Raw genomic sequence first — 288358 nt, 5'->3', positions numbered from 1 at the left:
GCACCCCATTGTATTCTAACCACGAGCAGACACCCTTTAATTTCTGCAATCGTGGATATTAGTTTGCCAATAAATTTCTGGGAGAAAACAATAGCTATCCCATTCCTCTTGGAGGCACCAGAGGACCAATACTGGTGGGACAACCAGCGTAAGTGCATGCATGAGGCATATACCTGCCAGATTGCTCCAAGAAAGACCGCACTGCAGTGCGTTTCACTGGGATATTTAATCCCTGGACATTAAAGCTAATTATATGAACTTCTTGAGTCATGGGGCAGGGGCAGGGAGTGTAGAGGGGTGCCCCTGGTTCCAGGACCATACAAGCATGCTGGGAAGCACTAGCAGTGGGAAGGCACTAAAACGCCACCGTGTTGGTGCATCAAATGCAATCGGTGGGGAAGAGTAAGCAGGAAAAATGCAGTCGCAAACACTAAATGGAACACGAAGTGACAATAGTTCATCATCTTGGAACAATAATTGTGGAGCGCCATCCAGTCGTGGGCAGTCCAGTTGGGAGGATAGCATCAACAAGGAGACACAGCACTTATAAGGGTAGGACATCAAGAAAGGCATCTTCGTGGTTGTCAGGCCTTTCCTCTCCCACCGCCTTGAAGTTTTCCTGCCTAGCAGCTCTAAGCAATCTCAGGTGGGCCCACCAATTGACATGTTTTCATCCAGATCTCTTCTGCTTCTTGCTATCAGGGGAGTTGACTTTGCCCGGTGTCGCAGAGGGCTCCACGAAACTGAGTATGGAACAGGCCTCCTTGAGGGATCTTATTTGGTGCAGTGTTTCATCAAGGCAAAAAGTGATCCTAAATGGAGAACCCATGAATAGGATATGCCTGCTTTGTGTAAGTGCTCGGTGATGGGGCAGAATTCTCTGTGTTTTTGTAGTGTGACCCTTGAGAGGTCTTGGTATAACACAGACAAGTGCCCCCTAAAATAGACCGGCTGCGAGCTCTGGCTTTACTTAGAATATCCTCTTTCATTTGAAAGTCATGGATGCACACCAGAATGTCTGCAGGAGAATTCCTCTCTGGTCTGGGATGCCCCACTCGGTGCACTCGAACCAGCAGTGGGGCAAGATGTGTCGTAAGTGCTGGAAAGACCTGCGACGCTGGGCCCATATTAAGTCCCAGGACATCATGGGTGTGTCCTCTGAACCTCATTCATAATGGCACTGTATGAGACCACTATACAGGAGGGTCCTGAAGACAGCCTGGTCGACCCTTCAGTGGTGTTTGTTGAGGAAGATGTGTATATTGTGACAAGGTGGCTGAAGTGCCACATGAGTGCAATCAATTGCCACTACCACACGTGGGTAGCTGGAAAAGTGGTAGATATCCCTAGCAACCCTTTGCTTTCCTGCAAGTGTATGTGGCATACGTATGTAGAGATTTACTTTCCTATTTATGCAGATCAGTACCTGACGCAAGCATTGGGACTGGCTTGGCTGAGAAGGGCCCGCAATGTCACTGGACACCCTCTGGAATGATCCAGTGCAAATAAATTGAGAGCTGCTAGGACTCTCAATAGGCTGGGAAGCCGTGGGAGTGGCATGTCTCAGAGTCAATTTCCTTCTCCTACTCACAGATCATCTCCAAGATTACATCAGGGGGAATCTGGAGCTAACATCTTGGCTGGACCTTACAAAAAGGTTGATCATTTGTCTGAAGATCCTCTCTGCTCTCTTTCTCTTCAAATCATTCTGGTGTATCAAAAGCAGCAAACCAACAAACACATTCAGTGACATGTTGTAAGGTTTAAACCATTTGGGTGTGGCAGCTCAGATTTTCTTTATGCAGCCAAGCTGTGATTGGCTTTTGGGATGACACTGTCAGAGTCCGTGTTCCAATTGCACGGGAGCAGAATGTTGCCAGTTCCCAACGCCCCTCCAAGGTGTTCCCGCAACGCGCGAGTTCAGAATTCGCACGATGCTTGAGAACCCCCAGGGGGGGAAAGGGGATGGGAAAGACTGCTCACACCGTCTACTTCTTGCTTCAGCGTCAGGCGTCTACTGTTGGCTTTTTCTTCTGACTATTGGTGTGATGCAAGAAACGTTTCTTTAATTACTATAAGTCTTGACACCTCCTGTAAACCCCAACACCCCCTCTGTAACTCTACCTACCCTGAAGTGGTGTGAACTTAGCTCCTCTTCTTATTGATAGGGCGAACCTTGACCTTGTTCTCTGTAACAATATAGATTTGATATTACTAAACATTTTAACCTAATGCCTCTAGTACCTTGTATACATATATCTACAGGGTCCTCACTATTCCTCACCTCCTCAGGTCAAGTTGTTTTTAATATGGCTGTTACTTCTTAGTATATATTAGGATCTTCTTTTAAAGTCTTCTCGTCCTGACTAAAAACTCTTCCTTAGTTTGTCGGGGAGAAAACTTCCTGCTTGTGTCTTTAACTTTTTATTGTCTTTTACCTAGAGATAGAGTTCGCTTCTAATATTTTATCTTACAACTGGCTTAATATTTGTATCTGGCTTTTTCTTCTGACTATACACATTTTATCACTCTTTTCATGCTACTGTACTGATACTTCCAAAATACGACTTGGTTGAGCCGTCTCTTATCGCTCTGGAATTTTTCCAGAAGAACTGTGCGCCGGCTTGACAAAACTCTCATCTAACGCAAGGCGCACCAACAACGGAACAGTCTTACTGTTGGCTTGAGTATTTTTCACTAGAAGCTGGAACGTCACTAGAAATGCGTAGGCCTTCTCTGCAACTGCGGACTTTGAATTCACTGAGGAAAATCTAGTGCGTGCTATCTTCCTCACGGTTCAGGTGAAGTGCGCATCAGAGCGCACTCGACACCTGAACGACAATGATTGCTCCGAAAGACTAGAACGCGCCACATAGTTTCCTACTGCGGTCAATTGAACCGCCATCTTGGAAACTACAAGTGGCTCTTTTCTTACTTCCTTGCCTTGACTTATGCTTTAGAGCTAGTATGCTCACGGTGAATCTTGTCTTGGGCGGGTTGTTGGTGATCCTGACAGGCACATTTTAGCTGGGTGGGGGTGGGTGGGGGTGGTAAACACTCACACAGGTATGTGTGCAATGTGTGGGGGAAACTTGGAAAGCTAAGGTTTGATCAGAGTTTTTGGCTGGTATATGATATTCACAGTTCAACTTTTTCTGGAAGACATTACATGATACATGACTAATTGTTAAATGTGCAACTGCAGAAGAAATGTTGCAACAAATATACTTGTGATGTTCTTGTTGCTACTTGAAGGGTCATATGAATAGGTTTATGGTTTTGTTTTCTACATAATATATCTACTCTGATGCAGAGGTGTGTGTTTGTGCCATCACATTTACCCCTCTAATACACTCCCTACACATACACGTATGTAACAGCCCAGTGCTTTAATATAGTTGTTTTGTATTTTAAGTGAGGGATTTTTACTATGTTGGTTGTACCAGTAGATATCATGATGTGTGGATCTATGCATAAGTGTTGCTGATTTGAGATGCACCTCGAGTGAAGAGGTTCCGCCTGAATGCTGAGGTTCTCCTTCAAGTGTGGAGATCCTGCACACAGGACGGTGATTCTACCTGATTGCAGAACCTTCGCAAGCATAAAATTTCTACTCGCAAGTCCCTTTGTGAATACCGAAAGTAGTAAAGTTAGACTTTTGGTCTAACTTTACCTTTGTGAATTGGGCCCTAGGTTTGCTCAACTCCATGACACATAAGCATCAGTAATAGTGAAAATAGATTTGCATTTGTTTGGCACCAGTACAACGATTCTATGAAAAAGACCACTGGTAAATATGATGACATATAACCAAAATGTTGCTGGTATAATGAGAGAATTTAATTTAGGCATCTGGAAGGTAAATCATATTGACAATAAAAATGACTCCAATATTACAAAGATTAGACACATGAAGACTTTAAATTGCTTGATCAATTCAGTTGAGATTTGCACTGACGAGTATCAGTTTTCAGCTCATGGTAGCTATGTTTGCTTTTTCAGTCCTCCCCTCAGGGGAGGAAGCTATTAATTTCATGCATCATGGTCAGCAACAACACACTTCAGTTCTAACTCACGAGACTAGTTGAAAAGATCTGCTGACCTCTTGGGAAATCAAGGAAATTTCTTCCAAAAACACGTGTGATCCAGGAAGCCAAGTAAGGAATTGATTCAAAATGAGGACAAATCAAGAATGTGATACCCGCTGGAGGTTGACAACAAATCCGACTTAAAAGCAAATGGTTTTAAAAAGGAAGGAAGAAGTGAGGTACAAGGTCCACACAGGAGCTAGTAAATGATATGGGGACAAGTTATAAAGAGAGCTTTAAGTTCAAGGTAAAAAGAGAGAGAGAAAAGAAACCCCCTAAGCTTTGGAAGGCTCCTGCATCGACTGGCAAATCTATAACTCTTGGGAGTAGAAATGTCTTAGAGCACGTTTGGCTAAACTTTGAATTCATGAATTCATATCTTCTAATATGTTTCCAAAATGTATATTCCTTGTAATTCCTTTAAAGTCTTTAAGCAAGCTAGCAAACTAGTTTTCCAAATTAAAACCACATTAAGATAAGCAAGCATTGGCAAACTAGACTTAAAAGTCCACGGGCATTAGGTGCCCTCCTCTCCTCAGTGCTGCTGCCTGAGAGAAATACCATAAATTATCTAGTTATCTATGACACTTTAATAGCATTGAAACAGCATGTGTGTGCCCTTGAACATTCAAGCTCAGGCAGCTGGATAGTAAACAAAATGTTCAGAGCTTCGTGCAGAGCAAGCAATTTCTTTTGTGGAAGCACACAACTTCTGTCCAATCAAAACATCTACTCCTGACACCCAACATGTGGGCAGAGCCAAAGCCTCTCTGTCTGGCTACAGCTGCACTGTCAAGCCAGCGGATAAAAACGGAGGCAAGGGGAAGGGACAGCATAATGTTCCCCTCTGAAAGAAACATTGCAGCCTGACTCTGCCAATGGCCTATGAATTCCTCTCTCCCCTATTTTCTGTTTATCCTTTGCTGTACTAGTCATCTGTTCTATCAGCACGGGCAGTGTGACAAATGTGGAAGAGGTATGGCGCAGCGGCCAGGGTGCGTAACTCCAGACCACGGGGTTCACGGTTCGATCGCTGGCGGCAGGTTAGCCCAGCACCATGTGACTCTGGGCAATAGCTCGCTTAATCTTCCCGAGGGCCCCCAGCGCTAGGACACCTCTCCAGAGGTAGCTGTGTGCGTTGCAAATGCTGGTATTTCATTTCATTTCATAGCCTCACATGACCGTAGGTATCAATAGTGCTGCTGGTGCAGTGTCACGAGGGTATAGGCGTGGAAAGGGCACTCAGAACTCAAATTATAGCTTATTCTTACTACCTAATCTGGAAATGGAGGTCCATTTTCCTTCCTTGCATGAGGGCCTATGGCCTCCTTTTTACGCCACTGAAGAATTACATCCTCATACATTGTCCAAAATGTGAGAAAACAAGGAACTGCTACTTTGAGGAGTGTGTTCACACGCTTCACACATTGGAGGAAGAAATCCCAGAGGAGAAAATCTAACAGTATCCCACTTGACCTGCAACGCCATCATTGGCACACACGCCTTCATGTAGAACGATTGTCACAGCAAAACCTATGAACACACAAGAGATTTGGCAACACTTGAAAATCCTTAAATTATGAAGGAAAAACATGTTGTAATGTATTTTATTATCAGTATGCGGACGGTACACTGACAATGAAGGAAGTAGGAGCGAAAAATAATTCTAAATCTGCTCATCCAGCCACAGGCAGCCAGTTCAGGAGGGTTTAAGGATGATATATAGACCGTCCTTCAGCTGTAGAAGAATTTGTAGAACAATATCTCCAAGGCAAACGACAGCTGGCTTTCTTATAAATCTTTTTCCATTGAATTTTGATTTTGACAACTGATGCCTTGTGAGTCATTGCACTGCCAAATTCCTCCCATGTGGATTATCACAAGGAGACACTTTGGGTCACGTAGAATTAACACTTTACAGCTTTGGCGACGTGTGTCTAATAACATGTTACAGCTTACAAATAATAAATGAACATTTAGCATTTCTAAAGTTTAAAACACACTCCATTTCTCGAGACCGGCAGCATTGTACGCAGGGCGTCATCTGGTATAATGCTCTTGTTCGCCTCGTGGGTAGCAGAGAGAGGAGGCTGTTTGATGAACAGCTTGCAGGCACAGAGCAACTGACAGGTTTTGTTTAAGGCTTCCAGTTTCAGTGACTGCATTTGCGGGCGAAGCACTGATGCCGCCGTCTCTGAAAGAATGTTGTTGATTTTAAGCATGCAAAGCGATGGAAGCATGCAATCACAAGCAGTTCAAACAATAACGTACATCTCATATCTTCGCAAGTTCTTTTTGCCTGTTTTACATTACTATTTAAAACACAATATTTTTATATTTGTATTCTATTTACATATATGCTTTTTAATTTTCCTGATATGTTACCATAGAGAGACTCTGCAGTACGGGGAGAAATAAAATAGTGCATTTAACTCAAAAATAAATATTCAAACTATAGTTATATTAAATATGAATGTAAATGTAATTAATGTTTCTAATTTAAGTGGAGAACAAAATAAAAAACGCTACAGCACTGTTAGATTTATTTTGCAATGAAACTTTACTTAAAGGAAATATATTAAATTAAATTGACATTGTTTTCTGAAGTTTAAACTAAAAAAATCACATCTAAATAAAATATATGTGCATTAATATTTATTAAAAGGTATACTCAGAATCAATTAAAATGTAATGTTGTATAATTTGTTCAATTCAAAATTATTTTTTAAACAAGTCAAGTCAAAGTATGCTTTATTCGAATTTCATTCATAAAAGCAAAAAAAACATATCACAGAAAAGAGAAGAAAAAATTCATACAACGTTTTAAAATGGAATTAAATTTTCAATCAATGATATCAGAATACAAGGCATACTTTTTTAGAATTTCTAACTTGATTGCCAGTTCTAATTTAAGACGAGCATACTATACTATTAAACAGTAAAAAGTGATAAAAAATTCAAAAATTGTCTTAGTTAAAAATAGTAATTTAAAAGAAAAACATACAGGTTAAAAGTGCAGACGAAGTAACATAACAGAGAATAGTCAAGTGACTAGCAGTCTCTGTCTAATCGACCACGCCCATCCAAGATACTTTGCGGTAGCTATTAAAATCCATGTCAAAGTGCTGGTGCATATAATACGCAGGGCGACAGTACTACTAGTAGTCCCCAAATTTTTGCACATTGGAGACAGCCAAGTACGTCTTGGGACCAGATAAACTTTACAAGAAAATAAAAAGTGACCAATTGTTTCTTTAGTGGTGCCACAAACAGGGCAGCTATCACAGGATCCACCTTCCCATTTAGCTGCCAGATATCTGAGGGGAAGTGCACCTGCTCTAAGCTGAAAAAGGAGCTTTCTATCGCCTGGTCTGGTTATAATGTCCCAATAAGGTTCTAAGCAGGGATACATCTTAGCCTCTAAGAATCCTCCAGCCATAGATCCAGCACTAGAGCTACTCCAATACCGGAAGGCTACCATCTCCCAGTAAGTTGCTTTCAGAGTACTTTTAGATGGAAAAATTGCTCTCACAGGATCTACCCAAAGCGAACACATACCAAGTTCAGTCAGAGTTGTCTTAAGTGATTTTAGCCACCCAATTTTATGGAATACATCTGTTCTAATAATGTCTAGAAACCCCTCTGCATAATGGGAGAGCACAGGTGTCGTCCATAGCCTACGCCAGTACAGAATCGGACGGAGCCTAACCAGATCCGAGACTGCTCTTCTACCCAGATCATATTTGAGGGGCAGCAAAGGGGAACTTTTAGGAACACCAGTTATTCCCCGGAGAAATTTATTCTCCGAGGTTTGAAGAGCAGCCACCTTCTCGAAGCCCCATAGCTCAGCCCCGTAAAGTGCAGAGCCTAGAGCCTTCGCTTCGTAAACCTGGAGAACAGGTTTTACCGGTTTGGTTAAAGATTTTCTATGCTCAGTGCAAATGGCACCAGACAATTGCCTATGTCTAAGTATAGCAATATCTATGTGGTGGCGCCATCTCTTCTCACTAGATATGTGTAGTCCTAGGTACGTAAAAGTATTCACTACCTCTAGCGGGCGGCCATTCATAATAATTTTGGATTTAAAACTACGATGAGGATTAAAAATCATAAGTTTTGTTTTGGCCGTGTTGACCTCTAAGCCATACTCCACGCAAAATTGATCAAAAATAGACAAGGCACGCTGCAGGCCACTTGGGGTCTTGGATAAAATAAGCGTGTCATCTGCAAACATTAAAATAGGGATTTTAGTCCCGGCTAAAGAGGGAGCATCCACTTTGGCAGAAAGCATACGGGCAACAACATCATTAATGTACAATGTAAAAAGGACAGGAGCCATTGAACATCCTTGTCGAACACCGCGTTTAACTGGAAAGTCCGTAGTCACCGAACCCAGTCCCCCCCACTGAATCTTGGCAAAGTTTGTTTCATGGAGCCTCATTATCAGTGATAGTAATTCTCCAGGTAAACCCTGATTCTTGAGAACCTGCCACAGCTTAGACCGAGGAACTAGGTCGAAGGCAGCCCGCAGATCGACAAAAGCCGCGTACAAGCTACCCTTCCCCAGCACTACAGTCCTCCATTGCAACAGGGTAAAACGAAAAACCTGGTTCACCGTGCTTGTGGACCGACGAAATCCTGCCTGGAAGGGTGACAGGGCATTGGACTCCTCGGCCCAATCCAAGAGACTATTGACAATCACACGCCCCACAACCTTTTGAATGGTGTCAATAAGACTTATTGGTCTGTAGTTGCCCGGCAGGGACCGGTCACCTTTCTTAAACACAGGTATTATTATTGCACCCAGCCAGGATGTCGGTACCGCTGCACCCAGCGCAATAGCGTTCATGAGAAGATGTATGTACTTACACCAACGCTCTTTATCATTAATGAATACATCAGCTGGGACACCGTCGAGACCTGGGGCACGTCCACCAGACACTGAGCTAAGGGCCATCATAATCTCATTAATACTAAAGAGATTATCTTTGAATTGATTTATACTTATATCTGACCCTATCACAGCATTATTTGACTCAGCATACTGGTTTTTAAAAAATTTTACCCATTCATCTTCCGGAACATTGTTATTTGGGGGCTCGGGTAAACCCGAACTTCCCCACTTGACAATGCTGCAGAATAACCGGGGATCCTTCCTGTCACTAGCTGCCTTAAGCTCAAACCAGTGATGCTCGTCCCAGGCTTTCTTTGCCTTTGATATGCTAGCTTTACAATCCTTTCTTGCAGATAGAATGGCAATAGACTGCCCCCCCTTAATGGCATTACCTAAAGCTAGTCGTGCGTCTCTACATTGGTCATTGTACGACTTTGCGGGCTTAAGGGCTCTAATTCCTTTGTTTTTCACAGGCTTGAGAAAGTGGTCTTTAATTGCACAGAAAAGGGTGTCGTGTATTCCAACTACTTTGTCCAACCCGGTGTTAGATGAGTTAATATGCTCTATGGCTAGAATTGCTTTATCAACTTCACCGCTGATATTAGCAATAGCCTGTTGGTTGGACACTATATTCTCCCACCTTAATCTGCGCATATCATTAGTGGGGACGATCAAAGGAGGGACAAGCTCAGTGGGGCCTATGGACCGGTTGGTGTGGGACCACCATTTGTGGTCTGCACACAGGGGGTTGTGGTCACTCTCAATCCTCCAAACAACCTCCATGTCGCAGATCAAGGGCCATAATTTGAGGCTGCATAAAATGTAGTCAATCCTGCTATTATACCGCCCGTTGTCAAATGTACTAGTCCCATTTTTGTCACTGCGAGTCCTCCCGTTTAGAGCTCTTAAGCCCTTTTCATAACAGAGGACATTCAAACCAATCACATCGTCGGTCCAACGCACAACCGGATTGAGCTCCAACTTAGGAACTCCCCATTGCCGGTCTTCTTCGTACCCGAAGAGATCATCTTCATTAACTAGGGGTTCGAATGTTCGATTGAAGTCACCCACAATAACGATGTTATTGTTTAAAGAGTGAGTATCAAGGAGACATCCCAAGGCCGCTAGAACCTCAGACCTCCCTCCCCTGTTACTCCTAACATAAACATTATAAATATCCAGCGTTCCCAATTTATCTAGGTTCATTCTAATTAGTTGGATATCTCTGTGGCTGGTGTCAATAACTTTGACCACTAGCTTTAAACTCTGGCGAACCCAAATAGTTAGTGCCCCCATAGGTCTCCCCTTTAGGCCTTTTAATGCAGGCACAAAGTAATTCAAATATCCCTGAGCAAAGGATGGTTCACATAACCAGGTCTCTTGAAATATACATAGGTCAAAGTTGTTGACAAAGCATAGCCAGTCCTCAGATACCAGTTTAGAGGACAACCCAGCAATGTTCCATGAAAGTAACTTCCCCGTGGAGACCTCAGTGCCAACCAGAGGGTTGGTAGATAACGGAGAGTCGGGGGAGGTAAAAGGATTAATACGAATGTCAACACTTGCTTCTGGTACTAGATTTCTTGGCTCATTGGGAGAGGGAGGTAAATCAGAAGGTGACTCTTGGGTGACTATTATTGGACCCCTGTAATGATTATGTCAGTCCACTTCTTCAAGATTTGCTAGAGCCTCATGACGGTTTTTAAGCGAAATGACAGGGTTAGGCTGATTACAAAATAGAACCCCTGGATTAACAGTGGAAACTATTTGAGGTCTTGGATAAAAATGAGTCAATTCCCAGGTGGATATGTAAGACCTCGTGTTGTTCGTATACCAATTAAGAATGTGGCTGACGGCTCTGGGGTCTCTGAAGTTAATTATTACAATGTCTCCATTTATATTCTTAGGTGTATTTCCCAACCAGGATAGGCGCCGTACATGTAAAATTTCCCCGTTTATATACGGAGGAAGAGGGCGATTCTGGCCAAGCCAGTGAATCACTTTATTTTTTAACTGCGAATGGCCTTCGATTACCCCCTCCTTTAATGTTGGGACTCCCGCGAGAACAACTACAAGTGGGACAGCTTCTGGTGGCAGTTCAACTGAAAAGGACCTACGTATCTTTGCAATAGGAGATGAGATGTTGCCTTTATTGTCCCGTATTGTACCTGATTGAGTTAAGTTGTTTTCTCTCAGAGAGTCTCTATCTTTGTTTAAAGTGGTAAGTTGCGTTGATTTGGGGGAAGTAGATCTTCCTATACTATTATTGTTTACGTTGTTATTACTTAAATGATTTTGAGGGATGGGCTTTAGTGATGATACAATGGGGGATGATACGACAGGTACTGTGACAGTAGGGGTCGCCATCATTGGCTTTGTATAATTCTTGATTAATTCCCTATTATTACCTATTAGCAGTTCTATTTTATCGAGTTTTTTATCTATTGATTTTAGTCTCTCAGCAATAGGTAGAATGAGAGATCTAAATAGCTGTTCAACATTGCCCATTATCTCCGTAATAGATGTATCCTTTGCAGAGCAAGAAGCGGAAATAACTGGAAGAGATGTATTATCAGTGTGAATTGCAGGACCCTTAACAGTTGGAACCAAATCAGAGTGGCGGCTTGGTTTTTTTTTACTCCTTAGCGGCTCAATATCTATCTTTCCCCTTTTTTCTAGGTAGTGAGCCTGAAAATTTAGATTGCCTAGATGGATTAACCTTTTGGGGTAGCAGCTTAGCAGCTTGTGGCGATAACGCAGTTAGGAGTACTGGCTCAGGGGTTGGATTAGTGGGTAGAAGTGGAGCAGTTAGGGACTGATCAATGTTTGACTCAGATAAAGAGATTAGGTTTCGTGATAGAGTTGGAGAATCAACATTACTGGAGATGGATAAATCTTCATTATGAGGGAGGTTGCTCCTGTCTGGGGTAGTGGCTAAATGTAATGAAGCCACAGAAAGTGGCGTGTTTTTAATAAGCTCAATAGAGCTACGACGCCTCGCCCTTAGTTCCGCAAGAGTGACATCCCGTTCTAATCCCGAGTTAACCCTAAATAGGTAACTATCTAGGGTCCCCTTATTAACGCCTCCAGCCATGTTAGTAATGATAATACAATAGCTCTCTATGAATGATGCATGCAGAAGGAGCTAAAGGTATAGAGCAAGAAAGTAAATACCAGCGCACAAGGTGGAATGTCCAGACAGGTTAACAAACAGATTAAAGGGGGTGAGTCCGGCCCGGTCTCCGGAGGGCTACAGAGGGCCCGCCCTTTGCCCGGGCTTAGCCCGGCGCGGACCCGCGCGCGGACCCGCGATGCGGTGACACAGTTTGAATTTAAAGGGCTCCAGGCGCGGGACTGCGGTGGGCGTGTTCCTGATCCGCTTCCTGTTCCACCGCTGAGGGTGCTGGGAAGCGTAGTCCCCCTCCACACAGCGGCCGCGTTTGAGTGGCGGCGGCGGGAGGGAGACAGGCAGCGTCCGCGGAACAACAGTCACGAAGAGATCCAGGTAAGATGTAACCTCCAGCAATGTGGTCAGACCTCGAAGACAATACTTTATAATTAAATAATAAATATGTACTATTTTGATATATTTTCTTTAAATTAATTTATATTTTTTATACTTTTAATTATTTTAACTAATTTAGTTTAATTTAACATTATTTTCTGTGCAATATTATTTTAAACACTTCCCTCCATTACATTCTATGGGAGTTTGTTGCAGTACCAGTACTTGACCATGTGTAGTGCTGGACTTAACTGCTGTTTTTATTAGTAACTTACACTCAGTTTTTATGAATTCCAAAAAGTGATAAACTTACTCAAAAGTTTACACTAACTCAAGAGTGTAAACTACCTTTGTGAATGAGGCCCACAGAGTACAATTGTTGCAAAACAAAGTCCTGTAACTAGGTTTGCAAGATTTATTTGTACAAATAATCTATCAAGTCACACTCATGAGCAAACACATACTTGTATAATAAAATAACATAATATAACATGTGTATTTGTAAAGCGGATGTATCACCGAAGGGTATCAAGGCCCTGAATAACAGATGCTTATTGTCACTCAACTCAAATGCACTCACTTTATTTTATTTATTTATGGGATTTATAGAGCACATGACTGCCCTAAGGCTTCCCAGCGCTAGACGGTCACCAGTAGCGGCTCCTGGAGGGAGTGCTGCGGGGTGGTGGAGGGGCAGGATGGGAAGTAGTAAACTCCGGCTCACGGCCGACCGGAGTAATGTAAATAAATAAATAAATAAAACGAATTTCATTGCATGCACTGAAACGCCAAATGGCGTAATAATAATTTATTTATTTATTTACATTAATCCGGTCGGCCGTGAGCAGGAGTTTACTACCCCCCACCCTGCCCCTCCCCCTCCCCGCAGCACTCCCTTCAGGTTTTATTTGCTCTGCGTAACTGTAATTCTTTATTCATCAACCTATATTCCAGTGGTAAAAAATTCAAAGTTTAGGAGCAAGGTGGGAGAAGGAGCTTCCTCCCCATCTCTCTCTCCTGATCTTTGTTGGTTTTAAAAGTTCCTCCTTGCTTGATCGCAGCTGCCTATTTAGGATGTAAGGGGATACTAGCTTCTTGATTTTTTGGGGACCTCTATCATGGCAAGCTCTGTGGGTGATGACCAGTATTTTGAATTTTATTCTGACCTCTACAGGGATATAAGTGCTTTTTCACTGACCCCCATGCTGGAACATTACACAGCAGCCTTGCAGCTGCATTCTGGACCACCTGCAGTCTGTGGGTTACAAATTTAGGTGCCCCCAGGAACAAAGAGTTTCCATAATCTAACCGCGAGGTGACTAAAGAATGGACCACTGTCTTCCTAAGCTGTGTAGGAATCCTGTCTAGAATTTTCCGAAGGCTTCTCAGTAGTCCAAAACAGGTCGCTGCAACTTTCTTATCCTGTGTCACCATGGAGAGATCCGTTTATAACCTGAAGCCTAGATTTTGTATTATTTCTGTGGGGATGGGTGGATTGCCTAGACAAGCCGGCCAACCTATTTATGACTTTTAATAGAATCTGCTGTTTTATATGAAAGTCAGAAAAGTTTGCCAAGATTGTTTGTAGATATTTTGACTGGGTGTTCCTGATATGTCTGGGGACATGATGTACTCTCATTATTGTGAGGTCTGCTGTAGAGTCAGATAAAATATACTTTCAAACCAGTTTCTCAATGAGTGGGACAACTGATTCCAACCATGTGAATGTTTGTCTGTCTCTTCTTGCTTATCCTTTAAGCCATTGATCTCCTTTTTGTACTTCCTCAAGTCGATCTCTGATAAACAAAAGTTTGTTTTTAAAGCCAGCCAGTTGATTTTTTAAATTTGCCCAAGTCTGTTCTTTCAAAGTCTTGAGTTCCCTGATGTCCTGTAAAATTATCTCCAGCAATTGAGTGGAAGACTGGGGAGCAGTAGAGGAGTCTTTAGTAGGCTCCGTTAAAACTGTGTGATTATGAGGTGAGGCTAAATCATTTTATTCTGAACAGGGCATTGAGCTGATTGGGCTAGTCAGAACAGTCTGGTCAAACTGATGTCTTCAGCAGATGTAATGGATTATCTACCATGGTGGAGCTTACAAGTGTGGCTGTAGTGCTTGCAGGAGGAGTCTAAGTGACACCAAGAAATTTGACTTTGTCTTTATCTTTATCTGTATTGATATCTTTGTTAATAAACATGCATCTGAGTGTTTAGTGAAGGGGTTATGCCTGGCCAAACATGCTTGTTTCTGGTCCAGGGAATGCCTGACTTGGCAGTTCGGGCAGGACTGTTCCTATGAGGAGCAGGGTCAATACTAATTTGCAAATGGCCAGGTCTAAACTGAGATGGTATGGTGAGCAAAAGAGCGATGGATTTAAACCATATTTCTTGACTGGAGGTGAATGTTTGATTTGTTCTGCATTCCGTCCATCATTTGTATGTCTTTTGCCTCTCGTCCTAAGTGTGCTGGGTATGGCCAGGCGTGGGTCCCGGGCTCTCTGTGCCACTGGATTTAAGCTAGCTTGGCTGATGAGGGGTGATGCTCCGAAACCATCCTAAGATGCTTGTTTCTGGTCCAGGGAGGGCTGGGATTGGCATTTCCAGCTGGACTGTTCCCAGGAGGAGCAGGGTATGACTGATTTGCATATGACGGGATCTAAACTGGGGTAGCATGGTGAGCAAAAGAACAATTGATTTAACCCAGATCTCTTGACTGGGGGTGAATGTTTGATTTGTTCTGCCTTCCATCCATCATTTGTGTGTCTTTGGCTTGCCTGACTTTCTTGTGGCTGCTTCTCACCATGAACTTGAAGCCCATTGCCTATCCCCTTTCTCTGTAAGGCCAGCTGAGGGATATAGCTCAGTGGGAGGGTATTTTACTACACCCATTCTTGAATGGATTCCTAATATTGCTTCCTTTGCTAGTAGGACATTTAGAGAAGTCTTTTCATATTGGCTCTGAGCTTAGCCATTTTACATTTTTCTGTTATCCCATGCTTTTATAGTGCTTGCATTATGTAAGATAACAATTTTCTGCAAATCTCCACAAATAATTGGACTCCATTTCCCAAACACAGAGTGAAGTAAGTACATACATTTACCTAATGAACTCTCTCACAATATTTCATTACTTTTAAAAGATTTGGCTCCAAGTGTTCCATCATATTTTAGTGTAGCACATCACATCTAAAGGCTCTCAAAAAGCCATTAAATATGTGATTCTGTTGAAAACCTTGTTTTATCTCCCCCAGGGGTTGTCAAAAGTTTTACCTTAGCCCAAAATGTCTCACAAATTCAGAAACATCACTTCCTCAAAGTCAGGTGAAGTCTCTTTACTTCAATTGACTTTGTCAAGGTGAAGTTTCCCATCCTCTGCTATTTCCCAGCTGGACGATGTCCCTCCCATTAAGTGCCGGACATTCTGCGATTGGAAAATGCAATGAAGGTATGGTGGGAGCCAGGAATGGAAAAGGATGGGTGATGAGTGTGAAGGATAATGGAGCTCTGGGGCTTTGCTGCAGGGGTAGAGAGGACCCTCAAACAAATGGACTTTGCAGGGTTGTGAGAGAGGGGATATGCCGGGGAAGGTCCTCAGATGGGGTAAGCTGACTATCAAGTGATCAAAACGTCAGAGAGAATGTTGTCTCACTGCTCAGAAGATCCATAGAAATGCCCCCCAAAAAAAGAAAACTACACAAACTCTGCTCATCTACAGCCCTGCTAAGATAAAGGTCTATGGGCCAGATGTATGACAATTCTGTTTTACAGGTCGCAAATTCAGATTTTTTTTCTGACTCGCAAAACGAAATGTACAAATGTGTCTTAGACACATTTAGGAATTCCCAATGGGTTTTCAAATGACCTGTCTCATCAATATTCATGAGGGAGGTCGCAATTTGCAAACCATTGAGAATGGGCTACACTCACATGGATGGTGGCCTTCTGGGGACAGCAGACTACCATGTTTGTGTTTACATTTTAAATACAGCAACGTTTTTTTAAGAAATGCAGCCCATTTTCCTTAAAGGAAAATGGGTTGCGCTTAAAGTAAAAAATGTAAAGCTTTCTTTTCATTTTTTAAGGGCAGGCAGTGGTCCTTGGGACCACTGACTGCTCTTATAAAATATTTTCGCTGCCAAACACACCTGGTGACCCCCTCCTGTTTGCAACTGGCTTGCCACCAAGTGTTCCTCCCTTCAAAACACCAACCATGTATTTCTCTAAGCAGAAACGCACTCCATTTTAATACACAATGACATGGTGCAAATCCTAGGAAAGTTATTTTTGGCTTTGGGAGCATGCACCAAACCTCTCCATGCCCAAAACAGCACTGGTCTTCATTTTCACTTGAGCATTAGGTCTGATGTGCAAAGATATTTTGCTCAAAATCACAGGATTTGCAACAACAAAATAAATTTCTACTATGTTCTTTCCGACTCACAAAAAAAGCTTTTGCTACACTGTCCAAATCACAAAGACGAGGGATAATCTAAATGCAGTGACAGAGGTCTGTTGTCCCCACCCTAATAAAGTGTGTTTATAAAAAAAGAGTTCTGTTGCCCTTTTCATGCCCCCTTCCCTGCTTTTGCAGTCAAACACAGGGTGTAGCAAACTGTGTTCTGCAATATTTATTAGGCAGGTCATCTTAGGACCCACTGCAAACATGCACATTGCAATGTAACCTATTAGTATATAGATGGCATTGAAAATCGCATTCCAGTGCACAAATCAGACGGTGTGCAAATTTCACATCCGTGGTTAGTGAATGGGAATAGTACATCAGTCCCAGAGCTGAAGCCAATGAGTCTTGTTGGTGTATTTGGAAGCACTATCGTGGGAACATGGACTCTTTGGCACAGTTAAGGGTGTTCCTAGTGTACCACGTCATCCAACATGGCCCCAGGTATGCTGTTTAGCATTCGAGGCATCTGTGGTGTTGGGCCTCAGGCCCTCATTACAGTAATGTCAGACACAGACACCAGGAAATAGATGTATGGTAGTAACTGGCCACGAGCATGTGCACACAAACTCTTTTATTGACGGGGCCACGTCACTCGTGACACCCGTGATGGATGGGTGTGGGGGTGCAGTGTGTCTAGCCCTCGAGGGGGTGGCTGGAATTACAGCTTCATGTGGATCACTAGAATGTGTCTCGCAGGACATTACAGCATCCTATTCAGCCTTGTTCAGGCAAAGACAATTCTGCTTCGCTAGAGTGACTGAAACAAAATATATTTCTAACTTCGTGAAAAATATGCTTTTGAAGCAACGTATCACCCAAATGAAGTTAGATTCTGTTACAAACATTTGACAAGCTTTTTCGTTCTCAGACAGCATCGGTAAAATGTGACCTCTAACCTTTCGGTACCGAACACAATGCCAATGGAGATGCCTCGCAGTTTCTCTGTCTTTACTGCGACAACGCTGCTCCAGTACTCTTGCCCCTCCTGGGTAGTCTTTTTTCAATGTAATACCTGTTTATGACTGGACACTGACCCCTTCACTCTTCTGTCAATGTGTCATTGCTGATTTTTAGACTTGAGCATGGCTCAGTTTCTGTTTGCTGGAAAGGATGCGAGGTCCTCTGACAGGAATGACAGTGAGTTTATCCACTAATTGAAAATCAAATTTGTGAAATTTGCTACTAATGAGTCTGACCCTGTAAGGTGACATTTAATATGCTACACCTTTAGCTTGTTTATTGAATGTATTTTGCCGCGGATGGTGCTTACTGTCCCTCAAAAATACCAATAATGAGGTGAAGTATTTTCTACTGTATTAGATGCCTTCTGTTGTAAGCTTTTGCAGGAAAAATAAATAACTCAAAGTTGAGTGAGAGTTTACCCCTCCAAACTATGCTCGTACTGAATTATACCTGCACATTTTCCATGGTTACTTTCGGGAGGTTTGACCTGCTGAAGTCTGTCCCGGGTAAACTGCGGAAGTGCGGTGTTTACAAAAATAACATAGAATCAGGATTTCCATGCCATCCGGTGTTTGCACAGCGGTTAGAATATTCACCAGCACTCACTATCACGGCCATATTTTCTTACAGTTTAAATCAGCAAGCAGGTTTGCAGTTCCTACCGCATTCATTGTAATCAAAGCTTCGTGTTTCCTTTGTTGCACTGGGCCATTCTCCCGGTTTTCTGTTATAATGTCAGGATAGGAATATTCATCGTTTTCATTTTGAATATTCTCTTTACTCTAGCACATTAAAAGGATTGATAATGTCCTTGTAAGGTTGAAACCTCGTGTATATACTTTCAGCAGTGACACATGTTCACAAGTAACCTTGGGGCCGATTCACAGAACTAACTTAAGACAACATCCTAAACTTACTACTTTTGGTATTCACAGAAGGCATTTAGTAGTAGTAAAGTTAGGATTTTGTCTTAAGTTTGACTTAAGGCAAACTTAAGACAGACTTAAGACTGACTTAAGACAAAATCCTAACGTAAGTCTGTCTTAAATCTGTCTTAAGTTTGTCTTAAGTTTGTCTAAAGTTTGTCTTAAGCCTGTCTGTCTTAAGTTTGTGTTAAGTCAAACTTAAGACAAATTCCTAACTTTACTACTACTAAACGCCTTCTGTGAATACCAAAAGTAGTAAGTTTAGGATTTTTTCTTAAGTTAGTTCTGTGAATCAGGCCCCTTGTATCTATTTGAAGAGAGAACGTTTTACCAAACAGCTTGGGGGTAAATACATGTATTAAGTTTTCCACTAGAGTGGATTCCTCCTCCATGGTTTAAGTTAGGCCCAGTAATCTTACATTGCTCTACCTTGACCTTGACCATTGACTAAACCAGCAGGTTTGACCTCATATGTCTTTATGTAAGTGTCCATCTGTCAGTACAGCCAAACTGAGTGCAGCACATAGCAGAGGGCTTCAAAACTACTGCACTATGCGCCATCTAGGAACCTGTGATGAAACACAGTAAACCAGATCAGGCAATGCATACTGAAGCACCTGCAGCACAGAAGAAGATCCCTGGGAGTTGTGGTGCTGTGCTCCAGAATTATGGAATCCCTTCAATCATTGTATCAGGGTGAAACAGAAAAACACACAGTTCAGGAAACATCTCAAGACTTACCTTTTCATACTTGTTATAGTAAAAACCCTCAGAGAAGGTGTTATGATCATCGAGTGTTGTCACCAACAACAACTTACTAGACTTTAAAGTCCCCTTTTCGGTGCTCTAGCACACAAACTGTAACAGTCCAATCCGTGTGACCATGGAGTGATTAAAAGGGGATGACCGGCGGTTTATAAAACCTTTAAATTAAAAATATTTAAACAGGGAGGGGAAGAAATTATTTGAGATTAGGTTCATGATAGGGGGTCTAAAAATGGGTTCTTATATGTGGAGTGGTTCACATAGATGGTTTATGATGTACTCTCAGAATATGGAGTCATGCTTTTTCTTGAAGAACGAATTGTACTGACAGGTAAAGCTCTTTGGTTCCCTACACCCCGTTTCAGTTCTCTGGTCTACCGATTCCGACAGCACCTCATGCCCACATTTAATCTTTGAGTTAATGGAATGCTGCCAACTATATTAATATGACTTCTGACCTACTCTCCGGAGGGGCACTTCAACATTCTCATTTTGCCTGGTATCTTCCAGAAGACAAGATACAAAACATATTAGTACACTAGTGAAGCTTCCCATTTTATTTATTTGGCAAAAGTTGAAATTTCTGGGAATTCTAATAAGCAGAAACTTGAATTAAATGATTGAAGGTAAGATACCTTTGCTACTGGACATGGCCTCCACTGATTTTGCATGATGATTGAAACTACAACTGTTCCTTTGGGGACCCGTGCAGATAACTAAGCTAGTGACAGCCCCTCTATTCAATTATGTATTTACGGTCCTCTGCTCTTATATGTCAACAAGGTCATCAAGGGCTACATTTGGGGAAATCATCACCCCATAATCCAAATAAGCACACTGTATATGGCGACAACACAAGGAGGCCTTAACTTTGGGCATCTAGACTGTACTTTTCCTCAAACCTGTAAATGCTAGGCTTGGTACCCATCAAAAGACACTTGGAATGTGATTTGTCTGGCCCTTCAATATAGTGGTGTAAGACCGTTAAGTGAACTGCTAAACCCAGCATTATAAGAAACTAACATTGTATGTGGCTCTACTCAAAAAATTCTTGGAATACACTAACAAGCTATATTGTGGGATAAACCAAGTCTTCTAATTAATGAACACATATTGCACTTGAGACTTGAGGTCAGGTAATGGAATTCTAAGGGTTGGCTTGATCAACCACTAACTGAGGTTTATTTCAAGCCCGTTGAGAAGTTGCAAGTTCTGTTCACATGTACCATATCAAAGATGAAGATACATACAACTGAAACATTGTCCTCAGTCCAGATTGCATAATTCACTTGCCACTTTGCAGTATCCGCCATCTATATATATTTTACGAGGAAGAGCAGCAACAAAGGGGTCATATTTGTACAAAATAACACATTGATTGATAAAATGCTCTCCACATTGATATCACAATTCATCAAGAACAAAATGCAGAATCACTATATGAAAAGATTATTCTTTTACATTTTTTAAAATGTTATTGCTTTTACAAAATAAACCCCCCCGCCAAGCAGGCATTTCCAGCAATATGCAACAATTCACATAGCAGCGATAAATACATTTGTTGTTCATGTATGACTCAAGTGAAAAACGAATTTTACACAATAACAAGACATAAAGTGACTCGTGTATCCATCAATAAATGCAAAATTTAAACCATAGAACCCCCTACCTTTATAAGGCCACAATGTGAATACATGCTAATCAACAATAAGTATAAGCTCTAATCCATAGGATCCAAAACTAGCTCCTGTGGGCAAATCATATTTCCAGTTGACTTTAAAAAATTCCATACTTTCAAGGGTGCCCATACATGTGCCCCTTTTTTGCGGACGTTTCTACCTTTCCATGCATAAACTGCTTTTTCCATATGATACATAGTTAAAAACGGTGCAAACCATTGATGAAATGAGGGGGGAGTAGGGTTGAGCTAGCCTCAGTACTGCCATTGCAACAAAAATGAAAGGTTGAGCTTTGATGGGCACCATTTCATTATGATCACCAAGAAGCACCGATTGAGCGGATCAGTCAATTTGCACACCCAATCTTTTATCCAAACGCCCAGGAATCTCATCTTTAAGATCCCCCAATACTGGAAATCCGACCAGCATATGCACCAAATCTACCCCATAGACATCTTGGACACTTAGGTGCCGATTAGGATCCTGTAAAAAAATTTCCCCGTACGACTCGTATCCGGTCTTTTTACCGTACGAATCATACAAGTGCCGTACAAACTGCCAAGTATGATTCGCATGGGAAAAAGTCCATACGAATCGCATTGGGAATAATTCCCCACTCGTCCTCGGGTCAGAAAATGTGTCCGACACGTCCCCGGACGATTTACCGTACAAATGTGAAAAGTGAAGTCCGACCGCGCAAGTACGATCCATCCCGTGCGTCCGATGTTACAACTGTATGGAAAAAACACCGTCCGCACCGAACTCCCATAGCAACCATGGAGACATGTGCCCGCATATGCACCGAACACCACCCCAGCCCCCGTATGTACGCGTCGAACCACCCCCCCAGCCCTCGTATGTATGCGCTGAACCCCCACCCGTGCATGTACACCCCCGTACGTACGGACCGTACACCCACCCGTGTATATACACCCGTGTACGTATGGCCCGTACCCCCACCCGTGTATGTATGGAGCGTACCCCCACCCCAACAGTGGATGTATGGACCGTACCTCCAGGCGCGTATGTATGGAAAGTACCCCCACCCCAACAGTGGATGTACGGACCGTACCCCCACCCGCATATGTATGGAGCGTACCCCCACCCCAACAGTGGATGTACGGACCGTACCCCCACCCGCGTATGTATGGAGTATACCCCCACCCCAACAGTGTATGTACGGACCGTACCCCCACCCGCGTATGTATGGAGCGTACCCACACCCCAACAGTGTATGTACGGACAGTACCCCCACCCGTGTATGTACACCAGTGTATGTATGAACCGTACCCCCACCCGCGTATGTATGGCGCGTACCCCCACCCCAACAGTGTATGTATGGACCATACCCCCACCCGTGTATGTACACCAGTGTATGTACGAACCGTACCCCCACCCACGTATGTATGGAGCGTACCCCCACCCCAACACTGTATGTACGGACCGTACCCCCACCCGCGTATGTATGGAGCGTACCCCCACCCCAACAATGTATGTACGAACTGTACCCCCACCCGCGTATGTATGGAGCGCACCCCCACCCCAACAGTGTATGTACGGACCGTACCCCCACCCGTGTATGTACGGAGCGAACACACACCCCACCAGTCTAAGTACGGAGCGCACCCCAGGCCCCAACACCAGCACCCTCACCCAACATCGCGCATGTACGAGTCGTACCAAGCCAGAGACAAGGACAGCACTGTACAACAAAATGGCCGATGTACGCACCGTACAGACGCTAAAAACACACGTACACAACTAGGACAAAGCAAAACAACACAAGAAGACTCCATTCGAATCGCACAAAGCCACAAAACATGTCCAACAAGCACAAATACAACCTATTCACTGACCTGCAACTGCCAAACTCCCAAACAGAGGCCAAAGCACAACCACTCCTTATAACACACCCACCCAAAGTTCAAACACAGCCACACCCACCAATGGACCAATAAAAAGGCCCAACACACACAAACCATGATCCTTTGCTACAGACCCACTGCTGCCAGACCACACAGAGAAACAACTGCACCATACTACAACCTCCACTACACCTTACACCTGCACACCTTCACACAACCACCTTCACAAACACCCCCTCATCACATTCACACACACACCTGCACACCCACACCCACACACCCACAACCATCCACACCCACACCCCCCACAACCATCCACACCCACACCCCTCACCATGCCCACTAACAAGAATCCAAAGTTCACTAGCCGAGAGTTGGAGGTCCTTGTCGACGAAATCATCAGAGTCGAGCCACCCCTCTTTGGAACATTGGTCAGACAGACCAGCATTTCCGAAAAATCAGCCATGTGGCAGACGATTGTCGATGTTGTGAATGTTGTTGGGTCCACCAGAAGGACCAGGCATGAATGCCAAGCCAGGTGGTACGATCTGCGGAGGACGGTCCGCCGCAAAATGACCGACGACCACAACCAGGCCAACACCACTGGAGGAGGGCCGCCCCGCAGACGCGTACAATACCATCCCTGGGAGGAGAAGGTGATGGCCACGCTGCCATTGGTGGGAGTGGAGGGAGTAGAAGGACTCCGAGAGCCTGGTGAGTACACAAACAACTCACCTCACATGGGGGGAACGTCATCCACAACCAAACTCACAATCATGCACGCAACCACCCCAAAGCTATCGCATGACTCAACCACACTCCATAAACACGCACATGCCACTAGCGCCACCATGCCCCATGCACCCAGCTAGACAATGCCAAGTCACAGGCCACAGAAAACACCAACACAAGACACGGTAACCCGGATAGCGGGAGTGTGGGCCTCAAAAATCACATAGTGCAACTCAGAAGCAGACAACAATGCCCTCAGCCCATATGGACTATTGATGAATACAGGCCCCAGCTAGGCCTGCAAAATACAAGGGTTCGCCCTCCAGTAACGAAAGCTAGAAGGAAGTTGGCACGGAAACTGCAAATACAAAGACAAAGTTTATTAACCCTTAAGGGTGGTCCTACAACCTACACAACACTCTTCAGTATTGTATAGAGTACCACAAAGAACTTGCGTACACGGTCCCCTTTTATACACAACAGAGGGGCTCATAAGTGGGTGGATACAACATAGAGCAAAATTCATTACCATTTATGGACATTTTCGATACAGGATCAATATATGGGCGGAGTTAACAATTTCCTGAGCCCGCGAAAACATGGTCAAACAAGGACTAACTGATAACAGATGTGGTCAAGTCTGGGCATGCGCCAGATGGACAAAGGAGCTATTTATAGACTGTTACTAGGCAGAATAAAAAGAGCAACTAGCGAAAAGGTAGGACTCTTCTCGTGCAACGCACGTGGAGACATGACAATACAAAATGGAGTCCGGACATTAGTCAACATAAGACAAGAAACACATTTTAACTGTAGAGAATTCATGTCTTCAGGGAATGCTTAATCATATCGCTGTTTTACTTTTCAACAGACGACCCTTTCAGCATTTACTGAAGACATTCGGCTTATTAGGATAATCATCATATATGTCAATTTTCATCATCTCTTTCACCTCCTTGTCTAAGTGTTTCTGATAGGTGACATTGGCAATAGCTTTCTTATCAGGAATACAAAATGACACACATAAAGAACAGAGTAAAGGACTACACTGAACACAGATGCAACAGGAAAACAGAACTGCTACAATAATACAGAGACCAGTTAAAACTTTCCATCCCCATGTAGTAATCAATGCCCAAAACCATCCAGAAAAGGTCCATGTGCCATTTTCTGTATGAATCTCAGCTGCGATTTTATGTAATTTATTAATAGCGTAATAGACTGATGGTGTGTGGTCAGGAATAAATACACAGCAGCTACTTCCGATAATCCTACATGCTCCACCTCTGTCTGCTAACATAACATCTAATACCATACGATTCTGTAACGCAACAATTCTAGTGATTTGTAATTCTTCCGTAAGATTCCCAAGAGCAGCAGCAGCTTGATTTGTTACAGCCTCTACAACTCTTGTTAATCGTCGAACCTTCCTACTATTTAGGGCAGCTCCAACAAAGAAAAACAATCCTAAGTTAAAATCAACATACTGCTGTAAGCTAGTGTCAGTTTGGTCAACATCATCAATAGATAGAGTACGTTTATACCTATTTACAGTTACATTGTTCAATAACTTCAAGTCTTTATGATAGGATGCAGGTGCTAAGAATACAGTGGGTAATAAGAACGCTACATAACATACTCCGGACCATCCGGCTGGTAAGCGATGATATCCCTTATTCCCACATTCGAAGTACGTATTATGGGAAGCTAAGAAAGTACTATTATTTAATCCATCTATATTCAAAACAATAATACAGTCACTAACACCAACAGGAATATGACCCACACTCTGAACACACAGGTCCGCTTGAGCTTGTGCCACTTGAATTATACATTTTTCATTTCCAGCAGTGTCTCTGGTGTTCGTGAAGATGTAGGGGATTGATTCATTATCTGGTCGATATTCTTCCCACTCCCATATTGTTCCATTCGCTTGTGGATAACCTTCTTTATCTTGATGACATTCCCTATTAAGTCTAAAAAGTAGTCGTCCCACTGTAGGTTTCCGTGTGGCAAAAAGCAAAGTGTACCATGCTCTACAAGAGCCATTATGAGAGAAAGGAAGAGGTATAAACGGCGTTCCTCCTTTCTTCTGATGAGCTGGCATCATACCACATATCCAACAGTTCGTAGCATTTGTAGCAACATGGGTATGATGCAACATCTGGATAAAAGTATTATTCAAATAAGGCTGACGATGCTTCAATTCTTGATACGGAAGGGTGTAAAAGTATTGCTCCTCAGGCACTGGAGTAGTCAAAACAAGCAACTCACGGGCAGGAGTCACATCCTCAACAAACCACGTGGTTATACCAACAATAGCTACAATAATAATAAAACTTGTCGCACAAAAAATCTTCTTCTTCTCCATTTTGTAGTAAAAGTCAATATCTTCCTGAAACTAAAAGGTTGTCAGAACTCTTCCCCTTAGGCAGCCGTTGATTTCTTCACCAGCGGGCCAAGACGGGTGTCACTACACTAATGCAGGGCTGATCCCCCCTTGCCTCATTGGCTCTCCGTTTCACTAACCTAAGGGCCGTTCTGACAACATGTCCTGACACCGAAAGGAATCCCTTCCTCGGTCTGAGATGATATCTTCTTCCTCCAGGAATCGCTTGGTCCGGAAAGAGCTCCTCAGTATCGTTCAGGTCCACAGCACGGCCTTTCTCTGCAGTCAGGATTTCTCGATGATCGGTCAATACAGCAGGCTCCACTAATCCAGACGGCACTTTACGACAGTGCAAGGAGTGGATCCAGTTCTTCCGATTGGAGACTCGCACAGCTGTCCTCGTTGCGAGCAAGACTTGCTCAGGACCAACCCATCTCGGCTCCAGACTGTTCGTCCTTTCAAACACCTTGATCATAACATGGTCTCCAGGCCGGAGGTTATGTCCTTCACCAGTGGACCGATCAGGGAGCGCTTCTCGAACCTGTTGATGAATAGAAACCAAATTACCCGTTAACTGTGCCAGATAATCATTCATCATTACACAAGGTACATCATGCACTGACTTCGGTTTCGGTGGACCCCAAATATTCATTGGGCGTCCGAACACGATCTCATATGGCGTGAGACCGGTCTGAGAATGCGGTATCGATCTAATTGACAACAATGCCAGCGGTAAAGCATCTGGCCAAGTCAAAGAAGTCGAAGCTTGGATCTTAGCGATCTTAAGCTTCAAAGTACCGTTATATTTCTCAACCAATCCCGCAGACTGAGGGTGAAACACTGCATGAAATTTCTGGGTAATTCCCAGTCCTTTCAGGACATACTTGATAACGTCTGCTATAAAATGAGGTCCGTTATCACTCCACAACAATCTACAAACACCATATTGAGGGAAGAACTCCTTCAATAACATCTTAGCTGTAGTCATTGCAGTATTGTCTTTCGTAGGGTATGCCTCAACCCATTTACTGAAGGCACAAACCACTACTAGAACATACTTCAGATTGTTACAGCGCTCAAGCTGGATGTAATCCATCTGTAAAACCTCAAAGGGTGCAGTAGGTGTTGCAAATCCTCCTGCTGGAGTTCGTGTACCCTTTCCTGGGTTATACTTCAGGCAAATCATGCAAGTCTGCACTACCCTCTTTGCCGTACTAGTGATCTCCGGATGCTCCCAAACTCGTGTGAGTAATTTTACAATTGCGGAAGCTCCGACATGCGCTAGTCCATGTGCCATCTGAACCATATGTTGTACGAAAGATGTGGGTAACTTCCATTTATCCATCTGCTTATTTCTCCAACACCCTTCATCATCTACTTCTCCATCATTGGACCATTGCTCCCGTTCTTTATCGGAAGCGGTCCTCTGTATCTCCAGCACTTCTCTCCTAGCATCGTGCCATCTTTCTGCCTGCGACTTCACAACATATATTGCAGTAGAGTCAGGCTGCATCGCAGTCTCTCGTACCACCCGGTCTGCCAAAGCATTGCCTTCTCCAATTTTATCAACCACCTTTTTATAGGCACTACATTTAACTATAGCAATCTTCTTTGGATATGTTAATGCAGTCAAAAGGTTGTGAGCTAACTCTCCATACATTATCTGTGCTCCATGTGACGTTGGAAACCCTCTCTCCTTCCAGAGTAGGCCAAAGTCGTGCGCTAAGGCATAGCGGCTATCTGTATAAACATTCACACACAATCCTGCACTGAGCTCACATGCTCGTGTTAATGCTATCAGTTCCGCTGCTTGAGCTGATTTCTGCGGTATGCGTGCTGTCTCCACTATTGTTTGTAATGTGGTAATTGCATACGCTGCTGAAGTCGTACCATCTGGTAGCTTCAGGCATGATCCGTCCACCCATAGTTCTCCATCTACATCTGTAAAGGGCGTATCCTGGAGATCAATACGACTCTTTGTCTGTTCCTCAGTCACAAGAATACAGTCATGTGCTTTTCGTGCTTCAGACTGAGTTTCCGGGAACGGCAACAATGTGGCTGGATTTAACGTTGCACACCTCTTTAACGTAATATGAGGAGCCAAAAGCGTCAATTCATATTCCGTTAAACGAGCACTAGTCAAATGCTGCGTCTTTGTCTGATTAAGCAGGGCATCAACAGCATGGGGAACTAATACCAACAACTTATGAGATAACACGATTTCCTCGCTTTGGCGTATTGACACAGCTGTCGCCGCAAACCGAGCGAAAACAACCAGGCAATGCTCAGGCAACAGGATCAAGTACGGCCGAAAAATATGCACAAGGGCGCTGCTTGTCGCCGTGCATCTGCACTAAGACTGATATTGCACATCCATCTTTCTCATGTACATACAATGTAAAAGGCTTCGTATAATCAGGGGTACCTAACACTGGTGCTGAGCAAAGGGCGTGTCGCAATTGCTGAAAGGCAATTTCGCAACTATTTGACCAGGGAAGAGGAATTGGGGTATCTTTTGTCAAAAGTGCTAACAATGGCTTAACTATGTGTGAAAACCCCAATATCCATTGCCTACAAAAAGAAGCAAGACCCAAAAATGCACGCACGTCCTTCTGTGTGGAAGGTACTGGCATGTTCAAAATTGCTTGAATACGATCTGGTGTGAGTGCACGCCCCTCCTTAGACAAAAGGTGACCCAAATAAGTCACCTTTGGTCTACAAAATTGCAATTTCTTCTTCGACACTTTGTGATTGTGAGATGCCAAAAAGGAAAGCAAGGATAACGTGCACTTCTCACACAGCTCAGGAGTGTCGGCCGCCAACAAGATGTCGTCGACATATTGTATAAGGGCTACACCATCAGGCAGAACAAAGGAATCCAATTGTCTTTTCAATGCTTGACTGTAAATACTAGGACTCTCTGTATAACCCTGAGGGACTCTACAAAATCTGTAGGACTGATTATTCAAAGTGAAGCCGAAAAGATACCGGCTATCAGGATGAATAGGAATCGAAAAGAAAGCATTTTTCAAATCGATAACCGAGAATGTGGTCGCCGTGGGCGGGACTAGAGTAAGCAACGTTGTGATATCAGAAACCACTGGATACTGAGGTATCACTATCTTATTCACCTCCCTCAAGTCAATAATAAAATGATAAACCCTAGTATCGGTATCTTTCTTCAAAATGGGTAAAATAGGACTGTTGCAGACATTATAGGGAACTTCCTCCACTACTCCCACCTTTATCAAATCCTGCACAATCTGTATGAGTGCCTCCTCCCCCTCCTGGGAAATACGATATTGAGGGAGGCGTGGTAACACAGTACCCTCCTGGACACTAATGTGAACAGGCGGAATCACCATCTGTCCCACAACAGTATCCGAAGTGGCCCACAAAGTACGAGGGAGAGAAGCTAATACAGTATCCTCTGCAACCACACACATCCGTTCTGTCATAGGGTGATTATCGTTCAAGATCACACGTACTCCAGTAGGGGAGCAGCGGATCGTAGCTCTGAAGTGCTTAAGCATATCAAGACCCATAATGTTGTCAGGCGTGTTCGGAGCAAGCAAAAACGGACAGGGTGCAGAAAGTTGGTCAACATGAAATGCAAGGGGCTGGGATAGAGGGCTTCGAGAGAGTGTACCATCAAACCCTACCGATGTAACCATTAAGCCAGATGGGGGAGCCCTCGGAACCAATTGTTTGGACAGCGCACTGCGAGTAGCTCCTGTATCAACTAGGAACCGATCAGTAGAACCCAGAACATTTGCTGTAACATAAGGACCCCTCTGATCAACTGGCACTTCAACTGATTCCAACCCCCACCCAACGCAATCCTATGCATGCTGCGAATCATGGTACCCAGGGCGGTCATTCCCAGACATCTGATACTGATTTTGCCGATCAAACACATTAGGTCTACCTCGTTGCTGCACAGTAGGCTCAAATCGGGCACGATCATTGGAATTCCCTCTGAAATTCGAAAAACCCCCTCTACCTCTCGGTGGTCCCTGACCACGTCCCTGACGAGGTGCATATAATACCGGACAATCCCTGGCCCAATGACCCAACTGTTTGCAATACGCACATTGATTTCTATTAACATCCGTCCGACCCGAAGGGGGACCATAAAATCCTCCTCTACCTCTCTCAACACCCCGACGAGGCGGACCATACACTTGTGCTAACATCACCCTGGTTTTCAAATCTTTCGATTTCTTCTCCTCATGCCCCTTCGCTTCTTGTTCCTGATGCTCATAATACTGAGCCATAGTCAGGAGGGATGCCGGAGACGAGGTGGACCAAGAACTTTCACTCGCTTTTAAACGAGCTGCTATTCCCGGTAATAAATTCGCCACATATTTATCAACAAAAAGATGTCGACCCGTATCATCCGTAAGTGACTGACCACTGAAATCATGAAATGTTTCCTCAAAACGCGTAAAGAAGTCTGAAACTGATTCATCAGCCTTCTGTTTACACGAGGCTAACATATTCCAGTCAATCTTTTTAGGGGGGATAATCGTTTTCAACTTAGTCAAAATAGCAGTAGGAAGATCTAAAATAAGCTGGGGCAGTTTTGCGCGGGCTTTCTCTCCCTATCCTCATCCTCAATCTCAGATCATTTGGCCTTAAAAACGGCTTGATCATCCACCTTCCACACAGATCGCCACATATCCAGTGGTAAAATAAGCCCAAAGAACAAATCTATATCTGCTAAAGTGATAGTACAAGAATTCAAGGCCCCCTCGACCTCTTCATAAAAGGCCGCTGGATTCTTGCGGGGGTCAGGCAATGCATTCTTCAATGCCATAACATCAGTCCTATGCCAGGGAGTATAAACCCAATTATACACGAAATATCCCCTAGCATCAGGGGAAGACATGTCTGAACTAGTCCCCGCTCCTTTAGGAGGAACATACAAAGGTGCCGCCTCTCGCATCGGTTTAGCATGCACTAGTTCACTCTTATCTGAATGGGAGGTAGACGACTGTTTCCCGCCGACATGTGGATTCGATTGCTCCTCCTCCCCTGTCTTTTGGCGCGCTCTCTCTTTAAGTTCAAACATCGTGTCCCGCAATGCAAACAGCCGTTGGACCGCATCAGGTACCTTAGAGGGAGAAAAAACACTGTTACGTAATGCTTTAGAATCTAATACTATATCATCAGGCTCAAAAACATCAGAATATTTCCGAAAGGCAGTAACCACTTCATCAGAAAAAGTTTCAACAAAATATAACTTTTCCCTATTCTGCCAACTGTCCAAAGATGCCAATAATTCAGTAAGAGATAGCTTGCCCTTAAGCGCACGAAGAGAAATTTTCCGAAGCTCACCCATACGATCAGTTGATAACATGGACCGCGTATCCACCTTATCCGAAACCGATCCAGAATCCTGGGGCCCCGGGGCAGACGCGCCAACATAAGGGGGCGGAGAGCGATCTAATAAATGAAAATCATCTTCAAGATTAGTAAGGACAGGATAAAGTGGCTGGCGGACAGCATATTGACCCGATACTTGCAACCTACGCTCTTTCTCTTGTCTCTCCGCCAGTTCTCTTTCCTCCCGACGCTTCGCTTCCTGCGCTCTCACATGATCATTTTTCCGTTGCTCTTTATCAAACAGCGCTTTCTCACGTTTCTCCCGCTCACGCACTTCCTTCACCCATAACCGTACACATTCAAACATGTCTTGCCGAGCACGCCGTTTACACATACACTGTTCCACATACTCAATCTTACGCATATCAAACGATCCATACAAAGGCCATCGTAACTCAGGATCCTTTTTGGTGTATTTCCTCCACACTGTGCTGTACATTATAGAGGAAAGACCATGCTTCACATACATATCCCTATTAGGAGTCCCCTCTGGGGGGGCTGGAGCAGATTCCTCAAGGTTTAACCGGTTTCCAAAGCAGCAGCACCACTTACGAAGTGCGCTAAAAGCAGGCATGCTCAAAAATAATGCAAAATATGCAGTATTATCAAAAATGGCACTTAAACGTTGCGCCGTTCAAATTTAAACAACTCCGGAGAAATATCTCCACATTACCTGCCTATATGTGTTGCAACGCATATATTCCACAGTAATCAATACACAATATGACCGGTCATCACAAATCAAACTCAAATAGCCAACCCAGGCTTCAAAACTTGGAGCAAGTACCGTACAACGGTTCTTACCAATCAAGAGTGTCCAGATTCCAACTGCCAAGTTCCAAAATTCGCCCAAACGGCTATCACACGGCAAACCAACAGAAGGGGTCTCAGTCGAGGACCGGCGCCACCCAGATGGTCAGCTCGGAAGGGAAGGAAGAAACCTTGGGATGCCAGGACTAAAAGACGCCGCTGGCAGTGATCACATCCCCGGCCAAATTCGTCACCTTCGTCACGACCAGTCCTTCGAGCATCCGAGTCGCCGATGAGCCCCACGTGACGGGCGCCAATTGATGAATACAGGCCCCAGTTAGGCCTGCAAAATACAAGGGTTCGCCCTCCTGTAACGAAAGCTAGAAGGAAGTTGGCACGGAAACTGCAAATACAAAGACAAAGTTTATTAACCCTTGAGGGTGGTCCTACAACCTACACAACACTTTTCAGTATTGTATAGAGAAGCACAAAGAACTTGCGTACACGGTCCCCTTTTATACACAACAGAGGGGCTCATAAGTGGGTGGATACAACATAGAGCAAAATTCATTACCATTTATGGACATTTTCGATACAGGATCAATATATGGGCGGAGTTAACAATTTCCTGAGCCCGCGAAAACATGGTCAAACAAGGACTAACTGATAACAGATGTGGCCAAGTCTGGGCATGCGCCAGACAGACAAAGGAGCTATTTATAGACTGTTACTAGGCAGAATAAAAAGAGCAACTAGCGAAAAGGTAGGACTCTTCTCGTGCAACGCACGTGGAGACATGACAATACAAAATGGAGTCCGGACATTAGTCAACAGAAGACAAGAAACACATTTTAACTGTAGAGAATTCATGTCTTCAGGGAATGCTTAATCATATCGCTGTTTTAATTTTCAACACTAGGTCACAGCCAGACAAACAGTGTGTCCCCACACAGGAAAGACTTGCCTGCAAATGGCGGACGCCTTGCATGAAGACATGGGGGTGAAGGCACTTTTTGCACATGACAGCAGCTAATGAACAGCCAACACTGTGAAAGAGTGGCAGCACACACCACCACAGCAGCAGCGCAGACACAGACACTACACCCAATAGGTGCCTAGAGATCATAAACAAACTCACATGAACAAGCCAAGGGCCATTCAAAGATCTGCAAACAGTGTGTGCCTAGGAAGCTGGGCTGAGGTGACAGAGGGTGACACACAGAGGGAGGCAGAGGGGGAGAGAGAGGGAGGGAGACACAGGGAGACGGACAGAGGGAGGAGGCTGACACAGGGAGGGAGGGAGAGGGGGACAGAGAGGGAGTGAGAAAGGGATACACAGGGAGACCAATTCAGCCTTGGGTGGTGTGGGAATGTCTGCTCATCAGCAGGTGGACTGCGTGCATGTAGACAAGGGTAGCCAGTGCCTGAATCCCCCTCTCTTCTCCATGGCAAAACACTGGGCCATGTGTCAACCTGTGCACGAGCACAACGCCAGCTACCTGCATTATATAAGTGTGTGGAAAAACTCCATTTGCCCACGTACAGTGCAACACGGAAGGCGCCAATGCATGGCTCGCCACACCTGCTCACTCCACTGCTGACTGCAGTCACAATTGACGCAGCAAGTAAGACTGTGTCACACATAGGTAAAGTCTCAAAAGCTGTGGCCAAGGGACATACCCATGCACAAGTGCACTGTGAGTGGAATGCAAGACATATCCAAATACCCAGAGGAAATGTGCCAACTTTGAAACGAATGAAACATGGATGTTGCATGGAACAAAAATAAGATTGTCTCTCTCACACACAGGTCAACGTCGTGGATCACCCCCCAACACTGGGGGGGAAGACTCACAGGACCTGGCTCTGCGGGATGACGATCCCACCGGCAGCGACGACTCTCACCACTCTGTGGACGACCCCGACCAACCTGGCCCCTCTGGTGTCCAACCACCTGCAGCACCTGCGTCAGGTACAACTGGGCCAACCACCACCCCCACTCCTGCCACATCCCAGGAGACACCCAGGATCCCTGCCCCACCACCACAACGCAGCCAGGCTGACCAGGAGGGACACGGTGTACTGGGCACCCAGGAGGAGGCAGGCGACAACACAAATGCCACCCCTCAGGGGTCCCGGAGACCCGATGTGCCCAGAAGGGCAGGCCAGGCGCAAGTGGGCAGGGGTGGTGGAAGTGGAGGATGGCGGAGGCGCGAGCCTGACCAGTTGGCTGCGGAACCGGTATATTTGTTCCATGAAACATCTATGTTTCATTCGTTTCAAAGTTGGCACATTTCCTCTGGGTATTTGGATATGTCTTGCATTCCACTCACAGTGCACTTGTGCATGGGTATGTCCCTTGTCCACAGCTTTTGAGACTTTACCTATGTGTGACACAGTCTTACTTGCTGCGTCAATTGTGACTGCAGTCAGCAGTGGAGTGAGCAGGTGTGGCGAGCCATGCATTGTCGCCTTCCGTGTTGCACTGTACGTGGGCACATGGAGTTGTTCCACACACTTATATAATGCAGGTAGCTGTCGTTTTGCTCGTGCACAGGTTGAGACATGGCCCAGTGTTTTGCCATGGGGAAGAGAGGGGGATTCAGGCACTGGCCACCCTTGTCTACATGCACGAAGTCCACCTACTGACGAGCAGACATTCCCACACCACCCAAGGCTGAATTGGTCTCCCTGTGTCTCCCTTTCTCACTCCCTCTCTGTCCCCCTCACCCTCCCTCCCTGTGTCAGCCTCCTCCCTCTGTCCGTCTCCCTGTGTCTCCCTCCCTCTCTCTCCCCCTCTCCCTCCCTCTGTGTGTCACCCTCTGTCACCTCAGCCCAGCTTCCTAGGCACACACTTTTTGCAGATCTTTGAATGGCCCTTGGCTTGTTCATGTGAGTTTGTTTCTGATCTCCAGGCACCCATTGGGTGTAGTGTCTGTGTCTGCGCTGCTGCTGTGGTGGTGTGTGCTGCCACTCTTTCACAGTGTTGGCTGTTCATTGGCTGCTGTCATGTGCAAAAAGGTGCCTTCAACCCCATGTCTTAATGCAAGGCGTCCACCATTTGCTGGCAAGTCTTTACTGTGTGGGGACACACTGTTTGTCTGGCTGTGACCTAGGCCATATGGGCAGAGGGCATTGTTGTCTGCTTCTGAGTTGCTCTATGTGATTTTTGAGGCCCACACTCCCGCCATCCGGGTTACCGTGTCTTGTGTTGGTGTTTTCTGTGGCCTGTGACTTGGGATTGTCCAGCTGGGTGCATGGGACATGGTGGCGCTAGTGGCATGTGCGTGTTTATGGAGTGTGGTTGAGTCATGCGATAGCTTGGGGTGGTTGCGTGCATGATTGTGAGTTTGGTTGTGGATGACGTTCCCCCCATGTGAGGTGAGTTGTTTGTGTACTCACCAGGCTCTCGGAGTCCTTCTACTCCGTCCACTGCCACCACCGGCAGTATGGCCATCACCTTCTCCTCCTAGGGATGGTATTGTACGCGTCTGTGGGGCGGCCCTCCTCCAGTGATGTTGGCCTGGTTGTGGTCGTCGGTCATTTTGCGGCGGACCCTCCTCCGCAGATCGTACCACCTGGCTTGGCATTCATGCCTGGTTCTTCTGGTGGACGCAACAGCATTCACAGCATCGACAATCGTTTGCCACATGGCTGTTTTTTTCGGAAATGCTGGTCTGTCTGACCAATGTTCCAAAGAGGTGTGGCTCGACTCTGAGGATTTCGTCGACAAGGACCTCCAACTCTTGGCTAGTGAACTTTGGATTCTTGTTAGTGGGCATGGTGAGGGGTGTGGGTGTGAATGGTTGTGGTGGGTGTGGATGGTTGTGGGTGTGTGGGTGTGTGGGTGTGGTTGTGCAGGTGTGTGTGTGAATGTGATGAGGGGGTGTTTGTGAAGGTGGTTGCGTGAAGGTGTGCAGGTGTAAGGTGTAGTGGAGGTTGTAGTATGGTGCAGTTGTTTCTCGGTGTGGTCTGGCAGCAGTGGGTCTGTTGCAAAGGATCATGGTTTGTGTGTGTTGGGCCTTTTTATTGGTCCATTGGTGGGTGTGGCTGGGTTTGAACTTTGGGTGGGGGTGTTATAAGGAGTGGTTGTGTTTTGGGCCTCTGTTTGGGAGTTTGGCAGTTGCAGGTCAGTGAATGTGTTGTATTTGTGCTTGTTGGACATGTTTTGTGGCTTTGTGCGATTCGAATGGAGTCTTCTTGTGTTGTTTTGCTTTGTCCTGGTTGTGTACGTGTGTTTTTAGCGTGTGTACGGTGTGTACATCGGCCATTTTGTTGTACAATGCTGTCCTTGTCTCTGGCTTGGTACGACTCGTACATGCGCGATGTTGGGTGAAGGTGCTGGTGTTGGGGCCTGGGGTGCGCTCCGTACTTAGATTGGTGGGGTGTGTGTTCGCTCCGTACATACACGGGTGGGGGTACGGTCCGTACATACACTGTTGGGGTGGGGGTGCGCTCCATACATACGCGGGTGGGGGTACAGTTCGTACATACATTGTTGGGGTGGGGGTACGCTCCATACATACGCGGGTGGGGTTACGGTCCGTACATACAGTGTTGGGGTGGGGGTACGCTCCATACATACGCGGGTGGGGGTACGGTTCGTACATACACTGGTGTACATACACGGGTGGGGGTACGGTCCGTACATACACTGTTGGGGTGGGGGTACGCTCCATACATACGCCAGTGGGGGTACGGTTCATACATACACTGGTGTACATACACGGGTGGGGGTACGGTCCGTACATACACTGTTGGGGTGGGGGTACGCTCTATACATACGCGGGTGGGGGTACGGTCCGTACATACACTGTTGGGGTGGGGGTATGCTCCATACATACGCGGGTGGGGGTACGGTCCGTACATCCACTGTTGGGGTGGGGGTACGCTCCATACATACGCGGGTGAGGGTACGGGCCGTACATACACGGTTGGGGTGGGGGTACGCTACATACATACGTGGGTGAGGGTACGAGCCGTACATACATGGTTGATATGGGGGTACGCTCCATACATACGCGTGTGAGGGTACGGGCCGTACATACACGTTTGGTGTGGGGGTACGCTCCATACATACGCGGGTGAGGGTACGGGCCGTACATACACGGTTGGGGTGGGGGTACGCTCCATACATACGCGGGTGGGGGTACGGGCCGTACGTACGGGGGTGTACATACACGGGTGGGGGTTCGACTCGTACGTACATGGGTGTTCATACACGGGCGGGGGTTCGACTCGTACGTACACAGGTGTTCATACACGGGTGGGGGTTCGACTCGTACGTACACGGGTGTACATACACGGGTGGGGGTTCGACTCGTACGTACACGGGTGTACATATACGGGTGGGGGTTCGACTCGTACATACACGGGTGTACATACACGGGTGGGGGTTCGACTCGTACGTACACGGGTGTACATACACGGGTGGGGGTTCGACTCGTACATACACGGGTGTACATACACGGGTGGGGGTTCAACTCGTACGTACACGGGTGTACATACACGGGTGGGGGTTCGACTCGTACATACACGGGTGTACATACACGGGTGGGGGTTCGACTCGTACGTACACGGGTGTACATACACGGGTGGGGGTTCGGCTCGTACATACGAGGGCAGGGGGGGTGGTTGGGCGCGTACATACGGGGGCTGGGGGGGTGGTTGGGCGCGTACATACGGGGGCTGGGGGGGTGTTGGGCGCGTATGCGGGCACATGTCTCCATGGTTGCTATAGGAGTTCGGTGCGGACGGTGTTGTTTTCATCCGGTTGTAACATCGGACGCACGGGATGGATCGTACTTCCGCGGTCGGACTTCACTTTTCACATTTGTACGGTAATTCGTCCGGGGACGTGTCGGGCACATTTTCCGACCTGAGGACGTGTGGGGAATTATTCCCAATGCGATTCGTATGGACTTTTTCCCATGCGAATCGTACTTGGCAGTTTGTACGGCACTTGTACGATTCGTACGGTAAAAAGACCGGATACGAGTCGTACGGGGAAATTTTTTCCAGGATCGTAATCGGCACCAAAATAGTTAATTATTTACTAATAATTAAATATTTTGAGATTAAAAGATATATTTAAACATAAAATAAATGACTGGTGAAATAATTAAACCTTTTAGAAATATAATCAATGTTCATTTAGATAAAATTACTAATAATGGACATTTATAACTTTTCAGTTTCTATATGTAAATAAAAGATTTGGAATTTTGATATGTTCGAATATTTGATAGTAAATTGCTATATTATAATGTAGTGGGAATAGATATATAACATATTTATTAATATTTTAATTAAAATTCATACCGACATATGTTTATTAAATATACAGAATATTATGTCATTTAAAAGTGAGTGGAGTGGGAATAGTAAATTATATTTATTTAGTATCCAGCACCTTCACAGATTTAATATTTATTGGAGTTGGAATAGTAAAGTATATTTATTTACTATCCAGCACCTTCCCTAAATTAATACTGACTGGAGTTGGAATAGTAAATTATATTTATTTACTATCCAGCACTTTCCCAGATTTAATATTTATTGGAGTTGGAATAGTAAATAACTTTTCTTTACTATCCAGCACCTTCCCTAAATTAATATTGACTGGAGTTGGAATAGTAAATTATATTTATTTACTATCCAGCACCTTCCCTGATTTAATCTTGATTGGAGTTGGAGTAGTAAATTATATTTATTTACTATCCAGCACTTTTTTTGATTTAATACTGAGTGGAGTTGGAATAGTCAATTATATTTATTTACTATCCAGCACCTTCCCAGATATAATATTTATTGGAGTTGGAATAGTAAATTATATTTATTTACTATCCAGCACCTTCCCTAAATTAATACTGACTGGAGTTGGAATAGTAAATTATATTTATTTACTATCCAGCACCTTCCCAGATTTAATATTTATTGGAGTTGGAATAGTAAATTATATTTATTTACTATCCAGCACCTTCCCTAAATTAATATTGACTGGAGTTGGAATAGTAAATTATATTAATTTACTATCCAGCACCTTCCCTGATTTAATCTTGATTGGAGTTGGAGTAGTAAATTATATCTATTTACTATCCAGCACCTTCCCTGATTTAATCTTCATTGGAGTTGGAGTAGTAAATTATATTTATTTACTATCCAGCACTTTCTTTGATTTAATACTGAGTGGAGTTGGAATAGTGAATTATATTTATTTACTATTCAGCACCTTCCCAGATTTAATATTTATTGGAGTTGGAATAGTAAATTATATTTATTTACTATCCAGCACCTTCCCTAAATTAATACTGACTGGAGTTGGAATAGTAAATTATATTTATTTACTATCCAGCACCTTCCCTGATCTAATTTTGATTGGAGTTGGAGTAGTAAATTATATTTATTTACTATCCAGCAATTTCTTTGATTTAATACTGAGTGGAGTTGGAATAGTCAATTATATTTATTTACTATCCAGCACCTTCCCAGATATAATATTTATTGGAGTTGGAATCCTAAATTATATTTATTTACTATCCAGCACCTTCCCTAAATTTATACTGACTGGAGTGGAATAGTAAATTATATTTATTTACTATCCAGCACCTTCCCTACATCAATACTGACTGGAGTTGGAATAGTAAATTATATTTATTTACTATCCAGCACCTTCCCTTATTTAATACTGACTGGAGTTGGAATAGTAAATTATATAGATTTACTATCCAGTACCTTCCATGATTTAATACTGACTGGAGTTGGAATAGTATTGATTAATACAATATAGCATTTTTGTATTGTAGTTTAGAAAATGATGATATTTTCATCTAACAGTTTAAATATATATTTAATTAATAGAGTATTAATATTATTAATATGTGTATTATTAATAGTATTAATAAATATATTGGTTATATTTTAATTATTGTTGTAAAAGGAATATTGCATTTTCATTTAATTGCACTTAACAAAACATAATATAACTTTAATTGTATATTTTTTATATATAGTAGATATGTTGAATTGATATTATTAATAGTTTTTTATTTAATAATATTAATATTTACATTATTAAAGTGTTTAGTATTTTGGTGTCAACTTATGTATTTTTTTTATATTTTGATATGTAGAGTAAATAATCCTATTGTTTTTTAATAATAAAAATTAATATATGTGTTCTATTATTTATTATTAATGTTGTACTAGTTTTACGAAATTTGGGGAAATTAATCATTTTTTTTTACATTTTAGAAAATATTTTGGTAAAAGTTTCGGTAAGTTTACTGTATGTTTTATTATATTTAAGTGTAACCTTTTTATTTATTTATTCTTTTTTGTTGAAGGGGACTATTTTGTAACCGCTTAGTGTCGTTTTGGGTTATTTCGCCGGGATGAGATCGCGGTTGGGAGCTGTGTCGCTTGGAGGCAGGTAAGAGTTATTTATTATTGTTTAAATTAGGTTTAAAGGTAATTTGGATGTAGTTTGTTGGTTTGTAGTGTATTTAGAGTTTGGTGGTTGTGTTTCTGGTGTAATTTAGGTGTGGGTTACGTTGTGGGAATTTTCGAGTAGGTTACGTGTTTTAGGACTCGTGTTTCTGTAGTAGTGTTTGTAGATAATTTTATGTGTATTGTTATTAAATGTTATTAAACGTTTTTAGAAGTTGTGTTTATGTATTTTTGTGTGGGTGGGTATGTTTCTTTTTGTTTTACAGGTTTCTCTTTGACGACGTCGCTTTTTGGAGAATGTTGCCGTTTTTTTTTTTAAGAGGTGTGTATTAGTTTAGTGAACTAATGTTTATTTAACACACTCTTAACTTTTTCGCGTTTTCATAGAGTGTTTTTTACTTTGGAAGCGTTTTCGGGTTTATGAAGGGTTTGCCAATTGGATTTATCGCCAAATGATGTTTTTTTGGATCAGTTGCTGTTTTTTTTTTGGAGAAGGTGTGTGTTCGTTTTGTAAGCTAATCTTTATTTAACACACTCTTTATTTTTGCCATTTTCTTAGAGCGTTTTTTACCTTTTATATTTTTTCGGGTTTATTATGCCATTTAAAGTTGGATTCATCCATTCGAGGAATTGTTTTTGGACATGTTTGCATTTTTTTGGGGGCTTATTTAATCTTGTTTGGGATACATTGACACCTGGATGGACTTTGACCTTCTCTTTCATTGGATTTGGTGCTACAACAACTGTAAGTAATTGTTTTAATGATATGTGGGAGGGAAATGTCATTTATTTCTGTTTTGCTATGTATTGTATTTTGTTAATTATTATTATTTTGTCAATATATTTTTAATATTTTATCAATTGTATATATTTGACAAATTAATAATGTTTCATGAAAGTATGGAAGTATTTTATTTATGCATATGTTGTGATTTATATGAGAATGTTTTCATTTATGTTTACATTTGAATTAAAGGATGCTTTTTGCAATTAGGGATAAGTATTCTAAGCCTCGAGTTGTAGGATAGAATGTAACTTGGCTTTGGAGAAGTTCATACATTTTATTTGTTTGCTTACTTACTTTAGGTTTAATTAGTGTAATGGATTGTTGTATCCTTAGTTCTTGGTAGCTTTGCTCCTTTTGAATACTTTGTAGTAGTTTTTGAAGTGTGGGTGTACCTCTCCCTGTTGTTGCCTGGAAGGCATTATGCCATCCTTCAACGGCGTTGTTAGTTTTGGCTTCTTTGTTTAGGGTGCTGAGGTACACGTTCCACCATGGTATGTGGAACTTTGGTAATCTTCTGTGGCCTGATCGGTGTAGTGTCCCTACCCATGTGTCCTCAAAGTAATCCAGTAGTGGACTTAACTTTTCTTCATTTCTTTTGTAGAATGGACTCTCTATTAGTAGGTTATAGTGTTCTGGTACGTCAGTGACAGGGACATAGGCTAGGGCTATTAGTGTTTTTATATTGTATGCTAAGGTGCTATCTGTGACGTATTCTGCACTCAGGTGCCGATTCCGATCCTGGAAAAACCGGGTACGAACCGTCGGTCGGAGCGTTTTCTCCGTCCGACTCGTACCCGGGAAAAAAACATTACAAACATGGAAGTACGATTCGCACGGAAACACCATTTCCGTACGAATCGTAAAAAACACCGACCAACGAAAATATACATACGAATGTGATCCGGGAATGCTCCGACGTGACGTCGGGACGCTTTCAGGCAGCGTTTCACGAACCAGGAAGGACGATTCGAACCGACAGCAGTCCGGACGGCAATATTTTTACGGCACCCAAAAAGTGCCGGAAAAGCGAAGTACGCCGCGAAACGACCAGAATAGGGGGCCCGGTACGTGCCGTACCCCCCCAGCCCCCGTGAGTACGCGCCGAACCCCCCGTGTATGTACACCCGTGTATGTACGAGTCGTACCCCCACCCGTGTATGTACACCCGTGTACGTACGAGTCGTACCCCCACCCGTGTATGTACACCCCCACCCGTGTATGTACACCCATGTACGTACGAGTCGTACCCCCACCCGTGTATGTACACCCGTGTATGTACGAGTCGTACCCCCACCCGTGTATGTACGGTGCGTACCCCCTGGGGGTACGCACCGTACATACACGGCTGGGGGTACGACTCGTACGTACACGGGTGTACATACACGGGTGGGGTGCGACTCGTACGTACACGGGTGTACATACATGGGTGGGGGTTCGGCACGTACATACAAGGGCTGGGGGGGTGGTTGGGCGCGTACATACGGGGGCTGGGGGGGGTGTTCGGCGCATATGCGGGCACATGTCTCCATGGTTGCTATGGGAGTTCGGTGCGGACGGTGTTTTTCCCATACGGTTGTAACATCGGACGCACGGGATGGATCGTATTTGCGCGGTCGGACTTCACTTTTCACATTTGTATGGTAAATCGTCCGGGGACGTGTGGGACACATTTTCCGACCCGAGGACGTGTGGGGAATTATTCCCAATGCGATTCGTATGGACTTTTTCCCATGCGAATCGTACTTGGCAGTTTGTACGGCACTTGTACGATTCGTACGGTAAAAAGACCGGATACGAGTCGTACGGGGAAATTTTTTTCCACGATCCGAATCGGTACCTATGTGTTGACTTTTGGAGAAATCTCCAGAGGCATTGATTAAAATAATAGTAGCATCCTTGTATAGATGTATGGGGGTATGTTTTTAAAATAGCATGAATCATGGCTATTTCAAAATCCATTATTATTTTATGTGGGAAGTAATTTGGAATTTCTGATTTTATTTTGTTGAGAATTTCTAGATAGGTACTTTGAGTTTTATTTGGGAGTAAGCAGTAGATGAAGGGAATGTTAGTGTTTTGGTACATAGCATCTACTGTGTACAGTTGATAAAATGGCTTAGGACATATTTTAAATGTGCCATCTATCATCCAGGTGTTGCATTGTTGGAGTTTAGTTAAGTTATTTGCAGTGGCAAACATTATAATACGTTTTTCACTGTTTTTATTGTCAAAGAAAATAAATGGCTCTTTATTATGGGTAATGCTTAGTTCTTGTGGGATGTTTACTTCTTGGAAAGTTTTAGGGATAGGTATGGGAGCTGTGGTTTTCTTTTTTTGTCTAATGATCATTTTTTTTAATGCATCAATGGATGGTAATTGACCAGATGCATGTTGGGGTATTTGCAGTAGCTGTTCTTTTAATATTTCACTAGTGGGTTTTTCTGTGCAAGTGCTTGCTTCTTTGATATTTTCTATTGCTCCTCTAATTTCTATTTCAGTAATATTTGGGGGGTGGTTGTGCTCATTGACAGATAATACAGTAGTTTCTTGAGTTGCGGCTCTTCCGTAGCATTTGTTAGCATAGTACTTGCTACATTTCCAGAAGACTTTTAAATCTTTCTGTCTTTCTTGCGTATAGACATAACCCATGTAACATAGGAGCATTTTTCCTTTTTGTGATTGGATGAATTCTGCGCCTTCAGTCATGGTGATGTCTTTATTTCTAAAGAAAAAGTCGATATAATTAGGTTAATATCATGTTATGAAATAATGTGTTAGAAAGATATATATTTGTTGATATATACTTAGAATTGTGATGTAGATGTGGAAAAGAATTTTCTTTTGGTGGTTGTTGGCTGTTAATTTTCATATAGAGTTGGTATATCTGTTGATAAATAAAATATAATGTTAATACATTTTCAATAATTTGTTGTAGGTGATAGGGGAATTGGGAAAGGGTGTGTTTTAATTAGTGATAATATCTATTTATTTTAAAGTCATTAATTGAAATACTTACTTTTTGATTAGCTTTATTTTTTCTGTTGTTGTAGATAATTTTGAAGATTGCTGGAAGTGTCTGTAGTGGTGATATAAATATATGAAAGCATTTAGTAGTTTATTTTAATTTCATAGTATTTCTTACGACTTGTTTCCATTATTAATGTTTTATAAAAAAATAATTAATACTTTTTGATTAGCTGTCTTTCTTTATTTGTAGAGGAATTTTCTTGTGTTTGGAAGTATCTGTAGTGGAGATATAAGTAAATGAAAGTGTATTTTAGTTACATATAAATTGTATTCATTTTTTACAAATAGTTAGTACAATTAACGTTTTACCAAACATTATTTACTTACTTGTTTCTGTTAGAGGTTTTGTTTCTTTAGTATATCTTGTTGTTAGGAACAAATCTGGTAGCGTTTTTCTTCCGTTTTCTTGTAGTTTTGAAGTGGAGAAGATTAAATAATTTTTTTTTATACTGTTGTATTCATTGGTTACTTCGTTTAATTGGTTGGTTTAGTTAGTCTTCGATTCTGATTTGTTGTTGTGTTCAGTTTGAATTTTTTTTTCTTGGTGTTTCCATATATGGAAGATGCTAATTAAGTAGTAGTCATGTATTTTAAGTATATATCATTGTTTGAATGTTTTTTATAAGTAATTTGATGTTTTATATGTTGGTGTTTGTTTAGTTTAGTATATCTATTTATAATTTTATAAGTGGTTTTAGTAAAAGGTATTTTATTTGGTGTTCATGTGTTTGTAAAATGGATTTATATTAATTAATTGTATTATGTATGTTTATGTTGGGAAAAAGTCAGTTTTATATGCATTTACATGTTGTAATGTGTTTTTTAATTAGTCGATATTATGGTAGGGTCGATATTGTAGGCTGTCTATATTTTGATTTTCGATATTATGGTGCTTTGTTAGTTAATTGTATGTATATAGATATTTGTATAATCGATTTTTTGTGTTTCGATAATGTTAGAAACGATATTTAGTTTAGTCGATATAATGGGTTCGATATTTTGGTGTATTATTAATTAAGTATTGGTGGTCGATATTGTGGTATACGATATTTTGTCGTCGATATTGTGTGTAGTCGATATTCTGTCTCTCGATATTAAGTCACTGATCCATCGTGGGAGTAGCCCCAAGATCCTTAACTTGCAGAAGGGTTGTCATTTGTTGTATGCTGAGGCCCAATAATATAATCTAAGGTTCGGAACAGACAAGCCTCCTTGTTCTCTTGGGAGGTTCATGAATTTTAACGCCCTTCTGGGTTTTGCGTATGCCCAGAGAATATGTGGTAATAACCCATCCAGCTCTTTAAACCCCTTATTCCCCGCATCCAGAGGAATGACTCGGAAGAAGTATAACATTTTGGATAGTATCATCATTTTGACTATATTACTCCTCTCTATTAATAGCCTTAGAATATTCCATTTCTCAAATCCATCTTAATTTTTAGATCAAGGAAGCCAGATTGATTTCCACGATCTTTCCAATATCTGCCTTGATGGTGATCACTAAATAAACCGCTGAATCAGCCACCCGTCTATCCACAAATGCAATTTACTTATTAATGACAACCTGTGTCTTATCTTGATTCAGCAAAGTACCCCAAAAAGCTCCCAAATCTGCCAGCCTCCCTTTCAATTTCTGTAAGAGCAATCCTAGGGTCAGGGGTAACGACGGCCAAATCATCGGCATACGCAAGATTGTTTTCCCCCACTCTTGAGAATATATTGGCAGACTTGCAGAGTTGTTCTCAATATAAAGAGCAAACAATAAAGGGGAGCATGGACATCCTTGTCTTGTGCCCCATTGTACAATCACTGGTTCTGAGTATCCCCACAATCAATGAGATCTTGGCCCGTGACTTATGATAGAGAGCTTTAACCGACTTCAAAAACCCTGAGCCAATCCCTCTACTTGCCATAACCTCCCAAAGATATGACCAGGAGACCCTATTGAATGCTTTTTTACACATCCAAAAATATTAATGCCATAGGGTCTCCTGCTGTTTCAGCCGCATCAAACAAAGCAATAACTTGGCGGATATTGTCAGTAGTCCACTTTTACGGAGTAAATCCATGCTGTACAGGGGAAACAAGCCGGCTAATTACAGCTGTTATTCGTAATGCTAAAATCTTTGAATATATCTTGGAATCTCTATCTATCAGTATAATCAGCAGATATGAGCATAGTTCTTATACTGGTTTATTTTTCTTCTGGAAGACGATTATATTAGTTATGCCCATGTCTTGGGAGAATCTGCCCTCTCTGGACTTGTTGGAATAAATCCCAAATAAACCCTTTAAGGGTGGCTCAAAATGTCTTGTAACATTCCCCCGGTATTAGATCCATCCCTGTAGCCTTCCCTGAGTTTAAGCTAGCAATTGCCAGTCCTATTGCTTCCTCTGAGATAGGCTGTTCTAGCAACTCCCTGTTGTCCTCATCTAAGACATCTCCAAGAGCTGAATCCAGAATCCCCTCCATATTGTTGCTTCTTTCTCCCACATCCTTGTTGGTAAAACTGCTGAAAGGCCACCCATATTTCATCAGAGTCCGACATTAAACCCAACTGAGGACCCCAAATTTCCTTAATCTTACCCTGGATGGTAGTTTGTCTTGTTCTACTTGCCAAAAACTGCCCTACACTTTCATTATATTCATAAAACTTTTCTCACCGGACAATATATTTATCCACTGCTTTTCTTGTAGAGATATCTGTAATTGCAGCTCGGGCGATCAACACTTTCATTTGACCATTCTCAATCCTGCTGAAACTGCATCGATCAAAAGGGCCTCTGCCTTTGGGAGCGTCTGATACAAATTAATGATTTGGAGTTTCTCTTTCCTTTGGTGCTCGACACTAAACCTCAAGGTCTCTCACAGCACACCAGCCTTAAAAGTATCCCAGATTACTCCGACTGAAGCGCTGCCAGAATTTTTGGCCATGAAGACTGGGATCCACTCCGACATATATTTTATATAACCTGTGTCCAGCAAATGACCAGCTACGACCCAAAGGAGAGGAAAGGGACATTTTAACCTCCAACACCAATGGGTTTTGATCTGACATAACCCTAGGATATTTAAAGATTTGTGAACTCTGCACCAACTCCTCTGAAATATAAAAATAGTCCAACCTTACAGGCACCCAGTGGGGAGCAGAAAAAAAGGTAAAACCAGGATCTGGTGATACCTTTTCCCCCATACATCCACTATTCCATGATTTAACCCCAGATTTTGCAAGGATCCATAAACCTTCGGCTTTCTACCTTGATAAAGTTTAGAGCCCTCTTTGAACCTGCCCTGGTTGTCCTACAGCACTCTGGAGCTAATTCTGCGGTCCCATCATCTCTCTCCTGGCTCCAGTCTTTTGTTTCCTCTCGGTCCATATCCACCACTTTCCTCCCCGTAGCACAGCGTGGGAGGGTCTGTGCAGCTATGCACCCCTGGACCACGTCAGCACGCTCTTTCTCCTTCTCCTCTCAGTGGCATCTTTCGCTTTGGATGATGGGCTGGCTTTGCCACTGCAACACTCGCCAATGCTGCCACCAGAGGAGCCTTTACCGTCTAGTCCACCGGACCAATCAGAAAGTAAAAGCGGCCAAATGCAGCCTCCCATATATCGCAACGCAGTGGGGTGATTTCTCCTTAATTCACCACCATTCCTTAATTATCCGACTGGAGCCTCAGAGAGTGGTTAGCGTAGCATCATAGGTAGACGTCATCTTGCTCCCATTAAAGGATTATTCAGATGAGAAAACTCATGACCAAAGCTTTCATGAGGCAAGCTTCTTAAGTCCAGATTCTTCAATTTATTACATAATTGGCACTTTGCACTCGTATCTACAAGCCAATTTGATTTCCACTTCCAAATGTTTTGTAGAGGCAGAAATCATAATTGTTAGAGTCGGCATCCATGGCGTGGTTTCTCCTGACTTTTTGCCTTCTGACCTCCTATTTTGCTTACTTCATTTTATCTGGCTTTAGGAATCTGGGCACTAAAGTGCATATGCTCTCTACTCTAAATATGGTAACATTGGCTCATCCACAATTGGCATATTTAATTTACGTGCAAGTCCCTACTAAAGTGCACTATATGTGCCCAGGGCCTGTAAATTAAATGCTGCAAGTGGACCTGCATTACTTATTGTGCCAACCACTCAGTAGCCCTTTAAACATAGCTCAGGCATACCGTTGCAGAGCCTCTGTGTGCAGTTTCGAAATGTCATTTCAACCTGGCAAGATAACGAACTTGCCAGGCCCAAACCTTCCCTTCAATACATATAAGTCACCCCTAAGATAGGCCCTATGTAGACCGGTGGGCAGGGTGCAGTGTATTTAAAATGGTATGACGTGCTTTTGATTTTTACATGTTCTGGTAGTGAAAACTGCTAAATTTGTTTTTTACTACTGCAAGGCCTATCTCTTCCCTAGGTTAACATGAGGATTGGCTTAACACATCCTTTAAGTGTAATTTTCCATTGGGACCACATAGAAAATTGGATGTTGGTATGTCTGGTCTCACAATTTGAAAACATATTTTTATTAAAGTTGTTTTTTAAATTGCAGGTCCGAAAATGCCACTTTTAGAAAGTTGCCATTTTCTTCTTTAACCATTCTGTGCCTCTGTCTGTCTATGAATACACATCTGGGTTAGCGTGACAGCTGGGCTTTGTGCATTCCCTCTATACAGTCATACAAAGGGAGCTAGGGGGAGCATTTGCATCCTGGTGGCCAAACACCAGTCTGATGGGCCTTCCTGAGGTAGATTGTGAGGTAGGAGCTGACATTTGAACATGAATAGGGCTGTGCCTTTCCTCACACAAAGAGCTGCATATTCCCCTGTAGGGTGTCTGGAGCCAGGGACCTTGTTCGGTTCAAAGGACTCTTTGATGTCTCCCCCACTTGAAAGGAACCTTTGGGTATAAGTACTGGACCCTTGACACCCCAAATTCAGTTCACTTTGGGATCCTTAAGAGACTCTGCAACTAAGAGGAGCTGTTCTGCCAGGAGGGACTGCCACTTTGCCAGTTGCTTTGCTGTGTTGGCCTGCTGCCTGCTGATTGCTGTGCTACCAGGAGGGGGTGCCATTTTCCAACATGCTCTGCTGTTTTGGCCTGCTGCCTGCTACCTCTGCAATGAGGATGAATCACAATTGCACTCTTCAGCCTCTGTCCAGCCTCTGTTAACCAAAAGCTCCAAGGGCTTGCTGGCTTACCCCCTGTTATTGAAGTCTCAGGGCAATCAAAGACTTTGCTGGTATCCACACACCAGATGCTTTACTTCCAGCCAGGCTGAGGTGACACATAACCTGAAAATAGACATACAAAATACTAAGTAAGAACCCACCTTGATCCCATACCACACTGTCCTGTGTTCCCAGTAATATTAAAGGGGGGACAGGTGGTTATAACTATCTTCAATTATAGCTTTCTCTAAAAAAGTTATCAATTTCCTCCCTCGAATACTGGGGAAAGAGAGCCTTATGTAGCAAACGTATGCATTATATCTGCCCCATACAGAGCGCACCGTGGACAGTGTGTGCCTTTCCCTTCCTCCCATTTAGTGATTCTATGTGGGGTGTAATATATAGACAAAAACATGTCTTATAAAACTGGAACTGAAGACTTGCGGACATTAACACAGCTTGTGCTAACCAGAAAACTTGATGAAAAACTACGTCCAAGATGCTCATTTCATTTTCCACTTTGCAGAGTATTTTATAAAATAATTATATATACTACCTATTCGTGGGGGTGTTGGATCAATCAGTTGCATTTTTTTAAAACCTGATGAGCCCACCCCCTTTCACTGTCGAAAATTCCTAATTTGAAGATACTTAAAAAATTCTTTATGGGTAAGATTGAAATCCAATCTCAGATGATCATAAGAGCTAAAACCAGCCAATACATTAAAAAAACAAATTTGTTAATTTTGGCATTAAACCACGTGATCATATATGCGTCTCCAAAACGTTCTGGTAGATTCTTATGGCTGAGAGGGAGTATAAAAATGTAATCTACCTATACCCAGCAATCTACGTGCTGATGTCCAAACTTTAAAGACAGCCTGATACTATAAAAGGGTCTTAAACTGACCCTTTTATAGTATCTGAAATCTAGCTGCCGCCATAGACAGCCGCAGGCATCAAAACTGGACAGCAAAGATTGCGTTTGGCTAACTGGCTGCATCCCTCACTGCTCCTCCCATGGCTCGGTACTTCAGAGCTCGATTAACCAGACTGAGCTGTGCGGCATGGTTTCGGCGGTCAGAGTACTCTGAGATACTCCATTATGTTACCTCTGCCGTTGCATTGCTGTATCGACTAACTGGTCGTGGCAGATTTTGGCCGCCACGGTGTTGGAGAGTCCGTGCCCCCAAAGTCATCACTGGCCAGAGGGCGAAGATCGTGAAGACGCGCTCTGCGGCTCGCTGGCCTCTGCCATTGCACTCAGCACTGTCGATGTCACTTGAACCATGGCTGGAAACTCTGCGGTGATACCTCTTGAGCCGACCAAAGAAAACAAACTGCGTGAGAGCCCAGTAGGAGCAAGCAGGAGATTGGGGGAAGAGAACATCCTTATCGATGACTTGCGGCACAGCGCAGATGGAAGGTGGATCTATGCAGCCTTCGATTGCAAGTTTGTTTGCGCCTTCTACTGTAATGAGCCCCCAAAGTGATACCCCGGAGGATGGGGTTGGCAGTGCAACGATTGCCTCTTTGAGTCACTAATGAAGAACCAGGGAATAATTTTTCAGTATCACCCAAAAGACACATTCTGAGCTCATTCCACCACCGGTACCGGTAGTCTCCCGGGGCAAAAGTCATTGAGCTCAGTGCAGGATAATCCTAAAGGTCCTACTGAACTGACATCTGGGGATCTTCCAACACAGGATTCCTTTCAGGATGCTGAGCAGGGCAAGGAAAAAGCAGATATTTGCACACGGAACTCAAACATTTCTGTCAGCTCCAGGCCTCTATCTATCGACAGGCAATGAAGAGGCTCACTTTCTTCTGATATGCCCTGGGAAACGTTTTATTCCTTAACCAATGAATCAGACTCCTCTAGCCAAGGCAATATTTCCCTAAGTGATAATGAACTATCAGACACAAATAGTACCATTTCACCAGAGGATCTGCTGTTGTCTCAATTAAAGAAATCTTTGTGAAGAAAGAATAGGGGAAATAAGAAGAGGAACAGCCAGCAACTGCAAAGGGACTATTCGGCCATTCAGCTTACCTATCCTGATGGAGATGACCACGATCACGACCCAAAGGATACTGATACTCTGAGTATTGGATCTAGTGTTGTACCCGGTGAGAATAGGGAACCCTCCCATTCCATCATTTTTTATCCATTAAACAAATGCAGAAGGAAATCCAAAATGAAAGTCGCCTGGTGAGGCTGGCCTATAAAAAGCGACAGTGGGGATTCAGAAACTGAATAAAATTTGTGTTGAGATCGCAGATTGATTTACAATGGTGGAAGGTCGGACGGAGAACCTTTAGACTGAGGTCAATTCTCTTAAATCCCAAAACACTTCTGAAGGGGCCCTTATATCTGATGTTATGTCAAAGCTGGAAGATCAAGAGAACTGGCAACGGAGGACAATCTACGTTTTCTTGGGATCTCAGAAGGAGTGGAGGGGGGCAACCCCAGAGTATTCATGGTAAATCTCTTACAAGGCGCATTTTCTGATCTGATCAAATGGGACTTGGACCTGGAAATTCAATGGGCATACGGGTCCCCCCTGATGTTGAAGAAACACCTAATGAATAAAACAGAAAGACCCAGTGCAATGCTGCTGTATTTTGGCAATTTTTTGCCGAGTTAATTTGTTTATGATCAAGCTCACCCAAATGCCAAGACATTGCATGAAGGAATATAATGTTTTGTTGAACCCGACGGCACGCATGCAACCGTTTAGTGAAGATGGTGCCTCTGGCAATTGTTTGCACCCTTCCAAAAAGTGGGTGCAAACGTCTATCTTTAAAATCCTGCCAGATTTAAAAATATTGTTAATGGGCAAACTCACAGCTTCACTTCAGAAATTCAAGCTCAAGAATATTTAAAGGAACTTAATCAGGGGAGAGGCAACTATAATTTACCGAAGTGAAGTATATAATTGTGACAGTTAGTGAGACATTTGTTGGTTGTAATCAGCTGTTATCTCGATTTTTTTGTTTTTTCTTTGGCATGGGTGGAGAGGGCGCTGGGGTAGTTGGTTAAATGTTCATCATTCAGGCTTTGCCTGATTGCTCAGTTGTTGGTGGGGTGGGGTGGGTCTGGGTCAGGGGGGGTGAGTTGGCCACACACAAGGTATGGTTCCTGATTGAGGGACCAAGCTTTTCTATATTATTGCTTTTCTTTTTTAATTGACAAGTTTAGCGACATGTCATAAAAAATAGGAATGTTATGGAGATGAAGGGTTTATGGTTTCTCTGATGACAGGAGCAGGCAAAAAGGCTAAAGTTTCCCAAGGGCTTCAATCATTAGATGCAGACATTATCTGTCTATGAGAAACCCACATAGAGGAGGCACAGAAGGGCTTGTTAAGGAGTCTCTAGATTACAGTAAAAACGGGGGAATAACTCAAGGGGCCTGTGCTCATGGGGTTGCAATTTTAGCCTGTTATAAAATGGTACAATTTAATCAAATTCAGGAAGACCCATTTGGACGATGGGTTATTGTGGGATGTAGGTCCTCTTGTTCTTCTTCTTTTACATTATGCTCAATTTACAGCAGTATACTCGATGGCCCAGAGGTACTGGATTGGTTATCCAATGCGTTAGTACATTGGTCTTTGCCAATCATATTGTGTGGGGACTTAAATATTAATTTACCATGTAACTGGATCATGACCAGAGATACACAGGGAGAAAGCCGAATGTATTCAGATCTTTAGAGAACAAATTCTGGACACATGACCGTAGGGATGTGTAAAACCTATGGAACATGGGTTTAATTTTTACTCTGCCCCACATCAGTGGTATGTAAGATTGGATTATTTTTTTGTATCTGCATCTCTAGTACAAGATAGCAAGATTGAACGCCATGCAAGATTTGTATCTGACCATAACCCACAAATTTTTTTAATGCAGGTTATGGGGCTGGCAAAAAAGGTTCCTCCCTGGAGTTTCAAGAGGTCCTTATTATATAACGATGAATATTGAGTACATATGACAAAGTGGTTCCTGAATTTTGTGGAAGAAACTTGGATAGTGCTTCATTAGGAGTTGTCTGGGATTGTCTGAAAGCATGCATATGGGGGAAACCATTCCATTCTCTCTGAAGAGGAGGAAATATGAGAAACGTATTTCAGCTGAACCTGGCTTGGGCTAAAGTAAATCTAGTCACAGCACTTCAACAGAAGAATGGGGTAGATGAGGCCCAAATGGAGGTTGTGTTGGCCAAGGTCGCAATTGGAGGAATTCTTGATAAAAAATCGGCAGACAAACTAACTGCCCACAGGAAAAAAAATAAATTATGAACGTAGTGAAAAGATAGGACATCACTTAGCATTGAGAAACAGACAGGAATTAACATGTAATGAAGTCTCTGCAATTATGGACCCAGTACACGGACTGGTATCTGATCCAATTAAGATTCGGGCTTCCTTCCAGAATTATTACAAAGTTTTATACACTTAGGGATAGGGACCTGAGAGGAAGTTCCACCAGACACAGGATTTAACCATAAATATTTAGACCTCACTTCGTTGAAACAACTGGCTAGGGAAGAGCAAGAGCAGCTCGCCGGCCACCTATCTTGGGATGAGATCCTTTTGGCTAGCTCCAGTTAACCCGATGGGAAAGCCGCCAGAACAGATTTAATACCCACAGAATTTTATAAAATCTTTGCAGATTAATTAAAGGACTTTATTACAGTTTTGTTTGAGCACATTGTCAAAGGGTCAGCGCAACTAAGGTCATGGGCCCTGGCCAAAATTATAATTTTTCCCAAGAAGAACAAACTCAGTCAGGAGTTTGGCTCCTATTGCCCGATTACGCTAATCAACGGGGATTAAAAATGTACTCAAAACTTTTAGCTACTCTTTTATCTCAAGGGATCCACAGGATAGTGTCTAAATGACAACACAGATATATTCTTGGCAGAGGTATGATAGATCATATTAGAAGGATCATTTCCTTGTTGGACGCCGGGCAGGTGTCAGGAGACCCATTATCTGTGAGTATGCTTCATGCTGAAAAAGCATACAATAGGGTCTCCTGGCACTTGCTCTGGGCTTCCATGCAAAGGAAGGGGATAGGGCCCTATTTTATTCGGGCAGTTAAAGCACTATGGGCCTTATGTAGGTGGGCTGGCATTTACCACTTCATAAATACCGAATCATACCGATTCGGTATTTATGAAGTGGTAAATGCTATGTAGGTAATTGGTCGGTAAATATTACCGATTCGGAATAATTTGGTAATTACCAAATCGGTATTTACCGATTCGGTAATGAGGCATACCTTCCCATTGATGGGAAGGTATGCCTCATTACCGAATCGGTAAATACCGATTCGGTAATGGGGGAGCACATGCAAGGGTGGCAGGGTGTCACATTGACACCCTGTTGCACCCCTGATTCGGCCATGTGTGCACATGTGGCACACATACATGCCCTGAGGGCATGTGTGTCTGCCACATTGCACACATCTACGGGCAAAATATTGCATTTACACACATATTCGTCATTTACCACCAACTATTAGTTGGTGGTAAGTAACGAATCCCCACACACACCACACAGTCCCCCTACATCTCATTTCTGTATTCGGAATTTACCGAATCGGTAAAATTACCGAATCGGTAATTTTACCGATTCGGTAAATTCCGAATACAGAAATTCTCCCCCTACATCTCAAAAGCCAAAATACCGGTCGGTAACGGTATAATTACCGAAAATCGGCCGTTACCGACCGGTATTTGGCTACCTACATGAGGCCCTATATGTTGAGCCAGCTGCGAGTATTTACATCAATGGGGAAATTACTGAGCAACTTAAGATCTTGAGGGCGACAAGGCAAGGCTGTCCATGCTCCCCTCTATTATTCGTGTTGTATTTTGACCCCTTTATAAAGAACTTGGAAAGGAATGCAAATATTCCCCGGGTTTTGTCACAAGGGGTATGATACCAGATTCTTAGCCTATGCCGATGACATCGCTCTGGTTATGCCTGATCCAGAACTATCTATTAAGGCAGTAGAAGAAGAGGCTCAGAACTTTGGGATTATTTCAGGGTATTCTTTAAATAAAGAAAACACTCAAATTGTTATTATTGAGCATATATCCCTGGCAGATGACAGAGTGGTCGAAAACGCAGTCTATCTAGGTGTCAACATAAAGGCTCATCTAGATGAGATCATTAATGAAAATGTATCCACTTTAGCAGAGAAAACTAAAAAATCACGAAGTGGATTGAACAATTCACATCTATCCCTGGTGGGTAGATGTAATGTAATCAAGAAGATTTTCTTTTCCTAACATTTTGTATTTAATGAGAGCTATCTCGCTCACTTTTTCCAATCAATGGTTGAAGAAATTCAATAATATCTATTCACAATTTCTATGGGCTTACAGGAGACAAAGGAGATCCATTACGTTTCTGTCACTCTCTAGAGACCGAATCTTAAACTATATTATCGGGCTTCCACCTTATTACATTGTGTGGTGCTCCTGCAGGAACGCCCCCAGTGATGATGTGTCGGATCCTCCCTCTCCTTTTGATCTATTGACTGGCTTCGGAGAGATTGATCCTTCTGACTGTGACAACTGCGCCACCTGCACTGAACACACGCTTAAAAGACACACTGGCAACTAGCAGGCCTTATACTTTATTGCCAGCCTGTTGAGCTTTGGTCAAAGTCACATCTTCCATTACCAATGCACCAATGGGTTTTGATCCAGGTAGACCTCTTTTGGGTCATCCAGATAGTCTTGGACCATCCTCTGACTGGTCATTGGTGCTGCCACTTGCTTGACCTCTGTTACCTTCAACTCTGCACTTGTCTTAAGCCCTGCCACTTAAAACTAAGCCATTGTAAAGGTTGGGTTGGATTCTTCTGTTCCTGGTGTGTGCTGATGTTGCTGCTTTTGATGATATGGTTGGCTGTGAGACAAAAGCACTAGCCTCTCTGGAGGTTGAAGGCTGCAGGCCAGAAGTTCTGTCAGGGCCTCTAACGTACCACTGTTCTGCAGGTCTCTCACTTGATCGACAATCCAAGTATTGTAAAGTGAAACATCCCCTTCTGGAAAAGGAATGAAGGTAGCACATATTTTTTGTACCGTGAATCAGGTATGATGGCACATAAATACTTTTTGGAGGGCACTATCTCTCTTCACAGTCTTGGGCAATAGCCAAGCAAAGGATTAAGCTCTAAACCAACTCATATTCTTCTTCATTCACGGCAAAACATTTGCACCGCCTTTTTCAACTGACCCAGCAGCAGATGCAACAACGGGAATGCTTGGCTCATTGTCCTATCTTCCTTGCTGACTTCCAATGTGAACACTTCAAAAGGAAGTATAATTTTTGGCATGCACTTGCCTAGCCCACATTTGTCCACCTCCATTATCATGCTTTTCCCAGTTGCATCCCCTCCTCTTAGAAGGACAATGTTGGTGAACTCTCTGTACTGATCAAACAGATGTTGCAGCATGTAGTATGTTGAGTTTCAACATGTTGGCACCTGCTGTAAGAGTGCTTCAACCAGTACTTTATTAACATGCTGAAGGATCATCAACTGCTTCTGGCCTTTAAAAGAATGACTGAAATGAGTGCAGATCCTCCGACTGGTGACCAGTATAATTGTTGACTTTGTCTTCTTTTTTTTAGAAAATCATCCACAATCAGGTTGATGCCATACGCCAAACACGAGACCCTGAAATATCCATCATCTGCCATGGCTTTGACTATAGTACTGCCATTTTCGATGGCAACAAATCCAATTCTGGGACATCTGGGTCGAAGCTATTCAAACACTTTGCTGGCAAAATCTTCCAAGACGTTTACAGCTGTTTGGAATTTCTCCATTGTGAACATCGCTACTGTTGCATACTGCTGAATGCCCTTAAAACATTCTTCAGTGCTAAAACCTGCATTTAGCTGTTGCCTAACCCAAACAAAAGAGTTTCAGTGTGCAGTAATACACATGTAATCAGTTGCTTGAAAACTGGTCTACATGTTGCCATCAGGTGTATATTCTGAACAGCACTCTGCTGCATAGCTTTGCCAACCAATTGCATCACATCCTGATGGAGCACTGGAACAGCCACCCTGGTAAAATAGATCCAGCTGGGAATCTTCCATTTTTGACTGATGGATGCTACAAATTCTAAAAATCCCACTCCTTGCACAAAAGAAAAAGGGAGATGGTCTGGTGCTCACATTTTAGCCAGTTTCCTCTTATACACACATGCTTGTGTTCACAGGGCCCCTCTGCCTAAACATGCCCATAAAAGCAGCTTTGATTTTTTTCTTTTGTGGTGCAACTGACACAGGCAACTTCTGGAGAGAACCAGGAGGTGGTAGATTTAAATATTAATGTACCAAGTAACTGGATCATGAGCCAGAGATACACAGGGAGAAAACCAAAAGTGTTCCAATTGTTAGAGAACTTATGCCGGACACATGGCATTAGGGATGCATGGTCGAGCTTAAAACCGACAGAACATGGGTTTACATTTGACTCTGCCCCACATCAATCGCATGCAAGGTTGGATTATTTTTTTGTATCTGCCTCTCCAGAAAATGCGTGTCTTGTAGGAATCACTTATTGCGGCAGTGTCTGCATTTGAGTCTTGTGCCATTTAGAGTTTGGCGATGCGGGTGATGCTGGCACACTATAGGGGATAGGGAAACTTTGTGAAATTCTGTCATCCTCTTCTTCCTCACGACCACCTTCTTCTTCTATCACTGTAAACTGAGCTTCTTCCCCTCTCTCATCACCACCACCAGCAGCTATCTTTTTAAGGTGCTCGTCTCACCAGATTGCTTGATGTTTTTTCAGATGGGACATTTGGCCCCCAGTATCATAATGCAAACCTAGCGTATCTCAAAGAACTCTTGCATGGTAAATGGAGCATATTGTAATGATATCCTCCTGCTTGCTAATCGTAAAGAAGTCCCAAACTGTTCAGGCTAACTTTTTAGTGTGCCACTGTCAATGAAGAACTGGAGACGAGTGGTTGAGTCACTTAACTCTCTGTAGTGCATACTTCTACTGTGGTAGTTTTGGATGCAGGTCTCATGAGGGTCTTACAAATATAGAACCGGTGGTAGTGGAACAACATACCTCTGAGGAGGTTGAATAAGAGGGGTCATCTGTTTGTTCCCTGAGCCACCCCCCATACTGACAATCACTGGCTCATTGTCATCACTGACACTTTCCATAATTCTAAGGCTTTCAGGAACCTTCCTTTTCTCTTGTCTCTCTGGCTGGTTTCAGACTCAGCCAGAGTCCAATCCTTGTCCAGATAGTCAGAAGGCACCCTTGGAGAATATGATGGAGTACCCTTTCTGTTTCTTGCTGGAGATTGTGAAGTCAATGAGTAAAAAGCAATATCTTGCTCAACCTCCCATTCTTCTCCTACTTCAGGAAGAACTGTTGCTGGCTGCGGCTCCTGTTGTCCACTTTCCTCTGATGATTGAGTATTTTGTGGCAGAGACAAATCCAGTTTAGACTTAGCGCTCGTCACCATGACTACAGTGACTGCACCGCTGAGAGACATGGGCTTGGGCTTGACCTTAGTCTGGGGTGGTGCTGTGGATGCTGAATTGATGCTCAGCCTTTTGCTGCCCACAGAAGGGTGCTACAGGAACCCCCGATTTCCTGAAAAAGGTGGAGGGCAGCACACCAGGAGTTGCAACCTAATCTTTCTTCTTCTCCTCACTGGCCACTTTCCTGACAGTAACATCCTTCTTTCGGGCCATCTTCAAGTTCTTTCTTAGCTCTGGCACTTGCCACTTCGCTGCACAAGAAGAGGAGGACTCAGGTAGTGTCTATTGTGTACCTAAAAACAAACAAGAAACAAATTCAATGAAATGTGAGACCTGCAGTTTGAATCTACAGACAATATAATTTAGTGAGGTCATTACAAATATTTAACAATAGTGTATACATTCCAAGCCATGCATAAACATAATATTTCATTAATATACATATTTAAAAGGTCACTTGAGTGCCTATAAGGCCTATGAAGCACCTGTGATAGGCAAGGAGTGCAGGGAAAAATTGAATAATACAAAATGTCCCCCGTCTAAATGACCACCAAGGACAAAGGCGTGTGCAACAAAGACGAACAACACATTCAGACCTAAAGCAAAAGCACACACACTCCACATTATGGCTGCCTGCCACATGGCCATCGAGGGTAAAGGCATGGACAACAAAGAACACATGCAGGCATGTATCAATAGCATACAACTACACAAAATGTCTGCCGGCCACATGGCCACCAAGGGCAAAAGCATGGACAACAAAGAACACCAACACATGCAGACTATGGAAAAAGCACTATTACTACTAAACAAAATAGCCGCCGGCCACATGGCCAGCAAGGGTGAAGGTATGGACAACAAAGAACACATGTAGGCCTATGGCAAAAGCTCACTGACTACACAAAATATCCACCAGCCACATGGCCACCAAGGACAAGGTCATGGTCAACAAAAAGCACAGGCAGATCTGTGGCAAAAGCACACTGACTGCATAAAATGTCTACTGGCCACATGGCCACCAAGGGCGAAGGCATGGACAACAAAGAAGAACAACACCTGCAGTTTTAATTCAAAAGCACACAGACTACTATACAAAATTGCTACTGGCCACATGGCCAGCAAGGGTGAAGGCATGGATAACATAGAACACATGTACGCCTATGGAAAAAGTACACTGACTACAAAATGGACACCAGAGGCATGAATAACACAAAATGGCCGCTGGCCACAAGTTCAGATCAACAAGCAGGAAGGCTTGGACAACACAAAACAAATTGAGGCCTATGGCAAAAGCACACTGCCTGCACAAAATGACCTCAATGCCACATGGCATGAGAACAAAGTAGGCCAAGAACACAGCCAAATGTTGGCCTAGGGCAGACACACACACACAAATGGCAACATGGCAAGCAAAGAAAGAAGGCATGGTAAACAAAGATAAAACACTACCAATAATTCAAAATTGCGAAAAACAAACACTAAGTCAACTTTAAAAATTCCCCAACGACAAACATGCCAAGGCATCAACAAATTACGCCATCAAAATACACTTTAATTTTCGTCACTGACAAGGTGCATGGTGAGCAGATCACCATTGGGAGTATTTATGCCCCTCCACCTCTGGGTGCTACTTTTATTGAAAACTTATTGGGGGTCTGGGGATCCCTTCTGACTGGCTTGACCCTGATGGGGGGTGATTGGAATGACACGATGGGGCCTTCTGATAGACGGCGCACCTTGGATACCCCTATGCCTCAGGGTCCGACCAAAGTCTATACCTTGGCGTCGACATTAGAATGGGCAGACATATGGCACAAATTCCACCCTACCGAACATGACTACACATATCTGTCTGCGGTCTATGGGTCACAGTCCCGACTTGATTACTTTTTTGTTCCTCGGGTATTTCTCCATAGCTTTTCCCAGGTGCAACACCGGCCACGCGGTCTGTCCGACCACTCCCCGGTCACGTTACGCTTTCACACGTGCTCACGCAGGCCTCCGTTCTGCTGGTGCATGTCCCCTTGGCACCTCCGTAGTCCAGCCTATCAGGACATGCTCAACGCAGCGATCACTACATATCTTGCTGACAATGGCCCATCCGCCCCCTCGAACACTACCCTCTGGGAGGCTCTCAAGCCGACCGTCAGGGGCTCCGACATTAGCTATCGCACGCAGGAGAAACGGAAGCGCTGTGAACAACTTGATACCCTAGAAGAGTGCCAGACGACCCTGTCTGCCCAACTCAGTGCCAATCCCTGCCCTGTCCTTTGCCGTAATTTGCTCCTAGTGCAAATAGAACTGCGTCAACACCTCCTGGGTGAAGCTAAGGAGATCTGGGAGACATCTCAACATTGGATATATCAGTGGGGGGACAAGTCAAGTAAAATGCTCCATAGACTGTGCCAAGCAGACGGCACCCCAGCCGTCACGCCTATGATCCTAGGCTCAGACGGGTCCCTGTACACATCGCCGGCAGAGGTAGCGGACGAATTTGTGAGACACTTCACATCTCTGTTTGCCCGCAAGGAGCAGATCTCTGCCGAACTTATAGCGGAGTTCCTCAGGGACATCCCACCTCGCCGGCTCCAATATTTAGTGCGGGAGAACCTGGAGGCATCAATTATATTGGAGGAGCTGTCTGGTACCCTCGGTGCGATCCAGCCGGGTCGCGCACCGGGTCCCAACTGGTTCCCCATGGAATTCCTTCGGTCCCACATGAACTTATTGGGGCCTCACTTGTTGGCGACTATTGCAGATGCAACCGATCGGGGAAGTCTGCCTGGGGACTGGCGACACGCGGAAATAGTGCTATTTCCTAAACCTGGCAGACCCCCAGAGGACCCGTCTTCCTACCGCCCCATCTCTCTTATTAATTTTGAACCCAAATTATTAGGGAAGGTCTTGGCCGACCGCCTTCGGGGGTGCGTCACCGATCTGATCCACCCCGACCAGTCTGGCTTTATGCTGCAGAGGGCTACGAGACACAACATTAGGCACGTTCACAATGCCATTACTGCGGCCCCTACCTTAGGCCGCCCTGCTGCCCTGTTATTGGCCGATATTGACAAGGCATTCGACTGCTTAAGCTGGGTCTATCTTTTTCAACTACTTGAAGCAGTCAACTTTGGGCCCCGTTTTCTGACCTCTATACACCTGTTGTATACGAATTTGACGGCGTCAGTTCATATTGCCGGACACCGCTCCAGCCATTTTCCGATACCGAGAGGTACCCGCCAGGGCTGCTCACTTTCTCCACTGTTGTTCGCCCTGGCAGTCGAGCCCCTAGCAGCCTGGGTAAGAAGCGACCCGGTTCTCAGGGGGTTCGATTGGTCCTTCTCGCGGTCAGATCGTATAGCGCTATATGCTGATGATGCCCTATTTTTTATGACTGACCCGTGGTACTCTGGACCCCGAATCCTGAAGATCCTTAGGGTGTTTGGGAGCACCACCGGTCTCCACACTAATCATTCTCTTCCCGGTATGTGGACATCGGGGCCTTGAATCGTTGGCTGCGCAGCTGTCCCGGGACACAGATGAGTTCAAATATCTGGGGATTTACATCTCCCCATTCCCCAAAATCTCTTGGGCACATAATATTTCCCCGTTAATGGTTAGCCACAAAAACGAGACAGCTTTATGGTCTGCTCTCCCGTTGTCCCTCTATGGGCGATTGGCCATTTTTAAGATGGTGTCCCTGCCTCGGATCTTATATCGCATAGGAAATTTCCCATACCCTATCCCTCGCGCCAGGTGAACATAATTCAGAATAACTTCCTATGTGGAGGTGGGGATGTTCGGGTGGCGCTCCGCACCTGTTCACAGTCATCGTATTGTGGACGGATCGCGGCAGCTGACATCTATTCCTATTATGTTGCATCTCACATCCTTGTAATCAATGAACTATGGTATAATTCTCCCACAGACCCGGCGTATGCTATTGAACATGCCTCTATGGAGCAGGTCCCCCTACTCCATCTATTATACAGTTATACGAGGCTAGATCATTTACCGCCGGCTGGCAGACAAGCCATACTGCTGTGGAGGGCTAAGACCAGGCAGATGGGATAGAAAGGGAGACTAACTCCACAAACCCCCCTGTGGCAGGGTACAAGCCTCAGGACTGCTACTGCACTGAGGCAATTTTGAGGATGGGACCTGGTGGGGATCTCGACCCTAGGAGATGTCATGAGGGGTGCCACACTAAAATCATTTCAACAATTACAAACTGATTTCAGCCTCCACAAGTCACAATTTTAGAAATATCTACAGCTCCGACATGCGCTCTCCCCTCAGATCCGCAATTTGGAAACCCTCCCTGAGTTTCAGCCCTTGGAGGGCCGTCTGTTAATGGGGGACCTCGGATTACATAAAATTAGGCACATTTATCAAACACTGACGACACCCACCCTCACTACTTTGGACAAGACCCGACTGGCTTGGCAGGCAGATATCCCTGAATTAACAGATGACGACTGGGCCGAAGCGATAGCCAGCCCTAGGGGCGCAGCTGTCTTCACACGCTACAGACTCATCCATTTCAAATATTTGCATCGAGTTTATTATACCAGGGTACGTCTGTGGTGGATGGGGGTAATTCAGTCCCCAGTATGCTTGCAGTGCGTCTGTGAGGAGGGGTCCTTTTTCCATACCGTGTGGACTTGCATTGCACTGCAGCCCTTTTGGAACAGGGTTCGATCATGTCTCAATGAGGTGTTGGTTTGGGTGCTTCCATTGGACCCACGACTGTTCCTATTACATTCCACAGACGACATTGGGGGGAATCGTTACAAACAACATCTACTGTTCCTTACTATTGCCAAAAGAGACATAGCACAGTGTTGGAAGGCATCCTCTCCTCCGACTATAGGCAAATGGAAGGCCGCACTAGAAAAGTGTATGGGAGCTGAGATCGCTGTCTTTGCAGCTCGGGCTGCCCCCGGAAACACAGTAAGATTTGGACACGATGGGCGACTTATCGGGGAATTGACTTGCCCCCTCTGCCTGAGGAAGACCCATAAAAGTTACCCTTTGCTCCCCGCCCTGCATTACCCCGAACTATGTTGTTTGATTGTATCACCGTCTTATTGGAATGAATATTGGGAATCTGTTGCATCATGTACTATATTTCGGGATCTGACCACTGTCTGCATATTGTTTATATTGCTTTTATTTTTGGTTTACCTGCATGTTTGGCAGGGGCTGTTTATTTTGGTGGAAATGGTTATTACTGCATATGCTGTTCAAATGATTATATATGCCACTGTGGGGCTTCCGCCCGATATATTACAAAAAAAAAATACACTTTAACACTTTGTAAAAAAAATTTCATGCAAAAAAACACATTTCGCATTTAATCCAAGGCCATCCATAAATCAATAGAGGTTTTACAAAAAACATATAGCAGAGAAACTGTTTTTTTACTATACCCAAAGCCTATCGTTGACTGGCCATGGCCCTTCAGCAGATTAGACCCTAAACAGTAAAATGACCAAAAAAGTACAAAATTCACAAACATTGCACAAAAAAATTGAGAAAAAGTACATCTAAACCAGCCCCCAGCCTAACCAAAAATGTGCAAACTTCACCCCTTGGAAAAGAGTGAATTCAAAATAGGCCCCTACTGCAACTCCAGGCCACCCACAATAAAATGTAAAAAATTAAGAAAAAAGAAAAAGGTGAAAAAAATGTGGATTGCCGTCCATCAGAAAAACAAGCATATCCCAATGTTCTTTAACATACTTTATTTTTTACAAAAACAACCTTAAATCAAAATTTATATATGCAGCAAGGATTGCAGACAAAGAGAGTGCTTCTTTCTACTCCAAATCCAATTGAAAAGTGACCAAGGGATGGACAAAGCACTGGGAGAAGCCTTCTGGACAGGAAGAGGAAGATACAGTTTCTGAAGTACTTCTTTCCTGTTGAAAAAAAAGTGAAATTAAAAAAGTGTGTTCGTGGTAAAAAAAGAACTATCTGAACCATCCGTTCGGGTAGAATACCAACTTAAAAACCTATTTTTGAGTTGATTTTGTTGTTTCTTAACTAACTCGGAGTAATGTGGAGTCACCAAATTTCTCCAATCCCACCAACAAAATCAAAAATTCCGCCTGGGCCTAGAAAGAGGGCGAGCTTGAAAATAAAATCAGGGGACATAATTTTACCCATTGACGTACATTGGAACAAGGGCATTTTCAGATGGCAGAGAGGTAAAATGAATCAATTTTTGGCTTAAAAAATCAAGTGTCTCTTGTCTGAATCTGGCCTGTTGGCATGTACGTGATAGCAGCATCACATTTTTGGGAGATGCCACTCTACTTTTGTAAGTATTATTTCATTTTAAAATGTGATTTTATGAATGAATCACTATTTACCTTCATACCTGGATAATATTTAAGTAGCCATATTGTTATTTGTGTGTAATTGTGAGTGTTATATGACTGAATTGTACTGCATCCTCAAGAAAATTGGAAGTTTTTGACTGATTGTCTCAGATGTGTCTTCTGATCGTGCTATGTATGCATGCTACTGTTAACGTTTAGGAAAAACATTACTTTCAAGTGTTCTTTACAACTGTTCTGCCAAATTTCAAATTCATAAATCTATATCTGCTACATTTACAGATGCAAAAACGCTTTTACAAGGGAGTAACCTGAAACTCAAAAAAAAAATCAAAATATATTCCCTGCTGTTTCACCTTCGCCAGAGCACTTTTGAAATCCCCTGTGTATTCTAAAACAGCCAGAAATTTACACCACACTAAGGCATAATTCTAAGTAAGAAAATGTCCTATGTTTTTGAAAATATGGCAGAAAGTTATGACTTTAGTAGTTTCGTAATGGCCACTAACTTGTGCCTCCCCTGAACCACACAAGATCGGATCCCTGACCCTAAACCTTTGATTTTAAAAAAGCTCTATACCTGCAACGTTTTCAATGCCATAGTATTCATCTGTAAAAAGAAACAAATGATGGACCGAATGCTTCAAAATGCAAACATTCACCCCAGTCACAAAGATCTTTGTTTAATCCATTGTTCTTTTGCTCACAAAGCCATCCCAGTTTGGACTCAGCCATATGCAAATCAGTTTTGACCCTGTGCCTCATGGAAACAGTCCAGCCCAAACTGACAAGCCAGGTCCTCCCTGGACTGGAAACAAGCATCCTGGGACCGATTTCGGGGCATCACCCCTCATTAGCCAGGCTAGCTTGAATCCAGTGGCGCAGTGAGCACGGGACGCATGTCTGAGCCTACCCATCCCACTTAGGGTGACAAATGCAAAATAAAACAAATGATGGATGGAATGCTGAACAATGCAAACATTCTCCCCCCCGTCACAAAGATCTGGGTTTAATCCATTGTTCTTTTGCTCACCACGCCTCCCCAGTTTGGACCCAGCCATATGCAAATTAGTCTTGACCCTGTGACTCATGGGAACAGTCCTGCCCGAACTGCCAAGCCAGGTCCTCACTGGACCGAAAACAAGCATGCTGGGACCGGTTTCGGGGCATCACCACTCGTCAAGACTGATTTGCATATGACTGGGTTCAAACTGGAATGGCATGGGGAGCAAAAAAGCTATGGATTTAGGCCCAGATCTCTGCACTGGGGGAATGTATGACATTGTTCTGCATTCTGTCCAACAATTTGCATTTGTCACCCCAAGAGGGACAGGTATGCTCAGGTGTGGGTCCCGTGCTCTCCATGCCACTGGATTCAAACTATCCTGGCTAATGAGGGGTGAAAACCCCGAAACCGGCCCTAGGATGATTGTTTCCAGTCAAGGGAGGACCTGGCCTGGTAGTTCGGGCTGGATTAATTCCATTGCGCGCAGGGTCAACTGATTTACATATGACTGGGTTCCAACTGGAATGGCATTGTTCTGCATTCTGTCCATCAATTGTTCTTTTTGCATTTGTCCCGTGCTCTCCATGCCATTGGAGTCAAGCTATCCTGGCTGATGAGGGGTGAAACCCCGATACCGGTCCTAAGACCCCAAGCGCAGCCAAGTGTGTGGACCAGCCATCATGCAAAAGCAAGCAACAGCTGCCGAGCAGGAAGGCCCAGCACCGGAGACCCAACAGGAGGCTGAACAGCCCTGTAAGTAGCCTTGTCACATGTATTTGTAACCAATTGCTTTGACTTGATAATTAGTCTTTAAGTATTAAGTTAAACTCTTAAAAACTAATTAATGATGGCTATTTCATTATTTTCCGTAAATGTCAGAAGTATCAGAGACAGGCGCAGATGTGCTAGTACTTGGAGTTTTCTTGCTAGCCAGGAGTGTAATGTGTAAATGATTCAGGAATGCTCTATCCCCTTCGCAACATCATACAAGCACCCAGAACAGCAGTGGACCCTAGGGTCTACCTTTTGGTCTGGGGTTAACAGCAGTAGGTCTGTAGGAGTGGCTACCTTAGTCAGAGGGAGGCTTTTCATGATGGACTCCGTCACTGAACTGGAGGGCGGCAGGGCTCTTCAACTCGATGGTTCATGGGCAGGAGAGCCAGTTAGACTTATCAATGTGTATGCCCCTTCTGACGGAAGCGAGCGACGGGAGCTGTTTCAGTGCCTCAAAGGCAGGATCCAGGATTTTTTCAAGAATGTGGGCAGGCAGGTTGCAAGGGGGAGAAATAGGGAGTTCAGTAGACTACAGCAAGAGCTGCAAGAACTGCACGACCTCCAACTCCAGGGATGGAACATCATGAGCCCTCTGGAGGATGTCAAGAAAGAGCTGAGCAAGCATTTTCATGACGAATCCAGGAGGATGATTTTCCATTCCAAGGTGGAAAACCTGGAGAAGGGGGAGAAATGCAACTCCTTCTTATTTAGGGAAATCCACTCTGCGCACACCCCTCTGGTTCAACTGCGTAATAAAGAGGGAACTATCTGTGACACCAGGGAGGACATTAGGATGGGTGTGACAGACTTCTATGAGGACCTCTACTCAGAGAAGAGGTCAGGGGGAGATGAAGCAGAAAAGTTCCTATCTGGTATCCCAAGAACTGTTTCCCCAACAGTGACAGAAGCCTTTAATGCACTCTCATTTTGGAGGAGCTGCACTTTGCAGTTAAATCCTTTAACTCAGGAAAGACACCTGGTAGTGACGGTCTCTCAGTCGAATTCTATGCCTCACTGTGGGATGTAGTGGGACCAGACCTCCTGCAGCTGTATGAGGAGATGGAGAGGGAGTGAATCATTCCCCACACTCTAAGGGAAGGAATAATTGTGCTCTAGTATAAACATAAGGAGGAGAGGTGTTACCTCAAGAACTGGTGCCCCATCTCTCTCCTGAATGTAGACTACAAGATCCTGGCTAAGACACTGGTAAATAGACTGAAGGGTGCCATGGGAGAGATAGTTCACACAGACCAAACCTGCAGGGTCCCGGGGCGCCGGGTCGCAGATAGCCTGGCACTGATCAGGGACATGATCCAGTACATCACGGACCTCAAGATTCGGGGTCTGCTCTGGTCTGTATAGATTAGGAGAAGGAACTCAACCGTGTCTCCCATGAGTTCATGGAGAGGGTACTGCATGGTTTTGGGCTGGGGGAGCGGTTCTGCAGTTACGTTAAAATAATGTATAAAGACATCTTCAGTTCAGTCATTATAAATGGTTGTGAAATATACCCCTTTCCTATCAGGTCTGGGGTAAGCCAAGACTGCCTGCTCTCTCCCCCTCTGTTTGTTTCAGTTATAGAGCTGCTGGCTGAGTACATCAGGAAGAACCCGAAAGTCAGAGGTGACGCGAAGAAAGAGGGAATGGCATGGGGAGCAAAAAAACGATGGATTTAGGTCCAGATCTCTGTACTTGGGGGAATGTATGACATTGTTCTGCATTCTGTCCATCAATTGTTCTTTTTGAATTTGTCACACCGAGTGGGATGGGTATGCCCAGATGTGGGTCCTGTGCTCTCCATGCCACTTGAGTCGAGCTATCCTGGCTGATAAGGCCTGAAAACCCGAAACCGGTGCCAGATCTCTGTACTGGGGGAATGTATGACATTGTTCTGCATTCTGTACATCAATTGTTATTTTTGCATAGCATTCATCTGTGACATAAATGTCCATAAATCCAGATACCCTGAATCAGGATGTGCCATTTGCACCTGCCAGTGGCACTTTTTGCATAACTAAGTACCTGCGCACAATTTAGTGCCTAGGGCCTTAAGTGATTTCCAGTTTCTGGTGGTACATTTCCCTTTTCCTGTTATCATAAACATGTACTTATATTAGATTTGAATAATTAGGATCATTGTTCTCGCATTCTACATTATTTATTACTCTTACTCGGATGGAGCAGTAAAGTCAGCAAGCATAGCAATAAGGAAACATCAATGATAACTATTCCAGTGATAACACCGCATGGTGTAATACAATGAACCACTTATTAATTAATCCATGCTTCAGTCTTCTCTATAATTATTACAATGCGCTCCACAGTTCTCTCTGGTGCTCCCAGTTTGATCTAAGCAAGCTGTGCCATTCTAATATGTCCTTCTATTGTGTTATTGATCAAAGCCTACTTTATAGTTAGTGGTGTGAAATTGCAGCTTATGGAAAATGCATAAGCTGTGAAATACACAGCAGCACTGATTTATTTTGAATAGTTGTTTTCCAGTTGTTAATTGATGTTCTCTTGTGTGTTGACGTTGCTGTTGTGTGTCTCCTCCCTTTTAAAATGTCATGGGTTTGTGGTCACCGATATGTGCCAATTACTATGACAAGTAAAAGACTGGCATTTGTGTTTCCTCAATTCCTTTTTCCATTTCATGCAGTTAGAGAACATTTTGCACAATTAAATTATCTTTTTAGACCTTCTTAATTTCAGAAAAAATTTTTTTGACTACTCTGGCGCAAAGCTCATCTCTTGGGGTGGAACACACAGCTAGCCCAATAAGATCAATTTTGGTAGTGTCCTGAACACAGCTGGGTTGCCTTTAATTTCCAGCCACTCTCCCCTCCCCCAGCGCTTAGCTTTGCACCTTTAAGAAACCAATTAGAATCTTGGAATTTCAATTATTGGCACATGTCTCTTAAGTAGAGCTGTTAGTTTAGTTAACAGACTCCAAGGTATCAAAATAGAAATTAATTTATTCAGAGGAGATCTTTGCCCATCTCTTGACCATTCAGGGGCATATTCATGAGCCCCTTGGACTGCCGGAGCGTCACTTTTTGCAACGCTCTAGGAGTGCAAACTACAAAATCATATCTATGAGGTCATACAAAGCCACTTTGCGTGGCATTGAATGGCTTCATAGGTATGGAGTAGGGCAAAGCAGCGCAAATCGCTGCGTTGCCATTCTCTATGCTAAGAAGGCTGTCCATGGGTGTTGTAGTGGGTTTTTCCATGCAAAACCCATGGATTTTGATGCTTCCCCAGATATGCAAAACTATGTAAAGCTGAGGATGCAACCAAAACCTTGGAGGAGAAATAACTTAATTTCTCCTCATTTTTTTCTCTTTCCTTTCTGCAGCTCACATAGAAAGAGGAAAAAGCATCCCAGGATCAAGCCGACAACATATGCACCCTTGAACCATGGTACAATGGTGGCGGCGTTGGTGCTAGGATGCTGAAACGGTGTCAATGCAGGGGGAAAGGACAGGATGCACCATATTGGATAAATACAGCGCATTCCTGCCCTTTCACTTTGGCGTAGGGCAGTGCAGCAGGGTACCTTAGAATTAACAAAAAAGACTATGTTTACTCTCACAAAAGACAGTCCTTCTATTATTTTAATCTGGAAATTATATTAATTTCTATAGAGAAAGGATGAACATATCTGGTGTGTCTGTCTAGCAACTTGAGTTCCAGTAAGGCTTGTCCCCACTGATACGATTCTTTGTCTTAGTATCATGTGAGGCAAGTTTTTATTGTTGCTCTCACTGCTGGTGCAATTTGATCACTATGCAAAAGTATGCATGTGCCATTACTATATATGAACTAGTTTTTAGTGTATCCAACGGAATTATATAGTCATTGAACACCACAGGGTTCTGTGTTGATAACTGAGGAACTTACTGGGTGACGGTTCTAGGGCTGAAAGAAACATCGTAAGTCCACCTGCTCGGTACATTCAGAAACAGATAATTCTCCAAAAGTCGCTTTTCAACCACATCCAAACTCAGTGAGCCTTTGCCACAGGATCATTTGCAGTTGATAGGTCTAATAATATAATAGTGATCAAAGCTCCTTATCCGAGATCCGTCATAATACATCAGTAAATGTTAAGAGTAATGAGTCTATCCCTTGAGTGTTCCAAAAGCCATCTCTGAATGGACTAGGAGTCTTGGGAGTCTCCAGGAAAGATTGTAGCTACCATAACTTGTGGACACTAGCCAATTTACTGCTTTGGACATGTGTGCTAATGACCGATATGTGGCAACCTCTTCAAGGTTTGGAATAGAGTTATTGAAAAAAGGGAGAAACTTTACCTTGCTTCAGGCTGGTGGAAACCTTGGCTGAGGTTGGGAGCAAAGTAACTTGTCTTAGATTTTATTCAACAATGGCCTAGGCAGAAATCTCTAAGTGTATCCATCCCACACTTTTTTTATTCAGATCCAAAGCATCTATTATCGAGAGAGACATGAACGCCCAAAAATGGATGAAAGGTTTTGAGTGATCTTTTGCGGACTGTGCCTCTTTGGAGTGCAATCAGCATCATCCACTGGGCGAGTGCTTTGCAGTGAATTGCTGATGCCAGCTATTTTGCATATAAATAATCAATCACTTTTTGCAAAGTTGTTTTGCAGAGGTAACCTGGTTCCGCCAGCCTGAGTGTTTGTCAGCTATTTCAGGCTCAAGAAAACTTCCTTAATATTGCTGGATGTGCTATTTATTATCACTGTGAAGGTTTTTTTTGGCAGTTACTATCAGATAGCGGATGCAGATGGATTTGAAATCTAATGTGGCCCAATGTGTGTTGACCCTCCCAACTTTCTTGCCCCGGTTCAAGTTGCAAATACCCGGATTGTTCAGTCTCAACTCTCTTTTTCCCCAGATATGGCTACTGTGAAATCCACTCATTTCCATAGATTTGTTTACTGTTAACTCTCCAACACTACAAGCTGCTGATACCGGAGGTAGTGATGTCTGGATTACATTGCTGTAGGATAGCATATTTAAGAATACCGAATACATCTATTCATTTCAACACAGAAGTGGCATTTGGAGGTTGGTGGATGTGGGGCATCTACCAAAAAACAACAAATGCCCTGTCCACCGACCTTACGGTCCCCCACCACATTTAAAGATATAAGAACCACAATGTTCCTGATAACCCCTGACCTGATGGCCCATCTGCCAATGGGCTTCAAGGTTGCAGTGATGGTTGCCAAGCTCTATTTAGAGAGTGACAATGGCCACTAATTTTCCTACCAAAACCCACCATGAGAAGCCTAGCAAAATCGGGCAGGGAAACCTCACAGTTGTTCCCACAGGCAGCGAGAAAACTCCCTCTGTCTCAAGGATATAGAGTTCTTCTTATCTGAGAATAAAATCCCTGGTGGGTGTTTCTCATTCATGATGGTGGAGGTCAGGGACTCTGCGTAACTGATGGGCCACTGAGTATGTGCCAATGTCTAAATGAAAACGCTAATGCTGTGCCGGAATTGGAAAGTGAATATTGAAAATACTCAAATAACTTCTTTTATTTCCACCAAACTGACACACCCTAAATTTCGAGGCTGTCAAAAAGCTTATTATTCATTTGGTGAGAGATAGCCCTTACCAACACAATAAAAACACCCTAGCAAGTCTCAGCACATGCTGTGGAGAAACTCTGATAAGCCTCTAAAAGCTATTGCACCAGTGGCAGGCAATTACCCAGGAAATGCCTGTTAAGTTCAAGCTGTATGAATACATTTACATTCAAGAAATCAACGCAATGAAATTCCCAAACTAATTGTGAAGAACAGAGAACTATTTATCAAGTAAAAAGATACAAATTAAAATTACATATGGAAGACCAGAAACATGATTATTTCAAGGTTTAAGCCAAAAACACCTAAAGAGGTAAAGCACAATTGAAAAACAACAGTTCATGATTGACAGGAGCAAAGGTGTGATTAAATGCTATCTGGGATGGAGTTGAGGTAGAATACACAAAGCAGGTCATCACAGTAAAAGTTTTTACCTTTCTAGTCTCTGAAATGGAATTCAAAATCCTCCAGCAGAGCAATGTTTAAGGCTGCGTCCCAAGAGTGTTCCTCAAAGTTGGATATGTCATCGTCAATCTCCCACTGAAAGTGTTGGTTTTGGCACTAAAATCTCTGATTGGACACAGCTGGATTTTACAACCACCAGGGTTGCTTCATCACTGGGATGGATTAAAGACCTCATCCCAATCCAAGGTTTTACCTTCAGACAAAGTAACATTTTTGTTTCCCAGAATCCTGCAGTGGATCAAGACTTGAAGCTGTGGCTGATAAGGGTTCTACAAATCGATTTTTTTCCCCATAAGGTCCTTCTGAGCCTGTTTTTCATACGCAAAAATCTTCAAGTAGGACAAACCTGTTTTTCTTGCCTGCCATGAGTGTGGCTCACCTGGGCATGCCTCAGTATCTTGTCCCAGTCCTCTACAGGTGAAAAAAGTACTAAGTCCCACATTTTTGCAACTACCGGCAGAGTTTCTTAGAGTCTTCCCTACTGGTCTCAGACCTTCAGAGCAGACACCTATACACTAAGACTGTTTCCAGCCAGGGCCCTTGCAGGGTGCAGTCGTCTGTAGCCAGCTGGCCTTTATTGGAGAAAGCAGTCCTGCTCCTTTTTGTTTTCCCGGAGTAGACAAACCCTTGGAGAGAAGTCCCAGTCCCTGGGTGCCAATATGAGTAAGGATTCCTTGTGTACTTAACTCCTCTTCTTTCAGGTTCAGCAGGAATCAGGAGGGTTTTTTTCTAGAAGGGTCTTATTCTTCATGTACACTCTACCCAGGTCCAGACATTTTTTGAGGAGGTGGTGGTGAGGTGCTAGTCCTATCCATAGCGCTATCTGCTGATTGCAGAATGTTCTATACCCAATCCTATGAACTTTCTTGCCCTATTCCCACCTCTTTTTTGGAGAACATCATCTTTGCTTTAAAGGCAATAATACACAGAAGCCCTAAAATCAGGGTGGATGGATCCTTCTTCCTTCTGGCAGTGCTCCAGAAAGGCCCTTAAGATCAACCCAATTTAGATAAGATATCATCCCCTCTATCATGATCAGAACTTGTCATTTCTCCTGCTGGAGCTTGAGCCAAAAGGTCAGGGAGGACTCTGGAAAAGAATGGGAGTAGATTCTGTGATATGGGGTCACCACCAAGTCAAGATGCCCTTTGCTCTGTCAGATCTCCTTTGTCCCTCCTAGATGTCAAATCTCAACTAAGTGGTCAGTTGTTAGCAACACCTCTGCCTTTATGTGCAGGCTACTGTACTCTGGCAGGTGACTCATCAGTTCCATTAAAAAATGCATACTGGCCTCTGGTGGCCTGATATGTAGCATAGCTGGCTTTAAGCCAGGTCTGGCTCATGCAGTTCAAAGTACCTTTTTATCGTTACTTTTCTACTAAAGGCACAATCTGGTTTCAACATTAAATCGGTATTATAAAACAAGAAGAAAATAACTTTGAATGTCTTGTCTAAGTGAAGATGTAAAATATATGTTTTATTCATATACAGGCCTGTTTTATGAAATTATTAGCTGAATATACACAGAGGCATATATGGCCTGCCAGGCACAATTTAGTGGAGCTTATTAATATATTAAAATAGATTTCACTTAGGCCTGGGAGAAATTGTAATTACACTGACGGAATCGTAGTGATTTCGGTGATTTTACATTACTCTTTTGACGTGAACTTACTGAAAATTATGTGATTATTCCGTTCATGTAATTATGAGTAATTTGGCACAACAATCCTGCAGTTGGAGCACTGGAACAAGAAACTTAGCCAGCATGAGTGGCTGCTAGATGCTGCTGCTGCTCTGTTGGAGTCCAGGAAAAGAAGGTAAAGCATTTTTAAAAGTCTTGCCTAACCATAGAGAAAAAGCTAATTTGCTACAGTGGCAGTGATTACAACTGACAGAATTTAAAAATTTAGAACAATCTTCCCAAAGATCTAAGACTCATCAACAACTTTACTAGTTGCAAGAGGAAATTAAAGCAATGCTTATGCTGCAAGAATAAGCAACACTCAGCTGTCACTTATAAGCCTGCTTTGTGAACCCCACTCTTTCTGTCTCCTGAAATGTAATTTGTGCTGTATAATGTACATACCTCATTATCTATCTCTTTCAACCTGAATATTGAACTTACTGTATCTTATTTTTCCTTTTAACGTTACGCTGCATTCCCCTTTGTCATTAAGGCATGCCTAGAATCTGGGGTCATTGCATTTGTTTGCACATTATAAGTGATAAACTAAACTATACACATGGAACTAACCTACCCATCCTCTTCTCACTGTGGATTTTACATTTTTAGCCCAGGCTGCCCAGGTTTACTGTACAGGAGATAAAAGATGATTTTTTAGTGATCATTTCATGAAAGGACAAGGAATTTCTGAAATACAAGAACCTCAGTGCTCGAACATAATCAGTATGGTCGAAGTCATGCATAGGATCATCTATTTTCCAAGTCATGCTATGCACTGTGAAAGTGTCAGGGGATGACTTTCGATGTTGTTTAATTTCCTGCGCTAACCAAAAGTTATAGCCACCTAGACCTCCAGACATTAGCTACATCTATAATTTGCTAATTCAATTTTTAATACAGTCTGGATCTCCTCCATAAATAGACCTTGGGAAAGTGCAAGCAAATGAAAATTCTTTTAACAATACATTTAGTCATCTAAAATGATGATTCATTGACCATCATATCATTCTTGAAAGGCCCAGGACATATATGTTATAATAAAATATTTCCCTGATAATAAGACCATCGTTATAAAAGAATGAGTTCAACATAATGTTTTATGGATTAATTTGTAAAGAGGATAGTATGGTACACATTTTAAAATCAAGAAGAATAATTGCATGTAATTATGACATTTTTCATCTCTATATTAAATAGGACATTGCATAATTGCACGTATCAGCTACAGTTATTTCTTCTCTTTTTTTTGCTAGACTGCTGGTTTTGATGAGAGTACTCAATACAGGGTAAAGCATTTTATTTTAGTAATTTCACTTTCCCTTCTAAAATCAAATGTCTATTTTTAGGTGTAGATTTCGACAGCACAAATAAAGAACCTCTCCTTGTCTTGATCTGGAAGTAGGTTTCATTCCAATTGGGTACAGAAGGAACTATCTGAGAGTTCACCTTTGATGAATCTCCCTGAAATATCAATATCAAAAGTCAGGCCTCAGCGTTAGCCTTTTGTCTGATAATCACATTCCCAAATAAGTGTCTAGTACTCTTTCCTCTCCAGCCTTTCTCCCTTCAGAAGATCTGATGTTTCATTAGCAGGAAAACTCTACACTGGCTCACACAGAAACAGCTGAGGAAACTACAGAACGTTCAAAACACCACAGCCAGACTGATCCTCAACATCCCCCACCAGAGCCACATCACAGAACACTTCTGAAAGCTCCACCGGCTCCCAGTCAACAAGTGAATCACCTTCAAGCTCCTCACACATGCCTACAAAGCTCTCCATGTCGTAGGACCAGCATACCTGAACCACCACCTCTCATTTCACGTAGCCGCCAGGCAACTTCGCTCCACCCAACTCACCCTGGCCACAGTCCCACGGCTCCAAAAGACCAGAACCGGCAGAAGATCCTTCTTCTACCTTGCCGCAAAAATTTGGGAACACCCTGCCCCTCCACCTCAGGCAAACAGCGTCGCTGACCCAATTCAGGAAGGATCTCAACACCTGGCTCTTCAACTGAACCTCCAGGCCCAGGTGCATCAGCAGACCCCCACCCCCTCCTCAGCACCTTGAGACCCTCACTTATGAGTAGATGCACTTTTCAAACCCCTGATTGATTGAGCTTTTCACACCTCAACAGTCCTCAGTCACTGCCAGGAGTGAAGCCCTGGATAACTGCTTTAGTTACTCCTGGAGCCTTCAGGTAGCGAAACAATGTACGATTTGTAAAAGTTCTATTTCCAGTAGAGTATTCTACCTTCACCTTTGAACTAGATTTTTGTTAAACATTAATAAGTATTTTTGAATTTTTAGCATTTTCCTGGGCAAAATTAAAAAAATTAAACTTTTAATCGCAGTGACCTTAAAAGTTAAAAGTTAAAACATTGTGTAGCAGTTCGCTGAGAGATATACTTTCCTTAATATTCTATATGTCCCACATATATAAAGTAAGCACCCTACCTCTTAGGCTGCAGGACATACAATCATTATTTGTTTTACGTGTCAAAGCCCCTGACACTGCAATACGTTACTGCAGAATTTTAAGATACAGTGTGTAAGACCACAACGGGGAACCTGGTGGCAAGTTTGCATGCTCACACTAATGGATGGTATAGGTGTTCACTGCAGCCAACAATTAACATTTAACGTTTATTACCCCTAGTTCACTTTCTGGACCAACTCACTGTGATTTTTACTAAAATGTAAAATAGGCCATCTGGGTGTGGCAAATTTTACCTCATGTAAGAAACATGCACGGTGAGAATGAATGGAAGTTTAACATTGCCCTGAGTGGTAAAACTAGCAATCACAAATCTAAAATGGAGAACAACTCAAAAAGATGTCCTTCCTCACTGAGACTCCTGGCAATGAGGAGACATGGAAACTGGTTGACACAGACACTGTGGAGACAAAGGAACATCAAAGTAATCTGTGGCTGTAAAACACAGCCATAAAAGCACAGTACAGATATAAAAAGCAGCATCATTAAAACAAATACAGATCTCAAACAATAAACAAATGAATAAATACATGATACAGAACAAAAGCATACGGAAAGTACCAACGATACACAGCTTCAATCTATTAAAAGACAATTTGTTTTCTCTTGGCAAAGGCACACTTTAAAAATAAACAACCACTACTACAGAGCATAGGGAAGTTTAATGATTGCAAGTACAGCAGAGCCTCTGCACATATTCTAATACTACAAGCTCTGATTAATGGGACTAAAAACCTTTAAAGTAAGCCCTGTAGTAGTTACAGAAGAAAGTGAAGTTAAGCAAACTCTGGGGAGAGGACTTGTCACAGGGGCAGATTAACACATTTGTGGAATCAAATTGACCCAGCGGAAAGCTTAAATGCTACTTCACAATACGCGAGAAGAACGAGCACGGGGTCAGTTCAAGGAGCGAGATGACGGGTTATTAATAATATTAAGAAGGTACCTGATGTCACCGGCCGCCTCTAGTGTCGCTCTTGCTGGCCTCTTCTTCCTGGGTCCCAGCAGACCCTGGGACAGACTCCCAGTCAATCCCTGGGCTGCAAAGATGCCCTGCTCAGACCTGGGAGTCTGAGGGGGTTTCTCCAGCCAGGCTGCTTGATACAGCCGGGCTGGAGAAACCTAAGTGCGCATGTGTGTTTTGGTCAGTTTGAGAAGGCCGGCCAAACACACATGAGCACATAGGAAGTGTACACGCACTCCTTCTCCACCCTCCCATTCCCCGCTCCTCCATGCACAAGCTGGCAAACGACCATTCTAGAGCATCATTTTATTTTTCGTTTGCTGGCAAGGCAGTGGGGCGATGCTGCTCCGCCATTGCGGAGAGCTGCTATTGATTCACCCCAAGGAGATGACGGACGGATCGCTGAAACTTTTCAGACACTCACCCCCAGTCACAGATCTGGGTTGAATCCATCATCGTTCTTTAGCTCACTACGCCACCTCAGTTCAGACCCAGCTATATGCAAATCAGTCTTGACCCCGTGCCTCATGGGAACCGTTCCTCCTCGAACTGCCAAGTCAGGTCTTCCCTGAACCAGAAACAAGCATCCTGGGACCGGTTTCGGGGTAACACCCCTCATCAGCCAGGCTAGATTCAATCCAGTGGAAAAGTGAGCAAGGGACCCACGTCTGGGCATACCCTGCCAACTTAGGGTGAACAAAGCAAACACAAGGAGATGATGGACGGAGCGCTGAAACTTTCATACACTCACCCCCAGTCACAGATCTGGGTTGAATCCATCATCGTTCTTTAGCTGGCCTCTTCTTATTGGGTCCCAGCAGCCCCTGGGATGGACTCCCAGTCAATCCCTGTGATGCAGAGCAGCATGGGGATAGGGTCTGAGTAGGCAGCAAAGATGCCCTGCTCAGACCAGGGAGTCTGTGGGGATTTCTCAGCCAGGCTGCTCGATACAGCTGGGGGTAGAGAAACCTAAGTGTGCATGTGTGTTTTGGTCAGTCTGAGACAGCCGGCAAAACACACATGAGCACTTAGGAAGTGCACACGCACTCCTTCGCCACCCTCCCATGCCCCACCCCTCAACGCACAAGCTAGCAAACGACCATTCTAGAGCATCGTTTTATTTTTCGTTTTCAGGCAAAGCAGTGGGGCGACGCTCCTCCGCCATTGTGGAGGAGCTGCTACTGATTCACCCCCAAGGAGATGACGAACGGAGCACTGAAACGTTTCAGACACTCACCCCCAATCACAGATCTGGGTTGAATCCATCATCTTTCTTTAGCTCAGTTCACCACCTCAGTTCAGACCCAGCTATATGCAAATCAGTCTTGACCCTGTGCCTCATGGGAACAGTCCATCCCGAACTGCCAAGCCAGGACTTCCCTGAACCAGAAACAAGCATACTGAGACCGGTTTCGGAGTAACACCCCTCATCAGCCAGGCTAGCGTCAATCCAGTGGAAAAGTGAGCAAGGGACCCACGTCTGGGCATACCCTGCCAACTTAGGGTGAACAAAGCAACCACAAGAAGATGATGGACGGACCGCTGAAACGTTTCAGACACTCTCCGCCAGTCACAGATCTGGGTTGAATCCATCATCATTCTTTAGTTGACCTCTTCTTCCTGGGTCCCAGCAGCCCCTGGGACAGACTCCCAGTCAATCACTTTGCTGCAGATCAGCACTGGGATTGGTCTGAGCAGGCATCAAAGATGCCCTGCTCAGAACAGGGAGTCTGTGGGGGTTTCTCCAGCCAAGCTGCTCCATACAGCCAGGCTAGAGAAACCTTAGTATGCATGTGTGTTTTGATCGGTCTGAGACGGCTGGCCAAACACACATGAGCACTTAGGAAGTGCACATGCACTCCTTCTCCACCCTCTCATGCCCTGCCCCTCCATGCACAAGCAAGCAAACCACCATTCTAGAGCATCATTTTATTTTTCGTTTGCTGGCAAGGCAGTGGGGCGACGCTCCTCCGCCATTGCGGAGGAGCTGCTACTGATTCACAACCAATGAGATGACGGACCAAGTGCTGAAACTTTTCAGACACTCACCCCCAATCACAGATCTGGGTTGAATCCATCATCGTTCTTTAGCTCACTGCGCCACCTCAGTTCAGACCCAGCTATATGCAAATCAGTCTTGACCCCATGCCTCATGGGAAAAGTCCAGCCTGAACTGCCAAGCCAGATCTTCCCTGAACCAGAAACTAGCATCCTGGGACCGGTTTCAGGGTAAAACCCCTCATCAGCCAGGCTAGCTTCAATCCAGTGGAAAAGTGAGCAAGAGACCCACGTCTGGGCATACTCTGCCAACCTAGGGTGAACAAAGCAAACACAAGGAGATGATAGACGGAGCACTGAAACTTTTCAGACACTCACCCCCAGTCACAGACCTGGGTTGAATCCATCATCATTTTTTAGCTGGCCTCTTCTTCCTGGGTCCCAGCAGCCCCTGGGACAGACTCCCAGTCAATCCCTGTGCTGCAGAGCAGCATGGGGATCGGTCTAAGTAGGCAGCAAAGATGCCCTGCTCAGACCAGGATGGCTGTAGGGTTTTTTCCAGCCAGGCTGCTCGATACAGCCGGGCTAGAGAAACCTAAGTGTGCATGTGTGTTTTGTTCGGTCTGAGACGCCGGGCAAACACACATGAGCACCTTCTCCACCCTCCCATGCCCCGCCCCTCCATGCACAAGCTGGCAAACCACCATTCTAGAGCATCGTTTTATTTTTTGTTTGCTGGCAAGGCAGTGGGGTGACACTCCTCCACCATTTCGGAGGAGCTGCTACTGATACACCCCCAAGGAGATGACGGGCGGAGCGCTGAAACTTTTCAGACACTCAACCCCAGTCACAGATCTGGGTTGAATCCATCATCGTTCTTTAGCTCACTTTGCCACCTCAGTTCAGACCCAACTATATGCAAATCAGTCTTGACCTTGTGCCTCATGGGAACAGTCCAGTTCGAACTGCCAGGCCTGGTCTACCCTGAACCAGAAACAAGCATTCGGGACTGGTTTCGGGGTAACACCCCTCATCAGCCAGGCTAGCTTCAATCCAGTGGAAAAGTAAGCAAGGGACCCACACCTGATGGACGGAGCACTGAAACTTTTCAGACACCCACCCCCAGTCACAGATCTGGGTTGAATCCATCATCGTTCTTTAGCTCACTTCGCCACCACAGTTCAAACCCAGCAATATGCAAATCTGTCTTGACCCTGTGCCTCATGGGAACAGTGCAGTCGAAACTGCCAAGCCAGGTCTTCTCTGAATCGGAAACAAGCATCCAGGGACCTGTTTCGGGGTAAACACCTCACCAGCCAGGCTAGCTTGAATCCAGTGTCAAAGTGAGCAAGGGATCCAAGTCTGGGCATACCCTGCCAACTTAGGGTGAACAAAGCAAACACAAGGAGATGATGGATGGAGCGCTGAAACTTTTCAGACACTCACCCCTAGTCACAGATCTGTGTTGAATCCATCATCGTTCTTTAGCTCACTTTGCCACCTCAGTTCAGACCCAGCTGTATGCAAATGGGAACAGTCCAGCCCAAACTGCCTGTCCTTCTGTTTGCTGAATTCCCTATACAGAGGTAACAACTTACTTCTTCTGGAAAACATCAGCACACCCATGCCAAGAATCGGGAATGTTTCCAAGGAGGGTATTGTCAAATTGTCTCCAGAAAATTGCATAGCAATGTTCTTCACAGAACTATCAGGCCAGAGACAAGGTACAGATAACCCAAATGATATAGGGATTGTGCCTGTCTAATAAGAAAGTATGAGAATAATATCATAATTTGGAGATGCGATGATGTCAAATTATAATAGCTCATTTGTGTACCCGATGCAAACTGCTACAGTAATCTTCATATTGGTAACTTGTCCTGGAAGTAATCTAGAAGAGGAGATGAAATCTTTTGACCCTTAACTCAATCCAAGTACATGTACATTTTAGAAGCTCTTTAATCAAATAGAGCTCACATATGAATGATTGGCCATTTTTCAAAATGTAGGGTTACTTGCAACTTGAATAGTCTCCAGCTGGAATGTTTAGAAATACAAAGATAACAGAGCGATTCATACCTATCTTCATCCCCTTAAAAGTGGGTTGGGACTAGCATTTGCTGAATATCAAAGAGGTCTTACTGGACACTCCTGCACCAAGTGTCTTGGACCTGTGCAATACAAGTACATCGTAATCTGCAGTATCAGTCCTTTTCGGTCTAAGACATGGACCTCTCATCAAGTTAATTTACATGGGTCTCCAGAAGTTACAATAGATTAAACAATAGTACTATGGAGATGCAGTTCTGATAGTTTCTTTTATAATGAATTTCCAGAAAGACGTCCTACAGGAAGAGGTGGAACAGGAAGTTTGGCAGCCATCCTGGCTTGGGAAGCATTGCCCAAAACAATATTTAGTTTGCCATCTTGATTTTGGCTGAGAAAAAGCCTAATATCTGGAGTGATCATTCCCAAAAAAAACCAGTTGTCTGGGAAGCAGGTGTTGTGGCAGCCCCAGAACGTGCCAAGGCAAGGACTATATTCTGCCTCTCAAGTCACGGAATGAGGCTGTGTGAGATGTGCTGATTCTGAGCACTGCCTAAGATAGGCAGAGGGGCTACTGTGGTACAATGCTGAACAGGATCTGGAGACTAATTCAAATGCACCAGGTAAGTTAATTCTCCGAAGTCTGCCAGACAAATGCCATCCACTTTGGGTCGCTAGGCAGAGATCAGGTTCATGAAAACATCAAGACCCAACAAATGCCACCAGTCCTTCAATTAATAATGATCTTTAGCATTTTCTCCAACATGAAAAGTGCCTGTCTGGTCAGGCAGCCAGGCACTGTACTTGTGCTAAATGTGCAAGCACCTGGCTGCTTGAGATTAACGTTGCTGGTCTGAAGATCTTGTGGACATGATCTCCTCAGCCCAGCAAAACACTTTGTGGTCCTACCCCTCATGACAAGGGTGGGTGTCACTGATAGTCTCAGACCTGGGCACTTCAGTTTTAGGACCTGCAATGCCCTGGGCTGAGTATCCATCAGTGAGGTTGACCGCAGAGTGGGGTCAGTAGTCTCACTGACTCCATCCCACTCTGTGACGAGTAAGGGAATGCTGCCTCCTCTCATTGACTGACCCATAAAAGGTCAACCAGTGAGAGGAGGTGGCAGTCCCATTGTCAGGAACCACCAAGGCATCCCTCCTGCCACCCGATATCACCGCTGTAGCTCGGAAACTGTTATTTTTTTATGTTTGGTTCATGTGTGCATATGTATGAATATATGTGCATTTGATATTGCGTGCTGTGTGTGGCTGTGTACATGTGTGCATGTGTATGTGCTTGTGAATAGTGGGTGAATGTGTGCTCAAGTGTTAACACATGGGCATGAGTTAGCATGCATGTGTGCATGTGTGGCCACCCTCTGTTTGAATTACGGTCTGCCACTACAACAGATAAGGTATTTTATTTCATTCATGTGACGTTTTAAGTTGGCAGAGACCATTCAGGATGTTACTGGGTGATATCCTTAATGGTAGCCAGGTGGGTACAGTGGCTGATAAATGCATATCTACTCCTTTCCTGGCAAACCACAAAAACAAGGCATGGATGGCACACCCCTTCCGACTATGTTTCTTAGAGAAAAACATTTTGTGTGGTGCAGGGCAGCAAGATGCTCTACAGGATTTCACCTATTAGCCCCAGCACCTCTTGCCTACACATGAGTCCAGGGCCCCCATTAGGTTCAGCACATCTATCTGTTGCATCCCTGGTTGAAGTTTTACATTGCTTCTGTGTTGTCACCACGGACTTCACCGATGATCCACATCTACTGGCTGAAGCTTTATATTGCCTCTGTGTTTTCGCAATGGCCCTCACCAATGATCCACATCTGCTGGCAAATCAGGAAGCTGTGCTGGACTCCCCACCAGTGATTCCGGTTATAGAAGATGGGTAGTTACTAAGAACCCTGGAAGGTTTAACCAGGGGTGGGCAGAACTTGCATAGTTTGACTCAGAGGATCTGTGCGGAAGCACACATACTGAGTAGCAGCAATTGCCCCTGCCTTGCCGCTGCTCCTTGTCCCCCCAGTGGCCTAGGATAGCAGCAAATAAGCAAAACATATATCTTTTCTACAAAGCTCCTGCTTTGCCACTTCAAGTGTTATTTTAATCTTTTTTATATATATGATATTTATATAGGTTACAGTGGCACAGAATAGCTTTGCAGTTGGATTTCGGCTGCGCACTGAAGATTTCTGGGAACAATCTGTACAAATGTCCTCATTTTTAGGGATGCAAAACATCTTAAACAAAACACCTTGAATATATATGCATGTTTGAAGAGTTCCAGGCACATTCCTTCTCCCCTAGAATAAATCCTCGAGACCATGTGCAAGGGCTGATAGGCCATAGGAATAAGTATGGCAGAAATGTTCCTTTACACACTTTTAACTTTTATCCTTTTTCTCCACATTGAAAACATTCTCTGAAAGAAAAGCCTTCCTAGTCTCCAAGATAATATAGGGTGTTTGGTGCACGTTCCCATTTTATTTTTCTGGGTAATCCAACTCTTTTCAGGACTAAAGTGAAGTTTACAGATAGGATGAAAACAGTAATTCCAAATGTGTGTGAACACCCCCAAAATTTTGACCCCTATCACAAAACATTAGAAAACGTGACAGATTGTCTATGGTTGTGTTCGGTTGTCGGTGAAATGTACAGTTGAAAAGTTCTGAATTAGGATTTGAAATTGTTAGACCTGTCAGCCTTAGGGTGGTTGTGAGAACTTGGAATGTTGCTTGACTGGGGTGTGAGACTGGTCAAGTAACAGCCACAATCCCATACATGGTGAACTACAAAAAGCCACTAAATTAACCTGTGCCTAACCCTGGATAGCTTGACGCAAAAAGCAGTCAGGCTTAACTTAGAGGCAATGTGTAAAGTATTTCTGCAGACCGCAAACAGTAATAAAGTGATAACATAAAACATGAACAATCCCAAACCAATTTAGAAAAGTAGAGTAAATTTTGATAAATTATTTGACACCAAAATTAAGAAAAATCCAATCAGTAGAATCGAAGTTATGAATTTTAAATGTTTTTAAAAAAAATTAGCACCTAAAAGATCAAATCGCAAACCATGGACATCTAGTCGTGCGAGACTGGGTCAAAGTTGAAAAATATAGCGGACCGCGATGGAGCATGGTTCGTATACAAGAAGTTGATTGGGACCGGTCAACGCCAACCTTCAGACTTAGAAGAAATTCGGTAAAAAAAGTCTGATAAGGTAAAGTTCAGCTGGGCAAGGCTGCGGGAGGTGTCTGAAGAGGGCGCATCATCGCTGGATAGCCTTGGGTCAAAGTCGTGGTGAAGACTTCTATGTTCCAACATAGTTGTAAAACTGGAAGTCGCTGTTCTCCAATAGCATGAGGCAGAGTGCTGTAGCTGAAGAGCTCCACAAGGTCTGATACCCCGTTGGCAAAAGACAGCTGAAAAGGATTTGCTGCTGCGGAGAAGAACATAGCGGGAGAAGCCACCAAATCAATCTGTTCTGCGATGCACCTCATTCTGGTTCTCAGAACTTTTTTTGGTCAAAGTATTTTAACTCCTCAGTTTTGGCATTTGACCATTTGGGCACATTTAGCATCACAACCAAGGGTCCTGAACTGATGGGCCATCTCTTGGGGATCCAGGTGAGAGTTTAAGATGGTGGGACCCCTTTATGTGCCTGTGGCTCTGAACAGGAGGCCAGCAAGCTTTCCCTTAACATCACTTCAAGTAGTCATGGGTGCAGGTGGAGATGTAGGGCTTAACAGCAGGGCTGGCCTATGAGGGTTCAAGGCAGTCTCCAGGCAGCAAAGCAGCCTTTTAGGTACAGCAGCTTTCTGGCAGAGTGTACAGCAGGTCACAGCAGCCGGCAGTCCTCTGAGAGTCTATCTGCAGGTCCAGTAGGGTCTGACGGTCCTATTTTTATACTATAGTGCCCTTCTTCTGGAAGGTGGAGGAAGCTTCTGGAAAGGTTCTTTGAAGTGCATGGATTTCCCTGAATACCCTGCCCTGGCTCGTAGTCGGCTGCTGTGGCAATGCAGGGTCATTGGACACTTTGTGTGCAGGCAGTGCACATGCTATCCAGTTGTAAGTGGGGCTATGCTCAGCTCAACCCCTCCATCCTGCCAGCAGATGCCCCATTGAGGCACACCTAATTCCACCAGTCACGTGACCCAAGACAGGTTGCAGGCACAAAAGGCTAAGGGCAGCAAAATGCCAACTTTCTAAAAGTATAGTATAAATAACAAATGGTCCTAGGTTTCCTTAACGCACATCAAGTCAGAGACGTTCAGAATTTGAGTACAATTTGTTGCTTGAAAGAATCAGCACATGGGGATCGGGTCTGCCAATAATAGGCACCTGAAATAGGTCAGTAGTCCCGGCTCCCACAGTATGCCCTTTTTGAATTATTTTACAATACAGCTTTTAATTTTAGGTTTATTCTTCTAGGTTGCCCCCTACACTTCCCTGGCCCTGAAGAAGACCCGCAAGCAGAGGTTTAAAATTACCCTCTACTCAAAAGGTCGGATTGAAACGTAGACATATACCCCTAATTCTGGGCCTGCACCATATTCTACCACTACCCCATCCAACAAAAGGACAATGATTCTCTGCAACTACTAAAACATTTATAAAAATTATGATAAAAGGATGTACTGTGGACAGGCTTTAATACACTGGTGAATGTTCTACTTAAAACCAGTGTGGATTATAAAATTGTTGCAATTACTTTCGTTTAATTATCTTCACTCTGAAGTCTTTTCTTTTCCTATCCACTCCACACACAAACACTACCTCTTTGCACCCTTTTCTTTGAGCAACCTTTTGATCGGTATTTATTTGGTAATTTGACCTTATTGGTTTATTTAAGAATAAAAATACAAAGTTCCCTACAGAAAAACAGTGGGTGCCTTTGACATGTACCAATTACCATGTGCTGATTCTTTCAAGTAACAAATTGTACTCAAATTATGAACGTCTCTGACTCGATGCGTGTTAAGAAAGTCTAGAACCATTTGTTATTTATACTATACGATACCCAAGCCCGTAGACAGTGATCCGGTTAACCCATTATTCTATAATGGATAACTTTCTAAAAGCAGCATTTGAAAAATGTTAATGAAAAATCCAACTTTACCATTAAAAAGGGTTTATAATTGCAATTTCATATGTACCAAACATGACATAGCTACCTGCTCCCAATTAGAAATGACAGCTTATTAAATGTAACAAGGAATCCCCAGCGTTATCCTATGGGAGGGATAGGCCTCACAGTATTGAAAAACTGATTTGGGAGTTTATGACTACCAAGACATGAAAAACCTGAAAGTACACTTTTCCAACCTTCTAATTACAAAGCATGCTGCCCTATGGGCTGCCTAGGGCCTACCGTAGGGGTGGTAAAGTCAGATTGTAAGTTCCAATTTTGAAAATGCAACTTTAATAAAGTTGCCATTTTCCCGCCCTAGTTGGTGCCTTCACCCTGTTCCTGGGTCACATAACTAGATGCAAGTGGCAGCTGGCCTTCGTATGTTCCTCCCAGACAGCCAAACAATAGCGGCATCAGGTGTGTCTGGATGGGCCATCTCAGACAGGATAGGGGATGGAGCTGGGCACAGCCCTACTTGCAATTCCATAGGCTGGGCCCTGCTCATACACAAAAACCTTCACACAAGGCTACTGTGTCTGTAGCCAGGTTGGAACCAGGGAATGGATTCCAAGCACTTCTGAAAGGGGTCTTCTAGAAACTTCTTTTAATTCAGATGATGCACCAGATATAAAAAAGGTAACCCTCATACCCATTCTTCAGTACACTTTTTGGCCTGTGGGAAACGCGGAAGAAGGACTTCCCTGCTCCTCTGCTGCAAGAAGGACTGCTCTGCTACCCTCTGCTACCCTGTTCTGCTGTCCCGCTGTCTAGGTGAGAAGTACTGGACCTACACTTTGAACCCAATAACACCAGAGTGACTCCAAGGGTTAGTTAACTGTCTTCCTGATCAGAGCTTCAGGAGCAGAAAAGGCTCCAACCATCTTGAACCTAGCACCTGGACTCTGCCTGGTATGAGTCCTAGCCTCCAAGTAGTGCCCAACTAGTCCTTGACCCTTGGAAGAGGGGCTAAAGGTGCTCAGTCAGGCCAGCCATAATCTCATCAGAACTAATGTAGCGTAACAGAAACCCGACACAGCTCTTTCCAGCACCTCATCGGACTGACAGCAAGATGCAGTGTTGAGGCAAGACTGCATTGCAGCTGCATAGCTCATCAGAACCACTGCTGCATGGCGCATCCTTGACGTGGATCTCACAGCTCCTCGGCGGAACTGATGCAACATGATGCAGCCTCAATGTAAGCTCACACCACAGCCCTTACAGCTCATCGGAACTGCCGCTGCACAACGCATTATCGTTGTGCACCTAACATTTTTTCTTGGCACAGCCGCAGCGTGGTACACTGCTCTGTAATTAGGATTGAAGTTACATTTTCCAACAGGACTAACTTGGTCCCTGGATCCAGCTTGTGCTCCATTGCGGTCAGCCTGAACTTGTGACTTTGTCCCAGTCTGCAGTGTCCAGGTAACCACAGTTGGCACTTTTTGCTTTTAAGCACTATTTTTACCTAAACCCTGTAAATAGCCTATCTCTGTTTCTACTAATTGGAATATTTGCATTAAATAATTTATAAAAATTTACTACATTGTTCTAAATTAGTTTGGGATTTTGCTTGTCTTGTGCTTCACTTTATTGCTGTTTGTGTGCTGAATAAACACTTTGCGCATTGCCTCTAAGTTAAGCCTGACTGCTTTTGTGCCAAGCTACCTGCGGTTAATTTTGTGACTTTAGTCGTTCACCCAGATGGAAAATGTGGTTGTTCTGTGAAGAGGTTCACACACCCCCAACCAAAAACCCAGTTTCTGATAGAAATTGTTTCATTAAATTCCAGTAACATCTTGTTGAATTGGGCCATCAGTCAAATTCCTCGAGTTGGGTATATGATAGAAATCAATGTGGGATAATCCTAAGGATGCACACGGTTAAAAAGCGCTTCAATACATTACACCTCTGGGAGTTTACCACCCCAAAGAGAGGTACCATGCCCTTTACAGAAATCACAATATATGCTAGAGTAAAAGGCCTAGATCAGTGATACTCAAAGTACGGCCCGGGGCTGCATGCGGCCCTCCTGACCTTTACATGCAGCAGTAGGCTGTTGCTCACTTGGCTCAGCAGTAACATGATATTAAATAAACATGCAAGCCTATAGTTAAAGGTTAATTGAAGTTAAAGGAAGACAGTAACTAGGGTCTCCAGCACCATTTAACTTTAGCCTTCAATTTCAAAGCCATCTTGCAGCAAAAGTGTAAAAATATGATACCTTCTCTCAAAATTCAAACAATGAGTATTTCATTAAAGGCAGAACCATTTCACCATAGTACATCAGATATCAGTGCATTGAGATGTATGCTTTTTAAGTGATTACTTTCAAATATGAGTTTGGAAGCATTTATGTTACCTCCACACTGACAACAATGCCAATAGTGAACTAAGAGGCAAGTCAGTTATGTGCACTGTTAGGGTAGTCTAGGTTCCTATTATACAGGAACAACATTTTAGTTTATTAAAATCAAAAACAGGAAAATGGTTTGTACTTCACATCCTAAAATCCTGTATTTCGAGCTCCTCTTATATGTGATAATGAAGAAAAAGGGGAAAAAGTGAAATAAAACAATTGCCTAGGATCACACAATTTGGTAAAGTGGGGATGCCGGAATTATTCCCAGGTGTTCTGGTTTCACATTGTGTATTTCAGGCACTAGTACATGCTTTGCTTCCCCTATACCCCCCTCCACCAGGACTGCCTCATTGCTGGTATCAATGCGTCCCTCGGTCACATCACAGATCAAATTTTGTGGCCCCTGGGAACATTTTTGTGAATGCCCATGGCCTCGATAAATACAGATACTTACCCCAACAGGAATCTATAGTCAGAAAGGTCATATCCAATGTTCCTACCAAAGTTCACATATTGAAAATATGGAAGTAAGTGCCTGTCAGCTCAATGTCCCAGATATAATGCACTCAAATTTTGATTGAACACCTTCCAGAATTGTTGAGGCTGTGGTAAATGAGAAACAGTGAAAAATAATGAGGTTGAACATTAATTTTTTAATTCTACAATAGCATATGGAATGAAAGAGCTGCTTTGATTATGTGGTGAAAATATTTTGTTATATTCCTATTGAAAGAATCTGTCTTGTCTGCATAGATGTCTATGATAACAATACACAGCATGCGACATTGATACCCTACAGTGTCTACTCATATTCAAGGCCCTGCGTCTGTTTGGGGTCTCATTAAAACAGAATTGAATTCTCTTTGTACTTTCGTTATGGGTTTAACATTTAGATCTGCTTAAGATTGGCTAATGGACTTTTGTTTGTTAGTCATCATTTGATTCATTATTAAAGCGTTTTCCTTTGCAGAAGTAATTGATGTGCCTAATAAATCTAGAAAGGTTAATTTGAAATGTGAAACATATCTTTGTCTCATTCGTTTTACTGTTCTTTTCTGACGTATGACAGACTTAGCTGGGTACCAAGCTCTCAATGCGAGTGTTTCTGCTTAAAAAATGTTGTTCTTCCACGTTACTATTATAAACCTTAAGAAAATATGTTTCATTCGGCACTGGACGTTCTTAAAAAATTGCAAACCACATAAGATTACCATAATCATGATTCAAAGTTGCTATTTGTTCCTGTTTCCATGGCAAGGAAAAACGACATGAAATTATTGGCCATGGATGGCCGCGCATTGTGATGACCAGCGGTGAGGGTATTTGACAGAATTCAGTGGACAAACACTTGACTTTTCGAGATTAATCTTACATTTTACATTTGCGAATCATGAATTTACACCTATAAATAATTTGCTTGTTTTTACAATCTTACCAGTGTAAGGTCCCTGGTAAGATAAATTGTTTCAAGGGATGGCAATTCATAGGGTTTCATCAGCATGATGTCTTCCTAAGTAGGTGTGCACCCACAGAAGTCCAGTGAATATGCACAAAGATGTGCAGGTGCATTCCCATGGATCAAGATGTACTCCTTTGAAGGGCAGGAGTAAACATCCATCAAAGTTAAAAATAGGTAGGAAACACACCAAAAAATTGCATGGAGGTATGATAAAATGGCTATTCTTTTCTTAGTGATAGTGAGTCCTAGGAGAACTCCTGGGAAGCTGACATACAAACTTTCATCAGAACAGTTCTGTTTTAAGTTTGTGAATTTAAGGTTTCTCCCAGGCCAAAAAATGAAATGAAATGCATATATGTAGCAGATGCAGGTGTATTAATTCCTACACAAGCCACCAAACTTCCGTTTCACTTGCTTACTGTTTGGCTTTTGACTTTTTTCCACCACTGCAAACATATCTTTTCCTTCAAATTAATCGCTACTCCTACAGCAGTTCAACCAATGTTTGTTTGCATCCTCTCATCATTCCCTCTCCTGAAAAGGATTTCAATCATGCCTTCCACGTTCCACAGGAGGAAATCTCAACTCCTAACTAGGGTGGGAATGTGTCAAGCGAAAGAATGCAAATAGCTGTAAACTTGCAAGTGTGTGGGTTCAGGCATTCTGACGTAGGCACAGGGTAATGCTTGAGTTTCAAAATACTTACTGAAATAGGAGCCTAGTCATGAAAAACGTAGCAAACCTGCATCCACGCATTTATGTCTAAGTGTGCACAGATATACTGCGTGCTCCTGTTTACATACATTTTTATAAGTACATCTGGAAAGCCCACACCAAGTGCAGGTTTCCGAGTGGGCTATTGAGAAGGTCAGGTGGCTTTAAAAAAATGATTGTATTCGTTCTGTATGGAGTTCTCCAAAACAGAGAATTCCACACAGAGCACTATGATCCCCTGTGCAAACACACATTTTGTTTTCTGCAGGACATATATTTTCTTTCATAGAGGAACCTCTTGCTGCACAACCCCACCAAATCAGGATGTGATTCATTCCCTTTCCCACCATGGAAAGTGATTCATGCCAGCTGTTAGCTAAAATAAAAATCTGTCTCGTTTTTTGTTTTTAGTTTTATACAGCGTGGTTTCAACCCAAAGAAATCAGAGCGCTTCACATGGGCACCATTTGCGTTACCGATGGACACATTCATTGTGGTAGGCATGAGAAGATTAAGGGACGGATTACGATCTCGCTAGAAAAGCCCTCCGTACAGCTCAAATCCAGAATGATTCGATCAACGCGTACGTGATCTTCGCATCGTACTTGGTTGTTCGGGCCTGTGTACAATTCGGTTGGAACAAGGGCTACGAATCGGATCCGGGAAAGCGAAGTCCGATTTGGAGGCCTTCCGAACGACATCAATAATCAGGCCCTAAGTGTTTTGCCCGGATTCGCAGGATGTTGAACGTCCCTGCTGAGACTCGAACCACGTTCCCAAGCGTTGAAATCGACCGCTCTAGCCATTAGAACACATCCTCTCCCTTCCAGGGCTGAAAGAGGAATAAGAGGAGTTTGTGAATGGCAACAAATATCCATGTCTGTGGGCATCTACAAACGTCAATGGCTAAACGCACCTTGAAACATGCACTTTCTCCGCCCTCAGTAGGGTTTACGAGTGTGAAAAACTTCGAACTCATGGCGGAGGCCATTGCACATATAAATAAGCGTATTCTTGCCAGGGATCCCTTAGTGAATCCCTGACAGAATTTAAAACGGTACATTCGGTCATAGACTTCAATTTACAACAATCTTACCATTTTTAATAAGGTGCTAAGTAAATGAGTTCAACTAAGACGCATTGTATGCAAATATGCCCATACTTATTATTAGTCGGGCGTATGGCCCTCCCAGCCCCAACGTTGGACACCGATGGTATACTCTAGAGGCGGATTATCAGCAGAGAGCTTATAGATAAACACACTGTGCACCTATATGAATGGACACCAGCACGTGTTGCATGGTGGTGAGAGTTTAGAAAGACATGCTTCTTACAATAAATATCAACATGAACTCATTTTACTGTGAGAGTCAGCCCATTAGCCTGTACTCAAAATGGACACACAACCGTCCCCATTTTCACTTCACATTTGAAATACTAGTAGGGCTTATCAACCGCAATTAAAAATCTCCTTTCAAAATGTGGGTACAAACTGAAACACATGCGTACTAAACCTATGTATTCCGCTCAATTAATTTGATAGTAGCTTAATCCAGAAAATTATTTGTTAAATAATTTGGTACTGTGTGCATTGTCATCAATTTAAAGATTGTTGAAGCTTTAACTTGGGATACAACTGTAGCTGTTGCAACATTTTACGTCCAGATGTATTGTTTCCTTTACGAGTAAATTTGTTTACACTTGAAACATGTTTTCCTATTATTGATGCACTATATAAATTAATCCATGGACGTCAGTTAAGGGTCACCAGGGGTTGCAGCTGCGACCCTTGACTTGCCCCTTGTGACCCCAGGCACTGCCTTTGCGACCCCTGGTACAGAGGTGGCAAGATCAATGCCAGAATTACAGGAACAGCTCGTCCTTATGGTCTTCGGTTGGAGCTTCCTTCACTCACCTAGTTTTCAGTCAATTAGTGTATTACACGTATAATAAATAATATTGCATTATTCATTATTAGTGTATTAAACATGGAGTACAATTAGCTGGGATGGGACATTCCTTTGCAGCTTAATTATGTAAAACATTATGCTTTTAAATGTATGTTGGGTGCTTGCTTGTAGGCGAGAGTCTGTTTATGTGAGAGAGTGTAAGTATGAATCTGCATCTATGTGTAAGTGTGTGTGTGAGTGAAAGTCAAAGGACATGGGATGTCGCTACCCCAGGAATTTTGGTGAATTTACGTCAATGAATAAATCCTGTGCTAACAAGTTCTCTGTTTAGAGATTTATACTTATTGTTATCAAAATAATGTGCACAGGTGAACGACACTTTAGTATCCATGTGCTTCCATTACAATAATCACACATTCTAAGGAATATAAAAATACTTCTACTGTCACCTTGAACGAAAACGTTGCATTATTTATAAACAATACAAACTCTCTATAATATTCTAGTTTAATTGATAACTCAGTATGAATCTACCTCAAGCACTCATTGCTTAAGACTACAAATAAGGTTTCCAATTTTAAGGCACATCAGGAGGGCATACATTATTGTCATCATCTTAAGTGCCTGGACCACACATCTCCCAATACCATGCATATAGTCAGGAATCTTTCTGTTTATTGGTGTATTAATTGTGCAGTAATATGTGGCAACCCTGTATTCCTAGGAACCTGGCTAAACAATACATTATAAGCAACAATGGTTCCATCAGAATTAGGGAAGATGCATTAAACAAACTCTGGGGCATATTTACCAAACAATCACGCAGCACAGTGCAGCGCAGTGCAGTGCAGCATCACCTTTTATGCGCTGTCTGACAGCGAATGGGCAGGAATGCATTGTGTTTAACGTAATACGTGCATTCCTGTCTTTTCCCAACGCTGGCGCACAATGTGCTGCCTAGCATCAATGCAGGCGCCCTTGCACCAGGCAAAGGTGCAAGGGTGCCTGCTTTGTAAGCGGGATTGTCTTTGTGTAGGACACCTTACAGCACAAAAACAATTCCGAGGCATTTTCCGCTTTCAATGTGTGCTGGATTTTGCAGCACACATAGAACACAGAAGTAACGAGGAGAAATATAGATATGTCTCCTTGTTACGCCTCCCCTGTGAAGGCATAGCATACTGACACATTTCCAGGTCTACCAGTTTTGGTAAATTTGGGAATATTGCAGAATCCATGGGTGAATGCACGGGAACACCCTTGCTCCACCCATGGAACTCCTTCTTAGGGTAGAGTAACGCAACGCAGTGATTTGGTTTTTTTTTTGTAAGCCAAAAACAATTAATAAACATTTACAATAACTTTGCACACAAAAAGCAAATCAAGAGGGATCGCGACATACATATCATTGCAATGCGTTACACAATACACAAAAAAGCAAGAAGGCCATTACATATCCAAATCTGCCTAACAACAAATCAAACTCAATCAGGAGGGGGAAACAATATAATACTCATATCAGATCACCGAGCCTTGGAGGCAACCAAATCTTAAAACCGAGGCATACAAAACACGGAACTTAGGCTAAATCATGATTATTTTAAATATTCCGTAAGCGTTCCCCATATCTTTATGCCTAACCTGCGCTTATGAAGCCCCTTGAGGGCATACAGACTATATTCTAAATTATACATAGCATAAAGTCTGCCCCTACACATTTCAAAAGATGGTGGTTCTTTCTCCCTCCATAATGACGCAATACATAGTCTGGCCACTGCTACAGCGATAAAAATAAGATATCTAAATTAATATATCCCCTGTTTCAACAATGAATCATCCAGTAATCCCAACATCATCCCCTTAGGAGTAATCACGATCTGCCCCTGTCACCTCTGTCAGAAAGACTTCCATTTTATGTATCAATTGCTTCTACTCTGGACATTCATAAAACATGTGAATACTATCAGCTTGATCTTTCCACATCGCGTGCATCTACCCTCATTTAGCCCCCACCCACTGTGCTATTTTGGCAGGCGTATAATACAAATTGAATACGTTTTTTTAATGTTGTGATTTAAGGCTGGAGGATACCAGAAGTTCATCAGCCATCGCAATTGATTCCTGTAGGATATCCCCTTCCTGTTCTAGTTTATTATTCCATTTAAGATTCTGTATTTCGAGGTCAACCCTTTGTAATTCAATAAGGCTTTGATATAAGTTACTAATCCTACCGTGCTTTCTCAATGTCTCCACCAAATTACTTTTCGTAGCCAAATTCGTTACATCTACTCTTCTTGTTAAGTAGTCCCGTATTTGTAAATATTTAAAATAAAACAGCTTGAGGGAGATCAAATTCAGACACGTACGATAGCACCATTATTAATTAAATCCCCCGAGGTCATAAAACCCTTTCACCGCGATCCAGCCATGACAACATCGGAAAAGATTAAGGGAGGTAGTGCTAGAGAGGAGGTAGGTGTGTAAAAATTGAGATTACCAATCTTCAGCATATTATAAATCTGTAACCATGCTTTATGGGCAGCTTGAAGCACCTTAAATCTGTTTTTTTTGTAGTAACTGGGCTCTAAATTTTGAAAAAAAATCCTCTCTGTTTTGAGCCCAACAAGATCTTATAGATATTCGGGGACTCTTCTACCTTTCCCTCAACTTCCCCAATCAGCAATATACCCATTTGTTGTAATAAGCACACCCAATAGTAAAACAAGAAATTAGGAACAGCCCACCCCACTCGAAGTCGTGGTAAAGTCATGTACCTCATTGCATGCCGGGGCTTACTTTGTGCCCACAGGAAGCTACTGCAAATAGATTGTAATTTATGAAGTTGATTCCGTGTAAGTTCCAGGGGGACACATCTAAAATAATACAACACTTTGAGCAAAACATCCATTTTTAAAACGTTACATCTACCTACTAGGGATGAATGCAGGCCTTCTATACTATCCAAATCCTTCCTTATTTTGGATAAGAAAGGTTCCCAATGAGATATTACCATCTTTTCCAAACATGTGCTAATTCGAATCCCCAAATATATAGCCTCTTCTATAAGCCTGGCGTCATTAATACGTACTTGCTGTGTGCAGATTATTTGTGTTTTTGCGATATTTAACGTAAATCCAGATTTTTCCCTAAATACAGCTGCTGATTGTCCGATCTCTATCATAGTTTTAGCTGGATCTGGTGAAATAGCAGCAGTGATTTGTTGTGCATTGCGTTACTCTGGATTTATAAAGCCACTCAGGGCCACTCAAGGTGGGCTAGCGTGGCTTGATAAATCAAATTTATGGGTTGCAGCTCCTTTTCCCCCTTTTTGCGTGGTGCAAAAGCTGTGCAACCCTATGAGAATATATGCCCCTCAATATGTACCTAATAGAATAAATCTTTTTAAAAAAACCTCGCAGCCCGCAAGAATTAGTAAACTATATTGACACACAGACAAAATGCATGAACAAACTAGCATAATAAGCATTAGCTGTGAAAAGAGTATGGATGAAATCTAAGAACACTCATTTTGGAACTTTTGGATGAAAAATCAAAAGCTAATCATGAACCCACAGACCTCCTTTTGAGGATTTTTAATTTTGTTTAATTTTTTAGCTGTTTAATTGAATATTTATTCTATCAGGTAAACAGTCATTTACACAGTGAATCCGTTTAATGTGTGCTGGGTGATTCCACAGGAACCATAGTTGTTTATAAGGTATTGATAGAGCAGGACATATCTTTTTCCAATTAATTTCTTCTTCTTCAGTCAAATGATTTTAGCAGGGTACGGTTATGCCTACACAATATAGCAGTCTTTCAAGAGCAGGGTGGTTATTATAACTCTTCAGTTCTCTAACTAAATCTTTCAGGTTAATCAGTTGCAAATCAAAGTCTAGACCACGGTTCTCTTAAAGATGCTAAGCATTATTCTGCATGCCTGCATGCCAGGCCTAGATAACATTGTTGAAGTAACCCACTCAGCCTTACACACTTGCGAACTGGTATTTATCCTAGCTTTACATATTACTAAACGCAAATGTGGATAGGGAGCTGATGGTGCATTTGTTAGAAGAGCCTCCGCTCCCATCTTCTTCCTCAAAGTAGCAACATCACTGCATCACCTTACGACTTTATTTAGGGCTCAACCCATTTAAAATTAAAAACATGGCGATGAGACGACCCGTGCCCCACCTTTCCGTACAATATACCATGCAGAGATAAGTTTAGCTTTCAAATAAAACTCTAGCCCTTGGTATGAAACTCTACCCCGACATTAGTGACAGAACAGAAAATGTCAACCTACATTAGACTGTGTACAGAGAATCAACTGGCATAGGTAACTATTTCATCAACTGCACCTTCTGAATATGATTCCCAATCATCAGTAGTCTTTATCCGTAGCTGTACTTTTATTATTTAATGTCTACAGACCCCTAACCGCCCCTTTCACAAACTATATACTTTTCTGTTTTAGATAGATTTATGTTTAAGGTTTATTTTCGAAATCGTAGTATGTTCTAAATAGATCTTTTTTTATCCACGTTTAAACTCAGTGCAGTCTAATCTGGGTACATCTAAGATTTGACCTTGTTGGCTCCCAGTTCAAGTGTTTCTTGGCATGCAGAAGCAGCCTCATTTCAAATCAGGAAGGTACAACGAGAAAGAGAACAGAGACCAACCAACATCCTTGAAAGATTACTTGGGTCGATATTAATAACTGAAACAGAGGCACATTTCCCCAGCAGGAAAAACATAAACCATTAAATGCCTAGTTTACTGTGGTTCAGTCTATGGAATGAATAGCAGTTGCTTCCCCTCTGGCATATCTATTGTTTAGCTCTCTTAGTTCAAGTACAGACATAATGCTACAACACTTCTTGTCCATAACATCAGTTTTCTTAGTGCATATAGAAATGCCAATCACGACTCTACCCTCTGAGTGTTATCGTTGTTTATGTTGTGTTATACCATGCTTCGCTATGCTGTTGTTATATTATGTTATGTTACATGTGACACTTGTATAGCACTCGTACATTCTACATAATGTTTTAGCGCCATGTGACTGATGACTATGGTTTGTTTACCACAACACTGAACAGCGCAAGCAATCAACGCACTATTGAAGTAGCCAGGTTTATGGGATTATTAAAGGAAATGTGATTCATCACCAGGCCTATCTAAGACAGAAGGTTATTCCTCAGAGAAGGAGCAAGTACCAAGAAAGAAAAGCTGCCCATTCTTTGTTTCCTAAAGCGTGGTATAAAAAGAAGGCATTGAATAGCAGACCGAAGAATTGTATGAAAAGCTTGGCTTGTTTTTCAGAAACTGGGTTTCATCAGGGGTCTACAGCCTTTTTTGTAATAAGAGCTACTTATGTTCAAAGAAAATCATCCTGAGCTTCTAATATTATAAGTGCTGTAATAGTGACAGTGCTTAATTTGTAAAATATTAAGTGCAGGTGCTCAAATTGTTTTAGGAGGCCACACCCACTTTCCCGGCTCCCCCCACTTCCCCCAGAGGCTGCACCCACTTCCTTTATTGGTTCCACCACATCCACAAGCCTCAACACATCATAGCCACCTCCTCACATTTTGAGTTCCGCAAGAAGCTGAAGACCTGGCTCTTCACATAAGCACCTCGGGGACCTCAGACCTATACACCTGCCCAAGTGCTTGTATACCCTATCAGGTGATTAGTGTGATGTACAAATCAATATATTATAACATAATATAACATATGGGAAGCCTATGACAACAACTTAAAAGTGAGCTCAAATTAAAGAATCTGTGTAATTCTCTAAATACAGCTGTAGGAAAGGTCATTGGAGGAATTGAGGCAACTTTGCAAACTAAAGAAAATGTGCTTGTACTGTGCTGTTTAAAAGATAGGAAACGGTGAAGGAAAGAATACATTAAAGAAGGCAGCAACAAATGCAGTCAGGAAGGGCAGTACTGGAGTGAGGACATATATGAGTAACAGATGAAAGAAGGAGGAAATAAGAAAATAATGTGAAAGGAAGAAATGAAGGAATGAAGGAATAGAGGGAGAAGGGAAGTAAATGATGTGTGATGGGTGAATAGAAAGAAGAAAGGAAAGGAGCAAGATAAGCATCAGGAAGGGTTGATGATAAGAAAGGAGGAAATTAAAGAAGGAGGTGAAGGAAGGAGCAGGAAAAAAGAAAGTAAGGAAAGAATGGAGGACGAAGGAATACATGCACCAGGGGAGGAAGGATGGGGAATGAATGAGGGTGTAAGGAAGGAAGCAAGAATGGAATGAGGGTGTAAGGAAGCAAGCAGGGAAAGGGGGCATGGCTGGAGGTGCTGAGGAAGAGAAAAAGGAAAAAGAAAAAGATGGGTTGAGGGAAAGAAAGGAGGTCAGGGGAATGGATACGAGTATGAATGGTACTGGGTCAAGGAGGGACAGAGAGAATAATGCCAGTGTAATATTGCAAAGAAAGTGTGCTTAACATACCATGTATGTTTGTAAAGCACATATTCACCAAAGGGGGCCTTGAATTTGAAATGTTGTTATCTAGCTCATAGGCACACATTTTATCGACCTCAGAAAGATGAAAGACTGAGTTGCATACCAAGATTAACATTCATGACCCTGAGAACAAACACTGATTTCTGGAGTGGATATAAAGAAATGCGCAAGAAGGAAACACATAAAAGGGAGAGTGAGGAAGGAGGAGAGGTCTGAAGGCAAAGATAGATATGGTAGACAAAGAATGTGAAGAGAAGTGAGGAAAGCAGAGATAGGGAGTGCAAGACTGGAGTGAACATGATGAGAATGAAAAAAGGAAAGAGGAGAAAGGAAAGAAGAGCAGACAGAAGTGGGGTGCATGAAAAGAGAGTGCAAGAGAAGGTGAAAAATGATAAGCAGTTAATGAGGGGAGGTGGTTATTAAGATGAAACGTGGAAGTAGGGCAGAAAGTGAAAGAAGAATGGAGAGAAGGGAAGGAGTAAGGTGTGAAGGATAGGAAGAAAAGCAGATACTGAGGAACAGCAAGAAAAGAGTACACCTCTGCTTTATTAAAAATAGAGTAATTAATTATGTAAAGTTGAGAGGTGACAGGGCTGTATGGTTTCGGGCCTGCCTCATGAATGCGTAGCTGTGCTGTCCAAGACACACAATAGCGATTTAACCACCATATCCCTGAGTGGCAAGCTTGGGGGCGTACCATTTGCGCATGCACAGTGAGAGCACGAGCCATTGTTAGCTCTAAGGCCTAGCTCTTTCAGAGTGAACATGGTGCTCCCCCCTTCTGGCAGACCCTGGCACCGATTTAAGGCATGATCTGTGCGTTGCTTCTTGGCCAGAGCAACCCAGTCCCTGGAAGGACGACTCTAGGAGAGCCAACAACAAGGCCAAGCTCACAAAGGCTGCAGATTCTGGGGTTCCAGACCCCGTGTGCAAAACACTATCACCTTCTGCCAACCAGGGGCTGGTAAAGTTAACGGGCTCATGATCTCGACCGTACAGCGGCAGAAAATGCATTACAAGCAAGGGCGGTAGGCGAAGCACCCGATTAACAGCAAGTGATGAGCCAAACCAAACTTTGCGCAATGAGGCGCTAAAGCCAAGCTTGTCCGAACAACGAGAAAAAGCGAGCAGAACAAGTGATGTGCAGACGCGAACTTTGGGCAAATGATGGGCTGAGGCATACACTGCCTAAAGAGCTGAAACAAACTTTAAGCACATGACGAGCCAACTGGGAACGGCAAGAGATTATGAGTCAAAGTGAACTGTGCGTGCAATAAATGATCTAACGTTAACTTTGAACTTGAATGAGTTGAAGTGACCTCGGAGTGCAGAGAGGTTCTCGGGAGCATAAAGGATGCTTTATTTCACAATGTAAGTACGTTTAATGTCAACAGTCTCAGAGCGCCTGGAGAGTGTTAAAAATAAAATGTGCCTTATAGTATAGCGCTTGCTGCAAAGTACTTGAATTATCACAGCTTTCTGGCGCACTGAGCTGCTGCGCTATGTGTGTGCGTGTCTCTCAGCCTCTTGCCCCCCAATAAATGCCTGATGCTCTCTGCCGCAGTGGATGTTAGTGTATGAGTTTTGAGAGTGTGTGGCCTCATTAACACGACTCATCTGGGCTGCTGGCTGAGACGGGGCTGGGCATGTAGCGGCACGCCGACCGGGCCGCAGAAGACTTACTTCGGGGTAACTACCTACTTTTTAAATAACATTACAAAAGCAAGGATTGCAAAGACCCAGGCTACCCTACCAACTTTACCCCACACCCCAGCCGCTCACCCACGTCTCCTGAACCACAAAATCATGGGGTTCCCAGAGAACGTCTCCCAACTTCCCAAGATAGGTTCCAGGGGAACGCTTCCATCATCTACTCCAGGAACGCATCTGGTGAGTGTGGATGCACAGTAATTCTCGGGAGCACAAAGGATGCTTTATTTCAAATTGTCCTTTTTCACTACATCTTGGCATTCCCCACCCGACAGTGTGTACATATAACGCCCTTTTGAGGCTCCTGTTGCTTTTATTAAGCAAGTAAATCCAATGTATAAAAATTATACCTATATTGATTGTCCGCGCTCTTATATATTAACTTCTGCTGGACGTTGTATATTGTACAATGTTTATTGGCAGTCCAGCTCAGCCAAAAGCCCTCAGCCAACAGAAATGAAACAATGTTCCGTGAAAGGCAGGCACAATCTGTTGCAGTGACATCACTAATGTGATGACGACATGCTCTTTCAGTATGCCTGGACCAGGGTGGGACTTCCTAGGAGACATACCAGGCAGCAGCCACAGAAGGAGAGCAGGAATTTATTTAAATAATTACCGGGCCATCGATCTGCCGGAGGAGAACAATCATATACACCCAGCCCGGTGAAATAAGTGCCAGTGCTGAGCACCGGAAAGCACCAGCACAAATTAAATTAAGCACTAAATAGTGATCACATCAACAAGATTCCATTAGTGGCCACTATATGCAAGGTTACCAGAAGTGATCACCTCAGTGCATCACGCACGGTTACCAATAGTAATGTAAAAAAAGGTAATAATGTAAGTAATATTTCAATCCAACGCTTCATGATTTATCATATATTTTGAAGAATTAGCCATTTTTCTCCAATCATCAGTCTGTGATTTCTGAAAACATACAGATTTTCATCTTGAATACACACTTTTCAATGAAGGAATACATATAATAATTCAACCAATCAAAAGCTTCAAATGTAGCAGGCTAGGCTTCACACAGGAGAGCTACGTACAGGTAGCAGGCCAGCTATCGGGATCTCACGAGACGTCTACACTAAATACTCTTAATAAAAATGCACAAAAAGGTGATAAAGTGTGTTTTAAACAAACAGGAGTAGGGCCAACAGGGCCTTCTTCTGGACAAAACACAAGGAATTATTATAATAAAATCCAAAGCCGCTTCCGGATGATATTGCAGAGTACTTGCATCAGGAATAAGACAAGAAGAATCCTCCGCTTCTGCCTCAGATAAAAAAACTTCTTACCAAGACAGCTGATATGTGAAAAACAACATCCAGTCTAAATCAAGGGGTTTTGAAAGACTGCCATGGTTTGATGCAAAGTCCTGATTTCAGTGGTGAGAATGTTTGTCACCAAAATCCTTCATGGTTGCTCACAATCATGACTTATATTTTCATAGAATTCGGATTGATCCTTGGCTGAAAATCTAGTCCTTACCTGCACTATATATTGTTTGAAATCGCTTAGATAAATCCAAGATCCTAATGTAATCGGAAGGGCATCTAGGTATCATCAGCATACAAATGGAAATGGAAAGCAATGGCTCAACATGGATGTTGAACAACCTCAGTGACAGAATTATAGGCCAGTGGTACATCACAGAAATGATGGAATTGCCACAATTTCCAATCATGGTTTAATGAACAACCATAATAAATCCAGTACCAGCACCTAAAAGAAATATATGAAAGTCATTTGAAAAGAATGTATTCACTGGCATTTCCTATTTCCATGCCGCTCAAATTCACTAATAATCACATCTATGAACCCAAAAACAATCTGAAATTCATCCTTCAGTCCTTGAGATTCAAGATAGGGAGAGAGCAGAACAGCATCATGAGTGAGAAGACAGGAGGTGACAATCCTGATGATATTGATTGGTTCAGGTTGTTCCATAGAGAATGGCTTATTTTAGGTGCATCCTGTGCCACACTTTGGGCTATACAGAGGTATGCAAAGGTATGCTATTAAATGCACACTTGTCACCTAAACACTGTTTTGAAATTAGGGATCTGAAGATGATTCTTGATAGCTGAAGGATTGATCTAGCGAAGTTGTGGCAGAAACCATTCCATTGATGTATGAACTCTATCCTACTGTTCACCCTGCTAATACAAGAGACAGGGAGTAGCCATCTAACCCAATCACGAGTTACATCTTAATGCTGATCTGGGTGGTAGCCAGAGTTAGAGGCTAAATCAGGATTAGGAGCAATATAGTAATGCAGCATTCCCCTTATTTTATGCCCAGCCATTTAAAAAGCTGAAAGCAGGTGAAATATGTTTGGTAGACACAGCCAAACATGTGAAAAACATGCGGAAGGCAGTGCAGAAACAGTGATTCCAAAGTTATATTCCCCATTTCCCACAGGCTAAATAATGAATAATACCTTAGTCCTGGAACCCAGAAGTATATTAGGTACTTTAGGGACAGAAGTGTTTTTGCCGTTATCTGGCATGGCTCATTATCAGGACAATGGACTCAAGAACTGGTGAGACATCTCATTCCCCTCTAATTCTATAGCGAATGTCAGTGAGCTTCTGGTTCATAGATTCCCATTCTTCAGACATGTATTCCTGCTTTCATTACTGTGATTTCCTCATATTCAGGTTGTAGTGATTGCAATGTGTGGACTAATGATCCAGCTGCTACTCTTTAATCAGATGAATGTTCCTGGATTGGCTAGTCAGCCATGGCCCTGCGTCCACTGCAGGCTGTAATTGGGTTTATTTTACAGCCTTTTGATCTCATTAAACTGTGGTGATTGAACCATTATGGTGGACTGACCATTTTAACATTAGGTTCCAGCTGCCATTCCTGGGAAAGGGATTTACTCCAGATTTCCCATTAAAGTCCCTGGTCATTTGTGGTTTGAAGTAAATCCCTCTCCTTTGATGTCTCAGCTTAGACCATCCCTTTTAGCTTCTTCCTCTTGCACTGAAGCTTATTGAAACTACTGATACTGGATCCGTGCTGCCAATTATGCTTATGAAGATACCTTTAACTGTGCTTGTTCTTTTTGCTTCAGTTCCCATTTTTAACTAGCTAGAAATAAGCAAGAGGAGATGCACTATTATGTCCTTGATGAGCTATAGATGGCTGATGCTATGAGCACAGGAGTAGCTTTGTCTTAAACGTTATGCGATCAGGTCCTAAATTGATGAAGGATATCTGCTTCTTTCTCCAAGTAGCTCCATTTGAATCTTTTCCTTCTTTTGAGTCAGTGTTTAGGTAACAAGTGGGCACTTAATAGCATGGCTTTGACAGTAGGTGACTAGCTAAGCTGGAGACTAACTAAGGTGTGATAAAAGTTTTTTTAATATGATGTGGTAAGGGTATAAAGACCTTGCTTTGAGCTAAAAGTCAGACTATTCCAAAAGAATGTTGATTTTATAGTCTAGCATGGAGCGCTCTTATCTTCAAAGGGTTTGCGTGGAAACAGCACATTACACTATGCGAACAGAGATGAACACACTTTAAAAAGCCTATTTTTATCTGTCTGCAAAAGCTAGCAAAGTCAATAAATCCAGGAACTGGAAATGGTATAGGTCTGAGATCATTTATTTTTTGTATTAATTTATTTTGTTTCTTTTGCTTAGTGCACTGCCTCCAAATATGGTTCCTTGACTCTAGGACTTAATGAGTGCATCAAACTGATCCAACCAGAGACAGCCAAATACATAGATTCATAAAGGCATGTTATCAAGAGTTAGCAAAATAACAAGAGGCAGTCACCCTTTAAAGCTGTATCGGTATGTCATTCCACAAGGAGACCGCTTGCACAGAAATAGCTCTCCACCCCCATTCAATAATCCACCTCCCATAAGCAGATCTTTGTCTGCTGAACATGCTGAGTGGATGGGTCTTAAAGTGTATAAAAAGGACAACCAAATATGACTGAAATAATTGCAAAACACGTTGTGGACAACACAAAGAGCCTTAAACTTCACTTGTTGATGCATTAGGAATTAGTGGAGGTAAGCCCAATTGGGGGTGTAATTTTGTCAGAAAGTTCTGTGGTAGGCCAACATATAGACACTTGCAATATCCAGTCTGGGTAAAATAACTGTGGAAACTACCAACAGCCTTGCTTTTGATGGAAGTTAGGGTATCTCTTACCAGAGCATGAAGCACCAGTAAAGGCAGGCTAGTATTATTGTTACAAATTTTGCCTTAGCGTCTCATTGCTCTACAGTTGTAAGACTTCAGTTGCTTGTGCAAGGATGCTGGGACAATATTTAGAGTGGGCGTGCTGGCCACAAAAATTACCTTCACTAGTGCCATAGGTTTTGTGACTATTCCAAGCACTGATTTAAGAGTTCACAAAATAAGCCAATTCCCAGTGGTAGAAGAGTGCAAGGAAGTAGTTTTGTCCAGTGTTGAATTTTGTTATTGTAAAATAAAATCACACCCAATGGCCTATTGTGCCAGTTAAATTCACCATGAGAATCTCTGTGTACCTAAAACAAATAATGCCCCATAGCTCTGAATATTTTGTTGTTTTTTGTGACACCTACTGGTGAGCACTGAGGGACCTATTCACAAAATTTACATCTGTGCCTTAATGTATTTTTATATATTTTTTGGTAATTTACATTCCCAGAAGTGCACGTGGAAACTGCTCCACACACAGATTTCCATGCATTGTGACTTCTCCAAGTGAGAAAACCCTTACAGTACACTGCAGGAAGTTATAGGTAATCTGTTCCATTTTCTATCTTGGAAGGGTAATTTGCTGGAGCAAATATCCAACCCTTTACAGGATCGAAAGAGTCGGATAGTAGTTGAATGTAAGGATTACCTCCATAGTCCATGTTTGTGGGTGTGCCCAAACGTCTAAGGCAAACCATGGTTTGGAATACCTGTTTCCCACCGCTTGCGTGGGATTTACTGCTACTGTGGATTTTTCTTCCTCATGGTGGATAAATATGCACTAGTAAATGCATTTATGTTTACTAAGAATTCCTGGAAGAAGCAAAAAATATATATGTGTTCATAAACTTACTTTGATAATCAAATTGTCCTTCACAAAACTGCCCACGAATTGTGTAACTAATATGTTCCTGAAACTCTACTTTTAACTTATAATTAATGTGACCTAAACAATGGGACTGAAGGACTGTAGGTTGAGTCATAACCACCAGATGGGCGCCAATCAATGTACACTAGTTCAGTGAGGTACTGCTTTTGTGGCACAGACTGAACAAGATTGCAGGGAGAGGGAAGGAGTTAATTCATTCCATTAAAACAAGCATTGGCAATGCCAACGGGTCTCGCATATGAAAGCTATTAGCTGTGGCAATGTTCTGTAGCCATACTGTACAGTAGTGCAGACTATTTGCAGGGTGGCTAAAACTAATTTAAACAAGCATTGGCATAGCCAATAGGTCTCGCTTTTGGGACCTTCTAAGTATTTAGTTATGCAGCACAATATCCTTGGTGCAACCACATGAACTGTTGCGTGCCTAAACACTTATAAGGTCCCAAAGGCGAGACCTATTGACTATGCCAATGCTTGGTGTGGTTGTGTGTGTGGTTGTGGTTGTGTGTGTGTGTGGCTGTGTGCGTGTGTGTGTGTGTGTGTGTGTGTGTAAGAGAGGAACATAATAGTTTGACAGCTTAGAATTGATACATATTCGCTCCCATCACAATTAAAAGAACCTTCCCCTCTTCAAATTCATTCATTTATTATTTTATTTTTTGGGGGCCTTTTAAAAACTGGTATTACAAGCCACATTTGTTCATCTGGTACCTCTTGTATTTCTGAGTCTGATGGATGCCCTTAAAAAGTTTACAGTGCAGAACAGGGTTAATGTGTCTGTAGACAATTTTAAAAATAACAGGGCCACCTTTGCATGTTTAAATCTAGAAGTCTTTAAAATGCTTTTTAAAAACAAACTCCTAGGTTGTGAATAAAAAGGGCATAATAAAACAAAGTGAAGGGTATCCTGAGGAGACCGATGGTCGCAGCCACACGGACCCTTCAACTCTATGGACGGAGTGTATCCTGCCGGGTCAGCTAGTGTGTGGTGCAATAGATTGAGCCTAAAACGTGTCATTATAAATCTATCATGGGCATTATGGAAATAAGATAAATAGGGCTCAATACCCAAACATGATTTAGTCAGAGGTGTTCTCTAACTGACTGTTTAACCAGTTCCCTATCTTCCCTGAGTGATATAACATGCTTCTGGAACCAGGCCTGCACCAAAGACTTGTCATGCACTGACATTTTTGTGGGGTTATTAAAAAGATCTGCGCATCCTATGGCTTCTAAAGTCTCCTTTACATACTTAAGCCATGGGATGTTCAGCCCCCGGTCACGGGCAAGGCAGTCTGTTATAATCTGCTTACTAAATGAGGCCTCTGTATTTGTCCATATTTTGGCCTAGCAGGTTAGGGGTTTGGCTTCCAGCCTATCTCTGACATAACTGTCACCCAGTTCTTCTTCTTCGTGAATGATGTGGGACGGTGTACTCTGAGGCACTTTCAGTAGGCGCCGGAGGTACTTGTTTTCCTCGGTCTGCAGATGCTGCGTTTCAATAAAACCCCATACCTCGCTTCCATAAAGAATTTTGGCACAACATATAGAGCTGTATAATCTACGTATTTGCTCCGGGGACCAACGGCCCAACCTTCGTGCAAAGTTCATGATCGACCCAGAGCAGCTCACTAGTTTGCGGCATTTCTCTTCTACAAGGGCCTTAAAATTAAGACGACTGTCAAATAATATCCCCAAATAAGAAAATGAGTGCACCTTTCCCAGATGATGGGAACCAATCGAGTAAACATAGTTTTTGCTCGTTTTTTCCCCACTTCCATGATGTATAAATTGGGGGACAGATCTAGGTTCTCCATAAGGAAACAAAGCCGTCTATCAAACCCTGGAGCCCTTTAGATGTCCGCCCGAGGAGAATCGCATCGTCCGCGTAAAGCTGGACGGGGATCCCTCTTGAGCCAATCCGCGGTGTATCAACCATTAAAGTGCTAAGTGCCTGATCCAAGCCATTGATGTACAGGGTGAACAGAAATGGGGCCAGAATACATCCCTGTCTCACCCCGCTTGAACATGGGAAAGGGCCGGTGGTACTTCCCTCCTGATTGTATCTGACACTGGCAGTGGTATTCTGGTGCAATACCTTTAGAATGTTAATAAGTCCAGGGTCCACACCAAGACCTCTCATAATTGCCCATAATTTCTTACGGCTGACTCTGTCAAAAGCCGCCGTCAAGTCCATGAAAGCCAAGTACACAGTTTCTTGGATGGCAATGGTGTACTTGGCTACCAATAAATAAAGGTTAAGACATTGATCGGTGGTTGACTTTCCCGGTCTAAAGCCATATTGGGTGTCAGTGATAATCTGTTGATCCTCCGCCCAGTCCATTAACCGGCTGAGGAAAGCCCTTCCTAGAACTTTCGCTGACACATCGATTAGGGAAATGGGCCGGTAGAAAAGTGGGCTGTTCTTATTGCCCTTTTTGAAAATAGGAATGATTATGGCTGTGGACCAGGATGGTGGCATACCTGTGTCTACTGCTGCATTAATGACTCTGGTCAGGATTGGTGCTCAAAGATCTACCTGGCTCAAGAAAAGATCGGGAGGAATCCCATCAGGACCCGGTGCCGTATTTCGAGTCAGTCCTTCAATTCCTACCTTGATCTCCCCCAGGGTGAAACCTATCTGGTTGATAGACTGCTCCCTCCCTTCGGCTTCCGTCTGGCAGTGATTGTAAAGCCCATGGAAATGCTCATACCATGATTCTGGCAGGATGTGATTAGCTACCCTTGGTTTATTTGCCTCTTGGAAACAAGACTCATTTATAACTTTCCAGAAAGCAGTTGTGTTCTTTAGCTCTATTGCTTCCCTTATGTCCTCCCAAGCCTGCTGCTGCTAACTAGCTTTACGGCGTTTTACTGCCGATTTATAAATTGCCCTACATAGGGTCACCCTGCTCTTATCTCTTGGGGAGGATTTTAATGCTAATTTCAGCTCTCTCAGGGCGCGGGAGCACTTTTGGTCAACCACCTTGGGTCATTCATTCTTGCTTTGTATGTTTTGGCCCTAAGCAAACCATCAATTAGATGGGCAATACCCTCGAATGCCATGACCAGTTCAATGCCCTCCACATTTGGGTTTAGACAGTCCGTGATAAGCTGTTGGCCATTTTCAGCTAAGGCTCTGTAAAAAGCTTCGCCGTTAGTCTGTGACCATCTGAGCCTCCTCCCTTGATCTGTGGCACATGCCACCCCTCCCCCCCCACTCTCTGTGGGTTCTTGCAGAGATTTAACTCCGCGAGGGACATGACTAGAGGGTTATGATCACTGAAAATACTTAGACATATTTTGAAACCTGTGACCCATTTTTTTTAGTGTATTCGAAACAAAGATCAAATCAATACAATAAACACTTCCTCTGCCTTTAAATGTGGGGTGCACAATTTTATCCTTTCCAGCTTCAGCCAGGTCCATGGTATGTGTGAGGGCATGTGTGTTTAAAAGCTTGCCTAACGCCCTTCCCTCCTTTTTTTGTTCCATGTGCGGGCCCTCTTCCAGAGTGCACGACAACCAGTCCCCCCCATTAACTTTCAGGTGTGGGCACAGGTGGCAATTTAAATCACCGACTAAAACCAGCTGGGACATCTGTGCCCCTCGCTCCTGAATGCACGTGAGCCTACTCTGCAGCTCGTCCACTCTTGCAGTACTCTCGCAAAATCGCATTATAGAAATTATTAAAATTTAATTTGTGGTCCTTATTATAAAACTTAATCCCCTGCATAAAATCTGAGTTCCATCCCAGATCGGTCCATCTGCCCCGTAACTTGAGGTCGACATAAGTAATCAATCCTCCCCTTGCTCTCCCCGATGTGGCCTTGCTTGCAGGCACAAAATAGGTTTTATAACCTTCAAGGTGGAGGGTACTACTATTTACCTCCCACGTCTCCTGTAGACAGATAACCTGAACATTTTTAATGTAAACTAGCCAATCCTCATTTTTAAATTTAGTACCTAAACCTGCTATATTCCAGGAGATTATTTTAAAATCCCTCAGGCTATGTCCGTCTGTGATATCTGGTGTAAGGCAAAGTTGGGGACTGTAGGGTTCTGTGAGTGGGTGACTATGCTCTTGCGTGTCGGGTCCCAAAAGCTCTAAATGCGATGGACTTAAGGTGTCCTCATTTGGATTTGCCCTAACGGTTCCTCCCAAGTCTGTGTTAGAAAGATGACTCTCCACACCATGGGCGCCCCTAGTTTCCCCCGACCAATCCAGTCTATCAATATCATTTAGATCCCTCGCATTCTTAAGTGAGGCATACCGATTCCATACTGAGATTGTTGAGCCACCCCCATATGTTCCCACCATGTGGCCCTTGTGTTCACCACTGTTGTTCAGGTTAAACGTATGCCTATAAAAGAAGCCCAGGGGTAGCATTTTAATGCTGGAGCCACCCTCATCATGATGAAACCCCTTACTAAGCGTGAGTAAGTTATGTACAAGCTCAGGGTGCCTTAAATTCACGATCACGCAGTCCCCTGGAAAACATTTCCTGGACTTGCCGATCCAGGACACCCTTCTAACCATTAGAATATGCTTGTGATTAGTGATGTTGAATCCTGCGTTTCTACTCATCCAGTGGGCTGCTTTATTAATCAACATTAGAGGGGTTTCTTCTCCATGTTATGTTACTATTACTTCTAGAGCGCACGATTACCATACAGTGTCCTGGCGCTGAGCACTGATAACCTAAGATAACAGAGAACTAAAACTGGGAGAAAAACCATGTCTTAAGATGTTTCCTAAAAAAACTAAAATCAGAGGTATTTCTCAACATGAAAGGGAGTTTGTTCCCGATTTTGGAGGCACTATTTACAAAACTTCTGCCTCCCCAGTTTACTTTTTTAAAACAGGGAGTTTTCACTAGCTTAGCCCCAGTAGATCTGAGAGTTCTGCTAGGGATGTACCAAGAAAACTTATTTTTAAGAAACTCGGGACCAATCCCGTTCAAGGCTCTAAAAACAATAAACGAGATCTCAGATGAGTTGGGAGCCAGTGCAGTTTCTTTAATTCTCCTTTGACTGAAACAGTCCTGGGAGTCCGGGTCAGCATTCCCTGGGAGTCCGGGTCAGCATTCTGAATGACCTGCAGCCTATTTTGATGTTGTATTTGCATATTGAGATATAGACTATTACAATAGTCAAGGCGTGACAGTATTAATGCAGTCACCACCGTTCTCAGACTCCCTTCAGATAGGAAAAACCTAATTTTCCTGATCTTTCTGAGCACCATTGAGCATCCCGACGTCACCTTACTCACCTGGTCCCCCATAGTGAGTTTGTCATCTATCACCACACCCAGATTTTTGGCTTTCCTAGAAGGTGTAGGACAGAGACCAAGATTGTCAGGCCACCAATCAGGTGTCCACATCCAAGGATTATTACCAAATCACAGAACCTCAGTTTTAGCTGAATTCAATTTGAGGCAATTGGCCGACATCCACATAGAGATGGATCCCATACAATCAGAAAAACGTGCACCTATTTCCTTTTCAGCTCCCTCCATCACCGACAGCACAATTTGTGTGTCGTCAGCGCAGGAGGTGAGCTGGAACCCAAAAGATCTAATAATGCCAGCCAAGGGTGCCACATAGATGTTAAAAAGTGTGGGGCTAAGGGCTGAGCCCTGCGGCACCCCACATGGCAAAGAGAAGGGTTCAGAGATGTTGCCATTTAGTTCAACTGTTTGTGACCTGTCCTTCATGAAGGAGTTTAACAAACTCCAGGCTCGACCACCTATCCCGATCTCTGATAGCCGATTAAGTAATACCTTATGATGAACGGTATCAAAGGCCGCGGAGAGGTCTAATAGGATCAACATCGCATTCCCTCCCTTATCCACAGCCTCTCTGATTTCCTCTGTGGATTTAAGAAGCGCCAGCTCAGTGCTATGAAAAGCTCTGAAACCGTATTGTGAGGAATCCAGAGAGTTGTTAATCTGGAGAAAATCACTAAGTTGCCTATTTATAGCTTTTTCTAGTATTTTAGCTGGCAAGGGAGGTCTGGAGATAGGACGGTAATTAATTGGGTCCTTGGGATCCAAAGACTGTTTTTTCAGTAACGGGAGCACTGAAGCTTTTTTCCAAAGATTAGGAAAGATTCCAGATAAAAATATATCGTTGAACAAAGGTGTCAAAATCCTACAGACAATATCAGCGATCTGCTTGATGAATCATGTAGGACAGGGATCACTCAGGGCACCAGATTTTATACTGTTCAGCAATTTCACAGTGTCCTCCTTTGCCAGAGGGGAAAAAAAATCCAAGGTCCTACCAAGTGGATGAGAATTTACCAATTTATTTAAGTTTAAGTCAGTCTGATTTTTATCGATCAATTCCGACATGGAAAGAAAAATTGTTTCAACTTTCGACTTAAAAAACGCCCCGACTACATTACAGAAGTCAGGAGCAGCATGATCATTTGGCGTCCTGGGACTGGACAGTTTGATAACTGTTTTGAACAGCTCCTTGGAATCGGATTTAGCCTTAATTATTTGTAATGAAAAATATTCTTTCTTAGCTAACATAAGGGATTGCTTATAATTGGAGATAGTTAATTTAAATTCTATTTTGCACTTATGTAAGCCGGAACCCCTGTCAGAACCACTGTGTATGGGCATGAAGCAGGCGGCAAATCTAAAGACGGCAAGTCTGGGGTACCCCGAACAGTAAGGGCTGACATTTGCTCACAGTCTTTGGTTGTGGTTACTCTACCCCCAGTATAGATGGGGCTAATTGTTGATTTGTGTTGTGACCTGTAGTCCCTTTCCTTGTGTGCCTATAACCTCTGGGGTTAATGTGTGTACTGGGTGCCCTTCCTTCTAGGGGCCCTGGGGATGACACTCTGCCTATTATGGTTGGTACATCTGGTAGATTGGGACCCTCTTGTACCTTGTGGCGGCTAGTTACACGCCCATTGCCCTCAATAGTTGAGGTACTGTTCCGTGTCAAGAGCAGCGACAATTTTTCTTCTACTGACCTGATTTTATCTAGTACAGGCCCCAGAAGGGTGGTTAACAACGTTTCCATCCGTGTCCAAAGTTCAGTGTCCACTCCCTGCCCCACGTTATCCCCTCCACAGTTATGACACAAATGGTTATCTACAATGCTCTCTGTATCTGGGGGCCTGATAGCCTTGGGCGCTGGTCTGGGCTTTGGTTTCGGTTTTTGTTTAGAATTAGAGGGCCCCCCACCCCTCGTTCGCTTTGCTGGAACAATGTCGTTGTTCAATTACTTCATAGTGCTATTTAATTTGGTGGCCCTTTTGGAGTGAGTAATAACCTCCCCTCCTGAGTGTGATGTGGTTTCAGCACTTGTGCTTGGTGCAACCAGTGCGATGGTCCCTTCCCCCTGCCATGACAATGCGTCCGAATCAGTATCCCCCCAATATCTCTTGCAACTTTCTCCAAGGAGCCACTTTCCACAGATTGCGGCTCAACAGGTAGGGGTAGCGGGAGAGATACCTGCGGGGACAAAACAGTGGGAATTGGGCTTTTTCAGTTGCTACCGCCTTCCCTCTTTTCTGGGCACGGAAGACCGCTGTCATTAGGTGATTTAGACATGGCTATGCTGCCCATAGATTATCGTTTTTGGGTCGCTATGGAGTCCAGGGAAAGTCTCTTCTCCATGAGCTGGATTTGATGGACCAATAATGATTCCGCTCTAATTAAGAAAGCATCAAGAGTCCCCATGACCCCACCACCCACCAAAGAGCCCGTTGCCTTACGCTTGCTCATTCTACGGGGCTAGAAGCACTTTGAGGTTAGAAAAAGAGAACAGTACATTTTCAGTCCTTAGTTGGCCACTCTAGGGTCCGTTCTAAAAATCACGGGGATCTCCTAGTGCCAAGATGTCAGGGGGGTGGCCCAGCCCTGCCTCGTCCTGCTGTAGACGGGGGCAGACGGGCCCGCCCTTGACCCGGGCACAGCCCGCGCGCATCCCGCGGAGTGGGGAGCGAGGCAGCGCTTTGAGCGCGGTGGTGGCGCCTCCCCCTCGTGAGCAGCAGCAGGAGGATGAGGCCGATGCACCTTGGGACTTGTGGTCCCACCAGGGTGAGGTGCGGGGCAAAAGATGCATGTGGCGGCAGAAGGTACTTCCTGGGACTACGATCCCACCAGGATGCTGCCAGACATGCCCCCCAAGAGTCAGCTCCAGAGCACAGGAACCAAAGCATCAGCGTCCCGCGCCTTCGGGGAACGAGGCAGCGCTTTGAGCGTGGTGGTGGCGCCTCCCTCTCATGAGCGGCGGCGGGAGAATGAGGCCGATGCACCCTGGGACTTGTGGTCCCACCAGGGTGAGGTGCGGGGCAAAAGATGCGTGTGGCGGCAGAAGGTACTTCCTGGGACTACGATCCCACCAGGATGCTGCCAGATATGGCCCCAGAGTCAGCCCCAGAGCACAGGAACCAAAGCAGCAGTGTCCCCCCAAAGCAGCAGCGTAATATATGAGTATAAATTGTCTGACACTTAGGAGTTAGGACAATGAAACAGTCACTAAAAATATACTTATGCACTGAGTCATGTAATAAGGTGTAAAAACCTTTATTACTGTTCAAGTGAATATTTGTCTGTCCTATAGTTTCATTACCTTATCCACAATTGGAATACTTAATTTAGTTGTTCAGTGCTGTAACTGTGCTAGTATCTGTAAATTATGTACTAGTAAATGTATTCTACATCTGATTGGGCAACATAGAGAAGAAGGAATTTAAATATGTGTAAGGCGTGCTACTCCAGAACCTGTGTCGGCAGTTTACACTGCTATGTTGAATTGACATTTGCAGTGCCTTACAAAGTCTTAAGATTTCCTTTTCTTAAATATAAATCACCCCTAAGGTAAGCAGTAGGTAGTTAATAGGACAAGAAGGTATGTGTTCAAAAGGCAAAACATGTAGCTTGAATATTTTGTGAGTTAGAAACATACTTACAGACCAATATACCCAGTTATTCACCCACTTGTCTATCTATGCACTCACTGAGATACCTATTTAGAAACTACTAGAGCCATTCATACACCCAGTCAGACAGCGACAGAGGCACATACACATTCACTCACTGACTGTCACAGTACTTATGTATCCAGCAGTAACGGAGCAAGTTGCACACACAGTAATGCACTCCAATAGTCACTAACTGAGCTAGCAAGCAATTCACGCAGCAACTGACATACACATTTAGATATCCAAATAGTGTCTAAGACAGGAAGCCATATAGTGAAACAGTTGCTTACATATCCAGTGACACCCGTACACAGGAAATGGTATACTCATTCAGATACATGCACTCAAATACTGGAACAAGCAAGTGACCGATCCAGACATGTTCTCCTTTAATCATTCCTCAGGCCTGCTACTGCACAGCCTGTGTGTGCAGTTTAGTAGTAGGTTGAGTAGGTATTTAAAAGTCCTTACCAAGCTTTAAACTTGCCTACTATTAAATATATCACCCTTAAATTAGACTGTAAGTAGGACGTAGGACAGATTGCTATGTGCTTAGAAGGTAAGATGTGCACTTTGAAGTTTCAGTGAGTCATATACGCTCTTCCAGAACCATATGTGTAGTTAAACATTTAGTGTACCACCCGTAATGCAAGTTACATACTTATTTAGAAAAGGACTGAGACACTCATACAACCACTCTCGCAGAGCCAGAACCATTTACACACCCAGTCACTCACCCATCCAACACTTATGGATCCAGTGGTAACAAAGCTACTTGCACATATATTTACACATCCCAAAAGTATGAACAGAGCCAGTAATCAGTCCATATGATCACAGTTTTCCTGCTAGGCCGATTTGACATTCAAAACATGTTGCTAAGCCTTACATTCCTCTCCTACTACATATGTCACCCTTAAGGTAGGCAGGGAGCTATGTGCTTAAAAGATAAGATATGTAATTTGAAGTTTCTGTGAGTCACATATGCACTTGCAGACCCATATGCCCAATTATACTTTCAGTCTCCCAACTATACTGGAAGTAACATAGCTCTGTATCAAGGATATAGCCACTAATGCATCCAGTCAGACAGTGACAGAGGTACTTACATACACACACAGAACTCTTAATTATCCAGTAGTAATGGCGGGAGTTGTTACACAGTTAAATTCACCAAAACTCACTAAGACCGCCAGTAAGCAATCCATGAAACCCTTTACATACACATTTAGAGACCAAAAGAGTAACTAAGAGAGCCAGACATAAACCAGCATACTTACTTACATATCTACTGACACATCCACATAGGGACTGAGACACTCATTCAGATATGTACTGAATAACTAACACTAACAAGTTACCCATCCACACTTAGTAGTCATTTAAAAATATCTCGGCATGTTACTGTAGATCCTGTGTACGCTGTTTTGCTGCTAGGTCAACTTGACATTCAAAACATGTTGCTAAGTCTTAAACTCCTCTTCTACTACATAAACGTCAGCCCTAAGTTATGGTGTACATAGGCCTTAGAGCAAGGAGTTATGTGGTTAAAAAACTTAGACTTTTTTAAAACTGTTTAATTTTTCATAGATAGGTAGATAGGTTTTTATTGCACAATTAATTAAAATCATTGCACTCATGCTCAGTTAAAATCAATATACAATGTATAGTTTCCAATATTATAAAAACAAAATTTGGCGGGTTGCCATCAAGTAAGAATAACATTTTAAGGTATTTGAACATCACTTCTTGGCAACTTTTGAGACATAGAGATAAAAACTATTGACACAACATTTTGCGACAATATGATAGTCAGTCAAGCATAGCTTTTGCAGCAAATAGAAATTTTATGAAGCGTACCGCCAGCTGCACTGAGTCATCTTTCATGCATTCTTCCAGGGCTGCTTTTTTTTGTTTCCAGAGTTTTATATAGCACGAACTTGACCCAAATCGGGAATCAGAGCGCTTTACATAGCACCAGTTACGTTACATGAAGACACACATTCATTTTTGTTAGGCAAGGGGAGATTAAGTGATTTGCCCAGAATCACAGGATGTTCAGCGTCATTGCCGAGACTCGAACACAGTTCCCCAGATTCTAGGTCGGCCTTCCTAGCCGTTAGGCCAACTCCTCTCCCCTTGACATGCTTGACATGTCCATACGTTTAAAGTGCACCAGATGGGGCGAAGCTAGTAGATTCTCAAGGGGCGCAATTTCTCACAGCTGCACAGTATATGAATTAGTGATTCCTCGTCTCCCATGCATGCTCAGCACTGTGTGGCTACGATTTCTTTATACCCTCAGCCCTACTTGTAGGCCAGTAGCGGAATCAAACCGAACTGTAGCCTCATTAGTTAGCGCTTCATTATTGGCTTTAAGGGAGAAGACAAATAGCGTGGCAGTTCCCTGCTGTTGTATAATTTTGAAGCCCAACTTCCCTGACTTAGATTTTTCAGCGTAAGTGCATCACTGTCGGCCGACATTATCTTTGCTTGTTTTGTTAAAAGTTTTACTACTGCGGGTAAGGGTATAGGGGCAGACCATAATTCAGGAACATCTAATACTTTGACGCAATGTGTTAAAAATTCATGCTAGGTTGATGCTGGATTACTTATCATTAACGGGATGCACTTCTTTAACGAGTTGTCCCGTGCTTGTCTGGCTTTTAAAAAATAGGCTATGAACCTGGCTTTTTAGTATCCACTTTTGAGATGTCAGATTAAATTCCGTACGGATTTGCGCATGAGAGGTGGAAGTAGGTCAAATAAATGCTCTACGAAAACAGGCTGACTGGGCTGTGTCCAACCACGATTTAAAGGCTATTGCGCCTTGGGCCACTGACGGCAAGAATTTTGCCCTCATGACTCAAATTAGGTGCGTAAAGTCAGGTGAGCTCATGGCTTTCCTTGCTCTGCGGAAGGCCCCCTCTAATGATTGTGCAATTCCTTGCATTGCGCTGAAATGCGTAGACTGCCTTCCTTTATGGTCGATCCATACTCCCAAGTACTCGAACGCTGTAACTATCTCTATGGGTTTATTATAGACATGCCATAAATATTTGTTTAGAGATTGCCATTTTATTAGCCGTATTTATTTTCAGATTGTTTACTTTGCAGTATGATGATAATGCAATGAAAAACCGCTGTTGCCCGATCGGGGTTTGGTCGAGCAATATTGTGTCATCCGCGTTTTGTAATGATTGAATTTTAGTTCCGGCGAGTTTAGGGGGAAAGGCGCGGGCATCAGTCAGATAATCCGGTAGATTCGCTAAATACAGGTTAAAAAGCATTGGGGCCAGTATACATCCTTGCTCTAATCCTTTGTTAGTTTTGGTGTTTTTTGGTCATGGACCAGCCAACAGAGACTCTGATCTTGACCCAGGTTTCCGAGTATAAGGTGGCCAATGCATTTAATAGTGTATTGTTGATGCCCCAATTTTTTTGTTTCATCCACAGTCTCGGGCAGGCCACGCTGTTGAACGCTGTTTGGATGTCTATGTAGGCTAAATACAAAGCCCTCCCTTTTTTGCCAGCGTTTTCTCGATCAGGTGGGACATACAGACCAAGTTATCTTCAATATTGGATCCCTTTTGGAAGCCTGTTTGCATGTACGTGATCAGTTTGCGCACTACTACCCAATCCATCAGTTCTTGTAGTAGAATGTATGACGTTACAACGCATACATTTACAATGCATGCCTTTACAACGCAGTTTTTACATCGCAACATCCTTTACAACGCATACATTTACATCGCATACCATTACAACAAATTTTTTAAAACTACATTTACAACGCATTCCAGACATCGCATTAAACATTTACAACGTATACCATTACATTGCATTTAAGGTAAGTGTTGGATAGTGTAGGGGTAAAAATTACTATTCTAACTCCAGGGGGTGCAACGGTAGGGTAAGTGTTGGATAGTGTAGGGGTAAAAATTACTATTCTAACTCCACAGGGTGCAACAGTAGCGTAAGTGTTAGATAGTGATAGGGTACTATGCGTTGTAATGGTATGCGTTGTAATGGCATGCGATGTAATGCCTGCGTTGTAGTGACATGTGTTGTAGTGTCATCCGTTGTAGTGACATGCAATGTAATGGCTGCATTGTAGTGACATATGTTGTAAAGGATGTTGAGGTGTAATGACTGTGTTGTAAATGTAGTGCGATGTAATGACTGCGTTGTAAAGGTTGTTTTCCCTTGTAGTAGTGTGCTGGTGTAGCACTTCCCATCTACGTCTAGGAGCGCAATCATTCAGTACTTTTCTGGGTTAGAATGCAAGCTTTTTTTGTATAACGGGTCTAAGATGGAGCCCCTCTATGACTCTGGGTTGCTTCTTCCAGATCTGTACTGCCAAAATAAGGGCACCATAATTGTGGCCCATTTTCTGGCTGTCCCTTTATACACCATGGATGGAATGCCACTGGGGCCAGGCGCTCCCCCAGCTTGCATTTTTTTGATGAAGTGCAAGACCGCGTTGTCAGATGTTATTTCTTTTCGGTCATGGGATTGGTTTAGTGGCTCCATGGTCGTTGATGCGTTGTTAATGTCCCGTATGTTAGGGGTTGCGCCATTGTCGCTAGATGACTCCACATAAAGTGCTTCTATGTGGTTTTCCCACGCTATGGGCAAGATGTTTGTAGTTGTAGGTCGCTGATTTGATCTAAAGCAATTATTCATCCAGTTCCAAAATCGCTTCTGGTCCCATGACTACTATTTTGTGAGCTTTCTTCAAGTGATTTTCTTCTATTGCTCTCCTGTAGGAGAATCTTGCTTTCTTATAGTTCCGGAGGATTACTGAAACTTTTGCCTGTCTATGTTCAGACGTGTTGTTTGTGAATTTGTGCATGATGTTATTTAGTTTGCGTTTTATTATCACTATTGATTGTTTCTGCTTTGTGAGTTGATCATCTTTTAGGAGTTGTTTATTAGAACTATGTTTCATCCAGGTGGTTAATTTTTCTCTTATTTCTTCCAAGAGGGGTTCCCGAGATTTTGTCAAGGATAATGTACCATTTTCCTGTTTTGCATTGTCTAAAAGGGATTCCACTTCTTCGTTGATTTTTTCTTGATGTTCTGTTGACCATCATATTTTTTTTATTGGTTCCAAATTTTCCTCCTTGCTGATCAATTTGATTTTTGGTCGGTGACATTGCATGGATAGTATATCGCAGGCAATAATTGCGTGGTCGCTTGTCACAGTTGGAATTACAACAAAATCTTGGATTGCATGAAAATGGGCAATAGAATTCCAAATGTGGCCAGCCTAAAATGGGATGAGTGAGCATAAGCTGCTGGGGAGTCAGAGGCTGATCTACTGTTTAGGATTCATTTTTCATAAAAATCCATTACATACAATAACGTATTACATTCGTCATGACAATACAACACTTGGCATTACTTTCCTTTTTTTTTACATCATATTGCAGCGTTTCGTAAAGTAGTGCAGTATCTATAGTTGATCCTGACTCTGTGTCTGGTTGGCCACCCAACCCTCCACTCCCCCATTCTCCACTGATGTATCATATCGCGACTGCAGGTATTGTACCAGGGGACCTCATATATCTTTTGGCCTTGAGAATGCAGGCAGCTCCTCCGCATACATTTCTAGTTGTTCTTCACAATAGCCCATGACATTTATCTAGCATTGTATTTTAGGAGCAAGCCTGTCACCCCAACACATGGCAATACACATTTTTTGCTAGCAATAAGGCAACGGCTGTCAATCTACGGTTAGGTGCCTCAATGTCTTCACTATGCTCAGTAGACACATTCATGGAGTATTAGGGACTACCTCTGAAAGTATAAATCTCATAGTATCTGTCACTTCCTTCCAATACTGTCTGACTGGGGGCATGCACATGCAACATGCACAAAATCCACCCTCATGTACCCACAGCAGATGCATTTTGCATCTTCCCATCAATCCATATTTGTGTAACTGCAAAGGTGTGTAGTATACTTAGTGCAAGAATTTGAAGTGGATAATGCGGAGGTTGCAATTCGGTGTCAACAGCTTCGTGAGTGTACAACAAAAACCCCGATTGTCTATAGATAATGGTGTTTCAAGCACAATATTCCACTTATCCAAAGAAAGATTGACTCCCTATATCCTTCATTTTGAGCTGCATTGTAGAGTTTAGTAATGAGACGCTGACGTGAGGGAGCAGTCAGCCGTGTTTGTAGCGTTTGAAGGGTTGAGGGTTCCTGAGGAAAGGATGGATAAATGGTTTTAGTAGCCATCCGCAAACGCAAGTAGACAAAGAGCAGAAGTGGAGTTTCAGTAACGTCAGAGAACAGATCTGGGGAGTTAACAAATGTACCCGCTCGGTACATATCTCCCATGTTATGTAGGCCAACAGTAGCGAGAATCTCTTGTGCTTTTGATTCATGTGTGACCGATATATCTGGATGTTGTAAAAGAAGGAGAGCGGGAGCGTAGAGTGGGATCTTGTGAGCATGTTCCCCCAGATTGCGCCATGCTAAAACTGTTCTCTGGACTGGGTTGATCTCAGAGTGGGGGATACCTGATCTCTGCTGTGATATAAGGACAGGTAACAGGACTGGATATGCATCATCTGATTCAATAGCAATGTGAGATAAATAACCATGTGGGTGTTGCCAGTAGTGTGAAAAATGCGTCTGGGCACAGAGATAGTACAGAAAGAAATCTGGAGCCCCAAAGCCACCTTGGGCATACAGAAGTGTGAGCTCATTCCAGCTAATCCTTTGTTGCCAACCCACCCATGTGTGCATAATCATATGAGAGCGCAGCGTTGTGAAAAGTGCTCAGTCAGGGTGATGGGTATATTAAAGAATAAATAAAAAAGAGTGGTAGCACAATCATCTTTTGGATCGATATTCGGTCAGCCAAAGACAAAGGCAACCTGATCCATCTGGCTACCTGATCTTCTAGTTTAGACAGTGCTCTCCCGTAATTCTCACAGACCCCCAGATCTGGGTCACGATGCACCCAGATCCTCAGGTACTTTACTGGATCTGTTCACCAGATCGGAGTTAGGGAGATAACAATGGATTTAGACCAGTTTCTGCTTAAACAGGAATACCGTTTAAAGCGGATACATTCCCTTATCAGTGGCACTAAATTGTCCGCCGGGTTACGCACATATAGGACCATGTCATCTGCGTAAAGAGATATGCGAATGGCCTGCAGTCGAAACCTCAGTGCTGTAGCTCCATGTTGTTGGTGTATTTTACATGCCAGAGGTTCAAGGGCAAGAGTGAACAGCAACAAAGTTAAGGGGGGGGGGACCCCTTGCCGCGTCCCTCTGTAAATGTGCAATGGTTCCGCTGTGTTACTATTTATAGGGAGTTTGGCGTCTGGCTCAGTATACAATAGCTGGATCCAGCATAGAAATGTATGGGGTATCCGTAAGTTATGTAAAACAGCGAACATTAACCCCCATTCCACTGAATCAATGGCTTTGGCGGCCTTGCCGCCGCTGCAGGCAAATTGGGGTCCAGTTGATGGAAGAGAGCAAAATTGGTGCACAGATTATGTGTCATGGAATGGGCAGGGACAAAGCCTGACTGGTGTCGCAAAATCAAGTGTTGCATTCATGGCTGCAATCTAGTGGCAGGTATTTTGGCCAGAATTTTAGCATTAATATTATTAAGTGAGAGTGGTCTGTAGGATTCGCAATATTTGGGACCATTATCTGGCTTGAGTAACGTTATCAGCAGAGCTTCTTGGAGAGTCAGAGGTAGGATGCCTTGCTTGTTGGCCTCTGCCTCATTTAGAGTAGATGGGGAACCAGCAGGTCATCAAACTCCTTATAGAATTCTCTAGAGAGACCATCTGTCCCCGGGGCCTTGCCCTTCTGTAGGAAGCGAATCGCGTCTCGTACTTCATCTTCTGTACTAGTTTGTGTGACGTATTCCCTGTGCCCATCGGATAGCCAGGACATAGTGATGTATTTTAAATAGTCTTCAGTCTAACTTTCAGAAGTTGTCATGCGTGTGGAGTATAAATGTGAATAGTAATCTGTAAAGACACACAGTAAAGAGAGAGTAAGGTACCATGCCTTACCCTGGGCATCTGTTATTTTCACAGCTTGTGTGGGTGTCTGTAATGTTTGGAGTTTATTTGCTAGAGTGCCGCCAGGTCATCCACCTTCTCCGTAGAACCTTGATGTATGTCAGTATGATAAAAAGCATATTTCATGGTCCACCATCTCCTTATAAGCAGACATATTTTCTTGATGGAGGCCAATAGTGCTGTGTCAAGTGTTCATTCATGTTCCCTTTCTAACGCCTGTGTTCCGTTCAAGTATGGAGTTGCTGGTGAATATCGCACAAGACCCCTGTGTATTTACTTATAGAGAACACATGTATGGATACGTTGAAGGCCTGCCACATTGTTAACACAGTGTCAACCGTGTCCATGTTATGTTCAAAGTATTCGCCTATTGCCTGACAAATTTCTGCCCTACCGACCTGATCCAACGGTGCTGTAGCCAGGAAACGCCATGCAAACTGCTTCTGTGTATGGAAGGGCAGCATCAATACCAGTTTGACAGGAGAGTTGTCAGACAGCGTTTTCAGCTTGTGTTCTATTGTCTTCATCCAGGTGCTAATTTCTCAGGTAGCTAACCAATAGTCTATCCTAGACCATGACTTGTGTGTGTATGAAGCATATGTGCCTTCTTGTCTGGTTGGGTGTCACAACAATCTCAAAAAAGGGGGGGGGGCAGGAGTTGGTAATGGTCCAGTGCCCGTGCTCCAAGCTAACCATGAAGTCAACAAGACAAGGGGGGACACTGTTCCAAGGTGAGTAATGCAAGAAGTCACTACCTCAGTAGAGGGAGAAAGTATAAAGAAAAAGGAAAACGGGGGTATCCTAGGTCTAGGACTCACTCAAAAAATAGGGAAGAAGAAGTCTTGTCTCTTGTAGCCCTCACACACCCCGAAGGATGTCATGCTTCATCATCGGGCAGTTGCTTCTCATCGGGCCGGCGCTGCATACCCTACGGGTCCCGCAAAGGGTCACTTTATCAGAGATCTTTTGAGAACTGCTGTTTGATGCATGTGGGTGTGTGGGGTGAGTCCTCTGTGGAGGGTGACAAAGTGCGTGCAGAGAGATAAAACTGACTAAGGGTTGCCAGAAGAAATACTTTTAATGTGGTGGTACCCTTGGCAGAATAAAAAACCCGTAGGTTGAAAGTTACCCCTGTAGGCGCAATGTGCCCAGGTAACTATGAGGTCGACATGTTTCTCGCCTCTAAGGTCATAAAGATCCCTGGCGTTTCATCAGGACCGAATAAACTGTGAGTGGTGTGGGCAGCAACTGAGGTGTCACCTCCGTTCACAGCGGCAGCCAGCCTCGCATGTTCCCAATATAGGCCTGCTAGCAGTAGCATTCCCCCCCAAGATTACGTGCAACCCCCTGCAGCTGTTCATCCAACCCAGGCAAGGCCCAAGTCGTGGGGGTTACCGTGGGGTTCATAGGCCACCTACTGTTGACCAATCATCACCCCATTTTATGCAGCCGATTCCAGATCCAGGCAGCCGTCAGGTTCAACCAGGTTTCAGAGATTCTATGGTTACTATGTGGGTGCTGCACAACAACAGCGCCACCAGCTTTAACAGGCGCAGACCAGCTAGGCAGGTCAGTACTTCCTGGTAGGTTGAAGGAAAACGGGAGCTAGAGACTGTAGCCTGCGCCGATATCTCCCGGGCACTCCCAGACCTAGGCTACCACTACCAGTACCCCACGTATTCAGAGGAGAGCCGCCAATGACGTCGGCATGAACAGGGGTCAGCACTCCTCTGCGTAGGCCTCAGTGCTGCTCTCTCGGCACCGCCGCCAGGCCCAGTCAAGAATTGATAAATGGGGGACGGAATCCACATCTGTTCCAGCAGCGCAGATTCTGAAAATAAAGAGGCACCCTTCAATTCTTATGGCGCACTGCTACAGTGGTCCAACACAGAGTGGACACCCCACAGATCCCTGATCAGCTGCTGCACTCACTGCCCTCCTCTGGCAGCTCCTCAGCACGGAGGCCCAGCATGTCCTGGAGGGGCCCGCACCGAGACAGTCAGTCGTCATGGGGCCGTTGGGCTCCGACCGCTGGCATGTGCAGGCCACAGTTGCCACCAGTGCCGCTCCAGAGGCCCCCATCAGCCAACCAGTGCCTGTAGTCTCTGCCACGATGCAGGCCATCAGCCATACACTGCTGCTACGTAGGCCAGTGTAGACCTCCTCGCAGAAAGCGCAGCCACAAGCCACAGCTAGCACACTGCTTTGGATGACATATGAATTTGCAGGTTCATCCCGGTTTATCAAGGCTTATTTCGGCTTCCAGCTATGCCGGAGACCTTCATGCATACTCTTCTGAGTTGTAGATAGTGATTTTTGGCACAGGATGATATAGAATGTGTTCGGCGGCTGAAGGAGCTCAGTTAGGAAGCAGCCATCTTTGGGCCAGGCAAGCTCCACCCCAAAGATATGCACACCTACATACCCATTTCTCCAGCTCTACATCAAGTCTCCCACGCAACTGGAACTCACATACCTATGTATAAAAGGATAGAGCCACTAATACACCCAGTTAGAGAGTGATAGAGCCTTCCATACTGTCACTTACATTAACATTTAGAGACCCATAAAGTTACTAACAAAACTAGTCATATGCCAACATAGTTCCTTATACACAGAGGGACTCATAAACTCCCTCAGATATGTACTCAAGTACTGACAATCATAGTCACCCATCCAGAACTGTAGAGCTTTAAAGATATCTCAGGCCTGCTACTGCAGACCCTGTGTGTGCAGTTTACTATCAGGCCGACTTGGCATTTAAAAGCTATTTGCCAAGGCTTAAACACTTTTTCTACTGCATATCACCCCAAAGGTAGGTTGTAGGTAGGCCAAAGGGCAGAGAGCAATGTGCTTAAAAGATAAGACATTTTCTTTAAAGTTTCGTTGAGTTACATGCACCCTTACAGAGACATATGCTTAGTTATACATCTAGTCTCTCGCTCATACTGCAACTCACATATGTATTTACAAAAGCTTAGAAACACTCACACATCCAGTCAGACAGAGGCAGAGGTACTTAAAATTCACTGACACACTCACACTGCACTTGTGTACCCAGCAGAACCAGAGCTTGTTGCACACACAGTTACATACTCTAACACTAACACAACCAGTAACCTATCCATACAGCCACTTGCATAGATTTACATACCCATAGAGTTACTAAGAGAGCCACTCTTATACTGATATTCTTACTTACAAAAACACTCACACACTCACACAGGGACGAATACAGTCACTCTGATATGTACTCAAGGTACAAATCAGTCAACCAGACAAGTAGCAGTTTACACATGTTTCAAGCCTGCTGCTGCAGAGCCTGTGTGTGCAGCTTTACTGCCATGTTGTCTGGAATTTAAAAAGCCTTTGTCAGGCCTTACACTCCTCTTCTACTACATATAAGTCACCCTTAAGGTAGGCCGTAGGTAGGAATAGGATAGGGTGCTTAGCATTTAAAACATCTTGTTGGCCCTTAAACTCTCCTTTTAGGTGATATGTCACCCACAAGGTAAGACATGTGGTTTGAAGTCATATTGCACCATCACACACCCAGTGAAAGAGTGAGAGATGCATTTACCGATTTAGCAAGAGACCTATAGAGCACATATGTATCTACCAGTAACTGAGCTAGTTGCACACTGACTTACATACCCCAACAGTCTGTATCACAGCCAGTGACCAATACCTACACCCGGTTAGGTACAGATTTAAAGATACATACAGGTCATTTAGTGACATACTTACGCATATATCTAGTGAGACAGGTACAGAGAACTTGGCAGAGTCATTCAGGTATGTAGTCCAATACTAACAGACCCAAGGGAGCCATGCAGACAAGTTGGCCTTCATATATGCCTCAGGCCTGCTACTGCAGATGTTGTGTGGGTAGTTTTATTGCTAGCCCAACTTGGCATTTAAAATTCCTTTTCCAAGCCTTAAGCTATTTTTCTGCTGCATATATATCACACTTAAGGTGGGCGTTAGGTAGGTCATAAGGCAGGGTGCTATATGCTTAAAATGTAATACTTATACCTTTAAGATACACTGAGTTAAACGTACACTTACAGAGCCATGTGTCCAGTTATACTTCCAGTCTTCTACCCATACTGTAACTTGTAAACCTTTTTACAAAAGCATACACACAGTTACATACCCAGTCAGGGAGATACAGAGGCAGTTATACATCTATTTACTCACCCATGGAGCAGTTATGTATCTAGTACTAACAGAGCCACTTGTACACACAGTTATATACACCAATACTACTTACGCAGCCAATAAGCTATCCATACGGACACTTCCATTAAGATTTTCACACCTATATTGTCACTAACAGAGCTACCCATATACTGATATACTGACTTACATATACAGTCACACACTCAAACATGTACTCAAATACTGAAACAAATAAGTCATTATTTCAGACAAGTATGAATGAATGAATATTAGTCTTATACAGCACGGAATTTGTCCAAAGTTGTCAAGGCGCTGCAGATATGGCCAGAAGTCGAGGTACATTGAGGCTCACAATAAGTAGGTGGTAAAGAGCCAGGTCTTTAAGGTGTTATGGAAGAGAGAGGGAGACTCTTTTCCGGAGATTGACAGAGGAAGAGTATTCCAGAGCTTAGCGGCAGCAACAGAGAAAGCTCTTCCCCCCCCATCTGGCTCGCCTAAACCTAGGAACTACCAGCCAATTTTTACAGGCAGATCTTACTGCTTGGTGGGAACATAGCGTTGAAAAAGACTTTTTATGCCTTCAGAGCCTAGGTTATAAAACGCCTTATGAGTGAGGCAAAGGGCTTTAAATAAGATTCTCCAGCCTAAAGGAAGCCAATGCAGCTTGCGAATGGACACCAAGACTGGGTGGAATTTAGAAAGACCCATTACCAGCCTGTCTGCTGCGTTCTGAACAAGCTGCAGTTTGTGGATGGATACCTTATTGATGTCCAAATATAGGGTGCTACAGTAATTCAATCTGGATAAAACCAGGGCGACAACTGCCTGCTTTTGGGAGGAAAAGGAAAGAAATTGAGAGATCTTCCTGAGAACTCTAATGATTCCAAAACAGGTGGAAACCATTCTATTGATCTGAGGACCGAAAGAAAGGGAGCTGTCAACTATGACACCAAGGTTTTTTGCTATGGGGCCTAGGCAGGGACATGAACCGAGCATTTCAGGCCACTAGACATGAGACCATATAGATTGTTGGCTCCCAAAGACCAACACCTCGGTCTTATCACAATTGAGTCTAAGGTAGTTATTTACCATCTAGGAGGCTACTGCCTGCATGCAATTGTTAAAGTTTGTTGCGGACACCTCTATGCTGTGTGTAAAAGACACCACAATTTGGGTGTCATCAGCATAGGGACAGCGCCTCCAGTAGCTGTTTAAATATGGCTCTGGCTGCTACTACAGAGCCTGTGTATATAGTTTTATTGTAAGGCTAACTTCCAATTTAAAACTTCTTCCAAACCTTAAAATCCCCCTTTTCCACATACAAGTTACCCCTAAGGTAGGCGATAGGTAGGGATATAGGAGAGGAAAGTATGTGCTTCTGATGCAAATAGTGACACAGGCACACATACTCTAATGCATACACTGACACACCAAGCATACACTGATACACACACACTCATACACTGACCCATACACTAAGACACTCACGTACACACTGATCTAAATATTGACACACCCAGGTAGACAGTGATTGAGATCCTGACTTACCCAGATACACTCTGATGCACATATTGGTATAACCAGGTAGACAGTGATATATACACATACATACGTTAACACACAGTGATGTATACAGTGACACATCCAGGGACACTTTTATGCATACACTAACACACCAAATGACACACTTATGCATACACTCATCCACCCATTTACATTCTCATTGATACACTATCCCACCCAGGCACACACTCATGTATACAGTGCCTCACCCAGGCACAGACTGACACATATGCTGACATAGGGAGGTACACACTTATTTAAACATAAAAAGTGACAGACTTAGAATGGCTAGAACATAGTGCGAAAGCCGTTTATAAAAATATAAATGGTTAAAATATGTAATTTGATAGTATAGTATGAAAAGCTAAATGTATTGTTTTGCTTTTCTTTTCAGACATCTACTTCTACTTACAAACAGAGACTTACAGTGCTGGGAAAAAACAGAAACAAGAAAGAAACAAAAGGGCAAAATGCAAACAATGCAGTGAAAGAGAAAAGAGCTGCTGGTAAGAAGACTAAGAAGTTTCTTAAAATAGTTTGTGGAAACTGCAAAGTGAGACAAGCAAAGTTAATAAAATGGGAAGGTTGTAATCAGCTAACAAAGGAAAAAAGGAAGTGAGAGCCAAAGAAATAAATTGTATAACAAAGGAGTTACATAACAAGCAGACAGAGACACTTTAAAGAAATTAGAGTCAGAATTTTCCATAGTAGGGTAACTCTGAATCTCATACAAATTATGAAACAGTATAAAAGGAGGAGAGAAATAGTCAATCAAAAGGAACGTGTTGAGACTGTAGTTGATAAGGCGTTTGCCCTGAAGAGGAAGTTTTTTTTTTTGATTCGGAGCAGAATGAGAACACCGGATAAAACAGTGTTGTATATGAGGAGAAGAAGCAAAAAGGAAGCATTAGTGAATAGAGGTAAATTCTGTTACATTTTCAGTGGCAAATGGAAGCATACTTCCAGTACTGAGCCTTTCTTTAACAATGAAAGCTCCTTCCAAGAGAACACATTAGTGCATGCAGCAGAAACAACTTGTTGATGTTATGACGTGAAAGATGGAACTTCCGTTCCAAAATAGGAGATGGTACCTAGGAATGTTGAAGAAGTCATAGTTGAAGAGGTCCTGGGAAGGCGTAGACAGGCCCATGTATAGAAATGGAACTGTGGCAGTATTTGCAGTGTTCAGCAGGAATCTATTGATAGATTGAAAAGTTTCCTATGTAACATTCCATGAAAAAGTCTCAAACAGAGAATAGGGATTTTGCAAGGATTAGATCAATGCAAAGTAAGGAAGTATAGAAATATACAGGGACATTTACTACCATGTCTATCAAAGAAAGTGGGCCAAAGCAGCTGATGGAACGGATGTTTCATTTCATTTGTAGGGGTGCATTATAATCACGTGTGGAGTGCATCTGCATATAATCTTACCATTATGTTACCATGAAGTGTTAGAATTGTGAAATGTATTAACACAATTACGAGACATGTCTTAGACTATTGACAAGTAGCATGGAGAATTAACGTAGGAAATAAATGTAACTAGCAGAAAATGTTAACATGTAAAGCTTGTGCTTTGAAGTTAACTCCATTGCAATACTAAATGTGTTTAACAATGATATTTCTATAAGTAGGTAAATGTATTAGTTGAAATGCTATAATGATTATACAAATCTGTAATGCTTAAAGTGACATGTTCTTATGTTAGCTGAAATCATAGGCCTGAAATGCAAGTCTCTGAAAACCTTTGCTTTAGAATTAACAGTTGAATTTCATGTGCACTGTAGAATCTGTTCTTTCTCATGCTTTGCATTGCAGGTGGAGAAGCATTCTTTAAGAGAAAAGTAATGTCTTTGTTTTTGTAGCTAGGAAAGGAGAAAATATGTTACAGTTACATGGGTTTGAGGTGATAAAGACAGAGATGGATACACATGAGCGAAGGTATGGGAACCAAGGACGAATTGTTATGAGAGGTGGACATGGACAAGTACCCCCATGACTTTACCCATTGTGCTGTGTATTATGGGAATTCTACCTGTGGATAGCTGATTGTTGGAATTAGGGAAAGTGCCCACTTCTTTCTTGCCTTCTGAGAGAAAGCATCTCAGAACAAGCTCTTTCTCTTGCGACAGTGGCTTTACGCTGCTTGACCCATTGATCGTGGAGAGACTTCCTAGGAAGACTCCATGCACTGACACCTTTTCCTTTCCATTGAAAATGCTTATGTAGGGATGTCACCTTACTGCTAGAAGGGATAGATTAATGATTTTCACTCATCAACCCTCGATGCAGAGAAATTTGGACTCTTGTTTCCTGATCCTTTGTATCCTACTTCTTGAATTAATAATTTTGTTAATGCTGCACTGTTTAAATTGGATGCGTAGATTTGGCTTCACGCTAATTCCTTTGTATTTCTATACCCTCGTGTTGAGGTGTATCTACGTCCAGTTATTTTAGACATTGTAATAAATTATCTAACTATATCTAGTTGTCCGTGTATAATTATGCGGTGGGAAGAATTGTTGACTAATTAGTTGTGTATTAACAATTTTCTCCCCTTCACACTTTCATGCTGCAAAAAAGAACCATTGAAGTGTGTCTCTAGAAAAGGTCTAGAACTAATGGGCCAGGCCCTTTCACAGCTTTCATTTCTTCAGAAAGTTAGCTGCTCACCACTCTAAAATGTGACATTTTGTTAGGAGGCTTTACTATAGAAGAACATCTGTTCCATGTTTAGGGGAAATGAATAGAGCTCTTTTGTATGGTACAGTAGTAGAGTTAGAAAACGTTTGTGAAGATGTTCAATTTTGGTTCTTTAGTCCTCAACAGGAGTCTAAGGAAAATGAGGAGTTGGTATGTGGAGGAGTAGTGGAACAGGAAACAGGCATCAGTTGTGATAACTTTACAGAAGTGATTAGGAAGTTTAATACAGTTTCTTCTGAGAAACCAAACTGCGTTTGTGTTTGTTGTTGACGTACTCACTACAAAAGCCAAATTCGCAATGTAGTTATAGTCTCAAAAATTGAACAGGAGAACAAATATAAGTGGCAAGATTGCGCTGTTTATTTATTTGCAGACGAAAAGTTTGAGCTGTCCTCATGGTAAGTTATATGTAGATACTGCTATGAGAAGTTAGAAGAAAACAAAATGTCAGCTAGACCAGTAATTGCTTCCTATTGGAGGAGGTAGCCGGTATGACTACCCTGCATAGATACCAGCAGCTGCATACCGGTTAATGAGATTATAGTCAGTGGATCCAAGATTTTGGCAGTGTATTCCCTACATATTCCATCTTCTATTTGAGAGTGACTTGTCTGGACTTTTCTATGCGGTTTACTGTATACTGAAGGCCGGAGTTAATCTTCACAATGTCTCTGAAAAGAAATTAATTGACAAAGTTTATGGGAAGGACGACAACTTGTAGTACAACTTGATTAATTTGATGGCATGCCAACATGGCACCAACGAGTATTGGTATCGCTGTCATGGAGAAATGAAATGTATGTTGAGAAATGTAGGTGCACCTACTTGGTATCTGACACTCAGTTGTGCTGAATATGCCTGGGAAGATCTGCTTGAATTTTTGAGGAAAGCAAACTCTAACAGTAAAGACATCAAAGTGAAGACAGTGGAGAACTTTGCTCTCTGGTTCACACTAATGTTTGGAGATATTTTAACCTCAGTTTTCAAGTTATGACATCTTTCATCTGCAACAAGAGAAATCCTCTTTGTGGTTAAGTAACTGATTTCTTTTGGCAAATTCACATGCTGTTATAGATAAAAGGTGCACCGAAATTTGGAATAGACAGTGATGGGTCTGTCTTGTCATTCATAGAATAGTATGTGACATATGCCATCCCAAAAAACAGTGGTGAAAGGGCTTGAGAGAACAAGTTCTACGCTTTCAAACCCATAGATGTGGGAAGTACTGCAGTTGAAAATACAGATGCAAAGGAAATGTTTACATAAGATGTCGATTTGGATTCCCATGAACAGTTTTTTGTCAGAAATACACTGACACAGAAATCACCAAAAACACATACAACTTGAGAAGAACAGAGGCTTCCAAGTTTATTAATGGCTACAACCCTATGTGTCTCAAGATGTGAAATGCAAATAACTATCCACAATTTTATGCAGACAACTCCATTGCTGTTGCTCTGTATGTCACTTCATATATTACAACATCTGAGAAGACAGAGATGAAGGAGATGTGGAAGGAGATTTTTGCATAAAAGACTCTATCTAAGAAATGGTACTGCTTCAGCTTGAAAATGCTTTCCCATAGAAGAATGATGTTCTTTGAGTCCTGTGACTGGTTGAGCTCAGTCAGTTTGTTCTCAAAGTCAAGGGGAATTGTGTGGGTAAGTCTAGTACACCAAATAGAGTGTTAAAATCTTTCCCAGAAATAATTTAGTATCTAGCAGAGTTTGACCCAGAAAGTACAGGGATTGTGATATAAAATATGTTAGACATGTACTATCCAAGAAAGAGTCCACATCTAGAAGACATGTACCTTTATGAAGTACTTCAACACTACAGATATAAAATGAATGTAATAGAAAACAAAGAAGAAGAGAAATCTGCTATAGTTGGATGTGATGTTTGTTGGTGAAACATGCAAAAATAAATCAAATAATATCAGAAAACTTAGTTGGCAAACTCCAGATAAAAGAGAAGTTTTCTATATGGCACTTCTACAACTCTTCGAGGTTTGGTGTGCTGAATTGGAATTACTTGTATACTATGACTGCTACAAATATTCTTTCAGCACGGTGAAAGACAGCATTCAGTGTTCAGTCTAACCAATCTATTTGCAAATGTTAAATGATGAGATTCAACAGGAGAAAATTATTGCTGCCGAGATAGCTAAGGTGAGCTCACAAAGCAGCCAAAGCTCTAGATTACTGAGTCAAGATCCTTTTGGACAATCCATTATTGAAAACAAAGCTGCAATAGACATGAATGAGGTGGAAACTCAATGCAATAAGCAAGGCAGAAAAGTGTTTATTTTGAACAGTTAGTTGGACAATTGAACAATGATACAGATAGAAATTTATATGGAGGTAAAAGAGAAAACAGAGCATGGATTCCTCCACAAGAAGAAAGAATGCAAATGTTCTTCATTTAAACCAATACTATTATACATCAGTGGTCAAGCAGGTACCATAAAAAAGCTTTTAAATTAAAGTTCTCACCGCTTACTTACAGAGGACTACAGAATCAAATTCATAATGAGCACCGACTCGATTGGCTGTACACAACATTAAAATATTTGCTCAACATAGTCTATTAATGCTACCTGTTGAACAAGACAATAAATTACAATATCAAAAGTCATCTGGTAAAGCTTGTCATGAGGTGTCAAGAGTGTTGAATAAACTGAAGCTTTTGATTATCGATGAGGTGAGAATGCAACAGGTTTCAAAAATGAAGTATGATGTGCTATTTAGAGGAAAGCATTTAATTGTCTTTCGTGATCTACTGCAACATACCCCTGTTTTCAAGACACTTCAACATGATTAAACTCAGAATTCTTTCAGAAGTATTGCCAATGTAAACATTTAGCTAAACTTTAAATACAAGGAACTACTGAGGAATATGCATCAACCATGCCAGATGGAATATTGAAATATTCTGAACGATATTAGAGTAGGAGTTCTGACAAAGGAGGGGAAACATACCTTAGAAACTTGATGTATCAACAAATTTTCCCCTCTAAGAAAACAGTAGCACAGCTAATGTTCAATTTCATTGAAGAAGGCAAATCTATAGTCTGTTAAATGCCTACAGTTCAAGAGTGCTCTAATTTAAATTTACAACTATCAAAACTGGAAAAAGAAGACATTTTGGAAGTTACAGCTATTGACAAAATGGCACACCATAGTGAATCAGTACTGTGAAGTGGAATGATGCAAGCAAAATTGGATTTATTGGAGAAATCTGTATCCAAGACTGCCAGATTAGAAAAGTGTATACGCATATGCAAAACCTATAAAGTAATTTTTCATAGAAAAAAGTGTTGAGAAAGGATTAACCCTGGGCGTAGTTCGCGAAGAAGCGCTACGCGTAGCTACGCAAATTGCACTTCGCACTACGTGAGCTCCGCGTAGCACTTCGCAAACTTCGCAAACTACGCGAGCGTAGCGTAGTGCTTTGCCCAGGCTTAGGAAGGATAAATAAATGGTGCTATGGGTAAAGTATTAATTTCATTAATTTTCCAAATAGGGCTGAGGTTGAGTACTTACGCATAAAATGTGATTATATTGAAGGTGTCAAGCAGATTGCCGATGTGCAGTACGTGTTTTGCTAGTAAAAGATTAGATGTCCAGCTAAAGCAGTTCTCAGTGTATCTAGCGTACACTGTAACTATCCATAAATCTCAAGGATTATGTGCAGATACAGCTTTTATTAATATTGGATAGTACCGTGTTCAAAGAAGGTATGGCACATGTTGCATTGTCTTGAGTATGGACATTGTCCAGTTCGTTTTTGGTTGATTTTGATGACAGGAAAGTTAGTGGTGATGCAAATTGTGCTGTGTAGTACCCTGTTCGCACTGTGCAAGATGCCGTTTTAAATGATTGCACATTGCGGACAAGCGTCCGGCACTGTGCAATCATTGAAAACGGCATCTTGCACAGTGCGAGCTGTAGTTTTCTGCCACTCAAGTAGATTTTTACTCGAACGGCAGCTTTCGCAACGTGGACTGGTAGTTTCTCATCGCGAGTGGTCGCGAACATACGCGACCACTCGCAATGAGAAACCTGACCTCCCCGCGTTGAGAATCACACCGGGAGGTTTATTTTCCACGCTCGCTATCGGCAACTTGATGTTGCTGATCACGAACGAGGAAAACGTCTCACCGGGATATCATTTTGCTTGCTCGCAGTCGCCAACTTGAAGTTGAGGACCGTGAGCAAGCAAAAAATGAGCTCTGCACTACGCTACGCTACGCGTGTTTGCACTGTGCTATGTGCAATTCGCGTAGTGCGAAGTAGCGCATGTTGAGATTCTTTAGTGTGCTTCCACTTGAGTGTGCTTCCACTTTGGACAGATTATCTGTTTTCCATAAATACACACAATTAACACACATGGAAGATGCTAAGAAGAGAAAACAGGAGAATGAGGGAGAGATTGTAGGTTAACAGTTGTCAAATACGTCTGGTGTCAACTGCTATGCAAATGTTGTTCTAAATGTACTGTTTTATTTACCACATCTTATAAGTGCAATAGAATAGAAAGCACAGAAGACATTATGTTTGGCACTGTGTGGTTTGTGACAATCTTTATTTACTGATCTGACTATAATACATTATGCCTCATGCATTCAAGATCTAGTAGATATGTGTAGTGGATCAGTACTATTTGCTCAGAACACTTAACAAGATGCACAGGAATTTATAATGATCCTGCTTGGAGGTGTAGAAGAAGAAGAAATACAAATAGATTACTTATTTGGACTAAGTTACATATGGAACCATGACTGTGACGATTGCTCTTACTGTACTTAACACTACCAGATTCTAAAGCTGTGCAGAGTGTTTAAAACAGCTAACCAAAATATGACCTGCCAAATGATAGATCAGATGTTATGTCTACGTTACAACCACAAAAAAGTGGAAAATTCCTTATATTAATGCTGCAATGATGCAGAGCAGACATATCTGAATTGTTAATGTAAATAACAAACTTCAAAGCAGGACAAATATACATTTCTGGATGAACTTATGTTAATATGAATGTCATCTTTCATAACGGAGTTAATATAACATCTGGACACTATACTGTCTATTTAAAGAGCAAAACTGGATGGACGGAATGCAATGACAGCAAACCAAAACTGCCTTTCAAACTATGAAATTCGGACCTTTTGTTTCTTCAACTAAAGTTCTAAGGAGTATATCTGGAAAAAAAAGTAATGCACAGTGTTTCTTCTACGTGGATTTTCAGTGTTTTAGATATCATTCGGCCTATCAGGGGTGATCTCTTTAAAAAGTTGTTCAAAATTCAAGAGTGCTTTTATCTTCCACAAAAGTGTTAATATAACATCTGGACACTACAGTGACTAATTCAAGACTGAATCTTGATGGACACAATGCAATCACAGGAACTTTAAATTGAAACTAAAACTGACTTTCAGACTACTAAACTGCCACCTTTTGTTTCTTCAATCAAACGTCTACGTACTATTTGTAGTAATGTATGGGATTTTGTCTACATGGATAATTAGCGTTTTAGCCATCATTCAGCATACCGGAGGTGATGTTTCAAAAGGATTTGCAAACTTCAAGTGTGGTTTATATTTATTAGTAGTATTGTACCAGGTGTAATAATAAAACAAATATTTTTAAGATATGTTTGTTTAGAGTAGTGAAGTAACTGTAAGTAAAACAACTGATTAACCAACTGTAGTCAGTGCAATGCATAGTGTCACTTAATTACAGTGATATACTGTGCAAGTTTTATTTTTTTCTACAATCTATAGGATCCTTTTTTCCCCACTGTTCAAGGATGAAGCTTCATACAGTAAATCATTTATGGTGAACAAGTATGAAAGGTGAGGACAGTAAAAAAGGGAGAATTACATGCTTTAAAGTAATATAAGATACTATTACAGTATAAAAATTGACTACTGTTTTGTTTGAAGTTTATTAGTATAACTCCTCCATACATATACTCGCACACATATTCATTCACCCATACAGTAACTCACACACCTACTTACCAATCCATACAGTCACTCATACATCCACTCACTCACCCACTCATACACACTCCAATATAGCCACTTATCCGCCAACACAACCACTCACACATCCACTTACACACCAATGCAGACACTAAGACATCCACTCACCTATCCATACAGCCACTCATACCTCCCACTCACTCACCCATACAGACACTCACATAACCACTCACTGACCCATATAAGAGTCACACACATACTCACTCACCCAAACACTGACACACCCTTTCACCCATTCATACTATACGTTCAGTCTCTTGCTCACTCACACATATTCTCACACAGCTACTCACTTACCTATACACCACTTATGCACACACTCACATACCCATACAGACACTAACACATCCACTCACTTATCCATTCACCCATACTATTACAGTATAAGAATTGAATATTGGTGTGTTTGAAGTTTATTGTGCAATTTTGGAAAATGTAATACTAACATACTTATGTTTGTTTTCTTTTTAAACAGGTAAATGGCACCGTCTATTGCTATAGTATAATTATCTAACTAGATTTTTCTATGTTGTGCAACAAGCTTACATTGTCAAGGTATACACCAAGCCACACAATAAAACAGGCACTAAGCCATCTACATACACCAATATAGCTATTTATATACCCACTCATACACTACTATATGTACTCACCCTCTTACTCACCCATACACCCTCTCACACAGTCACTTACTAATCCATACAGCCTCTAACACACCCAGTCACTGACCCATACATCAATGACACAAGCACTTACTCACCCATACACTGCTCATCTACCCACTCACTCATCCATACAGCCACTTACACACCCACTCATCCATCCATACAGGCACTCACACACCCACCCACTCACTCATACATACATACACTCACAAATGTATTTATTTGCCTATACAGCACCTGCTTACCCATCCATATAGCGGCAAATCCAAACACACACTCAGCCACCCATACACACACTCATACTGCCACTTACCCACCTATACGATCACTCTCTCGCATACCCATCTATACAGCCATGTACACACCCACTCATTCATCCATACATATACTCACACAAATATTAATTCACCAATACAGTGACTCACACACCCACTTACCTATCCATACAGTCACTCATATACCCACACACTCACCCACTCCTACACACTCTGATATTGCCACATACCTACCCATTCAACAACTCATACATTCACTTACACATCAATCCAGGCACTAACACATCCACTCCATACAGCCGCTCATACCTCCCACTCACTGACCCTTACAGATACTCACACAACCACTCACTGACCCATACAAGCAGCCACACACATACTCACTCACCCATACAAACACAGACACACCCATTCACCCATTCATACTATACTTATGCAGCCTCTTGCTCACTCACACATATTTTTACACATCTACTCACTTACCTATATATTACTTATGTACCCACTCGCTCACCCATACACCACTCACATATACGTTGCCTTTCTTGTACAGCCACTGATACACCCACTCACTTATCCATAGTCTACTAACCCATCCACTCACTCACCCATACAGGTACTCATACACCCACTCACACACACCCATACAGACACTAACACATCCACTCACTTATAAATTCACCCATTCACACATATTCACTCACCCATACAGTCACACACACACTCGCTCATCCATACAGCCACTGAGACATGTTTTCACTCACCCATATAGCCACTGACCCACCCACTTACTCACCCATATGCCATGCATGCATCTAATCACTCACTAATAGAGCCACTCAAATACCTACTTACCCATCTATACGTCCAATCACCTCCCCCTCACTAACCCATACAGTCACTAACACACTGATTCATTCACCCATAGAGGCACTTAGACAGGCACTAACTCACCCATATAGACACTGACATTCCCAAACACTCACTCATACAGCTAGTCATGTGCCCACTAAATAACCCAATCATGCACTCATGCACCCACTCAATCACCCATAAACCAGGCATGCACTAATTGACTCACCCATATACCAATAATACACTCGCTCACTAAACCATAGATCCTGTACATACCTGCTCAGTCACTCATACTCTACTTACTCACCCAAACAACTACTTGCATACTCATTCACTCATCCATACAGGCACGTGTGCACCCACTCACTCACATATACAGGCACTCACACATCCACTCATTCACCCATACAGTCACTCACACAGGCAGTCACTCACCCATACAACTACTCACACACTCATACAGCCACATCCACAGTCACTCACTCACTCTTACAGGTATTTAAAACCCAATCATTCACTTATACAGGCTGTCACATACCCACTAAACCACCCACATAGGCACTAATGCATTCACTCAATCCTCCATATACCACTTATACACTAACTCACTTACCCATGCAACCACTGACATATTTCCTCACTCACTCATTCTCTACCCACACAGCCTCTCAGTCACTTACACAGATGCACAGCTACTCACTCACCTATTGACTACTTATACACCCACTCACTTACCCATGCACCACTCTCACATCCACTCACTCATTCAGCCATACAGCCACTGACACACCCTTTCACTCACCCATACTCTTATAATGCATCCACTCACTCCCCCATTTAGCTGCTCACACATCCAACCCACAAACACACATGCAGCCACTAGCACACCCACTCACTCACCCTGGGAGCCACTCACACACCCAGTCAAACAGCCATACAGACACTCACACAGGCGCTCACAGAGCCATACAACCACTCACTCATACACTCACTCACTCACCTATACAGGTACTCACACACCCACCCACTCACCCATACAGCTACTCATACACCCACTCACTCACCCATACATGACTCATGCACCCACCCACTCACACATACCACCACTTACACACACACACACTCATTCACCCATCCAGCTACTCACACACCCAGTCAATCATCTATACACTAACACACACACTGACACACAGAACAAGATGCATTTGCAATGTTACAAACATACATATCAAATATAATTATTCTTTCTTAAACAAGAATTGGTGGTTCTAATAAAAACTGGGTTCCTAACTTTTTTTTTAAATGTGTATTTTATAAACATTTTCGTGTTTTTTTGTTTCTCACAAAAAAAATGGGAAACAGTGCTTCTTAGGCAAAAAAATCTTACACCTGTGAGTGTTAATGCTGGCAACTAGAGCAGGGATAGACTGCTCTCTCATATTCAAAATTGACTTGTATTTGAAACAAAACTGTCAAACTCCCAAAAATTCTGGAATGCTGACAGGAGGAACAGCAGAAAGTCCAGAGGCAGATGACATGCCAGGTTGAGAAGCATCTTCAGCAGGTATTGCATTTTCTCTGGTCTCTCTCTTTTTCTGCTCTGGAGAGTTATATGGAATGTATGGTTCACAGGTGTTTCATCATGCCGGAGCAGGAGTATTTATTTTCTAAGCTTCTGGACAAAACATTGTTGCATATTGTGTAAGTTAGCTTGTGGGCATTAACTTTCTTTCTCCAAGTGGATTAGAGAAGAATTCACAGACAATACTCTCTTTGTTTGGTCTGGCCAGGTCAACTTGCAGGGAGGAGCGGCCATTGTTGTCTGGAGTTTGAGGTGCAGCCGATGCCTTCTTGCTCAGACAAAAATGGAACTGAAACACCAAAAAACACAATTGTGAAAGAGAATACAGAGGTATGAAAAACATGCACATTCCAAAAAAGATGGAGAAAAGAGATGGGCCCTTCCTGTATTAATGATGGAAACATTTTTAACATATCAAATCCATTTGTTTCTGTGTCACATGGGATTCGTGACGGCAACACGCTCACGTCCACCTCCGCAAAAAGTATTAAAACAACCCTTAAAATATATTTCCTCGATAATTATACTGCTTTTATTACTTTATTAGTAAACCACTTACCTTAAACAAAACCTTTAAAGTGTCTAGATAGCTGTTTCAGTTCTCCAAAACCCCACCAGAGTCGTGACTCCACCGTGACAAGTCGCGGTGGGTACGTGACTCTCAAATTTAAAACAAAAACAATAATGTTAATATAAGCAACATATTGCTATGCACATGTTACAACCACCCTAATAAACCTTACAAATTCCCTAAATAAAAACTAAAAGTTACAAGGATGTTATAGTTAGGAAATAGAATTAAAAAAACAGATGTATGTTAGGATTTTTTTTAAACTTGTTATTTCAGTGAAAAAACTTACTTAGGAAATACAATAAAAGAAAACTTTAGAAATTAATTGAAAAAACTAAATGATACAGGGACTTTATAGTTAGGAAATATAACTTAAGGAAAAATAAGCTACAAAATAATATTACAATTTTTTTACAAATTCACTCAAAAAACATGCAATTCCACATTAAAAGACAATCTGAAATGCTTCGTAGAGGTGAATGCATTGTTGATCTATTGGAGCACAATCCTTAGTGACTGTAATGAGTACATCCTTTCTTGTTCTTAACTGGTGAGAGCAGAGTCCATGGTTCTCCCTTTAAATGACTACGATTATACAACTGTTCAAAATCACCTGAATGTTCACCGGTTTGGCCCCGCCCCATCCACCTTAGTAGTATGCAATGGTCTTCTTGCCTTCTGCCAGGATAATGTGCAGCTTACCAAAAGGCCCCCCATCAGTTCACCCACTGATTTTGTTGATGCGTTATCGATGCTGAGGAATATGAGGACATCTCCATCAAACAAAGAGGCACTTACTTCATATAGTCAAGAGGAAGAAACTTTGGTGGAGATTTACTTCTTCGTTAACTCATTGTATTTTCTCTAGGAAGATTCATGTTATCGCAAAGTTCTGGATAAAGACGCACGAGGAACAATCACATTGCAAGAGCACACACAACATCACTGGTGACAATTCCTCATGTTCCATTACACAGTTATAGTGTAGATCACGTACTGGATATTTACCCAAGGAGGTAGCACTTACAATTAGCTAGTAAAAAGCACTCCACTTGGGTAGATATTTTGTACAAAACTGTGGACTCTGTTTTGCATAAAGGGGCAGGTGTGATTCACTTGTGGCCCAGTCACTGACACAGCTACTGACACACCCACACAGTCACTTAGATACTCACTCACATACTCAAGTACTCACAGACTCACTAACAGACCCACTCAGACACCTACACACCCACTCACAGTCCTACTCACACACCCACTCACAGACCTACTCAGATACTCTCACACGTACTCATAGACCCACTCAGACACTCATGTACCCATTCACAGATAAACTCAGACACTTTTACACACACTCACCAACCCACTCAGGCACTCATGCACCCTCTCACAGAACCACTCACATACTCTCACAGCCACTCACAGACCCATGCAGATGCTCCTGCACCCACTCACAGACCCAATCAGACACATCCACCCACTCACAGACAGACCCACTCAGACACTCATGCACCAACTTACAGAACCATTCATACTCTCTCACATCCACTCACAAATCTACTCAGAGACTTGTGCACTGACTTACGGACCCACTAAGAGACTCAGGCACCCACTCACAGACTTACTCAGACACTCATTCAGATGCTCATGCCCCCACTCAGACACCAACTCACACTCACACACACTCACTCCCAGTGAAACACTTATGCAACCACTCCCAAGACCATTGAGACACTCACACACCCACTCACACACACATTGATACTGACATTTTCCCCTAGCTATAACTTCCCTTTAGCTTTTGCTTTTTCAGTGAATTTCTAAGGCTTAAATGTAAATTACCTTAATATTACAACTCCTAACTACAGCGTCACTCACTTTAACCTTAGTTTTATTTCTTTTTTTTAACAAAAAGTAAGATGCTGAACGCTTTCCGCAGTGTGGGGTTGGGCTTGGCCCTGCACACAGCCCCCTTCCTGCAAGCGCCCTACACCCCATAGCACATCAATTTTGGCTGTGTGCAGCATGCAGTTGAGCGCAAGGCCTGGCCTGCGTCAAATGCCTCACTGGCATCGGACCCCTCCTTCGGCTGCACACATTTTAGGGCTGGGTACAGGGTCTGGCTTGTGACCAGGCCCTCTGCCTAACCCACATAGGCTCACTATGTGATATTACAATATAAAGGTATTAAGGTATTAAGTAAGACAGGCTTACTGAATTTGTCAAAAGGTAGCAGAACCAAAATATAAAAATGGGCCTATTTGCTTTATCATGGTTGAGCATCTCAACGTAAATAATGCAGACCAATCATCTTTGTGAAAACATCACCAATAACCTTAATCAAATACATATGCAATTAAATTAAATTACACAATGCAGTGTAGCAGAAATGGGGTCCCCTGGACACTGCGCCGATCTTCAGAGAGGGGGGTACCCATGCACGCCCCCCTCCCCAACAAAGAAAACTGCCCTGTTGCAGTTTTAAGAGGACCCAGTGCCCTGGGACATCATTATTTCCCTGCCCATGCTCTCAAAGTCTAATGAGCTCCCACCCGACAAGAGAAGAAAGCCGCTCCTGTCAGGTGAGATCACATACATTTCTCCCTGCGATGAGCTCTTGTAGGCAGAGAAACTTAAAGTTACTCCCGCCTGGCAAGAGCACAAGAAAACCATTCCTGCGGGGTGGGAGCAATGCCAGCTTCTGCCACACTTGGGATGGGTGCTGGCAGGGCAACCAGCAGGGCTGTGGGGGCCTTAGGGCTCCCCCTGCAGTCCCAAATGTGGAACCCATTGTTGGGGGCTCTGGGGCACCCGACAAAAAACCCAGAAAAGAACAATGCCGGCTCCTGCTGTAGCAGGGAAGCAACTGAACCACGGGGGGCCCAGGGTTCCTGCCAGAGCCCCCACCAAACATAAAGGTGTGGACAAAGGGCCACGCCAGTCTTTAAAAAAAGAAAAAAAAATTAAAAAAGGGGGTTGCCAGCTGTTGAGGGTGTGAGCTAGGTGTGGATGTCTGGCCATTTCTTCTGTGTCTCAATGTACATGCATGATAAAGAAAGTTAAAGCTATTCTCTTTGTTATGGTTAATATTAGTGAGGTAGGCAGTAGCCATCTTTTTTTTCATTAAATCTTTCAATCCCTTCAATACGTTTGGGTTCTTTTAAATTCAGAAGCAGCCTGAGTGGAAAGAGTCATTGGTGACTGAGTTAAATGTGAATTTTGTTGGCAGAAACTGCAATAATGACCAGTGAAGTGTTGAATATGTTTGTCGTAATTCTCTAGAAATTTTCCAGAGGTAAAACACAAGTTGGCACTTAGAAAACGTCAGTAGATTATCGTCAGCATTTAAAATGATTGATCTTTCAGTAGAATGATGTGTTGATTTTGCTGCACTTGACAGAGGATCAATGTTGCAAAGCCACATTCTGCACCGAGACATGCTTTGTCTAGTGGTCTGACCATTAGTGTGTTGGTCGAGTCATTTCTACAGTATTCTCTGATTGTGCATCCACAGTTATATAAAAGCATCTGGCCACTAAAGCATAGTAATCATACACCTGAAACAAATCACAGCTACTAGCTTTGGCAATGCATGATTCGCATTATATTCTCTTTATTTTTCTAATCTTTTATATTGAAATTGTTTTTCCTGCATTTTAAAAATCGTTTTTATGAAGTGATTAGGCGGGAAACATGCCTCTTTAAGTCTGTGATTAATTTTCCGTTTTTACTTTAAAAAAACGAATTAATTGTGCGTCCTTTTCAACAGTGTCCGATAAAATGTTAGGCTATCATATTGCCTTTAAAGGAAATTTAATGGGAAATACACTTATATTTTTTTTCTGCCTTTACTTTTTAATATTTTTAAAGGACTGGATTCATTGGGCATGATTCACAAACAGCACTTTGTTGTATGAAACCTCTATAACAATAGTACTACTCCAATGACCTGCAGGCTGCCACGATGATGTGGTTTGATAGGGCAGGGCCGAAAGCATGGCAATTAGGAGGGAGGAGAATAGAGGGCTGAGAAAGAACCTGATTTTTTTTGAGTGGGATGCTATCCTTGAATCTTTCGTCTCTGCGAAACCTTCTCTACATTGAATAATACATAGCACATGTACTACTAAATGAGCGAAGTACTCTGGAGATACAGACTCTGCATGACCCCTAAAGAGCTAAAATGAGTGGGGTTGTAGACTAAGCATCAAACATAACAGGAAAGCCATGTGTGACCGGATATACATACGATGTCATACTACAGAAGTGAGCCGGGACAGGGAGGGGAAGGAATCTAGAGAGTCAAAGTTGGGAGGTGGGAGTGCTTGTGCTGTTTGGTCAGCATTCTATGATAAATGAACAATATTATGCCATTGATACTATATGTTCATGTATATACAGGATGCTCATACCAACTGTTGGATGATATATGTCCGTACGTTGACCATTTTCATGTTAAAAAAACCCAATAAAATATGTTAAAAAAACAAACAATAGTACTACTCGCATACTACAAATAGCAAATCACAAACTGATGTCTGAGATCTCTGCTTCTACTATCTTGTCTGTGTGGACATCTCTGCTCACTGGTGTAGATATCTACCTATGTACATGTACAAATTAGTAGTACAACGTTAGTACAAAGGTGTCACACCAAGCTTGTGGCGGTCACCATTGTGTAGTTATAGTTAGGACCTATTTGCTACAGGAAAGATTTATTTTTATTTTACTTATAACTTTGGTGCCATATAAAGAATCTTCACAAAACTTTAAAAAACAATAGGTGCATCTACCTCAGCTTCCTCCTGAAATGTTTTGAGGTGATTCATCAAGTGGGGGCTGATGAAAAGGGGCGGTCCTAAAACGCAATTTCCCCATGCAATTTCAAAAGGGTTATTTTAACAGCACTACAGCCAAAACAGCTGAACAGAATTACACCAACTTTGGCAGAATGCTAGATCATTACACAGAAAGCATGATTTTTTTGAATTGGTATAAATTCGGTCAGTAATTTCTGAGTAATTGATGTTCAAAGTGTATAGATATCTGGCCAGTTGGGTTCATAGGAGCCTTGCAAGAGTCTTGTGGGCACTCAACTTGAAATAATAGAGTGATCTGGTTGGGCGGGCCTTTTTTTGCTGTCAGGTGCCTTGTACCCACGGGAGCAAGAAGCTCCCGTAAATCCCTCTGGAGGTCACACTTTGATTGGCTGGCCACAACATAAAGAAAAATGTTGCGACCTTCATTACAGGACACGAGTGAGAAATTGGAATACTGGTTGACTGAGGTTTAGACCTGGTCAAGCAGCAACCACAATCCTTGTCAGGGTAAGGCACAAGCAAACCCCAAATTACCCTGTGCTCAACCTCCTCGTAGCTTGGCACAGAACAGTCAGGCTTAAATTAGAGGCAATGTATTTGTGCAACAATTCAAATTCAAAATAGTAAAACAGTGAAGTTAGAAAATTTGAGTAAAATGTAATTAAAAAAATAACACCAAAACAACAAAAACCTAACCAGTAGAACTGGAGATATGCATTTTCAAAGAATAAATAGTAAAATAGCACCTAAAAGCACAAAGCGCGACCTGAGGTTGTCTGGACATACTAGACCGGGTCAAATTCAAAACTTCAGGCCGACCACAATGGAGTTGAGGTCGGATATAGTCCCAGATTAGCTTTGCTGAAGTTTTACCTTCTCAAATTTGGTACCAAGAGTCCCGTTCACATTTGAGATGGTCGCGAGGAGAGTGCTATAGGAGGCTGTCAGTATGGCTCGAAGAGCAGGCCGAGTGTTAAGGACAGGTGGCTGGAGCTTCATGTTGGCGGTCCCCTGCAAACAGTCAATGCAGCAGTGCAAAGAGACGGACTGGTGGAGGCTCGTGCTGGTTTTTGGTGTGAGTGGCGCGGTCTTGGTGCAAACAGGCAGGTTCATGCTTGCAAAGAGCCCAAAATATCGCTTACTGAGCTACACCAATGATTCAGAACCTGAGGGGCACTACTTTAGGATCAGCAACTTGCTGCAGCTGGGTCCAGGAGCTGGTTAGGGAGATTTTTATGTCCCTGAGGCTCAGATCAGAATGCCAGCAGACTACACTTGCAGTCACTCTGGGGTTCTGGGTTCAAGATGAAGTTGCAGGTTCAGTTATTCTTCCCCAGGCAAGAGGGCAACAAATAGCAGGTCAGTACAGCAGGGCAGCAATTCCTCGGGAGTAGCAGTCCAGTAGAGTGTCAGTCATTGTAGCAGCACCGCAGCCCATTCCGTCAGAGTATCCACAGGTCCAGAAGTATACTGAAGAGTTGAGGCTTGAGGTCCGGTATTTATACCCAGTTCTGCCTTTTAAGTGTGGAAGAAGCTTCTAGTTGCTTCCTTTTGAAGTCCCCAAGCATCCTGTATTCCCTGCTCTATCTCCAGACTAACTACAGGGGATATGTATCACTTTCTATGGCAGGAGGACGCAGCCTATTCAAGTGTAATTATGGCTGTGCCTAGCTCCCCTTTAGCAGTGATGGCCCATCCAGGCACACCTAAGCTCCCTATTGTGTGTGACTGTCTAGGAGGAATACACAAAGCCCAATTGTCAGCTACACCCAGTCATGTGATCCAGGTACAGGCTACGGGCGCTAAGTGGCTAAGGCAGGAAAATGCCAACTCTCTAATTGTATTTTCAAAATTAGGGCAACCCAATCTACCCTTGTGGTCTTGGATAATAAAGATTATCAGGTCAAGGTGCCAGCAAGAGGTTTTACTTAACTAAACATTATGCGTTTCTAGATACTTGAGATGATCTACTGTAGCATCATAAATACATTTTCATAAACATATATTAAATCTCAGGTAAACAAATGAATAAATCTCAACAAAGCTGGGCGTATTACTTCTTTAGGTGTGTATAATCTTTTACATATGGTTTCAGGGTACACATACTTCTTCAAGGACATTGATGATGGCTTTCTGGCCATTGTATATGACACTTGGTCCTAGTCAGCAATGTACCAAACCCATTCCTACAACATACCAAAAACTGGCCTATACATAGTGACTAGATAACATCCAACAACAGTTCTTGGAGAGCAATTGGGTTGATGCGTCCACATTTTGGTCTTTTGTGTAGTGAATCAATAAGACCATTTTCAGGCAAAACAATCATTTGGAGATAAACAACCCTTCTGTAAAACAATATTTACAATTAATTTGTCAGCCAATAACTGATCAAATAAAGTCAAGAAAGATATACACTTTTAAAAGGGTTTGTGGAGAGACCTTTGAATACCAGTTCCACCATATTTATTGTAAAAGAGAAAGAATGAAATGCTAAAAATAGAAAAATAAAAAGCACCTTTACCTCCAAACAAAGTGTATTAGTAATCAACAATTAAACATCTTACTCGCAAGTAGATCAATATGAAAAAAACATGTAGGTCTTCCCAAAGATAGATACTAGAATATGTAATTACCTAAATGTAAAAAAATTATATATTTTCAAAAGGTCGCCAAGGTGGACTGATCAAACTAATTATTGTCAATTATTGACAAAAATGTCCTCAATATATCAGACAGCTTCTGAGGAATACAAATTCTAATTGTGTATGATACAATGCAATATTCTATTTATAACTAAATGCACATGTTGTGAACTCTGATGCAACCATGAAACCCTCAGTTTCAAATGAAGTTTAATACAGAACATCTTTAGACTTAAGAAACTATATAACGAATAATCCGTTGTTCAAATTGATCTAAATCTCATTTCATCAAAAGGCCGCAAAGGAAACCAACAGCAAGCACTGTACCGGTAATTCTTTTATCTGAGCCAGTTGCCGACGAGCCATGTTAACAAGTCTTTGCTTTTTGACATTGATCTACTTAACATAACGTGTATTTGTAAAGCGCACGTTCACCCCAGCAACGGGGCATCTTGGCGCTTAATAACAGATGTATATCTTACAAGTAAGATTTTTAAGATCTGATTCTTAATACACTTTTTATTGAGGTGCAGGTGCCTTTTATTTTTCTATTGTTAGCATCTTTTCATTCTTTCTCTTTTACAATAAATAAGGGTCTGTCCACAAAACCTTTTAAAGGTTTCTCCACTTTTTTTTCCGTGTGTGTATCTTACTTGCTTTATTTGATCAGTTATTAGCTGGTGAATGAAATACATATTTTTTACAGAAGGGTCAATTATCTTCAAATGATTGTTTTGTCCTGAAGATGGTCTTATAGAGTCACTACAAGAAAGACTAAAATGTCGACGCATCAACCTATTTTCGATCCCATTGTTGTCCAAGAATTCTTGTTGAATGTAATCGAGGCACTCTGTACAGGCCAGTTTTTGTATGTTGTAGAAATGGGTTTGGTACATTGCTGACTAGGATGAAGTGTTATATGCATACAATGGTAAAACATCTGTCATTAATGTACTTGAAGAGAGAGGGCGTGGCTTGCAGCCCAAGATGAAGGTCACAGAAGCGACGAGCTCCAGGCCCGGGGCACTTAAACTGCTAAATAATCCGATATCCCTTCCTAATCGAACTACTGGCAGAGACACTGGGCATAGCTGACAACAGGTGGAATGTGGGATGGAAAGTCTGTAGGGCTATGATGGACTGTAGCCCCAGTTTTGGCTCGCGGGGGATCCCGGTGACGTGGCAGGCCTGGGGTGTGGGAGTGGCCTTCTACTCAGCAAACTTTCCTGAGGCCTGAATGGGCGAAAAGAGCTTGGAGGTGGCATGCGTGCACACGCAAGACCCCGGATCTGGGCCTGGGAATGCTTGTTCAGAATTAACAACCGGAGGAGTTCTGCACTGGCCTGCTGTGACCCGCAACTCTTGGTGCGGATGGAATTACTCCCAATGGCATTGTGACGGTGGGGAGGGCACTGTCTGGGTGGTGGTCCCGTTGGATGATCACAGGGCCGTCTCTCTCTTCCTGCCTGCCCACCTCTGAATGTGGAGATGCTGTTCGGGGGGGCGCACTCGGGTGGAGGGTAGCGGATTGCATCGCGGTACCTCCTCAGCAGGCCCCAAGAACTGTAGTCGGTGTGGGGCCTGCTGGGGGTGCTTTGCTGTGGACTGCGATGCCCGGGCGCAGATCGAGTCATCCCCTGCGGATCTGGAACATCAATGGAGGCACTGTTTGGCAAAGTGGCAGTCCCGTTGGGCAGTCATTGGCCGTCTCTCTCTCCCCACCTGCCCCCCTCCGAATGTGGTAGTGCTCTTTTGGAGGCGAGCTCCTGGGGGCACAGCAAGACACAGACTTGAATAAACTCGCCCCTACAAGCTGTGAGTGCACTATCCATACCAGGTGCTCCAGCCAGAGCGGAACGCACCACCATGACCCTGCAGGGGGCCCAAAGCGCTGTGACCGATGTGGGGCCTGTGTGAGATTAGTTGCTGTGTGTGGCCAATATCATCATCGATTGAAGATGGGGCCTGGTCAGTGGAGGCGCAGCGAAGTACCGCGGGGACAGAGCCCCAAGTAACATGAGTGTCTAGTGGTTATATAATTGTGGGGTCAACTTGGGAAAATATTACAGCGAGGTACGGAAGAATTGGTGTGACGGCGATGCCCTACCCTGCGGCTGGAAGTTGATGGAGCAAAATCAATATGGCGTCATCTTACAGGTGCATCTCTGCTGCATTCAACCAATGTTGGGAACCAGTGGGCCCCCACAGTGATCCACACGGCTGACTGACATTGAGGGAACTGGAACTCAAGGGAAATCTATTACTGTCCCCACATTAACGACGCGGCTGATCCAGGAACTGAGAGTGCCATCGTGCTCCTTAGCCCCATCCCGTTTTTCCTCCCTCTATGGTTGTGGTCCCAGCAATTGCGAGGTGGTGGGCAACTACGGTACGGGACAGTGGTTCACTCCCTCATGAGAAGCTAAATAACGTGAATATAGAGGTATGTGAAGGGACATCTTTTTTCCTGGGAGGACCCCCCCTCAGTAAGCTACCATAATTGCATTGGGTGTTTGAGCAAAGGAGTGGGCCCAGGGTACTGCACGGATCTTGGGTCTCTACTACAGCCTGAGGTTATTCAACATCCATACCTCATGAAATAAAAGCTTATACTCCTTAGTAAGCTGCATTGCACTAAGTACTATCGCAGTCTGTGAATTGGGAATGGGGCACCGATCCATCCTCACTGCAGAGGGCCCTGGCCATACTTGAATATATGATAAGCAACTTAAGGGCGCAGTGTTTGGATTAGTGATTTGATCAAACGTATAGGCACATAATACATAACCAACCTGACCACCTGTAATAATGGGCAAAGGGAAGACTTGAACAGCCTCAATGTCCGGGAGGTAACCCTGGGTGTAGTGGGCATAGCGGGGCTACGCGGAGCGCCATGAAGTTGAGAACAAACTCTGTGAAAGTTCACGTAGCTCCGCTACGCCACCCGCCTCCCACCCGCCCTATTAACAAATGTTAACAACTTTTAAAAAACAAATGTTTTCTGATGATGTTGGCTGCCAAATCTTATACTATCATATCCTGGAATGTTCGGGGGATGGGAGCAATCCACAAACGGCAAAGAATAGCTGCACAACTACACCACCGTAAAGCCCAAATAGTATATCTTGGAAAGACACATTTGATATCACCGGAAACTAGTAAATTACAGAGACGCTGGAGAGGTCAACTTTATGCAACGGCGTATTCTGCCTTTTCCAGAGCGACTGCAATTTGGGTATGGGCTGGAGTCCCCTTTTCCCTCAGCAAGAGTAGAATAGATGAGCAAGGCAGATATGTGTTTATACAGGGTCCCTAGATGGCAAAACAGTGGTATTGGGTTCTATTTATTCTCCAAATGAAGACCAGGATGCTTTCTTATCACGAGTATCTCAGGCTCTCTCAGACTGGTCTCAATACCCATGGATATTGGGTGGGGATTTTGAGGCTGTATTTGATGTGCATATAGACCGATCCCACCCTCCCCTACCAAACACTAATGCTACAACACAAGCTGCTACCCCGACTTGACGGGCACAGGGATGGAATCTACTTGATGTCTGGAGGGCGCAACATGGTAATATGCAGGAATATTCTTAGTATTCCCACTTGCATAAATTGCATACCCATTTAGACCACTTCCTTTGTACACCAGATTTATTCCCGACCATATTGGATCATAATCCCATAGAATTAAATTACTGGCCAAGTCCCCACGCCTATCCCAACATGGCGGTTACATGCCTTACAGTTGGAGGATCAAGTGTTCTGCACTACATTAGCTACAACCATAACCACATATTTCGAGGAAAATGAGGGCACAGCTACAACCAGATCTTTGGAGTGGGAGGCTTTTAAAGTATCAGCAAAAACAGGTACGCAGTTCCTCAACTTGTATGTGTAGGACCTACAGAGTGTAGGTCAGTGTGCAGGTTGTGCCCCAAGCATCCAAAAAGGAGGGGAGATCCTCATTTCGGAACTAGGGCCCTCACACACCCAGCAAGCTTGATGTCATGCTTCATCATATGGGCCTGCTCCTTGTCGGGTCGGCGCTGCAATACCCGACGGGTACCCATAAGGGGGCTATTTGCCGGAGATCTTTTGTTCCTGCTGTATGGGTGCCGTTGGTGTGAGGGGCCTAGTGTGTGTGTAGATGTTCTGAATAGTGAAAGTTTAAAACAAGTAGGGAATCATAAGAGCAAATTTATTCTACAGGGATCCCTGCCTGATTAAAAGTAATAGGGAGAGGCGTCTGTCAAGCTATCAAGAGTCAAGAAGCGCTCTACTCCTGAATGGTCGACATGTTTCACGCCAATAAGTCCAAAGGATCAGGCGGCGTTTCTGCAGGACCGTGAAATGTGCCTATCTACAACAAGTGGGGTGTAAAACATGCCCCTAAACTAAATTTAATCTAACAAGGTGGTACGGTGGATTCTACCTACCACCACAAGGATTTGCGGGATACTAGCCGGAAAATATTGGGACAAACCTGCATACAAAGAGTGGAAGACAACACATAGTTAATAAAACAATTATTAATGCCATAAAGGTGCTGACCGCATTTAAGATAAGGGGGGGTGTGCATGCAATCAAAGAATAAAAACAATCAAAACAAGTAGTAACATATAATAAGGGACAGACATAGGCTGCAGTGGTAAAATATTGTGGTGATATACTGGCATCTAAAATATGTTGTAAATTGTGCTGTGGTGAGCAGTGGTTAATTTCATGCTCTAAGACTCACCTAGTAATGGTCAAGATTGTGCCCCATCTGCTACAGCACTACTCGTGACATCTATATTAGGATGTCTATTAGACAGTAGGAGAAAACAAATGTGGTAAAAGTTACACCTCATGAAGCAGGTCCGGTATTAACTATTCACAGGAAAGCAGGCCCGCCTCGTTGGTACCAAATTCAATAAGGCAAGAGATATGGTAGTGTACCGGGGCAGTCTCGGAGCATACCCCTAGACTTCCTCTTCAACCTAATGCCTCGGCGTAGGCGCAGCGCGGGCCAAAGGCCCGCACACCAGTATTGAAAACTCTCTGGGGTTCTGTCACTGCTATCGTGTGTGGCAACGGTCAGCACCAACACTCGCCCCAGCCGGGGCACAGACAGTGAAGGGCCAATAAAAGACCCTGGGGTTGGGCACAGCTACTTTAAACCCACAGTCTCCACAGCCGTACATGCAAGCTGTTTACCTGAAACATGCCGCCGCTGAATGCCGGGCATCTCTATGCTGTGTGATAATACTTACCCGCTTCTGATGGAAGCCGCGCAGTCCACCTTTTAAAGTAACAATACAGGGGTCTCCATGGGGTCCTTAGTAGGAGTCAGAAGGGAGGTAGTCACAGACATACCAGAATTAGAGGACACCTTGCAGGCACTGGAAGTGGCAGCCCAAGCAGACGCAAAAGGGGCACAAGATCTACAAGAAGCTAGGATAAAATATGCTGAATTATTAGAGCGAATAAGAATGATTGACTTAAATGCATAAACACTACGCACACATGCTGAAGCGGATAGGGCTAGCATATTATTAGCCTGACTGATCAAACCCCAAACAACTCCCAATCCCATTATAGCGATATATCATACCCAGCGTGTATTGGTCACTTCCAAAGCTGAAATAAATAGGACATTTCAGGAATATTACACAAATATTTATATGGCTCCCCCCCTAGATATGACAGAAGCAACTGCTCTCTTTCTCGGAGACATTGACCTCCCCACTATTTCGGATTCAAACGCTGAGGAATTGGCAGCCCCGCTTACCGCAGCAGAGATCCGTAATGCTATAAAGGCATGGGCCCGTAATAAGACTCCGGGCTCGGATGGGTTCCCTATTGAATTCTATTCAACTTTAGTGGCACCATTGATTCCAAAATTATTGCAACTTTATACCACCTCACTTACAGAGGGCTCGCTGCCTCCCGCAACCAGAGAGGCAATAGTCCCGTCCTTATTGGAACCTGATAAGACCCTGACTCATCTCACATCATATAGACCCCTATCAATACTTAATACTGAATACAAAATACTCAGTAACATTTTAGCGTCAAGACTACTCCCCTTGCTTCCCAAATTATTACATATAGACCAATATGGGTGTATATCCAAATGCAGTACCTCACTAAATATTAACCCTGGGCGTAGTTCGCGTAGTAGCGCTACGCATAGCTACACGAAGTGCACTTCGCACTATGCGAGATAAGTGTAGCGCTATGTGAACTGCGTAGTACGCTGTTCGCGATGATTGCACAGTGCCGGATGCTTGTCCGCACTGTCCAGTCATTGCAAACGGCATCTTGCACAGTGCAAGCAGTCATTTTCTGCCGTTCGAATAGATTTTTACGCAAGCGGCAGCTTTCTCAACATGGACTGGTAGTTTCTCATCGCAAGCGGTCGCGAGCATACGCGACCACTCGCAATGAGAAACCTAACCTCCCCGCGTTGAGAATCTCGCCGGGAGGTTTATTTTCCACGCTCGCGATCGGCAACTTGATGTTGCTGATTGCGAACGAGGAAAAAGTCTCGCCGGGATGTCATTTTGCTCACTCGCGGTCGCCAACTTGACGTTGAGGACCGCGAGCAAGCAAAAAATGCCAACTACGCTACGCGATTTTGCACTATGCTACGTGCCATTCGCGTAGCGCGAAGTAGCACAAACTACGCAAACTTCGCGAGCGTAGCGTAGTTGTCCACCCAGGGTTGCTAAATATTCACCATCCACACGCCCTGATACATGCAGTCCCTGCATCAGTGCCACTAGCAGGATGTTTGTCATTTGGTACCCTGAGTTGGCCATAGGTGCTGGCCGTATTGGCCAAGTTTGGATTACCCTCAGAATACAGCAATTGTAAAATTGCTCTAAATAAACCCCAAAGCCCATGCTAAGACAGGTGCAACCATTTCTCCAGCATATCATGTCTACTGCGAAACACATCAGGGATGCCCCCTGTCACCCTTATTAGCGTTAGAGCCCCTAGCACAACATCTGCATCATACTATGACCCCATATGGCATCCCAAAAGGCGCAACAACTCATTCTGTATCACTTTACGCTGATGACATGCTACTATATTTTAAAGAACTAAATATGGACATGCAACCCATAGCTGCCGTGTTTTCACAGTTCTGGGAAATATCTGGTTTATATCTTAATGCATCGAAGTCTGTGGCGTACTCCTCCTATGACACTTATAATAGACCCTATTTGTATTTTGGCCAGTTACAGTTTAAATTGGAACTAACGACCTTCAAGTACCTAGGAATACACATCTACAGGACCAGTGCAGACACCATAGATGGGAATGTGGTTAGCGCTATTAGTTCTCTCTATTTTCAGGTATCGTTCTGGACTACCTTGCCGTTAAACGATAGCAGGCCATTTAGCTGTATCTAAAATGGTCATGCTGCCCAGACTAATATATCATTTCATGAACCTTCCTGTTGTCCTCCCGACATGAATTTTTTAAACACTAGATACCTTATTGTCATCTTTGCTCTGGGGAACGGGTCGGCATAGATTAGCCTTGGTTAAAATGCTGATTCCGAGCACCGCAGGAGCTATGGGGGCTCCTGATTTTAAGGCATATTGCTTTGTCGGGCAGCTGCAATGGCTAGCATATTGGTTGGCTGACCATATTTTATTTGAAATACACCGATCTCCTGAATGTCTACAGCGCGGAACACTATAGGCATTGCTATGCCCCGGCACTGACAAGATGCGAAATCCCCTCTTTCTCCTGCATATTGCAATACATTATTGGAAACAGGTGCTAAGTTATGCAAAAATTCCTACCCCATATGCCCCAAAAGTTCCAGTTTGTGGCCTACCCAGCCGGCGTGGAATATTGTCAAATACTAGGTTACGAAGCTGGATACAGGCCGGAACGGAGACGGTGGGTGACTTATTTTTGGATGGTAATTTGATGCCCCATGACAAGTTCGTACATACCAACGTAGTATCAGGCACTTTATTCCTCACACATGCGGCACAATTTATTCATAGATATTGGTTAGTGGACCAAAAGGAGCCCCCTACCTTCCAATTATTGCGGGCCATTGACATAAAGGGTCTCGGGTGCCACCTTGTTAGGTGGGTATACCATGGATTAAGGGAACATCTGGGTACTGCACTACTACCTTTAGACTGGAAAAGGGCCCTGGTAAGACCATTGAGGAAAAACACTGCTATCCCCTGGACGGAATTGTCTAACTTAAGACCTATTTCCCTTCTCCCCTTTTTGGGTAAAATAATTGAGAAATTTGTAAATCGGCACTTGTCAAATTACATCGAAATGGCAGGTGGGTTGGACTCTTCCCAGTCAGGTTTTAGGCCAAGACACAGTACTGAGACCACCTTGTTGTCAGTCGCAGACGATCTACACATGTTCCAGGATAAAGGCTACTCTGTTATCCTGGTTCTGTTGGATCTGTCTGTGGCGTTTGACACCGTGTCACACAACATCATGGCCACCAGGCTAGGTAACATCGGCCTGGAAGACAAGGCTGTAGCCTGGTTGAGGAGTTTCCTAACAGACCGCACCCAAAGGGTCACATTGGGTGTATATCGTTCAGAGGAGGTGGGGATCTCTAATGGGGTGCCACAGGGCTCTTGTTTAAGCCCCACTCTTTTTAATATCTATGTGGCCCCCCTAGCTGACATCATGAGGTCCCATGGCTTCATCCCAGTGTCATATGCGGATGATACCCAACTCCTCTTTCCTTTTAAAAGCCTCACTGCTGAGGTTAGAAACTCCTTTGCCCAAGGGATGAAAGCAGTGGCTCACTGGATGGCATCTAACTTCCTGCAATGTAATGTTGCAAAGACGGAAGTGATGCTGTTCGGGGAGGCCAAACTCCTGTGGACTCCTGACTGGTGGCCTCAAGATCTTGGCCCAGTCCCTGAGCCCAAGCAGGTAGTGAAAAATCTAGGGGTCCGATTGGACCAGGAGCTTTCCTTAAAACATCACGGCAACCAAGTGGTGGGCTGTTGTTTCCACATTATCGGCTTGTTGCGGAAAGTATTCCCTTTGCTGCCAGACTCCACTAGAAAAACTTTGGTCCAGGCTCTAGTATTGAGTCGATTGGACTATTGTAATGGGCTACTGTTGGCGGCAAATGAAGGAGTAATTTCTAGACTCCAGGTGGTCCAGAATACTGCTGCTCGCCTTGTCTTAAATCAGCCCCCTCGCACTCCCTCCAAACCTTTGCTCATTAAGCTTCACTGGCTATCCATCAAACAGAGGGTGAAGTTTAAAATCTGTTGTGTTATACACAAATGCTTGCATGGGAGAGGCCCTGTATATCTGTCCAACAAATTCTCCCCCTATGTAACCATGCGCCCTCTGAGATCTAGTGTACAGGCTCTGCTATGTGTACCCAGAGTAAAAAAAGCAAGACAGGGAGCCAGAGCCCTCTTGGTTGCTGGCCCAACTCTATGGAATAGCCTCCCAACATCTTTATGACTCTGTGATGATCACCTCCCTTTCAGGAAACAATTAAAAACTTTCCTATTCCAAAATTAACATGATACACTGCTTAGACTTCTTTTTTTGCATTATGGTCGACCAAAGGCGCGGAGATACTCCTTCGGGAGTTGAATCCAGCGTGGTATAAACTCACAAATAAATAAATAAATACCTCTTAGACAAAAATGTGAAACGGTGCTGGCAAGGGAATTGGAAGATAAAGAATGCGCCTTATCCCTAGAACATCCTAAGTGGGTTTCCCATAATTTCCGACTAAAAACAATACAGCTAAAAATATTACATAGGCCCTACCTCACGCCGCAAACAATACAGAAAATTTACCCTACTGCCTCTTCTGAATATCCTAGCTGTTCTCATCAAGATGCTGACTTTATTCATAAGTTATGGGCTTGCCCTACATTGGGGAAGTTTTGGTCAGAGGTTACGCGAGATCTTTCCCAACTTACAGAATGTTCTGCCTGGGCTACTATAGAGGCCTGTCTTTTGGGCCTTTTCCCTCTCCCAAAGAAGGGGACTTTACTGCGACTCTTTGCGGGATTAGCCCTGATGCTCGTTAAAAGATTTTTCACACAGCGCTGGAAATCTCGCACAGCACCATGTGAAGGCAAATTGAGGGAGGAGGTTATTAGATGGACTGGGCTGAGCTGTTAGAACAGTTTAAAGCAGAAATGGGAGAAGAAATAGAGGGTCCCCGGAAGACATTAAATGATCGCAGAGATAGTGTCTGATTTCCAACTGTACTGTGAGGTGGAAATATATGTCTGTTTCCTTCTTCCCCTCTTCCCCCTCCCTCTGTCCCCCCCCCCCTCTCCCCTTGTCCTTTCCCACAGTATCGGAACAATTACCCCGAAGAACTACATGCTTGAGCATGGACGATTAGATCACAGCGGCAAAGTTTAAGGGAATGTTTTTGGGTGGGTTGTACTGAGGGAGGGTTTATATGGGAGGATTTAATGTTTCTTTAAAAATATAACTATATATGCTGTCCCGCAAGGATTGGTTTGTAATTACATATCTACCTATGCTCCATACTTCGCTGTTAGAAAGTGCAGCACCAAGGCTGGTCAAATATCTAACAACTCTCTCTCCATTTTTCACATGGATATAAATCTGCTCACAACAAGCCTAATTTTGGATTAGCAACCCAAATAACTTCGATATATAATTTTCCAATTACACTTTCCTTACATACCCTAGGACCTTATCATGGCTCCTTAAGCAGTATCCACGGGATGTTCGAAGAACAGCAGAGCAGACTTAGCTTGCTGGTGACAGTGTAAGTGCTCTTTTATAGTTTTAACCACTCCTCTAACTATTTCGTATTGGATTTTGAACATGAGGGTATTTTTCTCCTGATCTGAGTAGGTCTATTTTTGCAGTCTGCATTCTAATGTGCACACTTTTTCTGTTGTCCATAGACGCTCTTTTATTTGGCTCGAACGACAAGAGACATTCAGTACTTCTGGATCTTAAAAACCGGTGTTTCTAAAATTCTTAGGTGCATGTAAGTCACACATATATGATGTGCTTACGTCTTACTAGGCTTGGTAATTTCTTTTGAATCTCTACTTTATATTTGCTTTTTCTATCTGTTTTACATGCAGTCTTTGCCAAACTGTATAATACCACGTCTGGCTCATGGGATCTGTACATTTGACAGAACTTTGGAGGTTGTATATGGCCCCATCACAGCATAATATGCTTTACTACAGACTTGAAGACAAATAAAGGTAAATGTTTGGCTTTTTTAGACATTGGAAGAGGCAGGTTAATACCTAAGCTCTCTTATTGCTAAATAGATTTCATTATTTATTGTGAGGACTGCTGCGCTCTCTTTCCTTTTCCAGCCACGTTTCTTGCAATCACAGGAGCCAGTGAGTTTTGGACTCATCGAATTACTCCCTGGGGACCTCGGAGATACATAGGGAATCGGGCCTACCGTAGCCATCGCCAACACTTATGCGAACATCATATCTGAAGGTGATATAACAACATACAAGAACTTGATTTATGATTCTCTTTTTCTGGTTTGGCTTCTTAACAATGGAGCCGTCTCTCTGTAACTTACTCAGGAAGTGAACATGGATTCATAGATTCTACTTTTTCTTAGACTGGCTTACCTACTTTCTTTTGTGTAAATATGAACACTTCTTGGGTCAGTCTGACTATATCACTATTTGGAATGACTATTTTCTCTAATTTGGAGTTTGTTCTATGCTCAACACACTGCTCCTTTTCTTTTCTGTGCATGTCTTCATCACTCACTTTTTGGTTTACACACTGAGGGTGAAATTGTATATAGGACTTGTTCTTAACTAGTCTTCTTGTCAATTGTGTCCAGTGTTTTTTACGGTATTTGAATTTTAAATCAAACTTATTTAAGGAAGGATCTTTTCTCTACAAAGGACTGTTACAGCAATTTGGGCATTAATTTCTGGGCACTACAATGTTTGCTTTACTATTATCTTACAGCCTTGAGGAAGTCACGGTGGTGACGAAACGCGCGTTGGCTGTTTCAGAGAGAACACTCTACGTGTCAAAACTTAGCAATCATAAGAACTGCAAGACTTGGGACATACATGTTAACGAGGGATATATTCTTCTCTGTCTGATGCTCTGTTCAAGTTTTGATGCAATATGCTAAGATGAAATGCTCTGTGCTTTGAAATCATTAAACTAAATTCACAGCTTATACTTGTTGGTCTTGTGAAATTCCCCATGTGAATTGGTTCTTCTCTCTATGACTTGGTACTTGTAGTACGTATGATTAATTTCTAATCGAATGTGTATTGTGCATAAATCAGTTGAGTGCCGGGGTCTTCCCCTTTTGGACCCGGAAGTATCCAGGCTCCCCTGAGCCAATCACAATGCTGTAATGCAGCGTTGTGATTAGTCTGAGCACTGTGGTTCGGTGCTCAGCCAGGGAATGAGGGCCTGGGCATGTTCTCCATGCAAGCTGTAATGCAGCACAAATGGAGAACAGGCAAAGTGAGCATGTATGTTTGGCCGGCCCAAGATGGCTGGTGAAACATTCATGTGCACTTTTCAGAGTGCACAACCACTCCACATCAGGGGAGCGATGCCCTGCCCCACCAAAGCCTGACCATACGGAAAATAAAATGATAAGAACTTCAGTTATTATCATTTTAAGTTATCATTTACACTGCTTCGTGAGCAGTGGGGCGACGTTTCTCTGCCTTAGCGGAGGAGCCACCAGTGAGGATGCATTCTAGTAATGCCATTAATGTATATTTTTCTATTGATTGAATAGGATTCTCTTTAATGACTAGTGCATTTTTAGCCTTCCAAAAAAAAAATTTCATAATTAATAATTCATTTTTCAACACAGTTGGACACCGTGCAAATCAGCATGAGGTGGAGCATGTAAAGATTAAACAAGATAGCTCCTTCATTGTCCACAGACGTTGCCTGAAGAATCTCTGCTGTCATTAAGGGAGATAAACTCCAGTGCCACAATGTCCATTTGTAATGAATCATTCATCATGTTTTTGATAGAGTGATAACAACCTATGTACCCAGGAGGTAAAGCTCAGCGACCTATGACTATAGTACAAAAGACTGAGGCTGCAGGTCAAGTGCCAAAACTTCAGGGTGACATCCAATATCCTCGCTTCTCCTCCTGTGTTGGAGTCAAACAAATCCCTTGCGCCATTGTATCTTGGCTTCATGTGCACCCGCTCGTTTACAAGACATACTTCTGTAAGGGCCAGATTATGAGTTTGGCAGCCCAAGGACTGGGTCTCTGAGTGAATGGATGAGTCTCTGAGTGGGGAGGGGGTCCACGCAGCCCCGGGGAGGTAATGGTCCCTTTTATTTGTAGCACCAGTGAGGTGGTGGTAATATATATATGTTACAGCAGCAACATTGTGCGCTCCATCTGGAGACAAAGGACCTACAAGGCCCATAATGCTCTGCTAGTCCCGGCAGAGCGTCCCATCCAGGGCATGCATTGGAACATTTAAATGATGAGGGCAGTGTCCTATGCGCCTTCAACTGCCAAAGCCTCTGAAGAGAAGTGGGGACACTTCGAAACGCGTCAGGCATCCATGGTAAATTGAACTGCTTAAAGTTATCGTTGTGCTGGCGGATTGTATACCAGAAAGCATGTTAAACTGTTTGCATGGGTACTTTGCGACCGTATCCAGGGGTGGATGCAAGATAATAATATAATATTTTAAGCCCCAACCAAGCCGGATTCAGGAAGAACCCTTCCACCGTTGACCAAATATACAGTCTCCAACTTATATTTTGGAAAACGGTGACAATGGAGGGTGGCAGCCTCTATCTAATCTTTTTGGACCTGAAAACGGCTTTTGACTTGGTGCCCAAAGACAAACTATGGGAGATACTAAGAGATTTGGGGATTCCTTCCTACCTCCTAAGCATGCTTATTAAGCTGCATGATGCCAACTACGCCCAAGTAAGATGTGAGAAAGGGGGAGAATTAACCCCACAACTCCCAGTTGACAGAGGAGTGAGGCAGGGCTGTGTCGTCGCACCAGCCCTGTTCTGCCTCTTTGTCAACTTATTGCCCAACTCACTGAGGTTAAGGACCACAATGCCCCAAAGTTAGCAAACTCAAAGGATCCAGCACTGATGTTTGTGGATGACACGCTCTTGATGTCTAAGTCGCCGATGGGAATTCAGAGGATACTGGACAGTTTTGTCATCTTTTGTAATGCCAGGGGGCTGGAGATAAATACCTTGAAGACCAAGTTTATGGTCTTCAACCCAGCCAAGAAAACACGCCCTAATCTCGATTTAGATGGCACTGTCCTGGAAAGGGTTCCTGTATTTGACTACTTGGGTGTCACCCTTACTGAAAATATGGACTGGGGGCCACAAATTGCCAAAGCTAAACTTAAGCTAGCACAGACTACTGATGGGATTGCTACATTATTCCTATAAACCTACTGGGCCTGTCATTGAAATGTACAAGGCAAAAGTAGGCCACAATGTATGGGGCTGAACTCTGGGGACATTGTTCTTGCAGTTATTTAAGCAAAGTCGAGAACAGATTTTTAAGACAGGGTTTGGGTTTTGGGTCACCACCTGCGGCTAGGTTTAGGTATAAGGCGGATTGGAGATGAGATTGCCCTAAAACCCCTAATTTTCTGGCGTAGGTGTGGGTGACCCCGGAACTGGCAGAATATCAGACAGAAACTAAAGAGTTACTGGGTCTTCCAAGGGTAGAAAACATTGCTTGGCTCGCACACATAAGGGAAGAGTGCAGTAGGATAGGCAAACCAACCCCCTGGAGTAACCCTGAAGAAACATATTCTGCAGTCTCACATGCTGAACTGGTGAGAATTTATCGAACATATAAATTGGAAGTCATTCATGAGAATCCGGATCTAGGCGTTTTGACAGCTGAATTCCTTACTGTAAAAGATGAGTATAAATTAGAACCCTTCCTGGACGATATTCTACCTTTCCCAGCAAGAAAACTAAATCTTCAGTTTAGATTTAGTACCCTTCCTCTGTGGGCCTTCACTTGCAAATGGTCTGGAACTGCCCAACGTGGATGCCCAGCCTGTAACCATCAGGAGGAGTCGGAGCTGCATGTTTTTCTGTCCAGGCTACCAATCTGCAAGACAGTGTTGGCTTATACAGTTGTGCAGGAAAATGGGGTTTGTGCACTGCCAGGAGGCACTTAGAATTTAGAAGTATGATACCTCCAAGCCCATTGTCTTTTTTGTTTCCCGTTTTTTAAATTCAATGTGGCGTAGGCGTTCGTCTTTCCTAGAAAAAAGAAAAACAAAATAAGATAATAACAACCACACCAGTTGCTAATGCATAGACATTTCTGCTCATACTAAGGAGAGAGAAACATTTGTTTTAATCTTTTTATTGTTCCAGACTTTTACCCATGAAGATGAGTATTTTTTAACTGAGATACTATACGTGTAATTCCTTGTATGTATACTTTTATTTGCACTGATTTTATCGGACTCGCTGTTTGGTCTCTGCAATCGACCTGTTCTCTATTGTACCCACTCTGTGCTTTTCTTTTCTCGTTAGTAATGCACTTGCACTTTTCTGAGCCTACTGACTCTGCCTATAGGCCAGTGCAGCTAAGTTTCTTTTGCACGCAAAGATGTTGCACATTGACTTTTATATGTTCGCTGGATGTGGTTTTAATCTTATATTGTCATGATCTTGATTGTACTGCATACATATTTTTATGGTCTTAACGACCGAAATAAAGGTTTTTGAACTGGAAAATATATATATATATATACATATATATATTCACTTACAAAACCATAGGTTTCACACATGTTATAGTTAGGTGGACATTTCACTTGTAAAAAACCAATGAAATTCCCCCGTTATAGTTAGTTCAGATAACTAAAACTCGCGCGCCCGCAATCCACTGCTCATGACGTCACATCACTCATGACATGGTCAGTGGCATCACTCATGACATCAATGATGACATCATCCTTGTGATGGAGTGGCGGTCGAGTGAGTTATAGTTATCTGAACTAACTATAACGGGGGAATTTCATTGGTTTTTTACGAGTGAAATGTCCACCTAACTATAACTATAACATGTGTGAAACCTATGGTTTTTTAAGTGAATTTGCAAGGTTTTTTAAATGCTAATTCCTAACTATAACGTGTGTGAAACCTATGGTTTTTTAAGTGAATTTGCAAGGTTTTTTAAATGCTAATTCCTAACTATAACGTGTGTGAAACCTATGGTTTTTTAAGTGAATTTGTACGTTTTTTCAAATGCTAAGTTATGTATGTATTATTATATATATTTTTTTCAGGTTTTTCACCGTGCGCGCACCGTGCGCGCACCCCGCGATTTAAAAAAAAAAATATATATATTTTTTTCAGCCTTCGGGGTCCTTTAGGGACCCCCTGACAAAGGCTAGGGGGTCAGGAACTCTCTACCCTGCCCCCTTTTCACGTTCGCCACCTCTCTTTTTCACTCTCGCACCCAAAACAAACAAAATGGTGCCCGACACTTCTTGATTTCGACCCATTTGAACGTTGACTGACATGTAACCACCAATCAGAATTACGCTTGCGCACGTTAGGGTGCGCGCACGGTGCGCACACCGTGCGCGCCTATAGATATTTATGTGCTTTTAACTGCAATTTTCTCAGGAAATACTGAACAGATTGACTCCATACATGCAAAAGGCACATGCCTGACCTGAGGACTACTTCTCTCCCAAATTTCAAGTAATTCTGTTCTTCCGTTCGGGCTGTACCTTCGACTAAAGGTCCTATGGGAAAATGCATGGGGAAAACGCGTTTTGGGACCCTCCTTTTTTCTCGGCCCCCGCTTGACGAAGTAAGATGTGAGAAAGGGGGAGAATTAACCCCACAACTCCCAGTTGACAGAGGAGTGAGGCAGGGCTGTGTCGTCGCACCAGCCCTGTTCTGCCTCTTTGTCAACTTATTGCCCAACTCACTGAGGTTAAGGACCACAATGCCCCAAAGTTAGCAAACTCACAGGATCCAGCACTGATGTTTGTGGATGACACGCTCTTGATGTCTAAGTCGCCGATGGGAATTCAGAGGATACTGGACAGTTTTGTCATCTTTTGTAATGCCAGGGGGCTGGAGATAAATACCTTGAAGACCAAGTTTATGGTCTTCAACCCAGCCAAGAAAACACGCCCTAATCTCGATTTAGATGGCACTGTCCTGGAAAGGGTTCCTGTATTTGACTACTTGGGTGTCACCCTTACTGAAAATATGGACTGGGGGCCACAAATTGCCAAAGCTAAACTTAAGCTAGCACAGACTACTGATGGGATTGCTAAATTATTCCTATAAACCTACTGGGCCTGTCATTGAAATGTACAAGGTAAAAGCTAGGCCACAATGTATGGGGCTGAACTCTGGGGACATTGTTCTTGCAGTTATTTAAGCAAAGTCGAGAACAGATTTTTAAGACAGGGTTTGGGTTTTGGGTCACCCCCTGCGGCTAGGTTTAGGTATAAGGCGGATTGGAGATGAGATTGCCCTAAAACCCCTAATTTTCTGGCGTAGGTGTGGGTGACCCCGGAACTGGCAGAATATCAGACAGAAACTAAAGAGTTACTGGGTCTTCCAAGGGTAGAAAACATTGCTTGACTCGCACACATAAGGGAAGAGTGCAGTAGGATAGGCAAACCAACCCCCTGGAGTAACCCTGAAGAAACATATTCTGCAGTCTCACATGCTGAACTGATGAGAATTTATCGAACATATAAATTGGAAGTCATTCATGAGAATCCGGATCTAGGCGTTTTGACAGCTGAATTCCTTACTGTAAAAGATGAGTATAAATTAGAACCCTTCCTGGACGATATTCTAGCTTTCCCAGCAAGAAAACTAAATCTTCAGTTTAGATTTAGTACCCTTCCTCTGTGGGCCTTCACTTGCAAATGGTCTGGAACTGCCCAACATGGATGCCCAGCCTGTAACCATCAGGAGGAGTCGGAGCTGCATGTTTTTCTGTCCAGGCTACCAATCTGCAAGACAGTGTTGGCTTATACAGTTGTGCAGGAAAATGGAGTTTGTGCACTGCCAGGAGGCACTTAGAATTTAGAAGTATGATACCTCCAAGCCCATTGTCTTTTTTGTTTCCCGTTTTTTAAATTCAATGTGTCGTAGGCGTTCGTCTTTCCTAGAAAAAAGAAAAACAAAATAAGATAATAACAACCACACCAGTTGCTAATGCATAGACATTTCTGCTCATACTAAGGAGAGAGAAACATTTGTTTTAATCTTTTTATTGTTCCAGACTTTTACCCATGAAGATGAGTATTTTTTAACTGAGATACTATACGTGTAATTCCTTGTATGTATACTTTTATTTGCACTGATTTTATCGGACTCGCTGTTTGGTTTCTGCAATCGACCTGTTCTCTATTGTACCCACTCTGTGCTTTTCTTTTCTCGTTAGTAATGCACTTGCACTTTTCTGAGCCTACTGACTCTGCCTATAGGCCAGTGCAGCTAAGTTTCTTTTGCACGCAAAGATGTTGCACATTGACTTTTATATGTTCGCTGGATGTGGTTTTAATCTTATATTGTCATGATCTTGATTGTACTGCATACATATTTTTATGGTCTTAACGACCGAAATAAAGGTTTTCGAACTGGAATATATATATATATATATTCACTTACAAAACCATAGGTTTCACACATGTTATAGTTAGGTGGACATTTCACTTGTAAAAAACCAATGAAATTCCCCCGTTATAGTTAGTTCAGATAACTAAAACTCGCGCGCCCGCAATCCACTGCTCATGACGTCACATCACTCATGACATGGTCAGTGGCATCACTCATGACATCAATGATGACATCATCCTTGTGATGGAGTGGCGGTCGAGTGAGTTATAGTTATCTGAACTAACTATAACGGGGGAATTTCATTGGTTTTTTACGAGTGAAATGTCCACCTAACTATAACTATAACATGTGTGAAACCTATGGTTTTTTAAGTGAATTTGCAAGGTTTTTTAAATGCTAATTCCTAACTATAACGTGTGTGAAACCTATGGTTGTTTAAGTGAATTTGCAAGGTTTTTTAAATGCTAATTCCTAACTATAACGTGTGTGAAACCTATGGTTTTTTAAGTGAATTTGTACGTTTTTTCAAATGCTAAGTTATGTATGTATTATTATATATATTTTTTTCAGGTTTTTCACCGTGCGCGCACCGTGCGCGCACCCCGCGATTTAAAAAAAATATATATATATATTTTTTTCAGCCTTCGGGGTCCTTTAGGGACCCCCTGACAAAGGCTAGGGGGTCAGGAACTCTCTACCCTGCCCCCTTTTCACGTTCGCCACCTCTCTTTTTCACTCTCGCACCCAAAACAAACAAAATGGTGCCCGACACTTCTTGATTTCGACCCATTTGAACGTTGACTGACATGTAACCACCAATCAGAATTACGCTTGCGCACGTTAGGGTGCGCGCACGGTGCGCACAGCGTGCGCGCCTATAGATATTTATGTGCTTTTAACTGCAATTTTCTCAGGAAATACTGAACAGATTGACTCCATACATGCAAAAGGCACATGCCTGACCTGAGGACTACTTCTCTCCCAAATTTCAAGTAATTCTGTTCTTCCGTTCGGGCTGTACCTTCGACTAAAGGTCCTATGGGAAAATGCATGGGGAAAACGCGTTTTGGGACCCTCCTTTTTTCTCGGCCCCCGCTTGACGAAGTAAGATGTGAGAAAGGGGGAGAATTAACCCCACAACTCCCAGTTGACAGAGGAGTGAGGCAGGGCTGTGTCGTCGCACCAGCCCTGTTCTGCCTCTTTGTCAACTTATTGCCCAACTCACTGAGGTTAAGGACCACAATGCCCCAAAGTTAGCAAACTCAAAGGATCCAGCACTGATGTTTGTGGATGACACGCTCTTGATGTCTAAGTCGCCGATGGGAATTCAGAGGATACTGGACAGTTTTGTCATCTTTTGTAATGCCAGGGGGCTGGAGATAAATACCTTGAAGACCAAGTTTATGGTCTTCAACCCAGCCAAGAAAACACGCCCTAATCTCGATTTAGATGGCACTGTCCTGGAAAGGGTTCCTGTATTTGACTACTTGGGTGTCACCCTTTCTGAAAATATGGACTGGGGGCCACAAATTGCCAAAGCTAAACTTAAGCTAGCACAGACTACTGATGGGATTGCTAAATTATTCCTATAAACCTACTGGGCCTGTCATTGAAATGTACAAGGTAAAAGCTAGGCCACAATGTATGGGGCTGAACTCTGGGGACATTGTTCTTGCAGTTATTTAAGCAAAGTCGAGAACAGATTTTTAAGACAGGCTTTGGGTTTTGGGTCACCCCCTGCGGCTAGGTTTAGGTATAAGGCGGATTGGAGATGAGATTGCCCTAAAACCCCTAATTTTCTGGCGTAGGTGTGGGTGACCCCGGAACTGGCAGAATATCAGACAGAAACTAAAGAGTTACTGGGTCTTCCAAGGGTAGAAAACATTGCTTGACTCGCACACATAAGGGAAGAGTGCAGTAGGATAGGCAAACCAACCCCCTGGAGTAACCCTGAAGAAACATATTCTGCAGTCTCACATGCTGAACTGATGAGAATTTATCGAACATATAAATTGGAAGTCATTCATGAGAATCCGGATCTAGGCGTTTTGACAGCTGAATTCCTTACTGTAAAAGATGAGTATAAATTAGAACCCTTCCTGGACGATATTCTACCTTTCCCAGCAAGAAAACTAAATCTTCAGTTTAGATTTAGTACCCTTCCTCTGTGGGCCTTCACTTGCAAATGGTCTGGAACTGCCCAACATGGATGCCCAGCCTGTAACCATCAGGAGGAGTCGGAGCTGCTTGTTTTTCTGTCCAGGCTACCAATCTGCAAGACAGTGTTGGCTTATACAGTTGTGCAGGAAAATGGAGTTTGTGCACTGCCAGGAGGCACTTAGAATTTAGAAGTATGATACCTCCAAGCCCATTGTCTTTTTTGTTTCCCGTTTTTTAAATTCAATGTGGCGTAGGCGTTCGTCTTTCCTAGAAAAAAGAAAAACAAAATAAGATAATAACAACCACACCAGTTGCTAATGCATAGACATTTATGCTCATACTAAGGAGAGAGAAACATTTGTTTTAATCTTTTTATTGTTCCAGACTTTTACCCATGAAGATGAGTATTTTTTAACTGAGATACTATACGTGTAATTCCTTGTATGTATACTTTTATTTGCACTGATTTTATCGGACTCGCTGTTTGGTTTCTGCAATCGACCTGTTCTCTATTGTACCCACTCTGTGCTTTTCTTTTCTCGTTAGTAATGCACTTGCACTTTTCTGAGCCTACTGACTCTGCCTATAGGCCAGTGCAGCTAAGTTTCTTTTGCACGCAAAGATGTTGCACATTGACTTTTATATGTTCGCTGGATGTGGTTTTAATCTTATATTGTCATGATCTTGATTGTACTGCATACATATTTTTATGGTCTTAACGACCGAAATAAAGGTTTTTGAACTGGAAAATATATATATATATATATTCACTTACAAAACCATAGGTTTCACACATGTTATAGTTAGGTGGACATTTCACTTGTAAAAAACCAATGAAATTCCCCCGTTATAGTTAGTTCAGATAACTAAAACTCGCGCGCCCGCAATCCACTGCTCATGACGTCACATCACTCATGACATGGTCAGTGGCATCACTCATGACATCAATGATGACATCATCCTTGTGATGGAGTGGCGGTCGAGTGAGTTATAGTTATCTGAACTAACTATAACGGGGGAATTTCATTGGTTTTTTACGAGTGAAATGTCCACCTAACTATAACTATAACATGTGTGAAACCTATGGTTTTTTAAGTGAATTTGCAAGGGTTTTTAAATGCTAATTCCTAACTATAACGTGTGTGAAACCTATGGTTTTTTAAGTGAATTTGCAAGGTTTTTTTAAATGCTAATTCCTAACTATAACGTGTGTGAAACCTATGGTTTTTTAAGTGAATTTGTACGTTTTTTCAAATGCTAAGTTATGTATGTATTATTATATATATTTTTTTCAGGTTTTTCACCATGCGCGCACCGTGCGCGCACCCCGCGATTTAAAAAAAATAAAAAAAAATGTTTTTTTCAGCCTTCGGGTTCCTTTAGGGACCCCCTGACAAAGGCTAGGGGGTCAGGAACTCTCTACCCTGCCCCCTTTTCACGTTCGCCACCTCTCTTTTTCACTCTCGCACCCAAAACAAACAAAATGGTGCCCGACACTTCTTGATTTCGACCCATTTGAACGTTGACTGACATGTAACCACCAATCAGAATTACGCTTGCGCACGTTAGGGTGTGCGCACGGTGCGCGCACCGTGCGCGCCTATAGGTATTTATGTGCTTTTAACTGCAATTTTCTCAGGAAATACTGAACAGATTGACTCCATACATGCAAAAGGCACATGCCTGACCTGAGGACTACTTCTCTCCAAAATTTCAAGTAATTCTGTTCTTCCGTTCGGGCTGTACCTTCGACTAAAGGTCCTATGGGAAAATGCATGGGGAAAACGCGTTTTGGGACCCTCCTTTTTTCTCGGCCCCCGCTTGACGAATCACCCCGAGACTTTCAGGGTAGGAGCTGAGCGGAGCGCCCCATTAGTTTTGAAAATTTCACAAAGATTCGTCAACCGGCGCCAAAGTTATTCAAAATAGAATTTTGAGATTTCCTATGGAAACACGGTCCTAACTATAACTAGCTACTGGCGACCGCCAGTAGATAATATATATACATGTGTATATATATATATATATATATATATATATATATATATATATATATATATATATAATTATTTTTTTATTTTTTATATTTATATATATTACCTACTGGCGGTCGCAAGTAGATAGTTACTTTTTGGACCTAGTTTCCATAGGAAAAGCATTTTTTGACATGGCTATAACTTTGACGTCGTTTGACCAATCTGCATAAACTTTTGCCAAAAAAGTGTCACGGTGGGTACTTTTGATTGGGAAAGTTTGGGTGTGATCCATGCAGTGGGGACAGAGAATTTGGAGTGTGAAATAATGTTGCGTTTGTAATGTTAATTCCCATAGTAACCTTTATCCACCTCTACTGCCCGAACCGCTGAACGGAATTACAGCAAAGTTGGGAGGCCGGTAGATGTCGGTTCAAGGAAGTGCCTTTTGCTTATTTGGTGTAAATCTGTTCAGTAGTTTTTGAGAAATTTAAGTTTAAAATGTAGTGATATCTCTGGCCACAGATATGTTGCGGTGGTATCGTGATCAATCGCGAATGCACGCCCCAACTGGAATGCTATGATTGGCTGGAAGCAACCTGAGTAGAAAATTGTGCCCGCCATTTTGTGTATCGGGAATGGTTCCCGGGGCTGAGAATCTGTGTGAAAGCTCATATAAGGGGTCAGGGTGGAAATACTCTGATCCCATGGTTGAGAAATGGAGGTGCTAGTGACAGAAGTTATAGGTCCAAAATAGATTTTTTTAATTGCGTGCGATATTCACAACGACGACTCGACCACCAGCGCAGCCCATTTGTACCATCGCCGGGACTCCAAGGTCATCGCGAATATTGGTGATAATATTTTAAAAAGATATCAATGAATCATTAGTATGCCTTATTATGGAGATCTTAATAAATATTTTTATAGAGTTATTTATATAGTGAGTTATCTACTGAGATGGTTAGAACTAATTATATAGTTATAATTTTTTATGTGGTGGTGGCTATTGAATTCCTGCTTATGCTTTCTGCTTTTGTGACGTAACCGCAGGGATCATGATTACTGACATCATTGCAACCTCCGGCCTCACCACAAAAACCGGAAATAGGTTTTAGAGAAATACAGTATAAAAACATGAGTTTGAAGTGTACAGTAATAAACCTCTAGTGTGTGGAATACCTTAATGTGTGTGCATATATGTGTTTTCCCTTTATGGGAACGGCGTGATGGTCGCAGTTAACAACGTCCCCACGACATCCTGAATAACCGCAAAAACTGAAAAAAGGTCTGAAAGATGGATTTTAAAGAAAATGAGTACAAAAACATGAGTTTGAACATATTTTTAAAGAAGAATGTATATAGTAATATTTGTAGGGTACTATTCAGAATGGATTTTTTTACATATTATTTTTGGATGTGTTGGTGGTCATTGAACGTCTGCTTTTTTTCCGTTTTCGCAATATGTCCGCAGGGATCGTGACGTCATTGCAAAGATCGCCATATACGAAAGGAAAAAAAACCTTTAGAAAAAAACTTCACAATATTTCGGCTACTAGGGTGGCTCTGACAAGAGCAGTTGTGGTGGTTGTGTGTATATGGCTGCTACACATAAGACCGGACGCAGAGTTTACGGTTACTTATAAACACCCTGTTGCCTTCATCTGTTAAGTGCACTCTTCCAATTTCATGAAGACTGTTGTTATAGATACAGCTCACACGATGGCTTCTGAAGAATGCAGGAACAGTTTTATTAACATGTTTCCTGTCTTTGTCAATCTGTGGACAGAATTGATTTGACCACTTTCATTTCTGTCTTTGGCACATATTAGAGTACACCAAGACAGTGTGAGGCAAAAGCGACATCAGTTCTGCAAAGGTTTCTTTCATTAGCATTTCCAGCCCTACCACCGTCAGTGTGCCTAGGTTGTTGCCACCACAGTGCACAATCATGAAGTGAGGAGCTTGGGAATCCACAATGGGTTCAACCAAAGCCAACAACTGATGAAACTTGAACCCTTTCTAGCCAAACCAAGTAATCTGCACATTTGGCAAACCCAAGTCTTTGTCAATACCTCTCTATTTTGCAGCCTCTTTAGCCCAATAGAAATAGCTGTGGCCCACAATCCATACTCTAAGCATTTTGAAGTGAAGGAGCAATCGTAGTCAGTGCAAGGCTGGAGCTGAATGAGGTAGTTTTCCAAAGGAAAATCATTTAAAATGGAGGCTCCGAAACGCGTTGGCGAAAGGAGACATTGATTTGGAATTTCTTGTTGAAATAAATGAATGATTTTGACAATCACCTACTGTGGAGTGCGCCTTCAATTACAGGGCAAAGTTGAAACAGGACAAAAACATTGTGTGCAAACCATCCGATAAAGGAGGGAATGTGGTTTTATTGACCAAAGACTACTACATTAAAGAAGCAATGACACAGTTGAATGATGGGACAAGCTACATTCGAGTGACAAGAAAAGTGTTCGAAGAAAGTGTGAACACATACAGATCACTACTAAACAGATGGTATCATAGAGGAATGCTCAACAAGGAGGAATTTGCCTATCTGGAGTGCAAACATCCCCGTGTACCAACTTTTTACCGTCTCCCGAAACTGCACAAGAATGCAACCTGCCCACCGGGTCGTCCCATTGTTTCATCGATAGGAAGTTTGACGGAACACATGTCAAGGTTTGTGGACTTTTTTCTTTTTGATTTTGTTAAAGAATTGGCTTCGTACACAAGAGACACTAAGGACTTTTTAAAGCGAATTGATGAACTGATCTGGGATGAAAGCATGGTAATGATAACACTAGACATCTCGAGTCTGTACACGAGCATTGACCACCTCCAAGGACTAGAGGCAATCAAATGGTTTCTAGGAAGAAAGTCTATGAACTTATTTGAACACAATTGTATGATTATTGAATTTGTTGAATTCTGTTTATGCAATAATATATTCCTCTTCCAAGACCAACTCTTCAAACAGATACGCGGTACTGCGATGGGCACCTGCTTCGCCCCCAGCTACGCGAACCTTTTCGTGGGCTGGTGGGAGGAGCGGGTGGCCTGGGCAGAACCGGTTAATGCAGAATGGAACACTAGAGTTGTGAGCTGGAGCAGGTACATAGATGACCTATTTATCATCTATAGAGGTACCGAACAATCAGCTAGGGACTATATTGATATATTAAACACCAATATATTAAACCTGAAATTCACAGGAGTGGTGAGTAAAGAAAGTGTAGAATTTTTGGATTTGAAGGTATTTCCTGAGGGGGGCAGACTGTGCACCGCGTTGCACAGGAAACCAACCGCGGGAAATTCCGTACTACACGCGAGTAGCTGTCACCCGGGGAAAACTATAACAAGTATCCCATACGGGGAATTGTTGAGAATTAAAAGAAACTGTACACGTCCATGTGACTATACAGTAGCAGCAAGGGAGAGCATGAACAGATTCAAAATGAGAGGGTACAGACAGGAGACTCTGGAAGAAGCCATGCTAAAAGTAGAAAAGAAATCCAGAAAACTGTTGCTAGATGAGAACAGTACGATCAAAGACAGGAAAAAACAAATGGAAGGAACCAAAAATAACTTGAGGATGATCACAGATCACTCTGGGGATGCGGGAGCAATTAGAAAAATCTTTGTTAAACATTGGCACATCCTGAGATCAGACCCAACAATAGGGGAGGATCTGCCTAAAGCTCCCTTACTCACTTTTAGACGAGCTAAATCCCTACGCAACATACTGGTCCAAAGCCATTGCGAGAGTGACAGTAAAGTTCAACATTTTGGCAAACTTGCAGGATTCTACCCATGTCTTAAATGTAGGGCATGCAAGAATAGCAAAAAAACACTGGAGTATAAGGTACCTGGAATGAGGGAACCGAAGAAAATCAAAACTCTAATGAACTGCAACACTACCCACACGGTATATTGTTTGATATGTCCGTGTGGGTTGAGATATATTGGCAGTACAATTCACCCGACAAAGATCAGAATTTTAGAACATCTCAGGGCCATACAAAACAGAGATCCCACCTATCCGGTGGCACGGCATTTTGAGATGTTCCATCAAAGTAACAGAGACCTTTTAAGCTTCTTTTGCATGGACCAAGTGCCCAATAATGTGAGAGGTGGTAACAGACTGCTGCAACTACGCAGACTGGAATCACGACACATTATTGATAACCAGACCAAAAGACCTGGTGGCCTCAACAGTGGGGAAGAAATGGCTGTACATTTATAATATTCTCTACTCTGTAAGGTCTTGTGTCTTTTTGTTTTTTTGTTTTTTGTTCTAAAAAATGAGAGATCATCGGGTTAATTATTATGAAAACATATAATAGGATGCAAAGCCCATCCAGGGCATAATTGTAAAGTTTTCTGTTTTTTATGCAACCAATGACTATATTATGTTCTTTGTAGTCTGTTACAGCCCATCCAGGGCAAAATGTCTATGTTTATTTGAATATAATGCATATTATGAACCCATTCTAAGATGGATGACACCTTCACTGAAGCAAGTGTAGTTGTCCCTTGTTGATGTCTCTTAATGTAAAGATATTTAAATCTGTGGAAAACTGGCGCCGGCCTCTATTGACAAAGGCGGCAAGCCGAAACGCGTCTAGTGTGTGTGTTAAACCTTTCAAATAAATATCTGAAAGGAGCGTTCTTGTGAGTGCTGGTGTTTTTGCCACGAGCTTGGGATTCGGAATCCGCACGGTTTCTGTCACCGTGCATGAAAGCACCCGATCGCGAGTGCAGGGACTAAGACGGAGTGAGAGCAGGATATATATATATATATATATATATATATATATATATATATATATATATATATATATATCAAACATAGATGGGGGATCTTGAGGCAGGACCCCATTCTGAGAAATAAGATAGGCCCCAATCCTTCCATATCCTACAAGAGAAGCACGTCATTTAAGGACAAGCTAGTGCACAGCCACCTACAAGCAAAGGAATCCAACTGGCTCAGACAAGCCAAAGGGTTCCGCAAATGCGGTAATTGCAAGCCCTGCAGGTACAGCAATAATGTAATGGAAGTCACTCTAAATAAGGTAAAGGCCCCATGGAAAAATCCTAAATTGATAACTCGCAACACCGATTTTGTGGTCTATGCAGTAGTGTGCCCATGTAACCTGTGGTATATCGGCTCCACCACATTCCCCGTGAAGAAAAGGATTTTGGAGCGCTGGAGAGCCATAACCAACAAAGACCACAGTTATAACACAGCTAGGCATTTCACATCCATGCACAATGGAGATTGGACAAAGGCGAACTTCTTCGGCCTTGACTGTGTGAATCTGAATCCAATCAGTGGTAACATAATAGGGGCCCTCGGTAGACTAGAGTCACGATGTATCCTCCAAGCCGGTAGTAAGTTCCCGGGAGGGTTGAACTTAGATGAGGAGATGCATTCACATTTGTAAAAAGAATAGGAACAAGTCAGATTGTCATCTCAGTAAGCCTCACTCAACTATCCCCCATCCTTCTCAACCCTTCCCTTCCTTTCCAATCCCCTGACGAATCCTTCCAGTGGAGCAATTTTTAACATTCTCACAGGTACATATGTATGAGCACTAGATTACAACATGATGGATGAATAGCATTGTTTTGGTCAAAACCTGTGTTGAAAGTTCTTTATGAATAAGTGTCAAATGATCAAATTAGTGTGCCCTGGACATGACCTACTTACTTGCTATCGACTATTTAGAGTTGGTGGGCCAGTGCGAAGATCATTGACTAATATATGGTTTTGTGTCTTTCTGTTACAGAGAGGTTACATCATTGATGGACATGTGGCCCATTCACCCATGATTAATGTACGTGCACCCAGAGATGATGTACGACTTCGGTATCCTTCTTACTCCTTGATAATGTAGTCTTTAGTTACATTGAACCATACAGTACTATACCGTTACTCACCCACGGTGTTCCCTGATGGCAACACTGTTACGGCTCAAGGACGCTTAGTCACAACAATAGCAACCACGGGGCCCGTTAAGCTAGTACTGACTCGGCATCAAGACGTACAATAAAATGGTACTACACCGACGCAAACACACGCGTGACTACCATTAACGATAAACCATACTATCCAGGACACCATAGCACACAAGCACATGAACCAATTTCAGCTGAAATTAACTAAACTAATGAGATGTGAGGATAACATCCTTGGGCACGACAATTGCAAAGCAAATCATTTTAAATTGTAATTTTATTTTCAATGTCAATCACCAAAAATGGGGAAAAAACTGTAAATGTAAAAACATGTATTTTTTCTATGTCCACTATGATGTCACGAGGTGTGAGTGTGACCACTAAGCAAACTTACAAAATGGTGTATGACCCAGAATGGGGTCCAGTGAACAAGACCTCGGACGAGGTTGAAACGTGTATTTTTTGTCTTGAAGTGAAATAAATATCCTACCTGATCGAGTGGGCTCGTGGATCTTTTTTGGATTGTTTCTGTGGCATATGGAATATATTTATCAGCATGTGTTTATACCTACTAGGATGAACTACTGACCCGTAGTGGTGTGAAAGTCCTGGGTATGGAAAATATGTGAGATATTGTCTAGAGTCTCAAGGAAGGAGGAAGTGTTGGCCGCCATTTTGTTATTCCGTTGAAGCGAGTAAGGGGAAAAAAGGGCGAAAAAAGTGGAAATAAGAGGGTAGGAGCACTGTAACCTCTGTGGGGTGTTTAAGGTGTGCTACAGAGGGGGTGCGTAGTGAACTAATCATAACTATTGGTGTGAAAGTGCTAGGCTACGAAAATTAAGTGAGGTATTGCCTAGAGTGTGATGCTGCTAAGGTGAGGTGGTGCGGGACTCAGGGATTAGAGCATGAGTCTAAATTGTGTGTCTTATGCTGTGAAGTCATGTGCCGTGGCCGCTGCAGTACAGCTGTGGAAGTAATGTCAGCATGTGTTTATAACTACTAGGATGAACTACTGACCCGTACTGGTCTGAAAGTTCTGGGGTATGGAAAATATGTGAGGTAGTGTGTAGAGTCTCATGCTGCTAAACTGAGCTGCTGCCGGACTCGGGGATGAAAGCGTGAGCCCAAACTGTGTGTCATATGCTGTGAAGTCATGTGCTCTGGCAGCTGTGCAACATCTGTGCAAGTAGTGTCAGCATGTAGCTATAGCTACTTGGAAGAACTTTTGTTTCGAACATTGCAACTTGTGTATGGTGCTTATGGGGTGTTATATAGGGAGTGCGAAGGTAAATTTGTATGTATGAAATGAATTTGGTATTTGGAAAGTTTAAAGCACTGACTCCTACAGGTCTGATTGTGCTGGGGGCATAAGGTGAGGTGCTGCTGGAGTTGGGAATAAAGCTGATGAACTACTGACCCCTATTGTGAACTTTTAACGTGCATGTGCCGTTGAATGTTCGACAAAATGTTGCAAAAGTATATCGTTAGGTTAAAAAAAATTATGAACTTTTAACTTGCAGGTGTCGTAGAAGGTTCCAGAAAGTGTGGTGATAAAATAGGTTGAACTTGTGATCTGTATGTGGCGCGGAATAATAAGTAGCTTTTCGGAAGGAAAATTCAAAATTAACCAATGGAGGTAAGTTTTGGAATGTTGTTGAAGGGATGAAGTATTCTGATTTGTTCTTTACATGTATTTATGTGTGGAGCGACAGAGAAATTGTGCCATTACTGGTTTCATTCTTGATGAAGTCAGAGCTTTACTTGTACTATGTGAGAAAGAGAGATTTGTATGCGTGTGTCATTTGAAATCTGGATAACTACAAAGGTGAGTTAGAAATGAACAAGGTGTGTTATGCGTTTTATAGTATTCATTAAGTATTTGAGGTGATGTTTTTAATTTTGAAAGTATTTTTTATTTCAAAGTAATATAGTGTTAGTAAAGTGTGATGTTCGATATTGGTTATGAAATATGCATAAAATTTGAGCTGTTGTTATATAAGTATTTTATATGTGTTTAGGAATTTTTCACAGAGAAGAAGTGTAGTTTGTCATCTTTATACGACTGTATTGTTTTGAAAATGAGGTCCAGCGTTAATTTGAGTTTGTAATGTATTTGGAGATATAAAGAAAATGACGCATGTTTGCAACTGATACTTTTTGTGGAAATAGTGGGGTGGGGGGTGGTGGTAGGAGACGTTTGTGTTATTAAGTTAAAAGCGATAAAACGAAATACAGAAATGTTATGTGGGCAGGTTGTGGTTTTATTTTTGACACTGAGAGGTAGGTTTGAATGTAAGTCAGGGTAGGTTGTTGTACAGTGGGGCCGTGTACAGTGTTTGGAGATTACATGGGGAGGAGATGGAGATAGGAAAAGTGATATGTTCCTTTTATATTTACGCAAAGTTTGAATCATGTTATCCTAATTTGAGATAAATATGAATATGGTTTCTGGTTTGCATTTGGGTATAGTGAATAGTTTTTGTAGTTTCTGACTAGTGAATAATAAAAAGGTAGATATACTAAAATATATGGTAGTAAACGTATTAATTATTGTCTGTTCTTATGGAATAGAAGTAGTTGGTGAGTGCTTCTTTAGAAGAGATGTTTTATAAATGTGCGGTATATTTTCTGTATGACTTTGTTGAAATTAGAGAACTACATGTGATTATAAGTGATACTATTTGTCAGGCTGTGTCGCTGTGGCAGATATATGTAGGTGTTGAAGTGGTTCGTGTTTTACTGATGGTGAGCTTCACTATCCCTTTTGAGACACTCGTCAATTTATTGTTTCCATTTAATATCTTTAATATAAATACAGTAAAAGGACTGAAAATCAAAAGTTTGGGAATTAGAACTTTGTTTACTCTCCCCATGCCCTGCTATACACTCTACAGAGTGTTTAAACGACTTTTGTAACATATAGATGTCTAGCTCATAAAGGTGGTGTAGTTCGACTGGGCCCATTTATAAACCGTGCTATGGGATGGTTTATGTTCTACCCGCCAATTTGCATGTTTAAATACTTACTAAAGAAAAAAAAACAAAAAACTTTTTGCTGATAAGTGTTCTGGCAGACACCAGTGAAAATTAACGTCGTATATGGGTATAGTGGCGCTACTGGGAATGGTGGGGGTTTCTGTTTGATTGTGTACGGTTAAGCAAGGGTGGGGGTGGGGGTGGGGGAGGTGGTTATGTTGCTGATTGAAACACAGAACATAGTAACGTGCAGATGTCGAGCTACTAAAGGTGATCTAGTACCACTGGGAGCACTTATACAGCGCCCAATGGCATGGAATATGTTTTAGTCGCAAATTTGCATGTTTTAATACGTTTTGCTGATGAGCGTTTCAGGAGACATCTGTTGAAATTAAGCCTCTGTTTGTCTATAGTGGCGTTTCTACGTTTGCTGGGGCTCTTTCTTTTATTGCGTAAAGTTAAGCAAGGGTGGGTTTTGAGGTGGTGTAGTGGTACTGTGCTATTTATAAACCGTCTGATGGTACGAGTTGCAAAATTGTAAGTTTTAATAGCTTTTGCTGATGAGTGTTCCGGCAGACACCTGTTGACAATAATTCTATCTATGGCTATAGTGGCAGTAACGGGAGTGCAGGGGTTCGTTGTTTGATTTCTTAAGGTTAAGCATGGCTATGGGTGGGGGTGGGGGATGAGCATATGTTGCTGATTATAAGACGGACATTTGTAACGTGGGCATGTGTAGTTAGTAAAGGTAATGTAGTTTGAGTGAGTCTATTTATTAACCGTGCTATGGTATTGTTTATGTTTTTCCCGCAAATTTGCATGGTTGAATAATTTTTTTGATAAGTGTTCCGGCACACACCTGTTAAAATTAAGTCTGTGTATGGGTATAGTGGCGCTACTAGGAATGGTGGGGGATTCTGTTTGATTTCGGACGGTTAAGGAAGGGCGGCGGTGGGTGTGGGGGAGGTGGGTATGTTTCTGATTAAAACATAGAATTTAGTAATGTGCAGATGTCGAGCTACTGAAGGTGATGTAGTACCACTGGGAGCACTTATAAAGTGCTCTATCGCATGGTATATGTTCTACCCGCAAATTTGTGTGTTTTAATATGCTTTGTTCATGAGGGTTCCGGTAGACAGTTGTTGAAATTAAGTTCTTGTATTGGTATAGTGTGTTTACTACTTTTGGTGTGGCTCTTTCTTTAATTTTGTAAAGTTAAGGAAGGATGGGGAAGAGGGTGGTGCAGTATGGTATATGTTTTTCTGGCAAATTCCCATGTTTTAATACTTTATGGTGAGGAGTGTTCCAGCAGACAGGTACAGAAATTACAAAACGTTTCTGTGGATAAGACATCTTCATTCTGATCGACACCCTTGTACTGTGATAGAAGGCTGATAGCGTTGATGGAAAATTATAAAACTTGGTGCCATTGTAGAATTGAATGGAAGGTTACACTGTTTGTTTGTTACTATGGTGTAGTTAGGGTTCTAAGTGGGAGAAAAAAAGTGGGGGTGCTCTAAAAATGGGGGCAAAGCTCTTAAAGGGGTGTTGGCTATGCAAGTTGGGGCATGGTCTAAATCAAGATAAGTATCATTGTGTGCTTTAGAAAATTCTCTCCAATTATCGTAGGTTCGGAAAAAAACATTGTTTAAAGGATTTCCCTTTCTTCTACAACGTGGGTAACCTAGCGTGATGTCTCCAGTTCTCAGTAATGAGCAAAATAAGCATGTGTACATCGATGTGCATGCTGTCACTGCAGTGTAATAAAAAATTGAGCCTGGTAGAGAGTCGTTTGGAGGCTGCCTGAAAATAAGTGCCGGTCCCCAGACCCGGCCCAATTAAAGCGCAGTATCCATGCATCCTAAGCACTGCGCCATTCAACCATCTTTTAATTGATGGATATATTCCTACTTATATATATACATAAATCTTTTCATCCGCTTATCTTAAGCATCTATGAGCGCACTTGCCTATAGTAAGCACTCTGCCATTCATGCAGCAATACGCCTATATATGTATAGATATATCTGTCCCAGAATCAATCCTAAGCATTTATCAGCCCACCCGTCTATCGTACTTACTGGTCTTTGCATTCATTCATCCTTCCATCCATCCATACATTGATACATTGATCTATGTATCTATCCATTGAAGCATCTGGCCATGCATCCACTCGCCCTTTATTCAACTAGACGTTCTTATTACCATGCATCGTCCGCCCCCGATCTTAAATACGGCGTATAATACTCATCCAGCTACCCTCTTAAGGCATTGAAAAGGCTTGCAAAAAGCATTGATAGGCAGATGTTTTAATAAAGAATAACAAAGCTTTGAGTTACTCTTTGTGGAGCATACTTCAACACCCTTCTCTGGTGGTGTTTTAAACAAAGGTACATCTAGCGAAAGAAATGTAAAGGAGCTTTTAAGTGTAATACGTTAATTTAGAAACATAACGTTTTGTCGAGTTGTTTATAGGTACACTGTTTTTAAGTGGCCGTGACTGACAGATACTGAATACCTGTACTTCTTATATTTGAAAAAGTTTACCAGAGAGCTAATTTGGTGGTGGCGAGAATCTTGAATTCTATATTTCTATGTGAAGTACAGTATAGGAATATAAAAGTAAATGGAAAGCTTTTATGTTCATATTAAAGAGGGGGTGTGAGAACTTAGTGAGGCAGGCAAAGTGTGTGTTTTCGTAGCACTAAAACAAGACTGTGTGTAAGGTGAGAGCAGGTTCGTGCTGGAACTGCCTTGTTGTGGTCGTTTGCAGAGGCACAACCAGAGGGCAATTTCGGGGAGCCTAATTCTTTCAGCAATAGGCAGAGTGTGCATGTAGGGGTTGTAAAAAGGGGTGAAAAAGAACAGAGTCTCCTTTACAAAAAAATTATGTTTTGAAGACTGGTGAAGTACTCGGGTGCGGCTCTGTGTGTGCGCCCGGGAAGCTGTGTCAGAGAGTCCGGGGCAATGGGCGTTGCGCGCCTGGTGGTCTGTCTGCTAATCACCCCACGATGATGTGGCTGGTGCGTTGCAAAAAGAGAAGGGAAATACTGAGAGAAAATGGCTCCTTTTAAAGGATTTCCCTTCTCCTATAATGCGAGTCACTTGGCATGATGTCTGCACTTCTAAGTAGTGAGCAATGTGCATGCTCTAACAGTGTCACTGCACTGCAATAAAGAAGAAGAAAAATGGATTACGTTTGTGAGGTCGGAAAATAAAGCCCTATAAAGACCCGTTTTGAGGCTCCCAAAAATAAAGTGGCTGTGGTCACATCCCCACAGACACCACCTCCAGTTAAAGCCCTGGGTGCAGTGTTATGTATGCAAAGTTGTTGATAAAATTGTTAGGTAATAATGGAAATTTTTATGTGTGCTGTTTGGTTGATACATAGATTAAAACATTTTTAAATACTATTTATAAAGTTGTAAATAATTAAATAAATACTTGCTGTATGTTCTATGGCACTACTTTTCATCTTAGTGGTCATCTGTCGTGCTCCATCACGTTGCAGCACTGGGTCTGGAAGTTGTTAGTGGAAGTTTTGCAAATTGTATGTTATTATTTTAACACACAGTTTTGTTTTTCAGAAAATAATTTCGTTTGGATTGAAATTTAGAAATGCCTAAAAGAAGTGAAAAAAAAATAAAAGAAAAATATATATTTGACGAAAAGGAAAGATCTTGAAGTAGAAAAAAATGCCATTAGGAGAGAAACTGTTTGTTCGAGTAAAAGCAAAAGACAATTTTTGAAAAAAATATTACGAATATTTAATGAGAAAACATCACACAAAGCAAAAAGAAGAATTTTTCAAGTAAGGTGAAGCAGAGTTAAAATACGAGGAAAAGGAAAGATGATAAAGAAATAGTATCTGGTACTTGGAGACAAAAACAATTTCAAGAAGACAAAAGTAGAAAAAAAAAGACTTGTGAACAGAACCAACTTAAGTAAAATCTTTAGTGGACATTGGAGGCATACTTCTAGTACTTAGCCTTTTTTAATGAGGAAAGCAGCTTCCAGGAAAATAGTTTATCATTAGCAGTTGATACTGGAGATCGTTGCTACGAAGTTCATCCTGGTTCAGGATGGTGTTCCTCTTCCAAAGGAGGAAATGTTTGGTAAAAGTGCAGAAGAGTTAATAGCTGAAGAAGATGCAAGGGAAACGTCCACGAGCTCCTGTGTATAAGTGGAGTTGTAGTAGCATTTGTAGTATTCGACAGGAATCCATTGATATAATGTGAAATTTGCTACAAGAATATACTCAGAAGAGGATAAAACTGAAGATTAAGTTGTTACAAGGACTAGATCCATTTAATGTAAGAAAATATACTGAGAAGTATGAGCATTCTCTGGCTTGTCTTTCAAGAAAAGTTTGTAAAAGTGTTTTTCATCATTTGAGGATGTTAGCAGTACACCATTCAGAAATGCAGAACTTTGTAAAGAAACTGTACTATGTAAAAAGTCCTGCATTAAGTTTAAGTGAACTGAATGAAAGTCTTTTATATGGTTCTTTATCAGATGTTCCAAAAAGTGTGATGATATTGAAATGCGATATTTTGGTTCAGAAGAGCAGTTCATAGAAAGTGAAAGTTTGACAATTACAGATGTTGGAGGAGATGGGAAAGTGATTAGCACTGATCAGTTTGAAGAAGAAATTGGAAAGTTTAATGTAGTGTGCTCTGAAATACCAAACTATGTTTGTGTTTGTTGTTGATGTACTCATTATAAAAGTCAAAGTAGGAATGTTGATTTGTATTTGAGAAGTGAAAAGGAGAACAAAAGGAGAACAATGGTAAGTGGGAAGAATTTACAACTTACTTGTTTGTTGAAGGTCGATTTGAGTTAGGTAGTGATCAAGATATATGTAAATAGTGTTACAACAAATTAGAAGAGAACAAAATGCCTGCTAGAGCAGTGCATAATAAGTTGGAGTTATTAGTTATTCCGCAGAAGCTGGCCAAATTGAATATATATGAGTCGGTTCTAATTCAATCTGTTCATCCTTTTCAAACTATAATTCGGATGGAGCCTAAAACAGGTAAACTGCCACCAACAGACTTGCAAAGAGGGCTGAAAGGAAGAGTGGTGTACTTACCTTTGGATTTTAAGAAAAACATTGAAACTATTGCTGGAGAGAAAGAGGAAGATGAGGAAGTAGTTATTTTAGTAAATGGTGTAGCCACAAAGAGTCGGAAAATATGGCAAGAATTTGTGGATGTTAATAAAGTTGAAAAGGCTACCTTATATCTTATAAAGAACAATATTCATTACAAAAATGTAAATGTGGATGAACAGGTAATCCGTTTCGAAGATGATATTGAAATTTCAAGTGGTCAAATAGAGAAAGTGGACAAGTCAAGGACTGAAGAGATTTATTACAACAAACAAATGATGGACGGAATGCTGACAATGCAGACATTCTCCCCCAGTCAAGAGATCTGGGTTAAATCCATCGTTTTTTTGCCCACTACACCACCCCAGTTTAGACATGGCCATATGCAAATCAGTCTTGACCCTGTGCCTCATGGGAACAGTCCAGCCCGAACTGCCTAGCTATGTCTTCCCTGGACCGGAATCAAGCATCCTAGGACCGGTTTCTGGCTATCAGCCGTCATCAGCCAGGATAGCTTGACTCCAGTGGCGTAGTGAGCACGGGTCCCACGTCTGGAAATACCCATCCCACTTAGGGCGAAAAGCGTTACAACAAACAAATGATGGACGGAATGCTGACAATGCAGACATTCTCCCCCAGTCAAACGATGGATTTAGGCCCAGATCTCTGTACTGGGGTGAATGTATGACATTGTTCTGCATTCTGTCCATCAATTGTTGTTTTTGCATTTGGCACCCCGAGTGGGAAGGGTATGCTCAGACGTGAGTCCCGTGCTCTCCATGCCACTGGAATCAAGCTATCCTGGCTGACGAGGGCTGAAAGCCTGAAATCGGTCCTAGGATGCTTGTTTCCAGTCCAGGGAGGACCTGGCTTGGCAGTTCGGGCTGGACTGTTCCCATGGGGCACAGGGTCAAGACTGATTTGCATACGGCTGGGTTCAAACTGGAATGGCATGGTGAGCAAAAAAACGATGGATTTAGGCCCAGATCTCTGTACTGGGGTGAATGCATGACATTGTTCTGCATTCTGTCCATCAATTGTTGTTTTTGCATTTGGCACCCTGAGTGGGAAGGGTATGCTCAGACGTGAGTCCCGTGCTCTCCATGCCACTGGAATCAAGCTATCCTGGCTGACGAGGGCTGAAAGCCCGAAACCGGTCCTAGGATGCTTGTTTCCAGTCCAGGGAGGACCTGGCTTGGCAGTTCGGGCTGGACTGTTCCCATGGGGCACAGGGTCAAGACTGATTTGCATATGGCTGGGTTCAAACTGGAATGGCATGGTGAGCAAAAAAACGATGGATTTAGGCCCAGATCTCTGTACTGGGGTGAATGTATGACATTGTTCTGCATTCTGTCCATCAATTGTTGTTTTTGCATTTGGCACCCCGAGTGGGAAGGGTATGCTCAGACGTGAGTCCCGTGCTCTCCATGCCACTGGAATCAAGCTATCCTGGCTGACGAGGGCTGAAAGCCCGAAACCGGTCCTAGGATGCTTGTTTCCAGTCCAGGGAGGACCTGGCTTGGCAGTTCGGGCTGGACTGTTCCCATGGGGCACAGGGTCAAGACTGATTTGCATATGGCTGGGTTCAAACTGGAATGGCATGGTGAGCAAAAAAACTATGGATTTAGGCCCAGATCTCTGTACTGGGGTGAATGTATGACATTGTTCTGCATTCTGTCCATCAATTGTTGTTTTTGCATTTGGCACCCCGAGTGGGAAGGGTATGCTCAGACAAGAGTCCCGTGCTCTCCATGCCACTGGAATCAAGCTATCCTGGCTGACGAGGGCTGAAAGCCTGAAACCGGTCCTAGGATGCTTGTTTCCAGTCCAGGGAGGACCTGGCTTGGCAGTTCGGGCTGGACTGTTCCCATGGGGCACAGGGTCAAGACTGATTTGCATATGGCTGGGTTCAAACTGGAATGGCATGGTGAGCAAAATAACGATGGATGTAGGCCCAGATCTCTGTACTGGGGTGAATGTATGACATTGTTCTGCAATCTGTCCATCAATTGTTGTTTTTGCATTTGGCACCCCGAGTGGGAAGGGTATGCTGAGACGTGAGTCCCGTGCTCTCCATGCCACTGGAATCAAGCTATCCTGGCTGACGAGGGCTGAAAGCCCGAAACCGGTCCTAGGATGCTTGTTTCCAGTCCAGGGAGGACCTGGCTTGGCAGTTCGGGCTGGACTGTTCCCATGGGGCACAGGGTCAAGACTGATTTGCATATGGCTGGGTTCAAACTGGAATGGCATGGTGAGCAAAAAAACGATGGATTTAGGCCCAGATCTCTGTACTGGGGTGAATGTATGACATTGTTCTGCATTCTGTCCATCAATTGTTGTTTTTGCATTTGGCACCCCGAGTGGGAAGGGTATGCTCAGGCGTGAGTCCCGTGCTCTCCATGCCACTCGAATCAAGCTATCCTGGCTGACGAGGGCTGAAAGCCCGAAACCGGTCCTAGGATGCTTGTTTCCAGTCCAGGGAGGACCTGGCTTGGCAGTTCGGGCTGGACTGTTCCCATGGTGCACAGGGTCAAGACTGATTTGCATATGGCTGGGTTCAAACTGGAATGGCATGGTGAGCAAAAACACGATGGATTTAGGCCCAGATCTCTGTACTGGGGTGAATGTATGACATTGTTCTGCATTCTGTCCATCAATTGTTGTTTTTGCATTTGGCACCCCGAGTGGGAAGGGTATGCTCAGACGTAAGTCCCGTGCTCTCCATGCCACTGGAATCAAGCTATCCTGGCTGACGAGGGCTGAAAGCCCGAAACCGGTCCTAGGATGCTTGTTTCCAGTCCAGGGAGGACCTGGCTTGGCAGTTCGGGCTGGACTGTTCCCATGGTGCACAGGGTCAAGACTGATTTGCATATGGCTGGGTTCAAACTGGAATGGCATGGTGAGCAAAAACACGATGGATTTAGGCCCAGATCTCTGTACTGGGGTGAATGTATGACATTGTTCTGCATTCTGTCCATCAATTGTTGTTTTTGCATTTGGCACCCCGAGTGGGAAGGGTATGCTCAGACGTAAGTCCCGTGCTCTCCATGCCACTGGAATCAAGCTATCCTGGCTGACGAGGGCTGAAAGCCCGAAACCGGTCCTAGGATGCTTGTTTCCAATTCCAATTCCAATTCCAAAAATTCTTTATTTTGGTCATATAGACCATAAAAGATGCAGTAAAAACATTACAAACGTTAAACATTATTAAAATACATTTAAATAAAATCAACTCTCCCAGCGAGGAGTAATTTAAAATTGCATTTAGACTGTTCTTTAAAAAGTTCAGGGGGCTTCAGACAATTTTTTTCTTTCTGATCAACCATATGGCCATAAGAAATTTGGAAACAGCAAACACAATGTGGCCCAGGGTACTGGTTTTCAAAATCCTGTAAGCTTGCGCGTACTCTCTGAACCCCAGGTTCTTACAGAGTGGTGCTATCCAATATTTTCTGGGCCTTTGGTATGCAGGGCACACAAACAAAATGTGGGGGTCGTCTTCCACATAGTTGTTACAACAGGGACAGGTTTTATCGCCCCCATTTGCCCACTTCGAGGTGTATGAATTGATAGGTAGTGTGCTATACCTCCATTGAACAAACAGTTTCCTTGCCAGGATGGGAAAGATAAAATCCATAAAAGGTTCAAAAACATAAGAATTTTTGGATTCTAAAAATCGCAAGGTTAGGGTGCCGCTATTTTGAGCGTCCGACAAATGTGCAAGGGACCTGGCTTTGTAGATTTGTGCGAGAGCTTTGCGCGAGATTGTACGGCAACCTCGTGCTGGGTCCTCCCACAGGGCACGGAGATTAATGGCAGATAGTTCATTTTCCACGAAGGTGAGCCAGGGGATTTTGGCACTGGAGTTTAAACTCATGACATGGGTGAGATCCTCCCTATAATGATGGAGTTCCTCCGTAGACCAGAGCCTGTGCCAAAACTTCACTGGCTTAGACACAAGCTCCTCTGCAATAGGGGGGAGGCCCATGTCCATTCTTAAGGGCTGGAGCGGCGTGGCGCTTGGAAGAACTAGAAGGCGCCTTAAAAAGCTATTTTCCACTATTGATAGGCCCTTCACCGTTTTATGTCCCCATAGCTCACTGCCATACATGACCGCAGCCTTGGCCTGGGTCTTGTAAGTTTCAAGGGCCGGACTTATGGGCTTGAAGGAAGAAGTGTTAGCCACTTTCAGGATTGCACCCGACAGTTGGGATAATTTGGCCTTGGATCGTACTATCTGTCGATCCCATGCCAAATTCTCCTGCAGTGTGACCCCCAGATATATAAAGGTGGACACCCTCTCAAGACTAATGGTCCCCAAGGTAGGATTGGGCCTAGTTTTTGGTGGTGGGTTGAAGATCATGAACTTGGTCTTCTCTGTGTTCACCTCCAGCCCGTGTTGATGACAGAAAAGACCAAATCCATCCAGGATCCTCTGGATCCCCATGGGGGATTTTGAAAGGAGGAGGGTATCGTCGGCAAACATGATTGCCGGTACCCTCCTACCTGCCAAACAGGGGGCGTCGTTGTCCTTAACGTTTTCCAGGTGGGAGATGACGTTATTAATAAATAGACAAAACAGGGTCGGTGCCAGGACACAACCCTGCCTCACACCTCGACGCACAGGGAACCTGGATGAGAGTCTACCATCTTTCCCACACCTGACTTGCGCATAGTTGTTCTCATGCAGCCTGACCAAGATGTTAAGTAGCTGTGGGGGGATTCCCAACTTTTCCAACACCTCCCAAAGTTTCCTGCGCGGGACTAGGTCAAAGGCAGACCTCAGATCCACGAAGACCATGTACAATCTCCCGCCCTCGATCCTCACCGTCTTCCAGTAGAGGAGAACTAGGCGGAAGATCTGGTCCATGGTCGACGTGTTTCTCCTGAAGCCAGCCTGCAGGGGACTCAAGATGTTATTTTCCTCCACCCAGTCTAATAGATGGTTCAGAATAAGACGCGCAAAAAGCTTTTGGGGAACATCTATCAGGCTAATGGGCCTATAATTTACAGGACTCAAAGGGGACCCTTTCTTATAAATTGGAACTATTTCAGCCCCTAGCCAAGAGGAAGGGATCGCCATACCTCCCAGAATAGCATTGAAAAGGACAAGAAAGTACGGGGCCCAAATGTCAGGGTGGTATCTGAACAAATCACCGGGTAGCTTGTCCAACCCCGGTGCCTTCCCCAGCGCTAAGCCCTCCAGTGCTAGCTTCACCTCCCCCATAGAAAATTCCAAGGCCACATCTGGCAGACAGGGGGGCTCCACCACCATCCCTTCCGACCAGAGAGTGGTTTCTTGATATAATGACCCAAAATGAGCCTCCCAAATAGAGGGGGCGATGTTGGGTTCTACTGCAGATACCAGATCCCCTGTTCCATTGTTTACCAGAGCCCAAAATTTCCTAAAGTCTTTGGGTTTAAGGGCTTCAGACAGGTCGTGCCAATGACTCCAATCCCACTCTGCCCTTGCGTTGGCCAGTACTAACTTATACCCCCTCCTAAGGGCAGCAATCTTCACCTTATCCCTACCCTCTTTAATTGCGGAAAGAAGCTCGGACTTAGTTTTCCTGCAAGTGGAGGTGTACCAAGTTGGAGCACGAGTCTTATTCCTTCTAATAGGCAGGGCCGGATTGAAGACATCTGCAAGGTCCCTCACTAGGGCCTGGTGAATGTCAAATAGTCTCTCATTGTAATCTGAGGGTCTAGATTGGTTAATGAGAGCATCCACCTCCTGGAACCTAGGGAGTGCAATGCCATAGAGGTTTTTTAAAGCTTCTTCTTTGTCAACTAGCTTCCCCCATTTGACTCGGCGCCTACTTGTAGTTAGTAATAAGTCTCCCTGGCCGATCGCAAGGTCGGTAGTTGGCTTCCCTATGGCAGGGGCTGGATGCTGGATCTCCAAGCGAAGGGAATTGTGGTCACTATCTGTTCTCGGGATCACTCTAAAATCTAAGACTTTGGGCCACAGGGAAATATCTATAAAAATGTAGTCCAACCTAGACTCATGGCCCTTTTTGTTGAAGGTGCACACCGAAGGAGTGTCGGAAGGGGTGCGCCCATTACACGCCCTCAGTGCAAAGTTCAGGGTGAGAGAGGTAAGTTGTACAGCCAACGGAGACCAAACTTTGGGGTAAGGTGATGAGGAAGGAGGGACTCCCCAATGGTCGTCCTCGGCAGTAAAAGCACCCTCCGTTAGGCCCTCCAGGGGTTCAAAGTGGCAGTTAAAATCTCCTCCCACCACTATTTTCAGGTTACCTGTCAATTGCCCTAAAAAAGATGAGAGATCAGCTAGGGTGGGGGATTCTTTACCCACAGCGACTGGTCGGGAGTAGACATTAACAATAGCCCATATACTTTTATCAGGCCATCTGAGGAGCACACACTGAATGTCCGGTGAAAGTGTGTCCATCCCATCCACCTGACACCCAATGTGGCTCCCCACCCAGATTGCCAAACCTCCCGAAGGTCTCCCTCTCCCATTCGATTTTGCTGGGATTTCAAAAATATCGTATCCCCTCCTGAGCTGTGGTACCCTAGCCCATGTCTCTTGGAAGAGGAGTATGTCACTTTTACTGATCAAAATTTCCCACTCCGGGGTATCCACCTTACTTGTGATACCAGCTACATTCCAGGACAGGATAGTCAAACCTGAACCTTGGAATTGGGGACCTTCTTCACTTAGTGCAGACGGGATGTCATGTGCAGAATCACCCAAGTCACCCAAGCCGGTGGTAATGGGCGACCTAGTGGGTACTTCAGCAACCTCCACCAATTGCGCTACAGCGTCAGTTATTGTGTTTGGTGGATCCTCATCTAAAGCTTGTGTGCTTCCCAGTGTGGTCCCCCCGTCATTTACATGGGCCAGGCACCTTTGTTTATTTACCGGAACAGATGTACCTTCCCCCCCAAATGTAGACGCATGGACAGAATTTATTGGGTGTTGTGGGATGTCCCCCCTAATTGGTCAATCTACTAGGTCCAGACAGGAGAATCTATTCTGGAGGACCAGATTACCATGGGCGGGCAATAAGTTGTGCTTTGGTCTGTACCGTGAACCATCTACGGCAAAGCCCACTCTGGTCCAACTCCGTTCCCTCCCCACTACTAAGTTGGAAACATTTGGGTAGAAGTGTGAGAGAGACACCACGTCTATGTTGGATTTAACCGGCCTTACCAGCCAGTTGCAGATGTAAGGAGCAACCAGTGGGCTTTTAAAACTAATTATGATACAGTCACCTGCCCTATTTTTGGTGGTAATTCCAATCCATGGGATCCTTCTAACCATTAGCACATCACCTTTGATGTTAGGAGGGAGGGGCCTATTAATATTAAGCCAACTAATTACCTTGTTACGAAGTGAGTCCTGTGGCTCTTTGGAGTCACCAGTGAGCTCGGGAACTCCTACCATAATCGCTGTGTAGGGCACAGCCTCAGGGGGCAAATTAACCACCCTGCGCCTAGTATTAGGACTAATGGGGCTACCAATATATACATCATTAGCACACCCCCCACTCAATGGGGGGGGTAATGTTGGGTGCTTGGATCTTCTGGGTGCCGGGACAGGGGGCCTAGACATATGTAAAGAGGGCAGTGGGGGAACATGGCTACCTGTAACACTATCTTGTGCCCCAGCCGGGACCTGTATACTTGTTCCAGCAGTAGATGGTACACTCACTGCAGGATCCCGGGGAACCGTCTGTGCGCTTGGGCCCAACCCCCTGCTAGGACTATTCCTGTTGTGTGCATCCTCTATAGCCTTGAGTCTAGTAACTATGGAATCCAATTTTACAGACAGGGGCTCCAACATGCTCCTAAGGATATCCCTAAAAGAGCCAATCAGAGCCTCCGTCGTATTTAGAGGATCTCTGCCAAATATGAACGGGCCAGAACACCCAGGTACCTCTTTGGCTAATAGCGAGTCTGATGGATCAGACCCAGTTCCCGGAGAGGAAACCACAGGAGGAGCCGGGTTGTCTGAGCTAACATCTAGTGTTGGGTTGGCTTTATCCACTTTGGCCCTTTTTGCCCCTCTAAGTTTCCTTAACCTTTTCCTTTTTGGGGGATAGTCGACTCTACTACCTACGGAGTCTGTTGGCGCTGCAACTTGCCCATCATCCTGTACCTTAGCCATTTCCGCACAGTTAATGTGCGGAGAGGTCTCCACCACCCCCGAGGGACACAGAGACTCACTATCCCTCCGTAGATTAGACGGAGTCCTAAGTTGTTGAAGGACTGTCTCAATTGTCTGATCGATACTATCCATAAGAGATAGATGGGTGGCGTCAAAGGGTATAGGAGTACTAGCATCAATGGATGAAGAGTCCGAGGGGACCATTGAGACTGAGACATTTTCTAAATTTACCTCAAGGAGAGTGTCAGATGCTATGCGACCTTTACTGGCCGCAGCACTAGTCTTCTGAAAGAATTTATCCAGTGTGCTAGAGCACTGTTGGGTAGCCTTACTCCTGGATACTCTAGTAGCCATGGCGAGAGGAACAATCAAAGCCGCAGGCTGATGGAGTATGGAAGTGAGCCTTGAGACAAGGACAACGTTAGAGAGGGGGCCCGGTCCGGTCTCTGCCGGCCTCTAACGGCCTAAAACGGCCCGCTCTTTGCCCGGTCTTCGCCCGCTTCCTCGTCCGCGCGCGTCCCGCGTACGCGTACAGGGCGGGGTTAAAGTAGAGGAGGAAAGAAGGGGGCGGGAAGAGGAACCAGGTGCGCGCGGTGGACGGCGCAAGCACTTCTGGACCTCGCAGTCCCGCTCCCTATGCAGGTGACAGCTAAGGCACTCCCCCAGCCGAGATGACCGAGCCGCAATGCTCCCAGGCCACGCAGAGGGACTTGAAGAGGGCTCCGCTGCTGCTATTGCCCCTCCGACAACAAGAACACAATCCGCACTCCCTCCTCTTCACGAGCGGCACCCGCGCCAGCGGGGGCCGCGAGGAGTTAAGTAAGCAACCAGGAAGGTCCAGGGAGGGTCCAGGGAGGTCCGAGGGAGAAGGGGGCGGGAAGAGGAACCAGGTGCGCGCGGTGGACGGCGCAAGCACTTCTGGACCTCGCAGTCCCGCTCCCTATGCAGGTGACAGCTAAGGCACTCCCCCAGCCGAGATGACCGAGCCGCAATGCTCCCAGGCCATGCAGAGGGACTTGAAGAGGGCTCCGCTGCTGCTATTGCCCCTCCGACAACAAGAACACAATCCGCACTCCCTCCTCTTCACGAGCGGCGCCCGCGCCAGCGGGGGCCGCGAGGAGTTAAGTAAGCAACCAGGAAGGTCCAGGGAGGTCCGAGGGAGAAGGGGGCGGGAAGAGGAACCAGGTGCGCGCGGTGGACGGCGCAAGCACTTCTGGACCTCGCAGTCCCGCTCCCTATGCAGGTGACAGCTAAGGCACTCCCCCAGCCGAGATGACCGAGCCGCAATGCTCCCAGGCCACGCAGAGGGACTTGAAGAGGGCTCCGCTGCTGCTATTGCCCCTCCGACAACAAGAACACAATCCGCACTCCCTCCTCTTCACGAGTGGCACCCCGAGTGGGAAGGGTATGCTCAGACGTGAGTCCCGTGCTCTCCATGCCACTGGAATCAAGCTATCCTGGCTGACGAGGGCTGAAAGCCTGAAACCGGTCCTAGGATGCTTGTTTCCAGTCCAGGGAGGACCTGGCTTGGCAGTTCGGGCTGGACTGTTCCCATGGGGCACAGGGTCAAGACTGATTTGCATATGGCTGGGTTCAAACTGGAATGGCATGGTGAGCAAAAAAACGATGGATTTAGGCCTAGATCTCTGTACTGGGGTGATTGTATGACATTGTTCTGCATTCTGTCCATCAATTGTTGTTTTTGCATCTTAAGAGATTTATTAACATTATACAATATATCCTTTGCATTCAAAAGAAGTGATGGGAAGAAGCATTGAGTTATTTCAATTGAAAAAAGCACAGGGAACTCCAATGAGTGTATGGGAGAAAAGCTTGGAAGCTCGTTGTTTTCCACAGTTGTTTCCTACTGGAGAAGGTGGACGATAGGATGACTGAACTGTACGGATTCCAGCTTCAGAATATCGGTCAACAAGATTACATTCTGAAGATCCTAGATTTCGGCAGTGCATTCCATACATATTTCACCTTTTGTTTGAAAGTGATCTGTCTTCTCTCTCGTATGCAGTGAATCATATACTTAAAACTGGAGTTCATGAATCACTTCTTTCTGCGAAAGAATTTGTTTAGAAAGTTCAAGAAACAGATGAAAATTTAGAAGCACAGTTAATTAATTTGATGGCATGCCAACGTGGAACAAATGAGTATTGGTATCGCCGTCATGGAGAACTCAAGTGTATGTTACGTAAAGTTTGTACACCAACATGGTTTGTCACACTTAGCTGTGCAGAGTATGCATGGGAAGATTTGCTTGAGTTTTTAAAAATTGTTGAAATAAAGACACTTGGTGAACTGTGTTCATTGGATCCTGCAAATGTGTGCAGATATTTTAATCATAAGTTTCAAGCTATGATGTCTTTTATCTGTAATAAAAAGAATCCACCTCTTGGAGAAGTTACAGATTTCTCTTGGAGAAAGGAGTATCAAGCAAGAGGTGCACCTCATATACATATGCTAGTATGGATCAGGGATGCACCTAAATTTGGAAATGATTCTGATGAAACAGTATTGTCTTTCATCGAACAGTATGTGACATGTGAGATTCCAAGAGAAGGAGGAGATAGAAGCTTGAGACAGCAAGTTTTACGTTTCCAAAGTCACTGTTGTGGAAAGTATTGGAGAAAAAAACCTAAAGGAAAATTTTACACCAAATGTCGATTTGGTTTTCCCCGTCCAGTCATTTGTAAAGGAAGATTCCTTTTTTTTTTTTTTCTGTGAGGCACACAATAACTCGGAAATCTCCAAAGAATACCTACAACTTAAAATGAACAGAAGTGTCAAAGTATATCAATGACTACAATCCAGTCATTTAAAAAATGTGGAATGCGAACATGGACATCCAGTATGTTGTGGATAACTCAATTGCTGTTGCACGTTATGTTACATCGAACATAACAAATCTGAAAAAACAGAGATGAAACAAATGTGGGAAGAAATTGCACAAGAGAATAGTCTTAGCAAAATATTGTACAGCTTTAGTTTGAAAATGCTTTCCCACCAAGAAATTGGATCGTATGAATGTTCAGACCGCTTGTGTTCTTCAAGTTTATATTCAAAGTCACGAGGAATCATTTGGGTAAGTTTAGGTCTTGCCTGCCACGAAATAGAGTGTTGAAATCATTGAAAGAAATTGAACAATTAGCAGTAAATGAGCCAGATAGTACAGACATTCTTAAAACAAATATGTTGGACACATACTATGCGAAAAGGACTCAACATCTGGAACAGCTATGTCTGTATGAAGTACTTCAACATTACAGCTTCAAAAGAAATGTTAAAGAGAATTTAAAAGAAGGAAAGTTTGCAGTAGTTGGATGTCATCGTTGTTTAGTAAAACATGCAAAGGGTAATCTTATAAACCACAAGAAACTTAGTTGTGATACTCCAGATAAGCGAGAATTTTACTATTTAGCACTTCTGTAGCTGCAGCTAAACCATGGCGTAGCGAAAGTGAATTACTTGGAACGTTTGATTGCTATGAAGATTCTTTTAATGCTTGTAAAGATAGCATTCGATGTCCAATTTTCCCTACATATTTAAAAATGTTGAATGATGAAGTTGAACAGGAAAAGACTATTATAGCTGAAATAGCTCACGAAAGTTCTAAAGATAGTCAAAGTAGTGATCCATGTAGTCAAGATCCTCTTGGAAAACCAATGCTGGAAAATGAAGCAGCGATTGCTATGCAGAAAGTCGAAATTGCAATGCAACAAGCACACGAGGAGACTATAACATTGGAACAAGTAAATGTTGAACAGAATGAAATATATGTGCAAGTGAGAGAACGAATAGAACATTGTTTGTTGCATGAAAAAAAAGAATGTCTGTGTTCATCTTTTAAAACTCTTCTGATGTACATCAGTGGTCAAGCTGGGACAGGTAAACGTTTTCTAATTAAAGTTTTGACCAGTTATCTTAAAAAAACTACTGATTCACATTTATGTTAGGTGGTAATAGCTCCAACTGGATTAGCTGCACACGATGTTAAAGGAGTTACTTTTCATAGATTATTGATGTTACCAGTGGAGCATGATAATAAATTAGAATATCAGAAGTTGTCTGGAGAAGCTTCATATGAAGTGTCAAGAGTGCTGAAGAAAATGAAACTTTTAATTATTGATGAGGTGAGCATGGTCTCAAACGTAATGCTTGCTTTTGTACACTTAAGAATGCAACAGGTATTAAAAACAGATTACGACTTTCTCTTTGGGGGAAAACATTTAATTGAATTTGGAGATCTGCTACAACTAACCCCTGTAAAAGGATAACCAGTGTTTAAAACTCTTCTACATGAAGACACTAAGAAATCTTTGGGAAGTATTGGAAATGTGAATCTGTGGTTAAATTTTGAATATAAAGAACTCACTCAGAATATGCAACAAGCAAGAGATGAAGATTATGCAAATATTCTAAAAGATGTTAGAATTGGTGTTCTAAGCAGACATGGTAAATAAGCTTTTCAAAGTCGTCTACTAAAGAACTTGTTTACAAATGAAAACACACCAGCAGAAGTGAAAATGAAAGAAAAAAAGTCTATAGTTTGCTTAATGCCTACAGTGAAAGAGTCTTATACATTTAATAGAGAGCTTATGAAATTGGAAAATCAAGAAATAGTTCACATTGAAGCTATTGATAAAATAGAGCATCAAGGAATAACAATTGTTCTTTCAGAAAAACTACAGACTAAATTGGATTCTTGGAAAAGTCTGTATCAAAAACTGCTGGCTTAGAATTATTTTTAGATGTATATTTAACCTGTCGGGTAATTTTTAAGCGTAATCTGAATGTAGAAGAAGGTTTAGTGAATGTAGCAATGGGGAAAGTTGTTGATTTTGTGAAATATCAAAATAAAAATGGAATTAAATTTTTGAAAGTTAAATTTGATCAGATTGCAGAGGTAAGGCAGATTGCACGTTCTGCCGCACGATTTTTGCTTGTAAAAGACTTGCATGTTTGTAGAAAGCAGTTTCCCTTCTATTTAGCATATGCAATACCTATTCACAAATCACAAGGTTTAAGTGTAGATAATGCTTTGGTAAATGTTGGAAAAACTGTGTTTAAAGAGGGAATGGTATATGTTGCATTATCTCGAGTTAGAACGTTGTCTGGTTTGTATTTAATTGATTTTGATGAGAACAAGGTTAGTGCTGATGTTAATTGTGTAAGAGAATATAATCGTTTGAGAAGGCTTTATGCTCCCCATTTAGGTGAATATCCTATTTATGAGAAACGTGTTGTGTGTTCAAAACGCAAAAATGTTGAAGCGTTAACTATGGTTGAAAAGCAGAAAGAAAATCAACAGAAAAGAAAAGATGTAAAGAAACAGAAAATACAAACAAGTGATGATGTTGTTGGATACCAATTATAAAATGCTTCTGGTGTCAACTGCTATGGTAATGTCATTCTAAATGTTATATTTTATCTTGAAGATGTTTGTGGTGAAATTATGGAAAGTCAGGAAAAAACTTTATGTTCTGCACTCTACACTTTATTTCAAGAATTGAGAACTGATAGAAGTAAGATTCATTCTGTTTCTGGTATTCGCCAACTGTTGGATACATGTACTGGATCTTTAACGTTCAGTGCTAATATACAGCAAGATGCACAAGAATTTCTGATGGGTATGCTTGGAGTACTAGAAGATGAAGGAATTCAGATTGAGAGTTTATTTGGACTCAGTTACAAATGGGAACATAAATGTGAAGAGTGTTTATTATCTTCAAGAACTATAGTTGACAGAGAACGATTTTTATATTTAACAATACCTGACTCCAAATCTGTACCATTTTCCAAATTAGTAAAAGAAGCTGATCATGAGATGATGTGTTCTCGTTGTAAATCAAGAATGCTATCTGCATTATGCCTACAAAGATATGGAAAATATTTGATTATAATGCTGCAACGCTGTCGAGTGGAAACCAAAATGAAAAATGTTGTTGCTAATCAAGTATATTTTTCTGGAAGAACTTTTGCAACAGTTGCTATTGTTTTCCATGCTGGAAGTACTACTACAAGTGGACATTATACAGTTTATTTAAAGTGTAATAATGGTTGGAGTCACTGTAATGATACGCACTTGGAAATTAAACCGAGATTGCCTTATGAATTACCCAACTCATAATCTTTAAGGAATTCATACTGGATGCTTTCCAAGCAAAACTTTTGATACATTATCTGGCGTATTGGGAAAATGTGCAGAGAAACTACGTAAGATCTTTAAGGAATTCATACTGGATGCTTTCAAAGTGAAATTTTTTATACATTATCTGGTGTATTGGGAAAATTGTGCAGAGAAACTATGTAAGATCTTTAAAGAATTCATACTGGATGCTTTCAAAGCGAAATTTTTGACACATTATGTGGTGTATTGGAAAAATTGTGCAGAGAAACTACGTAAGATCTTTAAGGAATTCATACTGGATGCTTTCAAAGCTAAATTTTTTATATATTATCTGGCGTATTGGGAAAATGTGCAGAGAAACTATGTAAGATCTTGAAAGAATTCATACTGGATGCTTTCAAAGAGAAATTTTTGATACATTATCTGGCGTATTGGGTAAATTTGCAGACAATCTACGAAGTAAAGGTAAGCTTTGAACATTTGAAGTACTATTGGATGTGTTATTTGTGTTGATTTTGTATTATATTGAGAGAATTAGGGTTTTGTTTTTTTACCTATGTAGTTCATTGTTTTTTTCCCCTTGCTGTTTATGATGAAACTCCACTGGCATTACTGTGAATAGTGAAGTTAAGTAGTAGCTGATGACAGCAAAAAAAGGGAAAAAAATTGTTATCTGAATGTTAAAATGATTTGTATTATTTAAAAACTCATTGTAATTTGTGAAATGTATTACGTTACATAGTACTTTTGCAGTTTATTTTATGTAGTTGAAAAGTTGGAAAAAATAGTATTAATGACAAATACACAATAGTAGTTCAATATTTAAAAAACCTTCGAAATTCACTGAAAAAAACATAGGTTTTACAGACGTTATAGTTAGGAATTAGCATTTAAAAACCTTAGAAATTCACTGAAAAAACCATAGGTTTTACAGATGTTATAGTTAGGAATTAGCATTTAAAAAACCTTAGAAATTCACTGAAAAAAAATAGGTTTCAGGGACATTATAGTTAGTTGGACATTTGACTCATATAAAACCAGAGAAATTCGCCTGTTATAGTTAGTTGAGCTAACTATAACTTACACGCCCGCAATGCACTGCTGATGATGTCACATATTACATCACTCATGACATGGTCAGTGACATCACTGATGACATCACTGATGACATCTCAAATGACATCACTCATGACATCACTCATGACATCATCCACGTGACAATCTGATGCACATACTGATGCTCTAATATAAACTTTGATACACCCATTGTAAAATGCTAACTACTATTTTTGAAACCATACACAGAAGAATGCCATATACTACATAGCACTCACTATTTCCTAGGTCTACACACACATCCAGTCACTTATACATGTAGTTACTCATCAATAGAGGACTATAATATGCACTCATACATCTATACATGCAGTCACATGCTGCCACTCATCCATAGAGTTACTCACACGCCTAGTCAGTAATGCAAAGAATGAATCACATACCCATTAAATCATGTATACAGTTATACACACCAACTTCGTTATTTATAGACATCCCACATAACTTATTTGTACAGATACTGACACATATTTACTGTCTTATACAATCACTGATAGGAGCAGACACTTATTTATACACCCACTCTTGAAATAACTTAGTCTCATGTATACTCCTTTGTATACTCCAACACTCACATATAGTGGCTTAAAACATATGTAGTTAGTCATAGATATACCCCTGAGACATATATTCACTCACCAACATACCCATAGACACACTAACTCACCCATACAGCCCTTTCCAGATGCACTTTTTAATCCATACAACCACTGAATCACCCACTCAGACATCTATGCACAGACTCATACACCCACCCACCCACACAGACACTCAGGGACCCATACAGATACTCAGACAACAAATCAATAACCTATATAGACACTCATGTAGGTATTCAGCAACCCATGCAGTTTCTTACACACCAATGGAGAGACTAATACAGACTTTTACACAGTTTAGTCACTAATCCATGCATTCAGTAAAACACATTCAATCACTCACTTATACAGTCAGTCACACACATACAAAATAATTCCTTTAGGCACTTGTAAATGCATTAATTCTTCAATAAACCTTGGCATATATATATAAAACATATTTACATTTTATAGAAACACACATTCACAGGATGATGTCATGAGTGATGTCATCAGTGATGTCATTTGAGATGTCATCAGTGATGTCATCAGTGATGTCACTGAACATGTCATGAGTGATGTAATATGTGACATCATCAGCAGTGCATTGCGGGCGCGCAAGTTATAGTTAGCTCAACTAACTTAGGCGAATTTCTCTGGTTTTATATGAGTCAAATGTCTAACGAACTATAACGTCCCTGAAACCTATGGCTTTTTTCAGTGAATTTCTAAGGTTTTTTAAATGATAATTCCTAACTATAACATCTGTAAAACCTATGGTGTTTTCAGTGAATGTATATACATATATATATCTACATTTATAACATACTGGCAGTTGCCAGGAAGGTAGTTATAGTTAGGATGTAATTTCCATAGAAAAAGCATTTTTTTATTTACCAACAACTTGATGAATCCTCGTGAAACGTTTAAAACTAGTTTGCCAGTCACTTCAGCTGCTATCTAGAAACGTTCGGGGTGATGGTGGCCAAGAAAAAGGGGAGGGGACCCAAATGCTTTTTCCCCATGTTAATTTCCAGAGGAAACTTTAGACACGACTGCTGCCTGAACTGCTGAAAGGAATTACACCAATTTTGACAGAAAGGTAGCTGTTGGTCCAGAAAGCACCCTTTTTTTAAATGGTATAAATCTGTTCAGTAGTTGCAGAGAAATCTAAAGATTTTAAAGATATTCAAGTGGGGATGTGGAGGATCTGTGTCCCCATCCTAGATATTGTGCTGAGATTGACTGCCAACACTTCAAACCAGGAAGTGTTGTCAGCCATCTTGTGACTCAGTTAAACCAAGTCACTTAACATAACCTTAAAAAATAGAAAAGGGGGCAGGGTAGAAACACGCTGACCCCCTAGGCCCCTTGGGGCAGTCCCAGAGGGACCCCGTAGGGCCAAAAAAGTACAAACAAAATTTGGTGGGAATCGCGCTGGATCTGTGATTCCTGACGATTTGTTTTTAAACAAATCCCAGGTCCCACACTAAATTTGCAATCGACCCCGGGAGGACCAGGTCTCGGAGGCATGTGTAAAATATATAGAAGGGGTACAAGGGGCCCTTCCTAAGGCTATTCTAAGCCCCGGGGACCGCCAACTACCTGGGACAGTAATTGTAAATTATTGGCGGGGACGCCGTGTGGCTCCCCCACAGTCCCTGGGACCGCCACCTCCCCAGGGCAGTAATAGCATGCAGGGGAGATGCTTGACTCCCCGCTGCCCCTGGGACCATCACCTCCCAGTGGCACAAACAGAATAATTAAGGGGGTCCGTTGTGGACCTCGCCCTGGGGACCACCACCTCCCCGGGGCTAGATATTGAATGTGGGGGGCCTTAAGGAGCCGTAGATGGCCCTGGGGACTGCCACTCACCCAGGGCTGGCTCCAGCAATGTGCCAGGGTGTACACCCCTGGGACATTGCAGTTTACTATGGCTTGTTAGGAGCTTTACTGCTCCCGTCAACCTATAGCATACACTGCTCTACTTTCAGCAAATGAGAGCATTAAAAATGCTCTTGTTCGGAGAGAGAAAAACAGAATTGCTTTTGGACAGAGGGAGCTGTAAGTTTAGCAGCTCCCTCTGTCCAAAATCAATGCAGGCTCCCGCAGAACAAGGAGAGCTGACAGGGACCGTGGGGGTCTTAAGTCACCCCCGCGGTCCCCAACAAAAATGACTGGGTTCCATGGGTGGCACCAGAGCACCCAGTATAGATGACAGGCCCTGGAGGATGAGGTCCCCAGGGACAAAATTAGTCGGTAGGATAGCCCCCTCCTCATTCTAAAAATGCCTGGCCCCGTGGATAGGGTCCCCAGGGCCGAAATCGGTCCAGGGAAGGGGGGGGGCTAAGCAGCAATTCTTCCCTTAAAATAGAAGAAGAAAAAAAGCCGGGCAACTCACCAGAGGCCCTGCCTCCTTTCTCCACCACTCTGCAAACGCACCTTCTATCGTACTACTGGTTGGGAAATCAATTACACTTTACTCCTGAGGGCCTCAGGACTAAAGTGGACTTCTTCCCTCAACCAGTTGTGTGACGGGAGGCAGGTTTGCAGAATGATGGAGAAAGGGGACGTGGCCTCCGACAACCACTTAGCAATCCAGCTGTATGGGACTTACTGGAGATAACAGGAGGGGTAGTTGGCCCCCAAGGACCCTCTAGAGCAAAGGGGGCTTCATCCCCGAGTAGTAGTACACTAGAAAGCACATTTCCAGAGTGGTGGAGACCAGCTGTTTTAAGGATGTAGATGTCGGTAAGGGTATTGGGTGTTCCCAGTGCCAGTGTTCAGCCCTATTGCAAAAGATATGTTGAATTGAATGTCTCCAATTGGCAAGCACCGACTTACTGGTAAGTGCCTAGTATATGGTACCCAGGGTACCAAGGGCATTGAATGCAGAGTGTACACCCAGGGTTGCAGCACTGTTTGTGCCACCCTAAGTGTGACAAATCACTGCAGACTGGAAGAGCACTGTGTACACTGCTAGTTCAACCTTGCCATTACCATTAATGACAGAGCCACCCTTTTCCTTAATAATATATGTAAGTCTCGCCTAAAGAAGGCCTGTCGAGCCCTATGGCAGGGAGCTATATATTGTTAAGCATGACAGGTAGGTTTAAATATATCTTAGCAGCAAAACCCTTAAAGTTGTTGTTTTGCTGAGGAAGGTTAGTAGACCCGTTGGGTAACACAAGGTTACTACCTGGCATCCCAGCCTGGCTAACTTCTGAAGTGACTACCTAATTGGGTAATGTAAGGTATCAAATTAATCATGGCATTAAATCTGACCTGATACCAAGTCAAAATGAATGTCTTTAAATGTAAGCAACTTTTCGAAAATTGGACACCCTGAACCTCAGTACTCATACTCATTGGATTTGAAGACAGGACTGAAAAGTGACTGCCCTGCTGCCTTTGAAGCTGCACGAAGTTCGGACTGTACCTGTGAACCCTGGCTCGGGTAAAAGTTGATCGCCAGATCAAAGCAATGATGGCAAAGGTCAGTTGGCTGGCCCCCTAGAACAGCACCAGGGACATCTACGCATGGTGTCCATCTTTTAGAAATAATACACAACACACCTAGGTGAGTCACTTTTCAGTAGCCACCATACAATGTCATGGGACGGCTACACATAGCTAAATATAACTATGTTTAGAAGTTACTGCCATATTAATTTTACCTTGAATCAATTTAAGGAGCATTAGCAGTGGATTTTTTGACAAATTTAGATAACTGATTGCCTTTAATTTTGGGTGAAGAGCTTCCCTTGTGCTTTAACAGGTACTATCTAAGCAAGAAACATGCTTAATATGATTTTGCTGACCATATATACAGCAATCGGAATCAGAATAATACTTTTTTTTTTTAAAACAATTTTTATTAATGTTAATTGTGCACCTCTTGTCAGTACAAGCATCATTCTCGTAGATACAACTGTAACCACATAGTTCCTCTTACAACACCCTTGATAGTACCGTTATGCATTTAGGTCTAACATTTCCACACACCTCATTTTACATCGTAGAGTCTCTACCATCCCCTGATGCCATTATCCCATATAGCGTAAGGATGCCAATGTTCTATTCACTCAATTCCGAATCCGAGTCTGATAGAGGGGGTTCACATATATTACCCCTAAACGTGTTCCATTTTCCCCAAACCCGCTGCCAATTCCGGGGGCAACCCCTGTTAATACAGACAGCCGTTTCCGCAATCATGGCACCGTCCAGGTCTCGACACCACCGCATGTGGGAGGGGATTGACTGCACCCCCCAGTGTTGTGCAATATTCCTCTTTGCCAACGCCAGTGCCATGGCTACCCAGGTTTGTTCGGCGTGGTTAAGATCGGTAGCATCCCACACATTCAGCAAACACATTCGTGGCTCAGGGGGGACATCATGACCGGTAACCCGGGAGACAGTTGCCATGACCTCCCTCCAATATACAGTGATGCCAGGGCAGTCCCATATGGTATGGTAGAAGGAGCCCTGGAGGCCACACCCCCGTAAGCAGAGCGGAGTATCCGCCCTCCCTATTTTGTGAAGTGTGGAACTAGTGTAGTATATCCAGTGTAGTATTTTAAGTTGCACCAGTTTTATTTTGGATGGGGTCGCCACCTCCCGCGGGGACTCCAGCGCATCCTGCCATTCTTGTTTGTTCATTTCCCCCACCTCAGCCTCCCATTTTCTTTTAAGGATCCCTGTGGGATCTTTTTGGTGGTTCACCAGTTTATGATATGTCAGCGATATAGCTTTCTTGGCTAGTTGGCCTGTGAGCAATCGATCCTCAAGTGGGGAGGATTCGGGTAGGACGGTCCCCTTAGGTATGGCCTTCCTTAGTGCATGTTGTATTTGCAGAAATCTGAACTGCTCAGTCCGTTCCATCTGATACTCCGTCTGCAACTGCTCGAACGGGATCACCCCACCCCGCTTCCAGAGGTATCCAACCCTGGAGACGCCAATGAGGTCCCACCCCGCAAATCCTTTACTTAGGTGTATCATACCTATCTTGGGGGAGACCCACAACGGCGTCTGCCGAGTGATGATCACCCCCTCCCAACCCAGCTTGGGCTGCGCCGTGTACCATATCTGTACGGTGTGTGCTGTGGGGCCTGTTAGCTTATTTTTCCAGGATTTATCGTACAAGGCGTGGAGGACTCCCTTCGACCCCAGCATCTGCCTGTCCATCCATAAAGCCGGGTCGTCTTGCGGTGCGTGTAGCGACTGATTAATTATAGTGAGTTGGGAGGCCCAATAGTATAGACGTATGTTGGGCAGGTCGATTCCACCATCATACCAACTCCGCACAAGCTTACAGAGAGCTAAACGGGGGGGGGGGTTACTCTCCCACAGCAGACAGCCCACCTCTGCCTCGACTGACTGGAAGTAAGAGTCTGGGACCGGTATGGGCGTGTTTTGCAGTGCATATAAAAACCGAGGGAGAGCCATCATTTTGAACAAAGCTGCTCTCCCCAGTAGCGTCAGTGGGAGGGAGTGCCAATGTTTGACATCACTCCGTAGTCTCCTCAGGGGCGGCAGCAGGTTGCGTTCAATGAATTGTACAGGATTCAGAATTATACTTTTAAGAAGTCACCTACTCATTCATGGTCTCAATATTCCCTTCTATTCTGAGATTGAATTCGACATGTTACACAGATATCAATACACAGTTTGCATGTTGAATCATTAGAATATAGTTGGTGACTTAGACTCAACTAATTTATCTTGAGAAGCCTTTGACACTGCTAATGCATCTTGATAACTCAATCTCTGATAGTTGGTAAGTACTTTCAACACCCTGGACAGTAAGCAAAGATAACAAAACTCAAAGTTTGAAAATATATATATTTGTATCAGGGTGTAAGTCACTTACTCCCTTTGGAGGTCTTCACCCAGCATTGCAGTTCTCAGTCATAAACCTGAGTATGCCCTTCTATCCTGCTATAGAAAGCTGCACAAGTTATATTTTCAAGATCCACAGAGTTGTGCAAAGCTGGAAGAGATATTTGCATATGAACCTCAGTCTCTCTCAGTATGCAACCACAGAGCATACAAACTAGGACTTGCCTAACTGATGATAGGTAAGGAACAGGGAGCCAGATGTATGAAAGATCCATTTAGCAACTTCCTAAAGGTGAATTTTAGCGATTCACAATTAGGAAATCGCTAAATGGCATGTACGTTCGCAGGCCGCAAGATTATGGGACTCGGAAATGAGTTGCATCGCTAAATAGGAAAGCGCAATTTGCGATTACCAATTCGGTCATAAATAGCGACCGCATTAAAAAGTAGCGATTCTGCTTCCTGGATCAGGGAGAGGACCCCTGGAATAGGAAGTTAAGAATCTCAGCAGCCAGGAATTGAGGACCCCAAACACCAATCAATCAATCAATCAGCAATATGTAGAGCGCACTAATCACCCATGAGGGTCTCAAGGCGCTGAGGGGGGGCAGCTACTGCTTGAACAGCTAAGTCTTGAGAAGTCTCCTGAAGGTCAGCAGGTCCAGGGTCTGTGGCAGCTGAGCGTGGAGGGTGTTCCATGTCTTGGCGGTGAGGTAGGAAAAGGATCTCCTGCAGGTGGAGGTCATGTCAATGTGTGGGACGGTGGCGAGGGCGAGGTCGGCGGAGCGAAGCTGGCGGTTTGGGGTGTAGAAGGTGAGACGTTAGTTGAGGTAAGCTGGTCCGGCGTTGTGGAGTGCTTTGTGAGTGTGGGTGAGGAGCTTGACGGTGATCCTCTTGTTGACTGGGAGCCAGTGCAGGTCTTTTAGGTAGGCGGTGATGTGGGTGTGGTGGGGTGTGTCGAGTATGAGGCATGCGGAGGCGTTCTGTAAGCATTGGAGTCTTTTCTGGAGTTTGGCTGTGATTCGTGTAGAGGGTGTTGCTGTAGTCCAGTCTGCTGCTGATGAGAGCCTGGGTGACCATCCTTCTGGTTCCGGTGGGGATCCATCTGTAGATCTTGCGGAAAATGCGGAGGTTGTTGAAGCAGGAGGAGGACACTGCGTTGACTTGCTGGGTCATTGAGAGCGAGGAATCCAGGATGAACCCCAGGTTGCGTGCGTGGTTGGTGGGTGTGGGTGCAGCTCCCAGGGCAAAAGGCCACCAAGGGTCATCCCAGGCAGAGGGGGTGGAGCCGAGGATGAGGACCTCTGTCTTGTCTGAGTTGAGTTTCAGGCGGCTGTTCTGCATCCAGTTGGCGACGCCTTCATTCCTTCGTGGAGGTTGGTTTTGGCGGTGGCTGGGTTCTTGGTGAGTGAGAGGATCAGCTGTGTGTCGTCTGCATAGGAGACAATGTTGAGGTTGTGCGAGCGGATGATGTTGGCGAGCGGTGCCATGTAGACGTTGAAAAGGGTAGGTCTGAGGGATGATCCTTGTGGCACGCCGCAGATGATCTTGGCGGCTTCCGAACGGAATGGGGGGGGCAGACCTTCTGGGTTTGGTCAGTGAGGAAGGGAGGGTCCAGTCCAGGGCCTTGTTGCGTATTCATGCGTCATTTAGGCGTGTGCGTAGTGTGTGGTGGCAGACAGTGTCGATGGCGGCCGAGAGGTCCAGGAGGATGAGGGTCGTGGTTTTGTCGTTGTCCAGTAGGGTCCTGATGTCATCTGTAGCAGCGATGAGGCAGGTTTCAGTGCTGTGATTGCTGCGGAATCCAGATTGGGACGGGTCCAGGATGTTCTCCTCGAGGAAGTGGGTAAGTTGCTTGTTGACGATCTTTTTGATGACTTTCGCCAGGAACAGAAGCAGGGAGATAGGTCGGAAGTTCTTGAGGTTCTTTGGGTCCGCTGTGTTTTTTGTTGAGTAGGGCGTTGATCTCGGCGTGCTTCCAGCTTTACGGAAAGGTGGTGATCTCGAAGGAGCTGTTGATGATCTTCCAGAGTTGGGGTGCGATGATGCGGTTTGCTTTGTTGAAGATGTGGTAAGGGCAGGGGTCGGATGGTGAGCCGGAGGGGATGGTGTTCATGGTCTTCATGGTGTCGTCGTCGTTGTTGTGGGTCCAGGAGATCAGGTGGTTGGTGAGGCTGGGGGGGGGTCTGCGGTGAGTCTGCTTTGTCGGCGGCTGTAGGGAGGGTCTGGGTGTTGAAGCTGTTGTGGATGTCTGCGATCTTGCGGTGAAAGAAGGTGGCTAAGAAGTCGCAAAGGTCTTGCGACGGCGGGATGTCGTTGGAGCTGGAGTTGGGGTTGGAGAGTTCCTTCACGATGTCGAAGAGCTCTTGCTGTTGTGTGCGTTGTTGTCGATGCGTTCCTTGAAGGAGGTCCTTTTGGTGGTTCGGATGAGTTGGTGGTGCTTACGGTTGGCGTTCTTTAGGGCTGCGTGGTTGTCTGTTCGCAGCACCACTTTTTCTCGAGCCTTCGGCAGGTCCGCTTGCATTCCTAGAGGTCAGTGGTAAACCAACTGGCCTTGGTGCATTTGTTTGAGGGTTTTTTGATTGGGCGAGAGTGTTGGCGCAGTCATCGATCCATTGCCTGAGGTGGCGGGCGGCTGTGTTGGTGTCGGCGGTGTGGGTTAGTGGGTCTAGGGCAAAGGTGGTGATGAGCTGGTCTTCGGTAACCTTGTCCCAGCTACAGTAGGGGATCCATTGTGGGTGGTGGTGTGAGGTGGGTTTCTTGAGGATGAAGTGGATGCAGTGATGGTCAGTCCAGTGGAGTTTGGTGGTGTGGCTGAAGGAGACGTGATTGCTGGTGGAGAGGATGGGGTTGTGCGTGTGTCCGGTGGTGTGGGTGGGGGTCGTGACGATCTATTTGAGTCTGAGGTTGGCGAGGTTATCGAGCAGAGCGACCAAGTTGCTGTCATCGGCGTTCTCTAGGTGAAAGTTCAGGTCTCCGACGAGGTTGTAGTCTGTGGAAGCGAGAGTGTGCGTGCATGCTGGCGATGTCAGGGATGGCGTCGATTAACTGTTTCCAGGGTCCGGGCGGTCTGTAGATGAGGGTTTTTCTGAGGGTGGGGTTGGGGTCCGTGTGGATCTGGAAGTGCAGCTGTTCAGCGGTGCTGGAAGTGTCTGCTGTATAGGTCATGACTCTGAGGGTGTTTCTGTAGATGATGGAGATTCCTCCTCCTGGTCTGTTGGTGCGGTCCCTTCTGGTGATCTTGTAACCATCGTGGATGGCTATGGCAGTGTCGGGTGCTCAGGACGGGTTCATCCAGGTCTCTGTTAGGAAGGTGATCTCCAGGGAGGCTGAGTCGAGTAGGTCCCAGAGTTCGATGGCGTGCTTGTGGACGGAGCGGGTGTTGAGTAGTATGCATCTGAGGTGGTTGCGTTCTGCTCTGACGGGTGGGGTAGGACGTGCAGATGTTCAGCGGCTTGTGAAGCTGCAGCTATGGCAGGTGAAGGGTCCGTGGGTGAGTTTTGGGCTGGCCTGGAAGCAGTTTGATGATCGGCCAGCATTGAGTTCGTGGAGGATGTTGGCGTCATAGGGGCAGTGGGCGTCATGGCGTTCGTGGGGTCCAGGGGGTCTGGTGCTTGGCGCGGTCCAGGGGCAGACAGGCGCAGATGGGCTTGCCTTAGCCAGCGGCGCGCCTGCTGGGTGCAACCGCTCAGCGGTCGTCATTTAACGAGGGGAGCGGGAGGGGCGAGGTGCTGGGAGCTGGGAGGTGGGAGAGGGGCGGGTTACGGTAGGAAAAACAGACGCAGTACCAGCATCAGGGCCACCAGGGGAATGCAGGGAAAAATACGCGAAATAAGCAGGAACCCAAGAATTACAGGCGCAGTAAGCAATAAGCAATAATAAGCAAATTAGGCAAGAATCAAAAAATTCCAGGTGCAGGACCCGTCAGGGAGAGGTCTCGAACCCTGCCTGGGTGGGACCGGAGACTGAGCGCAGACAGACTGAGATACTGGGGAAGAGTTGATCACTGACCGACACTGACAGTCACCCAACACCAGGAATGGCCAGCCAGGAGCAGGGGAAGGAGATAGGGGGCAGAAGAGAAAAATGAAGTTTTCTGAAAAGAAACTGGAGATTCTCACTGAGGAGTGTTACAACCACCACAACTTCCTTTTTGGCCGGGCATCCATGAACAATCTTGAGTCACAGAAGTGCAAGATACAGAACGGGATTCAGCAGATTACTACTGTGGGGGTGGCACAGCGCTCTGTCAACGAGATTTGCAAAAGGTGGTACAGCTTCCTTTTCTGTGCCAAGGAAAAGGTCGCAACATGGCTGAGCGAATCGGGTGCCACAGGAGACAGAACCTCCACTGCACCCCCACCCACGACACTGGAGGCTATGGTGGAGGCCACCCTGGAGCCAGAGGCTGTTGTAGGATTTGCCAACCTGGACACGTCTGCGTCTGTACCCTCGCAAAGTAAGTGCAAAACCTTAATAATGGCAACATTTGTAGGCTTGAGCCTGGTGTCCACATGCATGTAAAACAAACTTAGACATATATGGATAGGATTATTCCATATCCAAAATATCCCACATTGTGCATCATGGGAATTGTAGTGCTAGAGAGAAACGGTGTAGTCAGTGTAAGAAGTTTGTAGAAAAAGTATTGTACGACAAATGAGAATGTGTTTTAAACGTAAAATACTTTAATGGTTCATCCCTTATCCAATTAGATGCACCTGGGGAAAACATTGAAGTCTCAACAGATGAGAGTGAAGAACAGGCACAGATGGAGGAAGAGTAAACTGTAGTGCTTGATAGGGTGTCCACTACAACTCTTGGCCACTCCAGCAGAGTGTCCTTCTCCCCAAAGCCACCATCAGTAGAGGGTTAGGATGCCATACAGCCACCCACTCCAACCCTCCAGCCAGTCCTCAGGTCCCGACAGCAGCACTCCACTCTACATGGCAGTAGGTGCCATCACACTTTGCAGACTTCTGGGTCCCAGGCAACTACCAAACAACAGGTGTTGTATGGTGGATTTGAGGCATTGCTGCTCTATGTTCAGCACCTGCAGTGCAAACAAATTACGATACTTAACTGCAAATTGCAGGTAATGACAGTGGGGCTCAGGAGAGTGGCCAATTAGTTGGCAGACAATCAGGTCTGCATGGCCTCAAAAATGGACCAGCTAACAGGAGCAATAGAGAACCTCTGCACTTAGCTGTGGGAGGACAGGGGCACTCAAAGGCGCAGGGAGAGAAGCAGTGCTGTACGAATGGATGCCACAACCAAGGCCATTGGGAGATTCATACAGGCCCCCACTCCACTTTCCAAGCATACTATGAAGCTATGGTGGAGATGGGCCACTTAAGTGGGGATGCCTCAGAGGGCCTTAGCCAGATCACAGCTGCAGTGGAGGCAAACCAGACAGCACATATTGCCACTGGTGCAGAGGCTCTGGACAGCGAAGTGCCCAGCGTCCGCAGCATGTCTGCCACAGAGGCACATGTGCTGCGATGCAGTACTAGTTACACTCTTGCACCTCAGCATGGTTGTATTTCACAAACCGTCATCAATTCCAGAAAATTATTAGGGTGCACCACTCAGGGAGTGGAAATATTTGTTTTCCCTATATTGCTAGTGCTGTAACTGACCTCCATACTGACCACTTGATGTCAGTATTATTAAGAATGGTAGCTTGTCTGTCAACTTTTGGTGACACCTGCCATTAAAGGTAGCTTTACTTTGAGCATTCAATAAACTATGGTGGCATTTTTAAAAAGTATTGTGGATTTGCGAATGTCTTACGTTGTGAAGTTATGTGCAGCAATGTGGTTCCTGCGCCTTTTCCCCTTCACTGGTCTGTTCTTCTCTGGTGACTGATGAACAGGTGGACCGGGATCCTCATCCTCTGATACCAATTCGGACACCGCTATGTGTAGGCCTCTCCTGCAGGCATAATTGTGTAGGATGGTGCATGTTGCAACAATCTTACAAGCGGTTTCTGGTCTGTATTGCAAGCACCCGGCACTGTTATGGAGGCAGCTAAAATGGGATTTCAAAGTCCAAATGTCTGTTTGATCACGCTCCTGGTGTGTTGATATACATTGTTGTCTCGACTTTCATTTTGGGTGGAGGGAGAGAGGTAGGGTGTGAGGATCTATGGGCATAGGGCATACACACTGTCACCTGAAACACTTACATAAATGTGAGTCAACTTTTTTTGTGTAGATTGGACACTTACATACCAGCATTTACATTATCTGTCAGTACCTAATAAGACCCTTCATCAAACTCCCCACTTTCCAGTCGTCTGTATATTCCGCTGTGCCTGAATATTTAGGAGTCATTGGTACTCCCTAGATATTGTGATACGAAGTTGGTGATCATGTTGTGGCAATTGTAAACTGCTTGCATATTAAGGGAATGCATGTTTTCCCGGTTCCTAAAAAGACATTTAAGATTGGATGGGGGACCTATGGGTACATGTGTCCCATCTATACACCCTATGACCTGGGGAAATTTAGCACTACGATAAAATTGCAATTTGGTAATCTGCTTTTCCTCCTCATTCCTGGGTATGTATATGTGCTGATGGATATTAAGAAGTGTGGCATCGAGGAAAGAGCAGAAGATATGTGAAAGTGCACTTTATGACACTCCACCTGCAATAGCTACCCCATCTAGATAACTACCAGTGGCTAGTAGGTGTAATGAACACAAGACATGGACATGGGTGGGAATGGAATTGCTGTGCAGCGTACTACTTTCTAGGTGTGGCTTTAAGAGGGCAATTAAATCATAAATGACAGTGCTACTTAGCTTGCATTTGTCATATATCTCTTCCTCTGTTTGGTCAAAAATGATCAGCCTGAATCTGAATATCCTCTCTAGTCTCCGCTTCAGCCTCTGCTGAGCAGTCAGTGTGTGCATTCTCTTTGCTATCACATACAGGGCAGCCATTGTGGACAGCTGTGGTGCATTCTGGGCCTGCTTTTATAGTTTACACCAATTTACCACCTGGTTTGAATTGGTGGTAAATTGCATGTGCAAATGGTCCAAATAGCAACTTTTCACTATTTACAACTCACTCACACATCCCGTTTGCGAGTCAGTATGAGGGATTCCATAATACCGACACACTATTTACGTTCGCTAAAATTTGAAAGTTGTATTTTGGTCACATTGCTATTTTTTGTTTACGAATGGCTTTTGTACATGTTGTACGGCCCTTTTTAAATTTCCAAACCAGTTTGTGACAAATTTGCAAGTCACAAATATTTTGGACTTCTGGCCCAGGGTGCATCTAGGCCTTCCAAACCCCAGCAGACCCAAATAAGCAGCACATAGGATTTTCAAAACAATTGGACAAGAAGGGAAATTCTGATAAATACTTAGGGAGTTTAGCGTGACCCTGTATATATCATTTACTGTATCATTTAATTTGTGATTGAAATAGTTTTTGTATCCATCACAACTAGCATTCTAACTGGAGGGTCACCTAGAGGCCTGGAAGCAGACCAAAGTAGTTGAATTTACCTTGTAGAGATCATAGAGTCTGATAAATGTGCAGTGGGGTGTCACAGGAAATCAGTGAAAGAGACAATTCTTTTTAAAGCCATTTTCGTTGACACTGCAGACTCTCTATAGAGGGTATTAGAAATATACAACAAAAGGAATAGTCTGAAGCAAGTTAAAACGATGGAGAATTAGTTCAGAATACAGAATGTGTTCAAAAAGGTATATTGCCACTGTTGAAATCATTGGTGAGTGTACATGAAAATGATGAACACAGAAAACAGATGCTACTCCGATCCAAACACAATTTTTTTTAATTGGAGTAGCTTCAGTAATTATGCATTACTCTTGTGATGCAAATCTTACACCAGAAACACTCAAACGAAGAGAAAGTGAGTGGCTGCTGGCTACTGCTGTTCGTTGTCCTGTAGCATTTGGTGCTATTTTCTTAGCGCAAAATGCACCTTCAGGCCCATTTTGGACATATGGGTCCATTTTGCACTAAGTAAATAGTGCTAAATAATGCATTACGATTCTCACCTAAATATGCATAATTACAATTACTTTTGAAGCAATTACGAGAATTTACACTAGAGAGAAATATGGTTGCATGTCAGAACAAAAAGTTCCTTTACAAGGCCTACCTTAGCGCAGTCCCTACTACAACCGCGTCTTAACCACAAATTGCTTTACCACGCATTCCTTTACCATGAATTTTCATGGCAAAGGCATGCATGGTAAACAGCTATCCGTGGCTAAGTTTACCACTCCCCTCCCTCTCCCCCTAAGCCCTAAATACACCCCTCAACCTCCTTAAAACTACCCCAAACCCCCACCCCCTAAATACTACCCCGAACTCCCACACTCCATAAAAACTACCCCAAACCACTGCGCCCCTAAAAACTAATCTGAACCCCCTCCCACCCTCTAACAACTACATTGACCCCCTCCCATCCCCTTAAAACCTTCCCAAAAACTGCCCTGAATCCCCCAACCCCTAAAAACTACCTCGAACCCCCACCCCTAAAAACTACCCTTATCCCCCATAAAAACTACCCTGAATCCCCCACCCCTAAAGACTACCCCAAACAACCATCCCCTAAAAACTACTCCAAATCTCCCCACCCTTAAAAACCACCCGAACCCCCACCCACTAAAAACTACCCCGAATCCCCCGACACCCTAAAAACTACCTCAAACCTCCCCAACCCTCTAAAAAGTACCCCGATCACCCACCTCCTTAAAAACTACGCCCAGCCTGACAACTAGACCGACTTTGCCTTAACCACACATATGCGTGGTTAAGGCAAAGTCGTTAATCAGGCTAGTCATTGTTAGGTTTGCGGGCTTCCGGAACTCGTGGCTCTTGCATCATTGTTCCGCATGCTCCCCGAGAAATATGCCCGCTACGCCCACCCCTAGTTCTGATCCTGATATTTGCTTGCACTTAGATTTGTAAGAAAAACAGGTACATAAATATGCCTATTTTGGAGTGGGTCTATCCCATGGCATAAATAACATGCTACGCTATTAAGACCTCAGTCTTTTAGGAACTCAGAATTCTTAAGAGCACTTTGGATAAATTGTTAAATCAACAGAAATTTCAAGCTCTTTCATAAATTGTGATAATTTTTTCCCCATATGGTATGGTAAACATTGAAGCTATGGAGGTGAATATGAGGCTACAGTGCACATGTGAGAATAAATATAATCATGTCCTTGTTATTATTGTATAATTTGCTTACAAATATACATACCATCTTTTTGCAAATTAAACCGAGCTTATCATTAGCAACTATGGGCCCAATTCACAAAAGTAATCTAAGACAAGATCCTAACTTTATGACTTTCGGTATTCACAAAAGGCATTTAGTAGTAGTAAAGTTAGGAATCCTAACTTTACTACTACTAAATGCCTTTTGTGAATACCGAAAGTCGTAAAGTTAGGATTTTGGCTCAGATTACTTTTGTGAATTGGGCCCTATATTTGATGGCCTGATTTACAAAGGTAAACAAACACTTTTGTTTGAGATTATGATTGCTTACTGAGACTTCTACACATAAATCCCTTTGTGAATAACAAACAACCGTAAATCAGGCCCTGAGATTTCAGATGCCTGCAATTCAAATTTTCCTTTTGTTATCATACTAATTGGGCCTAAAAATTACAGTGTACAAAGTAAATGTTGCAGGATAGTGAGCCAGGACTGGTTGAATCTGTCACACGTCAGTGAGCCACTTAGCAGATATGGGCATTACAATGGCCACCGCACTTTAACTGGACAGTTTCAGTAGCGGCCCGTGGAGGGCGTGCTGTAGGGCGGTGAGGCGGGACGGGGGAGTGGCAGGGTGGGGGGTAGTAAACACCGGAATACGAATGAACGGAGGTAAGTAAACAAATAAATAAAATGAATTTCATTGCGCGCGCTGCATCGCATTTTAAAGAAGGTTAGTGGTACACAATTTAGCACACAAAATGTTACTACCTTGACCAGAAAATTGTTATTTCCATATTCACAGTTCTATGCTATTTTTCATTTTTGATTACTTTGCTCATTGACGAATGTACATCTTCCATTCAATATCCGCATATGTATCTAAATGATGCCGAATCAAAGTCATACATCGGGGCTCACTCTTAATGAACCCCATCAGGCTTCATCTGGTTCTCACATAGTAAAATATATAGCAATGTACTGCATGAAACACAAATTTGCTGTTTCAAATTATCTCACTTTCACAGCGTTTTCAAATGGGAAATGTGACAAACAAAATCCTTCCTATCTGCAAAATATTCTAACATAAACATTTGCATTGTCTTGTCTTGGTCAGCATGGTGTTTCTTTTAACATGCTAAACACATTATACTAATTATTATGAAAGCCTCTGTAATGGTAATATAATGGATATTCTATATCATTATTTACAGTCAATTTGCTACCAAGGCTTGATGGATAAATTATTAGAGCAGAACAGATTATAAATATTCACATTTCTTGCAATGCCTTTAATTAGATGGTACTACATTTTCGCATCTTATTTGGTGCCTCAATTTAGATAGACCAGCATATGCTTTTTCAGCTGTGCTGTTCACAGTGTCTGCATGATTTGTCCGAATTATGTTTTTTAAAATGCAAATATATACATAGGATCTTCAAATCGGATTATTATTAAGTAGAGTACTGGTTTAGTTTGTTAGACCATATCCACAATCTAGAGAATTTTAAAATTCAGTTTGACTGAGCATTGATCAATGACATAGAGGTATCACAGTGGCAAGGCAATTCAAGTAACGAATGTGAAAGTATGCTACCCCAAAAGCTTACATGGCATTTTTTGTTTTGCTGCTATTATGAACATTTCAACATTTCAATCAATCCGTCATTTCTCTGAGAATTAATATGGGTCATAAATGAATCACAAGACGCAAAAAGTGACAAAAAGCATCTCTGTCATTACCATTCATAATGTAACAATGGCATGACTTGCTGTCAGACTTCTATCTGCACTACATAATTATTTTGTCAGCTTTTTATTTCAATAATTGGGTTTGTTGAGTGAAATATGGCAAAAACATAGGTTGTTGGTGGTGAATGCGTATGGGATGCCCCAGCTCTTCTCTTGTTTTCTGAAAATCAATATTCAGAAAGACGTGGGATATGTCCCAGTATACAACAAGACTCATCGCGTAATTTCCTAGCGGATATACACTTCCTGCAGACAATGATGCAGACCGATAGAGATAGTCTGTCCTTAAGTCTCTTTCCTTGGCTTTGTTTGCTAACATGTTTTGAAGACATACACCATCACGAATAAGGATGTAAACCTACATAGACGTTATACCCTTTAATATGGCTTCTTTTATTAACAATTCTTTAATTAGACCGCCAATGAAACCAAAACATCCTGTCTGAGTGTTACCTTGTTAAATCCTCAATCAGTAAGTTGAGTCAAACTGTTTGGAAGTAACATGAGTGTCAAGGTAGTCACACCCACCATTGGGTCCCTCCACTACAGCAGAGAAGAAGCTGAGCCATCACAGATCCTGTGGCATAGGTCATGTTTGAAAAAAATCTGACTCCATCAAAAGATACAGAGAGAAGGAAGATCATATTCTCTCAGTAAAAAACCCACAATCAAGCAATTTCTGTCAGCTTCCAGAAAAAACTAGATCAACCTGTGGCCACATTGCAAGTCAAATCTGACGCATCCAACGGGGCATGTCTTGGTGCCAAATGAAGACAGCCACATATTCCTGAAGCTCCACAGCACTCCGGGGCTTACAAACACATGATGGCAACTTTACAAGGAGTTCACCACTTCTAACAGAAGGAGGTTAGCCAGCACATTGCGTTTCTCAAAGCAGAGGGTATTTTTCATAAGTATCCCTATTAATAAATATAATTGCAGTATTATGAAGACCATCGCTGGAATTTTCTAACTATTAATGAAACTAGATTAACTGTGTTTATTCTCCCATCTAAAAATGATTTGCATCAAGGCATGCTGCTCTGATGAAACCTGGCTACCTAATCATTTTTTCTTCAAAGGAATACTAACAGAATTAAAACTGACAACACATCCTTTGTATCTCATACTCCCTAAAGTGATATCTTCAGAATCCCCTGTTCCTGGCTCAGATATTATGGAAGACTCAAATGTGCAGAGACAAGATATTACTACTTAAGTGTTGCATAAGCTCTCTAGTTCAGCGACCGCACCAGCTAAAACTATTAACTCCACCAATGAAAGACCTAAAAATTACCCTCCACTTCTAGTTAAATGTACTACTTTTATTGTTTTATAAAATCAGAATACATAAAACATATATGGAGGAAACTAACAAAAACAAATCTAACGAGATGATAAATGTAAAATAGAGATACTGAAGTAGGGCAACAAGTAGGTGATTTATAAGACACAATCATTAAAATTGACTAATTGCAAAAATAAGTAGCTGTTCTAAAAAAAGAACTTTCAAATTGAAGTAGAAGATATAACCTGAGGATTTATGGCCTACCAGAGGGGATAGAAGGAAGTCATCCCATCTCATTCTTACCTTTCAAAAGTTTAGGACATATCAGATACGATTTCATTGAAATATTCAGAGAGTATGTAAATTAGGCTACAGAGCAACATTTGCATCATCATCTTCCAAGGCAGTGAGAAATATTATTCTATTTCTAGGATAAACTGATCTTCTTAAGGTCATCATAACCGCAGAGATCATAAAGGGAAGGCTGCAGGAATAACCGTGTTTTTCATGGTGGGACTGCAGAGACTACTATATCGCTTCCCGATCAGGAAGACGGATTGAATATCACAGACAGGATTTATCCAGGACATAGACCTGACCATACCAGGTTTTTGTAGAACCACATCTGTGGTAATCTATTAAAGAAGCCTTGAGAAAGCCCCTGCCACACAGGAATTGTAAGGGGTGAAACATGTGTTGCCTGCAAAACTGGAGTATATGTGCAAATACTCTGCATAAAATAGGAATAAAACAAGCAACTGAATGGAAGTGGTTTTCTCTTGACTTGAAAGCCTCAAAATGATTAGCTCTGAGATCCAAAATATAGCTATTATGAAAACAGTACACTCAACATAAGTAAGAATTTACCTATGAAGAGGAGTTGGCCCAACCCCTAAGGAGTGTCTAAACGTTTTCCAACAGACCATCAGCAACACCCACAAAGGCATTGTGGGTATGAGGGAGAGGGTCGGGCCTGAAAGAATGCATTTACCAATGTTGCCATGTTTTGGGTAGAACGTATGCAGTTTAACAATGGTCAGCAGTGTTAAAGTGCTCAGAATCTTAAGGCCAACAAAAAAGAATCAGCAAAAAGAGGAGGTAAGCAGGCAAAAAGTTTGGGTGAAAACCACCATAATGATGTCAGGTCTAACAATTTAAATGTATATATTTCTAGGAGGGATAAAACCGGTTTGCCACTGCCTTTTCAAGACACATCATACAAAGCCCCAAGTGAATGTTTAAAATGAAGGCAACCATTTGAGGTGCAGGGTAAAAAGCTTCTTCTAGTGTTTAAGGTCACTCCAAGGTAGGGAAATTCAGTCGCCCTTGTAACGAGATTTCCCTTTATGGATATGGGTCTGACCTTGAAATTTTGTTGTCCACACACCATATAGTGAGTTTTAGATATATTTGTTTTGAGGTCTAAGTTGTCCATAAATACTATAGGACAGAGTTCTATATTAGCCCCCCTAAACCATTGGGCACGCGGGAAAGTAGCACTGCATCATCTCCATAAAGCAGTGCTGGAACAGGGGTTGAATTCACCTTTGGGAGGTACATTCCCTTAGCTGATAAAAAGGGTGTATAAAAGGAACAAGATCGGCACAAAGACACAACCCTGCCTGATGCCTTCAGACAACCCAAAGGTATTGGTACACTTCCCCTCTGTACCATACCTAACCTTAGCCGATACCCCACAATGTAATGCACATAAGTAATTGATCAAAGGCTGGGGCAAACCAATTTCAGCTGATATGTACCACATTTTAGAGCGATGTACACGAACAAAAGCATTATTTAGATCCATAAATGCATGAAAGAAAGAACATTTTTTGGAATGGAAATTTTCCTATAAGTAAGCTCAAATTGAGGCACTGTTCCTGAATCCCCAAACCTCCTCTAAATCTATATTGCACCCTATTGATGGCACCAGACTGCTGAACCCAAGATTCTATTCTGGAGAGGATAATTCAGCCTACACCTTTTACTACAGATGAAAGTTAATTTTTAGGTTGAAATGGGCCAGTTCAGTGGTCATGTGGCAAGTGGGTTGGTGCAGGTCACCACTGCACTTGAGGTTTTACAACCTTCACAAGTAACTTCAAGTGATATGACAGCAGCCCCGAAAGTGACGATGCTTCAAGCAGAAGCAGTGTATCAGTGAGGGTGTATGCAGTGTGCAGCAATTAAGGAGCAGAAGTTAGGACAATATAACTGCTCATCAATCACCTGGCAGGAGGTCTTTAGGCAGTAAAGCATTCAAACACCGGGAATGTGTACATAGTTTGGTCCACAAAATCAGATTGCATTTGCAAAAAGTCACTGTGCAATTGACAACTCCTTTTTGGAAATATAATCTTTGTATCTGTGTGGTGCCTTTATCAGAGAAGGGAATGAGGGTATGACTAGACTTAAATAATATCAATTTCATGGACACTATTTATGTGTTCAGGCCTACCTCTCATGATGGTGTGCAAACTTCATAGCCTCACACTTACTACAAAAACTTTGTTTGTGTTTCCAGGAAAATGTCACACCAATGTCCTAGTCATGATTTAATCTGTCTGGTTTACCATATGCAACCATTTACGTTTTTCAATTGTTTGTAGCAACTCATGTATGACCTTCGTCATCTGTTCTCAGAAGAATTTTCCTCACTATGATATTTTTTTGTTTACACAAATCCAAATCCCATTACCTGCTGTGTGATTTAAACATGTAGGTGGCATTATGAAACCAACAGTCACTCACAATCAAGAACTATGCAAATGCACAGGTTTCTAATCACTCACAATCAAGCGACTAGGCAAATGCACAGGTTCCTTGTTGAATTGCTGTAAACAAATTATTTGTGCAACCTGTTTGCTGCAAAACCTGAAAACAATGAGCCTAGAACTACGTGGTCCAGTGTTTCTGCACTAGAAAGCTTAGGGCCATATGCACAAGTCCCTATCCCACGGGAAAGTCACTTTTTGTGATAGGGGCCTTGCCTTAACGTGGCTGAACGCTGTCTTGTACATAAGGCATCCTTTCACACTGTGTTTAGCGTGAAAGGGGCGTGCAGTGGGTGTTGTGGTGGGTGTTCCACCGTAACACCCATTGTATTTGACGCTGCCCCCTATTTTACAAGGGTTGCGTACATAGGAGGCAGCGCCAAAATTAAGACCAGGAACATCCTGGTCTTTAGTTGGCGAAACGAGGAGAAATGCATTATTTCTCCTCGTTTCTGCTTTTCCCATGTGTGCTGCCTTGTTCAGCACACATTGAAAAAGCAAAATGCCATGGTTTATTTACGCACAGGAAGATGCCCCTTCCTGTACATAAACATAAACAAAAAATGCCATTTTGTAACTTTCATGTGTACTGCATGAAGCAGCACACATGAAAGTTACAAAATTGCATTTTAGGATTGTTTAGTGCAGAAAGGGGCACCTTCCTACACATAACCAATCCTTCCCCGCACACAGACACCCTTGCACTCTGGTGCAAGGGTGCCTGCGTTGGCGCTAAGTTGTTAAACTTAGCACCATCACAGGGGGAAATGGAAGGCTCCACCACTTCCCTGTAAATATGGTGCAGCCTTGCATTTCCGAAGTGGAGGAGTGTGTTGTTAAGTCCAGGAGGCTAATGACACGCTCCGCCACTTCATTGTACAGATCCCCCTTAGTATTTCCACTTCCCAGCTCAGTTACCAGCCACTGGCATCAGCTGTCCCAGCAGTTCCCATTTCATCATACCTGATCTCAAACATGACTGCCACTGCTGACCTACCCCGGGAAAAAAAGGGGCGAAGACACCTGGCAGCAAGATCCTCACCATGACTGGTTCTCCCATGTGTTCAGGTAACAAAACATCTCCAAGGTCTCCAGAGATGACGTGTTCAACAATAAACTTCCCAGTAGATCATTCCTGCATCCACAAAGTGGTTCTGTATGGGTAAGCAGCATAACGACATGGAAAACATCAAACTACAGAAAGTAGGGTTAAAAAAAGCCTAATTCCCAGATTTGGCATCTACTAAGCTCCTGTGCGAAGACCTCGATATTTCCTGCCTGAAAGGTCAGCTCAATTCATTGTAAAAAACTCCTCAGTGAGCCTGAATTCAGACACAGTGCCAGAAAACCTCTTAGGTTTCTCTTAGGGCTGTGAATGAATGGAAAAGCCATACATTTTCCACCCCGCCAAATCATGCCGCCAATATTAAAATTTTAAAATTGTTATGTAATTTTCATGTTGTTCATGTCCGTAATCATCACAATAGCGTGCTTGTAATATCTGTGAAGCTGGAGTAATTAAATAAGGTTTAGTACATTTCTGCATACATAACTTTGTACTTTATCCTAATATAGCTATGTTGCACATTATGGGAAGCAGTACCCATAGAGGAAGTGATGAAATATGGGATTCATCTGAATTTGTTGAATTTTGTGTGATAGTATTGGATAATTTTCGTGAGAAAAAAAAACTGTAAATAAATATGTTTACTTTTTTATAGCTTAAGGTTTTGACCATATGTCTTAAAATTGTTTTTGTAAATGAAATGTATGTTCTAAACAGATTCGACTAATTGAAACAATATATAATAAAAAGAAAATAGTTTGTTCTGTTCAGACAATTTTTCCCTAATGCTGGGCATCCTTCGTAACAGTTGTGTATGCATCAAGCCTAAATATCTCATTTTCATTATTCAAAAAGTGCAAAAATTGAAGTTTAGACCAAACTTTGCAAACGCCAGTTCAAGCTTGGAACTGATTCAATTGACATAATCTCACCATCAATTTTAAATGATTAATCTAAATTAAGTTGCGGTTTACATTTCTGATTTATTTAATCATCTTCATAGAATCTAAAACACAATACAAACTATCACCATATCAACTATCTAATATATTTAATTACAAAGTTACTCGAACAAATCCTTTTTTTAAAACAAGAGATTGCAAACTTTTCCTTGAGTGGAGGTGAACTTACCAAGCATTTTTTTTATATATATAATAAATTCATGAAGCATTTTGGACTTCAGACTCAACGGTAAAATAACAATTAAATGTTAACTAACTACAAAATATGTTAATTTGTCTGAGCTATTAAACAGATGGCATTATGCATGTTGTACTGTTCATGTACTGGGTTTCCAGCAAACTGGCAGAACATTTATTTTCTTTAATAAAAAAATGCAACATGAAAAATGTGATGGAGTTTTCAGGAATATGCATCACAATTTTCATTTGATGTCCTTTAACATTTTCATGTCATGATTGCAATTTCCATATTGTGCAAACCATAACTTTAATAATGGATTGGTTTTGAGTTACTTTTGATTTGAATATGTCTTCCGAAAAATTCCGCTCTAGAAAGGACCTATGAGATCCAGGGACAAAGTTTATTAAAGCATTAACCCATTTTGTCATTGAAGCAATCACTTAATGATGTTTTGTGAGGGTCCACCATATCTATTGGATGATACTAAGGCCCTGATTATGATTTTGTCGGTGTGGGAGCAGGCTGCCACAGCACCGCCCCGCAACCACGACCGCCAAAGCTGACCACCTGCCAGATTACGAGTTTTCTCCTGGTCTTGTTGGCAGGCGGCAATGCAGTTTGTTGTAATCTTAAGTTGGCATGTCACAAGACATGCGTCCTGTTACTTTAAGTATGGAATGCTTGTACTATTCTGATGTTGCTATGCTTAATGACACAACTATGTTCTGGAGCGTTACCACTGTAAGCTGATCTTTGGTGGGATTGCCAACGCTTCTCTGTGCTTCTAATAAAGTATCCTTCTTGATGATCTTTGGTGTGGAAGGCATTACTTTACAACAATTAACGACGAGGATGGGATTCAAACCCACGCGAAGAAGAAGGGAAGGAAAAGTGAACCAGGGGAAGCACAGAGTGAACCGTGAATTCATTGGCAAAGGAGAATCCACAATTGCGTGCAAGAGATCGTGAGGACCTAAGGTGTGTGAATTGGAAACACTGGGATTGCCCGGGATTGCCCAAACCTGGATGTTGTATTCTACAACCTTAGAACATCAAGAAAAACTTTGATGAAAGCGGATATATCGGCGAAATTAACCGCAACATTGAGTATCCAACGATGGAGCACTGAAGTATTTACGTCTTATTTTGGTGTAAGGTGTAAGGTGGATTGGATTTGAAATGTTACCCGTGTCAAGAGCGGTGCACAAACGGTGAGCATCTAAATTTTGAAAAAAAATACTGTGAGCGTGCACCTTACCGTTTGTGTTCGCAACGCGAGAACATCTCGACGCGCGTGAAGCACTTTTTGAACGACGCCACCTGAAGTTCCGGAGACGGGATGATGCGCGATCTGGTTTGACGTCTTCATGCGAGCGTCGAGGCTACTGCGTCACTAAAGGATCTGCATCATCACATTCACACGCCTTCTTCCGGCGTCTGCGCATACCCTTTGTTTTGCGTGAACTTTGGTTGCCAAGGGAACATACGGAAACCGAGGATCGAACGCGAAGGATTGAAGGAGAAGAAAAAGGAAGGGATATTCTTCATTGACCGGTACATTTCTCGACGTACGGAGCATAATATATATGCGCTGACAAGGAAGAAGGAATTATCCTTCAGTGACACACGTATCCAGTTAGTTGTGAGTTAGAATAGGCAGGTTGGGTTGGTAAAAAAAAAAGCGGGAAATAATAATAACGTTTATTTTCAGAGACACAAAAAAAAAAAATATTCTGAGTGCTTGGACTTTGGGCAAATTATTGTGAGACTAGTTTGCTAATACTTATATATGCTTACATATAGATATTGTGGGGGTGATTAAACACATTGCTGAATTTATAGGAGTACATAGGTGGCTATATAGATTTTGCACTAACAGGAAATCATTCATTTGAATACTATATTGTACCAGGCCACTAAACTAAACCAATTACACCGTGTGGTAATCCTAGACAATGGATGGGAGCACTGTGATACCACCACCATTGTTCTTGCAGCAACCAGGTGACCCTCCCGTAGAGTGGGATGAATGGATTGAAATTTTTGAAAATTATATTATAGCACTAGATGGTAAGGATTTTAATGCCGAAAGGAAAAAAGCGTTATTATTAAGCACCTTCGGAAAAGAGGGAGAGCATGCCTTTAGATTTCTACCTGTTGGCACAGACAATAATGGTAGAGTGATAACGAATGTTTACAATGAGGCTAAAGAAAGATTAAGAAAACAGTATGCTAAGGAAATAAATATTGTAATGTGTAGAGATAAGTTTTATACTCATCCCCAAAGGTGAGATGAGACTATTGATCAGTTTGTCACACGTTTACCTGAATTATCCCTTAAGTGCCAATTTGGTGCAATGAGGGATGAGATGATTAGGGATCAGCTTTTTGTGCAATGTTGCAACAAAAAAATGCAAGAGAGATTGTGGGCAGCAAAAAATCCAACGCTAGGAAATGCCATTGATATAGCTAAGGTTGTTGAACAGTCGGAGACATGTATGAAAGAAATGGAAAAAAAAGAGAGTACTACCAGTACAACGAATGTGATACAAGAAGATGTGGCTGCAGTAGGCAGTAACAAGAACAATGAGACTAGTGGGAAGAAGGTAATATCCTTTAAAAAGATTGCTGAAGGGAATACAGATTATAATAAAGTGCACGAAAAAATGTGCACCAGGTGTGAAAGCACATACCACATGGCTGATTACAAGAGGTGCTATGCCCTTGACAAGGTGTGTAAAAAATGTGGACGCAAAGGCCATTTCTACAAAATGTGTAAAACTAACAGTAGACCAAAGGTAGCAGTTGTACAAAATAGTAGTGAAAATGTTGTGACAACTTGTGCAGAAAAAGGTTTGAATAAGATATAATGCGTTGAGGAGGATGACGTAACAATGGCATTGGGAAGAAGGTTAAGACCCAAAGCAATATTTCAGATACATGGGAAAGACACTGAACTAATGGTGGATTCGGGGTCTTTCTGGACAATTATCCCTCAAGTTATTTTTGAGGAAAATTGGCCAGAGGTGACGTTACTTCCTAAAGATATAAATCCAGGAGGGTATCAAGGAGAAAGGATAGATATTGTAGGGTACATGTTCACGGACATAGTTTTTCAGGGAAGGTGTGTGAAAGGCAAAGTGTATGTAGCACGTAGTGGTCCACCAATTCTAGGTTGGGCACACCAGTATGACCTACATATCATTCTAAACCCCAGAGCGAAACAACAGGTAATGGTGGTGGATGAGATCACAACTGACACGATTGTGGAAAGTATGACAAATATTTTTTCGGAAGAGATTGGTGAACTCAAAGGGTACGTTCATAAGATAGTACTCAAGCCAGATGCAATTCCCATTCAACACAGAGTGAGAAAAGTTCTGATGATAGCCAGACAAGAAGTTAAATGCATGCTGGATGAAATGATTGAGCAAGGCATCATAGAATAAATTGAGACATCTAGGTGGGTTTCACCAGTTGTGATCACGAGCAAACCTGATGGTAGTTACAGGTTCTGTGTAGGGGTGGGCGGAATTTGCAAAATTAACTTTCGCAAATTATCGCGAAAATGCAGAAAATCTCCGCAAACACGCCGGAAATATCGCGAAGACGTGGAAGTTTTTTTGCCGCCTGTTCGCGGTATTTTTTGCGTGATCGCGGGTCGCCAACTTACTTCCTGTTCCGGGTCGCGCAATGCATGTTCGCGCCTGTTCGCGGTCGATATTTCCTGTTTGCGACCGCTTTTACTTGATCGCGTTGTTTTTTGCTTGCTCGGGGAGAAAATATCGCGCGAACTTGCGCACGTGGTCGCAATGGGCGCGGCCATCTTGTTTTTCACTCTATTGCATGGTTCTGGGGCCTGATTTTCAATCCTCCCTAAATCTTTTCAATCCTTTGTTTAAAGCCACTTTTTTGGATCTTTATTACTTATTATTTCTCTAACTATTTTCCTGCTTCTATATTTTTGGTTTTTGTCTACTTTTTTTTTGTTTTTTAGCTACTTTTTCTCTTTCTATTGCCTGCTATTTATTTCCTTTACTCCTTTATTTATTTTACCTTTTCTTTCCCGCCCCGTCCCCAGAACCATGTCCAAGGGTAGGGCTGTTCGCCGGCGCAGCCAGAGCCGCGACCGCCTTCCTTGCGGAAGGCGGCGCCCACAAGGGGTGCAGGCACGGGCCTTATTTGGGGAGGCGGAGTTGGCTGCACTAATTTTCTTTGTGCAGCGCCACCTCCCCTCAACCCTGGCAGCAGGTGGCAGGCCTGGGTCTGGGTACGGCCTCCGGGAGCGTCGGCAGCGGTGGGGGAAAGTGCGCCGGGCAGTGTCGCGCATCTCTGGGGTCCGGCGCACCCAGGCACAGCTGACACACCGGTGGTCCGACATCCTGGACCGTGAGCAGGACCTGCTGGACCTGCTAGGAGTGGAGGTCCCGGGGCTTGGTGAGTACCTATTTAATTATTACAACTTTGTGTCTGTTCTTCTGCTCTATGTTATATATTGCGAATATCTTTTTTTCCTTCCAACCAGCTAGAATGTTGCTGCTTACAATACATTCCAGGTTAATAATGTTTAAAAGTCTTCTGTGATTATGAAACAGGTGCTCTTCTGCGCCACTACTAATCTTACTTGTTTGCAGCTTTGCGTTTGCGCTTGCTTAGCGTGATTCTTTACGAGTTTATTTTAGAGAAATTAAGTTACGTAATGCTACAGTGACTCACGTCCACTCCTTACTTTATCCTGTCACTAATAGATAGGGGCGGATTGATACTTAGGTTTAGGTACTTTGTATGAGCTTCTAATTGGTTAGTTGTATGCGTGATGCCCCCCCTCACTCAGTTACGTGACGTGCTGCTAGTACGGCAGTCTTTCGAACCTTTTCTAGTTTGTTCAATGAGTGGAGGTAGGCTTAGCAGTTACTTAGCAGTAGCAGATCAGCATCAATCAAACCAAAATTTGGTGTATACAAAAAATGTAGTCATGTTCATGTGTCCTCCATGATTGGACCATACACATTGTTGAGGAATACAGTGGAAATGCATACTTAATGTACAATTGGCATGCCTGGAATAGGTGGGCTAGGTTGGGTGGTACGTTGTACTACTACTTAGGCTTAGTTGTAACTTAGTTTTCTGGAATCAGAATGGAAGACTGGATTACTGTTGATAAATAGTAACTTAAGTAGTCGAACTGCGAATACCCCGATATTACATGTTGACCAGATGAGATCGGTCAATGTAGTTATTGCAATTGTTGTTTACATAAGTGTTTTTTGACCGTTGTTGAAAAATATTGTATTTGTTTGACACCATCCATCAATGTTTGTCTCTTTCTTATATCTTTCCTGTCCATCAGCACCCAGGGGCAGACCAACAGGGACTGGGCAGTCGGCGGGACAGGAACACCACCAGGAGGACACCGCTGAGGGCTCCTCTGCTGGCCCCAGTAAGTCTTCTTGTTTTTAATAATATTTCTTATTCCATAACTTTTACTGCCCCATTTCTCCCGAACTATAGTGTGTTTCCAAATGCTATTTTTTACCACCAATTATCCTTCGATCTGTACGGTTTCTAAAATCTTATCCCTGCCTCCGCTATGATGACTGAGTACTACTACTACTACTACATACTATCAGTCTGTCTGTACTGTAGTAGCTAGTCTTGCCCAGTTGGCCAGTGCCACTCTTTGTGAAAGGTTGTAATATAAAACTCATATTCACCAGTAGCTGGTACAATCCGTTGGGTCGTTGTCTTGTACTACTTTTACTCTTATTGATGTTGAGGCTTTGAAAATTCACAGCAACAACAGCCCTACCAGATTTCTTAATATTTTGATACGATACCCTATAGGACATACCACTGTTGTAGGGATCTTGCACATACATTTGCACCACAAAATAGGATGTTGGAGATGGCAGGTTGGACCTTCCTTGCACACCTCAATCAGAAATTCTGCACCCACCACAATTCCACTGCTTGACTATAGTACTGTCTTGTCATACCTATTAGGTCTCGGAACCCTCCCCCCAAGATACCCAACAAGTAGACAACCCAGAACATAACACACCCAACCTCTGTCGTGGAAGCACTTCACATGCACACCCTTACTTTAATTTGCTCACTCGTGTAAATTAGTCCACTCCACACCAAATACCACGAAGTCTATGTAAGTTTAAAATGTTTATTTCAATTTGAGAAGGTCTGTACACTGTTTTCTTAGCAGCACCAACCGGCAAATCAATAACATTAAAACAATATACATTGTTACACTTATACAGTTGGGAATTAAATCATGATAACTGAACAGTGGTGGAAGACAGCACCACCATCCCATAGCAATTTAGTTTATATACATTTATAAATGAACATGTGAGTGAAGGGACCCCTCACCTCAGAAGAACCTAGTACTGGTAGTTGGTGCATCGTTCAGAAGCTCTGGTTCGTAGAAGGGAATCTTGCGTCTGTAATGCGAAAAAAGAAATGGTGTGCGTTAGTATATTGCAACTTGCAAGCATTTCTCAGCCGTGCCAAAAAGTGTAGCATCTATGGATAAGCAATATGGACTAACAGTAACAGTAGTACACCAGTTCTTCCTAAAAAAGTGGCTTGTTAATGTTTGTTGACCGCTTGGACGCAGCGCGTAGACTAGACAGTAGCAGTGTGAGGCAGGTCATGTGGGCTCAAAGGTGTCTTAGAAGCTGCAAGGTAAAGGTAACGTCACATGTGCATGGCTAGGGCTAATCAAGCAAAGGCTACAATGATCATATAACTATTAGTGTCTACTCTACTACTACCTGATTTGTACTAGTGATGTATGTTAGTATTAACTCATTTTTCAACCTTGCTACTGATCAATAGGGGGGAGGTGTATATGACGCCTAATAAATGTGTAATGTTTTCTAGGCGCACTACCGACCACCATTGCTGGGGCCAGCGAAGGCGACGCGGAGGGCGAGGATGCGGCAGTTGCAGATAGCAACGGAGCGGTAGGGGGAGTGGCAGCACCAGTGGCAGGCGGTGGTAAGTTAGATCCATAATCTTTAACTATTGTTGAACTTGACAGCACACTCACTGCAAGGGTGTACTGTATGTATATGTATACTGTACAATTGTGACTTAGGGCCCCATTAGGATGGTGGGCGTATTGCCCCCGCCGGGCCGGCTGGAATTCACTGCCGTCACCGCAGGGGCAAACCTCCCGCCATCCCTGTAGAAAATATTCAGACATGTCCTGGCGGAAAAGGGTTCAATATGGCGGTGGTGTCTCTCTCACCACACCGCCAGCCATATAATCTGCATTTTGGAATGCCTTTGCGTGGCGGCATTGCCGTCCGCCACGGAAAGGCATGCACACATTGCAGAGTATGCTTGGGGGCCCCCATGGAGGGTATCTACCGATGCTATGGTACCCCCCCGACTTTCAAAGCAAAACGTGACAGGCTCCGTGCGGGGCCCGTCATGTTGTGCTTGGAAAAGCAGCACAACATTTTAGCTTTGCTTTCAGCAAAGCCAACCAGAATTTAAATTTTAAAAAACAGGGTGCGCCCGCCACTGTGCCGGGCGCATCATCCTAATTAATTGTCCCCACGGGACCGCCACCCTTTTTAGCAGTCGGATGGCGGGCGGACAAAGTCCGCACGCTATCCGATGTCGTAAGTAAGTGTGAGTTGTTGGGGACGTTTGAAGAGTGAACTAGAAGACTAGAATTCCCTTTAATTGGTATAGGACTAGGAGCCGGAGTATTGAGTAACCAATGGCCTCATTTATCTGATTTCAACTCCGCTTTGAAAGTTTTATGGAGAAGAGCACCTGGTGCACTGTTCAACTAAAAAGTGTAAGACAGGTGGAAGGAAGAAGGACGGGCGACATTTAAAATGTTATGTACTACTGTGCTTTATTTTATAGTGCTACTCTACCATGCCACTATGTGTATAAATAATTACCTTGTCCTACTGTTTTATTAAGACTATATTTTACAATTGTCTTGTTTTTTTCTTTTTGATACACAGCAACTCCGAAACTCAACCGGAAGGAGTTGGCCGCCAAGGCACGGCGCCGGAAGCTGGAGGCAATCCAGCAGGAATACCGGCGGCTGGTGGTCCTAGCCGAGGAGGAGGAGGAGACTGCAGCAGCTATTGAAGCCTCCTCCAGCGCCCCGGGCCCCAGCCAGCACCCTCCAGCGGTACGGCGCCACCGCCTGGCGGCTGCCCACCGCCACCGTGTCATCTCCGGTGCCCCCCCCCCCACTGTGGCTGCAACTGCCGCAGCCTTAGACGCCGCGTCGCCCATTTAGAGGACGAGATGCGCCAGATGCGTGTCCTCCTCCAGTCCAGCCCCACCAGTTAGTCCCTGTCACTGCCCCTTTTGTAATTCCTGTTCTTGTTCTTTACTCGTTTGGCGTTAGACTTTTTTCTACTGGGGACAGTGGTTGGGGTTAGGGAGGTGGGTGGATCAGCTTTTGTGGGTTTAGTTTATTTGTTAGGGTACATTAAATATATTTTTCGATGTTACATGCAATGTTGTTAATGTTTAGTAGGTGGGGTAACTGTTTTACATCACACTGTTTCCTTGCTGGTGCATGGCCGCCCATAGCCTGTGTTTGATTTCAATAATTTGCTGACTGTATAAGACACAAACAGATAGATGCGACACACCTCACTCATTGACTGGTCCTTCTAGTACTTTCAGTCTGTCCTCTAGTCTATGCATTCTTTGGAGTGGTGTGTGAAAATGAAATCATTGACAACATGTCCATTATTAATTCTGCCTCCCCCAAACTTCTCTCTTACCGGTGCTTGATGTTTATGTCCAACTGTGGCACAGCAGTGGCTGCATGGTGAAGATGGTTTCCTTTTTCATACATGCCATGATTGGGGTGGTGGTGGTGGTAGTATAGTAGTAGTAGTATACACTGGCAGGGTGGCAGCATTTCCAAAAAAAGAAAAGGAGACAGTCAATCGCCTTTGAGAGACTGTTAGAGGAGTAGTTGAATGAAGTACATTACAGAATTTACCGAGCAACAATTATATGCTCAAATATTTGACAAAAAAACTGAATGGTGGTTATGAGGATAGCCTACTAGACAGAGTTACAAACTATAGTTTTGTCGACTCGAGTCACTTGACTATGCCTACAGTCTAACAGTTAGTGCTGTATATGAGGAATGACAACAAACAAATCCAATCAATGCCGGCAATTCATGCTGAGGTATATGTTCCTTTGTTAAATAAAATAACCTCTGAAATATCCTACTCATGGGTGGGCAAGCAGAAGAAGATCATCGCTCTGCATTGAAATTGAAGTAGTGTTGCTTTCACCACATCCGCCCCAGCAAGTGTGTGATTAAGTATTGGTGTACATTTAATTTAGTTACACCTCGACAATAAGTCACACAGCCCGGGGGAAGAGGGTTAGGGTTTGTTGAATGGATGGGAAGGGGGATTTTGGGAAAGGTTTGACATAGAAAAACAGTATGCATACATAGACAAACAAACGACAATCATTGAAGACTACCATATCCATTCCATATGTTAAGGGAGAAAAAGGCAATGCATGCATGATGATGAGACCCGGATTACATACACTTCTATTTCTTGTTCTGTTCCGGCCTTAATACTTTAACAGATAGCAAATAGAAATTTTAAATAATGGTAGTGAAGAATCGTAAACACAGAGCAAACCTAATGATGATTGATAATAACAACTCCAAGAACACACTGTTGTAAAGATTGTATACAAGATATTAATCAAATTATTTAAAAGAAGTTAAAAGTGGATACTGTTACTGTCTTATCCTGGTCAAAAATGTGGACTGGTTTTTTGCATCTCGGCATTCCTCTTGCTCCTCTCGTCCATCAATCTTGGGTGTGTCGCCTCGCCACTCGCCACTGCCCGGCTGGAAAAAAAAGGTGATTGATTGGTAAGGTAATTAATATGCATTGTAATGTTTTACAAAGTTTTGGCCAAGGCCCGGCCTGTAATTTTAGATTGAAAACGAAAGGGGATATTGAGAAAGAAAGTGAAAACAAATGCACAAGTGATGGTGTAGTGCAACAAGAACACTTTCCGAGGTGGCATGTATGCATATGCATCATCTCTACTCTAGTCTGTTTCCAGCATTGACCTTCAACAGTAACAGGAGAGATCAGGACCACAGTGCTTACCATTAGCACATCCTACGTTAACACTTTAGAGTCCTTTTTTTTCTCTCAAAGAGTTGAACAAACGCAAAGCACATTATCCATTCCAAACATAGCATTTTACAGTTAAAGTTAGTAAAATCAATGCACTGCAGTCATCCCACCGCTACACTCTATTCAACTTCTACATAGACATTTGGGTCTGCTGTGGTTGTTGTTGACGTGTTTACCTTTAGGCATTTCCGTTTTATGCCACTCCTGAAACATCCTCCTCCTGACTTCATCATCATCTCTAAAACTTTTACTGACTGAAGATCGGCCTGCAGTATAAGTATAATTTTTATGACACAACCAGAGTAGAAATATAAATATTACTGACTTGAGTCATTCTTTATTGTGTACAGAAAGATAGATTACTACTAGTACACTTTGACATCACTTTGTGCACAACAAACAAACAACGCAAACACAAAGACCAATAGCTCAGAGTCAGGTGTCCAATGCATGCCATTAATTGTCATCATTCATTACCTGTTCCTTCTCATCTTAAGTTAACGGGCCGTCTCTTTCGCCATCATCATGATGGACGGTGCTGTTGTGTCAATCATACTCATTGCGCAGATTGAGTGAGTCCCCTTCCTGTATTGAATTAAAAGCAATGTATCACCAAGATGCAGGAGAAGTACACATTTCTTGTTTGCAAGAAGGGGAAAATGAGTGTGTTCTGTAGAAAGTTGATTAGTGGCAGTGCACAATTACATCAATTCATGCGCAACACACACAACAAAATCTACATCATTCAGTCTGCGATTCTGCGGCCAATGCAATGCATGGCATCAATCATTACCTGTTGCATCTTATTTTCAGTTAATGGCCAGTCTCTCTCGGCTCTGAAGGAGGATAGCTATAGTAGTCATCAGATTCATGGTCCACTTGTTTTGGAAGGACGAGGAAAGTTTGAATTTGTTGTTACCATCATCCAATCATCATTCATGAGGGAAATGGAATTGAGCAGGAGATTCAGTATGATCGAGCGGAGGAGCTGGATTCTGAGGACTGTAGTGTCAAATGGCAGACACCTGAAACTTGTATCTTAAATTAGAAGAGTAGAAGACGGTGATAATGCATTTGTTGCGATTCACAAGTTTATAACCGGAACGACAGACACAAACAAAGGGGGGAAAAGGGAGGAAGACAGTAAGTGCGAGCCTAATTGTCAGGGAAGTATAGCTCGTCCTCAAACTCTGGGGGATCTTCCAGTAGTAGGTAATCATCTGACAAAATACTTCCGTCACCTGAGCCGCTGTCCTCATCTTCCTCTGTTGATTCATGCATTGTGTAATTCGGTGGTATGAAGTGCTGATTCATTTTGATCATTGTTAACCTCTCCATGTTTTTTGGCGATAGACTGGTCCTTCTCAAGGTTACAATGGAACCAGCAGCACTGAAAACACGTTCGGAAGAGACACTTGCGACAGGGCAAGCCAGATAGCTTATCGCCAGCCTGCTGAGCTGTGGCCATTCAGCCCTTTTCCTATACCAATACTGCACTGGGTTTTGATCAACGTACACCTCTGTTGGGTCGTCCAGATAGGACTGGACCATCCGCTCAATGTTCAGGGTTGCTGCTGGTAAGCTTTTGTGCTGTTTTTTTCTGTGCATCAGCACTGTGCTTACAATAGCCCATCTTTACATACCAATCTGATAATGATTGTACTCGGCCTAATGATCCAGTTATTGTTTCTGTAGTCGATGGTGATGGTGAGTGTTGCGATTGTGAGCCAACCTCACTGCCCTCAGCCGACGAAGTTGCACTTGATTCTGCATGGCCTGCTTCAGTATCAGTACTTGTTGTGGGTTGATGTGGCGGGCTTTTAATTAGCAGCACTTCGTTTTCAAACTTGATGGCTGCTTCAGCTATACAACTTTTGTAGCGGGCAACATCATTGTCGGAAAAAGAAAGGAATAGTCCTAATTTTGCACGTGGATCCAGAATTGTGGCACAAATGTAATGTTCTTGTGACAAAATTTTATTTTGTATCCTTACATTTTCTGATAAGCGCCTGGATAAGCTCTCCACCAAGTCATGGGCTTGCCTTCTGTCCTCTACACCTTTGTAGGATTCAGACACATTATTCAGCTCATGCTCTAGCATTTGCAACAATGGGATAGCTTGGCCCATTGTACAGTCCTCCTTGCTGACTTCACGTGTGAAGACCTCAAAAAGAGACAGCATCTCAGTCAGGCATTTAATTAGGGTCCATTGCTCCCTCTGAAGGGTCATGCCTTTAACACTAGCATCACTGCTTCTGTACCAGACATATTCATGGAGTGAACTGTGCTGTTCGTACAGACGATCAAGCATGTAATACGTTGAGTTCCAACGTGTTGCCACCTCCTAGATGAGTGCCTTGACTGGCATCCTAAATTCACGTTGGATGATCCTCAGCTGCTTCCGAGCTTTAAAAGAATGGCTGAAATGAGTGCATATTCTTCGGCAGATGGCCAGTAAATTGCTTACTATGGGTTCTTTTTTCAGAAAGTCTTGCACTACAATGTTTATGCAGTGTGCCAAACACGGAACCCTGAAATAGGAACCAAGTTCCATGGCCTTCAGTACATTACTGCCATTGTCTGTGGCAACAAAGCCAATACCAAGCCCTCTGGGCCGCAGCCATTCCAAAACCTTGGTGCGAAACTCTTCTAAAATGTTTTCAGCCGTATGAGATTTCTCCATGGCGAACATGGCTACAGTTGCATGTTTCCGAGTACCTTCAAAAATCGCAGCTGTGTCAACAACACCTCGTGCAGATAGTTGATCTCTAACCCCCACAAAAGAGATCCAGTGTGCAGTGATGCACATGTAATCTGTGGCTTGGCAACTGCTCCACATGTCTGTTGTCAGGTGGATATTGTGCACAGCACTCTGCCGCAAACCTTGACCAACCAATTCCAGCACATCATGATGTAGTGCCGGAACAGCAATTCTTGCGAAATAGGACCGGCTGGGAACTTTCCATTTCGGGCAGATGGCAGACACAAATTCAAGGAAACCCACCCCTTCCACAAATGAAAAAGGAAGAAGGTCCAGCGCTAACATTTTAGCCAGCTTCGCATTGTACAATCGTGCCGTTGGGTGGTTGCGTTGGAACTGCCCCTCCAACCTAAACATGCTCTCAATGGTAGGCTGGCTTACTTTCCTTAGTGGTGCTGTTTTCATTAACCCACTAAGGCTCAATGACACAGATTGTCTCATTGAGGTACTCGCCGGTTGCCTTGGTGTCTCACCCACACTCTGAGTATGGCTCTTACTGCGATGCCACTCTGATGTTACTGAGGAGGATGTGGGCGTTACCACTGCAGTGACTGCACTACTGGAGACAGGGCTAGAAATGCCTCCCTGTTCTTCACCTGCCACCACAATAATATCGCTCCCTGATTTCTGACCAACTTCAATGGGTTTAGTTTTTCTACTTTCTTTTAACTTAAGTAGGTGATCCTCCCACACGATAGTGTGGTGTATTTTTAGATGACTTGCTTGTCCTCCGGTACCATAGTTTGTACCAAGCTTACCACGCCGAACAACTTGCCGACAAATTGAGCATATAGCAACGTTCTCCTCCTTGGCGCTAACAGAAAAGAAGTCCCAAACTGGGGAGGAGAACTTTCTGGCACTGCTGGATGTGCCACTTTCAACACCAGATGAACTTGAGGGGGTGCTTGAAAATATGTGACCCTGTCCACCTACACTGCGACTTTTACTACCACTTCCTACTGAGATGGTTGAGCTGGATGTAGGTCCCTGCCGGGCCTTGGAAAATATGGCAGCTGGAGGTAGTGGTGGTGTAACCTGTGTTGGTGAGATCCGTGCTACATCCCGCTCAGTAGCAGCCTTTCTGGATAGGGTGAGAATGTCGGTCTCCAATCCCTTTGGGGCGGGAGTAATGTGCGTGATGACTGGCTCGTCTTCATCAACATCATCACCCCCCTCTTCTACATCTACCTTCATAACTCTAAGTTTTTCTGGGACCTTCCTTTTCAGAAGCAATGCCTTGTGGCGTACATCACTCTCAGACCGAGCTGGTGGGACCCAAGTGCCATCACGATCATCAGAAGCGGTGCTTGAAGAAGATGATGGACTAAGCCTCCTTTTCCTTGCTGGTGGTCTGGAAGACAATTGATCTTCTGAAACAGTGGTTTGACTTCGCTCCACTTTGTCTGCAGGAAGCTCGATTTCCTGAAATGCCCCTACGTCAGGAGCAACAACTACTATGGTGGGCTGTTGCGGCGGCTGCTGCTGTTCTGGTTGCGGCGGCTGCTGCTGTTCTGGTTGCTGCGGCTGCTGCTGGTCTGGTTGCGACGGCTGCTGCTGGTCTGGTTGCGGCGGCTGCTGCTGGTCTGGTTGCGGCAGCTGCTGCTGGTCTGGTTGCGGCGGCTGCTGCTGTTCTGGTTGCGGCGGCTTGACACTGATCTGCTGAGTTTGCGCCTGCATTGAACTTGATTGTGTACTACTTTGCGGTAATGACATTTCTTCAACATCGCTGCTCGTTAGTAGACTGGCTACCTCTGCGACACTAAAGCCCTTGGGCCTAGGTTGGTGGGGTTGGACCGCTGTGCTGCTCCCAGCTTGGTTCCCGGACAACGCTTTGGTGCCAAAAAAAACATTGGCCGGCACACCATCAGTCGTGGTTAATGGCACTTCCTTTTTCTGTTCCTTCTTCTCACCGGCAACTTTCTTGGTACTGGAACTGGTACCTTTCTTTGGGGTAATCTTCTTCAGATGTCAGGCAGGAGGCAGATGCACGACAAGTTCTGGTCACACGTGGGCGTGATGCGCAGCAGGACTTCTGTCTGGCTGGCAGTACAACGGGTAGCCAGGTGATGCCGATGACACCTCCTACTCTGTCTTTTGTGCACCTAAAAGCAAAGAAGACAGGAGAAGAACATCAGAGAAATGTTGCATTTGTTTTTGTGGTTCAGTTACTTAGTACTGTACTAGTGCAAACAAAAGATAGTCTAGCCATTTATGACTATTTTTTTAACTAGAGCTATGTTATACTACTAGTACTGTGTACAGCCACACACTACACTCTCAGGAAGGATAGGAAAGTTAATAATAAACAACAAAATAAAAAACTAATGGAAGTGGGGTGGACCATTGCATTATTTGAGCATCTCAGCATCCATGGAGCTGCTGCTGGCAAAGGGGGTGGATGGATGGAAGCAGTAAGCCAAAGAGCCAATAGGAAAACCATGCTGGCCTATAGCAAAAGCAGGACACTAATACTCACAGTCCAAACACCCAAAAAGGCCACCACCCACATGGACACACACAAATCACAAAGAAGCCGGGGGGCTGGGAAACACCAGGAGCTGACAAAAGGCCTATAAAAGCCAGGTAAAGGATGCCTGCTAAAGCACACTGCTCTGACTTTTTAATGCAACAAAATGTAGGAACATTCACAGGCCCCAAAAAGCTCTGCAGGGTGCATGCATTGCACACCAACACACCAGTGACCAGACACATAAAAAAAGCATGGATTGTCTTTAAGACAACCAACATCAGCAAGGCCACCCCACAAAAAGCACACTTACCCAACTCAATCCAATGCCATCCATGCCCTAAATGATGTCTAAATTCAACAGAGCACACAGAAAACAGTAGATTAATAAAGCTGTGGCTACCGGCTCTGGTCATAGTGGATGAAAGCAGGCCTGTTGGCAGACAAGGCCAGGCAAGGCCAGGCAAGCTTGCAGGCCTAGGCCTCAAAATGGCTACCAGCCACATGGCCAGGCCCAACAACATCAGCAAGGCAACCCCAAAAAACACACTTCCCCAACTCAATCCAATGCCATCCATGCCCTAAATGATGTCTAAATTCAACAGATCACACAGAAAACAGTAGATTAATAAAGCTGTGGCTACCTGCTCTGGTCGTAGTGGATGAAAGCAGGCCTGTTGGCAGACAAGGCCAGGCAAGCTTGCAGGCCTAGGCCTCAAAATGGCCACCAGCCACATGGCCAGGCCCAACAACATCAGCAAGGCCACCCCAAAAAACACACTTCCCCAACTCAATCCAATGCCATCCATGCCCTAAATGATGTCTAAATTCAACAGAGCACACAGAAAACAGTAGATTAATAAAGCTGTGGCTACCTGCTCTGGTTGTAGTGGATGAAAGCAGGCCTGTTGGCAGACAAGGCCAGGCAAGCTTGCAGGCCTAGGCCTCAAAATGGCCACCAGCCACATGGCCAGGCCCAACAACATCAGCAAGGCCACCCCAAAAAACACACTTCCCCAACTCAATCCAATGCCATCCATGCCCTAAATGATGTCTAAATTCAACAGAGCACACAGAAAACAGTAGATTAATAAAGCTGTGGCTACCTGCTCTGGTTGTAGTGGATGAAAGCAGGCCTGTTGGCAGACAAGGCCAGGCAAGCTTGCAGGCCTAGGCCTCAAAATGGCCACCAGCCACATGGCCAGGCCCAACAACATCAGCAAGGCAACCCCAAAAAACACACTTCCCCAACTCAATCCAATGCTATCCATGCCCTAAATGATGTCTAAATTCAACAGAGCACACAGAAAACAGTAGATTAATAAAGCTGTGGCTACCTGCTCTGGTCCTAGTGGATGAAAGCAGGCCTGTTGGCAGACAAGGCCAGGCAAGCTTGCAGGCCTAGGCCTCAAAATGGCCACCAGCCACATGGCCAGGCCCAACAACATCAGCAAGGCCACCCCAAAAAACACACTTCCCCAACTCAATCCAATGCCATCCATGCCCTAAATGATGTCTAAATTCAACAGAGCACACAGAAAACAGTAGATTAATAAAGCTGTGGCTACCTGCTCTGGTCGTAGTGGATGAAAGCAGGCCTGTTGGCAGACAAGGCCAGGCAAGCTTGCAGGCCTAGGCCTCAAAATGGCCACCAGCCACATGGCCAGGCCCAACAACATCAGCAAGGCCACCCCAAAAAACACACTTCCCCAACTCAATCCAATGCCATCCATGCCCTAAATGATGTCTAAATTCAACAGAGCACACAGAAAACAATAGATTAATAAAGCTGTGGCTACCTGCTCTGGTCCTAGTGAATGAAAGCAGGCCTGTTGGCAGACAAGGCCAGGCAAGCTTGCAGGCCTAGGCCTCAAAATGGCCACCAGCCACATGGCCAGGCCCAACAACATCAGCAAGGCAACCCCAAAAAACACACTTCCCCAACTCAATCCAATGCCATCCATGCCCTAAATGATGTCTAAATTCAATAGAGCACACAGAAAACAGTAGATTAATAAAGCTGTGGCTACCTGCTCTGGTCCTAGTGGATGAAAGCAGGCCTGTTGGCAGACAAGGCCAGGCAAGCTTGCAGGCCTAGGCCTCAAAATGGCCACCAGCCACATGGCCAGGCCCAACAACATCAGCAAGGCCACCCCAAAAAACACACTTCCCCAACTCAATCCAATGCCATCCATGCCCTAAATGATGTCTAAATTCAACAGAGCACACAGAAAACAGTAGATTAATAAAGCTGTGGCTACCTGCTCTGGTCGTAGTGGATGAAAGCAGGCCTGTTGGCAGACAAGGCCAGGCAAGCTTGCAGGCCTAGGCCTCAAAATGGCCACCAGCCACATGGCCAGGCCCAACAACATAAGCAAGGCAACCCCAAAAAACACACTTCCCCAACTCAATCCAATGCCATCCATGCCCTAAATGATGTCTAAATTCAACAGAGCACACAGAAAACAGTAGATTAATAAAGCTGTGGCTACCTGCTCTGGTCCTAGTGGATGAAAGCAGGCCTGTTGGCAGACAAGGCCAGGCAAGCTTGCAGGCCTAGGCCTCAAAATGGCCACCAGCCACATGGCCAGGCCCAACAACATCACAAAGGCCACCCCAAAAAACACACTTCCCCCAACTCAATCCAATGCCATCCATGCCCTAAATAATGTCTAAATTCAACAGAGCACACAGAAAACAGTAGATTAATAAAGCTGTGGCTACCTGCTCTGGTCCTAGTGGATGAAAGCAGGCCTGTTGGCAGACAAGGCCAGGCAAGCTTGCAGGCCTAGGCCTCAAAATGGCCACCAGCCACATGGCCAGGCCCAACAACATCAGCAAGGCCACCCCAAAAAACACACTTCCCCAACTCAATCCAATGCCATCCAAGCCCTAAATGAAGTCGAAATTCAACAGAGCACACAGAAAACAGTAGATTAATAAAGCTGTGGCTACCTGCTCTGGTCCTAGTGGATGAAAGCAGGCCTGTTGGCAGACAAGGCCAGGCAAGCTTGCAGGCCTAGGCCTCAAAATGGCCACCAGCCACATGGCCAGGCCCAACAACATCACAAAGGCCACCCCAAAAAACACACTTCCCCAACTCAATCCAATGCCATCCATGCCCTAAATGTGCTTGAAAATGAAATACATTCAAAAAACAAAAGGAACAGTTGCTTCATCATGCACACACACCCATGAGGCCATGCCCATTGCTAGCTCGGGCCTACTACTACAACCCACAAAATTAAAAAAAAAAAAAAAAAGGAATGATGATAATTAATTAATTATCAAAAATAAATTGTAGTTACACAACAACTGCAATGCCCACAATCAAACACAACAACCACTTACTTGTAAAATATCCTATTCCAAAAATCCTGAAATCCAATTGCAATGATGCAGCAGACAAAAAGAGTGATCTTTCCAGCTCCAAATCCAAAGGCAGAATGAGCAGGAGATGGAAAAAGCACTGGGAGGAGCCTGCTGGACAGGAACAGGAAGTTGGAGATTCTGTGTCACTTCCTCCCTCTCTCCACCTTTTAAAAAAATTACTCCTTGCACAAAAAAGGAAAGCCAAATGTCAATGTAAGGAGTTCTTTTCATCCAAAATCAGCATTTGCAGATGGTTTCATGCTGCTAGAGCCGATATTCCTCTCCAAATTGTAAATTTTACGTTGTTGAGTTCTCGAGCTTCACATTACTTCCGCCGGCGTGTCGAAAACGACATGATCGCGTTCTCTTCTTTGTCCCTGTCGCGTTGGATATGACGTGTTCGGGGTCTCTTTCTCCTGTTCGCGTTTGATTACACGTGCCCGCATCCTCATCCTCTAGCTCGCGATGTAGAATGACATGTTTGAGATCTCAATCTTCTCATACTCGCGCGGTGCATGATCGCGAGAAGAAAGACGTGATCGCGCGACAAATGACGTGATCGCGTGACAAATGACGTTAATGCGGCCGCGAACTGTCGTGAGACAGCGCAAAATGGCTACCAAAATCCAACATCTCGTGGAGAACGCGACCGGGTCAAGAAAACTTGTCGGCGAACGCGGGGTTTCAGGTAAGGCGATCGCGCAAACGCGAGAATGTATTTTTTTACAGCGCGAGCAAGAAACAAATTATCGCTAAGCTGCGGAATGCGGAAATTGTGACATTTTCGCGCTTTCTGCGGAATGCGAAAATGCCAAAATATCGCAATTTCCTCGAACGGAACGGAATTTTGGCCCAGGCCTAGTTCTGTGTGGACTTGCGCACCTTAAATCAGAATATTGTAGTAGATACGTTTCCACTACCTAATATAAATGAATTGATATTGTCTCTGAAAGGAGGGAGGTATTTTTCTAAATTGGATTTACGAAGTGCATACCATCAAATAAAATTGCATGAGGAGTCCAAATTGTTAATGGCGTTCATAACTACTGAAGGAATATTCCAGTTTACTAGGATGCCGTTTGGTTTGGCGTCCGCCGCTGGGGTGTTCCAGAGGATGATGGGTTCAGTATTGAAAGGTACAAAGAAGGTGGTTTACTTTCAAGATGATGTGCTGGTGTTTGGAGATACAAAAGAACATCATAATTTAGTGCTGAAGGAAGTTTTGGATAAAATGGACAAGGCAGGCTTGACTTTAAAAAAAGAAAAATGCAAATTCGCAGTGGAAGAGGTAGAGTATTTAGGATATAAATTATCAGCTAGTGGGATTAAGCCTAAGAGAGATTTGTTGGAAGCTATAAAGAAAGCTCCCACTCCGTCAGATAAAGACCAACTCAGATCTTTCCTGGGTCTTATAGAATATTACGCGAAATTTGTGCATGATTTTGCGGGGAAAACAGAGGTTATTAAAGCTCTTCTGAGGAAAGGACACACGTTTGTGTGGTCCAATGACCAACAACTAGCTTTTGAGGTGATAAAGAAAGAAATTTGTGATGCAAAGATTCTGACTCCGTTTGATACCAAGTTGATGTCGATTTTAACAGTGGATGCTAGTGCGGTAGGGATTGGTGCAGTCTTGGCGCAGGTCCATGGGTCGGAAAAAAAAACGGTTGCCTTTGCCTCAAGGTCTCTTACTAACTCGGAGAGAAACTATTCGGTAATAGAAAAGGAAGCCTTAGCTGCAGCGTGGGGTGCTGAGTATTTTAGAATGTATTTGTGGGGTTTTCAGTTCACATTGGAGACGGACCACAAACCACTCATTAAGATTTTGTCTCCTGGAGGTGCGAATAAAGGGTCTGCAAGGTTAGCTAGATTAGCTGCTCGTTTACAAGAGTACTTATACAGAACTGAGTACATTGCTGGATGGAGAAATTGCCAAGCGGATGGGTTATCAAGGTTACCTTTACCTTGGGATGAAGTGGACAAGTCAAATGTTGAGTCCTTTCAATGTGAGGGTGCTGTAGCAACTATTGTTGAAATGGTGGAGTGGACCAATGGTGCTATTGATAAGAAAAGATGGAATGTCAGCATGGCCAAAGATGAAAGTTTAAGAATGGTGAGAGATCTAATAGTGAAAGGGGGTAGAAGGGAGAGTACACTTCCTATTCCTGTAAGACCTTTTTTGAAAGTACTTGAGGACTTGTCTATCCTTGATTGTGAGGCTAATATGATAATGAAGGAAGACAAAATTATTCCCCCGTCAGACATGAGATTTGTGTTATTTAAACTTGCTCATGAGGGTCACATGGGTCAGTCTATTACAAAGAAGAGGCTAAGGGAACACTTTTGGTGACCTGTGATGGACAAAGAGATTTCTGATTGGGTTGAGTCATGTGCAGAGTGTTTTGAGAGTGAAAAAAGATTGAAAGTGGGTAACCAATTGAACTTGGGCAAGATTGTAGATCCTGAGTTACCGTGGCACACGGTTTGTTTGGATTTTATTTGTCCATTTTCTAACATGAACTACAATTTAAAGTTTTGGTTAATCATGGTGGATGTCACATCAAAGTGGCTGGTGGTAAGGTTTGTTAAGGAAATAACTACAAAAAGTACTATTAAGATTTTAGGTCAGATTTTTAGGGAAGAAGGTTGCCCTGTTAAATTGGTTACTGATAATGGTACTCAACTAATTTCAACGGAAATGACTTCATTTTTGGAATCTTGTGGGATTGTGCACGTTAGAACATCTCTGTACAACCCACAGGGAAATTGTATTGTTGAGAGGGCTAATCATATGATAAAAGGGGTGATACAGTTGGCTTTGGCAAGCAGAAGGGATGTGAAAAAAATGGTTGATGATTTAGTATGGGCATACCGTACGACAGAAAATACAGTTTCTGGGAAAATTCCATTTGTTGTTATGAGAGGGCGTACTGCCAGTTCCAAATTAATTCCTGCATGGATGAAGGAGTGTTTGGGTTTAGCTAGCCTTGGAGGTGACAATAAAGGGGCAGGCAAAGATCTTACACATAAAATGAACATAGAACCTAATGACTGGGTGAAGGTTAAACCTGGGCGCATCAGTGCTGGATTTACCAAGTTTCGTGGACCATATAAAGTGAAATTTGTTCATAATAGACATGTTACGCTTTATAATGGTGAAAATTGGAATTTGAGAAGGGTGGCACTTTAGAAGAAATGCAAGTCAGGAGATTGGACCACTAGTAGTAATGAGGATGGGGGATTTAATCCTCACTTTCTTATGAGTGATGGGGAAGCTAGTAGAAGGATTTCTGACACTACACCAAGTGACTGTGGTGATAATAGTACCAATAGAACTAGGTCTGAAAGGTCAAGATGTCCTCCAAGGTATTTACAAGATTACGTGTGTGGGGATTCATGAATCTGTGTTAGGTTTGAAGATGGTGAAGTGTTTATAATGTTATTAAGGTTAGTTGTTATATAATTTTGTGTAATTTTGATCTTATTTTACTTAGTTTTTATTTTAATATTTTCTTCTCTTTTCTTTGTGTGAAGGAAGGAGGATGTGTTGTAATCTTAAGTTGGCATGTCACAAGACATGCGTCCTGTTACTTTAAGTATGGAATGCTTGCACTATTCTGATGTTGCTATGCTTAATGACACAACTATGTTCCGGAGCGTTACCACTGTAAGCTGATCTTTGGTGGGATTGCCAACGCTTCTCTGTGCTTCTAATAAAGTATCCTTCTTGATGATCTTTGGTGTGGAAGGCATTACTTTACAACACAGTTCCACTGTTCTGCCAATAAGAAAAGCACCGCAATGGGAGCATCAATGGCGGTTCCTGCATGGCATGGACTGTGCAGTCCATGCCGTGCAGGAAAGGGGTTGCATGCAAACAGGGGGGGCACAGCATTTGCCCTCCTGCATGCATGCACAGGGGCAATAGGAGGCCCTGTAGGGCCCCCTTTGTTTCCCCACGATCAGCATTTTCATGGCAGGCTCACCGCAATGAAAAGGCTGGTGGTGGGGAAACTCGTAATGTGTTTGGCGATGACACTGCATATTGCTTCCCTAGACCGCTGTGCCACTGCAAGGGATCATGGATCCCTGGTGGTTACGGCGGTTCTCTAGCGGTCCGACCGCAGTATTCTTCAAACAGCGATCGGACCACTAGTTCAGCGATCCCCGACCACCACCGCACCTCCACCACGGGTTTGTCGGTCCAATAGACCACCAAACTCATAATCAGGCCCTAAGTTATTCATAGCAATATGACAACATTTTAGAGTTATACAGTTTAGAACATAAAGCTTTAAGATTAGGTAAAGAAATGCAACGGTTCGATTCAAAATGGAATTTCAGACAAATTAAACCAGGTGTCCTTTTTAAGTCTCATCTGCAACAGTGAATGCAGTACATGCAGTCTGGCTTGCACCCATCGCTTAACATTTGTTGGCTTCATTGTCCCTCCTATTTGCTGCATTCTAATGGACTACCTCATGCTGGCTTTACTTCCTCTTCTCAGCCTGCTGGTCCATAGACCAAGCACTAATTGCTTGAGCTTGATTGCTGTCCTTCCACTCATCGTGCTGTGACTGAGGCTCTCCGTCTATTTTTTTCTTCTTCCCTGTTGCTCTTTTTGAACCTTTTGCTGTTTGTAGCTATGTTTTACAATGCCCCATGCACACCAAAGAAGCCCTTTCCTCCTTTAAAATGGATGAGCTGAGCCTCTTGCCATTTGTAGCTGTGTTTTACTATGCCTCACATACTTCAAAGAAGCCTTTTTCTCGTTTGAAATGGATGTGCAGTGTGACAGATGTTATCCGCTTTTATTGTGATGACATATGTTATCTGCTTAGAAATGTATTATCACCAGGATATGGACATAGTCGCAATTGCTTACTTTGTGTGATGGCATTTCCTACCAAAGGTCATATTTTTTTCTTTTTCAAACATGGGGACATTAACTTATTTGCTCAGCATCACAGGTGTGCTGTGCCGAGAAGTAACAAACATTGGCAAATCCAATATTTCTTGCTTTTCAGACTATTGATTCTGCAACTGTTATGTTATGTAATGCTGATTTGTATAGCCTTTCGTTGATGCTGTACAGCATGGCCAATGCTGACTTTGGCAATGATTTGTAGCCATACCGTATTGCAGTTTGGCTGCTGAGCAGCATGGCTAGAAATCTTAATGAAAAAGAATTACTATGATGCATCCAGCGCTAATGCAGTTAAAAAAAACAAAAGCACTATCTGCAGAATGTATGACGTTACTATGTCATACATTACCACGCAGTAGGTTACAACGCGGACGTTACATCGTCCGCGTTGTTACCACGCATGGCTTTACATCGCAAGTCTTTTCTACGACTTGCACTAGATGGCGCGCTGGACTTAGGAATAGTATAAATTACTATTCCTACTCCAGTTAGTGCAACAGCAGGGAATGTGTTGGATTTAAAATCCAACACATTCCCTGGTGTTGCACGCAATCTAGCGCAAGTCGTAGAAACGACTTGCGATCTAATGCCATGCGTGGTCACAACGCGGACGATGTAGCGTCCGCGTTGTAACCTACCAGCGTGGCATTGACAGCGTTGTAAATGCTGTTTCCCCTTTCTGCATCATAGTGCATTTTAAAATTAGTTTTAGACACAATGCAAACCATCCGCACTGCTGTACATTATTGCAACAATACATAGCCAAAGCCAATAGCTCTCAAAAGCGAGACCTATTAGCTTCACCAAATCTTGTTCTTATCTGCCTTTGCTAATTATTCTCTGCATATGTAAACAATCACTATGGCAATTAATTTTTAAAGTCTTTTTCTTCCTTCAGATCTGCTGGGTCAACAAATTGATTTTTATTTTTTATGTAGTGGTATTTTAACGCCATGTGGGCAAGGGATATTGCTAATGGTATGGCGGAGACCAGCGAAAAGGTACTAGATGCATCATATTTTGCACATGAATTAAAAAATTGCATCCTTACCACTTTGCCTATGGGTGCTGTCCTGATGCACTAATATTCCTGTATGTAGACAGGAGTTGCACCCTTTAATTAGCTGGTTTGTTAATGTTATTATGCTGCCATCTAGCACCTAGATGATCAAAGCGCCAACAATGGACATCTAGTCGTGCTAGACCGTGTCAAAGACGAAAAATATGTCTGACCACAATGGAGCAAGAAAAAATTCCCAAAAGGACTTTGATGTTTCTTTCAATGTTTGGGAACATGTACCCCAAGTAGGTTCATTTGGCTGACTGCAGTGATGTCCGAAGAACATTCAGTGCAAATGACTTACTGCTTTGTGAAGGTGGATATAACCAGTGAGGCTGCAAGAAGCTCTAAAATATTTATATGTGTTAATGACTCACTCTGTGGCTGTTTGATGCCAGTCCAGAAATGGCCACACCAAGCCTTCCATCCCTCTCTTTTATCCTCATCTACAGCAACCTGATCCATAAAGAAGACACCTTCTCTTAAATACCTGATTTTTAGGCACTGGAGAACTCAATAGTGTAAGGGACCTGAGAATATTGCTTGAATGGAGGAAGTCAGATGATCTACTGTTCTTGGTAATTGGTGAAGAGATTTGACAGAGACACTGTGAACCTGACACAACTTCAACTTTAGCTCGGGCAACTCTAACTTTTCCTGGAGTTCACAAGATACCCCGAAATTGTATGTGCTGTTTCAGAACCTAATCAGATTTTTTCCAGATCCATCGTAAACTCAGGGTCTTGAATTAAAGAGACTGGACCTGGTTTTCCTAGACCATGTCATCCTGTACAATAAAGACCAGGGGGCATATTCTCAAGTAGCTAACGGCGAATTATCGGCACTTTAGCGCAGCCAAAGTCACGATAAATCTATCGCACCATTCACAAGCTGGTGCAAACAGCCTATATCACCAGTTTTCCCATGATAGCATCCTCAAAAAACATCGTCACGGATGACCCCGGCAACTACCGCTAATGAGATGCAGAGTAGGGGTTCCCGAAGAAAAAGCCACGACAACACCACACCTCAACATTCTCAACGACCAGCCTGATCTGCAAAAAGATCACAAACCTGGTGATAAGGCACGGTAGCAGCAGGAAATTAACACCTGCTCTGACCTGGTGTAAAGTCGGACGACAGCCTGCACCAGAAAAGGGATCCCAGCCCAGAGCCACACCTGAAGAACAACAGATGCCATGGAGCCAACGTTCATGCAGCTCGGAACCCCAACAGGGCCACAACACCCTCCGCCACCACCCCCAGGACCCCCCCGGCCCTCCCGCCCCCTCCCAGACCAACACTGAGGCAACACAGACAAAGACAGCGACCTCCAGAAAAGGCACCAACCTCACAGACCCAATACCAGGGAATGTCATTGCCCACCACAGGCTCAAATGGACAACCATCCTACGCATCCAGACCACCATTGCCCACAGGCTAACGGTGCCAACACAGCGGACAACCAACATCCCTCCACAGACAAAGCTGCTGGCTGTGCTGCACCTGTTGGCCCAGGGACCTCCCAACAAACAAATGCCAGAGTCGGAGGAGTCTCACAGCCAGCACAATCCCAGTCCATGACAACTGTCCTGGATGCCATCATCAGCCTGGTACCCCAGTACCCATACTCTCCCCACCCTGCGCATGAACAGCTGGAGACCAATCAACGCGTCTACGCCATAGCTGCCTTCCCGCATGTGTCAGGGGGCAATTGACTGCACTCATGTCCTAATTGTGCCCCCTGGCAACACTGCACACAAGATCCGCTACCGAAAGCACACGCATTCCATCACTGTGCAGGCAATAGTGGACCACCGGGGAATCTCCACCAATGTCGACGCCAACCACCCATGCAGAGTGCATGAGTCCTACATCTTCCGACAGTCCATCATCAACTGGCGCTTCCAGGCTGGAACCTATGGAAATGCACTGCTCGTTGGCAAGTACCAAATGAACACACCACACACCTCAACTCCACAATCATGCAACTCACAACACTGGGAATGCACACGTCGCAAACTCACATACAACATGCCAAACAACATGCCCACTCACCAGACACAACAGCACGACTTACTGTGGCAACCTGGGCCAGCCATGCACATAAGCCATCAACGGCATGGCACCTCAGCCACGCGATAGCAGATTATGGGAAGAGGTGGGGACCAGGCATGTGTGAAGGAGGCAAGTGACTGATGAATGAGAATGTACACAATGCCAAGTGTGGCATGGATGCGATGGCCAGACTACAGTATGCAGACCACACACATATTCATGTCGACATACACCGCTGGTGAATGGAGTGTAGTGGACCGTGGACGCAACCATGTCACCCAGCCAGTGGGGAAGATCTCAGAAATGTAGCTTGTTACGTCTCCCCCTGTAAGCGTGAGCAGAGTGGGCGGCCCGGCGTACGCCAGGCCAGCGTAGGGGTGTAAATAAAAAGCAAGTAGCTCTGGGCGTGGTTCCCTTCCGGAATGCCCAACGTCCCTGCCAGGGTGGCGTCCCTCACCCCACCATGAGGCTGACGCCATGAGCAGTGTTGCCAGCGATCCTGTGCTCCTGCTGCACCCCGGGCCCCTGGTCCCTGTACCAGACCTGCCAGGCCCTGTGCACCTAGGCCTCAATGCACACCTGCCTACACTGGCGTGTGTCTAAGAGGGCCCACCACGAGCCGGTGCAAGCTCCAAGCCCGAGTGCCACGACCCTGGCAGCCTCCTCAGACCATCACAGCCTCTGCAACACAGGCCCGCAGTACTCCCTTCTCATCGACGTACTCCACAGGCATACACAGCGGATTAGTAGGTCACACATTTGGAACTGAGTCTTGATTACACTATGGCAGAGAACATTAATTATGGCTGCTTTTATCTCACTAAACTCCCTTTGATGGGGTGACACCAAGTCTGTGTATAGCATTCCAACCACATGTGTCTGTGTGCCCACGCGGACTACTGCCCTCGGGCCACACTGCGCTAGAGTAGGGCACACATTTGGAATTGAGTCTTGATTTTTCCATGGCCGTGTACATATTATTGCACGCAAGGAGAAGTGTGAGGGGATGACGCATTTCAGTCAGGAGGAAAAAAAGGACCATCGTTACGGAGGTGATCGAACACTACCGACAAATGCCCTGGTCTCACTAACTCTATGCATCGCAAGTCAAAGACACGTGGCTGTGGGCCCCTGCTGACCACTGCCTCCGGCCTACACTGCGGTCCAGCAGGCCTCACTCCAATCCAATTCAGTCCGTACCAAGCAGAACAGGTCATCATCGCTGACTGAACACCCGCTCACCTCTGGTGCTTTTACCTCCATCAACCACGAGTCACCCCCAAATGCCATGTCAACGTCGTGTGTTAGAGTTCCAGGAGGAGCACGCTGGACTGCGTCTGGCCCGTGCTGACTGCTGCCTCTGGCCTACACTGCAGTCGAGTAGGTCACACATTTCAAAGTCAGTCTTGATTTATTTATGGCTGACTTGATGTCATTGTACAGGCCTCATCTCAGACTGCTTCCCCTTTCAGCTCCAGTTCCACTAAGTCTGTTCCCTAAGGTCAATGGACACATTCTTGTTGAACCTTGGTGGCGACTGAGTTAATTGACTGGGGGTTGTCGTCACCATCATGTCGGTGATACTGACTTTGTGGCAAAAAACAGGCAGTAGCATTCCACTCCTCCATTTGCTGCTTCCGGACGGTTTACACCCTCTGCATCATGCCCTGGAGGACACCTTCCATTGTCCCCTGCAACCCTCCGCCACATTCACCTCGGACATTGATGAGGACCCGCTCAGCTTGCGTGGTCAATCTTACTGCACCGCAAGTCGCAGACTGGGGTACCAGGGTGATGGTGATGTTGAGGACAGGTGTGGGGGACTTGGATGTGGCTGGCTGTGAGACTCCTCCGACTCTGGTGGGTGTTGTTGAGGGGTGCCAGGGGCCAACAGGTGCATCCAATCCAGCAGCTTGGTGTGAGGTGGGATGTTGGTTGTCTGCTGTGTTCGTGCTGTAGGCCTGTTAGGCGATGATGGTCAGGATGCATAGGATAATTGTCCCTTTCAGCCTGTAGTGGCCGGTGACATTATAAGATGTTGGGTCTGTCAGGTTGGTGCGTTTCCGGGGGGGTCCGCTGTCTTTGTCTGCGCTGCCTCTGTGGTTGTCGAGGGGGGGTGTTCTGGGTGTGGGGTAGGGTCCTGGAGTGGTGTCGGTGTGTGTTGTGGCCCTCTTGGGTGTCCGGGCCGCATGATGAGTGGCTCCTTGGCATCTGTTGTACTTCCGATGTTACCCTGGGCAGTGCTCCCATTTGTGGTTCTGGCTGCCGTCCGACTTAACCCCAGGTCAGAGGAGGTGTAGATTTCCTGGTGCTAATAATGCAGCGTGGAATGCAAAATCCCTCCCTTCGTCACAGACCGCAGATCACATAGACACACTCAATTACTACATTCGCTGGTGGGGCCCATAACACCAACAATGATTCTCTATTGGTCCGTATTTCTAAGGAGGTGATTATTCCATTCGCTGTAATGAAAGGAAATACCTGTTTGGCCCTAATGAGCGATAGATCCACCTAACCTTCTCTCCCTCATTAAGACCTGAACATCACCTTTAGTATTCCTTCCATGGATAGGCCATGGATCAGCTAGTTGCAGGTTTGAGTGATTCCTAATCCTATAATTACTTTACATCAATACATTTTCTTGAAATAAACAACCCGACATAATTCCGTAATTAATAAATCGAATTTATCTAAATAATGCAAGAAAATTCATTAATCAATTAAGCAGTTGGTCATCATATTTACCTATTCTGGCTAAATGTCGTCCTCTAAGTCAAATTTAGATCTTTTGTCTCTCACTATGCCCATAGAAAGCAATTATTCAGTTCATCAGGAAATTGGGCATCTGATCAGTCCGTCAAAGATTCAGGGAAACAGCTGTCCTGCAGTGTCACCGTCCTCTCTGTCAGCATAACGTCAGGAAATCGAAAAGCGCGCTACAACCTCTCTATTCTATGGATTTTTATAGTCATTTCAATGTTAATATTGTATCTAAAATGAGTCTTAAACTGTTCTGATTGGTTGATCAGGGGTCATCCTTCCCGGTTCCCATAAGGATTAGTCCATGGTGTCATCAAACTTGTCAATTCTGGTTTTTAGGAAGTCCTCTGTCTGTAAGGTTGGCACTTCTCCCGGTCTGACCTTGATGGGTACAGTCTGCCTGGGGTCACAAGAAGGCCACTGCTGCTGATGTTGGCGCAGGCGCACTTCACCCAGAAATTCAGTAGCGTCGTCAGTTGTGTCAGATACAGAAGGAAGCCATCTTTTGGCAGGCCCGAATGGTTAACTTAAGCAAAGAAACACAAAAACGTAATTAATACATAGAAATGACTAATATAGCAAGAGGTGGCCCTGCACACTTGTAAGAAATAGTATTTTCAACAACCCACAGTTAGGTACAATTGTCATATGATTGTATGCTTGTACAGAAGGAAATGATGACGTTATTCGGATGAAGTTGGTTTATTCATCTTTATTCGTTATGTAACCGCCAACGCGTTTCGTCCAAACAAGGACTTCTTCAGGGCTACAAAAATATATAAAAGAACAAGTACTATTGAAAAAGAGTATATACAAACATAAAATCAATTTGTACAGCAGTGTGTACAATGTTAAGCATACAATTTGAAAAAACATAGCACTTAACATTAAATATCATGTATGATGTCTCAGGCATGATAAGGACATCACATTGTGAAAGACAAAAAATACGAAAGAAAATAATAGAGGGGAAAAACTCTAAAAAACAAGTACAAGCTTTGTTTATTTCTTCTATATATTAAAACTAAACTCGATATATTGACTCAAATCGACAAAGAGAGTAGTTAAAATACCTAAAAACGAACCACATATAAAAGACACACATATCATTAAGAAAGCTCTTTTTTTATCTCTGTTAGTCAATATATTGATACAAGTCTCAACAGAGAATAGAAGATAACCTAAAAGAGAACCACATTTGAAGAAACACATACCTCAATGATATTCTTTTTTTATATTATATTTCTGGTAAACAGATGTTCATGGTAGAACAAATTTAAAGCAAGCTGTTAACGGGTAAAATTGTCCACACATCGTCCATCATATGTATCCTTTAAGGTAGTGGGTGGGTCCTATAGTGATAAAATAAATAATATATATATGGCAAATAAATCAACAGTCACACAGGGATTATGTGTAGACTACGCAAAATTCTTCTGGACACTGCATGCTAGTAATGTAGCTCAAATAACTTGCGATCGATATTTTGTCAAGGTGAACACAACTAAGTCTAAACAAATCTATTCTATACATACATTTCAAAATAATGACAACAGCAATAGAACTATTATTGGATGGGAAATAGTTAATGACCCCCGCCTCACTATATATTTCATGAAAGACTCAAGCAGAGGCAGAGTCTTAAAGAACACAATCTAAAAGAAAAGAAAAACGAAGTGCTGAAGACACCATTTTGAAATGGTATAAGACTCCCGGTAGGCTAGAAAATTCATAATACTATATAACTCAAATATATGTTGGTGTAGGGATTGCGTAGTTAGAAAGAGCAAAGAAGGCAATCCTCACGTAAACTATCTGCAAAAAAGAAAAAATATACGAGCAACACTTACAATCACGAGATTCTTCCGTCCCTAAACGTCCGTCCAGTTCAATATGTGAGTGAGAAGATCTGTTAGTGGAGCGTGTATTTCTACATGAAACAATTGGTAAATTGGTCAATCTAATTGTATAATTGATTCAATTGGCACCTCTATTTCGTGCCAAGATGCAAAGTCCGCAAGATACGAAAACGCAATGAGCCGCGATAATAAGCGTTATTTTTAACTAGGTTATTAAGAAAGTTTTAAGGACCAGATTGTCTATAGGGAGATCGATCATGTAATTTGGCTTGTGCTGAAGACATACCTAAGTATATAGTTGCAAAAATAAATAAATACTAGTACAAAAAATACGTGTGTGTTAATGCACAAACTAATACTACTGCGACCGAAAATAGTGAGGTATAATGTGGGCGCCATCTTGTAGTGGTACGAGTTACATCAATAACAATGAAGAGTTGAACCAGTAAGGAGCATTTAGAAGCCAGTCCTTTTACATAAATGGGTCGCAGAAAGGCAAAGGAATACCCAGTTATAAATCACAATCTTTAAAAGAGAATATAAGTGAGTAATAATAAGCGGACTGATAATACTGAGGCTGAAACAAGTGAGGTGTAATGGGGCACCATCTTGTAATGGTGCGAGTAACTTCTACACAGTTAAAAAGTAAGGCCAGTAAGGAACATGTAGAGACCCGTACTTATTTAGATAAATGGGTCACAAGAAAGAAAAGCAGTACCCAACTGTATAGCACAAGCTAAAGTTTGCTCTAGTAGATTAAATTAGTTAGTATTAAAACGATGAGTTGATATTACCGGGGCCAAAGCCAATAATATATAATTAGGCGCCATCTTGTGATGGTGCTAGTTACTCAAGGAAAGGTACAGAGTAAGAGCCAATAAGTAATGTAAAGATACAAAATAAAAATAAATAAACATCAACTAAATGTTCTAGCACACATTTATATTAATCAATTGATCAAGGGAGTGTGTGTGTACTAATGGACTATAATAAAAAAAAATAAAAAAAATAAAAAATATATTGTGGATTATGTTGTGTGACAATCTCAGATCGAATTTCTTCAAAGCAAGTATTTTCGTTATTCACAAGCAATTCAGTTAGCACACGAAAACAATATGGAGAAAGGATATCATATTAACCATATATTACTATGCTATGATTAGGAATATGGTAAATGAATATCATATTATAGGAAAAGATGAAGTATCCTAACACACAATCAAGACCCATAATACACATTTACATAATATTGAAATATTCTTTACAGGAAGTAATGAAATTCATTATGTACATTCAAGCCCAGTGATAAACATCGCAACCTACAAATCCAGCGAGCTTCAATCTGTCTAAGTTGTAAAGTTCTATTACCTCCCCTGATGTTAACATCCATATGATCTATAGCATGAAAGGTAAAGTCCCTTTCATTGGGATGAACATCTAGAATATGTTGGTCCACAGGATTTCTGATGTCACCATTTTTTATGTCCCCAGCATGCTCCTGGATACGAATTTTGAGATTCCTTATGCTACTACCTACATAGATTTTTTTGCATGTACATATAATTTCATATATGGTATACGTAGTATTACAATTGATGAAGGACACAATCTGATGTTGTTTGAGGCCATTGTATTGGAAAACCTTCTTTTTATTCAGACCATATTTGCAAACGGAACAATTTCCGCAAATATAAAAACCATTAGGTTTTGTTGGTAACCATGTACGTAAAGCAGGTTTTGATGTCACAACATGACTAGGGCATATAATTTTTTTAATAGTGGTTCCCTTCCGGTATATTATTTAAGGTTTCTTAGAAATCATATCAGGTGGAAGGCTATCAGTTCTAAGCAGATGCCAGTTCTTTCTTAATATATTGAAAATGTGGTTGCTATATATCCCATATTCTGTGATAAATGCTGATTGGTCAAAGGACGTCCTAACAATCTTTTGTTTTTTGTGTACTAGAGTATCCTTTCTTTTCCTTAAACGGATTTTATTTTCAGCTTTCCCTAAACAGTTTGCATCATATCCTCTTCTCTTAAAATCTCTTTTTATTTTACAGATGTGGCTCTCAAAGTTAATGTCCTCACTGTAGTTTCTCCGGATGCGTACCATCTCACCATATTGGATGGCATCAATAGTGGTCTTAGGATGGCAACTCGACGCATGTAATACACTGTTACAAGCCGTGGGTTTTTTATACAAATCACTGTGAATAGCACCCTCTTTTATATAAAGCTTCAGATCTAAAAAGGTAATTTCATGTTTCGAGCTATTCACAGTGAGTTTAATATTCCGTTCATTGTTATTAAGAAAGAGAAAGTAATCGTTCAAGTCAGAAATGCTGCCTCTCCATATCAGAAAGATATCATCGATGTACCTGGTATAAAAAAGAATGGCATCAACCCATGTTTTGGCACCTGGGCCCCAGGCATGCTCCATCTCATACAAACCCATAAAGAGGTTAGCGTAGGATGGAGCAAACCTGGAGCCCATTGCAGTCCCTTGTCTCTGGAGGAACCAGTCCTTCCCATGCATAAAAGCATTTTGTGTCAAAATCAATTCTGACATAGCAAGCAACATATGGGTATGTTCCAGGTGGCAAGCATTGCGTTTAAACAGAAAATGTTTCAAAGACCTAAGTCCATCTTCCAGACCTATACATGTGTATAGACTTTCTACGTCCATAGTTAAAAACGTGAAAATATCCTCTTCCCATCCAAAATCTTCCAGTTTGCACAAAAGTTCACTACTATCTTTCAAATATGACGGGAGATTTTGTACTAGGGGCTGTAAAAAGGTGTCCACATATTCGGCCAGATGTTCAGTGGGACCACCATTGCCCGATATTATGGGTCTTCCAGGTGGGAACAAACCCCCTTGTTTATCACTGGGCTTGAATGTACATAATGAATTTCATTACTTCCTGTAAAGAATATTTCAATATTATGTAAATGTGTATTATGGGTCTTGATTGTGTGTTAGGATACTTCATCTTTTCCTATAATATGATATTCATTTACCATATTCCTAATCATAGCATAGTAATATATGGTTAATATGATATCCTTTCTCCATATTGTTTTCGTGTGCTAACTGAATTGCTTGTGAATAACGAAAATACATGCTTTGAAGAAATTCTATCTGAGATTGTCACACAACATAATCCACAATATATATTTTTATTTTTTATTTTTTTTATTATAGTCCATTAGGACACACACACTCCCTTGATCAATTGATTAATATAAATGTGTGCTAGAACATTTAGTTGATGTTTATTTATTTTTATTTTGTATCTTTACATTACTTATTGGCTCTTACTCTGTACCTTTCCTTGAGTAACTAGCACCATCACAAGATGGCGCCTAATTATATATTATTGGCTTTGGCCCCGGTAATATCAACTCAACGTTTTAATACTAACTAATTTCATCTACTAGAGCAAACTTTAGCTTGTGTTATACAGTTGGGTACTGCTTTTCTTTCTTGTGACCCATTTATCTAAATAAGTACGGGTCTCTACACGTTCCTTACTGACCTTACTTTTTAACTGTGTAGAAGTTACTCGCACCATTACAAGATGGTGCCCCATTACACCTCACTTGTTTCAGCCTCAGTATTATCAGTCCGCTTATTATTACTCACTTATATTCTCTTTTAAAGATTGTGATTTATAACTGGGTATTCCTTTGCCTTTCTGCGACCCATTTATGTAAAAGCACTGGCTTCTACATGCTCCTTACTGGTTCAACTCTTCATTGTTATTGATGTAACTCGTACCACTACAAGATGGCGCCCACATTATACCTCACTATTTTCGGTCGCAGTAGTATTAGTTTGTGCATTAACACACACGTATTTTTTGTACTAGTATTTATTTATTTTTGCAACTATATACTTAGGTATGTCTTCAGCACAAGCCAAATTACATGATCGATCTCCATATAGACAATCTGGTCCTTAAAACTTTCTTAATAACCTAGTTAAAAATGGCGCTTATTATCGCGGCTCATTGCATTTTCGTATCTTGCGGACTTTGCATCTTGGCGCGAAATAGAGGTGCCAATTGAATCAATTATACAATTAGATTGACCAATTTACCAATTTGTAGTGGCTGGCTTTGCCTCGCGCTGCTAGAGCGCGAGGCGTACTTAGAATGTCTCGCGCTGCCCTCCATGACGTGGGGGTGCTGACAGTTTGACAGTTGGCGATGACAGTTGGGTTGATTACTGTGCAGCCACAAGCTAGCGTTGTGCCCGTAGGAGTTCGTAAGAATAAAGACTTTCAGTTTACTACGTTCTGCTTCGTGTGATTACTACACGATTTACTGGCGACGAGTACGACTCCTACAGAACCCACAGCATACTCCGGTTACAGTACCTGAAGTATTGGATGCCCGGCGCACTCCTCACTTGATGATCGGAAGGTCTCCTGCCTCAGCCTTTCACGGAGCGGTGACCGCCTGCTTCCTGACGTCCCCGGTTATTGCTCGTAACAAGCTGAGGTGAGGGAACGTGCTACGAGAGGCGTTTCGCGCGTCTCTGTTGTTGTTGTTACCCCGCCCAGCTCTTAAAGCGACAGGCTCATTTGTGCCAATTCCGGATAACATTAGCATGGGAAAGTCATCGTGGACTGAAAAACCCTGGGCAGCATAACACATGTTTTGGAGCAAAGTATAAGGGTTATCTGCATTTGGAAAAAACGACGTTATTAGGGCACGACCTTAAGTGGCACAAACATATAAACATTATTTCCCTTTCCATCTTCCGTGTGGGGGTCACAGAGGCTGTTTCATAAGTTGTAACTTGCTTAGTACGAGGAAATTTCTCATGCTGCAGTCCATTCTTCCACCTTCTCCTTTCCTGGACACACCCGGTGAACCTCCTGTGCCTTGGAGGAAATGGTTTGACGCATTTGAAAATTACTTGGGTGCTATAGGAGCACATAGGTTCAGGGCAGAAAGGAAAAAGTTTTTACTACTCCATTCCCTGGGATATGAAGGGAGAGAAACCCTTAAACATTTACCGGATGTTGTAGGGGAAGAAGATGAAGAAAATGATGAATACAAAGACACAGTGAAAAAATTAAAAGCCAGATTTGATAAGCAACCCAGCGTGGTGGTGTCTAGACACAAATTTTTTAAAAGAATGCAGAAAAATGAGGAAGATGTAGACACATACATTACTGCTTTGAGGAAGTTGGTGGCAGAATGCGAATTTGAAAATTTCAGTGAACAGTTGATTCGTGATCAGTTTATAGGGAAGTGTCTGGACAAGACTATAAGACAAAAACTTTTATCTTTGGAAAATCCCTCACTGGATGAATCTATTCGCATAGCGAAAAGTATTGAAACGTCACAAACTTCCATAAAGGAACTGGAAAGTAAAAGTATTGAAGTTGTTACCCCTGTCCGCTTTAAAAAGCATGAAAGAAAAAAGGATTATCAACAAAATAATTTCTTCAAAAGGACAGATTTATGTTACAGGTGTGGATATCCCTCCCATGTGAAAAATGGTAGACCATGTCCTGCGAGAAATGCAACCTGTCGCAAATGTGGGAAATTGGGACATTTTGACAAAGTATGTCAAAGCCACAAATATAAGAAAGAACAGGTAGCATGTGCCATGGATGCAAGTGGGAGTGACAGTGATGACACCCTGTGCGAACTAAAGGACATGGTAGTGGTTGTTAGGGAAGGGGACATAAAAAGTGGTAACCCTGATGACTGTGTCGATCCCTATGCCATCATTGGGGTAGGGGAAGAGAGTGTGAGGCTGCTCGTAGATTCTGGGGCTAGGATCACTATGATCAGTGAATCTTTGTTCAGGAGAAAATGGGGTAACAGACCTCTGCAACCGCCAGACCGTGAGCCAGTATCCTATGAAGGGAGAAGTATAGAATTGATGGGGTACTTTGAGGACATCTTGATTTTCAAGAACAGACACATTTACGGAAAAGTATATGTCGCTGTCAACGGACTAGACATATTAGGATGGTTCCACCAAGGTCTGTTCAGTATGATGCTGTGCCCTGGAGCCAAGGAACAGATTCTAGTGGGTCGGGACCAAACACAGGTTGAGGAACTACTCAATAAATATCCCAGAGTGTTTTCAGGTGAACTGGGGAAAATCAAAGGATTCAAACACAAGATCAAGATAAAGAATGATGTAGTACCTGTAAAACACAAAATAAGGAGTATCCCTTTCAGTATCAGAGGAGACCTGGAGAAAGAACTTTTGTCCATGCAAAAAAGAGGGGTTATTGAACCCATAGAGTCGTCTGACTGGTCTTCAGCATTAGTCGTTGCAAGGAAGAAAAATAATGATCTCAGGATCTGCATCGATTTGCGCAATTTAAACAAGGTCATCTGGGTGGATTCGCATCCCCTACCGAACATATCGGAAATGCTGGGGGTAGTCGAAGGTGCCAAGGTCTTCACCAAACTCGACCTGGCCTCGGCGTATCACCAAATTGAACTGGACAAGGATTCACGCCATTTTACTGCGTTCAACTCCCCTGCAGGATTGTTTCAGTTTTGTCGCATGCCCTTCGGGTTGGCCTCAGCAGCCTCTGTGTTTCAGAGGGTCATGGTTAACCTACTGAAGGGAATAAAGAATGTTGCCATATTCCAGGATGACATCCTGTTGTTCGCGAGAGACCAACATGAACACGACATAGCTTTAAACAAGATCCTGTCCATATTTCAGGAACATGGGGTGGTCCTAAAAAGGGACAAGTGTGAATTCTCTAAAGACAAGATGGATTATCTGGGTCACACTATATCGAGTGAGGGGGTCATGCCTAAACCGAGTTTGGTTCAAGCCATTGTTGATGCGTCCGCTCCCAAAGACAAAGCTGGTGTCAAGTCTCTGTTAGGTCTCACAGAATTTTATGCCCGCTTTATTCAAGACTACGCTACAAAAATTCGTCCCATTTCCAAGCTGCTCCAAGACAGAAATGAATTTGTGTGGGATGATGAATGCAAGGCCGCCTTTGACTGGATCAAGGAACAACTCAGCACGGTCAAAGCCTTGAAGCCGTTCGTACAAGGGGTCCAGTGTACGCTAACTGTTGATGCCAGCAGTTATGGACTGGGCGCTGTGTTGACACAGATGGTCGACAAAGAGGAACACACTGTAGGGTTCGCATCCAGAGTACTAAGAGAAGCTGAAACTCACTATTCGGTCATTGAAAAGGAGCTTCTAGCATGTTGGTGGGGCATTGAGAAGTTTAAAAACTATTTGTGGGGACAGAAATTCATTCTGCAAACGGACCACAAACCATTAGTGGCGATTTTAGGGTGCACCAACAGCCGGGGGGCCACTCCCCGCATCGCACGCCTAGCCTCCAAACTCTTACAATACAACTTTGAAATTGTACATATTGCTGGGGGAAAAAATGTAAGAGCTGATGCACTGTCACGTTTGCCTGCTAATACGAGTCAGGACATACAAGACGTAGATGAATGCTGTTTTGATGAGAAGGAGGATTATATTATAGCCAGTGTTGAACTTAGTAATGTGTGTACTATTGATCAGCAAAAATGGAGGGAGGCGGTGGCTGGAGATGAAGTCTTTATAAAACTGATGAAATATATTTCCCAAGGGTGGCCCAGGGAAAGGAATGTAGATGTCTGGTTACAACCCTATGTCAAGGTGTGTGATGAACTCTCGATTGAGGACGGTCTGGTCTTCAGGTTAGAGAAACTTGTTCCACCTGTGGACATCAGACCCACTCTGCTCACCAAAGCACATGAGGGGCACCTTGGTGCCACATTAACCAAGCGCAGAGTAAGAGAGTACTTTTGGTGGCCCAAAATGGATAGAGACATTGAGGAAATGGTGCAAGATTGCACCGTGTGTGCGTCAAGTGACAAAAGTCTCCACACTAGTTGTCCTCCCCTCACTCCCATTCCCCTCCCGAGTGGCCCGTGGGAGAAACTCGGGATAGATGTCCTAGGTCCCTTTCACAGCCTTCCCCATCAGTGCAAATTCGCCATTGTCATGATGGACTATTACACTAAGTGGCCCGAGGCCAAGTTTGTCCCTAAGGTTGATTCCCAAGAAATCATTGACTTTTTAAGGGAAACATTTATGAGAGAAGGGTTTCCTCAAACTTTAATCTCTGATAACGGGGTACAATTTGTATCATCTGAGGTACAAGAGTTTCTTAAAGAATCTGCCATCAGTCATCACCGTAGTTCTCTCTATCATCCTCAAACCAATGGCTTGGTAGAGAGACTTAATAGAGTCATAGGTGATTGTGTCAAATGGGCTCTCGCTCACCACAAAGATGTTCCCCATAGTGTTAGGACTATGTTGTGGTTTTATAGAACCACCCCCCATTCGTCTACTGGGGTGTCCCCCTTTGAACTACTGAGAGGTAGGAAACCATGTACCGAGTTCAGACCGGCTTGGATGTCTAAATGGAATAAATTGTATTCTTCTCCCCAAGAGATGGATGAAAAAGTGAGGTCCAAGTCTGCTGAAGTCCAGGTTAAACAAAAGGAGTACTTTGATGAAAGGAAGCGTGTTAAGACCAGAGAATTTACTGTGGGAGACAGGATCAGAATAAAGAAACCAGGCTTTGTAAGGAAAGGAGAAGCCAAGTATGGGGAAATTGTAGTGGTGGATAAAGTGTGTGGTAATGCTGTTCGAGTAAATGGAAAAGACTGGTGGAATAGTAACAAGGTGGCGAAAGTTAATAATATGCTCAATGATGTCAAGCATCCCAGGTCGAGAAGTGAGGCCTCTCTTAGGATCTCTCACGGTAAACCTGATGTTCCGAATTCTCCTCCCAGCCGCGCCACTGTCAGGAGGAGTACCAGAACAGTTAATATTCCTGTTAGATACCGTCAATGAGGTTGGTGTTTCTTCTGCACTTGTTCTCTCTCTCTCTCTATCTCTCTCTCTCTCTCTCTCTCTCTCTCCCTCCCTCCTACTCTCTTGCGGGTTTCTTTTCTTTTCTTTCCTTTTCTTTTCCTTCCTACTTTTATTTTCTTCCTTGTCCTTTTCCTCCTCATCGCTGCTCTCTCTCTCTCTGCTTCTCTTTTTTCTAAGGAAAGGAGATATGTAGTGGCTGGCTTTGCCTCGCGCTGCTAGAGCGCGAGGCGTACTTAGAATGTCTCGCGCTGCCCTCCATGACGTGGGGGTGCTGACAGTTTGACAGTTGGCGATGACAGTTGGGTTGATTACTGTGCAGCCACAAGCTAGCGTTGTGCCCGTAGGAGTTCGTAAGAATAAAGACTTTCAGTTTACTACGTTCTGCTTCGTGTGATTACTACACAATTGTTTCATGTATAAATACACGCTCCACTAACAGATCTTCTCACTCACATATTGAACTGGACGGACGTTTAGGGACGGAAGAATCTCGTGATTGTAAGTGTTGCTCGTTTATTTTTTATTTTTTGCAGATAGTTTACGTGAGGATGCTCTTTCTAACTACGCAATCCCTACACCAACATATATTTGAGTTATATAGTATTATGAATTTTCTAGCCTACCAGGAGTCTTATACCATTTCAAAATGGCGTCTTCAGCACTTCGTTTTTATTTTCTTTTAGATTGTGTTCTTTAAGACTCTGCCTCTGCTTGACTCTTTCGTGACAGATATAGTGAGGCGGGGGGCATTAAATATTTTCCATCCAATAATAGTTCTATTACTGTTGTCATTATTTTCAAATGTATGTATAGAATAGATTTGTTTAGACTTAGTTGTGTTCACCTTGACAAAATATCGATCACAAGTTATTTGAGCTACATTACTAGCATGCAGTGTCCAGAAAATGTTTGCGTAGTCTACACATAATCCCTGTGTGACTGTTGATTTATTTGCTATATATATATATTATTTATTTTATCACTATAGGACCCACCCACTACTTTAAAGGATACGTATGATGGACGATGTCTGGACAATTTTACCCGTTAACAGCTTGCTTTAAATTTGTTCTACCATGAACATCTGTTTACCAGAAATATAATATAAAAAAAGAATATCATTGAGGTATGTGTTTCTTCAAATGTGGTTCTCTTTTAGGTTATCTTCTATTCTCTGTTGAGACTTGTGTCAATATATTGACTAACAGAGATAAAAAAAGAGCTTTCTTAGTGATATGTGTGTCTTTTATATGTGGTTCGTTTTTAGGTATTTTAACTACTCTCTTTGTCGATTTGAGTCAATATATCGAATTTAGTTTTAATATATAGAAGAAATAAACAAAGCTTGTACTTGTTTTTTAGAGTTTTTCTTTCGTATTTTTTGTCTTTCACATATGTGATCTCCTTATCATGCCTGAGACATCATACATGATATTTAATGTTAAGTGCTATGTTTTTTCAAATTGTATGCTTTACATTGTACACACTGCTGTACAAATTGATTTTATGTGTGTATATTCTCATTGTCAATAGTACTTGTTCTTTTATATATTTTTGTAGCCCTGAAGAAGTCCTTGTTTGGACGAAACGCGTTGGCGGTTACATAACGAATAAAGATGAATAAACCAACATCAACCGAATAACGTCATCATTTCCTTCTGTACAAGCATACAATCTTATGACAATTGTACCTAACTGTGGGTAGTTGAAAATACTATTTCTTACAAGTGTGCAGGGCCACCTCTTGCTGCATGTTCCTAGTGTATCCAGTTGATTTTCTCCTGGTTTACCTAGTTTCGGGACGTAGGGGATTGTGTCCCAGGCTTTCTTGCACCTTGGACTTTTTCCTAAACTTACTGAGACGTTTAGACTAGTGCGGGTTCTTGAACTCCGATCCCCTTTTTTCTGTGTCATAGAAATGACTAATAAAATGTTATTCCCTCGCTAATACCCATATGTGTATGTATTTATCTAGCAAAAGCAACACTCATTGCGGGTTATACTCACATTATAAAGCACAAATCACAATTACATCACGGAAGCAACATATAATCATGCAATATTCTAATTATCTATGATCAATATGTGTACACAATTTAGTTTACGTATTAATTAGGCCATGCAAATGCTTTTCCCACGTGTACTCTTATTATTAAAGTTAATTAAAATCCACAGCAAACAAATTAATTACCATTACTATAAGTTAATTATTCTTAATAATATAAACACACAAAATGGAGAGGGTATACAAATTTTTAAAATAAAACCCACTCCAGCACTAACACACCTTATCGCCGGTTTTGACTTTTTATCGCCGATCTGTCTGGTCGTTGAGAATAGTGAGGAGTGGCGAGGTTGCGGCTCTTGGCACGGGAACGCCCACTCTGCATCTCATTAGCGATAGTTGTGGGGATCATCAGTGGCGATGTTTTTTGCGGCTGCTATCGCGGGTAAACTGGTGCTGTGTGCTGTTAGCACCAGCTTGTGAATGGGGAGGTAAATTTATCATGACTTTGGCTGCGATAAAGTGCAGTTAATTCAACGATAGCTCCGTGTGAATATGGCCCCAAGAGTATTCCAAAATATTTTGCCAATTTTTTAAGAAAAAAGTTATCCTGCCCCCAATTGCAATATAAAAATAATGAACCTTGCTTTCCTTGGCTGATTCCTGCTCTCATCTGCTCTCTGCTCATTGTCAAAGGACCTTGTCTCTGTCTTTGAGGAAAAGCATGGGCTACTGATACTCAGGGAACTGGTAGAGACTCTGGATTATTTTGTTTAAATACAGCAGGGAAGGTGGTCCCAGTAGAACAAACTTAAGAAGCACACAAATTTGAGGACCTCTTATACAAAAACACACTAGTAAAACAATGTTTGTCATCTAATGTTACTTACTCACATTGAACATATGCTCTTATATCACCAAGAAATACAGATATGTACCTAGCAAGTGCCCCTCGCAAAAGGGGGTGAGGAGAAAGTAAAAGGTAGTGTGCATCAAGTGAGGGTAAGAGAAGTGAGAATACATCCACCACATCAATATTTACAATAAAACCAGCTTCCTCAGCCTCGCAGGTAACATAAACTGAATATCAGGCCATTGTTCGTACTATCACAGTTGAAAATCACTGTTGATCAAACTGGCAAAACAGGGAAACAAAGTCGACATTTCGACCCCACTATGGAGTAGGCTGCTTAAGTCCTTATGACAGGGTCTTCCTCAGGACTGAATAGGGGCACCTGGGAATGTTAACAAAGGAGGTACTTAATTGATATTTATAAAGAGGATAACGCATAAGAAACAGTAGCTGAAAACATTTACCATAAACCATCATCAACTGGATGGTTGGATAGTGCGGGAGGGCCAAATGGCTCCAGGACGAGAGAGCGGAAGTATGGCACCTGTAAGACAAGGTTGGGCCCATCAAGGAATAATCAAACACATTACAGGTTGACAGTAAAAATTATGTCCAATAGTGCAAAAAGTCAGGCTTACTTCGCATGAATTACGAGGGTTCCACAACACCTCTTACGATCAGGAAAATGGGTAGTAAAAATCCAAACATTTAAATCAGATAGTGTTGGAGGCCCTGGGCATGTGACCGGTGTTTCTAGGATGGGACAGGTTGCTCTACAAAGCTCTGAGAGCCAGAGAGAGACCAGGTCGACAATTCTACCTGCAGTTTGGGATTGTTATGGGTGCACACCAGGGCTGTTCTTTATCAAGCAAAATGTGCGCTTTGGCCATCAAGCTACTGGCCACACTCCTGCAGGTGAGAGGCCTGGACTGGCATGTAGCGGTGGGTCCGGTCTGACATACCATCTCCCTATATGCGAATAATATGTTGGTCTAGCTACATGACCATGAGCGTGCGTTACTAGCACTATTTGACCAATTAGACCTTTTTGGGGAAATGACGGGTCTCCGCGTCAACTGGGGAAGTCTTGTGTTTTTCCCCTGTGCGAAGTGGAGGGCCCACATAAAGTGGAACCTGTGACTGGCTGTTTACCCTGGTGTCACAAGGCATTTTGATACCTAGGTATCAATGTGTACCACACTGATAAGGACTTCTTGGACAGTAAACACCAGAGAACCCTGGTGTTGGTACACCAGTCTCTGGACTTCGGGGCACATTTGCCCCTATTGCCTATGGGCCGGACTTCCATAGCCAAGATGTTAGTGCTTCCAAGGCGTTTATATTTCTTTGCTGCAGTACTGGTGGTCCTGACTGAGACATTCTTTGGAGACCAGTGGGGATTCATATGGGGTGGGGCCCACAAGTGAGTGTCTATACAGACACTCCAGTGTCTATTGATTGACGGTGGTCTGGGGTGCAGGTCCTCAAACTATATTTTCCAGCAGCACAGATATAGTGGCCTATGCGATAGCTGGTGTGTGACACCATAGGGGAGAGTCGAACCATCTAGGAGCAGCTGGAAGATGTGGGGCCCTGGACTGGCTGCTGACACGGGGGCCCCGTCCAGGGATCTGGGCAGACTGGTGCATGCGGCTAAGCTTTGCTGGAATAGGTATATTCAACTCAGATGCAAGCTGACACCCTATGCCCCTCAAATGTCACTTTGGAGGGTGCCTGGAATGAGAGCCCTGCTGAGGGCACATTACCCGATACCATGGCAGGGGGTTGGGGTGTCCTGTATAGGTGACCTCAGTCATGATGGCACCCTGTGCTTTTTTCTGGTGCTCTATATATGATCTGTGTCCTGGGGAGTTTCTTACCTACAACACGCTCATCCTGGAGGTCAGAGAGGTACGTGGGTGGTAGGACAGAAAGAACCAACCCTTCATCACAAACTTCAGTGCGTCCTAACACATGGCTTGGGTAGCAAAGCTGTCACTATGCTATACACATCCTTACAGGCTGCGGACACAGATCACGCCTCACGCAGTAAGCTCCCCTGGAAGAAGTACATGGGGACTGCACTTACAGTTAAGCAATTGAGGGTGGCCACGGAACAAGTGAAGCGTGTATCCTGTAATGCCCGCCTCAAGTTTACACAATTCAATGACTTAGTCACATGTACCTTACACCACACTGCCTCCATAGAATATTGCTAGGTGTAGCCCCATTGTGCCCGCGCTGTCACTACTCTGATGCAACCTTCCTACACATGGTGTGGGGGTGCCTGATATCGGCCTGGGTATGGATACAGGTGATGGAACATATTTCAGCAGTGATAGATGCACATACGCCACCTGATCCCGTGCTCTGCCTATTGGGAATCACTAAACAGACGAAATGCACCAAACACGGCATGAAGTTAGTAGATCTAGCTATGGACCTCTTTAAGCACTTGATTGCAATGTCCTGGAAGACTGCCTAGCTGCCCGGCCCCTGATCGAATGCTGGCTTCAAGTAGCGCATAAATGGGCAGTGGCTAAAGCTGATGCCATGTCCCAAGACATGCACCTTGTGGGGGAGAGGGAGCTGCCATGCTTTGGGATGCATATGTACTGAAACTAATGGATCGGGTAAATGACCCTGCATAGTGCTTGAGACCTGCCGTGAATATCTCTCTCATAAGCAGCCTTAAGAGGATCCTCAGATGCCAGGTGTGCATATGGGGGACTCTATGTGATTGGCTGGCAGATGTGCCCTGTCTCTAGATCCTGTATCCTGTACCCACACCAATGCTACACCCATACTTGTCGCCTGTGTCCCATATGTATCATTATGCCTCTGCTATTGTCTTTGCAGTTCTGGTTTGCTGCTTCTGGGATTTTTATTTTGTTGTTACAATTGTATATCGTTTGATTTTCTATTTCTTTATACTTTGCACCACTTTGAAAAATGTCTTAGCATTATGTACCCTACATGCTTTGCGGAGACTATTAAAAGAATGATGTCCCCACTCAGTATTGTATTAATATGTGCACTGTTCCCTTGAGTGCTGATATGCTTGCTGACACATGACTGTGATTTATTAAGTTACAACTAAATGCCAATAAAGAAATATTTAACAAAAATAATTGAATGTCATTTATAAAGCGCAACAGTTGCTTCCTGAGAAGCGATCCAGCTCTACCAGTAAGTAACTCGACCCTAGCCAGCATCGACCAAAAAATAAATATTTTCAAGCTTTCTTAACCTGTTCTATGCTCAGGATGGCCAGGAGCCGTCCTGAGTCACATTGGGCATGTGCTCACGACGGCTCCCGGTTGTCCTGGCACCCACCCACAGGGGAAGCGCTGGCGCTCCCCACTTCGGACGCCCTTTAACTTGCCCCCACTGGGGAACGCAGGGGAAGCCCTTCCCCTGTGCCCGCCCCCGCCTGGTGAATATTTTGGCTGTTTCTGCTCCCCGCGGGGGCAGATCGGCCTTATGCTTTTAGGGCCACCTACCAACTTTGCTTGGCTGGTGGATAGTGTGTGGAACTAGTGCATTATTTCCATATGTGATTGTAATGTGTTTTTTCTCCTTTTTGTTCTAGTGCAAATCTTTGGATTCTTGTTTGTGGTTTCAGCAGCGGTTGATCTGCAATTTTGAGTAGTTGCATTTTTTTGGTAAGAAAAACTTTTTCGTTGTGTTTACTCCAATTGAGTATTAATGTCATGCATGAATGAAGTTTTTGTAAGTGGTGTCATAATAGCAGCATATTTCGATAGTGTTTTGTGCATGAAATTGTTTGTGATGTGTTTTGCGTTGTCTTAAGTGTAATTTTTTTTTCTTTTTTAGTAGGATACAGTTGGTCCTTACTGTGTCTGTCCAGAGTAGGTGGTGGTGAGTCTAGCTGCTTCTGGCAAGTGAGTGGTATAGTGTTGGAGTATATAGGTCTTTGTGATAAAGCTACATTTTGTTTATTTATTTTTTTACAAAGGGTTTGTTGTTGTTGACTTGTTTAACAAGTTACCTTGATTAGTATCTTGAATCCTCCTCTGAGCAGGATAATGAGACTGACAGTGCGTCTGAGGGAGAGGAGGGAGCGGAAGATTTAGGCAGTGAGTTTTTTCTCCACATGGAATCATCGGATGATAAAGCTAATCTCAGTGCGGATGAAGGTACTCTCAGTGCGCATGAAGTGCCTGTTTTAGAGGGGACAGTGATGTGCAGATGGAGCAGCAAGAGACATCAGTATTGCAGCCTGAGGCTGCAAGGGTTCCTACTGGAAGTGCTGGGCTCTGGGTTGATCCAAACATGGTGAAGCCGATGTTGCCTGCCTTTGCATGCAGGGTGTAGAGTGGACTGTGAATTTCTTTTTTGCCTATAAAGTTTTTTCAGTTGTTTATGGATGATGTATTTTTGGCTGAGATTGTTGAGCAGACTAATTTGTATGCTGAACAGATTTTGAGGGACAACAGTGTCAGACTTAAGCCCCACTCTAGAGCTACTCGGTGGACTTGCTTGATAAGGAAGCCATCCATGGCTTCATATTGGTCTACCAGTCCCTTGATGGCAACAGCCATATTTCCTGCGATTATGAGCCGTGATCGGTATTTACTTTTGCTTTGGATGCTGCATTTTGTTGATAATAGTTTGGCGTTGCAACAAAATCACCCTGACTGTGACCGTCTTTTCAAGATTCGGCCTGTTCTTGATCACTTTGTAGATCGATTTTCAGAGATCTATACTCCAGGGAAAAAAATAGCTATTGATGAGTCTTTAGTCCTGTTCAAGGGCCGTTTGGTTTTCAGACAGTACATTCCCAGCAAGAGGGCACGTTATGGAATTAAGCTGTTGTCTGAGAGTAGGACAGGATATGTCCTTAATTTCCGGGTGTACACTGGTATTCCACTATTGACCCCCTGGTTGTCTGTCCACTTTTGGAGTTTCAGAGAAAATTGTGTGGGATCTTGCTAGGAGACTGTTTAACAGAGGCCACCATTTGAACCTTGATAACTTCTACACTGCTGTGCAATTGTGTAAGGAATTGTTCAAAGTGGACACTTTTGCTTGTGGCACAATCCGCACTAACCGTAAAGGTTATCCAAAAGAGCTTGTTTGCAAAATAATTCAGAGGGGACAGTGCAGTTCCTTGCATAGTGATGAACTACTAGCTGTGAAATTTGTGGACAGGAGGCATGTGTACATTCTGTCTACCATCCGTGATAAGAGTACTTCACCTGTGGCCGTTTGGGGTCAAATTGCGGAAGTACGCAAACCTGTGTGCATTTTAGACTACAATAAGCACATGGGTGGTGTTGATAGAGTAGATCAGAGGTTGGAACCTTACACAGCTATTCGTAAGGCTTACCTTTGGTATAAGATGTTGGCCTTTAAGATAAGGTAACCCCCTAGAATTTGATTTGAGGTCAGGGAACAGGGGGAACAAGGCACAACAAACTATAATGTATAGTATCCCTCTAGACCTATATTACTTTTACTTTTTGTGGGTTCACATGAAGAAAAAACAACGACTGTATATATTTATTTCGTCTATTATGTTTATTTTTATATTTGTTTTTCGTTTTTTACTTTCTGTTGTACATTCTTCTCTTATATACATAAAATTCTCCTCTTATTGCTAAAGAACAAACTATACAGAATTAATCATTGCTACTTTGTGTGTACACAACTCTATTTCCACAGTACACACATGTATAGGTTGTTTTTACAAATCAACTAAATCTCAACATTGATTTGAGAAATATCCCCACATCGATCACACCTCTAACCATACTGCATACATGTCACTTTCATACAAAACATTCACACTACACCCCAGAAAAGCACCAGTGTGTACAAAGTTAGCCAGGCAGGGACGAGTTACTCAGGCCTCTGAGGCCAAATCAGGAATCCAGAAGGGAATTACATGAAAAATTAACGCAGAAAACGAGCACTGCCATCCCAATATCAACATAGAACAGAAAAACAGTTTCCCCATCCTTGCCCGTGATAAAAAATACGTAGCATCAGGTCCTGAGGAAGGTGGCAACAAAAAAAGATTGAGCCACCGAAACGTGCGTCGACCAGTTTGAGTGATACACCCCAGTGTCCCGCATTACATCAGAGGGCTGAGTAACTCGTCCCTGCCTGGCTAACTTTGTACACACTGGTGCTTTTCTGGGGTGTAGTGTGAATGTTTTGTATGAAAGTGACATGTATGCAGTATGGTTAGAGGTGTGATCAATGTGGGGATATTTCTCAAATCAATGTTGAGATTTAGTTGATTTGTAAAAACAACCTATACATGTGTGTACTGTGGAAATAGAGTTGTGTACACACAAAGTGGCAATGATTAATTCTGTATAGTTTGTTCTTTAGCAATAAGAGGAGAATTTTATGTATATAAGAGAAGAATGTACAACAGAAAGGAAAAAACGAAAAACAAATATAAAAATAAACATAATAGACTAAATAAATATATACAGTCGTTGTTTTTTCTTCATGTGGACCCACAAAAAGTAAAAGTAATATAGGTCCAGAGGGATACTATACATTATAATAAGATGTTGGCCATCCATCTCTTCAATTTAGCAACTTTCAATGCTTTTGTTGTGTAAAAGGAGTGTTCTCCTGAGTCACTTTTGTTCAGTTTCAGCAGTCTGTGATAGGCAGCCTTGTTGTTCTGGAACAGGCAAGTGTTCCTAGAGTTGGAGTGGTGGAGGATGTGGCTAGATTGAAAGATCGCCACTTTCCTGATTTATTCCTCCCACGCCCCAAAAAAACAATCCATGTAAGAGATGTAGAGTCTGCTTACGAAGAGGTGTGCGGAAGGAGAGTCGTATGCACTGTGCCGATTGTCCTACTAATCCTGGGCTGTGTGTGCCCTCATGTTTCAGATTGTATCACACTAAAAAGAGTTTTTGGGAGCAACCGTGAGTCTAATAGTGTACTGCCTGGTCTGTATGGTTTTATATAGTTCAGTTTCACGTTTGGCAATAGAATGATGTCTTTAGTTACTGCTGTTGTTTTTGTAGTTATAGTTTTGTATTTAGTTGCAGTTTGCTTGTGTTTTCTTTCTTGTTTAAATTTTTTTTATAAAGGTGTGTGTGGACTGGCGCTTGGCTGGCGGTGTGCGTTGATTGGCGCTTGTTGGTGGTGTGTGTGGACTCGTTCTTGGCTGGTGGTGTGTGTGGACTGGCGCTTGGCTGGTGGTGTGTATGGCTGGCGCTTGGCTGGCGGTGTGTGTGGACTGGCGCTTGACTGGCGGTGTGCATGGACGGGCGCTTGGCTGGTGGTGTGTGAGTAGTGACTTGCTGCTGGTCACTACACACACTGCTAGCTAAACGCCACTCCACGCAATCCGTGAGCTGGTGTGGTTGCTGTGTCAGGAATGTGGGCGTGTGAAAGTGATGGACTCTTGAATGGCGCTGTCTGTGGTGTGAGTGTTGTAATGTACTGGGCCTGCAACTGGCGGTGTGAATGGTTTTGTATGTGTCACACGTATGAAAGGTGTATGAATGGCTTGTAAAGAGGTTGGTGCCTTGTCGTGGCTTTACAGCTCACGAGCTGTGAGTCATTGGTTCAGTTTTTCGTCCTTTAAATTATTGACAGTGCATTTCATTTTTGTGAAATCTCTTGTTAATATTTTTTTTATACTGAACCATCACTCGCCCTCATGCCAAATGTGTGTGTGCCTGAGGAATACATGGCTGTTCAGTAATATTTGTCTTTGTTGTTTCTCTGCCAAGGTGTGCATTCCATCTAAGCATAACAAACCAACTGTAGATATTGTTGTAAACTAAACACCCATGGGAATACATGGTGGAATACTTGTGGATCCCAACAAGTTATCTTACCCACAATGTCCTGCAAACCTCAAATTGTGTCTGTCACATTTTTCTTGCATTATTGTGCCAAAATGTTCATGCTGCAGACAGAAACAGCGAATTTCCTATGCCCCCACTTCTTTCCAAGTATCCCAATAGAAATGGTACCTCACTGGCGTGGGTGGTTCAAGGACCCGCGACAGGCAAGGGCCCAAAACCTAGTGAGGCGACATCAAAATTACCTATCACAAACTAACCTGATTTTCAAGTGGGGTCCCATGAGGTTTTGGCCCCGGGGTTGGCAGCCACCTAAGAAAACCTACCAAATCCACACATTTCTGAAAAGTAGACACCCGGGGGATTCCGGGGAGGTATGGCTTGTATGGATCCCCCGTTTTCTTACCCAGAATCCCCTGCAAACCTGTAGGTTAGCTGAAAAATCACTTTTTTCACTCATTTTTGTGTGGGAAAGTTGTGGCATCACCGGGCTGACACACATTTCCTACCACCCAGCGTTCCCCCAGGTCTCCCAATAAAAATGGTGCCTTACTCGTGTGGGAGGCCCATGTACCCACGACAGGCAAGGGCCGAATGGGTTTTGGGCCCTTGCCTGTCACGGGTACTTGACCGACCCACGCAAGTGAGGTACCATTTTTCTCAAAAGACTTTGGGGAACGCGGTGTGGGTGGAATTTTGAGAATCCACGCAGATTCTAGAACTTTCCACCACAGAAATGGGAGGAAAATGTGGATTTTTTTCCAATTCTTTAGGTTTGCAAGGGATTTTGGGTAACAGAACCTGGTGAGAGCCAGTCAAGTCAGCCCATCCTGGATTCCCCTGGATGTCTAGTTTTCAAAAATGTATAGGTTTGCTAGGTTTCCCTAGGTGCCAGCAGAGCTAGGGTTAAAACACTACAGCTAGGCACTTTGCAAAAAAAGGGTAATTTTTCACAGTGAAAATGTTGTGTGTCCACCCTGCGTTTTGTGCTGTTTCCTGTCGCGAGCACTAGGCCTACCCACAAAAGTAAGGTACCGTTTTTCTTGAAGGACTTTGGGGAACGTGGGGGGGTGGAATTTTGTGGATTCACGCATATTCCAGAATTTTCCACCATAGAAATATGCGGAAAATGTGTTTTTAAAAAAAATGTTTTAGGTTTGCAAGGGGTCTGGGTAATAGAACCTGGTGAGTGCCAGTCAAGTCACCCCATCCTGGATTTCCCTAGGTGTCTAGTTTTCAAAAATGTATAGGTTTGCTAGGTTTCCCTAGGTGCCGGCAGAGCTAGGGTTCAAAAACTTCAGCTAGGCACTTTTCAAAAAAAGGGTCATTTTTCACTGTGAAAAAGTGGTGTGTCCACGTTGTGTTTTGCACTGTTTCCTGTCGCGGGCACTAGGCCTACCCACACAAGTGAGGTACCGTTTTTCTTGAAAGACTTTGGGGAATGCAGGGAGGGTGGAATTTTGTGGATCCACGCAGATTCCAGAACTTTCCACTACAGAAATGTGAGGAAAATGTGTTTTTTTGAAATAATTAGTTAGGTTTGCAAGGGATTCTGGGTAACAGAACCTGGTGAGAGCCAGTCAAGTCACCCCATTCTGGATTCCCCTGGGTGTCCAGTTTGAAAAAATGTATAGGTTTACTAGGTTTCCCTAGGTGCCGGCAGAGCTAGGGTTCAAAAACTACAGCTAGGCACTTTGCAAAAAAAGGGTCATTTTTCACTGTGAAAATGTGGTGTCTCCACGTTGCGTTTTGTGCAGTTTACTGTCACGGGCACTAGGCCTACCCACACCAGTGAGGTACCATTTTTCTTGAAAGACTTTGGGGAATGCGGGATGGGTGGAATTGTGTGGATCCACGCAGATTCCAGAACTTGCCACCACAGAAATGTGAGGAAAATGTGTTTTGTTTGACAATTGTTTAGGTTTGGAAGGGATTCTGGGTAACAGAATCTGGTGAGAGCCAGTCAAGTCACCCCATCCTGGATTTCCCTGGGTGTCTAGTTTTCAAAAATGTATAGGTTTGCTAGGTTTCCCTAGGTGCCGGCAGAGTTAGGGTTCAAAAACTTCAGCTACGCACTTTTCATAAAAGGGTAATTTTTCACTGTGAAAATGTGGTGTGTCCACGTTGCGTTTTGCGCTGTTTCCTGTCAGGGGCACCAGACCAACCCACACAAGTGATGTACCATTTTTCTTGAAACACTTTGGGGAATGCGGGGTGGGTGGAATTTTGTGGATCCACGCAGATTCCAGAACTTTCCACCAAAGAAATGTGAGGAAAATGTGTTTATTTGACAATATTTTAGGTTTGCAAGGGATTTTGGGTAACAGAACCTGGTAAGAGCCAGTGAAGTCACCCCATTCTGGATTCCACTGGGTGTCTAGTTTTCAAAAATGTATAGGTTTCCCTAGGTGTCGGCAGAGCTAGGGTTAAAAAACTACAGCTAGGTTATTTTTTACTGTGAAAATGTGGTGTGTCCACGTTGCGTTTTGGGCCGTTTCCTGTCGCGGTCACTAGGCCTACCCACACAAATGAGGTACCAGTTTTATCAGGAGACTTAGGGTAACACAGAATTGTAGAGCAACTGTTATTACCTATTGACTTTTGATGCATTTCTGCCTTCCAAATTAAAGACAATGTGTAAAAAAGAAGTCATTTTGAAAAAAGACCTCTAATTCTCATGCTAGTATGGGTACTCCCAATTTCAGAAATGTGCAAATATCTACTGTTTCTAAACTCTATATTTTGATCCCATTTCAGAAATACATAGGTGTCTTTCATACCGATTTTTCCATGTATACATTTTCCCAGAATAATTGCTAAATACCGGTACATAATAAAAAAACATTGCAAGACGCTGGTCAGTTATTGGCTCTAGGTTCGTCAGGTCCTTGGTGGACCTACAAGTCCTATATATTGCCACAACCAGAAATTTCCAGCGGATGTCACGGTATATTGCTTTCAAACAGCTGTCATAATTAGAAGAAGTTACAGGTGAAAACGTTGGCTCAAATGGTTGATTTTTTCAGCTAATTTTCAATTTTTCCTATAATTAACTGTTAGTTTCTATAAAGAAAGCTTGAATGATCTACACAAATGACCCCTTGCTAAAATCAGAATTTTGTCTAATGTTTAAAAATGTATAGCTTTCCAGGTTCCATTATTTCTTTCATACACTTTTTAACCATTAACTTGAAGGAGGTTGAAAGCACAAAAAATAGCAAAAATAGGCTATGTCCCAGAAAAATGCCAAAACTGTGTAACAAATTATAGTTTTCTGATAAAAGTCTGCTTGTCCCTCAAAGCTGGGAAGAGGGTGATTCCAGCCCCACAACCCTTTATTTGATACCATTTGCAGGGAAAAAAACAGACGCTTTCATCTGTTGCCTTTTTTTGCATATTTCCCCAAAAAACAACATTTTGCTGTATTTTGGCTAATTTCTGGGTCCCCTCCAGGGGAATCCACAAACCCTGGGTACAACTAGAATCCCCATGATGTTGGAAAAAAAGGACGCAAATTTGGCGTGGATACCTTATGTGGTCAAAAATGTACAGGGGCCTAATCGCGAACTACCCCAAATAGCCAAAAAAAGGCTGAGCACATGGGGGGAAAGGCCTAGCAGCGAAGGGGCTAAAAAATGAATCAGATGTGGTCTTTCTCAGAACTATGGGAAGCTGATTCAAAAGCTTGGCTATCAAAAAATAGAAGATACCACCACCGCTTCTTGCTCTCTCAGTACTAGGGCCAAGTAAGAGGCCCTGATTGGCTGATCATAGAGATCTGGAAGAAGTATTCCCTAGGTATAACTCTAAGTTAGGCAACCCATCTTTTATGGGTAATAATATTAATAGATAATAAGAAAGCAATAAAAGCACCCAGTAGTTTAAACAAAAAAAAAGCAACACCATTGACATGCTCATTTTTTTGGTTATACTTAGGTGTAAAATCTGTCAGTACCAATATGTGTATGTCGAGCAGATACATCAATAATTTAATACTGCCAACATCAGGACAGAAAACACAGGGCTAATGAGCTGTCCGCATACTAATTCAGAAAAATATATGGAAGTATGTAAAAGTAGATTTATTTGTATGTATGAAATAAATCCTTAGTGGTTACTGCGTATGTGGTACATGCATGCAGGTAAAAGCACTACCCATGTAGGTACATAAGTGGACCTTGGGTTTATATGTATTTTTGATTAATAACCTTGACCCCCATAAATTGGTTTATTAAATGCAATTGAATTTAATTTTCATTATGAACCCAAACACAAAAATATATCATTTAATTTCTAAATTGGAATAACATTGTCAAGGTTACATAGAGTGCGTTAAAGCATGAGCAATTTTCATTGACATATAAAAAAGCGAAATTTCAACAAACTTAACTGTGTACAATCAACATTTCAAGTCCTTCTAAGTGTCAGGGAAAGTGCTGGTGCATAATTGCACTGCTCAGCTATGTACTCTACCTAATTTAAAGCCGTTGATGTTGATGCAAAATATGCCATCTGACCTCAAATAAGTCTGTGGGAAATAATGCATTATGAGCAAGTGCTACATAAATGAGATAGGCAATAAAGCCCTAAACCAAACTGTAGTAGCGGATTCAAAAACGTGCAGTAAAAGTATCACAGCTCAGGTTTTTAGTATTTCAGTGAGCTATGGACACTTGAGGCACAGCTGGTTGTTAACGTATCGATTTGCGTTATCACTCTGTAGTAACTTGTGTTGTATTTACCTGGTTACTTACTCCCTAGCTGCTCAGCCAGTGTGAATGTGATGCGTGGAATGTTGGTGTGAGAGTCTTGAATGGAAAGTTTGGGTGCCTGGATTCTTGAGTGTGTCAGTTGGAGAAAGGGCTGAGCAGCAGGAAGACTGCTCCTGGTGGGGCTGTAACTCTACAACTCATCTACTTGTAACTAACTCAATAAATCTACTTAAAACTACATCCTGGCCACGAACTTCATTACTACATATTTTTGGCGATGAGGATGGGATTGTTAATATGTTTAATCTTCATGTGTTTTCGTTGTTTTAGCGGGGTCAGCCCCTCTTGCATGTTTCTCATTTACCCTTAGACGAAGGGTGGTCCAAAGGGTGTCTGTCCCTTTCCACAGTTGATGGGTTTTAGTCCCATTCAGCACAGTTTTCACAGTTAATGGGCTGTAGTCCTATTCAATAGGGTTATCACAGTTATAGGGTTTTAGTCCTGTTCACACAGTTCTATTGGGTACAAGTCCCATGTTTTTGTAGTGGGTTTTAGTCCCATCTACACAGTTTGTAATGGGTATTAGTCCCATTACCTGGATCTAATGGGAACAAGTCCCATGTTTACCTTTCCACAGTTGATGGGTTTTAGTCCCATTCAACACAGTTTTCACAGTTATTGAGCTGTAGTCCTATTCAACAGGGTTATCACAGTTATAGGGTTTTAGTCTCCTCACAGGGGTTCTTATGGGTACGAGTCCTATGTGTTTTATTGTTTTGTGCACTTTTCTAACCTTCATTTAGAGGTTCTAATTCGTTTGAGTCCGATGTGTATCATTGTATGTGTGTTGTTTGTGCACACTCATTGGTTGTCTGCCCCTAGGCCTTATTAGCTGTATGGTTAGCAGTTAATATTTCTTTCCTCTTAACCATTTTTTTTGTTCATGTTTGGTGTAGATGTTCCATGTATCTGGTCCATTTATTCACCTTTATGTTGGGCAAAGTCAGTTTGGGTGTCCGTCACACATTTCTAACGTTTTCTTTAAAAAATTATTGGAGGATGATATGTGGATAATATATATTTTATGTATATTTATCTTTGCATCTCCTGTACAATGTTTATTTTTATTGCATGTACTTTTTGTACATCTCATGTATATTTTCTCTGTATTCTTTTTCTTTTCTCTTGTACTTCAGTCTGACCCTGTTATTTCATTTTCCCTTTATATTGTACTTACTCTTGAATACCTCCATTGTATTTTATTCTTTGTTCACGCCTTATTTTGCTTGGTTTCTATGCTATGTTCCTTTTACACTTTGTTTCCACTTTCTTCTTGCTCTTTATCTACTTTTCCTTTTTTCTTTTCTTGGGGTTCTCTTTGTTTGAACCTTCCTCTTCTTGGTGGTTGCTACTTTTGTTTTGTAGGAGAACGGAAGGTATGTAGTAACCTATGTTGTATTTATCTGGTTACTTACTCTCTAGCTGCTCAGCCAGTGTGAATGTGATGCATGGAATGTTGGTGTGAGAGTCTTGAATGGAATGTTTGGGTACCTGGATGCTTGAGTGTGTCAATTAGGGTATGGGCTGAGCAGCAGGAAGACTGCTCCTGGTGGGGTTGTAACTCTACAACTCATCTACTTGTAACTAACTCAATAAATCTACTTAAAACTACATCCTGGCCAAGGACTTCACCACTACACACTCATCGAGTAAAAATTGTCGATTATCTAATGGAAAAAAAACACACTCCCTGATTGTAGATTCAAACTTATTTTTCGCAGTTTAAATGTCAAAAGATCGACCTTGCTTTACAATTTGAGCTAGAAAAAATTACTGTTTTTGTAATGCTGTCTCGCAAAGATTTGTGCAAGCATTTAGAAAAAAATCATATGCACGTCAAAATTCTCTCACTTTTATTAACAAGCTGTGTACTGGTACAAGTACATGCTCAAGATTGTGATTATCACAGGGGACAATCTAGCAGATTCAAAAACGTGCAGTAAAAGTATCACAGCTCAGGTTTTTAGTATTTCAGTGAGCTATGGACACTTGAGGCACAGCTGGTTGTTAACGTATCGATTTGCGTTATCACTCTGTAGTAACTTGTGTTGTATTTACCTGGTTACTTACTCCCTAGCTGCTCAGCCAGTGTGAATGTGATGCGTGGAATGTTGGTGTGAGAGTCTTGAATGGAAAGTTTGGGTGCCTGGATTCTTGAGTGTGTCAGTTGGAGAAAGGGCTGAGCAGCAGGAAGACTGCTCCTGGTGGGGCTGTAACTCTACAACTCATCTACTTGTAACTAACTCAATAAATCTACTTAAAACTACATCCTGGCCACGAACTTCATTACTACATATTTTTGGCGATGAGGATGGGATTGTTAATATGTTTAATCTTCATGTGTTTTCGTTGTTTTAGCGGGGTCAGCCCCTCTTGCATGTTTCTCATTTACCCTTAGACGAAGGGTGGTCCAAAGGGTGTCTGTCCCTTTCCACAGTTGATGGGTTTTAGTCCCATTCAGCACAGTTTTCACAGTTAATGGGCTGTAGTCCTATTCAATAGGGTTATCACAGTTATAGGGTTTTAGTCCTGTTCACACAGTTCTATTGGGTACAAGTCCCATGTTTTTGTAGTGGGTTTTAGTCCCATCTACACAGTTTGTAATGGGTATTAGTCCCATTACCTGGATCTAATGGGAACAAGTCCCATGTTTACCTTTCCACAGTTGATGGGTTTTAGTCCCATTCAACACAGTTTTCACAGTTATTGAGCTGTAGTCCTATTCAACAGGGTTATCACAGTTATAGGGTTTTAGTCTCCTCACAGGGGTTCTTATGGGTACGAGTCCTATGTGTTTTATTGTTTTGTGCACTTTTCTAACCTTCATTTAGAGGTTCTAATTCGTTTGAGTCCGATGTGTATCATTGTATGTGTGTTGTTTGTGCACACTCATTGGTTGTCTGCCCCTAGGCCTGATTAGCTGTATGGTTAGCAGTTAATATTTCTTTCCTCTTAACCATTTTTTTTGTTCATGTTTGGTGTAGATGTTCCATGTATCTGGTCCATTTATTCACCTTTATGTTGGGCAAAGTCAGTTTGGGTGTCCGTCACACATTTCTAACGTTTTCTTTAAAAAATTATTGGAGGATGATATGTGGATAATATATATTTTATGTATATTTATCTTTGCATCTCCTGTACAATGTTTATTTTTATTGCATGTACTTTTTGTACATCTCATGTATATTTTCTCTGTATTCTTTTTCTTTTCTCTTGTACTTCAGTCTGACCCTGTTATTTCATTTTCCCTTTATATTGTACTTACTCTTGAATACCTCCATTGTATTTTATTCTTTGTTCACGCCTTATTTTGCTTGGTTTCTATGCTATGTTCCTTTTACACTTTGTTTCCACTTTCTTCTTGCTCTTTATCTACTTTTCCTTTTTTCTTTTCTTGGGGTTCTCTTTGTTTGAACCTTCCTCTTCTTGGTGGTTGCTACTTTTGTTTTGTAGGAGAACGGAAGGTATGTAGTAACCTATGTTGTATTTATCTGGTTACTTACTCTCTAGCTGCTCAGCCAGTGTGAATGTGATGCATGGAATGTTGGTGTGAGAGTCTTGAATGGAATGTTTGGGTACCTGGATGCTTGAGTGTGTCAATTAGGGTATGGGCTGAGCAGCAGGAAGACTGCTCCTGGTGGGGTTGTAACTCTACAACTCATCTACTTGTAACTAACTCAATAAATCTACTTAAAACTACATCCTGGCCAAGGACTTCACCACTACACACTCATCGAGTAAAAATTGTCGATTATCTAATGGAAAAAAAACACACTTCCTGATTGTAGATTCAAACTTATTTTTCGCAGTTTAAATGTCAAAAGATCGACCTTGCTTTACAATTTGAGCTAGAAAAAATTACTGTTTTTGTAATGCTGTCTCGCAAAGATTTGTGCAAGCATTTAGAAAAAAATCATATGCACGTTGTTAGAACCGGCGGTCTCTAGTTGGCAGAGGTATACACTTCTGACAAATAGGGACCAACCAACTCTAGTCAGGGCAAGGGGATTACACACTCAGATAACCCCTGCTACCCCCTTGGTAGCTTGGCAGAGCAGACAGGCTTATCTCAGAGGCAGTGTGTTAAGCATTTATGACCACATACAGTAATAAAGTGAATACACTACAGATGGACACGACACAGAAGTTATTATAAAAATAGTATTTTTATATAAGGCTTAGCACAAGACCAAATAACGACAAAAATATACCACAGTCTTAATAAGTACTCTTCGGAAGGAAAAATAATAGTTCAAGTAAGGTTTCTTCTTGGCAAATAGTTCTTTAGCAAAGTATTCTTCTGCACAGTTCTTTGGCAACAATGTAACCCCCACAGGAGTCACACGACGTCGAGTCTACAAGATTCCCAAGGTTCGGCGTCGACCGCGAGGAGCGCTACGTCAAGCCTGGAGTCGCAACAGACCCCACAAGTACAGTACCTTGAGAAACGAAGAAAACGATGATCCACAGCGTCGAGATGTCGGCGTCGAGGTCGGCGTCGATCGTGCCTCGGAGTCGGGTCAATCCGCAGCGGCGTCGAGGGATGTCGGGCCGGAGCAGCGCTCACGGCGTCGAGACGGGCGTCGAGTCGATGCGATCAGCAGCGGCGTCGGGACGGGGTCGCTTGGAGGCAGAGCCGATACTCACTCCTCACTGGCGTCGATACCGGCGTCGAGACGGGGTCACTTGGAGCCGGGGCCGATACCCACTGCTCACTGGCGTTGCTGCTGGCGTCGAGACTGCAGATTTTCCCTTGTGTACTGGAAAACACTTTCCAGCAATTCAGCAATTCAGTAGATGGTGAAGTCCTTTGGCCCTGTGACTTCAACAGGAGACTGGCACTCTTCCAGTCCTTGGAGATTTTCTAGCAAGTGTTCAGAGAGTACACACCAAGTTCCTCTCTCCTTGTTCCTTGGCAAAAATAAAGAAGCAGCTTTCAGGTTCCTCCACAGCAAAACAGCACTCTGGCAGAAAGGGGAGGCAAGTCCTTAGATCAGCAGGCTTCTTGTCCTTGGTACAGGTTTCCTTGTCAGAAGTGATCTGAGTTCTTGGTTCAGGGGTCCTTCTCTTATACCCCTTTTCTCCTTTGTTCCCTTTGTCCAAGCAGGGAAATTCCCACCATCTCAGGGTTGTTGTGGGTGTTGCCAGGCAGAGGCACCTGGCCTATTCACTGAGCAGGGCAGAGTCCTCAGCCGCCCAGCAGGAGGCGGAGCCAGTATTGTCACTGGCAGGAGCAGGGCTATCAGTCGCCCAGCAGGAGGCGGAGCCAGTATTGTGTCAGGCAGGGCAGGCTACTCTTCCCTCACTCTACGGGTAAATGCCCCATTCACCCCACACTGACTCACTCAGACCTCTGGAGCCACCCAGCCCCTGACACACACACCAAACCAGCAGAGACCGGTAGATAGTTGGACAAGAAAATAGCCACTTTCTAAAAGTGCTATTTTCAAACATAGAATTTAAAAACCATCCATCCTAAAGGGTGTGTTATTAAATTCTGAGTTCAGGGATACTAAACTCGACTTGCTACCATGCTCCCTGAGTCAGATAGATTATAATGGAGTTAATAATCAGTCCGCCCAGTCTGGCCTATTGGAGGCAGGTAGCCCTTCAATAGTGAAAAACGAAAATGGCTGTGATTCACTATTAGGTCATGCCACACACATCAGGGCATGACCTACCTTTTACCAACAATGCACCCTGCCCTAGGGCCTACCATAGAGGTGTCTGAAATGTGGCAAAGTGAAGGTTTAGAGACTGGTAAGTAGGTTTCCTTACCAAGTCGACATGGCAGTCAGGGACTGCACGCAGGCGCCGCGGTGGCAGGCCTGAGACCCATTTTGCACGCTGCTTCTGTGGGTGGCACAACCAGTGCTGCAAGCCCACCAGCAGCAGTTAACTTACACGCCCTTGGCACACGCAGTGCACTAGACTAGGGTCTGAACAGTAAGTCAACCAAGCCAATCATGGTAACACCAATCAATGTAACAATTTAACATAGGGAGCACTTGCACTGTGGCACTGATCAGCAGTGGCACAGTGCCCAAAGCAATAATCCAGCAAAAACATCGTAAACGGAGGAGGCAAACAGAAAAAATGGAGGAGAGATTCATGCCAATGATGCCAGGTCTAACACGTGTCCCCTCCAGCTGAAATGTGGAGAGAACTACCCTTCAC

Source organism: Triturus cristatus, chromosome 8 (genome assembly GCF_964204655.1).
Source record: "Triturus cristatus chromosome 8, aTriCri1.1, whole genome shotgun sequence".
In the NCBI taxonomy this organism is placed as follows: Eukaryota; Metazoa; Chordata; class Amphibia; order Caudata; family Salamandridae; genus Triturus; species Triturus cristatus.
Note: the sequence above shows the minus strand (reverse complement) of the source record.